Consider the following 281320-nt stretch of genomic DNA (forward strand, 5'->3'; position numbering starts at 1 on the left):
AGGGGGCAGGGGCTGCCTGCGCCCCCCCAGCAGTGCCCCGGCCCTGGCCTCGGGTCACTCCCGGCCCTGCCAGCCCCGTGCCTCAGTTTCCCCACAACGTTTTCCTTGGACTGGGTGAGACAGAAGGCATGTCACACATCCCGGCACAGGAGCCGGCTCTGAGAGGCCAGGGAGAGGGGAGGCAGGCTGGGATGGGGACTGTGGGAGTGGGTGAGCTCTGGCACTCACTGGGAGGAGAATGGTATCCCCAGGGCAGGATTTGAGACCCTCCCTCTGGTAAAGGGAGTCTCCGGTCTTGATGTGTTAACAGGGGATTGGCATTGAGGAGAGGAATGGGGGTGAAGAAAGGATGGGGATGAGAACTGGGATGGGAAATAAGATCGGAATGGGGAGAGGGATAGGGATAGGGAAGGGGTGGGGCTGAAATTAGATGTGAGATGAGATATGAGATGATGATATGTGTTGGGGGTGGGATGAGGATAGGGATGAGGTGGGGATAGGATAGGATGGGATGAGATGGGGGTGAGGATGGGGACAGGGATGAGGCTGACATGGCTGGAGCAGAGCTTCGGGTGCATGTGGGGACGTGGAGGGAATCAGGCTGGCCCCACTGGCAGCAGGATGTAAATAACCTGCCAGGACACGAGTTTTTTTCCTGCTGCCCCCCCATGCAGCCCCACGGACAGGAAAAAGGTGTTTCCGGCTGCGGATGGGAGCGGGGCCCCCGGCCTGGGGAGGGATGTGGGGCCAGGGCCACAGACAGGGGGATCAGGTGACCCCCTCGGGCTGGATCCTGGGGTGCAGCCGCTGATCCCATGGCTCGTGGGACCCCTGACTTCAGTGTGGCCACTGGCTGGGCTGGGCTGGTGGCAGGAGCCCCCAGTGCACCGCTGTGGGGACAGGACATGGTGCCACCAGGCTGAGGCACACCCTGTCTTGTCGTCTTGTCCCCAGTGCCACCAGCCACGGCAGCCACCAGGTGAGAACCCTGGGGACGTGTTCCTCCTTTCTGGCTGGAGCAGGATCCGTGGGGAGCTGGAGTGGCACTGTGGGAGGAGAGTGCCTCCCTTGCCCACGGTCCTTGCAGAGTCACTTCTGCTCACTGACCAAGCAGGATGTCCTGATGTCCCCTCACCCGTATGCGCTCCCTGGGGAGGTCTGGCATGCTTCACCACTAACAGAGCCTGGTCATCGGCCTAGGCTGGGGACAACAGTATGGGATTGGGATTTCAGTATCGGATGGAAATCTTCAGCATTTGTTCCCCCCACCACCTTGCTGCTGACAAATGGGACAGTCCCCCCTCACCTGTCTGGGGCATCCATTAAGTGGCAGTCAGGACAGGGACAGCACCCTCTGTCCTCCCACAGCCCTTTTGTGCCCTGTGCAGTGGGAAAAACAGCAGTGACAGGGAGGGAGCAGCTGGGACCACACTGCCTCTGCCCACTGCCCTGTGTGTCCCCAGGGAAAGTCCATCTCGTGTCACTGGCCTGTCCTGGCTGGGCAGGATTGGTCCCCAAGCCCAGAGGAGTGCCAGCCCCGGGAGGGCTCTGCAGGGAGCCACGACCTGCTGGGGCAGTCAGTGGCACTGATGGTGGCAAGGCTGGTGGCAGTGCATGGGGAAGCTGAGGCACAGGCTGCAGGCAGGTGGCCCTTGGCCAACACCTGTGGGAACTCCTCGAATGCTCCAAGTGACAGATCAGCCACCAACCTGTCCCAGCAGGCTCTGGTGGCTTCCCTGGTGCATTTGCTGGCACAACCTGAGTCCTGCTCATTAGCAAGCGACCTCTAATGAGCTTTGCCCAGTTGTGCTGCAGGGTCTGGGCAGTGCTCTGGACGTTGGGCACTGCTGTGGATTGTTTGCCTGGATCAGGAGATGCTTGTTAGGAGAGGGGCTGGAGGATCCCCTGGCACGTGGCACTCACGACCACCATCACAGGAAGTCACAATCATTGGGGAGAGCAAGATTTTAATTAACCATGGTGGGGGGAGGTCCTGGATGAGCGGCCCAGGGAGGGTTTGAAGCTCTGCTCTGTCCCAGGGAGTCCTGGTGGGGGAGGAGCTGGGGTGAGGCTGTCTGGCTGTGGGACTTGGTCCCTCTGCACTTCTCTGAGCTTGTCTGGTCAATGTCCCATCCCGGCCCCAAATCACCAGTGGCACCATCCCTGCACTCGGGAATTTTATGAGGGGCTCTGGGTCACCCCACCTCAGTGCTGGGCTGCCATGAGTTTCACTGTGGGATCACATCCTGCAAGTTCCCTTCCATGAGGGCTCAGCAGCAGGTCTTGGTGCCACTCTGACCCCTGCCCTCCTGCCACCCTGCCGGCACTGGGGATCGGAGTGCCCCAAGGCATCGCATGTGGAGGGAACAGGTAGGGACAAGCCACCAGTGCCCGGGGCCGGCTGGGGCAGTGGAACTGGTGTCCTGGCATCCTCTTACCGCCAGAGTGGGGGAATCGGGCTCCGAAGGTCTCAGCTGTGCTGCGGGGAGCGGTTTGGAGTGGGAGCCAGAGCTCCAGTGAACGCCTCCCGCTGTTTGCCTGAATTCCCTGGATCCCCCTGCTCCCATGGAGGAGAGGAGGTGGAAGCTGGGGGATCTGGGTTTGGGCTCCTTCTCCGTTCTCATGCTCAGCTCGCATTCAAGGCCCGTGCGGATGCGGCCGGGCGGCGCCGCCTCCGGCAGCGGAAACTCCCCCTGAGCAGGGCAGGGCGTTTAGCCACGGACTTCTCCTCCACCCCTTCTTCCCCGCCTTCTCTTCTCCTCGCCCCTCTGGGCTCTGCAACCCCTCCTCGCTCCCTGCTAGGGCGCCCGTACCAGGGGGTGAAGGCAGGAGTGCTGCCATCCTCCCACGGGCTGCTGGCTGCGGGCCGGCAGGCTGCTCCAGGGATGACTGAGGGTATTGAAGGGATGTTGGAGGGGTGCTTGGGCTCCCCTCTAGAAAAGCCAGGCATCCTCCAGATGTGATAGCCTCACGATGGCTCCGTTGGCTGCATCCTTCGGAGGGAGGAGGTTTAATTTTAGGTACAAGAGGGTCGTAGGACTGGAGCTGCTGCCTGTGCTGGGCTGGTGAGGGGTATTTGGGCCAGGGAGGGTATTGCCAGCCACTGCCAACCTCTTCCAGCCTCATGTATTAAGTGACTGTCCTCAACTCCCTTGGGATGTCGGCATCACGGACACACTTGGAGTTATTTTGATAAACCCTGAGGATGTGGATCCCTCTGGAGTGGCAACTGTTGTTGCAACACACACACCCGGCCCCTGAGCAGGGAGGTGTTTGCCAGCAGCCACTGCGGATTTACAGCTCACTGGAAAATCCACTCATCCCATTAAGGGCTCCCTGTGGCTTTTGCTTTCCATTGCAAATACCTGGTTATCCCAAGGGAAACCCCTTTGAGTGCCAGTGGGTGTGTGGGGCTCTCGGGGCAAACCCTGCAGAAGAGTCCAGGCTGCAGGAGCGGCTTCGTTTATTACAGGACGGATTAAAGGAGACCCATCTCGCTTGGCCAGGTAAGACCAGACAGGGCAGTTTAGCTCATGGTAGGAATGCTCTGTGATGGGAATGGCCTGTCCTGGGGCAGTGATTGCAGGGTTCAGTTTGGAATCGGATCCATGGGTTGACTTCCATTCTCTCGGTTCCTCACCCACAGTAGGTTCAGCATCTAAAACCACCCCAATTTGGAGCTTGGCTGTGATGATGGCATATCCTCAGCTCTGTGTCTCTGCTCTTGGGGCTTAATCTCCCACTTTGCTGGCACACCCTGTTGCTGTGTCCCTAGTGATAACCGTCCCATGTTCCCAGTGGCATTTTAAAATCCTTAACCTGCTTTAGGAGGGAAAAATGCCTTTTTGGGTACCCCCATGACTCCGCTCTGCCTGCTGTGTGTTGCGAGAGCCGAGTGTTGAAAGGAGCAGACAGGCAGTGAGGGTCTCAACAGTGAGTGCTGGGGGTGCTGGGGATGCACTGCCAGTGCCAGGAGAGGGGGCCAAGCCCAGCTGCCCCTCGACCATCCTGACCACCCAGCACTCACATATGCCTGCAAAGGCAACAGCATCTGCTGAGTTAATGTGTTTTCCAGCCCCGCCGTGCAGCTGCCTCTCCCCGCCACCCCAGCAGCCAAGCCAAAATCCATCAGGGGCTTACAGGTTTCATGGGTCGAGGACCGGGGAGGCTGTTTCCGCACAGCAGCGAACGCAGACACCGCGACATCTGGTCTTGCTCAAAATTCTCTGGAGCAAAGGGCCAGGTGTGTGATGCCACAGGAACACGGGGCTAAATAAATGATGCAACTGGCTTCATGGAGTTTGGGCCCAGACAAGAGTTCAGCTGAATGTCACCACAGCTACGGGACAGCTCCTGGCCCAGGGCTTGATCCAGCACTGGGAGGTCCTTGGCCCCAGGGCAGCACTGAGGTTCTAGGAAGGTTTTGGGGTGGTGTTGGGAAGGTTTTGAAGCCCTCAGTATGTGCAATAGGAGACGACGTATTTTGGCTCCGATGCTGGGTGCTGGAGGGACCCTGGGCTCTGAGTGGTGTCTCCTGTGTTCGAGGAGGCGTCTGCAGGGCTACCGACGGCTTTCTGGCTCTTATTGCCACAGAGCACAGGAAGAGCAGGAGGCTGAGGAGAGTGGGAGAACCTCAGGCACTACCCAGACCTTCCCAGGTGACCCTTCACTGCTGGAGCATCTGGAGAGGGTTCGGTGGGGTGTCACCTTGTGGAGGGACAGCCCAACCCTTTTCCCCATGGGTGCCGGGGACACCGGGACACAACAGGCAGCGCTGCTGGAGGACAGATGGCGCCAGGCACCGGACAGATGGCTTCATCCCAGACAGGCAGCCGAGGGGCCGGGAGGCCGGGCACCCCCGGCGCTGGGCCGGTCCCTGGGGACTCCCTCTGCCGGCCCCCGGCTGGCGGCGGTGGCCCGAGGGGGACAGCCACCACCGGCCATCGGCGGTGCGGGCACTACCGGCCCGGTACTACACGGCCTCGAGGGCGTAACGCTCGTCCTGGCGGGGCTGCACCGGCTGGGGGAGGCGGTACCGGACCGGGGAGAGTGACACCGGTTCGGGGGAAAGGGTGCCATCTGCTCAGGGGATGGTACCCGGCGGAGGGGAGGGTGACGGCGGCTCGGGATGCGACAGCGGTGGAGGTGACACGGGTCGGGCCGGGGGGTGACACCGGCCCGGGGGCGGTACCGGGGGCGGTGCCGCGGGCGGAGCTGTCCAGCACCGGCGCCTGCTGAACGTCCGCAGCGCCGGGGGCCGGGGACGCCCCCGCTGCCCCCCGCCTCCGCCGGGCGCTCCCCAGATCCACCCGCCGCGGGTCCTGCCCGGTGCAGGGGCACGCCTGTCCCGCGGCCCTGTGGCCCCGGCCTAGGAGGTGTTGCAGGGCTGTGAGAGGCCGGGGTGGGGACGGGCGGGGGGAGCACGCAGGGGCCGTGGCGGACTGGGCACCGTGTGGCCGGGATACCCCTGGGGAGAAGCCTTGGGCGTCGACGACCCTTGCCCAGCCCTTCACACCGTGCCCACCCAGATCCTCACACAGCCCCTTGCACAGAGCCCCGCACAGCCCCCAGGCTCTGTCCCAGCCCCAGACCATCCAGCCTCATCCTGCAGCAGGATTTGTGCCGGCCACAGCCCAGTCCGAGTAGAGGTCGGTCTCCTGGCCATACCCGCGGGTCGGTGGCAGTGGCTGCTGCAGCAGGTCCAGCCCAGAGCTCAGCTTTGCTCAGAGCCGGTTTTATTGAAGTGGGTTAAATGGCTAATGGGATTATTGTGGAGGGGCTGAGGCAGGGATTAGTGCTGTGACTACGGGCTGGGCATCTCTGAAAGTGTTCCAAAAACGTGTGGATGTAGCACTTGGGGACATGGTTTAGTGATGGGTATGGCAGTGCTGGGTTAGCTGTTGGGCTTGATGATCTTGGAGGGCTTTTCCAACCTGACAATTCTGTGATTTCTCTATGATCTCTACTTGGACAACAGCTGATTTCCATCCTTCAGTGCCTGCTCCTGTCCATCTCCCAGCAGCTCCCAGAGCTCCCAGCATCCTGCTGGGCAGAACAGACATCCAAAACAGGCAGAGTTGTGTCTGGCTGGCCTCCACTTCTACCTGCCTGCCCATCCACTGCCTGCACCCAGGAGAACCACCTCCCTGCAGCCAGCCCGACATTGCCCTCCGGAGGGGCAGGAGAGGGGAGCAGTGAGACCTCCCTGGGGAAGGACCCAGCCTGGTGCCCCGGCGATGTGGGTGGTGGCAATGTCCCAGGCAATGACACTGGCTGGTGGGCAGGCCAGGTCCTGGCCAGGGCACGGGGGCTGGAGGGCTGGGCCTGGTGGCTGAATTGGCAGCTTGTTCTCTGCTGAAGGCCCCTTTCTGCCCCGGATCCCTCTGTTTCTCTTTGGAAAGTTTTATGTTCCTTGTGTCACAAGGAGCCTTTTCTTTGTCGCCCTTCCTGAGCGTGCCAGGGAGGAGGCTGTGCTGGAGCATGGCCATCCCTGATGGCAGCTCAAGATTGCATGCTGCACAGGGCTGCAAGGTGCAGGGAGAGTAGCCTTTGGGGGCAGCTGTTTCACAGCACGAGGGCCTGTCCCCTAGCAGGGACTTGGGGTTCACCCCTGGGCTGTCGCCTTCACCCTCACCCATTAAAATGAAGGATGCTTTGCAGCCCCTGAGCATCCCCCTGGGGACACCTGGCACAGTGCTGCAGCCCCTGGTGCTCATGTGCTGCCAGTCCCAAGGGTGTCTCAAGGATGATGCCCGATTTACAGAGCTGTTCTGCATCCCAGCACACCCAGGGAAGGATCCTTCCTCCTTTTTTTCCCATTTATCAGCCTGGTTCCAGCTGTCTTACCCCTTTCGCTCTCTTACCCCTTTCAGAGGCTGTGTCAGGGTGGGGAAACAGGCACAGAACAGCAGCAAGATGCCAGCAGAGGCTGAAGGGTTGAACACAATTTCCATCAGTCAGTGTCCATGCTCACACTCCTGCCACATTTATCCTGGGACACGGGACAGCGTGTCATCCCTGACAGGGATCTAAACTGTGAGAGATAGGAGAGAAGCAAATTTTATCTCACTTATGAAAGTCACCCCAAAATGCTACAAAATACAGAGCAAAATGCTTGCAGAGCCATTCGCTCTTCTCTTGGGAATGTGGGAGGCCCCCATGATTGGACCCCTCCAAGGAACAGTGGTGGAGCCGGGGGCTTCAGCCACTCATTGTGGCCCCTGCAAGGCTGGAGGCTGTTCCCAGCTCGGCTCAGGTGATGGATGGCTCCAAAGCGGATCTGCTTCAGTGCTGGGAATGCTCCAGTGACCCCTCTAGGTCATGGAAATGGGGACATGAAATGAGACCAGGCTCCAGGTCCCTGTTCATTTCTGGCTGCTAAAATCACACGTGTGAGATGGATTTGGACATGAGGCTGCAGAAGTAGTTCAAGCTCTGGGCACAACAGATGCCTCTTTGAAGGAGATGCCTTCAGGGATGTGCTGGCTTATGTCTCTCCTGGGATGAAGGACACAGCTCGGCCAAGGTGTTTCCTTCAATGTGACCACCCAAAACTCTGTGTATGGCTCCATCCGAAGGGATCAAATCCCTCCTCACCTCTGGGATTAAAAACTGAAGTTCACCTCCAGACCTGAGCTCTGGAGGCACCTGGGATGAGCATCCTCTGCTTGGCTAGGAGATGAACGCCTCCAGCTGCCCAGGAGGCTCAGCCCTGATGCCCAGGCACAGCTCTGCTGCCCACAACACTGCTGTGGCTGCTCCAAAATATCCCCTGGTGCTAAAATACCTCATGTGCACCTGCTGCTTTCCACAGCCATGGGACCCAGTGATACCAAGCTGGTACCCAGGGGAGTGATGGGGCCAAAAACTCACCCAGCAGCTGGAAGTACCCAAATCAAAGCATCAGGTGCAAGTTCCCAAGGCTCACGTTACCCGGAGGGGGAGCAGCCGCCTGTTCCTGAGAGCTGTTCCTGGGCTGAAGGAGAAAGTTGTTTCCCTTTTGAGCTAATTGCAAAGGAGCTGCTGGGTCTATCTGGGTCAAGCCATGACCTGCTTTAGCCAGGCAGAGGCAGCAGGATGCCAGCGTGACACAGCGTGACACAGCGTGACACAGCACAGTGTCCTCCTCCACTCCCCTGCCATCATCACACCTGGGGCACATGCCAGGGACACCCAGTCCTGGGGGCAAAGCTTGGATAGGGTAAAATCAGTCTGGAGGCAAAGGAAGGATTCTTTGGGAACAAGAATGGACTGAATCTTGCCCAGGAATGGTTTTAGTTTGTGGTGGCTGATGCTGGATGTGTAGGGGGCTTCTGGGCAGAGAAGTGGCTCCTCCTGGAGCTGCGGGGGGGAATAGGGACTTAGGAGGAGTTGCTTTGGTTTATCCTTTTGTTGGCATCCTCGGGTGTTGGACCCCAGCACGAGGGTCCAGCTGCTCTCACAGGCTGGGGGAGCAGGGCCACGTCACCCTTCAGCCATCCCCCAGGAAGGCCATGGTGTCTCTAGAGCAGCATGAAGCCTGGGGAGGGGTCAGTAGCCAGGCACAGGAGAATCCTTGGAGATACCTGAGGTGTGTGTGGTGGGAAAAGAACTGCTCTGAGCCCGGCTCCCAGCATGTATTGGCATCTCCTGAGAAGCCTCAACCCTGTGAGCACAAGAGAAGGATTGATTTCTTGTGGCCAGCGTGGCAGCTTTGGCTTCTGCTGCAGCTGTGGCATCACTGGTGGGCTCAGAAGGGTAGAAATGGAAGTTGTGTGCATATGAGAGAAATCCAAAGTGGAAAAAAATCTACTAGACCTGGTCACAGCCCCAATGCTACATGCCCAGGAAGCAGGCAGGGCTGGAGGAGTGCTGCATGCTGCTGGTGCTCAGTGGGTGCTGGGGAAGGTAAGGTCATAGCATAAATCTAGATGAAGATTTTGCCTCTGAGTTGGTTGAGGATGACCTTGTGACAGATTTTTATGGAGTGAGGGACAGATGATCTCCCTCTGCGTTAGGAGAAAACCCACCAGAACCAGCCGCTGGGGCTGGAGATGTTTCCAGGAGAGACCTCAGGGTGAAATGGGTGACTTGGAACCAGTGGTTTCATCATCCTTGCACCTATGGGGAGGAAGGTTCCCTTATCCTTGGAAGTGTTCAAGACCAGGTTGGACAGGGCTTGGAACAACCTGCGATAGTGGAAGGTGTCCCTGCTCATGGCATGGGGCTGGAATGAGGTGATGGTCTGTATAGTCCCTTCCAACACAAACTGTTCTGTAGTTCTATGAAGGTCAACTTTGTTTGTGTTTGCACAAGGTGTTTTGCAGCTCAAGGCTGTGAGCTGCTGTCCCCAGGCACAATACTCTCAAGGCAGGGGCTGTCTTAAAGAGAGGAGAAAAAAGTGTAGAATTGGGGTTTGTACATGTGGGTTGTGAAGAACAGCTTGGGAACAGACTGGGGGACAGAGAGGAGCTGCTCTCTGCTGATAGTCACAGCTGCTTTGGGAACATTATGACCCCAAAACTGTCCAGCTGGGTGCTGAGCCCTGGCCTCCAAGCTCCAGGAGTGACCTCTGTAGGTGTGGGAAATCCCACTGGCACAAGGAAAGCCGGTGAGGAGCCTGGCTCCTGCTGCCCACACTGCAGCACTCTTGGGTGCAGGCTGGTGCCAGCACAGGCCCCCACTCTGGGGGCTGTGGTTGCCCCCTGAGCTGGATGTACGTGCCCACGTGGGAGTGGCAGAGCCCCTGTGCCTGCCTCCATCCCACCTCTCGCAGTGACTGAAGGATGGATCAGACCCAGAGCCCCCAAGTGCCTGTCCCAATGCTGCCTCCACCCACCTCTGCCGTGGCTCAGGGCCGTGACTGTGGCGAGCAGAGACAGAGACAGCTCAGCCAGGATGTGGGGACACATCTGAAACATCCCTGTGTTTCAGAGGCTTCAGGGAGAGCAAGCCCAGAGGTGTGTGTGTGAGCTTCCTCTCCCCATTAATCAAAATTGCCTTAGAAAGAGACCTTTGTAACTCCTGGCTGGCACTGGAATTGGTGCTGCAATTCCTTGATCTCATCTGCTGCATCAGCCCTTCTCCCCGTGACCCACAGCTCCATGATCAAATGATCCAGCTCATGTGGATCTGGAAAAAGGGAATTTGAGTGCATTCACCCCAGTGCTGCCTGTGGCAGGGACCCGGTCATCCCAGGGTGGGGAGAATGTGAGGCATGCTTTGGTCCTTGCAGACTCCCAAAAGCCTGAAAGGAGCAGGGCTCAGGGCAGCTCAGGTTGGGGAAGAGGTAAAACAGGGCAGTTTGGGACATTTGTGGACTTTGTTCATGTAATACCCTCCACTGGGCAATGCAATGGATGCAGGCTGAGGCTGGGTTGCTGTTCCCATCGGGGCGATGGAGCCATCTCCCTGCACCCCACAGCTTCTCTCCAGCTCTGGAGAAGCTCTGTCTCGGCTGGGTGGTTTGAAAGAGATGTGTGTGTGGGTGGGTACCTGGAAGGCTGCATTCCCCAGCCCACTAGGAACAGCCTCGGTGGGCTCCAGTACACCCTCCAATGCAGTCACTGCACTCAGCCAACACCAAGCCAGCACCAGGTAGAGGAACCCTTACCATGGGGTGGCCAGCCTGGAGCTGATGATCCCCACAGAGTGCTCTGGGACCCCAAAAAGCTCCCCCTCCTCAGAGGTTTTCCTTCAAGGAGGCTGAGTGAAACCATGCTGGAGCAACGTGTGGAAGGTGTGTCCTGCGAGATATGTGGCACCTGGTGCCTGTGGGGCCACAGCTCCCCATCTTTCTAGAGATCATTTCATCCCCTGGAGGAAACCTTTTTCTCTGAGTTTTGAGATTTTTTCAGGAAGAGCTGCAGGCAGGAGGTGGTTGGAGATGGAGCTTTCTTCCATGGCTGCTTTCCTTGCTGAGCTCTGCTCTGCTTGCCCGGGCAAATCCTGTGGGCACGGGGAGTGATGAGCTTCTCCACTCACTGTGACTGTGCTGACATCCCTGTCACTGGTGGTGGCAAGGACGGCCCTGCATGTGGGTGTTTTGGGTGGGATGAGACCTCATCCTTATCACATGGAGAAAAACATCAAGGCAAGGGGGGGACACAGAGCTCTGAGGGGTGACATGGAAAGTCACCATGGGGCAAGCAAGATGAGAGTGGGAGCATGGAGAGGTATGGCAGGTGGCACCATGTGAGGGGACACTGGGGATAAGGAGGGCACTCCCGTGTGGGGATGAGACTCAGACACCAGTAGATGGGGTCACAGAGCTGGTCCTCATGCCACTAGAAGGTGGTCTTGGGTGACAGGAGATTGTTTCAGGTGACAAGGAGTTGGTCTTAGATGACCAGGAGATGGTTTTAGGAGGCCAGGAGATGGCCTCAGATGTCTGGGAGGTGGTTTTGGTTCATCAGGAGGTGGTTTTGGGGACCAGGAAAAAGTTTTGAGTGGCAGGAGGGCCCCACCATGCCTGTGGTGCAGCCCTAACTGGTGAGGGTCTGTGCCCAAATGTCCTCGCTGCAGGGACCTGCTGTAGTGACCTGGGGACATGGGGCTGGGGCTGCACAGGCTCCCAAGGGGAGGACATCACATATGCCATGGTCCTGTGAATCCCTGTCAGAGGACATGATAAGTGTGTGTCCTCACCCTGGGGTGTGGGCTGCAGTGGCCTTCTCCCAGGATGGAGACATTGACACCCATGGCCAGTAGGAACAAAGACCAAGGCCTGGTGCTGCCAGGGGGCTGTGGGTGCCCTCTCTTGGCTGGGCTGTAATGAATCCTCCTCTTCCTCCACAGCCTTGTCAGCAGCTCACCAGGATGAAGGGAACAGCCAATGTCAACTCCGCTGGCCGCAGCCACTACCAGTCTGCCATCCCAGTGCCCCGTGCCATGGCCCACGGCAAACTGCATACCACAGCCCCCCTGAGCACCCCGGGGTCCCCTGTCCTCCACAGGGCTCCGTCCCCTCGGCCAGGGAAGGTGCCAGCCCCTGGTCCCAAGGCTCTCAAGCCCAAAGCCACCGGCAAAGCTGCTGGCCACGAGCTGGCCGAGGGCAGGGAGGGAAGCCCCAGTGTCCCTGCTCATGGTGGGCAGAGAGAGCTGCCAAGACCCCTGATGTCCCCTGGGAAATGGCCAGAGGCAGCGGGCAGTGGAAGGAGGGGGGCAGGCAGGGTGGGGGAGCCCAGTGAGTTGCGCAAAGCTCCCCTAGCACAGGGCAGGGGTGGGGGGCGGCTGGGAGGGTCCCCTGGGAAGGGCAGCGGAACAGCCACATCAGGGACAGGGGATGAGTCTCATGGTGGCTCACAGGGGAGGGGCCCCGTTTTTGGGTCAGGGGCCATCACTTTCTCCTCAGGACCCCCACACAGCCACCCCATCACTGCCACTGTGGCACCCTTCCAGTACCGGTGAGTCCCTGGGGATTGGGGACATGGGGATGGGGGAACATGGGGCTGGGGGTACCTGGGGACATGGGGCTGTGGGGGGCACGGGGACAGGGGGAGGCAGGCAGGCCCAGGAGGGGTGGCCATGGGAAATGGTGGGGGTGGGTCAGGGGACTCTGTAATAGAAGGAAGGTTCCCACTGGATTTGGGGTGCTGGGGTTGCTAAGGCACCCATGGGAGCTGATGTGGGGCAGGGGATGGACTCATTGGGGAATAGGGTGCTCTGGGACCTCTTGCCATGAGACCAGTGTCCCCAGACCATAGCAGAGCCTACGGCTCCACATTCTCATATCCTGGGGGTCCCCAGGAGGGGGACCAGGGCAACTGCCCCTGATCACCCACCCTCACCCCCTTCTGCCCACAGGCTGCAGGAGGACCAGGAGCATGAGAGGGCCACGTCCCCGGGTGATGAGTGCTCTGGTCCTGAGAAGGGATCTGACCCTGACCCCAAGCCCAGAGGCCTGAGTGAGTCCAGAGGGGTTGGTCAGGAATGGGGGTGTCCTGCGGGGGGGCTGCCGTGATGGTGCCAGGGGACAGAGGTTCGTGCTGGAATGGGAGCCTGGGCTGGAAGTCAGTGGGGCACTGGGGGGAACCCTCACACTGGAGGTGCCCCAACTCCCCTGGGAAAGGCTCGTCTGCAGTTCCGGCATCAGGTGACCTCCGTGGCCAAAACCTTACACTGTGAGAAGCACAGTGAATTGACCCCTCCGGGGACGGCGCCAGGACATCACCCTGGCTGGCTCCTTTCCCTCCTCTTCCCAGTTCCCCAGCGAGCTCCCATTGACCCATTTCCAAGGAGCCGGCACGGAGGGACCGCTGGCTCCACCACCGGATCACCCCCTTTCTTCAGGGCTGAATACAAGCTCCCTGCTGCAATGCTGAGACCACCCCAGTCCCCTCTGGCGCTTGCTTTGGGGGGAGATTTTGGGGAGGCGGGTCCAGGGAGGATGCTGGGGCGGCGGTTGCCAGGGCAGCAGCAGCGAAGGATGGCGGGATGCTCTAGAGATGTGCAGGGAAGGGGAAAAAGAGAGCCGGGAGCCTCACGGGGTGATTTGAAGGGACAGAAGTCGGTCAGATCCACGGTGGGTCCTGGCAGAGCCCGGCTTTGACCGAGGGTCCCAGCACCTCAGTCAGAGAATAATCAGCGCTGAGCCCCGATTTGGAAAGTGCTGAAGCCAGCGGCAAGCGGGAGGATGTTCCAGGAGGAAGCAGAAGGGAGCGAGTGGGGCTGGCATGCGCCCAGTGCAGCTGCCCGGCTCCTTGGGGAGGTTTTGGGATAAAGCCGAGCGAGTTCGGCACCGGGGAAGGGGCCGGATCCTTTCCTCACTCCATGCCTGCTCCAGTTTCCCCGGCCCGCGGCACCTCCCACGGCTCCGCTGGGCCCAGCCAGAGGGAACAGGGGACATTGGAGACCCCAAGAATCACCTCACCAGCCCCAAAGCGACACAACACGTGCAGATTTGCCCCCTATAGCGGGGCCTACACCCAGGCAACAGCCCACCCCCGAACCCCGAGTGGCTTTGGGGTGCAGCTTGTGCACCCATCCTGCCCCAGCAGCACCTCTCAGTGCAAAACACCTTTTTTTTTTTTTTTTGCACCCTTTATTGTCCCATCCAGGCGGAGTTATTTGGGGACTCTTCAGCACTACCACGGGCTGAACCCCGGGTCACTGGGCCGGGGGTGGGCTGGGGGGCTCGCACCACCCCCGGTCCTCCCGTCCTTATCTCGGCAGCAGTGATGGGCTCTAATGCAATATTTCCCGGCGGTTGCCATGGCAGCCCGCGTGAGGTCACCAAATAGACTTAATTCACCCCTCCCAAGGGACGGGTAATTAATGAAAAATGATGATAACCAGATCCCACTCCCCTTCTTTCTCCGCCCCCCCTCCCTTAATTCTCTAGGATCAGTGGAGAGGCCCCGCTGGGTTTGGGGGCCACAGTGTCCCTCGGGGGATTCCTGGGGCCACCCTGGGCTCTCGCTGCACAATTTGGGGAGAAACGGGGATGCTTTGACCGCCCTGGGAGTGGGTGAGCAGTGTCTAGGTGGGTGTGGGGTCCATAGCGGGCGGGACAGGGGGTGCTTCAACGCAGGGTGCTGTGGCATGGGACCCCCGCGCTGGCTTCATCCACCTCCCACCCGGCACCCAGCACATCCCTTGCCGCGAGGGGCTGCGGAACGGGGCGGCCAGGCCGCGGTCGCGGGGGTGGCGGGGGCCATCGCCGGCTCCGTGCTCGCCAGCTTGATGCCTCACCCCGGGGCGCTGTGTCAGGGCAGAGTCCTGCGCGGAGCACTGTCCCCGGGTCCCGCTCGGTCCGCCCGTCCCGCAGGCTCCGCCACGCGCGCCCCCGCCCGGCCCCGCCCCGTGGCGCGCGCCCCCTCCCCTCCCTCCCCTCCCTCCCCTCCGCGGGCGCGCGCCCCGCGCCCCGCCCCCTGCCCGCGCCAGAGGAGGGCGGGCCCTTTTTGTTCGCCCCTGACATTCCGCTGGTTCGCAGTGTCCTGCCGGCGGCGGAGCGGCGAGGTGGGGCCGTGCCGCTCACCCCCCCTCCTCCCCCACCCCGGCTCCCCGCCCGCGCCATCCCCTCCCCTCCCCGCTCCGCCCCGGCCGGTGGGACGGGCGCTGACGGTGCCTCTCCCTCCGTCTCGCCCGGTGTGTCCTCGGTGCCGCAGCAGCAGCAGCAGCAGCAGCAGCAGCAGCGCCCGGCGGGTTAAATGGTTGCAGCGCGGGGATGCTGGGGAGCAACCTCAAGAGCCTTCCCGACGTGGAGCTGGGCGAGGAGGAGCGCGGCTTTCGGCGGGGCCCCGACGGCAGCACCGTGATGCCGAAGCGGCCGAAGGCGGCGGCCACGGGGCCGCGGGGCGCGGAGCTGCGCGTCTTCAAGGCGAGCAGCGCGGAGGGGCGGCTGCCGACCGGCTCCAACCTGCGCAAGCAGAAGTCGCTCACCAACCTCGCCTTCCTCACCGACGCCGAGAAGAAGCGGCAGCTCTATGAGCCTCGCTGGAGCGACGACATGGCCAAGGCGGCGGCGCCGGGGGCGGCGGCGGCGGGGGGCGGCGGGCGCGGCGGCCCCCGCGGGCGGGACGCGCCCGCCATGTCGCGGAGCCTGTCCCGCTCCGAGCACTCGCTGCTGTCGCCGCGCCCCGCCGGCCCCGCCAAGCCGCCGCCCGCCGGCAAGCCGAGCCGCATCCCCCGCGGGCCCTACGCCGAGGTGAAGCCCCTCAGCAAGGCCCCCGAGGCGGGCGGCGGCGGCGGCGGCGGCAAGTGCGACGACGAGCTGCTGGGCGGGAAGGCGCCGGCGGTGGCGGCGGGCACCGAGGAGAAGCCGTACCTGAAGGTGGACCCCGAGCTGGTGGTGACGGTGCTGGGCGACCTGGAGCAGCTGCTCTTCAGCCAAATGCTGGGTGAGTGCGGCCGGCGCGATTGCCGGGCTCGACATCGAGATGGGAATGGCCAGAGGTGGCGGCTGGAGGCATCTGGGCTCCTGACACTCCGTGAGGGCTCGCTGGTGGCCGCCTCAGTGTCTTGAGGTGACGGGAGGCTGAGGGGAAAGGAGGCATCAGCCTCGGTGTCCGCAGTCACTTAGAACCACAGAATGGTTTGGGTTGGAAGAGACATCAAAGCTCATCCTGTTCCACTCCCTGCCGCGGGCAAGGACACCTTCCACTAGCCCTCGTTGTTCCCAGCCCTATCCAACCTGGCCTTGGCCGCTGCCAGGGATGGGGCAGCCACAGCTTCTCCGGATAACCTTTGCCAGAGCCTTCTCACCCTCACAGGAAGAATCTCTTCCCAATATCTCATTTACCCCTGCCCTCTGTCAGTGGAAAGCCATTCCCCTTGTCCTGTCACTCCAGGCCCTTGTCGTAAAGTCCCACTCCAGCTCCCCTGGAGCCCCTTTGGGCACTAAAAGGGGCTTTTAAGGTCTCCCCAGAGCTTTCTCCAGGCTGAACATCCCCAGCTCTCCCAGCCTGGCTCCAGGGCAGAGGGTCTCCAGCCATCAGTGCATTTCCAAGGCACACTTGAGGGAAGATGCTGTCAGCTGCCTCTTGCCTTGCAGGAAAAGCAGTTCCTCCTCACAAGGAGCAGTGGCAGGTGGTGGTGGAGCTTGTCCTCCCCCACGTGCCTTGTCGGCCATCCCTTGTCTCAACACCCACCAAACACGATGGAGGCTGCACAGCCGGGTGCCACAGCTGCTCCCCACCATCACTGTGGCTTGCCCTGGGGGTGACCTTGGGAAGCTGCTGGTGGAGGTGCTGTGCGGGGGGTCCATGCTCCTGCTCCATTTTGGGCAGATCCAGAACTTCACTGTGATCTGGGGCTCTGGCCGAGGAGGATTCTCCAAGGATGCTGCTGCAGGGTTTGCGTGAGTCTGTTTCAGACTGTGGCTGCCTGCGCTTTGCTATCCCTGTGGGTTTGATCCCCGAGCTTGTTGTGTGCATTGTGTGCACAGTGGGTTTCCATGAGAACAGCGAGCACTGGCCCAGTGCTGGCTGTGCCCCACACCTTGGAACCCTGTGCCCCATTGTGGGCTGCGTCGTTGGCTCTTGGTACAGGTGAGCCCAGCCCTTGCCATTCTCTCATGCTGCATGCTCATCTCTAGGAATTGTGGCTGCCTGGGCAGCCCTCTGCTTCCCACTGACACCCTGTCTTCCTTGCATCCCAACCAGCAGTGCCTGGGGTCTCAGCTGGGCAATGACTGTGGGGGCTTGTGGGCCTGCAGAGGCGTGTTTGGTCGGGCAAACTGGTGTGTGAAGGTGGCAAGGGAGCCCTGCGCAGCCATCATGGTGCTCGCATGGTGCTCCAGCTGGCCAGCTGTGAAGTGCTGGTGCTTGGTGGTGGTGGGGGAGCAGCAGTACAGGCAGGACTGGTGTGTCCGGTCCCTTCAAGTTCCCTGCCTGGGACCGCTTTTTAGGGGGCTGGGAGCTTCTCTGGTGCTTGAGCTGGCGTGAAATGCCACGTCCTTGGTATGTGATGAAGAGAAAGGGTAGAGATTTGCCCCGGCTGGGGCCTGCGGGAGATGGTTTGGAGATGTGGATGGAGCAGGCTGCAGTGTGTGCTGGAGCCAGCTACCTGGAAAGCCGCACTAGCTGAGTCCACTTCCCTGTGTACCCCTGGCTGCTTCAGGAGCCTTCGGGCTGTCACAGCCCCAGCTCCAGCAGGGCTCTGGCACAGCACGCACTAGGGTGTGCTGGCACGCAGGCATGGACCCTCCCAGACCATTGCCCTTGGCCCCCAGCCATGCCCAGCCACGGGGGCAGCAGCAGTGCCCTCCTTGGCAGAGTCTGCCCTGATGCTGGTGCATCCCAGGGCTCCCAAGTGGAAGGCCACAGAGTGAGCTCGAGGCCTGGGCAGGCAGACTGTGGGGATGAGCAGGTGGGCTGCAGGTCGTCAGCCCCGCTGCAGGGGCTCAGGCTGCCCCGCTGGTCCCACAGCTGGGTTTACAGACATCCATCCTCAGGCCTAATGCTGCCGTAGCGCCAGATGCCATGGGAGCGCGGCAGGATTGCAGGAGGATTTCTCACTTATGGGACTGACAACCACTCACTGATGTTGGGATGCCTGGGGGAATCTCAGTGTCCCCCCATGATGCTCTGCTCTTAGGTGGGAGTTTCCTCAGCATCCCCAAGAGAAATCCTTGCAGAATTGGCCCACGTGGGAGTGACTCCCAGTTTGTGGTACTCCGGAGTACCAGAGATCCAAGACAGGATCTTGTGTGCACTCTGAGGAAGATCATGGCTGTGGAAGTGCCCCCAGCAAGGGATTTGGTTTCTGGGGTGTTGCCAAGCCTCCACCTGCATCAGTCAGGGCTGACTTTGACCTTGGCAGGTGATGAACATCCCCTTGGACTGTACTTAGCATCTGAAGACTTGGTCAGCTGGTCCGTGAGGCCCAAACCCTGCCAGATGTGTCCTCTGTGTATTGCCAAGAATTTTCCAAGACGAATGGGCTGGCAGGCTTGCTGTGGGGGGGATCTAGGGCTATATAAAGAGTTGAATGGGGAGAGCCCCTGGGGTAGACAGAGCAGGAGATTCACCATGTTGAAACTTCACTTTCGTGGGGTTGTACTTCGCACGTTCATGGGAGTTGTGATGTTGAGTCACACCTACTTACCCAAGCCAGCTGTGACCTGGCACATACATGACAGCCTGTGTGGTGGGGATGCCACCGGGAGCCTGGGATGTGGAGGGAAGGAGCAGTGTGACAGTGGTGCTGGCACAACCGCAGCTCGAGGGTGTGTAGACACGTGCTGAGCCTCCAGACCCCTGTGCTTGCAATCCAGGCGGATGAAATCTTCCCCAGTGGTGATGGTACCTTCCACAACCTGGCTTCCCCAGGAAGAGTTGGGTTCCTGTGGTGGAGATTCCAGAAGGAGTGGGATCCCAGGAGAGTTGGATTCACGAGAGTGGGCTTCACACCCTGTTAGGGTAGGTGAGGAGCACCAGGAGAGGGGCTTTCTCCTGGTTGCTACAGGAGATGCTTGGGAGGGAGGGAAGGAAGGTCTCTGCTGTTTTCATCAATCCCTTTGGCAAGTGAAACATCAGCCTGAGCAGTTTGGCAACGTTTGCTGAAGGACACCCTATCCAGAGTGGCATGGAAGGACCCGCAAGCTTGGTTTGTGCTGGGAAGAGAGGCAGAAATTCCAGGGATTTCCAGCCTCTGCAGATGTGGTTGTCCTTGAACTGCTGGCCTGTGTTGAGAAGCCTGTGCAGCTTCTGAACTCCTGGCCCTGCCAGCCACAGTGGCTTCCAGAGACCTTGTGTGTCTTTGGTCTCCACACCTGAATTCTCATCTCTACCTCATGCTTCTCCTGCCAGAAGCATTCCCAAGCCTCTGTTGGCCAAAAATGCGGTTTATTCAGTAATGACCAAATGTTACTTCTCATTCAGTCACTGCCGCTGCCTCATCTGTTTGATGGCACTGAAGCCTTTGTAGCTGAACCACGTTTAAAGAGCAGCCTGCGCAAGCCGGGAGAGGTCACCGGCACGCAGCAACCACATGTGCTTTGTAGAGGCTATTTCCATCATCCAAATTATACATTTTACATCAACCAAAGACTGAGGCTTCTCATCAAAGCCGACTGGCAGCTGGGGTTGCTAATTATGCCAGTGCCCAACCACAGGATGAAGGGGATGGAGGGCACGTGGCCAGCATGGTGGAAGAGCTGGTTGTGCAGAGCTCACCGTGTCCATGTCTGTGTGTGATGGACAGGGCTGTGCAGGTGCAAGGGCTTTTTTGTACTGGCTGTGCTTATGGTGCTTGGCGTGATGGTTGCACTTACCTAGAGCTCCCCAGAGCACCTCCAAGATCCTGCAGCTGCTTTCTGCGGCCATTTCCTTGTCCATCTCTTGCTGGATGTGGTGCCTCTTAAGTTGCTGCTAATTTGCAGCAACAAATAAGTGGTCAGTGTTGTGTGGGCCAGAACCCAGGCAAACACACGTGAGATCCCAGTGGAGATGGTGTTCCCCGAAATGCTCTCTGCAGGAGTCTACAGCCCTGCCAAACTCTTCAGTTGCGGCTGTAACCCCTCTCAGTCCCGCAGCCCTTGGGCGGGCCATGCCACCCTTCCCAGGTGACCCAGCAGGGATGTCCTTGCTGGGCGGTGTGTACCCACGGGGAGTCGGTACCCTCGTGGTGCCGACATGCAGGCAGGGCAGAGCCTGGCTGTGCTCAGGCTGCTGCTGGGTGGGCAGTGGGTGCCAGCAGCTCCTCAGCGGTGGGGAGGAGAGCCAAGGGCTGGAATGAGCTCCGTGACAGGAGGGAGCTGCATGTTACATCTGGCTCTGGTTTAAAAAGTAAACCACGGTGCAGAAAAGATTGGCATCTGACATGTCCCCTGCAAGGACATTCCTGACGCTAGTGGAGATGGGAACCAAGTTACTCCCTTCTGATTGCCATCCTTGCTGGGAAACACACGGTGTGGGATCAAAGAAGCACTTCTGCCCCATGGCATTCCTCCCTCTGCCCCATGTTGTTCCTACCTAATGGGCCCATGGCAGCACTGGGCAGCAGTGACCAGGCTCCCTGGCTGGAGACCATGAAGAGGTCAGAGACCAAATAGCTCTTCACAGTGATGGGAGTGGGTTATTGCCTCATAAAGTGCTGTGGTTGTCCCGTACCACTAATGCTATTCCTCTCTTAAGGTCTCTGTGTGACGAGGTCATTGGGATGGGGATTTATTTCCTTTTTCTCACAGAGCTGGACTCCTGCCTTTGGGGTAATAGTGAGGAGAAAGGGGAGTGGAACACATTTGTGTTGCTGCTTCCAGCCTGCTCTCAGGAGCTGACAGCAAGTAGTAGATGTCTGCTTTCTCCACTACAGCAACTGGGGAAAAAATCTGGAAATGGGATCCAAGGGCCCCAGAGCTTCTGCTGAAGCTGTTTGGGATGTGCCCTGTTCCCAGTGATTATGGCAGCGTGGAGAAAGGGCTGAGACAGAAATAAATCCAGATGTCTTTCAAAATTTCCCATGGAAAGGTATCAGAGCAAACACTTGGAAGCAAACATATTTGGGGATGCACTGCTGAAACAAAGTTCTCCCCAAAGTGCCTGAAAATCCCTGTTCAAATGGGGCTTTCCCAGTGACTGCCTATATCTTGCCCCCAGATCCAACATGTCTAAAAAGAAAATACGTAATGAATAGAAAACTATGGAAATTCTGGAAGTGCTGTTTGGGATCTGCTGATGGGATGTGTGCCCACAGTGGGACCTGGGTGATGCCCCCTCAAGGCTTTACAGTCTCATGGGTGTGACTGCTGAGTGCTGCTGGGATGGACTCAGCCCACCCATGGCTCCTGCCTGGTCCTGGTGCCTTGTGAGCAGTGTGCTTCCATGTGGGTGGCACTTGGGGAATCATTGGCAGTTCTGGGTCCTTCTAGAGAGCATCTTCCTCATGCCCCTATTCCCAACTTTGTATATTTGGCTTCCCGTGCTGTGGCATGTGTCTCTGTGCCCGTAGCACTCCCTTGTCACAAGTCCCCCCGCCATCAATCACCCTGTTCTGTCCATTTAGGTCCCCTGCTCTTTGTTGTCCTGTGCAGCTTCTCATGATGCCAGAAAACAGTGTCCCTGGTCCCTTCTACCTGCAGACCCCCCCTGCCCACTCGAGCATCTGAGGACACTTGGCTGATGCTTGTGCCCATTGCATGGGGGAAGATTTGTTCCAGCTCAGCACAGGATCAGAGCCTGCACCCTCTGAGGTGTGTAACCTGTGAGTGATGCCAGCCTCCAGTGCCAGCCCATTTGCTGTGGCCAGCATGTGCCTCCTGGCTTCCCTGGCTCAGCTGCAGGTGTGACCAGGCGGTTTGCTGTAGGACTGCAGTCTTGGGATCAAGATTGCCTGGCTGTGTGGTGTCAGGTGGACCCACTGGCACATCCTCTGAATCAGTCACTTGTCGGGTCCAGAGTGTCTTTTGTGGCACTGTGCTCGTGGCTTTTGGTCCCTACATGTGCAGTCAGTGTCCTGGGGTAATGTGCATGTGTGGTGTTTCTAGTACTGGTGACCGCAGTGTCCTGGGCTCCATGTGTGTGGTGTTCCTGGTACCGGTGACAGTGGTGTCCTAGGCTCGTGTGTGTGCAGTGTTCCTGGTACTGGTGGCAATGGTGAAACTGCTGAGCCTGGATCCACTTCCTGGGTGGAGTAGGGATAGCTCCATCCCTCTGTGGTATCTGAGTCCTATTTCCAGGCTTCGCACCTTGGCTGTGTCTCGTGCGGAGCTGTGGGGACACAGGAGATCGGGTACGGTGCCGTTCTGCCATATCCCCCACCCTGCAAAGTCACGTCCTCCTCCAGACACACGAAGCAGCTCTCCCGGGGGAGCTGGGGAAGGGGTTGCCAGTTCTCTGCCTGGAAAGCATTTAGCTTGGGAGGGTAGAGGATGTGTGAGGCTCGGAGCTCGGCTGGGAGGCTCAGTGTTGCCTCGTGGTGGGGTGGAGGGGCAAAAGGGAGAGCAGGGCTTGCCCATGCTGCTGCATTGCAGCTCGGAGCAGGGAGCTGAGCGGGAGGGGAGCTGGGAAGGCAGGGATGCTGCAGCCGTGAAGCTGGGAAGTCAGGGGATGCTGCATTGCAGAGCTGAGATTAGAAGCTGTGCAAATGGAGATGTGCTTGTGTCAGGGTGGGTGTGACACTGAGGAGTGGTGCCCCGTGCCCACCGATTTTCTGGTCCTTCCTCTGATCCAGTTCTTCCACGTTTTGTTTCCCGCCAGCATTTCTCTCATTCCTTGGGCTGGTATTTGTCTTGTTCAATTGAGGGCATAATGTATTTTTTATTAATTCAGGAGGAGGACTGAGATTCATCTCCCACGGAAGGACCTGCTGGAATCCACACAGGGAAGCTGAGCAGGAGCTCAGCACGTTTGGGCAGGACATTTTCCTTGCTCCTGGGAGCAGCCATGGATCGGGGAGGTGGCTTCAGAGCCTTGTGGCCCTGGCACAGCATGGCATGTGGGCTGCCTGGAGGGGGGACCTGAGCAGACCTTGGGCACACACGTGCCCCCGTGCTGCCCAGTGAAATGCAGGTGTGTCCTGCAGCTAGACATGTGCCTCCACCTCTGTGAACATGAGAGCATGCCAGCATGTTGGGAGCACCGGGATTTTCCACCTGGTGTAGGTATCAGTGATTCTTAATCACTCCACATTGCTCTGGTGTTGTGTCAGCCTTGTTGTCCCTCTTCTTAGCTGTCCTGCTCATCCAGAGTTGGGCACTTTGCAGTCCTCCTCTGTACCTGTGAGGGTCTGGCCTCAAGCATCCCCCTGACATTACAGAAAGATTTTATAGCAAATCCAGAAATTAGCATCTGAAGATGTAAAGACAGGGCTGCTCTGCCTTCTCCTCAGGCTGGATCTTGCCCAGTGGGTAGGGAGGGGATGGTGAGCTGGCTAGGAGGGATCCAGGAAGTGCCTTTCAATGGGGAACTGAAATTGAGGGTTTGAGCTGCACTCACGAAGCCGCGGTTCCCTCGGCAGGTTGCGAGCCTGACTTGCAGCCACAGGTGACACAGCAGGAGGGCCGGGCTCTGTGCCAGCTCCTTGGCTCACCAGCCGGTTGGCTGGCTTCAGCTGTGGGATCGCAACCTCTCTTGCTTGGTGAGCTGGAAGGATGGCTCATGGCTGAGGTCTTTGTTGAAGCTGCTGGAGGTTCTGGTTGTCTTCATGTAACCCAGAAGAATGGGCAGAGCTGTGCTGTGGGTGCTGCAGCCTGTGCTGTGTGAGCTGGAGGGGAAATTTTAGAGCCATAGAGTGGTTTGGGATAAACCATTAGAGATAATCTTGTTCCGACCCCTGCCATGGGCCAGGACACCTTCCACGTGCCCAGGTTGCTCCAAGTCCTGTTGAACAGGACCTTGAACGTTTCTAGGGATGGGGCAGCCGCAGCTTTTTTGTGCAGTCTGTGCCAGGGCCTCACCACCTTCACAGGGAAGAATTTCTTCCTAATCTCTAGTCTGAACCTGTTCCATTCAATTTAAAGCTGTTCCCCCTAACTGCAGCATGGCAGATGGTAGTGCCGTGCCTTTAGCATTGGAGAAAAGTAGAACCACCTTTATTTCTCATGCCAGCTCTGCTGGCTGCTAGCCTGCATCCTTGGTATCTGGGGGAGATGCCTCTGTGCATCTTATGCAGGGCTGTGTCATCAAGAGTGACAAAGCTGGCAGTGAGACCCTGCAACCAGATAAGCTTGTTCAAGAGCACCCAGTCATGGCCAAAGCTAGCCCTTACTGGTTCTGTGAGGAGCCCAGACTGCCTGAAGCTTACACCTCTGCTTTTTCATGGGCCTTAAGCATCCCTGGCACTGGCTCTGCCCCAGCCTGGCTCTCCCAATTCCACGAGCTGGCCTGAAGCACGTTCAGAGCTGTGGTGCAGGTACAACTCTGTTGCTGGCTATTTATAGCATGTGAGCTTTCAGCATTGCTGTGCACCGAGAATAACTCACTGAGGAGACACTTCTCAAAATCACACATCCGTCGCCCATGCGCAGCATCATCGTCTCAGGCTTCCCACATGTCAGCTTGGGGTCTGTCTTGGTCCTGTGCCAGCCCGGTTTGACACTAAAAGGTGGGGGTTTTTTTAAGCCAGTGTTTTTTCTGGCCTGGAGATTCAACTGGTTAATCATGGCAGGGCTTTGTGGCCCAATCCTTGTCAGGATGTCATCAACTTTTGCAGGGAGTGTGGTGGGAAGCAGTTTGGGCTCTGCAAAATCCACCTCACAGAGAGCAGCCCTTTCATGGCCCAGTGTGTGAGATGCAGGCACTGGCAGGGAGGGATGTGCATGGGGGAGCACGGGAACCTGCTCTTCAGGCTGGAACCTGTGATGATGAAACTCATCAGCTGAACGAACCCCTCAGGCTGGAAGTGTTAGGCGCTGCCGGGGTGTTTCCAGTTCACTTTATCTCTGGCCTGGCATTATATTTCCAAGCTGATGCAAACAAGTGGAAGAATAGATAGTGGCTAATTCACATTGATCGCTGTGATGCTGGAGCTCCCCGAGGTGAGCTGGGGCTGTCAGGAAACGTGCTGTGGGCCATTCAGTGGGGCCAGCACATCCCTCCCCAGCCGTTTCCCGGTGTGGTGCCACAGGGGACACGTTGTCAGCCTCGTGGATGCTTGCTCCCACATCCTGAGGTTTCTCCCAGCTTTGGTGGTTCAGTGGCCCGAGGCAGCGTTGCCTGGGTGGGTGCAGAGTCATGGGCTAAGCTGGCAGTGGTGAAGTCAGGTAAGGCAGGGTTGTTTTCGCAGGCTCCAAGTTCGGAACACTGCTTTGTGGGAGGGGAGACAACAAAATTCCCCTCATCTTAAAAGCAGGAGGAAGGGCATTTGGCAGAGTCTGTCTGGAACCTGGGACTGTTCTGCTCTGCCAGGGCAGGACCAATGTGGAGTCAAGCGTGCTGGGGCCACCGTCGGCGCAGGACCCTGGCCACCCAGCTGTGGCCTTTCACAGCCACCTTGGCATTTAGCCTCCAGACCTTCACTGCACCAAGGGAGTGACAGGGAGATGGCTCCAAACTCCCAACAGGCAGTGCAGAAGCAAAGGGAAATGATGAGATTCAGCTTCCTCCCATCCTAGCAGGGAGGAAGTACAGATGATGTCTTGCAGACCTCTGCTGCCCTGAGCCCAGAGGACCGAGCACTGAATCCTGAGGAGCTGGACTCGCACTGTATCCAAGGTGTGCAGGGCTTGAGTTTCTGCAGACTGAAGGGTGGGAGCAAATTTGGTCTGGCTCTGTTGGTGCTTGACATGGGGCTTTCTGTCCTGCTGGATCAGGGCAGGGCAGGGCTGCTGGAGGGAAACAGCTGTGGGCAGTCAATGGGGGCGGCCCAAGGGCTTTTCTCTGGGGCTGCCCCATCCACTGGGCATGATGAATGGTTGCTGCCCTTCACTCCTGCCTCTCCCGGACCCCAGGTTCATTTGAAAATGTAACAGGAGCCGTTCAAGGGAATTGGAGTCACCCTGGACAGGCCATGCATTGCACCTCAGGGTGGGAAATGAAGAGAGGCCCTGGGGGCAGAAGTGCCTGTTGGCTCTTGGTATTGTTGGTTTCTCTTCCAAATAACATGTATGTAGACTCAGTTAAATCCATCGTGGCCTGGTGTGATTGCTGGCCAAGGGGAAGTACTAGCATTTGCCTGACTCCCAGCAGTCCTGAGTCTTCTCTGCCCAGTAGCCTGGAGCTCACAGCTCATCAGTGCAAGGTCCTTTGGCAAATTCCATTTTGATGTGTCACTCAGGGTGGTTTGAGGCTGGATTTATCACTGTCTGGACCTCCTGTCTCCCACTGTCGGGTGGTTGTATGAATCAAAAGCTGGCTGAATCCTGACCCTGTGGGGAGGAGCAGTGCCCAGAAGCTACCCCAGGCCTCCTGCTCCTCAGCCTGGTGCCAGCAGTGCCACCATGGGCATGACTGGGATGGGGCAGTGAGGGGCCCTGCCCTAAGTGGTCCCTCACCTTTCTCCCCAGGGCTCTGCCCTGTGCCCCAGCACTCCAGGCTGAGTACAGCAGTTGTTTGGGGGCTGATTCACCAGCCGACCAAGATCCTCCCTCCTTACGGGCTGGAGCATCTGGAGGAGGGTAGACACTCCAGCAGCAGCACCTCCAGCCATCCCATTTCCATCTCCCTGAGCCCTTTTAGCTGTGCTTTTGCTGTGCTGCGCCAAACAGCATCCTGGGTCTGCTGAAGCACTAATATCCATCATCTGGCCGTGGTCGGTAGAGCACTCAGAAATTTGGTGCTATTTTCAGTGAAGTTTTCCAAGTTGAGCTTATTGGCTCATGGGCATCTGCTCCCAGATGGAGAACATGTGGCCGATTCCTGTGAGGGGAGGGGAACGGCCCACTCATAAAGCAGCAGGGGGGATGAGTGAGGGAATCTCATCCTGGAGCCTGTGAGATGCTTTCAGGACTCTGCAGAGTGGGGCCTAGAGGTTGGGCTTTTAAAGCTGCTCCTCTGAAAGCAGAATCTGTAGTGAGAGGTCACTCGTCAGATATATGATGGGGAAAGTACAGTAACCTGGAGGCAGGATTCGATCTCAGTTCAGCTGCTGTTTGCACCGCTGGGCTCTTCCCACCCTGCTCACTTTCAGAAGTGAACAGCAGGTACTTGGCAAACTGTGCTAAAATGTCACTATGCTAAAATGGTGAAACTCTGGTGGTTCCTGCAAACCTCCCTGCATGGAACTGAGAAATGAGCACTGGCTAAATGTAATGGCACACGAACCCTGAGCTCCAAATCAAAAGTAAATTTACAAAGCAGCTTTTCCTGCCTCACATTCCCAGGTAGAGCGTGGTAATGCGTTTCCAAGCCCAGCTGCTCTGTGCTGCAGTGGTGATCAGTGGGGCAAAACCATGCTCTCTTCCCTCTGCTCCCCAGTTTGTCTGTTGCTGCCTTCTGGGGGCAGAGGTGTGGGTTTGTTTTGGGGCTGAGATTCTCTTTCTCTTTGTGGAAATAAAGCAAATTGTGTTTGGTTGACATTCTCTATAGCTTCAAAGTCAAATAAAATCTGGGTTGCCAGCTTCTTTTTGTCTTTCAGAAGATGTCTGTTTTCCATCCCAAACCTTCCATGTTTTGCAGCTCAATAGCACATCCCAGACAATGGCTTTAGAAATCAGACGCCTGCATTTTGGACCCACAGTGCTGAGGCAACGCCAAGTGGTGCATGGGGTGCCAGAATTTGTGCACATGGGGGGAGAGAAGGAGGAGGACAAAAAGCTTGCCCTGATGGGATGTTTCCACAGAGATCATGGTAATGATCTTCCATTTCTATACAGCTTTTCATCCGCTGGCAGGGTGTGCTCACTTGTAAGCCGATGCTACACGCATCCTGTGTGGAGAGTGCAGCAGCTGTCCTTAAAAATCATGTTGTAAGAGGGAAGCTCTGGAACACCCTAGGCAGAGTGGGATCTGCCTAGGGTGAGAGTGACCCCTGAGACTGTAGGGATACAGGAAGGGATATTAGGAAGAAATACATTACTAAAAGTGTGGTCAGGCCCTGGCGCAGGTTGCGCAGAGAAGCTGTGGCTGTGCCATCCCTGGACGTGTTCAGGGCCACGGTGCATGGGGCTTGTAGCAACCTGATCTAGGAGAAGGTGTCAGGTCGAGATGGTCTTTAAGGTCGCTTGCAACCCAAACTGTTCTGTGGTGCTTCTGTGTCCCTGCACCACTGGGTATGGGAGCGACCTTGCTGCTGTGTAAGCATCAGCTTAGTCCTTCCCCAAATCGGCATCACCTGTGGGGTGTGCCTCACATCAGCCAGTGTCCAGCTCAGAGCTGTGCCATGGCCAGACATGAGCTGGCACTTTCTGGTCTTTCTGGAGTAAGAGCCCTGTCATGAGCTGGGAGCAGCAGTCAGGGTTTACAGTCAGTGCTGGAGCAGGCTGCATCCCACACCGACACACAGGGTTGTTTTCCTGCCTCATCCATCCCTTTTTCCCCTGGTTGCCGTGCTAGAGGAGCTGTTAGGCCATGGAGGATCAGAGAACTCTGAGGAGGGTCAGCGAGGCTGCATCCACTGCCAGAGCATGCAGGAGGTTGGTTAATAAACAATATTCCCTTGTCCTTCTGCGTGCCTCTCGCTTTCCAAGAGCAGGGAGGTGAGTGTGCAAGTTCTTCTCCCCTGTGCTGTGATGGGTTTGCAAAAGCTACGATTTCTTCTGCTTCCCCCCCCTCTTTTCCTGGCCCAGCATTTTTCCCTGGCCTGATGAATTTTTAAACAAAAACATGGTGAGGAGAGAACAGGAGAGAGGGGAGAAAACCCAGGAGAGGACATGAGGAAAAAAACTGTTTTCCAAATCAGAGTGATTGCAAGTGGAAGTGAAAGTTTAGGTTGTGTTTTTAATTTGAAGGTTCCAACGAATTTTAAGTCACTTTATTGACAGGAGAAAATACCTTTCCTAATACTCTTTTTAATAAACTCCAATTTTGCAAGCAGAAGTAGTAGTAGTTGGTTGAAAGATACCATGGAAGTATGGGAGTAAAAGGCAGCTGCTGTGCTCTGTAATTCTCCCTGGCTGTGCTGGGGGTCAGTGCTCCCTGGAGGTGGGGGACTGAGGCTGTAGGAGTGTGTGAGACAGACCCCCTGCAGATCCCTCTGGGTGCTTGTCAGCCTGTTCACGGGGGATTGCAGGGTTGATCACCCCCACACGGTCACTTTACACGGGGACAGAATGTGAACAGATGTGGTTCCTTGCCTGTTGGTGCGGGGCAGTGAGCAGATATGGAACTTTGGGTGCAACGGGTCAGAATTTGGCCCAAATTGGAGCCTTCCAGCTGGAGAACTGGCTGGTTAGTGCTGGAGAAAGTGGAAGGAGGCAAGAGGGAGCACAAGGATGGAGAGGAGAGGTGGAGGTATGAGGGGGAGTTGGTTCATCGAGCTAAGCGTCGCCAGGGAGCCCAAATCCCATCACCAGGACGGCTTGTCCTGCTTCATAAGCCAAGCTCTGACCTGCGAAAGTCATCTGGAGAGTTTGAATTGCTGATGAAGTTGTGAGATAATCATGGATACCTTTTTGTGCAATGCCTTGCCCCTCCAGAAATGTTCCTCCACTGTGTCCTGCTAAAGCCAAGGCCAGAGCCGAGCGTTGTGACTGGCCACTCTTGCTGCCATCCGTCAGGCCGGGCTGGTTTCTCACAACTGTCACCTTGGCAGGTAGATTGAGCGTTGTTGGAAAACCAGCTTGTTGTTGGAAATCCACTGCTGTCACACTGTGCAGAGCAGAGAGGGCTCCTTGCAGATCTCATTGTATTTCAGGCTGGAAAAGAAAAAGAAACATTTTATGGTAATTTTTTCAATGACTTTCCAATTTTTTTTTTCTTGGTAAGCTGTCTGCAATTACTTACAGTGTTCCTGAAGGGATTAATTACTCACTGGAGCTCAATGTGCGTATTTGATATTCTGAACCGTTGGATGTGATGTCTGCCTTGGATCGAGTGAGGGGTCACGTGGCATTTCTTTTTCCATCCTTTTCCCCCTATTCTGTTCTATCTGTCAGGCTCCTGGTGTGAACACTCCCCATTGCTGCTGTGCTGGGTGCTCGGTCAGCGCTCTGCACGTGATCCTGATTTCCCTGCTCCGCACTCCTTTTTTCAAGGGAGTGTAGCCAGAATAAGACAAATTGCTTCCTTGTTTGAGTGACTTTTGGCTGATGCTTTCCCCCCAAGCTGTAGTGTTGGCTCGGCTTCTCTTGCAGCAGTGGTGGCTCTGGGCTGTGCATCGTCAGTGCTTGGACAGGCCCCTGGAGCAGATCTGGGGAGAAGAGCTCAAAGCACACTGCAGAGCTGCTTCCCACGGCGAAAAGGGCTTGTGCTGTGCAGGCAGCCATTGCATGGAGCTGAGATGTCTTAGGGGAGATAAATCCTGGCTGCAGTGCTGCCAGGGACCCCTCTGCGACATCCTTGAAGCGTGGCATTCCCAGAGGATCTGCCTGTGGGACGGTGTGTGCTGGCACTTTGACAGCTCAGGGAGCGGCATTGTCTTGAGCTTGGCTGGGGATCCCAACTGTCCAAGCTAGGGCTGTAACTCCGTGTGGTCTAGGGATTCTTAAAGGGAACGTGCAGCCTCCCGGGGATTGGACTTGTTGATGGGTGGCATCCAGAGGTGAGTGGCTGCTCTCCCTCCTCTGTGCCCGGAGGGGTCATGGCCACTGTCATCATATGTCACTCAGCCCTTGGTGAGTGCATAGTGAGGGCAGCCACAGGAGCTGGAACACGGTGGAGAGTCCAGAGGCTCCACTGAAATCCCTCTGATTGGCAGTGGTGCCTGTTTTGGAACATTTTCCACCCTGTCCATCCCAGGTACTGCCAGGCCCCCAGTAAAATTTGGAGTTGTAGGTGGAACAGCAGCTCTTTGCATCGAATAGTAGAGCGTGTCAGCATCCCTTCACTCACTGCAGCGCAGGTGGTGGATTGGAGGTAAGGAACACTTCTCCATGCAGGCCCCTCGCCCCTGGGGCACATGGGTAGGAACCGAGTGGTGGCTCCCACAGAGCTTTCTGGTCCCAAGCATGCCCTTCCCTTCTGTGGCACAAATAGATTTCCTGAAGGAGGCAGGACCTTCCTTCTCTGCAAATCACCTTTAGTGGGAAAAACACAACTGCTGCTTAAGGAAACCTTTCCCTGGTGGTGGGGACTCTCTGAGTGCACTGTGGGAGGGGGAGCAGGTCTGGAAGCAGTTGGAGAATGGTGTGGGCCGGCACCAGGAATGGGGAACCGTCAGTACTAAGAATACACAGTTTATCTGCGTCCCTCCCTCTGTGAAGGGTGCTCGAGGCACTGTGCGGCAATTAACACAAGTTTTTAATAACACTGCTGGCAGGTTGGCAGTGCAGCCTTTGGAGCTGGTGTCGAATTTGGCTGAGTATGGATGCGGGAGGCTGGTGTTGCTGAGCTCCCCGGCACACACCCAGCATGTCCCTGGCACAGGGATGTGAGGCACTGCTGTGGGGCAGCAGGATGGAGTCCTGGGTGCTGGGTGTAGAGCCCCAGGATGGGGAGAAACGTGGAGCTGGTGCTGTTCCTGGCTCCAGTGGGTTAGGCACCTTTCCCAGGGAAGTTTGGAGGAGCAGGTAACAAGGCCAGCAGAGGTAATGGCAGTATTGGTGAGGAGGGGAGCAAGCTGAGGGCTGTGGCAGGGCACGATGTTCTGTACCCCTGACTGCAGTGAGGGTGGCCCTGGGTAGCCAGCACAGTGGGCAGGGGAGATCACCTGCACTGATCAGGATCACCCCATGCTCTCCGCTGAGTTAGCAGGATTCCTCATCCTTCTTCTGGGCAGGGGGCATGGGAGACCTGGGGAATGCAGGAGGTCACTGTGTTGCTGTCTGAGCCATGGCACCCTCTTCAAGCAAACCTCCTGCCACTCACCATGCACAGCTCCGTCTTTGGGAGGGCGTGGGGGGTTTGTTTTGGGGTGAACATCACCTGGGCAGCTGATGCTGCAGACTGAAGGGACACCAAAATCTGTGATATGCCTGTTGGTCTTCAGCCCTGCCTGGGCTGCTGTTGCAGATGCTGCCACGATTTTCAGGGTGAGCCTTGCCCAGTGTCTGGTAGGACCAGCAGCCCTAGGCACCCCAGCAGTTCTCACCCACGCTGCTGCCAGGGGACCGCAGGTGCAGGGAGAGCCCGGGCCTTGCGGGATCCTGGTGATCATATGTGCAGCAGACTTGTTTCCGGCTCCCCGCAGGCTGCTGCTCCTGGTGCCAGAGTGAGTTTGGCACCTGGCCCTCCTGCGAGGCTGGGAAGGGAGAGAAGAAAGGCCAAGCCCTCCTCGCCGCAGGCAGGAGATTCAGTTCTCCCTGGGCATGCACAAAGACCGTTTATCTCCGGAGCAAAGCCCTGGTAATCACGGGGCAGAGCGTGAAGGGCTGATTAGGGGCTGTTCGAGGAGGGGCGCTGGGGTCGCGTGCAGGCACTTCCCTTCCTATTTCCAGGGCTTTCCATGGTAATGGCTCCTATTCTTCTCTGTTGTTAGGACGTCACTCACATGCAGCTCCAAAGACATCTGTCAAAACACGTCTCCCTCTGTCCTTGGCGCTCCCGGGGAAGAGGGATCCGTTGGCCCCATAATGAGCCTGACATCAATTAATCATCAGCCTTAAAAATTAGCATCGTGGCAGTACGTGTTGGAGGAGAACGATTCCCCAGATGGAAGCAAAAATAGCCTGTGTTATCTCCCTCCTCCTGCTGGACCGTGGCAACAATAGATCCACTAACGAGCCTGGAACTTGTTAAGCTGGATTTGCCCCCCGAGGTGCTCTGCCTCCTGCCCAGTCTCTTCTCTCAACGGGCTCTTGAGGGACCCTCTTGCGCAAGGGCTGATGACCTACCCTGGGGTCTGGCCCTGCTGTCAGCTGGACCCTCCTGGTGCACATCCCCCAGGCTTTGCAGGGAGCCCAGGGTGTGCTTGCAATGCTGAACCCCTTTCCAGAGGCTGAGCATTTGGAGGGGATCAGCTGTTCCAGGATCTCACTCTTCTGAAGGATGCTCATCCCTGGGTGGTGCTGCTGGGCCAAGATGGGGTTCAACTGCTGCCTCAGGGGCATGTCCCACTCTGGGAGAGCTGTCCCTTGTCCTTCTCCATTGTGACAGCTCTGAGGAGTGCTGGTGCCCACAGCTTAGTGAGTGCCAGCTCCGATATTCAGGAGCTCGGCAGTGGGCTGGAGGTTTCCGGAGACACTCCGTCTGGGGAGTGACTGGGGCACCTTCTCTGGAGGCTCACGATGAGCTGCTCTTTGTGCCTGTGCCATGCTGGGATTTTCCATGCTCGGAGCTGCTCTTCCTTGCATCCGGGTGAGCTGTAACCCCAGAGAGCTGCTCTGCTGCCTATAACTGCCTGCCACTCTGGTTGCCCACCCCGGGTATTTGGGGGATGAAGAGCCCCCTCATCAGCCGTGTTTTGGGTCCATTTGGGTGGCTCTGACCTCTCAGTGTGGAGCAGCTCCACAGGCTGCCAGGGAAGCTGGGGAGGACATTTTGCATTCCTGCTGGAGACACATGAGGACTCTGGCTGATCTGGTGATGGACAGACAGACCAAGTGTCTACCAGAGCCCAGCTGAGGCCAGGGAGAATTGTGTTTGCAACGCATTGCTCTGCACAAAGCTCTCAGTCACAAGGCAAGGGGGACAAAAGGCTCCCTGTTCGCTCCGTCCCAGTGGGTGCAATTCCAACAGTTAAAAAGCAAATGTGAGTTGTTTGTCTCTGTGAATATAAAGCTTCCCCAAGCATGGCCATATTCTGGCTGGGAATGGGAAATTTGGCTCTGCTAATGACTGACTGTTCTCCTGCAAAACAGAGCCAACTCGAGCCAAGAGCTGCCCGGCCGGGCCCTTCTCTGTCGGCCCTGGTGCAGGGATGCGGGCTGGGGAGGGGCAAGGCTCTGGGGCCTGATAAATGCCCTTTCAGCCACGCCTGGGCACCCAGTGAGGAGCAGCGGGGATGGATGGGTGTGGGGACCTTGGCCTCTTGTACGCAGGGATGGCTGCCACCCGTGAGCACCCTGCCAGTGCCTGGGACCTTCTCCCGTGCCCAAGGGATTCATTATCAACAACAGGGAGCCCCAGGCAGGGGGACATCAGATGTACTGATTTGGGGCATCTGACTGAGAGTCCAAGGCCTACTGTCACAGGGGCCTGGGGTGAGGGTGGATCTGGGAGGAATGGCTGAATCATGCACTGCACTTGGGCTTGGGGCGTGGACACATGCACACTGTCTCCATGGATGATACCCAGCAGTGATGGGGCTGTTGGGATGGCATTGGTGCTAATGAAGAATGTGCCCTGTGTCTGTCTGCATGTGGCTGCCCTGGGGGCCTGTGGTGCTTTACCCCTGTGTCCATGACACAGCCAAGCCGTGCTGAGCACAGCCCAGGGGCATCTCCTTCTCCCTAGCTGCTCCTGCATTTACCCTGTCCTCCCCTCAGCTCTCTGGATCACAGGGCCTTTGGAAAAGGGCTGTATGCAGTGAGGGAGAGTCATTATGGGGTTAGGACATGGCTGTGACCTGCACAGGTCCTGTGCCCTCCCTTCCTTGCAGGGAACCCAGATTGATCCTTGATACGCTGTCAGCAGTGGGTGCAGGATTCCCCTTGCACCCACATCCCCCCTCCTCCACCAGGCAAAGCTTGGAGCGAGAGCTGGCGACATCCCCAGATGCAGGGCACATCTGGAGGGCACCAAAGCAGTTAAGTGAAGGGCTGATTTGTGCTATAGAAACCCGCAGTTCCTTCCTTTGATCCTCTGAATCAGCCCATTGCCTTCCTCATATAAAGACCCATTTATCTCCACTCTTCCTAGTAAGTTTGAAGGCGGTCGCAGCTCGTGGCTCCTCGACAGCAGCGAGGAGCCCGGCTTTCTCTTCCGCTGAAGCAGAATCAGGTGAAATCTCTATGGCAACTGGCAGATGACAGGGAGTCTTGTTGCCTTGGAAATGAGGCAAGGCAAAAAAAAAAAAAAAAGCCTACAAAACCCACCCAAAAAGAGCCATCTGGAATTTTGAATTTCCACAATGTCCAACCTGCGGCTGGTGATGCGTGGAGCGTGTGAACCCACTGCTGCCGGCTGCTCCAGGGCTTCTGTGGTGGGGCCCTGGCTGTGCTGTTCTGCCTCTCCCTGGAGAATTAGGGCTTTTTTCGATTTCTTCCCCACTTTTTGGCTCTTTTTGCACAGGGTCTGCAGCATTGCACTGACCGTCTGCTGGTGGCTGTGGATAAAGGTGTTGTGTCTGGGGTGTTTGGAGTGCTGAAACCAGGCTGGACACAGCTGGACACACCTTGGTGATGCAGAGCCGTGAGGAGAATGGCACGCTGCAGGGCAAACTGAGGCATGGAGTGCTGCGTGACCAGTCTCAGCCTCCTCTGTCAGCTTAGCACAAACCCCAGGTGCAGTGACCACTGGTGACACTGTCTTTGTGTGCCCAAGGCCTTGGGGCTGTCAGCAGGGAGTTAGTGTCACTGTATGTGACTGCCACTGTGTGTGCCAGTGGTCAGAGGCTCGGGGCACCACTTGGAGCATGGATTTGGCCTGTTGACCTACCATCCCCCTCCCTCCCAAGCTGCACAGGTGTTTCTGTGGATTATTTTGGAGGCCTGTGGTGCTGGGGACAGGGGTGTTGGGGTGCTCTCAGCTCCTCTGATGCTTTCAGGAGCAGCTTTGGAGGTAGGTGTGGCTCTGGGATGTGCAGCGCCTTGTGCAGGAGCAGGGTCTCTCCCAGCACAGGGGATTTTGGGCTCCCCCAGCTCATCAGCACTGAGGGGCCGAGGGCAGCGCAGATGGAATGCCTGGACATGGAGCAGCTAGAGCCTCTGGATCTGGAAAAGGAACTGTGGTTTGGATGTGCAGGTGGGGTGGTTTGGGGCCAAGCACAGCATCCATTGAAAGAATAACCCACAGATGGGCTGGAGGCCCAGTCTGGATCTCTCCAGCGGGTTCACTTGGAAACTTGTGTATGGGAGAGACCCAATTAAGTAGATTTATGGCTGCTCTAGCCTGAGAAAGTCTGAATCGCTTTTAAAAGCTTGGCTCACTGGAGCCAGACGGGGTCCAGGCTCCAGGTCTCTCAGCCCTGCCCTTGTTACAAGCAGTGATTCGCAAGGCTTAGCAGCCACGATCGCCCCTAAAGTGCTGATTCGGCTGGAGTCCCAGCCTGTCACTGCTGCACGGCTGCTTATTGTCTGCTCTCACCTGCCAGCGCGGAGATGGTGGTCCCTTCCCACAGCATGGGGCTGCCCCAGCCTGCACTGGTGGCTGTGGTGGGGATGTTGGCAGCGATGGAGATGGTGGTGGTGGTGATGATGGCAGTGATGATGACTGCAGGCTGGGGATGTTGGCAGCGATGGGGATGGTGGTGGTGATGGGGGTGGTGCTGATGGGGATGTTGGTGGTGCTGATGGTAGTGATGACTGACTGCAGTGGGTGGTGCTGATGGGGATGTTGGTGGTGCTGATGGCAGTGATGATGACTGCAGTGGAGGGGATGTTGGCAGCGATGGGGGATGGTGCTGATCGGGGTAGTGGTGGTGATGAGGATGGTGGGGTGATGGGGGTGGTGTGGTGGTGATGGCAGTGATGGTGACTGCAGTGGTGGGGTGCAATGACAGAGTCAGTGCAGGCAGGGAATTGGCTCCCTCCCCCTCTGGGAGCCACCTTTGAAGCCTCCCGCAAAGCCACGTCACTTTGAAGAAGGGTCTACCAACATGTGAGACCTGGGGTGGCTGTGCCAGACTGGGGTCCTGTCATGTCTGACTCTGGCTCCGCAGGGACTTGGGCTCTGCAGAACACATGTTACCCCCACAGTGCTGCCTGCTGTAACCCCACTGTCTCCCCCAAGACTTGCTGTTGGCCTCTCTTCCCTCAGACAAGGGCAAGTGCAGAACGTGCTGGTCTGTGTCCAACCTCATCCCACAGCCTTGCAGGGCTATGTGCAGGGCAGCAGCATGCGCAGAGGCCAGCCTGCCTTGGTGGAGTCACAGGTGGGGACCTCAGGTACCTGCCGCTTCCCCTGCACATCTGATGGCAGGAGGCTGTGCTCCTGTGTCCATGGGGAATAGCACCTCTGGCTCCACCAGCTGAGGGACTGCTGCTGTCATTCAGGGAACGGTGGCCAGGCTTTCCCCATCCATCTGCCTGGGGTCAGCTGTCCAGGTACCCCGGTATCCCCTTACCAGGGTGGTGGCTGACCCTGTCCCTGCCCCTCAGGGAGCAGGACCCTCTCCTGACACTGCTGCAGAGGATGCAGCGCTGGCAGCCAGCTCTCTGCTTACACCAATGAAAGCAATTAAAACAGGAGTGCTAATGTACCTTCTGCCTTCTGGGTTGGGGCAATAGGTTTGCAGGAAAGAGAACCATGCTTTCCCAGGGCACTGAGCAAGTGTGGAAGACATGCTCTGCCTAGCTTGGGTGCCTTTGGACATCTCCAGAGAGAGAGGGGTGATTTGGGGCTACTGGTACATTCTTGGTATATATACATGCAGGAATTGTAGGGATGGGGCTGAGCTGGAAAACAAGGCTGGCACTGGAGACTTGGCAGTCACTCCACAGAGCCCTGTTAGCCATCTCCACTGTTCATTCTGCCTGTTTGGGAACTGTTGTGGGGGGAAAAGAGAGTTAAGCTCCAAAGAGAAGGATTTCAGGTTGTGACCATCCCTCTGCCCAGTCGTCCAGGAGTGGGAATCAGAGCTGGATGTAATAACGCAAGAGAAAGCCATTTACTCCATTCAGGAAGACTCTGCTGTTGGTGCACCCAGATGCTGGTGACAGAGTTGCTGGCTGTGGGGTACGAGAGTGGAACTCATGGGGCTCAGTGGGGTTCTTACTGGGCTCGGGCTGTTGGGTTTCCTCTCAGGTGGTCTCTGAGTGCCAGAGTGGAAGATTTTCAAGAAAAATACCAACAAAACACTGCCTGTGCTGATTCTTTCATAAACAGGACTGGGAGCAGGGGCTGGGGCAGGTGGAGGCAATAGTGTGAGTCTGCTCGAGGATTCGTGGAGCCGTGGGGTGCAGCGGGGCTGGAGGAGGGTCACAGCCCCGTGAGAATAGGTTTTATTGCGGAGTTTATTAGTGGATTTTTCAATGCACTGGAAGGAATTGAGCAAGCAGTTAAAAATGTTTTCCAGCCTGGGGAAATTCGTTACAGCTACTGTGTAATAGGGGCCCACCGGAATGACTCAGGAACACCACGCTGCCTTTCCTGGTGAATTCCTGCTTGCTGTTGAAATCTTTACTGGGTCAACAGGAGTCCTTTCCCAGTTGGATCCTCTGAAATGAGACCACTTGGGTCACGGGGGGGCAAGAAAATACAAGTGTGAGTGCCACATTCATGCTGAGTGAAGACAGGTGCAGACGGTGCACCCATGCAAGCCTGGCACCCTTGTGCCAGTGTTGGTATCATGTCCTGCTGTCCCACTGCCTGCATATGGGCATGTGAGCACATGTGCAAGGTAACAGGCCCAGGTGATAGACATGCACACATGCATCTTTCTGCAGGCTTTTGTTGCCATGTGGCCTCCACATGAATGATGCAAACACACACGCACACACGCACACACACACACGAGTTTCTGTGCCAAGGCACATGGGGCACATGTGTTCCAGGGATGCGGCCCTGCCTGGCCCCAGCGGGAGCTGGTGGCCACATGCTTCTTTGAAATGAGCTGTCAGAGCCCTTTGGAGTTGATTATTTCCTCGTTCCTTGACGTACTTGGCCACGTTGGCAGCACCCGGCTGCAGGGCCATGACACATGGACAAAGGAACTGCACCCTGACACATGGACAAAGGAACTGCCGCCACTTGCTCTGGGAGGTGGCAGGGAGAGCTGGACATGAGCACAACCTGGAGCTCCCTGGCCTTGTCCAGCCATGGTGCTGTACTGCCCATCGCAGTCAGACTCAGAGCAAACAGTGCTGTGCCCTGAGCCAGCCATTCCAGCATAGCTCTCTCCTTCCTTCTCCTCCTTCTCCTCTTCCTCCTTGGCTGCCTCTGGCCCTGCACCCCACCTTGCAGATGTTCCTTCTTGTGGTGGTGGTACCTGCTGCTGCCCCATCTTGGTCAGGCAGGAGATGGGGGTGATGGGCACTGCGTGGGCACTGCCAGGCACCCGCAGTACCCGGTTGCTGAGTGTGTGTAATTTGGTCAGCGCTGGAAGCCTTGCTAGGTAGTGCTGCAGGTGAGGGGATGGTCAGGGCTGGGCTGAGGCTTCCTGCCTCAGTTTCCTCGTGTGCCAAGTGGAGCTGTATCGTATTTGCTGGTGTTGAAGAGAGCACTGAAAGAGCTCAGTTGAGAAAGAAGTGTTGAGTGAGAGCTGCTCAAGCACAGCAGAGGGTATAGGCAAGTGAGACCCAGCCTGGCACAGGGACGGGTGATTTGAGCAATGGGGTCTACTGACCTCCCAGTGCAGGGCCTGGGGACAGTGGCTACATCTCAGAGCTGCCCTGTGCATGGTCAGAATGGGGGGCAAGGGGCCAGAGCCAGTACCCCCTTCCCTCCGTAACAGCAGGATGGTTGGAGCATGCGGGAGCAGTGGGATCTGCTGCGGGGCTGCGGGCCAGACTGGGACTGGGGCAGGGAGACATCAGTCCCTGAGCCTGCAGCTCCAGTGGAGTGGGGAGTGCTACAGAACACATCCCAGCCATAGCTGCCGGGAAAATGAGCCTGGCCTAGGCCGGGTGTCCGACTGACCCCGCCACGGCATGGGCTGAGTCTTCTCTGCTGCTCCATGCTCCAGCAGCTGGAAACATCTGGCTGCACAAGCTTGCTAAATCGATGTAGAGAGGAATCCAGCACTCTTCTGCTGTTCCCACACTTCAGCCTCTCCCAGTGGCTCCAGTTTCAACTCAGCTCTGGCATGCAGTAACTCGGTGAGCTCCAAGCCATCTCCCGGCCCCTTGCGGCCCCTGGGGAACAGACTGCAGGAGTCCCTGTGTCACCACCTGGACAGCACTGTGGAGGCAGATGGTGACACTGAAGTGCTAGGAGCAGGATGTGTGCCAGAGGTGGGTGAGCAGCTCTTCCAGTCCCAATTTGGCCCTTTCCTGGGTGAGAGCTGCTGCTTTTCTTGGAGTCCAGAGTGACCTGGACTGTCACCCAAAAACTGGGGTGATGTCATCCAGGCATGGATGGCAAATGGGGTAATGGATGCAGCTGGAGGTGTGGTTCGGTGCTATTGCCCTGGAACTCCTGTCCCTGAGCCCTAGGATGCTGCTTATCGCCATTGGTGCCCAGCAGCAGAGCAGTGCCCCTGTGCTGGCCCCTCGGTCAGGGCACCTGGGGACACAGCCCAGGCTCGCCCCACTGCTCCTTGGATGGGGATGGCTGTAGCAGCCCCGCTGGCAGTGGTGCCTGGGGAGGAGGCAGCGCCAGGCCCCGGCGCTGGCTCTGTGCCCAGGGGAATGGCTGCGGGTGGCCGTGGGGGAGGCAGACGGGGTTTTGGGAGGGCGCCATGCCCGGGAGGAGCACGCTGCCGAGCTGGCAGGGGTGGTGGCCACTGCCGGCGCCAGGGGACAACAGTGACTCTTCATCCCATCCCACTCTGTCCTGCCCCGGTACGCAGGGTTGTGGCACTGCTGGGGTGTGCATACCACCTTCTCTGGCTCCGGGAGCTAGGTCTGGGTGACAGCACCCACCGAATGGGGCCAGGGTGAAGGAGCTGAGAGTGCCAAGTCCTTCCCTGCATGGACACCCGCCTGGGGACACTGGTGGGTGTTGTATTGCTGTTCCCTGAGGTTCAGGGAGTCCAAATCTCCCACTGCCCTATGCATTGCAGTGTGACAGCCGGCGACTTGGCCACAGGTTCCTGCTCTGCCATTTCAAGCCTGAAAATCCATCTTTGCAGGTAACTTGAGGGCAGGACCTGGCAGCTTTGAGGTGCCAGCACAATCCTTTCTGCCTGCCCCACCAGACAGGCATGGTGGCCCCTCGTCCCTGGCTGCAGAGCAAGGTGGGTGCCACCCTTCAGGACTGAATACCTCTCAAGCCTCTCCTGCACCCTGGTTCAGTGTGTGCAGCCACCTCAGCTCTCTGAGTACATCTCTCTCCTGTACTGCCTGTGCATCCCCATCATGTGGCTCTGGGGACCACTTGGAGCTTCTGTGCCTTTGATTAACATCTCCAGTGGTGCAATGGATAAAACAGGGGATGTGGGTCCGTGCCATTTGAACATGCACTTGGTGCTTCTGTGCCTTTGATTAACTCCTTCAGTCTCCACAATGGAGATTTAATAATGAGTTAATAATGACTTGTGTCCTGCTGAGCCAGGTTCTGGGAGCTGGACTGGGGTGATTGGACACATGCAGGGATGGGTGTCCTTATGCTCTGATGCGGCTGGCCACATTGGGTGACCTGCGGGCTCACCAGCCCTTTTACCTCATCTACAGCTGACTTTAACCTGCTTGATTGAACCCGTCTCATCGGGGCTGTTCCTGCTTGTCACCCCCTTCCAGGCTCATGCATAAATCAGAGCCACTTCAGTGGTCTGAGGTGCTCCTGCCTGGGCAGGTGAGCAAGGGGAGCCTAGGGACAGGGCAGCTTCACCCGTGGGTGCTGCCTGCAACGTGGCTAGAGTGTGATGGGGACAAGGAACCCTCAAGGAGCCCTGCTTCAGCACTGGCATGTGGCTGTGCCTTTGTGGGGAGCTGCTGGGGTGTGTGCCAGCAGTGTCCTCCATCCTCATGTCCCTGCAGCTGGGGTGTGTGCTGTCGGTGTCCCCTGTCCCTGTGTCCCTGCAGTTCACACGGTGCCATTGCAAATCCTGAAGCACTGGTTGCCATGTTACATTAGGAGGAGCCACATCCCATGTCCCTGATGCCTTCTGTCACTGCAGATCCGTGGCAGGCTGCAGCTGAAAGGCCTGAAATCAGGGATCAAAGCCGCAGTGGCACGGCTGTTAGTGCCCAGAGTGCGTGTGAACAGGACAGGGACTTGGGACTGGAGCCATGGCCCCAAGCACACAGCACCGCTGGGGCTATACCAGGAGTGACCCCCTTCCTCTGTCCAGGTATCTGGTTCCTACACATCCGTGCAGGTGTCTCCAGGGAGTATGCACACATCTGTGTGTGCTGGTGTGTGTACACGTTTGTGGATGTGCGTGCGTCTGCACATGTGCACAAGTGGTTGTGATGTGGGTAGATGCGTGTGCACGTGTGCATTTTGGGGGGTGCGTGGCTCTGTGTGTGTGTACACACCCTTGCCGTGGGTGTGCACACCTGGAGGAATCCCAGGACAGACAGAGCTCAGGGATACTCAGCGTTGGGCTGTGCCTGTGGGAGCTCAGTCCCACCAGCTGCTCTGGCCCCACACAGAAGCAGTCACTCCTTCATGAGTGGGGCTCAGTGTCCTGTGCTCCCTGACATCCCCTCGGTCCCACTGGCTGCATACCAAGTGATGCTGCTCCAGCACTTATGTTCCCAGGCTGGAGCACCCCTCGGGCCTGGGGGAAGCAGGGGCACGTTTGGGGACATTCTTCCAGGACTGCTGCTCTTGTCGCCTGTGTGGCTCCTGTGGCCCCACTGGGTCTCTGTCAGCTCATCCTTTCTGGACTATACATTACCATCCCAGCTGCATGTTTGAGAGATGCATTTCGGAGTGGTGCAGCTCCAGCCTAGTGCCAGCCTTGCCCTGTCCCTTCCTGATGGGCAGAGCCAGGGCTGTTGGTCATGACCACGGACAAGGGGGTGCACCATCCATCCATCCATCCATCCATCCATCCATCCATCCATCCATCCATCCATCCATCCCTTTAAACCCATCACCTTGTCTCTCCACAGACCCCGAGTCCCAGAGGAAGAGGACAGTGCAGAACGTACTGGACCTTCGTCAGAACCTGGAGGAGACCATGTCCAGCCTAAGGGGCTCTCAGGTGTCTCACAGGTGAGGGCCCTGCACCGGGCCCCCCACACGCCTTCCCCATAGTCAGTGTCCTTCCTGGAGTGGATGGGAAGCAGCTCTGCTCCTGGTGAGGGCCGTGTAGGTGGGAGAGAATCAGTGGTGCTCTGTGACCTGGGGGCCGTGTGCATGGAGGCTTGGAGAGAAGCCCTCTAATCTGTGGGGTGTCGTGTCATGCTGCAGCCCAGTCCTGTCCCTGACAGTGCTCTGGGACAGTAAAGGTTGGGGAGTGGTGGCAGTGAGGGGAGCTGACACAGCAGAGGGAGGGGGCGAGGTCTGTTCCCAGTGGTCAGGTGACACTGAATGGACTACCAAAGGTGAAGTTATTACCTGTACCCACCGTGGTTTGCACCAGAGGCTCCATCCCTATCCGTGACTTAATTTCTCTGCTCTGTGTAGGGTGATGACAAAGGAACTCAGCCAGAGCCCAGGAGCAGAGGTGGGGGTACCCTGGGGTGCCCTCCCCAGACTGGAGCGAGGGGATGGTGGGGATGGGGACAGGGTGAGCACTAAGTGGAGAACCAAAGCACAGTGTCTGTTCTTAGGGGGTTCTGACACGCTTCTGGGACTGCCTGTGTCCCCCTGGGTCACTCACTTGAGATCGTGCATGGTTTCTGCTTCACTCTGGATTTGCAAGGTTGTGTGGGTGTCAGCCGGTTGGGAAAGTGGGGATGTGGGAACATCGTTCTGCTGGAGTGTGTTGCCACCTCGTGGTCTTCCTCGATCCTGTTTTTTTGTCTTGAAAGAGACAAAAAGCAGCAGCTTCCTCACACCTTTCACCCACCCTTCACCATTACAGACCTTCCCATGTCACCTCTCAACCAGCCTTGCCCAGGATGAAGCAGCCCTTTGATCTCCCTCTTCATCACATGAAATTTCTAGACCTTGCTCGCTTTTGCTGTGCTTCCCGGATGTTTTCCGAGCCATGAGCAGCAGATAGCTGTGGCAGTGGGATTTGCATGGGGCCACAGCAATATTTTCTGAGCTGGTAATTTCCTGAAATGACCCATTACAGCTCTGCCATCCCTTTGCTCAGAGCAGGAGCTGGGTCAGAGCCCAGCACTGCTTATGCCAAGCCAGATCTGCGTTGTGTTCCTTTTGCTTTCCTAAGTGTCAAACTCCACCCTGCTCCTCACTGCAGTGCTCAGCTCCTTCAGAAATCCTCCTCAGCTCAGGTCTTAGGAAAATAGGGCGAGGACATTAAGAGTGATTAAATTAGCATTGCTGGTGGGATTTGACTCTTCACTATCACTTCCTTTCCTTGATGAGCTGGGAGTACATCACATGGCAGATGCCTCAGCTGCATTCCTGCCATGGAGAAAAATGGCTATGGATAGCCCAGGGATCCCTCCCCTTGCACTCTGTCCATTTCAGTGGGGCTTAAACATGTGAAGATCTTCTCTCTTATCCCATGGCAGCTAAATTTATTTGGAAGCTTTTTTTATTCCAGTGGCCCAAAGCAGCCTCAGCAGCTCCCTTCATCCCTTCAAGAACTCCTCTGCGGCTATGAGCCAGATTTTCCTTTCCCAAAGCTGTGTCAGCTCTTCCCTGGTACGTTGTAATTACACACATACCCACTCATTCTGCTCTTGGGAACACTTCCTACAAGTCTGTCCGATACAGATGTCATCTGCAAGTCCTCTGGATGTGCCTGCATCACTGGTGTCCTGTAGCTGCTTTGGGCTCTCTCTTTATTCCTTCCACAAACTATTCCTCAGATTTCTCTTGTTACCCTCACTGAGTTCTTCCATCCTGTGGATAAGGGCTCAGTCTTTGCTGTTACCTTGTTAGGGCACAATGTTATTCCTGAAAGATGTCACCATATTCCTGGCAGCAGGGCTGCATGAACTTCCTTGGGGCTTAGAGAATCATGGAATCACAGAGTCACTGAGGAGACTCAGTGGATACTTGGAGAAAGTCTCCAAGATCATCAAGTCAAACCATTTCCCCAGTGCTGCTGTGTTCTCCACTACATCATGTTCCCAAGAGCCACATCCACATGTTTTTTAAACACTTCCAAGGATGGTGACTCCACCACTACCCTGGACAGGTGTGCTGGAGCTTGACCAGCCTTTCAGGGAAGAAATTTTCTCTAATATCCAACCTAAACCTCCCCATGACCACTTGTTTCCTCTTGTTCTGTCCCTTGTTCCCTGAGAGCAGAGTCCAACTCCCCCCCCGGCTTCCCCCTCCTGTCAGGGAGCTGTGCAGAGCCAGAAGGTGCCCCCTGAGCCTCCCTTTCTCCAGGCTGAGCCCTCCAGCTCCTTCAGCTGCTCCTGGTGATTCAGACCCTTCCCCAGCTCTGTTGCCCTTCTGTGGACATGCTCCAGCCCCTCAATGTCTTTCTTGTCATGAGATACCCAGAACTGAACCCAGGATTTGAGGTGAAGCTTCTGTTCCTCCTGCTCAGAGACATGGTTGGCATCTGCACTGAGCTGCCGGCAGCACATCCTCAAACAGCCTTTGTGCTGCCGACAAAAACAAAACCCTTTTAGCTGCCCCTTTTAGTTCCGCTTTAACAAACTTCCTAGTTGTTGTTTTTTTTTTTTTTATGAAGTTCCCTATTTTAGATTCAGTGCTGCAGCCCGGGTTTGGCTTTGGGTGCTCCTGCAGGAATGTTTAATCCAAGCTAGGGAATAATTTACTGATAATAGTGTTTGGAGCCAATTTGAGGACTGTGGGTTCCCAAGGAGCTGCTCCAAGAAGTAATCGTTTCTCGTGGCTAAATTTAGTTTTAGAATCACTGTTTGCCCAAAATACACTCTGAGAGGCGCAGGGAGTGATGGAACTCCCCATTCCTGAAGCACTAGAGGGCTCTGGGCTGGCTGCAGAGCACTGTGCCTGTGGGCAGCCCCTGGGGCTGGGCAGCCCTCTCTTGGGGTCATCTTTCCTGTCCAGATGTGGGGGTTCAGTGTGAGATGCTGCTGCAGGGACCGGTCCCAGCTCTGTCCCTTGGCATCCTTTCACTCACAGCCTCCACTCCCTGGCATGGCTCTCTCACATTCCCTGGGATCAGTGCCACCACCCCAACTTGTCCTGTCCTGGGTCTGGTGTGATCTTGAGGTGCAGATGTTGAAGTGCTGGAGAAGAAGTGGCTGAGCAGAAGCAGCCCAGACACAGGGGAGCATGTCCAGGCTTTCCACTAAAGGTGCCCTATTAGCAGAGTTCAGCACAGATGGATTTTGGGGCCAGTCTCCAGAATAGTGCTGACCTCTCTCCCAAGTGTGTTTGCCACCAGTCCTGGTGGGACCCCTGGCCTTGCTCCGAGGTGGCTGGACAGGGCTGTGGTAGAGTGTTACCTTTGTAGATTTACTTGAGCACAGAGCCCCCATCACACCCCATGTCCTATTCCACTGTCGCTGGGGAGACATGGGTGTTGCTAAACACTGCGGTGTGCATGTCCCAGCAGGTCCTGCCACAGGACACTGGGCTGGCACCAGGCAGGGAAAGAGGGGACTGTCCCTTGCCAGCTGAGATGGAGGGTGTCCAGGACAGACAGTGTCCCTGCAGCCACAGTCCTGGGAGCCTCTGGCCTTGTCTGGCTGCCTCAAAATGGGCAGTTTAGGTATCTGAGCAGTTGCAGACCCAGTTCCGGGGGAGTGAGGAAGGGCACGGGTCTCCAGTGCCCCCTGTGCCCTGCCCTAATTCCCTGACTGCCTGTCCTCACAGCTCCCTCGAGATGACCTGCTATGACAGTGATGAAGCCAACCCACGGAGCGTCTCCAGCCTCTCCAACCGCTCCTCCCCTTTGTCCTGGCGCTACGGGCAGTCCAGCCCACGCCTGCAGGCCGGGGACGCGCCATCGGTTGGGGGCACCTGCCGCTCCGAGGGCACCCCGAGCTGGTACATGCACGGGGAGCGAGCGCACTACTCGCACACCATGCCCATGCGCAGCCCCAGCAAGCTGAGCCACATCTCCCGCCTGGAGCTGGTTGAGGCGCTGGACACCGATGACGTGGAGCTGAAGTCGGGGTACATGAGTGACAGTGATCTGATGGGGAAGACGCTGACGGAGGACGATGACATCACCACGGGGTACGTGCCCATGCGGGGAACCGTGCCCGGATTGGGGCTCTCCCGGAGGTTTCAACCGCTCCTGTTTGGCCGGCGGTGGGGGAACACCCGGCACAGTGGGGGTGGATGGAGTGGTACATAGGTTACAGCCAGTCTGGTTAGGATCGGATCATGTCCCCACATCCTAGGAGATGCTTCCCTGCCAGCAGTGCTGGTGGGGCTGGGCCAGCTGGGGGTTTCTCGGGGCTGATGGGCTCCTGAGCCAGAATGAGCTGCTCGCCCAGCATGTGGGAAGTGTCCAGTTTGGTCTGGGTGTTCCTGGAGCAGGGAGCTGAGAAAAGTGCATGGTCTGTAGCTGCAGAAGCCCTGAGCCAGTGTCCTGCTGGGGATGCTGGAATGCTGCTGCATTCAGAAGTACTCTTCAGTTTACACCAGTCAGTCTGAGTGGCTTCCTGTGACCCAGGCACTGTGGGGACATCCTGTGGGACTCCTGGTGGTCCGTGGTGAGACCGGCTGGGTCACATCTCAGCACCCCAGTGACAACTGGGCACCAGGGTGTTATTGCTGATGGATAACTCCACATGGAGCAGGGTGTGCTGCAGGGTGTGTCCCTTGTTCTGAGACCCCCCCATCAGCCTCCATCCCTCCACCCATGGGGCCAGGGGCATCTCCTGCCAGATGGACACAACCCAGCACTCCCAGGGCTCATGTTGTCTTGCCAGATGTGTCCAGCTCCTGCTGCACTGTTGAGGTGCTCCTGACTCTGGCAAGGGGCCAGGATTTGAACATGCTGGAGGTTTCCTGTTTCGACACAGGAGAAAATAAATAACTTGGGCGTTTGAGCTGTCCCAGAGCCCGATGAGGTATTTGACCTCCTGACAGTGCTGCTTTGGCCCTCCTGGGCTGACTGTAGTCAAGTCAGTTTGGTGCAGGAGAGAGCACAGCCTGTGTCTGCATGCCCATCCTGGGGCCAGTGCTCCCCAGATATGGCCTGTAGTCGCGTGTTGCAGCTGCAGGGGACACACCATTGGCTATCTGCTGGCTTCTGTCCCTGCCGTGCTCCAGGGGACTGAGAGTGTCTGTGGCACCGTGGGTGTCAGACCCATCCTCCCCATGGGCATGTGACCTTGGGGGCTGCCCTGTGCCTGTGAATGAGGGAGCCTTGTGCTGGTTCAGCACGGACCCTCCTGTAGATCTTAACCTATTGCTTGGCAGCCAGAGCTCCCATGTCACCACGTTTTGCCACTGGCCACTGGATTGCCCGGTGTGATTGGCAGTGGGGTGGATTCGGACTGCCTGAGGTGGCTGAGGTTGCAGCAGGGCTGGCTGTGGGGATGAAGGGTGCACTGCTCCCTATATCCCTCCTTGTCTCATCTTGGTGCTGCTCATGCAGGCAGATAACCTTGGGGTGCCCTTGCCTTCGAGGCAGTGCCGAGAGGGGTGACTGGAGCAACGCTTTGTCTCCATCAACCACTGAGCAGGCGGAGTGTGGGGCAGGGTCAGGGACCCAGGACAGTTCAGCCCTGCACTACTATGGGCAGGATTTACTTATCCTTCAGGAAGATACAAGCTTTGGGGATGGATCCCTGCATGGCGGTGCCTCTGCAAGGCGTGGCAGCACCACAGTCCCCCGGTGTGGGTGACGCTGTCAGCGCTGTGGTGAGTGGGGCCATGGCCAGGTGCCACAGTCCCTGTTCCTGTGCAGAGTCCCCAGCACGATGCCCTGGATGTGCCCAGAATTCTCTGCCAGGCCGTGCCAGAGACAGACTAGGTGCTCTGTGCTGGGTACCCTCCCCAAGGAGGAGTGCAGGAGTGAGCCAGGGCAGCACAGGACCCCCTCATCCACAGGGGCATATCCTGGGGCTCAGCCATTTCACCGGGGTCGTTGCGGGCACAGGGCCATGTAGTGACTCACACAGCTTCACAGCTTCATCCCCCATGGGCCCACAGCAGGACTTGGGGGGGGTCTCTCAGAGTGGGCAGCATGGCAGGGTCTCTGAACCAGAGCATGCCTCTGGCTGGGTGCTGGTACACTGAGGTGCTCTGTCCAGGAGCCTGCACACTCTGGGTGCAGAGCCCGGGAGGTAGAGCAGGGACATTCCCTCCTACCGAGGGCCAGATGAGATAAGGAGCTGGCCAGGAGCACTCATCCAGCACAGCCCCTCATCCAGGCTCCACTCAGCCAGCGCATCCCTTCACCCAGTGCAGCCCCTCACCAGTGCAGCCCCTCATCCAGCCTCCCGTCATCCAGCGCAGCCTCTCATCCAGCGCAGCCCCTCACCCAGCACAGCCCCCCGTGCAGCCTCCTCGCTGGCTCTGACCTAGAAAGCCACCACCGCCCCAGGCCCCATCTCGCGGTGCTGCTAATGCACCGGGCAGGAGCCGCGTGCTGCAGATGGGGCCGGCATCCCCCAGCCCAGGCCGCGGGGCAGCGTCCCCTGCACTGCGCCGGCGCACGCCCCAGCTTGTAGGGCAGTAGGTCAGAGACGGCTCAGAGGACGCGGTGACACGTCCCCGTTGGAGACGTGTGGGGCTGTGGGATGCAACCCAGCATCCCCGTGGTTTGGCAGGGAAGCAGACTGGAAGGAGCGAGGGTTGAGGTAGGTGAGACATGGCGGGGACGGGGGGACTGCTCACCAGGTATTGGGGTGGACTCGGCTGGGTGGGGGGGAGGAGGCTGTGGGGGACTTGAGGCCCAGCTCAAGGAGGGAGCGGGATGGTCAGGTCTGAGCAGGGATTGGCTGGGGACACCCGAGACCTCAGCAGCATTTCTGTGTTAGCCAAATGCACCGGCATCCTGCCTCCTCACCCAGCTGTGCCTGCATCCATCGGCATGACACTTGCCACTCCTCTCTACCTGCTGCTGGTTTCAGGGTCTGCAAAGCTCTGGCTTTGGCCCCCTATTTGGCAGCACATACCTTTTGTTCCCAATGTCACCATATCCTCCTTGTACACTGCATCAGGACAGGGACCTGGCACAGGGAGCACCCACCAGGATCTGTCTGGGGTGACTGAAGGGATGGAAGGGATGCTGCTGCTCTCCTGCCCTGTCCTGCCTGTCCTTGGGGCCTGGGCAGGGCATGGGCAGAGATAGCACCCAGTCTTGGGCTGATTTTCCAACACTAAAACATATTTATTCCTTTCCTTGGTCAACTCTGGTGCCCACCCACTACCGTTCAGTGGCCACTTGCTCTTCCCTTCCCTAAGGCCAGTTCCAGGAAGGGTGCAGTGCCACCGGTGACGCTTTCCCACCCATCCAGGCTGAGGTTGTTTCCTGTACTCTGGAGGTCACGCCACCAAGGTCACTCTACTGGGAGCTTCCCCAGGGACATCTCTGTTGGCATAACCACAGCGTGGGTGCCTTTGTGTGCAGGTTGGTTTTATTCTGGCCATGTCCTGCATGTCTGAGCAGTGCCACTACAGTGTGACGGCATGTTGGCGTGTCTCCCCCTGTGCCGTGTGTGCCCAGAACATCTGACCTGATGAGGTGTGTTCTGAGTAGTGGCTCAGCACTGTCCCTGGGTGTTCCCTAGGGCCCGTTGGGTCACGGCGGGAGTGAGTGGAATGCTGCAAGGCTTTGCTGCAGTTGGGAGCTCATGGGGTGCAGAGGGAGCTAGCAGAGCTGGCTGCTGAGTCAGCACCTTCTGCTGCGGTGGCTGCAGGAGCAGTGATGGTCTGTGTGTGCTGCAGGGCTGTAGCTCTGGAGCCAGATCCTGGAGCTCTGCATGTCCATTGGGGCTTCCAAAGCCCTGGGGGAATGTTTTTTCGACCCTGGGACTGCTGTGATTTCAGGATGTCCTTTTGGATCTTGTTTGTTGGAGGTAGAAAGGGAGCATTGCATCCCACTGCAGCAGTGGCAGCTTCTGCACCCTCGTGGGCCGGGTACTGCCCTGATTCTGCTTGTGGGCATGAAATTGAGCTGAGGTAGCAGCTTTTGGAATTGGGAGCACAGGGCACATGTGTCTAGCCCATGGCACACCCCAGGCACTGTCCCAGGTCGCTGTGATGGTGCTGCTGGCAGCCAAGCGCTGCAGAGCCTGTGGTCCCCTCCAGCAGGGCTGGGGGCTGCCAGCAGCATCCTCCTGGGAGGGATGCTCTGGAGCTGACACCCGCTGTGCTCTGGCTGGCCTGGCTCCCGCTTCCTCGCAGCTCCTCGGGCTCGGCACAGCCCGTAGGCGGGAGCAGATGTTTGGCACAGCTCCCCAGGAACAGCAGGGGAGCGGCCGCCCTCCTCCTGCTCCAGGCTGGACTGGCCCTGCAGCCTGCTCCCTTCCCTCGAACGCCCCTTGCTCCACTTTGGCTAGTCCAGGATGACCCCATGCCCTGTCCCAGCAAGCCCATGAAGTCATTCCTCATCAGGGACATCCCGTGGGGCATGGCTGTGTCCCTGCACGTGGCCTGGCGTGTGTGGGACCCTGGCCTGGCTGGCCAGGGAGCAGTGTTGTATAAATATTTGCTGGGCTGCGCCACGTGCCGGGCTTGGCGAGTTCCTCCCTCCAGCTGGGTACAGGGGATGCTCCCGGAAAGGGGCCCCAGGACCCCACCGGACATCGGCACCACCGAAGTGCCTTCCTGCACGCCGCTTTCTAGCAATTCCATCCTTTGGGATTGGGATTGAGGCACCCAGTGCTGATCCCTGGCCCCTGGGGATGTGACAGTGGCTGCATGAGGCATGTTTTGGGAAGGGAATCCTGGGGTTGTGAGGCTTGGGGGTACAGGGCACCCAGGGGTCAGTGCACGCCCAGGATGCGGGAAGCTGCTGGCTCCTGCCGCTTGTCGATGAGGCTGGATGCAGACATGGGGCAGAGCCAAGCGCAGGGGTGGACCTCACACACCCATGTGCCCTGCAGAAAGCTGCTGGCGAGAATATGACCCCCAAACGTACCTGCCTCTCTGCATGCCACCTGGGGACCTCAAGACCTAGCTTAGCCATGTGTCACCCTGCTGCCTGTGGAGGGGCCTGGCCCCTGCGGACTGAGGTGTCTGAGGTCACCAGCTTGTCCAGACAACAGGAAAAATAGGAATTTCACAAGCAGGCTGAGTCATGCCGCTCCCCACCCCGGCACTGCCCTGGGACTCTCTGAGCATTGCACGTGGCCTCTGCAGCTCCCTGAGTGCCGCGGTGGCCCGGGTGAGGTTCCATATGTCACCAAAACTGCTAGCGGAGATCCCCACACTGGGGCACGTTTCCTCCGGGGTTTCCACCACTCGGGGGAGGCCAGAGGGGTGACCAGAGCTGAGCTCTCAGCCAGGAGTGTGGTTGGCGTCCATGGCTGATGTCACTGCAGCAGGCAGCGAGTGCTGGCTGATCCCCCACGGCCTCAGCCTCGCTGCTGCAAGGAAATCAGACCCCACTATCACTGTGGTTGGTGGCACAGGGCTGGAGTGGAGGCACAGCCTGGTCACGGGTCCCTCCTTGCAGGGACCACAAATGCTCAGGGGTCCTGTGGCAGAGTCATCTGCACCTCTCAGGGACCTGAGGGACCAGAGACCAGAGGCAGTGCTGCTTGGAGAATGGGGTCCTGAATCAGCTGTGGGATGTGATGTTGATCCTCCTCCGCTGGGTGAGCTCAAGCAAGTCAGGTCCCAGATCCTCCTTCCCCATCTCAGTTTCCCCATCTCCAGATCTCTGTAGACCCCTGTTCCTTTGAGTGCAGCTTTGGAGAAAGGTGCCAGATCACAGTACCCAAAATCCAAGCAGCAGCTAATTAGGGTCAAGGTAACCTGACTCTCTGTAGGGGCTGGAGTTCTCAGAGGGGGTACCTGGCGGTCAGGGAGGGGTCCTGGAGGGTACAGGGGTGTTTACAGGGTGTGGGGACCAGGGAAGTCAGGGAGTGCTGTTAGTCTCTGGTTCCTGATGGGGATGTGAGGGGGATGCAGAGCCCCGCCCTGCCCACATTCATGAGGAGCTCCCAACCCCCTCAATGGGATTTATGAAGCTAATTGTTTTTTCTGCCCCATTAAGTGGAGGAGAGGGGGAGGGTGTGGAGAGCCCTGGCTGTGCCTGTGCTTTCCTCACTGCTCCTACCTCAAGTCACAGCATGAGGCTGGGGCTGGGATCACCAGTGCCACAGAGGCCCCTCAGTGCCAGTGATCTGCAGATGTGGGGTGTGGGACCCCCTCAGTGCACGCCCTGCATTTCCTCCCCTGCCACAGGAAGAAAGAGCCAGGGCAGACCAGGCCTTGCTGCCATCGAGGGTGGGCTTCAGACTGGCATTGGGGAATCTGGCTGGACCAGCCTGGCAGGGACAGGAGTGTTGGGAGCCCTGGCTGGTGCCAGTGGGTCTGGGTGCTGCATGGGCAGGTGTCTGTGCTGGTTCGAGACAGGTGAAGCAAGGAGAGTTCAAAACTGTCCAGCTCCAGCAGCAACCTCAGCTGGGAGATGTGCTGGGAGTACTCCTCTGTGTGGGGCTCAGTGTGTGTGCTGGTACCCAAGGGTCTGCTGTGACCAGCAGCAATTCTCTCCGTCATCTCACCCCAGGCCCGTGGCTCCGGCAGGGTCAAAGCTGCCTTTCTGAGGGGCTGCAGTGCTGGGCTGTGCCAGGCTGGCTCCCCAGCCTGCCCAGATTTGGGCCCAGCAGAAGCTGCTCTTAGCATTGCCTGAGCCACCCGTGGTGGGGCTGAGGCAGCCAGCCAGGAGAAGATGAGGGAAGGGACAGCATCCGGCATCGTGCCTGGCCGGGGGGACCAGAGGGATGCAGTGCTGGACGGGCTGTGCTGCCACACCCGTTTGTGCATGCGGCCATGGGGCTGTCACCACACCGCAGAGCTGGCTGCACCGCCAGCCCCTGGCCATGAGCTCCTGCCAGGGCTTAGTGGGTGTGGGCACGAGCTGCTCAGTGGGGACGGGGCTGGTCAGGTACCCCTGTCCTGCCATGTCATACTGTGCCATACCACGCCATGCTGGGGCAAGCCCTGTGTAGTGAGCAATGGGGCAGTGGGGAAGGAGCCAAGAGGCGTTGCCGTTGCTTCAAGGAAGGAATTACTTATTTCCCAGCCTGCAGGGATGGGTTCTATCTTGCCAAGGCCGCAGTTAACTCTCTCTGCCCTTCGTGATTGGGCTGGCAAAGTTGTCCCTGGTGTTGCCATCCTGGTGAGGACCCTACCCTGCAGCATGGCTCTTGCTGTGATGCAAGAGAGAGAGAAGGGACAAAAGCAGGAGTTTTGGTCAATGAAAGGCAGAGCAGGGCAGGCATGGATGTCCTTTCTAGGGATGAGCGCCGGAGTTGCTGGGAGCAGCCATCCCGGCACCCCACAGTGGGACCCGCATCGGGGAGGTGGTTCCGTTGGGAAGAGAGAACAGGGCAGTTTGGGGGGCACCGGTTCCAGGCCCAGTACTGAGGAATCGCCTCTGGTATCACATTGCGGGCTGGAATGGGGGTGTGAATAGTGGTTTGGGGGCTCTGCGGGCATCTGGGGGGATGCTGGGGGACACCAGGGACAGGATTCGGGGCCGTGAGCCGGGAGGCAGAATGCGGAGACATGGCCATGGGGCCGGGGGCTGGAGCGGGCGGGGCTTGGAGCCGGGACGCGGGCCCGTCCCGGCGGGGACGGGGAGGGGCCAAAGGACGGCGGAGGGGGTCCGGTGCCGCTGTCGCTTTAAGGCGCGGGCAGCGGGGCGGGCCCGCAGCCCCCCGCCCCTCTCGGCCGCCCCCCGCCCCTCTCGGCCGCCCGGCGGGGCCGCGCCGCGTCGCGGGCAGCACGATGCTGCGGGCGGGGAGGCCGCGCCGCGCCCCGCGCCTCGCCAGCAGGTACGGCACGGGCGGGGAGCGGGCACCGCACCGGGCGGGGGCGCGGCCGGAGCTCGGCCCCGGCAGACAAAGCCCCGCGCCCCGGGGCCGCTCCGCGGGCGGTGCTTTGTCTCGGCCGCGCTGCGGGGCGGGGGGGGGGGGGGGAAGGGGGGGTCGGGGCAGCGCGGCCGCACCCCGGCATCGCGGCGTCGGGGCGGCTCCCGCGGGCCTTCCCGTCCTCCGCCCCAGCACCCCCGTCCTCCGCCCGGCCCCCGCCCCGCACCTGCAATACGGCCGGGCCGACCCTCCGCGGGATTCCCGAGGCTTTGGTGTCCCCGGACGTCAGGGCTAACCCCAGGGCTGCCGGGCGCGGGGCTCCGAGTCGGGGCGCGGCCGGGGCGGAGCGGAGCATCCCCGCGCACCGCGCCGTGGTCGGAATCCATCCCCCGCTCCCTACCGGTGCAGCCTCCTCCCCGCGCCGGGTCTGGGGCCAGGATGCTCATCCCGAGGCCCTGCCGGACCATCCCGTCCTCAGCGGGTCCCGTCCGCCGGCGCCGCGGAGCGCGGCAGGACGGACGCGCTGCCCTTGAGCATCCCGGTCTCTGGGAGCTGCGCGGGGCCGCTTTACGGGTGGGTTCGGTGCGGGATCGTCTGCAGGGGCTGGGAATGGCTCTGGATAAGATGGAGGGGATGGAGTACAAAGCAGGGGGTCAGTTTTGCCCCGGAGTGACACTCCTGACATGGCTGCCCCCCATTTGTGGATTCAGGGGGGTATTCGAGGTGCCAGGGCTCTGCAATGCTCCAGGAGTTTGCTGAGGGGCCAGTGGTGCTGTGGTTGAGGCTTTCCTTGCTGTGCTGCCTATGGCGTACGTGTACCAGTTTGGGGGATCCCTCAGTGCACCAGCCGTGTGCCCCATTAAACAGTCAGACACCCTCACGGTGTACAGCTGGCTCCCCAGCCTCACCCCGTGGTTTTCGTGATTTTGGGATGTGACCTTCCATGTTGTCTTTTCTTGGCACAGGGTTGTCGAGGAGGATTTGAAGTCACCTCCTGCCTTGGCTTAACTTCTGACCCTGTGCCTCTTTCTCAGTGGCTCTCTGGATGCCTGGAGCAGTGGGGGTGTTGCATGCATGGCCGGGAGAGTGTTTGGGGTTTCCCTGCCTGGCCCCAAAAGCCAGACTGAGACACCCAGCACCACATGTGGCCCCAGCTGTGTCACCATAGGACACAGCCCACCAAAGCCTGGCCTCATTCCTGGCACGCCCTCTGCCAGGTGATGCCAGGCTGGAAGAGGAGCTTTGCTGCAGGCTCTGGGGTGGGGATTTCCGTCCAAGTGGGAACTTCAGCCTAGGCATAGGGCTGGTGGTGAGATGCCTTGGAGCTGAGGAGCTCAGCAGCACATCCTGAGTGCATGGTCCTATTGAAATCCCTTCCTGGACAGTAACACCTGCTGGCTCTGTCCCAGAAGCTGCTGTGGGGGCACAGGGGGCTGTGTCCATCCTGGCTCTGGCCAGTCTCTGATGAACTCCTCCCCAGTGGAAAGAGCAGGACATACAGTGCAGGTCTTAGGGTGCTGGAGCTGCCTTTGTTGCTCCTTTTTGAGCTTTGAGCATCAGACAGGGATGGTGGTGGCTGTTGCTTTTGCTCTGCCACTGCTGTTGGGGCTCTGGTGTTTGCTGGGCTTCACCTGCACCTCTGTGGCCCCAATGTAGAGAAACGGGCATCTCTTTCAGGAACTGGGGCTGGCTGCAGCTCCCAGCTCTGTGCCCCACTCCTATGCCACAGCTTGTCACAGAATCATGGCATGGTGCGGGTTGGAACGGACCTTAAAATTCATCCTGTGCCACTCCCTGCCATGGCCAGGGGCACCTTTCACTAGACGGGGCTGCTCCAACCTTACCTTGAACATTTCAGTGACATGGCAGCCACAGCTTCTCTGGGCAGCCTGTTCCAGTGTTGTCTCCACCAGCCTCCCACAGGCCCTCGGAGGCTGTGAGGCCTCACTGACCTACTCAGCTGCTGACCTGAAAGGTGCTGTGCTCATCCTGCTGGAAGGTGCTCCATGCCTGTCTGTGCCAGATCACCATGGGCACAGCCCTGCCCTGTGGAACCACCCGTGCCCTTGGGGCACCCAGGCAGCTGCTGTCCCACTGTGGTGCTGACTGATGGCCCTGCAGATGGGCTTCTGCACACTTGGCTGAGCCCCGGCACGGAGCAGCCACTTCAGCACAGCAGCAGATCCAGACTTGCTGCCTCTGGCTGCTGGGGGCTGGAGAGGGGCAGTAGGGCGCAGTGGGTGGGGGCCACCCCAGGAAGAGTGGGTGCTGTGGGGTAGTTGGTTTGTTTATTCCAGCAGTCCTGCCCTTTCTGACAATCTTGACCTGCCTCCAGGGTCAGAGCAGGTTGCTGGGGGTTGTTGCTAGCTGTGGTGCTGCCAGCCCTGTGGTGTGGGTGCTGGCTTCCCTGAGCTGCGGACATCCCTCCATCCCCACCAAAGCTCCACAGAGCCTTAATGGGGAGAAGCAGGGTCACTGAGGCTTGTGTGCCAGAGGAGCATGAGCCCATGCCAGGCTGGGCTGGAGCCAGCTGTGGGCCCTGCATGCCATGTCCCTGCCATGGGCACTACCAGGAGCTGGTTTTTGCCCCAGCAGCCCGTGGGACAGGGAGATCCCATGGGTGGTGGGACCCATTGGGCTGAGCAGGGCTCTGATGCTGTCTCTCTCTCACAGCTGGGATGAGAGCAGCTCCATCAGCAGTGGCCTCAGCGATGCCTCCGACAACCTCAGCTCGGAGGAGTTCAATGCCAGCTCCTCGCTCAACTCCCTGCCCTCCACCCCCACCGCCTCGCGCAGGAACTCGGCCATAGCGGTAGGTGCCAGTGGCACCCGGACCCTTTCCGGCACCTATCCCGGCTTTCCTGCCACCACCCCAGTGGCAAAGAGGGCATGGAGGGTGCCAGTGTGAGGAAACAAGGATGGCACAGGGTGTCTGCTGCATCCTTCTCCCAGCTGGCTGATGTTGTCTGGGGATGGGTTTGGGGTGGGTGCCAGGAGTGCCCCTGACTCTGCTCTGCCCCCAGCTGCGCACGGATTCAGAGAAGCGCTCACTGGCGGAGAGCGGACTGAGCTGGTACGGTGAGGGTGACGAGAAGGCACCCAAGAAGCTGGACTACGATAGCAGCAGCCTCAAGATGGAGCATGGCTCCTCCAAGTGGCGGCGGGAGCCCTCGGAGGGTGGCGAGGAGGGGCCCAAGGGTGGTGAGCTGAAGAAACCTGTCAGCCTGGGCACCCCGGGCTCCCTCAAGAAGGGCAAGACTCCTCCAGTGGCTGTGACCTCCCCAATCACCCACACGGCCCAGAGCGCCCTCAAAGTGGCAGGTAAAAACCAGTTTGGGCAGGGTCCAGCTCCTTTGATGTGGAGAAGGTTGGGTGGATTTTTGGTTCATATCCATATAAAGGTTGGTATCTTTGTGTGCCTTCTGCGAGCATGTGGGCCATCAGATGGCCTATGGCTGTGCTCAGACCCGGGAGCTGGGTGTGGGCTGGAAGGGGAGACAGGGCTGTATTGCAGGCTGCAGGCAGGTTGGGAGTCTGTGCCTGCCCCATGGTCTCATGTCCACGCGCCAGGCTGGCACCAAGGCATGTCCCTTCTCCGTCACATCCCTGCATCTCTGGTGCCCGTGTCCTGTCTGGGCTCATTCACTTCCAAATGTCCCCAAAGCCTCTAGGGACACTAACCTGTCCTTTCTTGCCACCAGGCAAGCCAGAGACCAAAGTCACTGACAAGAGCAAGCTGTCAGTGAAGAACACGGGCCTGCAGCGCTCCTCCTCTGATGCTGGCCGTGACCGCACCACGGACGCCAAGAAGCCGCCGTCAGGGCTTGCACGCCCCTCATCCTCCAGCTCTTTTGGCTACAAGAAACCAGCTCCTGCCACTGGCACAGCCACTGTCATGCAGGCCGGGGGCTCGGCCACGCTCGGCAAGATCCAGAAGAGCTCTGGCATCCCTGTTAAGCCAGTCAGTGGAAGGAAAACAAGCCTCGATGTCTCCAATGCACCTGAGCCTGGGTTCCTGGCACCAGGGGCTCGCTCCAACATCCAGTACCGCAGCCTGCCCCGGCCGGCCAAGTCCAGCTCCATGAGTGTGACCGGGGGCCGCAGCGCAGCCCGGCCGGTCAGCAGCAGCATTGACCCCAGCCTGCTGAGCACCAAGCAGGGTGGCATCTCAGTGTCGCGGCTCAAAGAGCCATCCAAGGTTGGCACTGGCCGTGGCACACCAGCCCCTGTGAACCAGACAGACCGTGAGAAGGAGAAGGCCAAGGCCAAGGCAGTGGCACTTGACTCTGAGTGCAGCACCCTGAAGAGTGCCAGCTCACCTGAGAGCACCCCTAAAGCCCAGGCCAACCTCCCGCCAGCAGCCAAGGTGGCAGAGCTGCCCCCTACACCTCTCAGGTATGGTCCTTCCGCCTCCAAGGGCAGCAAGTACCTGGCATGGCTGTGCCCAGCACCAGTATCTGAGTCTCATCTGTTTCCTTACCTATTTTCCCCCCTCCAGAGCAGCTGCCAAGACCTACGTGAAGCCTCCCTCGCTGGCCAACTTGGACAAGGTCAACTCCAACAGCCTGGACTTGCCCTCCTCCAGCGAGCTGCACACCCCGCACACTGCCAAGCTCCAGGACCTGCACCCGGCCGGCGGGCACCTAACACCCTGCTTCAGCCCCAGCCCTGCCCCCATCCTCAACATCAACTCGGCGAGCTTCTCCCAGGGCCTGGAGCTCATGGGTGGCTTCAGTGTCCCCAAGGAGGGCAGGATGTACCCCAAGCTCTCCGGCCTTCACCGCAGCATGGAATCCCTGCAGATGCCAATGAGCCTGCCCAGTGCCTTTTCAGGGGGCAGCACCACCACCCCCACCCCTGCTGCTGCACCCCCTGCCAGCACAGAGGAGGAAGAGGAAGAAGAAGAGGCAGGAGAGCTGGGTTGGAGTGGGAGCCCCCGGCTCACACATCTGGACAGGTATGGCTGGAAGTAGGTTGATGGGCTGCTGCTGTGGCACCTTCATGGGCTCACATCGCTCCCCGCTGTTCTGCCATGTCCTTTGCCTGCTTCAGAGTCTCTTCCTGCTACATTTCTAGGGAAAAGCTCCCTGTTCCTGCAGCTAAATCCCCATGGTTCCTTCCCCAATCTGTGCAGGGGTGTCACTGATCTTTCCTTCCCTTCCAGTGCCAACCGCGACAGGAACACGCTGCCCAAGAAGGGGTTGAGGTAAAAGAGCCCAAATCACTTTTGGGTGGTGCTGGGGTGGGAAGCGGGGGCTTTCCAAGGCAGTGCCCCTCAGCAAGGGAAGCTGGGCTGCAGTGCTGTGGGCAGGAGCTGGACGGTGCTGGTCGATCTTACCGTGCTGTCTGCGGCTCCCCAGGTACCAGCTCCACTCCCAGGAGGAGGCCAAGGAGCGGCGCCACTCACACGCAGTCAGCGGGCTCCCCGAGTCGGACGAGCAGCAGGAGCTGCCCTCGCCCCCTGCCCTCCCCATGGCGCTGGTCGGGAAGGGTCCGCTCACCAGCATTGGTCAGTGCCCTCCGCTGCCGGCCCCTTCCCTCCTGCTCCCCGTGCTCCCTGCGTGATGTGCTGGTGCTCCCCTGAGCGCTGCTTGTCTCCTTGACACCACCAGCACCAGCACCAGCACCAGCACCTGGTGCTCTGGGTGCTGGACTGGGGCCAGGGACGCCCATCACCTCTGCTTCAGGTCATCTCATCCACCCTTTGGGCCTCAGGCCATCACTGCTCCTCTGGGGGTGCCTGGCAGGGCAAGGGATAAGCCCTGCCCTGATCTGACCAGGACCTGCATATTCCTGGAGCGTTTGGAGGGTCCAGGCAGACAGGCTGGGGCAGCAGGCTCCACTCCTGCACCTGCAGGTGTTGGGCTGTGGCATAGTGGTACTCACTTGGCCCTGGGACAATGGATTTGTTTTTCAGCCCTGTGATTACCTTGGTGCTGGTGTCCAGGTCGTCCCAGCATCAACCTGCCTTTTAGCTTTCCCTGGCCCCTCCCTGCTTTGGGACCACAGTCCCTGCTTCCTCACTGCATCACAGCTCTCGTGGATGGCTCCCAGTCCTGCTTCCCCATCCTGATGCCACCTCCCCAGCGTGACTCTGACCCTGCCTCCTCCTCACTTTCTCCTTGCAGTGAGCCCCACTGCCACCGCAGCCCCACGGATCACCCGCTCCAACAGCATCCCCACCCACGACTCCACCTTCGAGCTGTACAGCACCTCCCAGATGGGCAGCACCCTCTCCCTGGCCGACAAGCCCAAGGGCATGATCCGCTCAGGCTCCTTCCGGGACCCTGTGGACGATGGTGAGAATGTGCTGCGCTCCTGCCCAGGCTGAGGAGGCTGCAGAGGGTTGGTGGGGCTCCCTGCACCCTTGCCCCTTCCCAGTGCATTGTTGGATGGGTTGGTGTGTCCCATTCTTGGCACCAGGGCAGGGACAGCAACGCTGAGGGGTCTGTTGGACTCTCTGCTGGCATCAGCCCTGGGTCTGCCCTGACCCACATGGGTATTCAGCGTCCTTGTGTTGCCCCCAGGCTGCTGTGACACTGGGGAGGAGGCGATCCAAGCAGACAGGGAGGGCAGCAGAGCTCCCAGGTTCCCCGGAGAGGAACATGCAGGTGGAGGGTATTCCCTACTGTGTGCCCAGAGAGGCCACCAGGAACGCACTGAGAAATGGGCAGTGCTGAGCAGCTGCCATCCTACCCTGTACCTCCCCCAGGCCACCTCAGAGCCCTCCCACCCTGGGAGCCCACTCGTCAGCTGTGCCCTGACCTGTAGCCCCTGGGTGCTGCTCTCCAGGGCACCCTGACACCTTGTGTTTTCCTGTGTTGCAGTTCATGGATCGGTGCTGTCCCTGGCCTCCAGCGCGTCCTCCACCTACTCCTCCGTAAGAGCTGCTTCCGTGCTGCGCTTGTTTGTGCATGGCTGGGGGATCTGGGTGGGACTGGGGGGGCTCTGTGCATGCCTCTGTCTGGCGCTGAGCCTGTCTGTGCCTCGCTGCCCCCCTGACTGCCTGCCTCTGTCTGTCTGTCCCTCTCTGCTCTCACGCTGCCAGGCTGAGGAGAAGATGCAGTCTGAGGTGAGCCCACGCCCTCTGCTCATGCCTGCCCCTGCCCCCAGTGAGGGTGAGTGCCTCGCCTCTCTCATCTCTCCGCTCTCTCCCCGTAGCAAATCCGCAAGCTGCGCCGTGAGCTGGAGTCCTCGCAGGAGAAGGTGGCCACGCTGACGTCCCAGCTGTCTGCTAATGTGAGTCCCCATGGGAGCCCCTGTGGGGCAGCCCGTTCCATCTGTGCAAGGCATGGGGCTGCTGCTGGATGTGCCCATGGAAGCCCTGATTTCCCCTTGAGCCTTTTGCGTCCCACACCTGACAGCGGGTGCTCACCTGTCCGTGGGTTTTCACCCCAATCGGGGGGCTCACCTGTTTCTCTCCATTCCTCCCAGGCCAACCTGGTGGCAGCCTTTGAGCAGAGCCTGGTGAGCATGACATCCCGCCTGCGGCACTTGGCTGAGACCGCTGAGGAGAAGGTGGGTGTATCACGGTGCTCAGTGGGGTTCGTGGGGCTGTGGGTGCTGGACCTGGGTGATTGCCCTAAGGGTGCTCTTGAGGTGGGCTCTCCACCATTGGGATGCGCTCCATGGCTCCCAACTTTGCTGCCCCAGGACACAGAGCTGCTGGACCTGCGAGAGACCATTGACTTCCTGAAGAAGAAGAACTCAGAGGCCCAGGCTGTGATCCAGGGTGCTCTAAATGGCACTGATGTCACCCCCAAAGGTAAGGCATGATTCTGCAACCCTTCCTGAGCTGGGATGCTCCTGCTGGGACTGGCATAGGGCCCCAGGACACACCCTCTCATGGGGGAGGTTCATCTGGAGGCAGGGTGCCACTGGGGATCCTTGAGCATCTGAAACCAGGGATGGACAGCCAGAGCTGTCACCATGGGAGGTCACAGAGCTGGCATGTAGGGGAATGGTTGTTTGTCAGTCTTGGGAGACGTCCTTGCCAGGCCCTTTGCCAACAGCCAGTTTTGCCTGCTGGTTTTGCCTTTCTTCCTGTTAAGTGCTGTTTCTAGCCCCAAAACCCCAATGTGAGTGCAAGGGGCTGTCAGGGAGATGGCCTGGGACAGCAGCAGGGTGATATGTGCCCTGGGCATCTCTCTGGCAGTGCCCGTGGGGTGTCTGAGCCCCATGTCATTGTTTCAAGGTGGCTCCAAGAGCTCAGAAGGTGTTGGGTAGGAGGAGGGATTGGGTGTAGGGAGGGGGGACAGTAGGGTGCTCTGGCATTGGGACGGTTGCAGGTGGCTGATCCCTCATTTCCCAATCTCTCCTGCTTCTCTGGAAAACCCCAGAGCTGCGCATCAAGCGGCAGAACTCCTCTGACAGCATCTCCAGCCTCAACAGCATCACCAGCCACTCCAGCATCGGCAGCAGCAAGGACGCTGACGCCAAGAAGAAGAAGAAGAAGAGCTGGGTGGGTTGGATGGAGCACTGGCAGGAGAACTGGGGCTTGGGGAGCCACTGGCAGGGTCTGCTCAGGGTCAGCCCCGCAAACCAGCTGCTCTTGGTCTGCCCTGGCCTTGTAGTGTTGGTGCCCTGGGTCCCCTGAGGACAGCATTGGTGAGGAGAGTGTAACTGGTGAGGACAGTGTAATTGCCATGAATTTGTGTCTTGAATTGTCAGCTGGGACTTCTCCAGCCCCTTCAGGAGTTTCCCAGCCCTGGCCCTGCATGCCTGCTTCCTTGTGCATTCCCCCATGTCTCCCTCCTGCACACGCAGGCTCTGATGGTGTGGAGGGCTGACACCTCAGCCGGGCGGTCTTTCCCTGCACCAGGCAGCTCTGAGCTGGATGTGTGATTAAGTCTTGCTTTGTTTTGTTTCTCTCCCCCTATGCTGACTTCAACCCTTTTTTTCCAGGTGTACGAGGTAAGTCCCACGCTGTCCAATCCACCACATGCTGTGCCCAGCCAGGGCCCTTGCTCCATTTCATGGGACGGTGCTCATACACTCCCCATCCCATCCATCCCACTGGCACTAACGCCAGCACGGGCCATCCTGGGTCCCCAGCCAGGTTGTGCCCACCTTGACTGCCATCCTTCCTTAAGGATAAATAGGCACCCAGAAGGAGGGGGTTGAACTGCCAGAGGCAGCAGGAAAGGCTCAGATGGGACCTGTCCCATGGATGGGAGCAGTCCTCTTCTTGCCTAGGGAAGGCAGGCACTTTCCTGACTTCCTGTAACTGGATCTTTTGGGATGGGGACCTCGGTGCAGCCCTGCCAGTGTCACTCATGTGACACTGAGGTCACTGAGGTGCACTGCCCTTCTCTGCCTCTCCAGGGCTGCCTGATGTGGTCTCAAGTGGCTCTGTCCCTGCCAGCACCCACATAGGTCTCAGTGCTTCCCTGCTTCCACCATCAGCAGAGCTGAATACCTACTTTGTTTACACTGAAGTGCAATGCTTTCGGGGGCACTATAGAGCAGTCTGCTGGTGCCTGTGGGGATTTGGGCAGATCCTGCATGTTCTCCATCTTTTCTTTCTCCCACCTTCCCTTGGAGCAGGCCCTGGCACTCCAGGGCACATGTTGTGAGCCCAGGGTGCCTGTCCTGCTGCTCTCCCACTGGCTGATGGGACCCAGTTTGGGTCCAGTTTGGTCCCTGTGCAGTGTCCATCCCCGTCCCTGGCCCCAGCCCACTGCTCACCCACCTGCTGCTCCGTGTGTGCTGTGTGCATGCTGCATGCTTGGATGAGACACCAGCATGCTCTTTGGAGGGCTGGCTGCCCCTCTGTGCTTCCAGCAGGATCCATGGGGCAGAGGAAGGTGTGGGGCAGGACCCTGGCTCTGCAGTGGCTAGAGCAAGGGACATCCCTGTAAATAAATGCCTCTTGCTGAAATGGCTGTGGTGGGGTGAATGTGGGCATGGATTGGCCCTTCCTGATGGACCAGGGTGCTGGTGCTGTGCCTGAACAGCCTGGTGTAGGTGATGGTGGGGAGCAGGGCTGGGAGACGTCCTGACCAGGACACGAGTCCCACTCTTTGGGGCTCTGGTGCCGTCTGGGCTGGGTGAGTGTTGCCCAAAGGGCTGTGCACCCCATCCGTTCTCTGTGCCAGCAGAGCGGGGTCAGGCTGCAGTCTTCCCCAGCATGGTGGTGTTGCTGCCTCTGTGATGGGTGTGGTTGTACTGGTCCCTGTGGGTCCTGGACAGACAGGACAGGACCAGGCCAGGTCTGCTTGCAAGGCTGCACTCGGGACTGTCTCTAACAAGAACATTTTCCTGTCCTGTAGCTACGCAGTTCCTTCAATAAGGCCTTCAGCATCAAGAAGGGCCCCAAATCAGCCTCGTCCTACTCGGACATTGAGGAGATTGCCACACCAGACTCGTCAGCCCCCTCCTCCCCCAAGCTGCAGCATGGCTCCACAGAGACTGCCTCGCCCTCCATCAAGTCCTCCACATCCTCCTCAGTGGGCATCGACACGGCTGAGTATGTGGGGCCAGGGAGGGGCAGTGGCAGGGGCTGCAGGCTCCTGCCAGAGACACGTGTGAGACCTGGTCTCTCCCTTGGCCCAGGCTCTTCCAGGCCCACAGTGAGGGTGAGCCTGAGAAGAAGGAGGTGTCAGAGCTGCGGTCAGAGCTGTGGGAGAAGGAAATGAAGCTGACAGACATCCGCCTGGAGGCCCTCAACTCAGCCCACCAGCTGGAGCAGCTGCGGGAGACCATGCACAACATGCAGGTGAGGACCCTTGCCGGCAGCCTGTCTGCTTGCAGTACCGGGATGCCCACAGTTCCTGCATCTCACCACTGTGCTGCACCCCAGGATGCTGCTGGTGTACAGCTCCTTACACTATGCCCTATCTTTTCCTGCCCCAGCTGGAGGTGGATCTCCTGAAGGCCGAGAATGACCGTCTCAAGGTGGCCCCAGGGCCTTCAGCAGTGCCAGGTTCTGTTGCCAGCCATATCACGAGCACATCGGCCTCCTCTTCACCACGGCGCTCCTTGGGTCTCACCCTTGGACACGCCTTGAGCCCCAGCCTGGGGGATGCAGGTATGGGTGATAGATCTGCTGGCAGATGGGGAAGGGCAGGGATAGGGAGGAGTGTGTGTGGTGGCAACGTGCTGCTGCTCACGTGGAGTGAGCAGGGGATCTGTCGTGCTGCCGGTGCCGCTGTCAGCCACAGCAGGATTTGCCTCCAGCTGGGTATAGCCAGGCCTGGTGGCTTGGCTCTGGCCAGCACAGCCTCACTGCTCCATCCCCAGACGTGTCCCCCATGGATGCTGTCAGCGCTGGCACCCAGAAGGATGAGCTGACGCTGCGGATTGTGGTGCGCATGCCACCCCAGCACATCATCAAGGGGGTAAGTGTGGGCTGTCCGGGGAGCCTGGCCTGTCACTGTGTCATGGCCCTGACAAAGGGGCAAAGGATACCTCCCGGGGCTGGATGTGGTGCTGCAGCACTGCACACTTCTGCCTTGGCTCCTAGGACCTCAAGCAGCAGGAGTTTTTCTTGGGGTGGACCAAAGTGAGCGGGAAGGTAGACTGGAAGATGCTGGATGAGGCTGTCTGCCAGGTCTTCAAGGTAGGAGCATGAAGAACACTCTCTAGAGAGCCATCCTTTGACACTGCTTTACCGGGCCTGCTATTCCTGGCCCAGGTCCTGCCCGGCTCTCTTGGAGCTGCTCTCTGCCAGCCTTCTAGGACACTGACAGCCCTGTCCTTCTCCGTGTAGGATTATATCACCAAGATGGATCCCGCGTCCACACTGGGGCTCAGCACCGAGTCCGTCTATGGCTACAGCATCAGCCACATCAAGCGGGTGCTGGACACAGAGCCACCGGAGCTGCCGCTATGCCGCCGGGGCCTGACCAGCGTCGTCGTGACGCTCAAAGGTCAGTGTGGCAGAGGAGCTCCATGGCTGTGCCACGTCCCTGCTGTCTTGGGGTATTGTGGTGTATGATTGGGACCCTCAGCCCTCCCCTGCCTGCAGGCTTGAAAGAGAAGTGTGTGGACAGCTTGGTGTTCGAAACGCTCATCCCCAAGCCCATGATGCAGCACTACATCAGCCTCCTGCTGAAGCACCGCCGCCTCATCCTCTCGGGGCCCAGTGGCACCGGCAAGACCTACCTGACCAACCGCCTGGCCGAGTACCTGGTGGAGCGCTCAGGTCGGGACGTCACCGAGGGCATCGTCAGCACCTTCAACATGCACCAGCAGTCCTGCAAGGTGAGGGCACACAGCAGTGTCCCTGTGGGCACTGGTACCATGGTCACCGTGGCTGTCACGCTGTGGCCCCACATGTGACACCTGGCCTGTTTGTTCCAGGATCTACAGCTGTACCTGTCCAACCTGGCCAACCAGATCGACCGGGAGACGGGCACGGCGGACGTGCCGCTGGTGATCCTCCTGGACGACCTCAGCGAGGCGGGCTCCATCAGCGAGCTCGTCAACGGTGCGCTCACCTGCAAGTACCACAAATGGTGAGAGCCCCTCTGCACCCCTGCAGTGCAGCCCCATGGCACACGCATGCTCCCCGCTGCTCCCACCAAGGTCGCCGGACTGTGGGGATGAGGCAGCACGTGTCTGCTGTGCCCAGATCAGCTCTGCCTTGGGCAGGGGTGACTCTGAGGCCTTTTCTCATGAATTTTGTCTCTCTGTCACTCACTCAGCCCGTATATCATTGGCACTACCAACCAGCCTGTGAAGATGACCCCAAACCACGGCCTCCATCTCAGCTTCAGGTAGGAATTGTACATCCCTGGGGTTGTACAGTTGTACAGCCTTGTGGGGTTGGGGGGAACAGAAGCCATCACTTGCACCTGGGCATTTCTCTGCTCACATCCTGCGACTGAGAACCTTGACTAGGACTGAGCCGCACGTCTATCCCTGCCATCCCAGAAGGACCTGATATTCCCCAGCCTCAGGCAAATGCAGGGTGGGGATGCAAGGAGGACCCCAAGAGTGTTGGGGAGCAGGGCAGCTTGTGTGGAGACCCAGCCCTGACCACCAGAGTCCTTCCCCAGGATGCTGACCTTCTCCAACAACGTGGAGCCGGCCAATGGCTTCCTGGTGCGCTACCTGCGGCGGAAGCTGCTGGAGTCGGACACAGACATCAACGCCAACAAGGAGGAGCTGCTGCGGGTGCTGGACTGGGTGCCCAAGCTCTGGTACCATTTGCACACCTTTCTGGAAAAACACAGCACATCTGACTTCCTCATCGGTACGGCCTTGCCTCACCTTCCTCCTCTGCCCTGGGCTGCGAGGAGCCCTGGGGACTGGGACCAAACCCTCCCAGAGGAGCTCTGGGGGGCTGACATGTTCCCTGTGTCTCCCAGTTCCACAAACCACAGCTGGTGGGTGATGCATACAAGTGTTGCTCTTCCCTGGGTGGTCTTTGTTCCTTTGGGAGCTGTCACTAGGGGTGTCAGCCAAGGCTGCCAATCCTCCCAGCACCCTTCCCTGGGTATGAAGGAGCTGTGTTTTCCCAGGTGGATCCCCCATGCCTCACCAGGCTTTTGGGGGATAATTGAACTTGGCAGCCCCCTTCCTTGCCTGGGAGATGCTGTCTGCCTGCTGTGCAGGTGGATGGTGCCTAGTCACTGTTCCCAAGGGTACCCTGCCAGCCAGGTATGCCCACCTCACTGCTGTGAGCCTTGGGCCCAGTGACTGCAGGAGGGGGACCGAGCTCCCGTTTCCACTGTCTGCCTTCCCCCACAGGTCCCTGCTTCTTTTTGTCCTGCCCTATTGGAATTGAGGATTTCCGGACCTGGTTCATCGACCTGTGGAACAACTCCATCATCCCTTACCTGCAGGAGGGGGCGAAGGATGGACTCAAGGTAGCCAGTGCTGCTGGTGCATGGGAGCGCAAAGCAGTGCGGGGACACACTGATGCAACCGTCATGGGTCAGGGGAGGGGAGAGGAGGCCCTGCGATTGTGGGTGCAGGTGACATCTCTGTCAATCCGTGTACCTTGTGGTATTGTGGGACATAGCACTGTCCTGGGGCCCTCAGGGTGCCACATTGCTGGCTCTGGCATGTACTGAGGAGGTGGCTGCCCCTTGCTCCCTGCCGCAGGTCCATGGGCAGAAGGCAGCCTGGGAGGACCCCGTGGAGTGGGTGCGGGACACCCTGCCCTGGCCGTCAGCACAGCAGGACCAGTCCAAGCTATACCACCTGCCCCCGCCCACCATCGGGCCCCACAGCGCCGTGTCCCCCCCTGAGGAGCGCACCGTGAAGGACACCACGCCCAGCTCCCTGGACTCGGACCCGCTGGTACGCTGGCCAACAGGGGAAGCTGGGAGGAGCTGGTGGCAGAGCAGGGCGGAGCTTTGCTTTCCCAGCTAATTCTCCGTGTAAAAAGCCTGATTTGGGGATGCAGAAACACTTCGTGCTCCTGGGAGGAGCAGTGGGTGCAGGGTGGTGGCACTGGCAGGTGGGCTGCACGCCAGGACGCATGGTGATGTGCCAGTGAAAGGGCACAACATGGCACTCCATGAGGCATCATGCCCACCTGCAGAGCCACAGACAGGCTCCTCCGTGTCCTGATGTGTCACCTGGAGAGGCTGACCGGCTGCCACAGGTGACGCCAGCTGATGCTGCTTTGGCAGACTGAGTCTTGAGCATTCCAGCTATGCCTGAGGCCAGATCCCAGCACAAGGGCGGGATTTTGCAGCATCTCTGGGATTTGCTTTACACCCTCTAAGGAGCTGCCCAGCAAGGCTGGTTTGGGAGGGCAAGGAGGGCTACGTGTCCTCCCCGGTCACCCGCGGGCCTCCTGTCCCCACAGATGGCCATGCTGCTCAAGCTCCAGGAAGCCGCCAACTACATTGAGTCTCCAGACCGTGAGACCATGGTGGACCCCGACCTGCAGTCGACTCTGTGAGGCCCAGAAGTGCCAGCCCAGGCGGAGGGGAGCTGCTGCTGGGCTGCTCTCCTTCTCCTTTGGCATCCAGGAGTGTGGGGCTGGCGAGCAAGTGGAAAGGAGAAGAGCAGGGCTCTGGCGTGTCCTGGTGGAGCCTGGGGAAACTCGGCTCATCTGTGAAAGAGCACGAGTTGCCATCTCCCCTCCCAACCCTGGGGGTAGGAGAATCCTGGTTTCTCTTCTTGGTTTTTTCTGTCTTTATTACAAACTCTTGGGCTTTGGGACCAAGGTGACTGCTGAGACTGAGCCCCCACTCCCGGGAGCTGCAGGAAGGCCCCTGTGTGGGGCAGGGACCCCGCGGGAGCCACTTGGGCCACAGCTGGGGGCACAGGAGGAGCCAGGGCTGCAGGATGAGCACATAGGCACGAGGGGCTCCGGCTCCCTCTGTGCCTGCCGGGCAAAGCCACGAGAGCTTCCGCTGTGGAGCTCCCACCCCATGCCAGCCAAGGGGAGCATGGCTTTTGCTGCTCTCTATGCATTCCCTGTTCCACCTGCACGGAAGCCGCTGTGACCAGGACAGCCCGAAAACCCTGCTATGGTTATTTTATTTTGTTTCCCCCCTCCCCTTTTCCTTTGGCTGAGTCCAGACTTTGCTTTGGTCCCTTTTTTTGTTCTGGTTCTTTGCTCTCCTGGCCTGGAGCCTGTGGCCTGGTGCCTACTGCTTCCCTGGCAGCAGTGCCCTTCCCCTTTGGTTTCTTTTGCAGCTGTTGGTTTCACCACTCAAACCACCTCTGTCACAAAACTGGTGCTCACTGGACGATCTCCAGTCCCTGAACCCACCCACCTCCCGGGGCCACACAGGTTGGCTGAGATGGGACTTGGAGGCCAGTGTGGAGGCAGGTGGCAGCAGGAGGCTCCCAGAGCAGCCCTTCGCATGGCAACTCCCTCCTCCTCAAAGGCACAGGGCATCGGGACAACGTCTCCCACCAGGCTGGGATGCCACAGGCCATCTCCTCCCTGAGGTACTGGGGCATGGGGAGGCTGCTGTTGCTGCCCCATCCCTGGGCAGCTGGATGCCATCCCTGTCCCCTTGGTAGAGGGGGGCACAACCAGCCTCCCATCCCCTTGGTGCTGCCAGGCCTGGGGCTGTGGGTCAATGAGCCTGGGGTCACTCCCCATGCTGCCTGCTCCCCCGGCCCTGTGCCTTCCTGCAGCCTGGCAGGGTCTGTGTTGGTGCTCTGGGGGCATCTGGGCCTGCCATATGTCCTCCTGGCCTTATCCCACATTGTCAAAAGGCCAGACTCCGTGGAGAGGGTCAGCCCCGGTGCTGCCGTGGTGCCTTAATACCTGGCCACGCGGGAAGGGGGCACATGGGGCTTGGGATAATGCTGTCACAGCCTGCTCCAGGTCCAGTGTCCTCTGTCCCCAAAGCCAGCTTGGCTGGGATGGAATGAAGGTGCTGGCACTGTTCAAGCTGGGACTGCTGCCTGCAGCACCCTTGCTGGCCTGTGGGGTGCCCTGCAGGTCTGCACCCCTGTCCTGTGCCCACTTGTGCTCTGGGGGACCCCTTCTCCCTGCTGCCCTCCAGCTCAACCCCCACATTCATCTGGGGCCCTGGAGAGACATATGGGGAGAGGTGACCCCAGGGCCAGATCAGCTGAGCCCACCCTGTCCCCAAACTCTGCCAGGCTGGGGACTGGGCAGCCTCAGCCGCCTGTGCCGCGGCTGGTGTGGCCTTCAGGGACGCCTCACACCCCTCTGGAACGGGCATCTCCCGCAGTGCCCTCGGAGGCTGCTGCCACCTCTGCCCTCGGTGCTCTTGGCCGGTGTGTCCCGCCTCGCCGCCCCATGGTGCTCACTTCTCCCACTTCTGTCTGTCCGACAGCCTCCTGCTGCCGCCGGGGCCGGCCAGCCCGGCCTCTCCCCGCGGGGATCTCTGGGATCTCCTCCCCATGCTGGCTTGGGCGTTAGGGCTCTCTGTTCGCCTTCTCTTGTGTTGCTGCCGTTGAGGACTCGCTGTACATAGATCTGTCGTGGAACGCCCTGTGTGGGTTGGGGGGGCCTGGCCCTGCGCCTTGTCCCTGGTTTTGGGTTTTTTTTTGTACTCTGTGATGACTGTGCTGTGCTGACTTCTTTTCTGATTGTATGAGACTCCGGCCCAGCAGCCACTCGAGGTCAGCAGTGGGGACCCAGCTGCCCCCTTCAGCCCCTCACACTCTCCTTGGGACTCTGGTGCCCAGGGTGGGAAGGGACTGATGCACCTTTGGGGGCTGCCCTGTGCCCAGGTGCCCTGAGGAGTCCCATGGGAGGAGGGGCAGCCTTGCCTGAGCTTTCTTTTCTGACACCTCCAGGAAGCCACCCAAACCTGGACCAAACTTCAGCCGTCCCCACTTGCTGAGTATCCCCTGGTCTGGGTCCTGCAGGTTTGCCCCGTCCCTCCCCAGACTGGGGCTGCCCCTCATCCCATCACCTCAGCCCTGGCAGCCGGAGGTGAGTGGCCGGTGAGGGTGTGGTCTCCAAGGGAAGGAGAAGGGCCATGCCAGCAGGTGGGCCCCGGGATCAGGGGGCTTGGCTGGGGTTACCTGGCCAGAGAGGCCAGGTCCTGATGGGTTCTTCCTGGCTGACACCAAGCACCTCATGTCCCCAAGGCTGGCAGCTGTCTGGGGGCCAACCCCTGGCTGTGGGCTAAGCCCCTCTGTCCCCAGGGAAGGGATCCAAGGATTGTGCTAACTCATCCTCCTGCCACCTCCAAGGGTGCCCACCACCCCCAAAGGTGCCTGTTGTCCCCAAAGGTGCCCGCCACCCCACCAGGGTATCTGTCCCCTCCAGAGGTGCCAGTTGCCCCCAAAGGTGCACATAGTCCCTGGGAGTTCCCCTGAGGGGATGGAGGTGGGCGATGCCAGCGCCTCACCCTCCTGCCCCCCTCGAGCTGCTGCTGCCTGGTGGCCTGAACCTTACAGTTTTAGCTTTTTTCTATTAAACACAAACAACCTTTTTTTAATTAAATAAAAGATGAAATGGACAAATTCCTGTTCTAGATTATCTGTGTAATTGACTGGGTTTTGTGTTTCTTAACTGCATGGTATTCCTGCCAAGGGGTTTTATAGCACTTTTTAAATTTCTCTTTAAGATTTTGGTCCAGATTTCTACTGCTCTCGCCTGTCTGTTTTTGCTTTTTCCTTGCACCCTCCACGTTTGTAAACTCGCTCCATTTTATACCTGATGTTGAGACCCAGCCCCACGTTGTACATAGCTGCGGGAACAATCATAGGGAACAAACAAACACCATCTGGACTCTTTCCACGATTAGTTGTTTTTACTTCAAAGAAATTTTAAAAGAAACATAAAAGGAAGCCAGGAAAAGGCTTGAGGATATTCTGAAAAGACAGAAACAAATCCAGCCCTGCACCAAGTCAGCTCCTGCTGCCCACACTGCCCGCACCAACTGGCATGTCTCTTCTCAGTCGTCTGTCTAACACCATTGGATTCAATAAAGTGATCTCCTGTACTGTCGGTTCCTGGTCCTGTGTCTGTGGCTCTGTTCCTGTGTGGCTCAGGGGAGGGCAGTTGTACACGCCATAGAATCATGTGATGGTTTGGGTTGGAAGGGACCTTAAGCCTCATCTCAGTGGGACACCTTGCACTATCCCAGGTTGCTCCAAGCCCCTGGCCTGGAACATTTCCAGGGATGGGGTGGCCAACAGCTGCTCTGGGCAGCCTGTGCCAAGTCCTCACCTCCCTCACAGCCAGGATTTCCTTCCCAATATCCCATCTATCCCTGCCCTCTGGCAGTTTGAAGCCATTCCCCCTTGTCCTGTCCCTCCAGACCCTTGTCCTAAAGTCCTTCTCCAGCTCTCCTGGAGCCCTTTTAGGAACTGGAAGGGGCTCTTAAGTTCTCCCAGGGCCTTCTCTCCAGGCTGAACATCCCCCATCTCTCCTAGCCTGGCTCCAGAGCAGAGGGGCTCAAGCTGTCAAAGCATCTACCCCGTCCTTGCTGGTTGCCTTCCTGCAAAATCTGGGAAGGGAGCCTTAGTAGAAACACTCCTGGGCTGAAATCTTAGCTGTTTTGCAGGATGTCGGGAGCAGTTTTAGGGATCGGGGACCTCTCTCCCGAGTTCACACTCCTGTAGAGTCTGGGGTGAGCAGAAATGCTCCTCATTTGGAATCTTTGCAGTTCAGGACCTGGAAACCAGGAGGTCCCTTTCCTGGGGCAGAAGGGACAGGTCCTGCCTGAGGTGAGCAGTGGGGGAGGAGGCCTCGGGGTGGATGGGCATTCCCAGGGCCCCTTTTGCCTCACCAGCTCTGATCTGATCTCCCATTTGAGAGGTCATGATGGTGACGGATGCCACTTCAGCACGGGGGGACAGGTGGGACGGTGTCCCTTGTGCAAATGGAGTTGCTCTGCCCTGCAGCAGAGCACGGCTGGAGGCTGAAGCAGGCAGGAAGAGCCTGGTCTTCCCGCGGCGTCTCCAAATCTGTTTTCCCCTCCGGAGAGCGATGCTGGAGCGGGGACAGATGCTTCAGGCGCTGTTAATTAATGACGGCGTGGCGATGAGCTGTAAGAGGCTGCAGTGGCGGACCCAGGGCCAGGAGAGGGCTCTTCCCATCGGCTCCCGCTCCTCCCGCACGGCGAGTTCACACGAGTTCGTTACGCTGGGTGCGGTCCCAGACTGGTTTTGGTGACGCCCGGCCCCTGGTCCGCAGAGATGTGCCCTGGGCGTGCACCCCGAGCTGTGCCGACTCCAAGCCCTGTGCAGGCAGGAGAGGAGAGCGGGCGGGAGAGGGGGCAGGGGAGCACCAGAAGGGTCTCACGCATCGTGACTACGGGAATTGCCATGGCGCAGAGGAATCGGTCCGAGCCATGGGGCGGCGGGGGGGATGCAGAAGGACCACACGGGGCTGATGCTGACGCTTCAATTCCGGACTCCTGCGTTTGGGAACACTCAGTCATCCTTTTCAAGGGTGATGGGCAGGGGAGGATCTCTTCGGTTCGGCCAACCAGCACCCCTAGGCGCTGTAGTGGGGATATGGCCCCCATGCAGGGCCCTTCCCTTGCCCGCAGTATCCCGTGGGAGCTCGTGCCTGTCTTTGTGATGTGTGTCGGGGGCTGGTGCAAGGCTGGGCGGGGGTTTTGCTGCAGCAAAACTGGGGTGTGCAGAGGTTTTGGGTGATGCAGCTCCCAGCTGGGCTGGGACCTCGGGATCCCCTCCCTGCTCCAGGCACCACTTCTCCAGAGTGTCTCTGGCGGGAGCGGCTGGAGAAGCCGGTCACCTCCCTGTGTAGCTCAGATGCTCTGGCTGCGACACCGGGACCAGGGGCTGCTGGAATGGAGGTGGTGGACCTTCAGCTGCCGTGAACCCACAGTTTCCCTGTCCCTGGCTCATGTATGGGGAGTAAGGGGTGTCCAAGTGCTCCCTTTCCCACTGGAGACTCCGTTGATGGGAAGGGGATCCTGCAGCAGGGGTAAAACTGTCCCCCCACTGCCCTCCGCTCCCCACCCGGGCTCATCACTTGAATCCCATCAGCTTTTTCCTGATGTTTGGGCTCTAAACCCAAAGCTGGGTTCCCAGGAGCCTTCTGGATCTGGGGGAGGCACAGTGCAGGTGCCGCCACCGCAGCTGCGTCCAGCTCCTCTCCTGTGGCCACAGCAGGGACCTGGTTGGGATGGCAGGTCGCTGTGGCGGTGGTGGCGGCAGTGGTGGGTGACTGGCGGGGGGTGATCTGGGCAAGGTCACTGGTAAGAAGGGACTAGTGTGCGTGACCTGTGCGAGGTGATAGGTGTGAAGTGTTTGGTGTTGGTGCCCAGTATTAGTGGCTGGGATGAGGTGTCTGATGGCAGTCCGTGGTGTCAGTGCCAGGTGCCAGTGCTGTGTGTGAGGTGACCCCGCTGCGGGGTGCCTGTGCCCGGTGCTGATGTGAAGCGCCCGGTGTGAGGTGACCCCGATGGGGGTTTCCCGGCGCACAGTGTGAGGTGACCCCATGGGGTGCCCGGTGACAGGTACGCGGCGGCCCGACGGGGTGCCCGGCGCGATTCCCGGACGCCGGCGGGCGGTGCCGCTCCCGCACGAGCCCCGGTGCGCGCCCCCGGGGGGGCCGGGCGGGCCGAGGTGCGCGGGCGGGGCCGCGGGCGGGGCCTCCCGGTGGCGGGCGGAGCCTCGCGGAGCCGCCGCACGCGAGCCCGGAGGGGCCGGGGCTGCCGCAGCGCCGCGCTGGTCCCGCCGCCCGCCCCGCGCCGCCCGCCCCGCGCCGCCCGCCCCGCGCCGCCCGCTCCGCTCCCCGCCCGCTCGGGCCGCACGGACCGCGCCGCAGCGCACGGCTCCCGGCCGGTAAGTGCCCGCCCGCACTCCCGCCGAAGTTTCCCCCGGTGCCGCAGCGGCGCGGGCTCTGCGGGACGGGGCCACCCGAGCTCCAGCCGAGCCCGTCCCGGCGCCGCCGCCCGAGGTGCGGGATGGGATGTCCGCCGTGGGGTGGGATGGAGTACTCGCCGCGGGCACCGGGTAGTGCACCCCGCCGAGTCCCGGGGCTGAGAGAGGGACGGGGAGCTGCGCTTTTCCCGGGAACCCATCCCGGGCCACGGGTCCCAGAGCTGCCCAACGCTCGAAGGCTGCCCGTGGGGGCTGCGCCCAGAAGGTGGCTGGGGACGGAGCCTGGAGGGATTGAGAGGGGGCGGCCAGTGATGCAGGAGGCTGCGGAACTGGCGGGGAGCTCCCGGGGGCGTGGGGACCCTCCCGAAGGCGTGAGGCCCCCTGGGAATGCGGGGCCACCCTGGGGATGCCGCGCGGTGCCGCCGGGTCAAAGGTGCCCTCTGGGCGCTGCGGGATGCTCCAGCTCCTCATCCCTGCGGATGCCCGACAATGGGTGCCCTTGGGGTGCTGGCCCCGGGAGTGGCGGGGGCGCGGGGCTGTTCCCGCAGCATTGCGGGGGACCCACCCTGGTGCTGGGAACCCAGGGAGCGGCGTGGCCCCAGCGGGGGCAGCTACAAGCCCCGCTGCACTGACGGCTTCTTCGTAGCGGCCTGGCCAGGAGCCAGCTCCAGACAGACCTTTCGTCTGGATTCCCCCGCCGTGGCTACACCATCTCCGGGATCCTCCAGCACTCCCTACGCTGGCTGGGTGCCGTCAGGGTGCAGCCGTGCAGAGGGGTTCGGTCCAGCGCCGGGGATGTCACCCTGGGGTGCCGCAGCCCCTGCTGCGCCCAGCACATCGCTGCTCCCCTCAGCCTAGTTTTAAAGAGTGATCCCAAAGGAGCTCTTGCAAATCGCGCAGGGGACAGGCAGCGTTGCAAGGTGACAGTGGCATGGGGGGCGGGGGGGGACACAAGTCTTGTGTCACCCATTGCTTCGTGGTCTCCAACTATATCAGTGACTGTTTCTCTGCACGGGCGCTTCTTGGCGCAGCACTCTTCGGTCCTCCGAGTGAGAGTGGCCGGGGTGCTGCGGGGTGTCACCCACTGCAGAGTGTCCGACAGCACAGCCTCCTGCGCTGTGGAGCTGCAGGGCGCTGCTGGACTCCCCGCCTGCTCCTCTGCTGCAGCAAAACTTCAGTCCTGAGCGCAGGCTGGCTGGTGCGCGAGGTGCTGCTGCGGCGGTGTTACTCCTGCACGCACCGAGCGGCAGCGCAGCCACCGGCAGGAGTCCCCAGCCTGCTGCATTATTCCTCTCTAGCACAGTGCCTCGGCACGCTGCCCAGGGCTGCCGGACCCCCGGGGCACCCCTGGGGCATCCCCGGGGCGCTGCGCCCTTGCTGCGCGTGGGTGTTTTTGGCCGCAGAGTTTGGGTGGGGGGAAGTGTGGCTTGCGGTGGTCCGCGTGCAGGGGGAGTGAGGCATCAAGGGGGAGGCGATGCACCCAAGGTCATTGAGGCCAGCAGTGGCAGTGGGAGTCACCTGTGCTGCTCGAGAGCAGCACAACCCAGCAAAGCACCCCAGCGCCCCCAAACCCAAGGGCCTCTCGGGAGCGATGCCATGTCTCCTCCTTGCTTATGGGTGTAGTGCAGGAATGGGTCTGACCTTGCCGATCCCCTGGCACCTCGCCTGGCCTCCGGTGGTGAGCACCGCTGCCCCGCCTGCTGGGAGCCAGCCTGAAGCCCCGGTGCCCCCGATTCTGCAGGGCGAGGACACGTCCCTCGCTGCCTGTGAGCCCGGTGATGGCAGTGGCGGTGAGCAGCACCGGCTGCACTGCGTTGCTGCCAGCCGCCCTGGCTCTGCACCCTGCTGCCCACAGCGCCCGTGGTCCCAGAGCAGGGAGGACACACAAATACAGTCATATAGACCCTCATACACATACACGGATATATATTATAAATACGGTTGGGGAGGGGGTTTGCAAACACAGCCACTCTGGCATTTGCTGCTGACTGCTCCTGCGGGAGCTGCCTCCTGCTCCATAAGCCCCAGGGATGGTCACTGGGCTAGAGCTTGGTGCCAGTGAAGTGAGCCGGGACTCCCGCTCCCCCGCAGGTCCTCCAGTTCACCGTGGTTTTGGCAAAGTCCCAGCTCTGGGAGCCGGATGACTGCGGCTCCTCATTATGACTGGAGTTTCTCCTTCCCCGGGCTGCGCAGAGAGCTGCGAGCTGGCAGCCGTGATGTCCTCCACCAGGATCAATGCCCAGTGTACAGATGGGACCCAGTGCCCACTGGTTTAAAATCCTGTATTTTTTAATTCCCTACTCCTGGCAGTGCCGCTCGGCACTGTGCCTGGCCCTGCTCAGCCTGGTGGCCACCAGCACCTTCCCTGTGCCAGTTATCTGGAGCCGCTGGTAAATGCAATCAGCAATATGCTTTTGCCCTTGGCTGCGGTCGGCCTTTCCCTCCTGGATGAACACCCAGCTCTTCCCCAGCTCATGCCCTCAGCTCAGCTCCTGCGTGAGCCTGCGTTCCCCAAAGCGCTCTTTGATTATTAGCCCTAATAATTGTGTTATTGCATTGACTGAACTGTTTCAGATGCCAAAGCTAATTTTGCTCTTCATGCCTTCCTTCATCAGTAATGGGATTTTGATAACATCACGCATCCAAAAGTATTGGATAAACTTGGCATAATTCCCCATTTATTAATTAAACCGTAAATTAGGCAGCGTGCGTCTGGAATCTGAATGCCCCAAACTAGTGTGATCCTGCAGCTGGGGATGGTGCTGGCCCATTCCTGTCAGCCCTGGGGTGTGGGATCCTGGTGTCTCCTGCTGAGTTTGGGGACTGCCACATCCAGGTGGGACCACCTGCTCCATTGCTTCCTGCGTGCTGGAAGTTGTGATGTTTCATCAGCTCTGGTGTTTGGAGTAGGAATCACATTGTCCCCTGCTGGTGGCTATAGTCTGGCAGAGCTCCCTGTCCCCCCAGGGTGGCTCTGCGGGTGCTGGTGCTTTGGGAGGGGTGACTGCAGCCAGCTCTGTCAGTACATGTGGCTGTGCCAAATTCCTGCTGTCTGGAACCACATCCCACTCTCCCACACAGGCAGTTGTCTGACTCTTGCACCAAACCCATCTCCACTGGCTCTCTGTGGCCCTACTGACCTGGAAGGCACTTCTGGCACTGATAGGGTGTCCTTCTCCTAGTGCGTCTTAAGGAAATCTGGTGTGTGTTAATTAATCCAGGGTGTTTCATGCTTCCCAACTTTTCCTAGCCCTGCAGGGTGCAGCAGATGTGGACTCTGGGCTTGTGCATTCCTGGGGATATGGGGAAACCAGGCACAAAGTGGGTGCTTGTGGCATGAGGTGTAGGTGGGTGCTGTGGGATGCAACGGGGTAGTCCAAGCCCTGAGTCCGTGCTGAGCTGGAGGGGGCCGGGGGGGGCTGTCCTGCTGCCAGGGACCTGGGGAGCTGCTCTGGGACCAGGCTGAAGCCATGGGGATTGGGAGTGTCTGTGAGCAGCAGGATGCCCAAGATATGCCAGTGTGCTAGGCTGGTTTGGGATCAGCAGAGCTGATCTGGCAGCTGACATCCTGGCAGTGCTGGTGTGGGATGAGGCATCCCTGACTCCTGTGAGCTTCATGGGGTGCCTCACACCACAGCAATTCCACCAAAACGCCATGGAGGTGAGATCAGGCTCCAAACTGCTCAACATTGTCCCAGGGAGATGTCTCCTACCTTCTCCTGCAGGACACAGGCTGTCCCTGGGGACATGCTGGGACTGAGGGCTGCTGGTTCTGGGGAATCCCAAGTGGCAACACAGCTCCCACTGGCCACCAGCAGAGGATTCAAGGAGGAAAACAACACCAAATTTCAGAGCCATGCATGGATTTACAAGCACATGGACTCCCTGTGGGCTCTGTTGCTGTTGTGCTCTGTTCCCACGGGAGTCCCAGGGTTTTCTCCTGGGAACTGAGGCCTGGTAGAGTGGGTTAGTGCCTGGGATGAAGGTGCTGGCTTGTGCCCACACCGTCCATGCAGCGTTGTGACACCACTGCCAGCAGCCTGGCACAGCCGCTGCCTGGTGCTGCAGGGAGCTGTGTGTGGCTGTGCCAGCTCAGCCACTGCCCTGTGCCATGGGAGAGCCCAGCAGAGACCTCCCGGTGGAGTGGTGTGCGCCTGGCCATGGGAGACCCTTGGAAGGGATGGTGTAGCATAACTGCAAGGGAAGCAGCTCAGGAACCAGGGTGCTTTGCATCTGGGCTCTTCAGGTTTTCCCAGGGGAGTAACAACCTTCTCCAGGATGCACTGGTGGAGCAGCTCCTCTGTGCAGCCCTGAAAGTGTGTGCTGTTGTGCTTGTGCTGACAAAACGCTTGGAGTCACACAGGGATGCAGTTCAGACGGGCTGGGCAGGGAGAGAGGACCCCCTGTTGCATTCAAGGGCTGTGCTCATCACCCCAGCTGCACTCCTGGCTCTCCCAGTGACATTTCTCCATCTGTAAAGGTTTATTCATGGAAGTTAGTCCTGTGTCCTGGCCTTGGTGGGGCTTTGTGCCACAACAAAATCCCCTGGGCTGCTGTGATGCTGTGTCCTTGCTGATCCCATCCCATCCCAATGATTCCCCCATTCCCTTTGCCATCCCAAATGCCACAAGGCCGGATGGCCCTGGGGACACAGAGCTCTAGTGTGCCTTGGAGCTGGGCAAGCAGCATTGCTCCCACAGGCATCCAGTCCTGGGGGACTGAGACCAGGCTGACTGGGAGGAGGGGGAAGAGGATTGCTGGGAGTTCCCCAGGGCTGGGGATGGTTTCCTGGATTTTAACACCAGCCCATTAAGACCTCGTGCTTGGCTAGGAGCTGTGGAGATCTCCCTGGAGCCTCCCCCTGGAAATGGCCCCTCGTGGCTTGTGTCTGCTTGTTTGGCCCGTCCGTAGAGCTGGGGAGCAGCACAGGGCGTGCGCTCCCTGCTCCAGTCTGCGATCGATCCACCGTGTCTCGGCTCGCTCCTGGAGCCACTTCTGGCTCTTCCCCAGGAGCTGACCTGGCTCTTTTTCTCTCCTTCCATGCTGATCTGGAGCCATCAGTGTGGCACAGGGCCATGGCCGGGAGTTGCCAGCAGTGTGGCCACGGTGCCGGCAGCGTGATGCCCACCCGGGAGGTTAGAACTTGGAACTCTTGGCTGTGTGGTGGATTCAAAGTGCCAGGGCAGCTCAGCCCATCACCATCTGGTGCCCTATTTAGCTGTTCTCATGTTGCCTTTGGAGCAGGACACTGCTGCCACAGCATCACAGTGCCGGGGAGCGGGCTGGGCTCTGCCGGCACCGGGAACATGTGTTTTGGGAGGCTTCTTTGGCCATTCATGGCTCTGTGTGCCAAGGGTGGACTGCCTGTGCTGCCTGGGGCTGGGATGAGCCTGGTGGTTTGCTGTGGCAGTGGTCAGTGCCATGTGGGATGCTCCATATGCTCTGCTGTCCTTGGCAACAGCTGTGTCCCCACAGCTGAGGAGACTGTGGTCTCCAGCCTCCCCAGCTGCCTTTTCTACCTGTGCCATGGTGGCATGTGGCATGAGCCAAAACCCTCTGGCTGAAGACCTGATGGTGAATGGTGCCTGCAGCCCCTGCAGCATTCCTGTGGGATGAAAGAGCGGTGCAGCAGTGATGGGAGACAGTGGGAAGCAGAGAGCCACAGTGAAGGGGGGGACAAGGTGCTCATCAGTCTCATTGCTGTTGGCACCCAAATTTCAGGTGGCAATGGCTGTGGCAGTGCCTGCCCCAGCTCCTGCAGGAGCCCTGAAACCAGTCCCAGCTCAGCCCCCTCCTGCCCTTCCTTCCTGGAGCAGCTGCAAACCAGAGCCAGGGCCTGATCCCTCTAGAAAAAGTGGGCTTTGGGGGATCAGCACCTCTGGGTGCCAGGCAGGGCTCTGAGCGCCCAGCAGTGGGTCCTTCTCTCCTGTGATGTGGGCACTGGTGTCATGGGCTGTCACTGCCCTCGTCCCCCATTCTACCTTGGTGCTGTTCTGATTTTAGAGGCAAAGGCACAGAAAATCCCTGAGTGCCTCACTGGGCACCCTGGCACTGGTGGGTGCCAGCAGTGCTCCCCATGCAGGGAGGTGTCCAATACCTGGTGGGTGCTGGCTGCGGTGATGCTTTGCAGGAGATGCACAGGAGTGAGCAGGGCAGGGTGGGACCATCCCTTACCCACATTGACCTTTAGGTGTTCATCCAGTGGGAGACTTCTGGTGGCAGGAGCCAGAATTTGTTCCCAAGGTTTGGCTTGGGAACACCAGAAGCCATCAATCTGGAACCCAAATGATGGACAAAGGCTGCCTTAGGCTGCATTTACTGCTAGAGCTCGCTTGGTTTTGCTGTGAGTAACGCAGATCCTCTCTCATAGGCAAGCACCGGCTGCAAAACCACCATCAGTCCTTAGTTTTTTATTTTACAAGCTCTCCCTCGTGAGCTGGGGGCTGAGTCTCCTTCCTTGAGGCCAGGGGCTCCGTGATGAGGAGCCGAGATTCCGGCTGTGGGGCAGCAAGGCAGGAGCTCATCCCGAGCTGTGCAGTGTGGTGCCCTCCCCGAATTACTCATCCCTGGGGAAGAGCTTGTGGCTGGGGCTGCTGAACCCCAGCAAGTCGTTATTTTTAATTAGCTGAGCTGGGAGCTGGTGGGTGATGAGGCCATGAGTGGAGTGTGCCGTGGTGGGGAGGAGGGTGCCGGCCAGCTCTGCTCCCATCCAGAGATGCTGCTGGTGCCTGCAGGATGGGGAGCAGTGCTGGGGGTCCCGGTGAAGTCTAGTGGGTGTCACTGGCCCACTCAGAGCTGGGGGAATGCTGAGCTTCAGCCCTGCTCAGAGATTTCCTCTCTCAGGGTGCTGCTTCCCATTCTGTGCCTCAGTTTGCCTTGGAGTGTGGGGGTGCCTGGCCAGCAGCGCCTGCTCATACATGGGTTTGGGGACAGGAAAAATGTCCCTGTGAGGGTGATGTCTCAGCAGCTCAGGTCCTGTCATGCCACTTGCTACCGGAGTGTCCTCGCCTCGTTACACCCCTCAGCTGTAGGAATACCCTCTCCTGAAAAGTGTGGAGCTGGGGGAACAGAGACTCCCCTTGCCCTCAGCACAGTGGATCAGGGTGGGAGTGTGGGGGGATCCTGGGGGCTGCTCCACCATCCTGGCCGCTGAGGGTCTGATCTGGCACTGCTGGTGCAGCTGCTGTGGTGGTGTGCTGGAGCTGGGGAAGGGGAACAGGGATGAGATTCCAGGGTCTGCTGGGCTGTTGCAGAGTCCCTTTGCACCAGGGTCTTGCAGCATCTCCCCACCCAGCACCCCCTCCCCTCCCTCCTCTCTGATCCTTTGGTCTGATGCCTTCACACATCCCTTGCCAGTAATTCTGTTAATTAAATGACCATTAGAAGCCAAGTCATGTTTTTGCCTTAATTAGTCTCCTGTCTCACCGCTGTGAGCTGAAACTCTGGCCTGGCATGTCCCCTTCGTGTCCCACTGTGGACCGATGGGAGCGCTGGGGAGTCAGGACCGCCGTGGACGGCCGGAGGGGGATGCCCTGGCATTGTGGGTCCGGCAGAGACGGGATCTCCCCCTCCAGCTCTTGTGCTCCGGACCCCAGAAGCAAAACACCTGCTGGCATCAAAATCCAGATGGGGCACTGCTAAATATGGCAGCCGGACTCTGGAATCTCTGCTTGCCCCCGGGCTGCACTGCAGGATTGTGCAGGCTCTGTAGTGCCCAGGCTTCCCCCTGGCATTGGGGTGGGAGAGGTCTTGCCTTGAAACTGGCTCGGGGTTTTCATTCACGGTCATCAAAGCCCTGGCACACGGCAGCACAGTTTTGGGATCAGCTCCTCGTTCATGGAGGTCTGGGGGGTTCCCACATCTCTGTCCCAGCAGGACAGCTTAGACCTGGCTTAGCCATCCTGAAAAGGAGCTCTGGGCCCACGGTGGCAGCCGCCCTTCGTTAGCTAACGAGCCTCCCCCAGATCGGGGTCTCCCTTGGACGCTTCATCCCTCTGGGCTGGGGGGGCCGGGGTTGGGACCCCCGTACCCACCTGCCCGCACCCAGCCCATGCTCGGTCAGCGCCGGCTGCTGCTAATTGTTGCCTCAGCTTCATTAATCTTCATTAGTTACTGTTCTGCTCTCCATCATCCCTGCCGCCTTCACCTTCCTGGAGGGGAGAGGTTCCTTCTGCCCTTGCAGAGGAGCTGCTGGATTCCCCCAAAACCCTCACCCCGATGGGGACTGAGCTCCCTGGCTGCTGCCGTGTCCGGGGACATCCCGGTCCTTCTGTGCATCCCCAAATTCTCATTCTGGGTCTGGTCCTTTGCAGAACATCCTGGCTGGTGAGAGCAACTTCCCATTGATTTCCTGCTTCTCCCTACATGGTTCTCAAAGCCCCCCAACCAGTGAATCCCCCCCCAATCCTTCCCCATCCCACCCTGACAGGGAGCGACTGCTGGGGCAGTGGATTCCCACGACGGGACCAGCTCTGGAGAAACCCCAAATCCCCTTTTTTGTGCCAGGTGCTGCAGCAGCGGGGGGTGTGTGTGGGGGGGGTGTCTTTGGGATGGAGTCTTCGATGGAGGAGGAGGAGGAAGAGGAGGGATGAAGGGCTCAGGAAGGAGATTTTTCAGTGCCTTAACTGCTTTTCTGTATACAGGGAATGCCCTGGGGACAGATGGGGATGGGATCGCTGGCTCCAGTCTGGGATTTACATCCTGCCAGACCTTGGGGTGCTGCTGGCTAATGGAATGCAGCAAATGGAATATGTGAAAGGGAGGGGGATACCCCCACCTCTCCGCTCCCTAAAATCATCAATGGAGCCAAGGAGGTTTACCCCAAGAAGGACTGCTTTGGAGCTCAGTGCAGTTTCTCAGGGTTCAGTATCAGCTTTAAGGGGGTTTGGAGGAGGTGAACCTGTGGTGAATTTGGGGGCTGACCCTGCAGGGAGTTTGCTGGATACCCCTGGAGGATCCTTCTAGGCCAGATGTTTGCAGCTGGGGGACACTGCCTTAGGGGGTACAGGGTAACACAGCATGGGGTGCAGAAAGATTTTAGGGGCTCTGAGGGTGGTGCAGCGTGCAGGTGCATGCATGAAGTGGGGCTGGGGTGATATGTTAGGGGGTTTGGGAAGCTGCTGCAGGCACAGGACATGGGATGTCCTCTGGGATGTGGGGGTGCTGCGCTGAGGGGTGCAGGACGAGGCATCGGGGAATGGAGGGGGGTGCATTCGGAGAGAAATGCACTGTGAGGGTGATGGGTTTGGTGGGGTTCAGGGTTACACACTGGGCGGCTGGAGCAACAGGGAGCAAGGCAAAGCCCTGTGGGGGCAGAGGTGGCAGCTGGGGGGCTGTGGAGACCCCACACTGTGGGGACAGTGTAATGGAGGTGCATGGGTGATGTGCCACCCTCCCCACCCTCTGCCCCGTGGGGTCTCTGCAGCAGCTGCCTGGCTGAAGCCCACCCTATCCTGCTCCATGGGGAGCTCCTGGTGGGTTTTCTCTTGGGGGGGAGGGGTGCAGTGGGTCCTACCATTCCCATCAGCCTCTCCTGATGGGTGCTGCACCCCAGGGAGGGGCTGGGGGATCCCCAAGGACCAGCAAGGCAGCAAGGGTCCCCTTCCCCGGCGGTATATATTCATGATGCCTTAACCCACGCTTGTTCTTCAGCCAAGGACTGATAGAAATAGTTAATTATAACACTCATATTTTCTTGACGTTCCTAACCTGCGATCTTGGCGAGGGGGTAACGGGGAGCAGCGGGGGGTGGCGGGGAACAACTGCAAACCAGGCAGGAATAAAGAGAAAACCTAAAGAACCGCAGCGAGTCCTCGGCAGGAGCAGCCCAGCGGGGTTTGGGGGTGTGGTGGGGATTTCGGGGGGCCGAGCTTCCTTCCCACCCGCGCCGCCGGCCGCTCGGCCCCTCGCCAGCGCCTGCCGCAACTTGCAAAGAGGAGGGGAAAAAAAATTGCAAAAGGAATGGGAAAAAAAAAAAAAAAAAAAAAAAAAAAAAGGCAGCGGAGCCGGAGCAGGACTGCAATGCAGTGCCGCAGCCGAGCCCGCACGGCCCCCGCCCGCTGCCGGGGAAAAGGGGCCGGGACGGGGACAGGGGGCTGGGACGGGCCCCCACCGACCGAGGATCTGCGCCGTGGGGTGGGAGCAGCTCTGCCCCCACGGCTGAGGCGTTGGGCTGCCCCGCTGGTGCCTGGGGGGGACACGGGACGTGCCCGAGGACACCCAGTGAGGCGGTGGCACAGTGGGGACTGGCACCTGGAGGTGAGGGGACATCCCCAAGATCACAGTGCCCCACTGCTTGCTCTCCCTGCCCCATACACCGCCCCACTGCCTGCCCTCCCAGCCTCCCACCCCCCTTCGGCTGCCTCTGACCTGTCCAGGCTGCCCCCATGGCACTGCCCCACTCTGCCCTGTCCGTGCAGGAGGCGGATCAAAGCTTGGTCTCCTCGCTCGGGGGTGCATGGCAGCCCCACGGCAGCCCCCAGGTGCTGTTGGAGGGGGAGCAGCAACAGGGTCTTCGCTGGCTGGCTCCCCCCAGGCCCCTCCCGGGCCTCAGTTTCCCCTGGGCCTCAGCTCTGCCAGCGCCCGCCCGGTGAGCATCACGAGGGAGCAATTAGTGATGCTAATTAGGTTGCCCGGTTCAAAAGCAACCCCTGCAGCCCCCCAGCCCCGGGCAGCACCGCACAGGCCCCCAAAGCAGCAGTTCCTTGGCCAAGTGTCCGTGCTACCTCTCCGCCCCCATGGCACGCAGCTCCCGGGGTTCCCACAGGCGCCCGCTGGCACTCAGGGGGGTGTGCGGGTGTGCAAGCCCTTGCACAGGCTGCGGGCAGTGCCACGCACGGGTGAGGACACGCACACCCACGGGCAGGTGCTGGCAGAGCCCCGCGGGCACTGCCCGAGTGCACAGGTAACAGCCCTGGGCAGGTGTGCACGGCCACCGCCCCGGGCACACATGGCCTGTGCACGAGCATTCACACACACATGCCGTGCACGAGCATTTACGTATACCCTGCGCACGTTTACACACACACACACACACGCACACACTCACACTCTCTCTCTCTCATACCCTGTGCACACACCTTGCACAAGCGCTCACACCCTCACACATTTGCATATCCCATGCTCATGTCTTGCACAAGTGCACGGACAAGCTTGCACCTCCATTTCCACACGTGCACAGACACAGCCCGTGCACATGCACTGGCCCTTGCACACTGGCACCCACCCCTGCATGCTCCCAGGTGCACACACACACCCCCGGCACGTCTCGTCCTGCGCGCGCACACCTGTGCACGCCCGTGGGCTGCAGGGCGTGCCCGGCTGCGGGTGCTGAGCGATCCCCGCTGTACCAGTCCCTGGGGATGGTGGCTCGGCGCTGCAGCAGCAGCAGCAGCATCGCGATCAGCGACCGCAGCGGGGCTCCCCTGACCCCCCGGGCAGGGCTGGGCTGGGCGCCCAAGGACTGGGAGGAGAGGCGGCTCGTCCAGGTGACCCCTCTGGGTGCTGCCCACCTTGTGTGACAGGTCTGGGTGCACAGCAGGTGCCCTGGGGGTGTGTCGTGGGGAAGTGTAACCCTGGGGTGCCCCACCTCCTGTTCTCTGGGGAGCCTGCAGAGCGTCAGTGGCCTGGACCCCACAGCCTTTGTCTGTGGGTGCAGGGCAGCGCCAGGACCCCTGCCCCAGACCAAGGGGGCAGGATCCAGCACTCGAATGTTACCCCCAGCAGCTCTCCTCCCACCCGCCCTGCTGCACATGGGTAGTGATGGGGGCAAACCCCTCAAGTGGTGGGGACAGACCCAGACACAGATCCAGGTCTCCTCAGCTGCTGGTAGCTTTTGGGGAACCTTTGAGGCTCTCAAGATCAAATAACCCTCAGCTGGGTAGGGGTTAAATGCAGCAGCTCCTGGTTCATCCCAAGAAGGATGTGGGGGTTGTGGGGAACCTCCAGCATCCTGCTCCAGTCCCCCAGTGCCAGGTTTCAGGGCTAGGTGATGCTGATGCTGGTGTTTGTGGCTGTGACAGCCCCTCAGTGGAGTGGGAAGGTGGCTGTGGCCAAGCCACTGGGGGTCAAAGCTGTGGGCTTGCAGCAGAGGCCTTGTCTGGGTGGGAGTCACATGATCACCTCATTTTTTTGTGTGAAGGACTGCCTCTGCCTCATGGGGGGCCCCCCCAGACCCCCACACCACATTCCCCTGGGGAGCAGTGAAGGAAGCAGGAGCAAGGTGTCCAGGTGTGGAGCCACACTCTAGGTAATTCAGTGCTTGATTCACCTGCGAGGTGGCCAGAGACATCTAGCAGTGTCAGTTTGGGGCAGCATCACCCCCAGGTCTCTCTGGCTGGCTTTGTCGAGGTGAGAGCACTCCTTTCCGAGTTCTGCAGGAAGGTCAGAGGAACACCTGGCCCTGGCAGATGATGCTCTGGCCAAGAGGCTTCTTGAGGGTGAGGAGGAAAGAAGAGATGCAAGGAAGGGGGTGCACTCAAGCCACAGTTCACCTGCCCCCAGAAACTCCTTCCTGGGTTATCTGTGATCCTGCTGAGCCTTGAGTTCTCCTTAACCCCACTGGCACAATGCATTCCCTGGCATTCTTCCCTGCTCTGGCCTTCTCTTGCAAGCTGCTTTCTGATGGGGTTGTGGAGGTCATGGAGATCCCTTGGGGCTGCAGCTGGGTTGTGGGGGTACGTTGTTCCAGGTTTGCCTGCAGGAGTCAAAGCCACATTTGCAAGACGATGGCCGTCCCCATCCCTGGCTGGTGCTCAGACCCAGCTGGGCTGGGGAGGGGGTGATGAGCACGTGGGGCTGTGCTGCAGCCCCGGCTGTGACCTGGACACCTTCCCTGGCTCCACGGAGGAGCAGAGCTGGCCAGGGGAGCCCTGTGGCGTTGGGAGATGTGGCACCCAGGACATAGTACCTGTGACGTGTGAGTTGACCCATTGACCCGCACACTGAACCCGCCACTGCTGTGTAAAGCCAGCTCTTCCCTGCTTCCATCCATCCTCAAAATGTGCCCTGCCAAAGCTCCCTGGGGGCTGGAAGAGCAGCAGTGTGTTGCCGCTCTTCTGTTCCAAGACTTGGAAGCTCCCCTGGGGCTGGGAGCAAGTTCTGAGGGTGCCACACCAATGCCGAATCCCTCTGGGCGCCCCATACCTGGGGTCCCTGCCTGAGAAAAGGAGGAGATGGGGGGGCTGGATTTGTCCAAACTGACCTCATTCTTTTCTCCTGGGGATGCAAACCCCCATCCCTCCTCCCAAGTGGCCTTGCCAGGTGAACATCTTCCCAGGAGTGTCCCTGTTGTCCCTGGGAGGCTCAGAGCTGGCACCATTGTTGATGCAAGGCTGGGTGATGCTCCCAGTGGATTTGGAGATGTCAAGGGCCAGGAAACCCAGGGGCCAGCTGGACTTCCCACGGCCTGTGAGGGATCCGGGTGACCTCTCGCAGCCATTGGGTCTGTGCCCCTCTAGCAGAAGATGAGGCGTCCTGGTGGAGCCCTGCTGCCCACGCACATGCTGTCCTGGGGACACTGGGGAGGAGTGGGGGCAGCAGGGACGTGTGTGACCAGCGAGGTGGTGTGTTTCAGGGGGCCCCTGACCCACCATGACGTTCAAGCAAGCGTCCATGATGGCCCCGGAGGCCACGGCCAGCACACTGCCCATGAGCACGATGGAGAACTCCACTGAGGCTGCGGGGCCGGGCGAGAGCAAGGAGGACATGTTCACCAAGCTGAGGGACAAGTTCATGAATGAGCTCAACAAGATCCCCTGTGAGTAGCTCCTTTCCCAGGTGTTACCCTCCCGATGACACCCCCTCCCCCCCTCCCCCACCGCACTGGTTCCAGTACAACCTGTGGAACAAGGTTTTTGGGTGGCTGGGAGGGAGCTACAGGGCTGACCACCACACTGGCTTTTGTCCACAGTGCCACCCTGGGCCCTCATCGCCATCGCCGTCGTGGCTGGACTCCTCATCCTCACCTGTTGCTTCTGCATCTGCAAGAAGTGCTGCTGCAAGAAGAAGAAAAACAAGAAGGAGAAGGGCAAAGGCATGAAGAACGCCATGAACATGAAGGACATGAAGTCAGGCAACCAGGTGATGTCCTCCTGGGCTGCTTGGCCAACAGCCCCTCTGGCTGAGTATGGACTGTGTCAGGGCACTCATAGATTAGGCAGCAGATTGGGATGGAGTCGCCAGGACCCCGGGTGGAGCCAGGGCCTGAGACAACAGCACTGTCCTCTTCCAGTGTCTGCTGGCCCAGATGGACCAGGCTCAAGCTGGCCTGGACCTGCCAATGCTTCACCTGAGCCAGGAAATGTTGATTTAATCCCTTGTGTCTCCTACCTTCCTCTGGGTCAGACTCATTTCTCTGAGCCTTCACCTGGGAGGGGAGGGCCACCAGGCCTAAACACCTGCCAGTTTGGGATCTCCAAAACATCTGTGGTGAAGTGGCAGGTGCTGGTACCTCATCCTGGTGGGCAGCCCAAGGCAGGCTCTGGTACCCACAGGCTTGGGGCCACCCCGGCCATTTCAGTGGGCTTGACCCATGGCCATTTGGAGGGTGTGGGAGAATTTGGGTATCTGTTCCTGCTCTTCAGAGCCATGTGGGCACCACGGGCATGCAGACAGGGCTGGAGCAGGAGAGGGGGGAGGTGTGGGGTGGGATTCCACAGTGGAGAGCAAGGGCTGCATCCTCTGGGGCTCCACAGGTGGTACAAGCCCTGATCCCCACCCTGCCATGGGTCCCCCGGTGTCTGTGTAACGTGTCTCTCTTTGCCCACGGTGCCCTTGCTGTCCTCCTGCCCTACTACCCTGGCTGCCTCTCTGCTCTGGGACACCCTCCACGTAAGTGTCACCATGAGCCTCCTTCTCCATCATCTGCTTCCCGGGCGGGATGGGGGACCAGGGACACATCAAAGAGGGGATAAGGAGCTGGGACTCCCACCCCAGGGACTGTGCTTGGAGAGGCACGAAGAGGGGTGGATTTGCTGGGGACAATCTATTTCTGAGCCTACAAAGCCTGGAAATGGCCCTGATTAGCCCTTAGCTCTGGCTGTAGTGCTCCTCCAAGCACGGGCTGGGGGGCACAGGACCTACCACCTGCAAGCACCAAACCTCCCTCCACTGGAGTCAATCCCTTGTCCTGGCACCCCTGGCAGCCCTGCCGTCATTTTGGCTGGATCAGCACTGGGGGTTCCCTGGGAGCTGCGTGGCTGTGGCACAGCCAGTGCCACCCCCAGCCTGCTCTGTCAGTGCTTCATGTCCCCAGCACGCGCGTCTCCTTTCCTCCGGTGGGGAGAACCTGGGTGTTGAGATGCCAGGAGGGTTGGGGTGCTGAGGTCCCCAGTGCTGTGGGGCTGGGGCTGCTGGGCTGTGACCGTCCTGCTGAGCTGGGCACCTCGGCTGCCATTCCAGGACCAACAGGACGACGATGACGCAGAGACGGGTCTGACAGAGGGGGAAGGTGAGGAAGAGGAGAAGGAGCCAGAGAACCTGGGCAAGCTGCAGTTCTCACTGGACTACGATTTCCAGGCAAACCAGGTGATGCAGGGGCTGGGGCCCAGCTGAGGAGTGGGGTTTGCCCATGAGGGTAGTTGAGATGAAGACGGGTCTCTGTGCTGGACCTGGGAGGCAGAGGGAAGGAGGAGCTGGGTGCTGTGTCACAGGAAGTCCTGCCCCTTGTTGGACTGGACTTGGCAGCTGCAGTGCACGGCTGGGCTGTCTCACTGAGGACTCCTCTGCTCTTCCAGCTCACAGTGGGCATCCTCCAAGCTGCTGAACTGCCAGCTTTGGACATGGGTGGCACCTCAGACCCCTATGTCAAGGTGTTCCTGCTCCCTGACAAGAAGAAAAAGTACGAGACCAAAGTGCAGAAGAAGACCCTCAACCCTGCCTTCAATGAGACCTTCACCTTCAAGGTAAGCCCCTTCATTCATAACACAGGACCTTGTCTCCCACTCCAATCCTTCCCCTGGCTGTAGCAGTCCCGTGTGCTGACTTTCCCTTCCAGGAGCAGGTGGTCCTGGCCTGGGGTTCTCCAAGCCCCTTGCAGCCCATTGTTCTTCCTTTGTGCAGGTGCCCTACCAGGAGCTGGGTGGGAAGACGCTGGTGATGGCCATCTACGACTTTGATCGCTTCTCCAAGCACGACATCATTGGTGAGGTGAAAGTGCCCATGAACACAGTGGACCTGGGCCAGCCCATCGAGGAGTGGCGGGACCTGCAGAGTGGCGAGAAGGAGGAGGTGAGAGTCAGCCACCTGAACCCCTGGCTGGGGAACGGAGATGCGGGCTGGCCATGGGGTGAGCTCTGCTTTCAGGGCCATCCCACAGTGCTCGGGGTCACAATCACCGTGGGGTCCCACCAGGGTACCATGAAAATCCTGGCAGTCATTGCTGGGCAGGATCTGACCTTTTGTTCCTCTGTGTAAAAATATTTCTATCACAAAAAGACCATAAAACATCTTGAGTGCTATGCTGGGCCTGGCTTGTCCTGGACCCTGTGAACCAACAGGGTGCCAGCTTGTGCCTGGACTGAGCAGGGTTTGGGGGGACCTGCATGTGTGATTGTGTCGATACACTGGAGTCCCAGGCACTGGCAAGGCTTTGATCTCCCCTTCTTGCTCTTCTTGGCAGCCAGAGAAGCTGGGAGATATCTGCATCTCCCTCCGGTATGTGCCCACGGCCGGGAAGCTCACTGTCTGCATCCTGGAAGCCAAGAACCTGAAGAAGATGGATGTCGGGGGCCTCTCAGGTGGGTATTGCCCAGAGGCAGCCCTGCCCTGCCTTGCTGAGGGCTCTCAGCATCCTCTGTGGGGAAGGACTCTGGGGCCACCTGTCTGGCAGAGCTTAGGAAACCCCCCAGTGCCTCCTCATGCCTTGGAGGCAGCCCAAGGTCCGGCTGGGGGTGAAGGGAGACAGGCACGGGATACGTCCCTGGCTTTGGAGAAGGATGCTTCCAATTTGGTCCCCCTGGTTCGAGCAGGATGAGGATGCTGCAGGACCTGGGTGGTGAAAGTGCTCTTCTGCCATTTGTCTCTGGTCCTGCTCCTCCTGGACCTGGGGGCTGGGGACCTCGATTGACAGCATGTTTTGTGTTTAAAATGCCTTCCCAGCCCCATCCTGGGGCTGAGCTCCCCCAGCCCAGGGGTCCTCAGCTCTCTCCAGACGTGCTTCCACCATGGCAAGAGCAGTACCTGCATTGCTGGGAGGTTTCAGCTTTATTGTGGGCTTTCCTGCTCCAGAAACAGGCGGGACAGGCCAGAACCCACCCGATGTCACTCACCTGACAGGCCAGCTGTCACTCCACGGTCCCCTGCCTTTCTACAAGGGGGCCCAGAGCATAGAATCCCAGCATTACTGTTGGAAGAGACGTCCAGGATCATCAAGTTCAACCTGTGCCTGATCCCACCTTGTCGCCCAGACCAGAGCACTGAGTGCCATGTCCAGGTGTTGCTTGGACACCTCCAGGGATGGTGGCTCCACCACCTCCCTGGGCAGTTCCAATTCCTGACCATCCTTTCTATAAACAAATTCTTCCTGATGTCCAACCTGAACCTCCCCTGTCTCACCTTGAGACTGTTTCCTCCTGTCCTGTCCCTTGTTCCCTGGGAGCAGAGCCTGACCACCCCGGCTGCCCCCTCCTGTCAGGGAGCTGTGCAGAGCCAGAAGGTCCCCCCTGAGCCTCCTTTTCTCCAGGCTGAGCCCCCCCAGCACCCTCAGCCTCTCCTGATGTCTGACTCTCCAGACCCTTCCCCAGTTCTGCTGAAAGCAGAAGAGCGCCATCCCTTGCCCAGTTGCTCCCACAAATCTTCTCTAGCCCAACCATTTTGTCTTTGGCATCCATCCACAAACCTCAGACCAGCTTTACTCAGGGCAACCTCTCCCTTACCTGGGTTGAGATGTCTTCTGGGACCAGGCCAGTGGTGTCCCAGGGCACCTTGGCTAATGCCCCATCCTGACCCCCAGATCCCTACGTGAAGATCCACCTGCTGCAGAATGGCAAGAGGTTGAAGAAGAAGAAGACCACAGTCAAGAAGAAGACCCTGAACCCCTACTTCAATGAGTCCTTCAGCTTTGAGATCCCCTTTGAGCAGATACAGGTTTGTCTGATGACTCCCCTTTGGTGGAAGATGTCCTAAAGCTGCCCGAGCCCTTGTCCCAGCCTTCTCAGCAGCCTGAGCCATTCCTGCTGAGCTCCTGGTCTGGTCACCCAGGAGATTCTTCCAGTCCCATCTGGGGCCTGGGCTGATGCTGAGGGCAGCTGGTGCAGGGGCAGAGGTGGGAGGCTGGGCAGCACCCATGGGAGATGAACCCCCAGCCCAGATCACGGCTGAAACAGGGTTTTCCTCTGCTCCTCATCCTACAGTGCTCACCCTAAGCATAACAGGGTGGTCCCAGGGATATTTTGGACTCTCGGCCACTACCTTCTGCCCTCCCTGTTATGTGCAAGTCCCTGCACGTGCCCCTTGCCCCTGCCCAGTGGCCACAGCTCTTGCTCAGCCCCACACCACACCTTGGTTACCTTTCCCAAGTGAATCAGCTCATGATGAGCTGGGCCCCCACTGGGCTCTGCACTCGGAGAAGGACATGAAGGAAGTGGGGAGGGGGCCCTGCACCAAAACAGCCACAGTGGGGCTCATCCTTGGGGGATGCCTGGGGCTATGGAGCTGTCATGGCCACTGTGCCCTTTCCACACCTCTAAAAAACGTTTCCTCCTTTAGAAAGTGCAAGTGGTCATCACAGTGCTGGACTATGACAAGCTGGGAAAGAACGAGGCCATCGGGAAGATCTTCACAGGCTTGAACTCCACCGGCACGGAGCTGCGGCACTGGTCCGACATGCTGGCCAACCCCCGGCGGCCCATTGCCCAGTGGCACTCGCTGAAGCCAGAGGAAGAAGTAGATGCAGCTCTTGGGAAGAACAAATAGGCAGCTCTGCCGGCTGGCGCGGCACTGCGGACAGTTGACCCAGAGCTACTGATACCTCAGTTCTGCAACCTTCCTTTTGGTTTTTTGTTCTGTTTTAAGCTGAAATGCCCTTCGATGCCTCTGGAAGGGTATCCAGGCAGTCCCAATAGCTTCCAGGGGAAGAGGTTAAAAACATGGATGGTTCTTTTTGTTCTTCAGCATCGTTCCCTTCTGCTGCATGTTCCATTGCCTCTGCTCACCATCCCTTCCCAGTGCAAAGCCATCAGCACACCTGGGACCTTCCCCAGCAGCTTTGTCACCAGCCTGCAGCAATGCTGCAGCCATCCTGCCCCTGGGATCATGTGGGGAACTGTGGAATGTTGCATGGAGGTGATACTGGAGTCTGATGGTGCGAGATGACCAGACCCACTGTGCTTGGTTTGGGCATGACTAGCAGTGAGACAGAAAAATGGTGCAGAAGACCCTCTGAAGAGACCCAGGTGCCCTCCCCAAGGAAGGCTGAGTGCCTCTGGCCAGCTCCAGGTTTGGGTCCTCTGAGAAGAGGCTTGCAGGGGCCATGGATCCTGCTGTGGTGGTGGGGTGCCAAGCCCTCAGTGCTGCAGCAGGAGCTGTGGAGGCCAGTCTGGGTACAGGGAGCCTCGGGAGGGCTGCTCCAAGGAGACACAGAGTGGAATGTGGATGCATCAGCAGCACTGTGTGGATCACCACCACCACCAGCACCACCACCTCTGTTTTGTCCCCAGAGGAGCAGCGCTGGGTGATTTGCATCTGTGTCACACCGTGCTTGGTGAATCCCATAGATCAAAATGCTTCCACAAGGCAGGTTTACAATGAGAGGTCTCCAGATGAGAGGGGGGCAGCCCCCCAGAGCTACACCAGGTGTCTCCCCAGAGACAATCCATCACATGTCCCAGGGCTCAGCCCCGCTGTGGGCACCCCAGCCTCAGGGCAGCCGGGGGGGCCATGGGGAGCCCCAGCCCCACCACCTGCTGCAGGTGGGGATGGCAAGAGCAAGCCTGGGGCCTCAAGGGACCAAAGCCCCAGACCCCCAGGAGCTGCTACTCCTCACCAGGCCATTGGCTGTTGAACCCACCCCGTCCTGCTCCCCTCGGGGGTATTAACCATATCCATGACCCTGACAGTAGCTAAGAGCTTCTCTAGGCTACTTCTCCCACAGGTCCCAGAAAAGCCCCTGAGCTGGAAAGCCAACACAGTTCTCTGCAGCTGGGAGAGGGTCCAGCAGCCCTGCCCAGTTCAGTCCGGTCTGTACTGGAGCACTGCTGTTAGCTCGTGTCCCTGTCCCAGCTCCAGCTCCACAGCAGCCTCACGCTCTGCTCCCTTTGGTTTCCCTGGACTCAGTGCTGGGGGTCCGGCACTGCAGCAGTGAAGGGCTGAGCCCCAGGGATGTGCTGGCACTGGGGATGCTGCTCTGGGGGCTCAACACCTGGACTGGGACCATGGTGCAGGTGTCTCAGGTCCAGGGACAAAGTGCCAAAACAGCTCATCCCAGTGCTGTCGGATGCTTTGGCAGCTCCCACAGCTCTGACTTCCCAAAGGGCATCCTGGCCCTTTCTGGAGGTGGAGAGATGATGGGAAACTTGGTGGCAGTCACCGGGTTTGAAACTTGGCTCAGGGGGTTCAAATGGACCCGGGGACCAGCCCCTGTCCCTGGAGGGTTGTGCAGCTCTGGGACAGGTCCCCAGGACAGGACATCTCCATCTGTGGGAGGTTTGGGGTTCGGATGGCCAAGCTGCAGTGTGGAAAGGGGATGTTGGACAGGGACCTCTAATGACCACCTCCACCACCACTGCGGCTGCAGTAGGCCCATGCCCTGGTGAAGGTGGCACTAGGGCCATGCTGGGTCTGCAGGGGTCATCCAGCCAGTGGTCTCTCAGGGCCATTTCCAGCTTTAATTAGTCCCTTTTCCTAATGGATGTGTCAGTGTCAACAGATGGGGTCCTGCCCTGCCCCTGTCGCCAAAGGGAGAAGTCTCGGGGTGCTTTTAATAATGGGGAGCTGGAGAGGGGCCAATGCCCTATGGTCAGGAGCACTGGTAGGACTCAGTCTCATTTTGGGGTCCATCCAGGCACCGGGGGGGTGGGGGGTGTGGGGGCGTTTGCCCTACATGGCATGGGCTAAAAGAGAAGGAATTAGGAAAAGCACTGAAATCCCACTGTTGGCAGCCAGCGAGTGTGCATGGCCCCGCAGCCTTCCCAGGGAAGCAGGTGGAGGTGCGCAGACCCGCACATCTGCACACTTGCACATCTGCACATCACACCTGCACACCTGCACACACCAGACGCATCCCCTCCTGTGCGCTCCCCCCCTCCCCATCCCTCCCCCCGGCCCCAGACCCGCCGCATCGGCCGGGGTCTCGCCAGGATTGGAGATCCCACCTGGCTGCTTTCCATTCAGACTCTTTAGGCCTTGGGCGAGGGGGAAGACTGTGACTTTAATACATGATTTAATTTTTTTTTTAATAAAAAAGGGAAAACCAACCAACATACTGAAGCCATCTGCGCTGCCTCTGACCCCCCCCCTAGCTGTGTGTAGGTAAATTATATGGAGACATAGCTGTATATACCACGAGCAGTGCATGTGACGCAGCCACTAGCAGTAGCAGCATGGCCCCAGCCCGGCGGCGCTGCCACCGCCCCGGCGCTGCCGTCCCCATCTCCGGCCTCCCGCCAGGGTGGGCGCGGTGACTACCAAAACTCATCGCTCGAGAGCTCTCCACCGCCCTGATCCCCCCCCCCCCCCCCCAATGAAATGAAAATCCCCAATTAAATCATATAAAAGAAGAAAATAATGCCAAGAAGCAAAGCATGCCAAGCCCGGCCCGCCAGCGGAGGGTGAGCTGTCACCGACGCAGCCGTGGCGTCCCTGTGTGTCGTGTTCCTGTATCTTGTCGCGTTTGTCCCACGGCCGGGTAGCAGCAGCAACATTGTGGCTTTGGTGTCCTGTGTCGCGTTGGAGCATTTCACCGTCAGAGCAACTTTAGAAGCCATATTAGAGCACGGTGCACCGGGACCCCACGGGGACAGGCCCACGGTGAGCCGTGACCCCCTTTCCCCCACATGTCCACGTCCCCCCCGGTTTCGTGGGGCTCAGGCTGCCAGGAGCCGCAGCGGCCACCGCCTCGGTGGCCTTGGGTGCTGCTGAGACGCCCGGCGAGGGGACGGGACAGCGCTGGGCACAGATGTTGGGGTCGACCTGCCGGTGGTGGAAAGGCTTTTTGGAGCAATTTGGGTTATCTCTGCCATGTCCAGTCGGTGGTTTCTGTTTTGGAGACGAGAGCTGGCTCTTCCCTCTCCTGGCGGCACCGCGGAGCAAACCCAGGTGTGCCACGGAGATGCTCCGGGGCTTAAAAAAGAAAGTGAATCCACGAGTCTCGGCAACAGGCTCGGGTTCCTTTTCCTTTTTTTTTCTCCCGATCTGGGCGGGTGGAGCCAGCTCTGTGGGAGTCGCAGGCTCGGCCTTTCCTGGACCCGCGGTGCCGGCCCCGCTCTGCCCCATCCCAGCCCCGCAGCGCTCGGCTCCGGCGGAAGCTGCTTTTAACGCCCCTTCTCCTCGTGTGGACTCTGTCGTTCCGTCTCTGATCGTTTGATGGTTATTTTGTAATGATTTCCGTCTCCTTATTAAAGAAACGAGCTGAAAGGAGCTGGTTCGGGTCTGGTGTTGCTGCTGGGGCTCATGGGCATCCGCGGTGAGGGGCAAGACCCAGCACAGTGAGCCCAGGGATGACGGAGGGATGGAGGTGTGGGTGGAACCTCACAAGGGCCCAGGTCCCCCAAAATACAGAATCGTGAAATCATTTAAGTGGGACACGATGATCCTCTAAGATCGTGGAATTGAACCATTAACCCAACACGGCCACGTTTACCACCAAACCTTGTCCCAGGTGCCACATTCACGCACCATTTGAACACTTCCAGGGATGGCGACTTTGCTGCTGCCATGGGCTGCTATGCCAGTGCCTGACCACCTTTTTAAGGAGGAACTTTTCCCCAATATGCAACCTATCCCTCCCCTGGCACAGCTTGGCTGTTTCCTCCTGTTCTGTCCCTTGTCCCCTGCGAGCAGAGCCTGACTGCCCCCAGCTCCCCCTCCGGTCAGGAGCTGTGCAGAGCCAGAAGATGCCCCCTGAGCCTCCTTTTCTCCAGGCTGAGCCCCCCAGCTCCCTCTGACTTGTCTTCTGGGCAGCATTAAACCCCAGATGAGCAAGGCCGGACCAGACATGGGGCACAGGTAGGAAATACCAAAGGTCCTCACAGAATTCTTCGCCCCCAGCACACTGAGTCTGGTCCATAATAGAGTCACATCCTGCTCCACAGGGATACTGGACACCCCCAACCCTAAGGGAAGAACTCAACCTGCACCAGCCACCTCTGAAGACTGGAACATGGAGGTTCCAGCAGCCCCACCCAAGACAGAGGTTCCCAGGTGTGACAACACCTCCTGCCTGTGCAACACTTTGTGCTGACCAAGCTTCTGAGCAGAGCAAACAACAGGGCTTGCCACCAGAGTGGGAAATGGGCCTCATCCCCAGTGTGATGCCGAGCAGGAGATGGGACCCTCTCCTGTTTCACCTTCTCACTGGTGGGTGCTTTTCAGGGATTTACATACCACTTCCTTCATTTCAGCTTCCCCTGAAAAGGCACCTGTGTTGTAGCTGCAGAGCATTTGTGCTTGTATGGATGATGGATATTGTTATGCCGTGAGAATTTTGGGAGAAACAGGGAATTTCAGCACAAACAACTTGTAATTCCAGAAAGATGGAAGCAAAGTCAAAGCTTCTATTTTATCAACTCTTATTTTATTCATTTATAAATACTGTTGTGTTTACAAGCATCATAGCTGTGAATATTATTCCCAAACTTTCAAACACATAATACTTATAATACTATATAACAACAACCAGTAAAACAAATCATTCATCTCAGGGTTTGAAAGGCCACTCAAAAGTTGCATAAAAATACATTCTCTCCCCATCTCATCAGCCAGTCCTGCTTTTCCAAGGAGTTTATTTACAAAGAGCCATCACCAAACTTGCAGCCACAACAGGTGGGTTCACCCCAAGGAATTAACTCACCCGAAGCAATTGCTTAGGAAAAAAAAACTCATGTTCCCCAAGGGAGACCATGTCTGGCAAATGCTCTGGTTCCAAGAGGGATCAATTTAAAAACCTATTTGCTCCACACCCTGCCCCAAGCACAGGGTTTGAGGTGTCCTGTTTGTCACCTCCTCAGTGCACTGGTTATGTCAGGCATGAAGTGAGACAAAAAAAAAAAATCCATTCTCAAGAATTTGGTTTGCAGTTGCTCCATCATGACAAGATGCTCACAGCTTTGGCTGATCAGGGACACTGAGCTGTGGAGGCCCAGGGCTTGGGAGAATCCAGTGCTAAGCAGACACTTCAGCTAAAGTGGTTTGGCTTTGCAAGGTGCCACTCAAAGAACGAGCCTCCCACAGCCTTCCCACTCTGTTCCTTGAGTGTCCTGGTAGAAAAGGGCAAAACATCAGTGCGGGATGGATTTGTCAGATTGGGTTGAACCCTCTTCCTGAAACAGACACCAGGCTTCTTCCTGCTGCCAGGAACCTGCCTGTGAGAAGAACAGGATCTTCATTCTCAACTCTCCTCCTCATCCTGCTGGGATGCACAGCCTGAGGCGCCAGCCCAGCTGGGGAGCATCTCCACCTCCATGTGGCACAGAAGGGACTGGGCTCCTGATCCCTGATCTGACCAGAGCCAGAGCCCGAGGCTGAAGCAAGGAGCGGGTCACCAAGAGAGAAAACATCAAGAACGGCAGAAGTACTCACATAAAGAGTGCACCAAGAGGAACGGCGTGCAGGGGAAGCATTGACCGGATCTCAAGACTTAAAGCCGTTAAATAGAGCAGGGTTAAAATCAAGGAATATAAAAAGGATGCCTGGCTTAGGCAGTGCTCTGCAGAAACCCTGATGCCTTTACCAGCTTCAGTCTCTTCCTCGTAAAGCTCAGCAGCAGAGGAAGAACCTCAGTGTACCAGGAGAAACGGTGCCTCAGCTGCACAAACGGCTCCATCAGCTGAAGGGCAACTTGTGGTCAGAGCTGCCTGGGGAAAACTGGCAGCTCCAGGAAAGAGCAAGAGAGGTGGAAACAGGCAGAACAGGGAGGGGAAGGGGGGAAAACAGAGAATTAAGAGGGGGGAAAAAAAGAGAGAAAACCCCAGGGAGAGGGAAACAGAGATGCTTTCTGAGGCAATAACCAGCAAAAGGTTCGAAAAAGCCCAGGACTGCTCGATTAGTTTTACCCTGTTGAGCAAGCTCAAGTATTCCGCTCATGTTCAAGTATCTCACGTCTCTGGCAGTGGAGAGTCCCCGCAGACAGAGCCAGCAGAGCAGCTCAGGAACGTGGAAGAGCTGCTCCATGGCCACCTCCAGGTTCAGTGACCAGGAACTGCTGCCCTTGGCCAGACAGAATCTGGGGAGTTGAAGGACAAAGGGGATGAAAGGACAAATACGGAAGGATGTAGATGGGAGAATGTTTTGGATACAGCAGGATGTCTCTGAGAGGGAAGGCATTGTTTGACAGGAGTCTGTTAACGGGAAGCTCAACAGACCTGAGGATGTCCCACAGCATGGAGAGAGGAGCCAACGTCTAAATGCCCATGGGACAGAACAAACTGTTCAGAATGCATGTAACATTAAAGAGTATTTCTGGAGGTTTCCTTCAAGGTCAAAGCTTATCATAAGTAGACTTTCATCATGGTGGTTCAGTTACCAGCAGCTCCCTGTCCCTCTGACACTCACACACCCTGACCTTTCCAAGGTGTGTGGGACAGGATGCTGGCATTCCTGCTCTAAAAATCCTGCTGCAAATCAAAGTGGGTGGCGGGCGGGGTACCTGAAATACCAGACCAGGCTCTGCCATGGGGCTCTGCCTTCAGGGAGGCAGCAGGAGAATGTCCCAGATGGCTGTTGGGAAGAGGAGGCCAGTTTCTGGCATGGGCACAGCTCCCTGCAAGGCGATTCATGCTCACACACAAGTGAGAGCAGCAGAGGGTCTGTAGGGGTTCACGTTTGTCCTTCAGAAAGCTCAGCAAGTGCCTGGGATATATCCTGTCCCAAAGAAAGAGTCCAAAGAACAAAGAACTGGATGCTACCAACCACAGAGACAGGAGCCCTGGAAGGACACAACGTGACACAGGATCACCTGGGCTGTGGGGTAAAGGGAGGGTGAGGGATAAGAGTCTGACACTGAGTGTCAGCACTGATGTTACTGAACAGGTTCACAATCTTAAATAGAAGACTCAGTCTACTGGGGGCAAGAGGAGAAGGTCTCTGTGCAAAAACAGCACATCAGCCTGTGACAAACATGAGCTCTGGTGGCTTTCACAGCATCACATTTAACCAGAGTCCCACATCTCAGTGTGCTGATGTGCATCCTCAGAGTCCCAGCCCATGTTCACATTTCCCACCTGTAAAGGGCTCGGGTATGCTGGGTTAGTTCTTCAGATGTCACTTTTTACAGTAGGAGCTTCCCACTCCAGGTCAGAGTCCAAAACCAAATACTGAGCTTCTGGAAGAAGTTTTGGCAGCTCAAACTCAGTCCTCACATTTCTCCCTTGAATAAAATGTCCGAGATACCACAACATGCATAAATTAAAAAAAAAAAATTAAAATGGCAGGGGGTGTGTTGGGGGAAATAGGGGTAGAAAGGGAATGTACAGCAAAGGGCAGGGCAAGGCAGGTGTGACATTGATCCCACAGCTGAAACGCTTGCTGTACGTGACGGGAAGGGAAGTGGGGTAGGGCTCAGTGGTGGGGTTGGCAGCTGGTGTAGGACACCCCTCCTTGTCCTGCCTTTGCTCAGGATTCCTATTTGGAGAGTTTGCTGATGACACGAATGAGGGCTCCATTCTCATCCTTCAGCCTTTGGTTGTCTGACTTCAGCTCTGTCAAAATCTGCAGAGAGACAAAGACAAGGTGGGATCAGAGGGGCTCAGGGGCAAGAGGGGACATTGCATCCCCTCCACCCAGCACATTTCCATGGCTCTGCAGCATCTCCAGAGCTTTTACACGCTGGCTGCCAGGCGTGACAGGTGAGAGGGACCTCGAGCACAGCACTGAGGCAGGAAGCCCCAAGCCACGGAGCCCCTGGTGCGAAGCAAGGCCACAGCCCCAGCAGCAGGTCAGGGTCAGGACCAGGACAGCAAGGCAGGAACCATTTCCGAGCTGTTTCATCCCAAACCTGTGCCCAGAGGCTAAATACAGCTCAGCAGACAACAAAGCTGTTTTCCCTGATATGCTTTTTCCATTTTGCCAGGATTAGAAGGGAAACCAAAGGTCTGGAATCTTCATTTAGGACTGGACCTTGCCAAATCTCTAAAATACCCCCAAATCTCCTTGGTACCCCACAGATGTGCAATACAGTTATAAGCACTGAGGCCAGAGGACTGGTGGAACACACTGACACTGGAGGTACCTCCTGGGTGCTCAAGTGAGGTTCCAACACAGACAAAAGCCTTTGGAAACAGAGAATGAATAGCTTCAATGAGACCCTTCCAGCATTTCCCATTGACCTAAATGTGACTGCTGACTTCTTGTGCTGCAGTGAGCGGCCTTCCATGGACTGTTCCCTGCCACTGGACACCAGGAAACCCCCTGCTCCTGTCTGGGGTGTGACAACAAGGCGTCACTCCCACCACGGGTGCCAGCAGACCACAGGGTGACCGGCCCCAAGCCTGCAGGGGTACCCAGGGCAGAGCAGGACCAAACGCACGGTACCTCTATGAGCTCAGCCACTACTTCTGTCTGCCAAGGTGCATCTTGGAGGAATTCCCTCAAATAAAAAATCTGCACTATATCTTCTCCTTCCTCCTGGTGTTTCAACTTTGACCACAATATTCTGCCTGCCTCCACCTGCAGTTCCTCCATGACCACCAGCTTGGAGTGTGGGCAGCTTCTGGGGCAGTACCAGCTCCCACCAGAGCAATTCCATTCTTTCACAGTTGGGTAAAGCCGTGGTGGGCCCCAACACACCCAGTTCCATCCCTGTGGGCACTGGTGGTGGATGTTTCAGGTGGGAGGTTTTTCAGAGAGGGAGGAGAGGTTGGTGCTGCATGGTGGGATATTTGGAAATGGTCCATGTGCTGGGCTGGCCAGAGCTCCAGCCAGTGATGCTGAGTGTGCCTCCCTGGATTCAGTGCTGCTGTGACAGGTGTATCACATGGCTGGGCCGTCACCGTGACAGCACTCATGGCTCCCTGTGCCATTTCTCATGGCCAAAGAAGGGGCATCACCATCACCATCATGATCAGGAGTTCAGAGACACGGCAGAGCCCTTGATGTCTCTGCACTCCTCTGTTTCCTCCTGGGCTTCACCTGTCACTCACACTCATGCCTCCCAGTGCCCTGCAAGAGCCCCACCACCCACTGGGGGCTGCAGATGGACAGTCCTGTCAGGCCCCCGCCACTGCCTGGGGTGGCTCTGCAGTGCCCTTCGCTGTGATAATGGGCATGTGAAATCCTGACACTTGTTTTGGTAGAGAAAATCTCTCTCACAGGTTCCCAGAAACGATGCCAGAGAGAACCACCCCAGTCCCAGGGCTCAGCTGGAGGCTGACGGGGCTGTGCCTCACAGGGGCGGCTTCGTGTGACCTGTGTCACTAATTTGAAAATGAAGGAGTATAAATACTTGTGAAACAAGTGCCTCTGGGCTCCACCAGTGCCGAGTGAGGCTTCCTGAAAGCTACACATCAGCCTTACACAACACAAGCCCAGGAAGTTCCTCCCTTTGAAGGAGAGTAGCCTGAAGTCAGGTGAAATAAACCCCATGGGAACAGGCGGGAAGGGCTGGAAGTTTCCAGCAGCCCCCAGCGAATGGCGGGGCTGACGATGCGGTGTTGGTGTCACCTGAGTTGGGGCTGGAGGTTGCTCTGAGCAGCAGGGCTGTGTGTTACCTGGGACACTGGAGAACACGGCTCCTCAGAAATACCGTGGACTCAGGAAAATGAGATTCACTGAAAAGCACTGCTGCCAGAGCGTGGTACACCTGGCAGAGCTTAAACCAGTGACATCACTGCACAGCTGTGATGTCCACGACACCACTGAGGTGGAGTTTACACATACCAGCAACATCCTGTGTCAGACCTACTGAAAGAGCTGAAAATACATCAGCAGAGCTTGCAGACCATGGCTCTCCCCCAGCTCGGGCACAGTAGGGAACTGCAAACCTGTAAGTGAGGAGGGAAGGACGAGCCTCAGCCAGAGCAGAGGGGTGATATCACTGGAAGGGCAGTGATAACATGGGCATGTCCTGGGAGGAGGAGAGGTGACTTCCAGGTTGTGAAACATCAGCTCTTTGAGTGTGGAAATCATTTTGCCCAATTTTCCCTCTTAGACCTGAAATCATGTGGGGAAGGAGAATGACTTAAACTCATGGTTTATGAGAAGAAATGAGGCAGGGTCAGGTTGGAGGATAGTTCCACAGATTAAAACCAGAAAGGCTGTGAGATCACTTCACCAGACCATCTGCACAATCCAGGGCACTCAACATGACACCCGACTCTCCTGGCTCTTGTGACACACATGTGGGCTTGAGCTGAGACTCCTGGAAAGGGGAAGCCACAATTCCCCTGATTAGTTTGTTTCTATTGTTAATCAGCCTTGATATAATTTGTGTGCTAAGAATAGATTTTTTTATTCTGTGGTGCCACTTCCAACCCTCAAGAGCATACAAATTCTTATGTCTGAAAAGATATGAATATTCCTACTAACCTGCAAAGGACAGGTAGGGCCCCAAGAAAGGAGCATTTACAGCTTTATTTTGGCATTGAACCAATGAAGTAGCAGGAAGAGACATAATTTAACTGTGTGATGTGTGAGGGCAAAGCTTAGGGAAGACTCAGCCTTGGGTTTTTTCAAACACTAATTGTCCTGCACTGGGACTTAAAACAGAAGATGAAAACAGAGCACTCCTGGTCTGGCTCTTGCTGCCTCCCCCACCCGGTGCCAGCCCACAGGAGGCAGGGGGCTTGCTGAGCCTGTGGACTCATACTCAAAAATTTCAGTTTAAAATAAGGAAAGGAGCTTGTCCTTTTCGTTCAAGTGACCAAGAAAACCTGCTGAGGACAGCTCAATTTGTAGTTTTTCTAAAAATACCCTTTCTGTCTAAAATGTTAGCTTTTCACAACATCCCTGAAAATTTCCTGACTTTGGATAATCTGATTTGCTGAGTGCCAGCTTCTCCCTGAAATAAGTCAAATTAAGACAGAATTCTATTATAAGCAGACGTGTAGCATAAACCACCTATTTTCAAGTGTTCAAGGCCAGGTTGGACGGGGCTGGTCTAGTGGAAGGTGTCCCTGCTGGTGGCAGGGGATAAACGAGATGAACTTTAACGCCCCTTCCAACACAAACCATGTCTGTTTCAAGGCAAAGTACCAGGCAAGGAGCTGCTGGCACTGCCAAGCCACCCCAAAGCCATTCCCTGGTGCTAAGCTGGCAAGGGCAGCAGCATCTGCCATGCACAGCAAGAGCCAGTGGGGTGAGCAGAGCTCCAGCAAAGCCCTGCCGTGGCAGCAGCATCATGCTCTTGGAATTCAGAGATCCTTTGCCACAAGCTTTTGAGCAACAAGCTTCACCAGACACCCTGGAGAGCAAAGAGGCGAGTGGGAAGTGCCCGGCCAGGGAGTGGAAACCTGCCTGGAGGAGTGGAAGAGGGAGGCAAGATGAGCCGGAGGGAAAGCAGCTACAGCTCCTCTGATTCCGAGGGCTTGGTGGGCAGAGAAAGTCTGGCTACGACCCGGGTCAGAGCCCTGTTCTCAGCCAGCAGTTGCTCATTCATCTGCCTCAGAGTGTGAATCTGTTTGAGCTGGTGGAGATTCTGCAGAGAGTGAGAGGAGTGGACAGAGAAACACAGAGAGAACATCATGGAAACAAATGGGTACAGAAATGGGAGTTTAGTACATAGGTAGTGAGAGAAAAAAGAGACTAAAAGAAATTAGTAGCAGTGAGTGCTGGATGGGAAAAAAACCACCATGGATATTTTGGGAATCAGCCCTTTCTCCAGGGGCCCCCAAAGTCTTAAAAAAGGTCAAATACAGGCATTTCCCACCACAAAGCAGGATTATATTCTAGCTTACCCAGACAGCCCTGGGACTTGGGAACTGCTGTGAGACCTATCACCAGTGACTTAACACCTACACAGGCTCTGAAAGCACTGCTGGGAACTAAGAATTTCTTTAAAACTCCTTTTCTTCATCCCTAAAAGCCAAAGCAGCTGTGTGGAGTAAAGAGCAATCAGAGCTTCCTGGAAGATCCCAAAGGCACAGACTGAAGCACCTCAAAGTGTCACTGTCCCACAGCAGATCACCGAGACAGGTACCGTGTCTGCTTGGTTCCTCATCCTTGAGTGAGGTCTGCCCAGGCTCAGTCCTGCCAAAACCTCTGGGGTTTGGGGGGGTTTCTCATCCCTGTCTAGATTCAACTCTTCTCTGTCGTGCGGCTCAATTTATCTTTAACCTTCAGAGGGGACAAATTTGAACCTTAAACTGCTCATTTTAGGAAGAGGAGTCTGAATGAGAGCATCTACCACAGTGGGGATGTGACAGGAGGGCATTCCCGGTGACAAAGGCAAAGAGGGGCACAGGACAGGGCAGAGATCAAGCCTCACACTGGGGCTTGCAAAGGAAGAAACTGGACATGGGTACAAACTGTGCATGGGTACAAACTGGGGCTTGCACAAGTACAAACCGGGCACAGGTACAAAGTGGACATGGGAACAAACCAGGGCTTGCACAGGTACAGCAGCAGTGGGAGGTAGGGAACAGAAAAGCCATGAGGAAGCAGAACAGGGAAATGGTACAAGCCATGCAGACATCCCAGTGCCACAAGGATGACACTGGTCCAGTAATGCCAAAGTGAATTCATGTGCTGGACATTTACACCACTGTGGGTGCCAGGAGATGCTGAGAGCTGCAGAGCTGCTTCCTGAGTGGAATCTCTGCCCTCCTTCCTCCTGAGAGGTCAGGCAGCTGGGCCACAAGAACAAAAACCCCTCCCGAGCAAGAACCCATCCTGTATGATGGAGTCCCAACACTGGGCAGGGGCAGGCAGGAAACATCCACAAGAAGAGTTGTAAGTTCAAGTGACAAAATCCCAGTCCCAAACCAAAGCAGTTCCACAAAGCACCGTATTCCTCTCTCCACGTCCTCTTACTTGAGAGCTTGCAGTGGCGGAAGATGACAGAGGGAAGAGTCTATGGGGAAGAGGGTTCCTTTCTACCATTTCATTAGCAGAAAGCATTCAAAGGGAGGTGCTGTCTGTCCTGAACAAGGAGCACCATGAAAGAACCTACTGTGACACAAAGACGACGACCATCCACCCAGCCTGCACTACTCAGGTTGCCCAGAGAAGCTGTGGCCATGCCATCCTTGGAAGTGTCCAAGGCCAGGCTGGACAGGGCTTGGAGCAACCTGGGGTAGTGGAAGGTGTCTCTGCCCAAGGCAGTCTGGGATTCTGTGATGACCCAGAGCTGGCTGCAGCTGGGAAAGAATCTTCTGCATCCCAGGACATTTTGTCCAAGGGCTCATTCCTGTACAAAACTGAAGTACTTGTATACCCCTCAACCATCAGCTCCATTCTTAGTTGCCCAAAAGCATTACATTTACTCTCCATGATGAAATGAAGACACATCTTTGAAAAGCTTTGCAAAACCAAGGGAAGCAGAACAGGAGGGTAGGGAGCAAGCAAAGGATGGGGTTTGAGCCCTTGAGGTCATCAAACTGACAGAGCAGCTCCTTGGACACACAAACACAGTTCTGACACTGGATAAATGAACAGATCCCGAGACAGAGCTACAGCTACACAACTGCAGGAAAGCTGCAGTGACACCTCAGCAGCAAGATCCCTGCTCAGCATATCCCATCCATCCATCCATCCATCCATCCATCCATCCATCCATCCATCCATCCATCCATCCATCCCTTCACCCGCCCAAGCTCTGCTGGCTGCTGCTGGGCTCAGTGAGGACAGACGGACATGGCACGGCTGTCCTGTGATACATCACACCAGGAGCTGCTGGAAGATGGTTGTACTGGAATAGTCACTTCTTTTGATGGCTGAGGATACTTGGTCTGCTCACCCTGGAGACGAGGAGCCTGAGGTCAGACCTCACTGGGGGATGCAGCTCCTCATGAGGCGCAGCTCTGATCTCTGCTCTCTGTGAGCAGGGACAGGACCCCAGGGAAGGGCTGGAGCTGCATCACGGGAAATTTAGGCTGGATATCAGAAAAAGGTTCTTCCCCCAGAGGGTGCTGGGCACTGCCCAGGCTCCCCAGGGAATGGGCACAGCCCCAAGGCTGCCAGAGCTCCAGGAGTGTTTGGACAACACTCCCAGGGATGCACAGGGTGGGACTGTTGGGGAGCAGGGCCAGGGGTTGGACTACGGGTCCCTTTCAATTCAGGATATTCCATGATTTTATGATACACAGATAATAAAGATATTCTGTTTTATCACAGGGCTCACAGCTGGCAGAAAGCACCTCATATACATAGTAGGGGCATCGTGCTACGCGAGGTGGAAAGGACTGTGATCGTTTCAGAGACCACCTTTGTTTTCCCACACCAGCACAGCACGGAACCTTAGCATGGTCCCATCGGCCGCTGCTCAGCCTCCACACACTGCACAGCCCACAGAAAGGATCATTTATGTAAAAACGTGTGTATGCCGTAGGTAGGCCAGGCTCCTGTTTATGCACCAAATCCAGCAAAGGCTGGGAAGCTGGGACTGAAGCCAAGGGCAAAGACCAGGATCTGGACGACACCGCTGTGATTGCTTATCACTCTGCTTGATACTTGGCTTAGCAAAAGCAGGTTTCTCAGTTCTCTGTACCTGCCTTCAATTAATGGATTTTGTGTCTCAACACTAAATAAAAATGCCCAGAGCCTGCACGATGGCTGAGGCCAGGAGCTGCAGTACTGCTATGGAATAAAGGAGCTTCTGTGACCTTCAAGAACAATTGCTGTGTTAAGTTGGGACCTCGGGCACTTGGCATTGAATTCAGCTCAGTGCAAATGTTAATTTTCTTTCTCCTGCCTCAGCCAAGGTTCTGAATCTCCAGTCGAATTGTGCAGTTACTCAGGGAAATGCTGCACTGCTCTGTCACCTTTGCAAGAGCAGGTCTGAGGAGCAGCTCTGCCACCAAACTTCTTGGGGTTACCAAGCCCGTCTTGCTCCTCTTCACTTCTCTATGGCTTTGGTAGCAGGGGTCACACTCCAGACAGGAACAAAGCTCATTCCCTCAAACACAGCCCAAAGTACTGTACATTTCTGTCACCTCTGCCTCCTCTTCCTCAGAAGTCAGCTGCCAGGAGAGGATGGCCCTGGCCAGGACATCTGATGTGCACAACTGGACACAGACACCCCTGCATCCAATAGCAGGACGCGAATCTTGCTGGATTCAAAGACTAGTGGGAAGAATTCCCCCAAACAACCTGAGACCTAATCACCTGACAGGTATGGTTATTTCCACTTGCTGCTCTTCACATTAAAGGAAATTGGTGGATTTGTATTTTCCTTCACAATTCCTTACTTACTCCTTCTGACTCTGCACAACAGCTACTTAGGTAGTGCAAGGAGCAAGAATGAGTCCAACCAGAATTAGCAAATTCTATCCTGGTTCAACTCCCACACTAGTGACTAACAGGGATGCTCTGCAGAGGTTATCTCCCTCCAGGCAAACACAGCAGGGCTGTTTCTCCCACTTCAAGGCATCATGAAAGTCTCCTTTTGGAAAGGTCCAATTCAATGCTGCCTTCTTCTGAGGTTTTACATTCCTCTTTTTTGAGTAGCTGTCAAACAAGGTATGTCACAGTGCCCTCAGGTACTCACTACAAGCTCAAGGTTTTGCAAAAACTAGTAAAAATCTAGTAGCACCGCAGAAGAGAGATCTTCCAATTTCTTGTGTATTTGTTCTACTAACAAAAGGCCACTTTGGTTGTTTGATGCAGCAAGAACAGGCAGAGAGTAGAGTCAGCACCAGTCTCAAGGACCTGAAGCTCATTTTCACTTGGACCACAGGTTCCTTCAGCTCATGTCTCTCGAGGCAGTGTGAGAACGCATCCAAGCTGCAGCAGTGTTTCCCCTTCTGTACCACCTTGGCTTCCATGGCTCTGCAGCTCCAGACTACCTGAACCGGAGGCGCTCTGCCTGTGTCCAACAGACCCTACAGGCACCTTCTCTCATTAACTGCTTTCCAGAGCAGTATGTTTCCAAACTGAGGCCACTAGAGGCCACCACCTTGTCTTCTTACTCCATGGGCTGAAGTTGCAGGTTTGCAGTGATCTGCAGAGCTGAAGAACCAACACAAACTGCTCATGCCTGTATTTCTCTTGAAGACCACAATTCTGTAATTACAGGAAAGTCTCTGTGCAGTTAAAGGTTCCCACCTGCTCACTGAACAAAGAGTTTGGAATTTAGACATATTCCATCCTTTCTCCTTCTCCTCCTGGCTCACCCATTCACACTTATTTTCTCCTCTCTGAGAGAACAAGAGCCTCTACAGCAAGAATCCACCACATCATTGCATTACTTATTGCAGCAGAAGATGCAGCAGAAGCCAGCGGTCCTTCCAAAGCTATGTGCTTGGTAGAAACACAAAGCTTCAAACAGAAACAGAGTTGGAACCTCCTCCAGGGTGCCAGGAAGCAGTTTCTGTCAGTGCATGGTGCCAGCAGAGCTCTCAGGTGGGTCCTTCCTTCTGAGAGTAGCTTGGTCCCACCTGCTCGTGTTGAAAGGGAAGGAAGGCACGGGCAGAGCAAAGGGGACACTCATTCTGTGAACATGAGCACTGAAATACAGCATAACGTGACGCAGCACTGCTGAACGGGGTGAGGCTTTGGGGGGGTGTGGGCAGCCAGATGCTGCCTGGGCTCTGTAGGGCTCCCCTCATGGGCACAACCATCCTTGAAGCCACACCACGGGAGCGAGAACACGCCAGAGCACCAGTGGCCATGGCTCGTGACAGCAAGCCATGCTGCACATCCCATCAGGAAGCAAATTCCTCTTTGCTGGAGTTATCCCAGGCTGCTGTGGCCTCCCAGTGACATGCTTTGGGAAGGGAGTATAGGAACACAACCGCTCTGTGTTTTATCCTGGCCAGTGTGCGTGAGCTCAAAAGCCAGCTTTGTCTTCTTACCCATCCGGAGAGAACCTCAGCGGCTTAACTTGGGCTGCAGACTAGTCAGAGCACAGAGGGTCAGCACACTGGAACTCAGCGATGCCACAAAAAGTTAGTTTGGGAAGGCATTTAAGGAGAACAGCTTTCACCATTCTCCAATCAAACAGCAGAACAAATCAAACATAGGAGCAATCAGATGAATGAGAACAGGACAGTTTATTAGGATTTCATGTTTGAAGAACAGGGCCATTAAAGCAAGTTCTGACTGCAGAAAGGAAAATGAGATCCTTCCCATGTACACCTTGAACATATCCTCCTGGGTGACAATCCCCAAAGACATGAATACAAAGCATAAAAAATGGAATAGACACAGTGAAGATTATTTCTTACCTTCATTTCCTCCTCCATTTCAGAGAGTTTCCGCTCCAGGGCTCGCTTCTCCTGTTTACAAGGATGCATAACAAAGAAGATCACAAGCATTTAGAAAAAAAAAATTACAGTATATTTTCTTTTAAAGAAAAATAAGAGTCTTGTGTTTCTGTAGCAGCAATCCCTGAAGGGTATCCCAAAGCAAGGCAGAGGTTACAACCAGGAGCTGATCAGATGGGACAGGGCAGCTGGCAAACCAGCAGGGATAGAAGCTGGGCCTGTTTGGGCAGATCACAAGCTCTATTCACACTTCTATGAAAATTATCTCCCATTTTCAGTGATCCCAGTTCTTAGAAGTTGCTGATGTAATGTGATTTTGAGCTCTGTAGGTGAAGCCATGGATTTACTCATACTCCACTAAAGGTGGCAACGACAAAAGTCACTGAGCTGCTCAAATAGGAAACAGAACAAGGAAATTCCCTGCCTGGAAATCCTGCTTCTCCCAGATAATCCAGGGCTGCGAAGCTGACTGCTTTCAGTCCATTTTAGAAAGTGAGGATTAGACTCTGCCATGTGAGTGGCCTCAGCTAAGCCTGTGCCAAGGCAGGGAGATGCCCTGAGAAGGGGCAAGTGGGAAACACACACCAAGAACAAGATTTACACTCTTTGCCCTGCTCCTTTGCCCTATGCAAAAATCCAGGAGGCCAGGAGAGGGAGGAAAAGGCAGCTTCTGAGTGTGCTGGGGATGATGAGTTCTGGGTCACTTTTTACCCAGAGCATGGTTCATCCAGGGATTCATCAGTGCAAAATGCATGAGCCATCCCAGAAACAGTTAATGCACCTTCACTGAGAACAGCTGAACACATTTTTACTATCTAACTTGCAGAATTTGTGGCTGTTGTGATCCTAACTCAACAGAAGTTATACAGGATGTTACCCTGACTTCAACAAAGGCAAGTTCAAGGTCCCGTCCATGGGCTGGGGCAATCCTTGGTATTAACCCAAGCTAGGGGATGAAGGGATTGAGAGCAGCCCTTCCAGGATTTTTGTTCCCCCACCACCCAAAACCAGTCTTTATTTGTAAGGATCAAGAATGTTTTAAAGCATAATGGACCAACAGTCCCTCAGTGTGATACAATCCAGTGGTGCTCAGCTGCTTAGAATGAAAGAGAGGAATCAGAACGAAGCTGATGTGCAAAGAGAGCAGCAAAGTCTCAGGCCTTGCAAAGGTCAGAACACAATTATCATTGTGCACTGCTTCTCAAGGCAAAAATACAACTTATCTTTTAATTAACGCTTCCCTTCTAGAAATGACTGCCCTGCAGAGCAACACGAGGCACAGGCTGTGACTCAGAAGAAAGCAGAGACACATACCCTCTTCTCCATCTCCAGCATGCTGGACCGGTCAGAAGTTTTCTCCTGTTTCTGCTATGGAAATTAAAAATAGAAAGTGATTAAACCCGAGAGCATTCACAGGGAGCTGCACAAAGGCCAAGACAGCCCACAGATGGTCTTGCTTGGGATGCAGCAAGTTGATTTACAAAATTACTTGCTTATTTCTGTCTTCTCTATTGTGCCTTCCATCCCAAAAACATCCTTCCAGGAGCTTCCCTCCCTTTCCCATTCTGGAACAAGATGGTTTGTCATGGCCAGTGTTTAGTTTCTCCAGTTAGGACCTAGATTTTCCCTTACCTGGGCTGCTTTTTCCAACTTTGCTTTGATATCAGCCAGCTCAAGCTGGGCTTCCTGCAGCTTTGACTTCAGCTTTTGATTTTCAGACAGGGCACTCTCATATAACTGAAATGCAAAACAAGAGCTCACTTAAGCAGGCTGCTCCTGGTTAATTAACCCCAGCCCACCACGCTGCTCCGAGCAGACACATGCCCTCAGCACTGAGCTGAGGGGCTCATTTTGCTCACACACATCAGGAGACAAGAAGGGAAAACAAAGCCAACTTGGACACATTACTTATGTTTTCATAATTCATTAATTATGAAATAAGAAAACAGCTGTTGAATTTTGTAGAAGTTTAAACATAGCCAAGTGGCACAAAAAAGGGACAGTTTTAATTTAGGTAATTCCTTACTCACAGGGTGGTGAGACCCTGGCACAGAGCTCGGAGAAGCTGTGGCTACCCCATCTCTGGAAGTGTCCAGGTCCAGGTTGGATGGGACTTGGGGCAAACCTGGGATAGTGCAAGGTGTCCCTGCCCATGACAGGGGTGGAATGGGATGAGCTTTAAGGTCCCTTCCAACCCAAACCACCGGATTCTTTGAAACACAGAAAATGAACATAAACATCTTCTCTTCCTTCCCACTGATTCTTGGGGCAGTTTCTGCAGCAACAGGCAGGTTCTGTGGTGTGTGCAGTGACAATAATAAGTTTTAAAAAAATCCTACTTTCTTATAGTCCCTGTTGCTCTCCTCCTCTGCCCGGCTGCTGAGGGCGGCGAGCCGGTTCTCCCTGCGGCTGTAGGCACTGGAGCGGCTGGAGGCACGGTCGCTGTAGGACGAGTCACTCGTGGTGGGGTTTGTAGCTGCTTCCAACCTGAAACAGGAGGAAGATTCAGCACTTTGGAGCTGTGGTAGCTTGGGACAGCCAGCATAGGGCCCAGCTGGTTGGGACGGGAGGCTGTGGCAGACCCAGCTGAGTCAGGGCTCTGGGGTCTGTGGGAGCACCCCCCACTTGGCCCTGGGGATTGCTGCCCAAAACCTGACAGCCACCACCACTCCAACAACTGGAAAAAATCCCAGGGTACCAGCCCAGCCTCCCATGGGCAGTGACTTCCCACGAATCTCTCATCTCCGTGGTGGGAACCAGCTCTATTTCTAAGAGGGCACTGAGATAAATAATTTGGGGAGTAAAGAATAGAAGCAAACTGATGCCACAGCTGAGCTGAGGAAAGGACCAAATAGCCAGTACCAGACTGGATTTGAAACACAGAGAATCCTCAAAGCCATACAAAAACATGCTGCCAATAAATATTACATGGGAAAAAAAGGAAAAAAAGAAAATTCTTACCTGGAAAGTCTTTCATGCTGAAGGAAGAAAAAAAGAAAGAAAAAAGGTTAATTAATAATGAGGAGAATTAAACATTCAATTCAAAAACTGCAGAGCTTCTGGGCAGCAGCAATCTCCCACCTCAGATACCAGCACCCAGCTCATGCCAGGCTACACAGAGATTTCCCAGCCCAAACTAGGAATGTCCAATCTCTGCCTGAATCTTCAAGTGCTTCAGCTCCTCTGAAGCATTTATTTCGCTCACCTAAAGAAATCCTGAATCTTGCTGTTCAAATCCTCGTTTCCAGAATTGAAATGCCTTCCCTGGAATCCAAATGAATTTATTGTTTCCTTTTTCCAGTGAAGTTATTCTTCCTGACAATGATCACTGTGCTGTGTGTGATGTGGGTGAGGGGGATTAACAGACACAGGGATCTCCCAGTGTCTGTGCTGAACTTGAGAAAATCACAAACACTCTTCTCTCCACAGGCAAGCACATCTCCCTGGAGAAAAGCTTCACCACAGCAGAGAGAGACACAACAGCAGCTGCAGGAGGGAGGGAGAAAACCTTACACCAGGGTGGTTGAGGCCTGTGTTGGGTTCTTCTTTCCCCATCAACATCCAAACCTCTGCTGTGCTGTACTTGGCTAACTTTGGACATTGAGGGGTTGCAGCATGTCCAGAGAAGGGCCTGGAGCACCAGGAGCACCTGTGGGAGTTGGTGGGGCTCAGCCTGGAGAAAAGGAGGCTCAGGTGGGACCTGGCTCTGATCCCAGAAAACAAGGGACAGGACACGAGGAAAGGCCTCAAGTTGTGTCAGGGGAGGTTCAGGTTAGGTGCATATTAGGGGAAAATTTCCTCCTTGAAAGGGTGGTCAGGCCCTGGCAAAGGTTGCCCAGGCCAGTGGTGGAATCACACTCCCCTGAAATGTTAAGAAAATGTACAGATGGAACACCTGGGGACATGGTTTAGTGGTGCACATGGCAATGCTGGAGGAGAGTTTGGGCTTAACGATCTTAGAGGGCTTTTCCAACTTAATAATTCCATGATTCTATGAATATCCTACAGAGGCTGGATGTGGTCAACCACCATTTCAATGAAATTTTTTGGATCGAACAGTTCCTTCCTACAATTGCATAAATCCAGTGGTGATGGCATCACTGTCCTGCAGGACATGCCACACTGACAGTCAGCTCCTCCACGAGGTTTCTGTCTGACAGACATTTACCCAAATTCCAGGTGCATTCCAGCTCTTTACGGTCCCTTGAACTGGAAGTTGAGCCCAGTATTCCTCTGCTGGTTTATCAGCAGCATCATTGTTCTGAGTGAGCGCAAACCTCCCACAAGGCACTTCCAGCCAATTCCCTACGCTCTTTTTAACAGAGTCAACACAAAGGACATCAGAGAGCAAATGAGGGGTCAGGTTTTAGTGCCCAGACATGCTTACGCTGCTTGTGCTGTCAGTTACACCAGTCAATCCAGTGCTAAGGCCTTGCTGGGAGGCAGACTTGCTGCCTGCCTGGCACCCTGCTGCTTGAAGACTTCAGACCACCCACTCCCTTCTGGCACCCAGACAATGCCTCTGATCCTGGGCAGGGATCTGGGAGTACACCCCATGGAGAGAGGAATCAAGTCACCCATTACACGGAGGAGGGTGGACAAGTCACCCAGCCACCTCTCCACTCAAAGCCAGAGGAGCACAGGGGCAGGCCCCAGAGCATCCCACCCCATGCCCAGCCCCGCCTGCTGCTTCCCAGGACACAGCGACCTATTACCTGCACCTGGCTGCTGAGTTTTTAATTCAACCCAGCCTAACGTGACCCTCATCTCGCACCCTGATTCAGGACAGGAGTGTGCCCATGGGCTCTGTAGCACAGCCTCTGACATGCTGTGCTGTCAGCTGACCAGCACCAGAAAAATGAATGGCCAGGACCCGGCACATGGAGCCTTGGTGGATGGACCGCACGCTCAGACAAAGCTGCCACGTGCAGAGATCAGGAGGACAAGCAAACCCTGCTGGGAATTAGCACATCCTGCCTCCAGCTGTGCCCACAGGGCCATCCTCAGCCAGGCTCTTGGGCACTGTTTAGTGTCAGCCCCACCCTGCAGACACCATAACCAAAGCTCCAGGAGGCTGTCCTGGTGCAGGCACGGGTCCTGAGACACGGCAGTGGGTCCAGCCCGGCATTATTTTATTTGCTCTAATAAAACCTCTCTCCTCATTTCCTCTTAGAGAAACCTCCCAAGGAAGACAGGAAATGAGTTTCCACCATGGGTAAGCCCTGCTGCACCTCCACATGCCATTTTGGATACTGTCTGGGAAGTATCTCATGTGACTCCAAAGCCTGGCAGCTGCCTGGTGTCATAACAGGGACACAGCCCTCTTGTCCAAACAGCCCAGGCTTGGGCCATGCTCTGTATGAAACCCAAAGGCAGCAAGTTGGGACAGTTTCTGTACAGCTGGCCTCCAGCACAGGGCTGTTAGAAAGAAAGACCAGAAATCCAACCACATCCTGGAAGGGAGAGATTCTGTCCCTCTGTCCTGCTCAGCTGACACCCCACCTGCAGAGCTGCCTCCAGCCCTAGGGTTTCAGCACAGGAAGGATGTGGAGCTGCTGGAGAGAGACCAGAGGAGGCCTGGAGCCCCTCTGCTCTGGAGCCAGGCTGGGAGAGCTGGGGGTGTTCACCTGGAGAAGAGAAGGCTCTGGGGAGACCTTAGAGACCCCTCCAGTGCCTAAGGGGGCTCCAGGAGAGCTGGAGAGTGACTTTAGACAAGGATCTGGAATGATAGGACAAGGGGGAATGGCTTCCCACTGCCAGAGGGCAGAGTTAGATGGGATATTGTGAAGGAATTCTTGGCTCTGAGGGTGGTGAGGTCCAGGCACAGACTGCTCAGAGAAACTGGGCACAGCTGCCCCTGGATGTGTCCAAGGCCAGGCTGAACAGGGCTTGGAGCAACCTGGGCTAGTGCAGAGTGGCCCTGTCCATGGGAGAGGGTGGAACTGGATGAGCTTTGATGGTCCCTCCCCATCCAAACCAGTCTGGGGTTCTAGGATTCTACACAGGATTTCCCATTTTCAGCCACACACACACTTGGTGTTTTGTTAGCTGAGCATTTGTTTCTTAAACCCCTCAAGAGGCTGACAGCTCCTTTTGAATCTTGGCCCAATGACCCAACCTCCCCTGAAGAGCTGGAGAAGGGAATTACACTGATTAACAAGGCTCTTGTTCCAAGTTATTTGTGCACTTTATGCTAATCCCCTTCAGTGGCAACTTTTGCTATGATGACAAATGGCTGGGCAAGTAATCCACTCCTTAGCAAGCCTGAATTTACTTTAGCAAATGCACCTGCTAATGGATTTGAACAGTGCTGGGAAACACCATGTGGCTGGGCAAGGTGACATGGAAGCCAGGCAATGAACCCAAGCAGGTCCCTGAGCCAGCCAGGGTGCTTGCAGCAAGAGAAAAAACCACTTCTGTCCTTTTTTTTTCCTTCTAAGGAATGAGAATATCCATATGCAGGGGGAGCAGGGACACGCTTCCACAAATGAAGGGTGGGGTAAGAAAGGAATCATTTTAAACGTACACAGCAAAAAGGGGGCAACCCCCCAGGTTTATTGTATTTACAGCCTTCCTGTGATGGATTGGCTCAGAATGTGACCGTCTCTATGGGTTAAAAGAGAAGCAAAGTGCCAGATGAGAGAGGATGACCTGCATCATTCCTGCTGCTGTCAGCATTGAGCAGAGCCACCTTGCAGTAACCTGGAATCATGGAATGACAACACCCTTAAGGTTGGAAAAGCCCTCCAAGAGAAGTACAATGAAGCTGGAGAAGGGGCTGGAGCATCAGGAGCAGCTGAGGGGCTGAGCCTGGAGAAAAGGAGGCTCAGGGAGGACCTTCTGACTCTGCACAGCTCCCTGACAGGAGGGGTCAGCCAGGGGGGTCAGGCTCTGCTGCCAGGGAACAGGGACAGGACAAGAAGAAATGATCTCAAAGGGAGGTTCAGGTTGGATAATGGGGAAAATTATTTCCCTGAAGGTGTGGTCAGGCCCTGGCACAGCTGCCCAGGGCAGTGGTGGAATCAAAATCCCTGGAAGTGTTTAAAAAACATGTGGATGTGGCACTTGGGACATGGGCTAGCAGTGAACATGGCAGTGGTGGACTCAATGATCTTAGAGGGCTTTTCCAGAGTACTCTGTGATTGCATGATTCTGTGGAAGACTGCAGGAGTTGCTTAACTGAGACATCCCTGCCATTTGTTCAAAGAGAGACAAACATCTTCAGAGGCCACTGAGGAGACAAAGTTTCAGCAGAAAACGGCTTCTTTCCAGCTCAGTTCTGTCCTGTGCTTGACCACGGCACCTTGGAAACCTCTCCATGTGCTTCCAGCTGCACCTGCTCCATCAGCGCAGTCCCCGCTGGCCCTGCCCACACTGCCCTGGCCTCTCAAACAGCCACCAAATATTCACTGGAATTTCAGCAGCATTGGCTGGCTCCCTGCACTGCCCATGGAAGAGAAGAAGGAGGTTGTTGGCTCAGAGATGCCAACCAAGAGCTGGAAATTCCAAGGTCAGAGTAAGAAGTTGAAGGACAAAAGTCTTCTTCCTTCATTGCTGGGAAGAGAAGATGGGAATGAACAGAGGGAATGAAGAGCTGAGGCATCACATGTGCACTTGACTGAGCTGCTGCAAGAAGGGTCTTTTCCCTCCTGACTTTCCTGAAGGAAATTGTTAGGGTTTGTGAGGGGATGCTGAGAAACTGCAGTATCCTCTCCAGTCATTATCAACAAATGCACTGGAGGCTTTTTTCTTTCCCTGGCAAATTTGGAGCAGCACTGCAGTTTTGCCCAGATTCTTTTATTTCCCTTGGGATCAAAATTCAACTAAAAACATCAAGAGCCAGGGAAGCATCAAGTTGTGAAATTATCCTTCCATAATCTAAACAGGGTCAGAGCACTGCAGGGGTTGGGGTGGGGGGAACACACGGGGCTGGAGGCGGCTGTCCTGATTTGGAATCCAGCACGGCAGCTGAGCTGAGCCCCAGCACTGCAGCCCAGACACCCAAGGGGGTGACTTCTAAAGGAAAACTAAAAAGCACGGAGCACTTCCAGCCATGCTCACAAGCTTCTGGTAATCCTCGGGTCTCAGAGCTCCTACCAGAGAAATCCCATCACCTTCCCTCCCATCCATCTCATGGTGGGCAGCACGTCCAGGTAGTGCTGGGGTGGTGGATGACACTGAAGGGGTTCAGCCCATTTTGCCAGCTCAGAAATGAGCCAACACAGGTGGGCTGGAAAATCATAGGGATCTGAGATGGGACCCAAGAAAAAGGGCAAAGAGCACCAGAGAATCATGGAACCAAAGGATGGTTTGGGTTGGAAGGGACCTTAAAGCTCATCCAGTTCCATCCCCTGCTATGAGCAGGGACACCTTCCACTATCCCAAGCTGGCCTTGGACACTTCCAGAGATTCTCAGGGTGCTGACATTGGTCAGTCTCAGGGAAAAGGCACAGCTGGGTACTGGCTCTGGCTCCACCTTCCCAGAGTGCTGGGATGTTGCCTTGTGCCAAGAATACCATCCAGGTCTGATTTCAAAAATGTACTCAGACTGTGGAGGGCAGGTGCCTTCCCTTAAAACCAGAAAAATCTGCAGCTGTTGGGAGCTCAGTGATGAATAATTAAAACCAAATTCCTCATGGAAGGTTTCAAAAAAATGCAGCCCTGAACTGCAGTGCCAAAAGAGGTACTGGCTGCTGCTCTTGCCAGGGCAGAAACTGCCCTAGTTGCTTCCAGTTGCTTTCTGTGGCTGAGGTTGGAGCCAGTGAAGGCACAATTCCCTACTATTTACATTTTTTTCAAGAAAAAAGAAAAAAAAAAAAACCAAGGAAAAACCAGAAAAAATTAGATGCTTTGGGAATATTTTATGCTTTTTTATCTACAACTGGCCAATGTCAGGACAGTGTACACTATTTTAAGAGAGTTGTCAAGGAATTTATTTTGGTGTGTTTTGTCTCCTACGATTAATTAACCACCATGTAATGAGACTGAAAGGCACAGCTCCAGCTCTGTCCTCCTTTATGCAACAGGGGAAGTTTTAGAAACCCCTCCAATTTTATTCTTGAGCTGGCAAATATCCTCTTGATGAGCCAAGTTTATTTTAGAAATTAAATGTAAAATAAAGCCAGCTGGTTTTGGGTTCTTTCCCTTTTATAAGCAAAAGTCACTATGTTCCTGCAGTTACGTAGCTCAGCTGCTCCTACACAAGCTCCAGCGTTGGGCCAGCCTGATGTGTGTTCCAAAGGACAACCTCTCTCTCTCCTAGGAGCATGGAATGTCCTGAGCTGGAAGGGATTCATGAGGACCGAGCCCACATCCTGGCCCTGCCCAGGACACCCCAACAATCCCACCCTGTGCCTGGGGGCATTATCCACATGCTTCTGGAGCTCTGCCAGCCTTGGGACCATGCTCATTCCCTGGGGAGCCTGGGCAGTGCCCAGCACCCTCTGGGGGAAGAACCTTTCCCTGATATCCAACCTAACCCTCCCCTGGCACAGCCCAGCCCTTCCCTCAGGTCCTGTCACTGTCACAGAGAGCAGAGATCAGAGCTGCCCCTCCTGAGGAGCTGCAGCCCCCAGGGGGGTCTGACCTCAGGCTCCAGGGTGAACAAACCAAGTGCCCTCAGCCACTCCTCGTGTGGCCCCTCCAGACCCTTCCCTATTTCTGTGTCCCTCCTTTGGACACTCTCCAACAGCTTCAGATCCTTCGTATATTGAGGTGCCCAAAGCTGCCCTCCACACCTGAGGTGAGGCCACGTCAGGGCAGAGCAGGGCACTGCTGAGGGCAGGAATCCTCCAGGAGCCAGTGCAGCCAGAGCTGAGCTGGAAGGAAGAAAAGCCAAGAGGAAACTGCCTGGAACACCTCACTGGACCATCCTCAGTGGGTACAATTCAGGCTGGTGCTCCCCTCCAGCCGCATTTGTCATTCCAGTCAGGAATGGCTGGGATCAAGTTTAGTTTTTCAGTGGGCACAGAATAATTCGAAGGCCTGGCTGAACTCTGCTTTTGAGAGTTATTTCGAGGTCATTGCCTCCCTCAGAAAGCTGCTCCTCTGACCTGAGAGCTGTGGTTTGTGCAGCACCCCGTTAGCTCCACCGGCGTGATGGATGTGCTGCTTCCAGTTCGAGCCTGCAATCGTGCAAATGCAAGGATTCCAAAATCCCATGGATATGATTAATAATCCAGTGCAGCCAAACCACCTCCATGTAACCTCCAACTCCCCAAAGCCTGATGCAAAATATGTTTTCTCAAACTATAAATCAATAAACTTTGCTTAAGAAAAACTGCTATTACTGAAGCATAACATTTAAAGCTTCTCCAAGATGGAGTAGTGGCTTTGGCAGCTGGCGGCAGCAGATCCCATCGTTTTCAGTACAAACAGCACGTATTTAATCAGAAACAAACATCCAGGGCTGTAAGAGACTGATAGCCACATCTCCTGCCATCCAGTCGGACGCTGGTCTGTGCCATGTGTGCCATGGCCAGCCTGTGGCTCTGTGCTCCAAAGCTCTCTCACGACCCATGGGCTTTCCAGCAGCTGCAGTTTATTCCCATTGTCTCCTGGGGATAAAACTCACCACGTAAAACATCAGGCTGGATAGTATTTTAATTTAGGAAAGGCCGTAATTCTGAAACCCAGAGTTTGTTGCTCTCTTTCCCTTCTTTCCTTAGGGATCGAATTTTATTGGTGAAAAATTTAATTTTGCAAAGCGACATGATCTTAGACAAAACTCTCCAGACATGTGGAAATAAAAACCGAGCGGCCAAGTGACATGAGAGGAAAAGATTTCTACTTCTATATTTCTTCCAGATGAGAAAGCCATAGCTCTGCAGGAACCCCTTCCCTGCCCTGCAAAAACTCTGGCAGGATGTTCTCAGGTGTTTCATTAGGGACTTAAATACCTCTTGAACCACCAGTGAGGGTGAGAGCTGCCAACAGTCAAGCTGGCAACTTTTCAGCGTGAAGTTCACTCCAAAATCCAGTGAACAGCTCCTGAGCCAGCAGCCACATTCCTGCAACAACACTGTGGGCGCAGGCAGCACATGGCAGTGAGACTGGAATCATGGAATCACAAAACTGTGAAGACTGGAAAAGCCCTCTAAGACCATCAAGCCCAAATGTTACCCCAGCACGGCCATGTTCACCACTAATTCAAGTCTCAGGTGCCACATCAACGTGTTTTTTGAACACTTCCTGGGATGGTGACTCCATCTGTGCCCAGGGCAGCCTGAGCCAGTGCCTGACCACCTTTTTAGGGAAGAAGTTTTCCCCAATATCCAACCTGAACCTCCCCTGGTGCAACTTGAGGCCATTTCCTTGTCCTGTTGCTTGTTACCTGGGAGAAGAGAATGATCCCCACCCAGCAGTGCTGGGTTAATGTTTGCACTCAGTGATCTTAGAGTGCTTTTCCCATCTTAATGGTTCCATGATTCTATGCACCACCTCCCATGAACAGCACAAGCAGAGCTGCCAGTACACAGGGAAATGGATGAACTGGGTTCTGTCTCTCTTCCAGCCCTATTTTTGATGTGTGTGTGTTCATTTTATGAAAAACAGAACTCTAGTGGGCTCCTGCAGGGATGCAGACACTGGTTTCCAGCTCAGCAGGATGAAGTGGTTTGCTGCTCACAGAGGTTCCACCCACTCTCCCCATCACTCCTGTGGCTGCTCATTCCCATCCTGCAGCACTTCCTCCTCCCTCTGTCCTTGGTTTTGTGGCTGTACCATTAACTGACTCAAATTAAGGGTATCATCTTTCTCCTCCTCCCTTCATCCCTTTTACAGTCCCAGCTGATTCCCTGCTCTGGTGGAACCTCAAGTTGCCCCTGACCTTGTGAACTCCTGCAATGAGCTGTGGTTTCAAGGCTGAGCTATCCCAAGGGATTGCCCTCCAACAGTTTAACCAGCTTCTCCAAAGGCAACACCTCTGACCAGGCAGCTGAGGGTCAAACAGGAGCTTTAAATGAGGCTGTAGTGTTACATCAGATCCTTTCCAAATCATACATGACCACTCAGTGCCTTTAATAGTTAACAGACTCCCTGCTCCAGCTTTGGCTTGGATCAATTCTGCTGCTTGGGAGGGAGGAGAGTTGAAGGAACTTCAGCCTCAGGGACAGAAGCTGTTCAGCCCACAGGTCACAGTACATGCCCTGACCCATCTTGTTTATACATCCACATGCAGGAGCATCGTCTGGCTACTGAGTCACAGCAGGGGACATCTCATGGGTGGTGCCCTGGGAATGACCACAAGTTCCCGATATGCTTCCAGATATGGACATTTACAGAGGAAAACTCAAAAAAAACCCCAAGGACAAACAACATAGGAGGATTTCATCCTGATACCCATCTGAGAAACATGATGCTTGAGGAATAACCAGAGATAAAACAAAGCAGGGTGCTGGACAACACAGACGAAGGTTAATTGCCTGAACGTCCAAGTTTCAGTATCCCACATTTTTTGTTGGCTGCTGGGAGAGAAGCATTTCCACAAACACTGCATAACTAGTCAGCAATCCAGAAATTAGACAGAAACTGTCATGAGACAACTTATTTGATCCCGTTTCAATTTATGAAGCATCACTTTTATCACAACCAAACAAGTCCAAGCCACTAAATAGAAACCCAGGAACGTAAAGGTTCCTGGAAAAATAATTTCGCAACACTTTCTCTTCTCTAACACATTGGCAGTGGCAGCATAGCAAGTTAAATGATTCATAGAGGAAAACCCCATGTGGGAATAAACCTGTGACCAGGAATATCTGAAATGGGTGGAACCTGTTGCAAAAACACCACAGAGCAAAAACTGACCACCTGACACATTTATATTCCAAACTCGAGGAAGGCTGTAATCCCATCAGGCATTTCTAATGACCTCCCAGCACCCTGGGACATTGACTTTTTACATGGGCAAGTGACAGGACAAGTGGGGGGACAATTTTAAAGTAAAAGAGGAAAGATTTAGATCAGATATCAGCAGGAAATTCTTCCCGCCCCATCCCTGGAAATGTCCCAGGCCAGGCTGGATGGGCTTGAAGAAACCTGGGCTACTGGAAGGTGCCCCTGCCCCTGGTGGGGGTGTGATGATATGAGCTTTAAGGTTTTTTTGAACCAAATCACTCTGGGATTCTGGGGTGCTACGATCACTTAAACATTAACACCAAGCCTGTCAGTGTGATTTGCATGCTGAGCACCTGCAGCTCAGCCACTCACGTTCTTGTGCATTAGCTTTTCTTTTTTGCTGTAAGATTGGCTTTGCCTTCCCGATGTACATGTGCACACGACCGTAGCCGGCCTTGGTGCATTTGCTGCCATGGTAATCAGTGCTCAGAGCCCTGCTCAGAGCACCACGGGCTCCGTGTGGGGGCTCGTTAACAGAGACGGTGATTTGGGAACTGCTGCTTTTTATACTCAAGTATTACTATCAAGTGACTTGGTGAAAACATACGGCCCATAAAAGGTGATGCTCCTGCATCCCATATTTCACCCAGCATGGCTCCTTCAGATGCTCCAATCTGAATATAATAAATCAGTGTAGACCACTGCATATACTTGGAGCTTTATTGCTGAGCTCTTCCTGATAAAAATTCAGCTAGAAAGCTCAGGTTATGTACTCTGAAGGTAGCTTAATGAGGGAGCGATCTAACATCAGAGGGAAAGAGCCTTGCAGTGAAAGCGTAAGCATGAACAGAACGAGGAGAATTATACAGAATCTCTTGAGGAGTGACTAACAACCATCAAGCAGCTACTTCACAACCAGGCTGGGCAGAGAATGGACTGAGAGCAGCCCTGGGGACAAGGACATGGGGGTGTTGGTGGATGAGAAGCTCAGTGTGCCCCGGCCACGTGTTCCGGCAGCCCAGAACCCCCCACGTGCTGGACTGGGCTGGGCAGCATGGGCAGCAGGGCGGGGGGAGATTCTGCCCCTGTGCCCTGCTCAGGTGAGACCCCACCTGCAGAGCTGCCTCCAGCCCTGGGCTCCCAGCACAGGAAGGATGTGGAACTGCTGGAATGAGTCCAGAGGAGGCCTGGAGCCCCTCTGCTCTGAAGCCAGGCTGGGAGAGCTGGGGGTGTTCAGCCTGGAGAGGAGAAGGCTCCAGGGAGACCTCAGAGCCCCTGCCAGTGCCTAAAGGCACTCCAGGAGAGCTGGAGAGGGACTTGGAACAAGCATGGAGTGACAGGACAAGAGGGGAATGGCTTCCCACTGCCAGAGGGCAGGGCTGGATGGGATACTGGGAAAGAATTCTTCGCTGTGCAGGTGGGGAGGCCCTGTCATGGGGTCCCCAGAGCAGCTGTGGCTGCCCCATGCCTGGAAGTGTCCAAGGCCAGCCTGGACAGGGCTTGGAGCAACCCTGGCTACTAGAAGGTGTCCCTGCCCATGTGGCAAGATGGGCTTTTAAGATTTCTTTCAATCTAAACCATTCTGGGATTCTAAGTGATGGCAGCCACACAGATGCAGCCACTACTGAACCAGCAGCCCACATCGATGACAATTTCAAGTTTTGATGGTCTTTTTTACAGCAAAAAATATCAGCTAACCACTCAGGAAGGAGCAGTTTATAACAAAGGGGAAGGTTTGACAAAGAGGTGGGAAACAACTGAAAAGCTGCAACTGGAATCTCTGCAGTAAGTTGGGAGCGTGCATTCTCCTTAACTTTTGTTTTCCCACCTAACCAACAGCCCATGGAGAAGCACAAGGGTTAGAAAGTACCACAACAAAGAGATGGATAAGCATAAACACAAACTACGTGGTACTTCGCATGAAAAAATGACCAACCCAGCAGTAATAGGGGGGAAAAATATATATATATAAAAAAATTAAAAAAAAATTAAAAAAAATCAGTCTTTGACTTTACTCTCACCCTTCCAATCCTGTCATTTATTTGCTTAAATGCACACAACAGGTTTCATGCCACTGGATGCCAATTACATTCTTGGAAGTGAGTATTATTTTTTTCAGGAGGAGAAACCTCAAGCTAAATCACTGTGGTGAAAACATGATGACAAGGTACCCACTGTCAAACACTTAAAGCTTGTGCCAAATAATGGGACAATCTGAATTGATTTCAAAGGGGTTTGCGTTTCCTCTTTTGAGGAACACCCTCATTAAAGCAACACTTACCCTGGGGGATTTAACAGGATTTGGGTGTTTTAGTTTGTGGAGGTCCCAGGCCTATGGGATGGTGCTGACCTGGCACAGGGACCAACACCCCACTATCACCATAAGATCCTGTGCAGGGATATTCCCTCTCTTATAGATTGTGTGAGTTCACTGCAAAGTGTGCCCCGTCCTTAGCTGTGCATTTGGGGACTTCCCATCAACCAAAGGAAGAAAAACCCTAGGCAATATTATCCTAACTCCTAAGGAGGAGCATTCCAAGAGCGGTTCAAGTGCAGAGGGAATGCCACTGGAAACTGCTTGGCAAATGACATTTAATGCAGCTGTTTGGCACGGATACCTCAATAAGTCAAACCTCCTTTGCTCTGCCTGGTTCTCCAAGAGTTTTCTCCCTGTGTGCACCATGTGTGAAGCTTCTGCCTGCTCGTGTGTGCTCGCACCCCTGCTCAGCTGGGAATGTTTAGAGCTCTGCTGGTATCAACAGACTGGATGGAAAGATAAAAGACTCCAAGACTTCACATTTCTATCTGGTTTATGAAGGGTGGTAGCTCCTCATGGCACAGGCCTGTTACTGTGGGCATGGGGGAGTGGGTAGAGAGGAATAAACACATGGGACAAACGCAGAGTAAACCAAACTCCCTTATTTCTCTTGCTTGTGGCAAAATTACGTTGTCTTGGAGAAAGAGTTAACTCAGATCCTTATTTTAGCCTGAAGCCAATCCTTCCCTAATTAGCCTTTTAAGGCATGGGCTATTTCCATAACCCAGATAGCACCAGGGCTCTTTCCTACACTGACTGAGTCAATGCTGCTGCATGCCCCACCTGTTTTTTCCCTACAGATGCTGGTGGAGTCACAGCTGGCACTGCCTTACCACTGCAAGGATTTCCATGCTCATGTGTTGGTTTTCATCAAAACCTCTGCCACAAGAAGCTTTTTTCCAGGCCCTCTCATTCCCACCTGGCACCTTTCTGTAACCACCTGAGAACTCACACCACCTTCTCCAATACCCACAGCTCCCCAGGAGCCTGCAAATCTCACTGCAGTGATGGACAGAGAAACAAGCACCACCTCTACTCACCTGAGAGCTCCCACCATCTTCTCCAACACCCACGGACCCCCAGAAGTCTGCAGTCCCCCCATGGCTCTGGACAGAGGAACCAGACCCTCCTGTCAATCTGCTCCAGGCACAGCTCAGGGCTCTTGTGAGATGTTTGTCACTCACTCGTATGCCCAGATGCATAAGAGGGAGAAATGAGTCAGTTTGAACATGTCTGACCTTAAAAGCTTGGGGTTTGAAAGAAATGAAACCACTTTCAGCACAATGGAATGGTTCCCCACCTGTTACCAGGCTGGTGATCAATACTGCAGCCCTTTAGTGAGGAATGGTAAGCGCAGAAGTTAAACTAATGAGGGAAGCCCACGGGGGATAGTTGTAGATGATCTGAACCATCCCAAAGACACTCCAGCTGCAGAAGGAAGAAAACACCTGCTCCTGATTACAATTAACAGCCCAGGGCAACCAGCAGCCACAGAAGCCTTGAGGCTGAAGTTCCCTAGGTCAGGAACTGCTTCCATTAATGCCACAGCAGTGGGTCAAAAACTCAAATATTTCGGGCAATACTTTTCCAGACCAAGATCTGTCCCTTCCAACAGAGCAGGCAGTGCATATCTGATTTGAGCAAATACCGGAGCTGGAATTAATTTAATACTCCCATCTAAAATTAGCCTGGCTGTTAAAAACTAATTCCTCCAGGCTTTGACTCCAGCATGATAATATTTCTTGATGGTGAAGAGGCTGCCTGTACAACGATACAGACCCAGAGGGTTTGTGACAGTTTCTCCCATGACTCTGGAGCTATCAGCAATACTGCTGAGAAGCATTCCTAACTTTCCAACACCTTTGGAGAGGAGGATATCAGCTCTGGTTTGGGGCCTCCTGCTACAGGTGGTTTTCTTCAATTTTTTTTGTGGTGTTGAAATTATTAAACTACAGCACAGGCCAGCTCATCCCCAGGGGTGAAAGTCGAACACAAACCTGGTTTCAGCAGCAGTATCAAAGTGTTTATGGAAAAAGTGCAGTTTAACAAGCTGGTCAGGTTCTGCCTTGTTTTTACCAGGGAGGTTTTTGTCCAGCAAGAGCCTACCAGGAGAGCCATATTCCAGGATAGGGGAGATAGGGGGGAAACTATCATACCAGCAATTCCCTACAGCACTAACACAGGTAACCCCAGTGCAGAGACTCTGGCAGCTGCTTAAAACCTGTTGCTGCAGAGACACCATCCCAAGTTTCATTTAAACCATCCTCCTTCCAAAGGAAACCACAGCCACAGGTCTACAAGGGCAGGACAACAAACCGCCACCACCGGGCTCTGCTCAGAGCATGTGCTGAGCAGGGTAATACAGAAAGGAAAAAGGTGCTTACTCTGAGTGTCTTTGCGATCGGGGAAGGAGAGGACGGGGGAGAGTCTGACTGAGCCTTCCTGCTGCGAGTATATTCCTTACTCCTGGTGTACAGGGACGACATGGCCTCGCGGGCTGGGTGTCTGTGAGAAGCAACACCAGTCTTGCTCTCCTGTTGCTCTACGGTGCTGGGCAGGTCCTTCTTCCAAGGTCAGAACAAACTAATTAAACTATTCACAGCTCTGGTAATTAAACCTTCCTGTTTAGGGTGTATAATTTTAGGCATTAATCTGCTGCAGAAGAGCTGAGGCTCCACAATGTTTCTTGTCCGAGCAGAAGCAGAGAAGGTGTCAAGGACTTGCTGTGCTTCAGTGCCGGGTGCTGCTCTGTGCCAGCCTCACTGCCTGGGCCCCGTCCCGACTTCTCCGCAAAAGGACATTTCCCCTTGTCCAGAGCGTGCCACAGGCCCAGAGGGATCAACCTCTCCCCAGAACTGCAGGAGGCAGAAACTCCCGGCTCAAGGAGAGAGCTGGAAACTGGCTGTTTTTATCTAGACACGAAGCTTTTGCCAAAAAAAGCTAAAAAAAGGAAAGGAAAAGCAAACCCTGATTTACTCCGGAGCGCAGCCGCAAGCTCTGCCCTTGCTGCATGGAGCCGCACGTTTTAAGCGAAACACAAAAGCATAAATCAGGAACAAACGCTGGTTTGGAAAGGGGCAGTCCAGCTGAAGTTGGGTTTTGTTCCATCCTCCTCCTCCACCTCCTCCTCCTCCACCCCCTCCGGCGCCCTTAACCACGCACAGCCTTCTCCCGTCCCTCCCGCGCTGCCTTCTGACATTCTGACATTCCAGATCCTGACTCGCTCCAAGAGGAATGCTGGAGGGCAGCCAGCAGCAGCGATTCACTTTCAGCTTGGGATTTGGGCTGCCAAATTGGGTTTGGGATTGGTTTTGGGATTTGGGCAGGAAAAAAAAATGAAAAAAAATGGAAGGGGGGAGAAAAGAAAATCCCTCGCAAGCTTCTGAGGCCTGGTGGGCTGTGAGTGGGATGTTGGAGGTGAGATGATGGCACTTTGCAGAGGCTGAATTCCAGAAAGTGTGTGTGGCTGCAACAAAGGGAGATGATTTAAAGACCATGGAGCAGCTCATGCCATGAAAGGGAGGACACACTTGGGCAGCACAACAGGATTTTTGTTGTTTGCTCATAAGCCTGTTTGAGCTGTGGAAGGGCGGCACAGAGCTTGTGTAATGTACACTGGTTCAAGGGAGCATTTGGAATCAAGGAGGAGGGAGAGGAGCTCGGATGAAAGGATAGAGGGTGTGGAGAACATGTACCTCTCCCAAATTCCCAGCTCTCTGCCAAGCTCTGCTGCTGCACAAGCTCACTGGAAGTGGCAAGATGGCTCCCTGCAAAGGTGAGTGTGTGTCCCTCGTGTCCTATTGAAATAGGTCCATGGGATGTTCCTTTGAAAAATGCCTCAAACAAGCTCACAGAACCACCGAGAATCACAGAGTGGTTGAGACTGGAAGGCACCTCTGGGAATCATGTAGTCCAACCCCCCGTCAGGGCAGGGTCACTTAGAGCAGGTGCCTGTCCTGCCGTTGCATCTGCAGCACATGTCCTGCTCCAGCTTCACATCTGCTTAATATCAAACAAATCCTACCAAGGCCAGGTTGGACGGGGCTTGGAGCAACCTGGTCTAGTGGAAGGTGTCCCTGCCCATGGCAGTGGAATTGAGTGAGATTAGCTTTAAGTTCTCTTCCAATTCAGACTATTCTGTGAAGTGCAGAATAGTATCTATATAAAAATATTTTAAGAGTATTATCCCATTCTGCGTTGCTCTGAAATTTTGCCTCTTTTTGCACCCTGCTTGGCACCTGAGTAATTTAACTGGAACAGAACTGGGGAAGGGGCTTGAAATAGCAGCTACAGTAATTCTTCCTGCCATCCAGCATCTTCACTTTTCAGGGGCAAAGCAGCATCATGTGTAACCAGGGAGAGCAGGAGACAGGGCTGCCAGATTTTCCTGCTGTAAGAAAGTCACAGTGAGATCAGATTTCTCGATACTTCTTCAGAAGGAGGGAGGGGACTAATCATCCACTGACAGCAGGAGGGGGGGAAAGGAGTTTGGAGAGGTCTAATTCTGCCTGGTAATATCTCTGCATTCCCCTTTCAAGGTAAGGAAATGAAGTCCAGATACACAAGAAGGCAGTGACAGGCACCCTGCTGCTCCAGGAGGCTGGGGCAGGACCTTGATCTTTTCAGCCTCCATCTATTGCACTCATCACACACCTCTCCATGTGCCTGGAGACTCCGCTGTACAGCAAGGTAATTCAGACACTTTAGATGCATATTTATAGACCCTGCACGCAGTGTGATCCTTTTACACCAGTCTCAGTTTCTGGAGTTTCAAAACAGTGTAAGTGAAACTGGGCGAACTGGCCGGTGGTGCACTGGAGTGTCCCAATCCCAGCTCCAGGGCTGACAAAGCCTAGCTTAGTCACCAAGGCGGAGCTACACAGCTCTAAATTGCAGAGTTTGGCTTCCCCTCCCATCCCATCCCAAATAAACCATTCTCACATCCCTCCATGGTCACGTTTCTGCTGAGGAGGGGCAGGAAAGCTCCAAAATCAACATTTTAGTACAGAACTCACAGCCCAAATCCAAAATACACCCTGAGCCATTCCATACTAATCATTTAGTGACCCAGTGTAGATCTCACAGACTAACTAACATAGCTTGGCGGCCAGTAACTCATTTTAGAGAGAAGGGGAGGCTTGATTAGCCAGGACACAGAGAACAGCAAGAGATGCAATATGGCAAACCATGCCAGGTTTCAGCACTATTCCAACAAATGCCTGATTTAGGGCTTTCTTCCTGCTGGTTTGCACAGTTTACTTTCAAGTAGTCCCCAGTGGAAGTATGAAACATGACTCTCCTTCACTGTGCTGCTATTCCTCACAGCCTCAGCTATGTCATGTTTAAGGTCATTGTTTAGATCCAACTGTTCCTGTCTGTTCAGGAGATTCCTCAGTCAGAACCAGGCCAGTCCATGCTTTAGCTGTGGTGCTGTGTACTTTACTAAGGAATACTTACACAGCTTTCAGAAAGACATGCACAAAAATCATTTTCCAGGAGCATTTCTACAACCACTGCACACAATCCCCCGAGGCTGTGCAAATGTTAACTTCATGCTCTGGCCTATTTCTGGGCAAAATGACCTTAAAGTTTCCTCTCACCTCGGACTATAGAAGCACAACTACACTATAGTATTATGCCTTTCCCATATTTACATGAAAGAGTGTATTCCTATAGTTAGAGCTGTGGTCTTGGCTTGGATCACTCTTCATACACCTTCACTCAAAAAGTGGTCAGGTTCTTCCCCCAAAGGGTGCTGGGGCACTGCCCAGGCTCCCCACGGAATGGGCACAGCCCCAAGGTTGCCAGAGCTCCAGGGGTGTTTGGACAATGCTCTCAGGGATGCACAGGGTGGGACTGTTGGGGCGTCCTGGGCAGGGCCAGGAGTTGGACTGGATGGTCCTTGTGGGTCCCTTCCAGCTCAGCAGATTCTGCTGCTTCCTTTTCCATGCAGATGTCTGTATTCTCCATTTCTTTAGTGATGACACCTGTGTTTGTACTCCATTTTTAAAATTAGTTAGACAGGAGAACTTATATCTACAAAAATGATGTACCAGAAATAGGATGAAACCCTGAGCTAAATATTTGAGAAGAAAATACATACACCCTTTTTATCTGTGTTGAAAATCTTCACCTATGAAGATGATGCTGGTAAAAAAAAAATGTCAGCAGCACTGCAACATTCCAACCCGCAGCAGACAAAAATGGAAAACAAATCTGTGAGTTAAAGCCAGAGCTGCAGTGATGCTCAGGGGTGGTGCAAGCCCACGGCATATTCCCTGAGTGCAGAGGAGGAGAAGCCCTCTTGGGAGACCAGAATTCTAATACAACTTGAAGAACAAGAGTAGTTGGTATTTTTGGAACAAATCATCCCAAAACTATCTCTTGAAAGTCCCAGCTGTCATTTTTCACACCAGGTTTACCGTGTACCTCACTGAGCTCCTTCCCATCCAGCTGAGTTCCTTCATCTGCAGCCAAACCTCCTCTATCTCCCAGTGCAGGCACGTCCCAGGGAGCACAATGGTGTCTCCAGCTACACTGGCTCAGCTGGGGCAGAAAACACAACTGGGCCCACACAGCACCACGACATTCTCGGCACTGTGACCTTCCCTCAGGGCCTCCCTGCCTACACCTGCTAAATAATCACAGCCAGGGACCCCCCCTGTCCCAGCACACAACCCTGTGATCACTGAGCATGGGGGAGGTCTCTGGCACCATCTTATCCCTGGCCAACCAAGGCTCCTCCAGGTACCACTGGGCACTCCTGGGGACCATTCCCAACAGGCACCTTGGACACTGATGTGGAGCCTGGGAGGATTCAGTCACACAGATGAGCCTTCCTTCCCAACTGGCCTCAGGGCTAGCAACAGTTTAAGATGGCACTGGGGTACTGAGCCTTTGAGGATGGGGTCTCAACAGCGGCACAGCCCTTGCTGTGACCCCCTCCTGTTCTGGGTCAAGTGATGGAAGAACATGGTGCTGCACAGCTACCTGTGAATTACAACCCAACTGGATGAGCAGAAAAGGGAGAGGCAGGCAACAGGCTTCCTGTTTTCCTCTGAACCTGTCACAAAACCGCCGAGGCTGGAAAAGAACTTTAAGATTGAGTCCAACCATTCCCGCAGCACTGCCACGTTCACAATGAAACCATGTCCCCAGGTGCCACATCCACAGGTATTTTTAACATTTCCAAGAATGCTGATTCCACCACTGCCCTGGGCAGCTGTGCCAAGGCCTGACCACCCATTCAGGGAAGAAATTTTTCCTAATAACCAACCTGAACCTCCCCAGGCACAACTTGATGCCGTTTCCTCTACTCCTGTCCCTGGGAGCAGAGCCTGATGACCCCTGGCTGTCCCCTCCTGTCAGGGAGTTGTGAAGAGCCAGAAGGTCCCCCCTGAGCCTCCTTTTCTCCAGGCTGAGCCCCCCAGCCTATCACTGAGCCCATTTTGCTCACTTTTCTTTAAGACACAGAGAACCTCCATAATCGCATCATGCCACTCCAGGCACTTGTGATACCTGATGGCACCTCCTTCTACCGAGTTCAGCTGTTTGCTGTTCAAGTAAACAAATCTTCCCAATCCTCCCCTTCTGGGTTTCCCACTGCAGGAGCACAATGTGCTGTTTGTCTGTCAAGTCATGCACTGGTCCAGGGAATCGAAAAAATCTGTCATTTTATGCAGTACCTAAATAAACTGTAAAACTGCATCTATTCTCATGACACATTCTCTGGAGAAATGGAACAAAATAAGCTGGCAGGTGTTTCCAAGAGTTAGGCTACAAAGTCATATGTCCAAAGTTATTTGCTCAGAAAATAATGTTTCTCTGTGTAAAGTAGTTCTGTAAAATATCCAGAAAAAGAAAAGAGAACTATAAAATGGTTTGGGTGGGAAAGGACCTTAAAACTCATTTTGTTACAGCCCCTGCCATGGCCAGGGTCACCTTCCACCAGATTGCTCCAGCCTGGCCTTGAACACTTCCTCACTGAATGATGAGGCAGTCACAGCTTCTCTGGGCAACCTGTACCAGAAACTCAGTTTAAACACAAAAAACCCATTTACCATTGAACTACCCTCATGGGTTCTAGAGAACAGATTCAGAATTAGATTTCCCACTGCTTTTATGTCACTGGACTGGCCCACAAAACTGAAATCCATAGCGCCGCAATTCTGCACCTCACACCTTTGCAACAGTGGGCAAAGTTTAATAATCCTGTGATCAGCATCACCCCAGGATACTGGTGGTTACTCCAGCCCAAAATAACAGCTATTCTTTGTGTGCTCTTCATGCACCCCTGCTTCGGTCCCAGAAGGGGATCTTCCTTGCCTTACTTGTCTCCCACTACATCCAGATCAGACCAAGAGCTGTTATCTGCAACGAACAAGCCTGAGGGTGGCTCCAACAGGCACGAACAGTTCTGGTTTAACACACACTGATCCACAGCCAGAGCAAGGGTTACACCCAAGGGGCCACTGCATCAGGGACCAGTCACTGATTTCTCCACATGGGATCTTGTGGTAAACTGTCCCCAGCCTATCCTACCCTAACCCACCACACCACACCGGGAAAGGAATTCACCTGGAAAGAAAAGGCTCAGCCTTGTTAAGCCTCCTGCTCTCACCTCTTTATTCACTGCACCCATTGCTTTCTGTGCAAAGAAAATCTGCTTGTTCTGGAGAGAAACTCCTCATTTTGGTGCATAATGAGTGAATCTGGAATTGGCAGCACAGTCACTTATCCTAGGGGATGTGACCAAAAGTCAATATTTAAAAGTGATCATAGAACCCAGAGAATTACAGTGTCATTAAGTCTGGAAAAGATTATGAGTCTTCTCACTTATTCTGTGTTCTGGGTGGTGTTTGTGGTTTTTTCCTGACAAGGATTTTCTCCTTTGGCTACAGAGATGATTACGGAGCAGGAGAAGGACGGGACTCCAGCTCAGGAGTTGATGGCCCTGGTTGGTTGGTTGTTCTTTGTGTTTAATTGGTCTTTTTCAAACTAAAAAATGTAGTGACTCAGCTCCACTCTTACCCACTGCATTGCTTATTAACAGTCAGGTTCTCATGACACTAGGTAACCTGAGCAGGTGATTTTGATTGAGTATGTCTTTGTACAGTGAGAGAACTAAAAACTTGTTCCAAAAGATAGATTTTTCTTCCTGGGGTATAGTCATGGGCAGCTGAGGAGCTGCTGGATTACAGAAATTAATGTGCTATACAGCAAGTACAGCAAAGGAACTGTGTGTATAGAACAGCCAAGGAACTGTCTGTATATAGCTGTTTAAAAACATATGTATGAATTCCTTTAGCAGTAACAATGCCAACGCCTATTACCTTCAAAAGAAATTACTGAAACATTACTTGTACTCTAGTCTACAATTTGTACTTCGGGGCATTTGATTTAGCTTATTTAATGGAACTTTGTATCTCGAGATTTAATAATTCAAATTATTAATATTATTATTACTACTACTACTGCTATACAGCAACTGTACATGATATATAAACCCTACTGTAAATAAATGACTTTTAAATCAACCTCAAGCTTTACCAGGGTCAACTACAGCTTGCAGGGTTTATTTCACACTGCAGAAGGCAGCCAGGGTTATGCTGGGCTACAGGACTGAAGCAAAGCAACATGGTCAGGCAGTAGCTGTTCTGTAAATGGGATGTGCAGGCTCTGCTGGAGTTTTCTATAAAAGGAATCTGAATCGGCGGAGGGAAAACGTCGATTTGCACAGCACAGGCCAGGATTCCCTGGGTCAGAAGGGACCCACAGGGATCACTGAGTCCAACTCTTGGTCCTGCACAGACGCCCCAATAGTCCCACCCTGCGCATCCCTGAGAGCACTGTCCAAAGGCTCCTGGAGCTCTGGCAGCCTCGGGGCCGTGCCCATTCCCTGGGGAGCCTGGGCAGTGCCCAGCACCCTCTGGGGGAAGAACCTTTGTCCCTGAGATCCAGTCTAACCCTCCCCTGACACAGGCTGATGGTGAGAGGTTACAGAAAGGGGTGGCAACAGTGGCAATAACCAGAAACAACAAACCAGCACCACAAAAGGCTCATGTTGAAGGGGACAGATGTGGAAGCTTTGCAAAATATAAATGTGTCTAAGATCACAGACAGGATTCCATTCAGGCTGTAAATGCAACCATGGGCACAAGCCCTGAGGCAACCCCAGCGCTGCCTGTTGTCACGTCATAATCCTGGCCAGGTCCGTACACCAGAGATTGGTCTGGTGGCTATGGAGAGGTTACTTCATGTCCATCCAAAACCTGGCTTTGCCTTTTCACAGTGGGAGGTTCTTTCCTGAACTCAGTACCATGCTTTGTTCAAAAAGAGCTTCACAATAAAATCACAGAATCACAGGATCAAAGACTGTTGAAAAAACCGTTGAGCCCAACTGTTTCCCCACCACTGCCATGTTCACCACTAAGCCATGTCTCAAGTGCCACATCTACTCCCAGGGATGTGAACACTCCCAGGGACGGTGACTCCACCACTGCCCTGGGCAGCTGTGCCAGTGCCTGACCACCCATTCAGGGAAGAAATTTTTCCTAATAACTAACCTGAACCTCCCCTGTCTCAACCTGGGGCTGTTTCCTCTACTCCTGTCCCTGTTCCTTGGGAGCAGAGCCTGATGACCCCTGGCTCCCCACTCCTGTCAGGGAGTTGTGCAGAGACAGAAGGTCCCCCCTGAACCTCTTTTTCTCCAGTCTGAGCCTCTTCAGCACCCTCAGCTTCTCCTCATCAGAACTGTGCTCCAGACTCTTCTCCAGCTCTGTTGCCCTTCTCCGAACAGGCTTCAGCAAATCCAGAGATGCTTTGCTCCATTCACTCACAAGTCCAGTTTGAGCACTGCTCATGCAGTGCTGATGAAATCAGTAGATTTCATCTAGTTCTAAGTATTAAGGATAAAGTAGCGTTGGAACATAGTATTTTCCAGGGGAAGCTGTCTGGCAGTTGCACTCAGCAAGTGTTTTCTGACAGGTTCCCTCTTCCCACCCAGGTTTCTTACAAGGAGAAACACAACAGCAATTTGCACAGCTATGAACAGGCCACGTCAGGGAAGCTGAGAAAGCAAACAGCAGTACAAGAACCAGATGGAAACAACTATTTCAAGCTAAGGGACTTTCCAAAATATGACGCAGAGAAATAAAAATCTCAGGGCCCTCGCAATAGTCATGATCCATTCTGCTCTTTATCTACATTCATCAGATTCTCTACCCACCACATGCACTCCACGGCTGTAAAACCTGTCAGCTCAGCTGTGGAACTGAATGGCTGACACGCAATATTCCAGTGCCACTGGCCAGGCAAATCTGTAACTTCCACACACTGTCATTGAACTGTGATTCAAACCTATTTCTGACCATCCCTCACCAGCAGCAGGTTGTGGTGCAGAAGGTTATGCCCATTCCCAAGGATGGAATCTAACATCAATGAAAAGTCTACTTATATGGTAAAACACCCACTCAAACCCACCCACAACAGCAGCCAGCACTGTGTTCCTGGTAGGTACCTACCACAGAATCACACATGGTTTGAAGGGACCTTAAAGCTCACCCAGTTCTACCCCCTGCCATGGGTAGGGACACCTTCCACTATCCCAGGTTGCTCCAAGCCCTGTCCAACCTATCCTTGGACACTTCCAGGCATGGAGCAGCCACAGCTACTCTGGACAGACTGTGTCAGGCCCTCATCACCCTCACAGGAGAAAATTTCTTCCAAATGCCTGATCTAAACCTCTCATCTAACAGTGGGAAGCTGTTTCACCTTGTCCTGTCACTACAAGCTCTAGTAAAAAGTCCCTCTCTGTCTTTCTTATAGGTTCCTTATAATGAGCAATCGGATGTAAATTAACTAGAGCAGGTGGGAAATTCCTGCCAGAAGGAGTTTTGCAGTTTAAGGACTCAACATCTTGACATACCAAACAATGAAGCACCTTCTGCCAAATAATGTTATTTTTCATAGGGAAAGTCCATGTCGAAGAACAAAAAACTAACAATGACTCCTAACATGAGGTTTTTTCTGAAGAGAAGCATGTGGGAGGATATAAACTCTGAACAGAAAGTGACCTTTTAAAGACAAAAGGGACAAACAACATCACCACACTTATATCACTGTAACATACCATTTTCCCTACAGTGGTTGTTTCCAAATGATATTTTATTGCCAGAAAATTTGACTTCAATTTTCCAAACAAATTTAGATTACTCCTAAGTTCTCTGCTAGCCTTGAGGCAATACAGCTTCTGCTTTTTTTTCTTTTTGGATATGTCTGGGAGACAAATAATTTACCACATAGATGTGTGATGGCACCAGCCTGCATAGGATAACAGGGGATGAGGACAATCGGCTTCATGGGGGCTTTGCCAGAGAGAAGCATCCACAGAATACTGGAGTCACAGAATAGTTTGGCTTGGAAGGGACCTTGAAGATCATCTACATCCCACCCCCACCAGGGCAGGGACATCTGCAACCAACCCAGGCTGCTCTAAGCCCTGTCCAGGCTGGCCTTGGACACTTCCAGGGATGGGGCAGCCACAGCTGCTCTGAAGATGCCATGACAGGGCCTCCCCACCCTCACAGCCAAGAATTCCTTCCCAGTATCCCATCCAGCACTGCCCTCTGGCAGTGGGACGCCATTCCCCTCTTGTCCTGTCACTCCATGCTTGTCCCCAGTCCCTCTCCAGCTCTCCTGGAGCCCCTTCAGGCTCTGGCAGGGGCTCTGAGCTCTCCCTGGAGCCTTCTCCTCTCCAGGCTGAACACCCCCAGCTCTCCCAGCCTGGCTTCAGAGCAGAGGGGCTCCATGCCTCAGAGCAGCTCCATGGGCTCCTCTGGACTCATTCCAGCAGCTCCACATCGTTCCTGTGCTGGGAGCCCAGGGCTGGATGCAGATTTTCACACTGGGGAGAAGGGCCAGACAGCAGGGCCTGAGCATGACACATCTCAATCCCCTGCCACTGCCCCCAATCCCTTTTCTCCAAGGCAGACACTGGTGTCACCACAACACAGCCATCAAGGCCCACCCAGATATCTACTGCTCTAGGCAGGAGTTTCAATTCAGCAGATCAGGTTTTTTGGAGGATGACTTCAATCACGTCAGGAGAGACATCTTCCCCCAGCGCACTGGATGACTGACACTGAGGTAGGATCATCAGCTCCCAGAGGGGCCCAGAACCTGCTCCAAGTAGTTCAGCAGTCAGAGATATTTCTCCTTTCCACGGTTTTGAACATGTCACAAGGAGACAGATTTTGACAGTTTCCCACAAAAAGTGATGGGATGCTCTGTTACATGTATAAGCACAACCATACACTGTTAACCTTTAAAAAGTCAAAAATTACAACCATAAATAGACATAAAACCATAATGAGATTTATTCTGTCTCTGGGATATGGTCCAGGAGCAATGCTGCTCCTCAGGCCAGTGGGTCTGGGCTAACATTCACCCTGAAGCAAGCACTCCCACTTCCTGGAGTGGCCATGCTGTGTCCACACAGCACTGGAAAGAAGCACACGTGTCATGGATCCTGCTGCCACCCTATCCATCACACTGCTCCCAGCTCCTGGGAGGAAAGCAAGAGAATCCCGACACTGTGTGCAATAGCTGCCATGGGTGCAAAGGAAAAGGAGCCGGGGGTGAACTGGGATCATCTGAACTGACTGCACAGGCCTCCCAGCTATGCCATCAGCAGCCAAGGGAGCTGTGGGTGGCTGCTGCAGGGCCAACCCCAGCCCCATGGTTGCAGGGGAATGACTTGCTGACAACTGAGAAAGATCAGCCACCTCAGACTGCACCACAAGTCTGACGGCAATCTACTAAACAGGATGCTAAAGCATGAAGTTACCTTAAATAGTTATGAGTTTGTGGCCCTGCGAATCACTCCTGGAGGACTGGCTGTTTCGCTTCATCTTCCCAGGACTCACGGATTTTTAGCTGGTTTTGTGTTACTCATCCCCATCCCCATCACTGCTTCACATTTCACCTTCCTAATTCAGCAACTCGTTGAGTTAGAGGAATTCACCTGAAGGCATTTAGCTGTAACCCTGTAGTCACATAACTCACTTGGGTCACTTGGCTTTAGGCACAAACATTATGTTTTCCCAGAGCTCTAAACTGGTGCTCAGAGCCAGGTTGAGGAGTGAAGTTCTGTAACAACAGGGAAAGCAGCCACCCAGGCTGATGCCCTTCTCCCCATATTGAGGTTAAGAAAAACCAACATAAGCACATCAGGCTGGAGAACTCACAAGGCAGATCCTCTGTGCAAATGTGAAGCATTCACAATAAATTTATAAATAAATAAAAGGAATATTTGCAGAATGAATCTTAATTTCTCTGCTGTCTGCCCTCTCCACCTCCCAGAGAATTCACAGCACTCAGAACACGATGAGGATGTTCTTCATCACATTCAAGCTCTATGGCAAAGCTTCAGCTCATGCTCCTTCCTGCAGCACTTTGCTGGTATTTCATATTGCTATACATATTAAAGATCTTCCCTTGCAGCATACACAGCCCATTAGAGCAATTTGTTTATAAACAGGACTAAACAGAGCCAATATCTCCCAGCCTTATGTTACACAGAATTAAATGCTCTCTAATTTAACTACACCATGCAAGTGACACATGGTGCCACCTACGTGCCCTTGGACATGAGCCAGATGGTTTCCCTCCCACATCACACCACATCTCTGCTAGAAATAAACATTCAAGGGTAAAACCAGGGGAAAACACACGTATCCTTAATCCTTAGAAGGGACCCCGGGCCAGCAGCAGTGAAGCATAGGATGAACACTACCACACAGCGCTGTCTGGATTGAAAGGATTTTAGTTTCTTATCAGCTGGCCAGAAGTCCACCTATTTTGTTCCTTTTACTGGTCAACTTTCCCTTGTATGCCAGCAAAACAACTCCGCTCTTGCAGACATACCTTACCATATTAGGCAATGTGAGTCCTGAAAGTGGAGGACTCGGAGCCTTCCTTGGCTTCCAAACACAGTCCACAGGCACGGGGTTGGCCGCATGACACCGGGAAAGGGGCAGTAACAACTGGGGACCCCCAGGGCTCCCAGCACACCCAGTGTGGCTGCAACAGGACATTCACAAAACACTTAACAAAAGCTCTTCCTGATCTTGTAGCTGTTCATCACATCCATCTTTCACAAGAAAGCAAACAGCACGGCAACAAAAGCTGAACGAAGGCCTCTGTGGAAGGATAAAGTGGCACTAAAAGCAAAAATATAGGTGAAAAATAGGACACACCAAAATCAGGACTCCCAGGTCGTAGCTCTGAATCAGCAATAACATTAAGACATTGAGTTTGCATAAGGAAATTTCCAGTTCATTTGTCCTCCCTTAGAACTAGTGGAATTAAGCTTAGAAATTCAGCCCTTCTAAGACAGATATTTAATTTATATTGGTATCCAGTTGCATCTGGTGATTTCATGGTAACAGTACAACTAGGCAGAATACTTATTTACAAACCAGAGTGAGCCTGGTTCATTCCATAAATCAAAGGGCAGGAAGACAGGAATGGAGCCTATTTAATCCACTTACTGCAACTGTAATACACAATCAAACGTTTCAGTGCTATTCCTCTATAAAACTTAATTCCATTAGTGTGTCTGGGGTTTATACTGGGCTATACAGACTGTCCTGAAGGCAGTTCATGACAACAGACATTTTGTTTGATACTTTTACTGCCCAGAAATTCTATTTTACGAACACAACACTCAGTGTCTTCCTCTGAATTTAAAGTTTTCATTTGACAAGCTCTCCCACGGATGAGACACATCTGTAATGCTCTGGCAGAGAACTGAAAGGAGAAACAATCCTTTAAATGATTATAAATATTTTCTACTTGTTCTCTATGCTCTGTCATTTAAAATATACTTTTCTTCCAAATTTGTTCCTAATTGTTCCTGCTGTGCAATAGCAATGGCAGAAGCGCCCAGAGAAGCTGTGGCTGCCCCAACCCTGGAAGTGTTCAAGACCAGGCTGAATCTGGCTTGGTACAGTGGGGGCTGTCCCTGCCCATGGCAGGGGGTGGGACTGGATGGGATTTAAGGTCCCTTCCAACGCACACCAGCCTGTAATAGATTCTATTCTTTTAAGTCAGGGCCAAGTCAAAGCCAGCAGAGTCAGGGATAAAGAAAACCTGCTCTGAAATGGAACACTGGAACATTCTCTTTAGTCTTCATCGTCATCCTCCAGCTGCTGCATCCCAGACTAGGCCATTGATCCCTATCCACACTGACTCTGTTGCATTTGTCCTCACCAAGACTGGAAATCCCATTGGTATTTTGCAATCAGTGGCTTGAGGGACCAGGGAAGGTTTCCCAGCTTCAGCCTCCCCCTGGCTCAGTCTGGGTCTAACACAAGTTTTCAGACTCTCCCGATTTTTATTTTCTGAGAAACAGAGACAAGACTGTGGCCAAGCTTTTCCCCCACCTCTGTTTTGAGCTCAGGTCTCCCCAGACCACACAAAAACTCCTTCGTTTGCAGCTCCTTCCCATTGGAATCACAGAAAAAAACCTCTCTTAAAGCAGCTTCCCCAGAGGCTTTTTCCAGCTGAAGTCCTTGTACCCTTGAACATTTATTCCACAATAAAACTTCGTCTGCTCTTCCAACTTTCCACAGTGCATCCAGGCAGTCTGCATCCCAAGGAGGGAGGTGGGGTGGGAGCAGAACACATGGAGGATCCTGACACATCCCACTATGAGACCTCTTAGCTGCCTAAACCTCAGCCAAAGTGTCTGGGCTGGTTTCCCACTCTGGTGCTCATGAGCTCAGGCAAAATAATTCATCCACTTCTGAGAATTGGAACAACATGTATTTGCTCCTATTTTTTTTCCTCAAAACTGCCTTTACCTTTCCTGTGCTAGTCTCCAGCACTGCAGAGTTTGGAGGAGGGATTTCAAGTAAGGCCTTTTCTTGGCTTCCATGAAAATCATCTTGATATCAGCCAAGATACAAACACTGGAGGAAAAATGCAACTGTTCCCATAAAATTAGATTCTTTGGGGTTCTGCTTCTAAAATGGGACATTCCAAACTGTTCAAGTTCACAGCCTGGTGACATTTGGCACCTGCCATCCTAGAACTACAGTTACTGAACTTTCTTTATTTCTTCCTTATATTAACTGTACTTTATTAACTGTACTTTATTATTTAGAACTGAAAACAGAGAGCTGTTCCATGATTCATGCCAAAGTGACGGCCAGTCAGGACAGAAATCTCTGATTTGGATCTCAAATAAACCAGGGAAGACTGACCAAGTGACATGATGCTGGAGGCATGCACTCAAGAAAATAAACTGGGAACTGGATAAAAACAAGAGGACTGGGAAAATGGGAAAAATAGCTCCAGCAGAGTGGGAGGAGAGCCTAACCCAGGTCTAAAGTACATTGGGTGCATAAGAAACCACAGTGCTGGTGCCCTGAAGCACCTATACAAGAGGGCTGATGGAACTGAAGAGAAGTTGTTCTGCTGTTAGATGGATCCCACAAGAAAACATCCACATGAAGTGTTAGACAAAAGGAATCCTTGCTGTTAATTTGGGGAAAACCAGCATTATTAATTGTAAGAGACTGGATCACCTCGAATTTTTGGGCAGCTGGGCTCTCCCAAAGTGCAGTTTATCCATCTACACGAGCAGTGAGGACTGTGCTCAATAAAATCTTCAGCAATTTTAGGACTAGATTCCAGGAAGCCTCCAAACCTGCAGCCTCAGCTACTCTTTTGTCTTAATTTAGGTAATCTGGGACAACTTCCCAGAAGAACAAGACATTCACAGCAAGTCCCAAACATGCCTGCTGGAAACAAGGTGTCCCTATTATGATTATTACTTTTTACACTTTACAAAACTCCCCTCCTTCAGTCCTATTGTGAGGCAGCAGAAATATCAAAACAATTTTAATGATGATAAATGGCCAAATCTTTCCTTCAGGGTTCAGTGAAGTTTTCAAGAAACCCTGCACTGTGATGAGCAGAAACTCCTGTGGGAAGAGCTGGCCTCATTGAAGCAGGTGATGCTTCTGTGAGCAGGAATATCTCACATTTCAAGTGGAGTAAAGTGCAGAGTAAGCATTGGGAAAGCAATGGCTGGCATGGAAAGATAAGCACACACTAAAAGCCATCCCAGCACCACGTGAATCTCTGGTCCCAGCAAGGCTTGCCGTGACTTTGCTGCATTCTGGCTGAACATTGCAAGAAGGAAAACAGAGTCTGAAGAGTGTTATTGCCAATTTTCAGCAAAGAACCTGTTAATTCCAACTAAACAATGCTTCAGTACTACTGCATTGCAAAGTATAGGAAAAGGCTATCCCAAGTTCAACGTTTTCCAGCAAAAATGAAACATCCCACAAACAGGCTGACCCCTATGCAACCTTACACTTGCTATTTCTCTCAGGTCTTCCACATTGCACTTTAATGGATTGGAAATGTATTTAGCTTTGACATTGTCAGAGTCAGTCATGTTGTCAGGCTCAAATGTGTTTCAGACAAAGACAAAGAAAACCAAAGGAAACCAAGGTAATTTGGAAAGACTCAGTAATTATTGTAATAAGGAAAGAAAGGGCCTCAAAGCATGAGACTATTTCAAGAACAGGGGAACACTGAACAACCTCTGATGTGCTGCTTGCAAAGACCATTTCCCACAAGAAAACAAATCCGTGAGGAGACAGGAGAGCAGATTTCAGAAAGACAAAACATCCTGTCCAAAATAACAGCGATTCCAAGATCCAAGGTCACCCCTTCCCCAGGACACCTGAGATCCCACTGCCTTGGCACTGCAGCCCCCCGCTGCATTCCCTCCAGGTTCCACAACTCCTGTGCAGCTCTCCAGGAGCCAACATTGAACTCAGGGCACTCTGCAGATACACCTGATCTTTCAGAAGAGAAATCAGTAAGGAATCTGCTGCTTGGAATTACCGCTCTGTTCATACTCCTGAGCAAAGCCAGAACCTCTCCTACAGACAAGAGTAAAAGCCACAGAACACTCTGCCACCAACAACCAGGAGTGACATATCAATGATTTGGACATACGGTCTCACTTACCCGAGTTTCCTTCACTTCCTCATTTCCATCAACTTCATCATCATCCTAGGAGGAAAGGCAAACAATGTAATTAGGCAGCTCTGGAGACAACAAAACTTTATCCCAAGGAGGAAATGTGTTGTTTATAAAATCACAGAATCATTGAGGTTGGAAAAGACCTCCAAGACCAACAAGTCCAACCTTTGACCAAACACACCATGTTAACTCCACCATAGCACAAAGTGCCATGTCTATGTGTGTTTTAAACCCTACCAGGAATGGTGACTCCACCACTGCTCTGGGCAGCCTGTACAAGTCCCTAACCAGCCTTTCAGTGAAATAAATATTTGATGCTAATGTTAAGAAAACTCCTGTCAAAAGAAATGCCTGTCCAGATGCTTTTGGTTAATCATCAGATCTGGTTTGGTGTCCTAATGGCCATTTAGAAGATCTTGGTATTGAGGACACAATTACTCTCCCGAGATGGCTCCTGCTTCTGAGGATTTCAATGCTTCTGAGGAGTTGGGAGAAAGTCCCTAATACACTGAGGGGAAAAAAAAAAGAAAAAAAAGACTTGGAAAAACTGCACATCGGAAATATTAACGTAATATTGACTTCCAAAAGTGTCTCCAGTTCAGTTAGACTGCAGGTGGAAAGACTTGTTATCCCAGGTATCTTGCACTTGCATAGCCTCTCTAAGCCACTGCCCTTTCTAATGGCTCCAGGATTTCATGGAGCAAATGAGAACTATCATGGCATCCCAGCTGACACTGGACACAATTTGTTAACCATAATTACATAATTCTTATTCTCTCCTGAAAAAGGTGATCTATTTTCCTAGCTGAGGCTCTAACCAAAGTTTGGAGGGCTGGATTTCTTCCCTCGGACTGAAGAAATCCTCTGGAACCGGGACTAAGAGAAATGACGACGACACAGACAGCTCTTCTGCACTTACGCTGTGAGTGTTCCCTGCTGATGGGAGAGGACCCAGACACAGGTTTTCTTCCTACTGTCTTTCTTTCAAGGGGCCTAAAGAGCAGACAAATTTGGACTTGAAGGAATTTGAAAATACTTCAGGTGGCTCGTGCCCTCCTTCCAAAGGAATTAGACTTTGAATTTCTCCTCTCCCCTCCCATGTGGGCTCTTTCCCACAGGGTTCCCATGATACGGCCCAGGAACAGGCTGCCCAGAGCCTGCTGCTTGGTCTGATGTAGGTCAAACAGGGATGTGAGACCTTTGGAAATGGCAGTCTAAAAGAGAGCTGGAGAGGGAAGAACTAATGGGAAATCATGGGACTGGGAAGAAAACCATGAAGCTCGGAACTGGAAGAAAATTCACCCTGGTGTTTCTCTTTCTAAGGAACTTAAACTCACATCTTGTGTTGAGAAGATGATGCCGGTGCCTCTCCGCCTCTCCTTTGGCCGTCGCCGCTCTCGGATTGACTGTTTGTTCAAGGATCTGTCATCTGAATCCTGATCTTCACACTCTGGCCAAGCAAAGAAAGACTGCTTTGGTTTCAGTGATTTACATCTGTGCTTTTGCTAAGGTTCTGGGGTTCTTTCCAAGCTGATCAAGGTCATCTTGCCTTGTGTTACATTACAAAGGAGCTATTAAATCCAATGAAATGGAATCTCAGTGTCCTACTACAGCTGGATACTCACACTCCTTCCCTCATCAGAGCCAGGAAGGTTACCCCAGCTGCCAGCTCTCCCCCAAGTCATCCTGACTTACTCCTGTTCTGAGGACAAACTATACTAGGGGAACCTCTTTCCCCAGCTCTGATACCTAAATGCTCCATGACCACTGTCTCATACATTTATCCAGAAAGGAAAATATCCTTTTTTTCCCTCTGTTACAAGCAATAGGAATTTGTTTAACTTCATTTAAACTAATAACATTTGCTTTGTGATGTGGCAGCTTCCCTCAGAATACCAAGTAAACTTTTCTCTCCATCTGTACCCACTGGAAATTCTAAACCACAAGAAAACCCTTCAGCTTTGTCTGTTCTTCACTCTCCTGGTACGTACCATTTTTCTCCATCTCTGTGCCTGCCGCTCTGAAATCTGCTGGATTCACGGAGTCCAGCCCTAGATATTTATTTGTTCGAGTCAGGTATGAACTTGTATAGAGCAGAGGTGCTGCTGTGGAAGGAGACACAGGTGTCGTGGGTTTGTCGGGCTGTGCTGGGCCCCTCAATTGCTGATAGATGGTCTAGAAACAAAGAGCCATGACACAAAAATAGAACAATGAAAAGGAAGTAGCAGATTTTGGATTTCAGGGAGTGCAGTAATTTTTCAGAGTGCAATGTTTTCTTCACTGCTGCTGGAAGCGATCACCTGCGCTTGCCAGATCACGTTTATTCTATCAGATAAGGATGCATGTTAAATTGCACAGCTACACTGCAAGAGCACCCTCCACAGCTGGGAGATCTGGGATCAGTCCCTTTGTCCATACAGCTCATGGCAGGAGATACAAGTTATCTAATAGAAATATATGATTTAGAGTGAAAAAAACAGAGGTGGTGGAGGGGGCAGAAAACTGGTCTCTCCAGCTTTCCACTACACATGGATCATCTGCAGAAAAATGTGAACACAAAGCCTCTGCCTAGACTGCACAGCAAGGATGGATCCAGGCCACATTTCTATCATTAGCCTTCTCATTACACTTTCTGGGATTTACACCATTTTATTTTCTGGCAAGAGACAGAAAGGCGAAATTCCCAGAGGAGAGCAAAGGCACAGCTAAGCTCCAGCACCTCCACATTTTGTGCTGAAGTGCTGCTCTTCAGTCAGCAGTACCTCTTTCCAGCTAGCCTGTCCCCCTCAGAATAAAAATACAACGCCCAAAGCATTTCTCCTGATGTCAGCTCTCCTCCATGGTTTCGTTAGCTCTCAGGCAAGGGGTGCTGAGGCAGAAGGATCACCTCATCATCCGCACTCCTGCCCCACCGCGCGCGGCTCTCGGGCCTCTCGCCGCTGTCCCCGGCTCTGTCGCTCGGCGGCTCCTGCGCCTGGCGCTCCGCCCGCGACCGGCTGAATGTGCGCTCGGCCTCCTGCAGATCCGTCAGGGTCACGCCCTGCAGGGAAACAGAAACCAGCCATTCGTGCACAGAATCATCGAACCCCGCACTGCTTTGGCTTGGAAGGGACCTTAAAGCATATCTCATCCCACGCTACCACAGGCAGGGACACCTTCCACTAGCCCAGGTTGCTCCAAGCCCCATTCAATCTGGCCTTGGACATTTCCAGGGATGGGGCAGCCACAGCTTCTCTGGGGACTCCATGACAGGGCCTCATCACCCTCACAGCCAAGAATTCCTTCCCAATATCCCATCTAACCCTGCCCTCTGGCAGTGGGAAGCCATTCCCCCTTGTCCTGTCCCTTGAGGTCATTGTCCAAAGTCCCTCTCCAGCTTGCTTGGAGCCCTTGAAGGCACTGGAAGGTACTCTAAAGTCTCCTTGGAGACTTCTCCAGCCTGAAATTACATTTTCAGTCTTCCAGGTCAGTTTAAAATGCCACAGACTCACATCTGGTCAGGCTCATGTTTCATCCCTATGGTAAGAGAAAGGGAAGAGTTCTGTTGCCTTGGTTGTATTTCTCAGCCTATTGGCATAACCACTGACTTAAAGCAACCCAAATATACATGATCACACTACAAACTAAGACACAGGTACACTGCCGAAAGCAAAGCTTGGAAATCTAACTCATGTATGTCTGTGGGAGGGTTTTGTAATAACTGCTTGAAGGAAATTTTGCCAAGACCTCTTCAAAAGAGTATGAATGCAGAAAAGTCCCTTGTCCTAAGAAATTATGTGAGAGCAGAAGAAAATCCTGCCTCTTTACAGAATCATGGAATAGTTTGGATTAGAAAGGACATTAAAGCTCACCTCATTTCACCCCCTGCCATGCACAGGGACACCCCCCCACTATCCCAGGTTGCTCCAAGCCCTGTCCAACCTGGCCTTGGACACTTCCAGGGATGGGACAGTCACAGCCTTTCTGGGAAACCAAATTATCAGCTCTCTTCATCCTACACATGAATGTGAGCGTTTCTGTTCTTTACCTGGGTAGACCTGCGAGTCTGTCGGGCCTGTCTTGATCGTGCCTTCCTCAGTGATTCTGCTTCCTCATCTCGCACCGGAGTCAGATATGACCTGGAAAAAACAAAAGGTGCAGAAGAGGTTAAAGGAAAAGCAGATGATCTGCCTTCCTGTCTCTGTAGACTCCTGAGCTATTATTCTCTTTCTCGTGGAAAAAAATTAATTTTAGCTCCATCTGCTATTGCTGTTTCCTTGGGACAACTTCCCCATAAGCACACAATACACACATGTTCACAGCACCTCCTTCCCAGAGCCTCTCAATAAACCCTTTAGAGTTGGACATGTTCTGTAAAAAAGGTGCACCTTTTTCTCTACATTATTTGCTCCATTCCAAATCATTGCATCATTAGAAAAAGAAGTCCCCTTCTCATAAACGCCCTCTCACTCAGACAAAAACCTAAGAAGAGAAATCCTGTGCTGGTGCATTCCTCAGACCCTCCTTCCTGTCATTATAGTCATGATCATATTCCTGCAATCTGCTGCCTTCATCAATATGAAACCCATCACGCCAGGAGCCACTGAACTGCAGGCATCACAGAGACACACGCCTTGGAAAGAGCCATAGAATTAAAGAAATGACCTTCACACTCTGTGTAAACCAATCTCCTTAACACTGAAAAACCCACAGTAAAACACAGACCTGGATACAATTAGATTTCATCAAAGCTGGGAGAATTCAAAAGAATTATTCACATGAAAATACATAAACAGCACCCTCTGCTCTGGCATCCACTGGGAGGAACTGGTGAGGAATTGTTAAGTGCTCTGAATCAAGGAGTGCAGTGCACAGCAGTAAATTATTTCCATGCTGGAGAAGAGGGTTCAGTCTTATGAACAGTTAAACTTCAGCCTGGTTAATATGGAATGATTATTCACACTGTCCCACGGTACAGGGATGAGGGTGCTGGAATGATCTTTGCAGGTCTATGACTGCCAGGTTAACATTGCACTGGATGTGTTCAAAGGGCAGCGAGCTAAGTGAGGGATGAAGGTGAACACACTTACTTTGTCCTCAGACTCCTCCTGGTTTTAGTCAACCACCTTCATGGGATAGGCTGAAGAGGATTTGCATCTGATCCAGTATGTTAAGACATTTAGTAGAAAGTTCACTGAACTGCTGCACTGTGATAAAACCACAGAGAATCCAGAAATTCAGATCATTCTAAAATAATCTGCCATGGTGGGCTTTATCCACCCTCAGGACCTGCATTCAGTGCTGGTTCAGCTGTGCAGCAAATGCAGCCTGGCCTCCAGGAAGGAATCCCTTTCAAGTGGGTTTCTTGGCTTGCGGGAGGTACAGTCACCTCCCAGCTCCTCAGGTGTTGTGGGGCTCATGTGAGAGTCTTCTCACCTGAAACTGGTGCAAGGATTTGACCTGATGTATAATGCCCTGAACATCCCTGATCTCCAGAGGCCAAGGAAAGTGCCAAGGATTGAGTCTGTGCCAGGGATGCAGCACTGGAGACTCCTGGAGGGGCAGGCACTGATCTGTCCTCTCTGTGACCAGGCACAGGACCCGAAGGCAAGACATGATGCTGTGTCAGAGGAGATTTAGGCTGGATACTGTGAAAAAGGTTCTTTCCCCAGAGGGTGCTGGGGCACTGCCCAGGCTCCCCACAGAATGGCCACCGCCCCAAGGCTGCCAGAGCTCCAGGAGTGTTTGGACACCGTCTCAGGGAGGCACAGGGTGGGACTGTTGGGGTGTCTGTGCAGGGCCAAGAGTTGGACTCAATGATCCCTGAGATCCTTTCCCATTCATGAGATTCCATGATTCTTTGAACTGTGCCCTGGGAGCTGCCTGCAATGGAGATGTCCCCAGCCGAGGGCTTGCAGAGCTGCATTCCCAGGGTGTGATTTATCACCTTCACAAGGAGCCTCTAGCACAGCCCATGTGGATGCACTGCAGAGGAGCTCATTTCTTCCCATTGATTATCCAGACAGGCACATGAGCTGTGATGGATATGCCAACACGGGAAGCGCCTACAGTTCAGAGGGATGACTGTCTCCCAAGAATCTGCTGTTTCATGAACAAAAAAAGCTGCTGTTCCATGAGTAAAAGCTGTGCAACTCCTAATTTTGCAGAGTAGGAGGTCTCCTCCTTTCCCTGCTGCAGTGTGTGCACTGTCCAGGTAATGGCACATTAAGGAAACAATAGGCATTTTCTGCAGTTTTTGACACAAGCAGAATCACTGCTATTTGCCCAGCAGCCAGAAGCAATAAGCCACCTACAGGAAGAAGGCATTTGCAAAATATACTGCAAATGAAGTTCAGAGCAGTAGTAAAACAAATAAGAATTTCTGAAATATATAAACCAAGTAAATTTGTAGCTCAGTATGGTAGGCAGTTTACTCCAATGGCTTTGAATCAGTGGAGTTTCCTTTGCAATGAGGACACAGGTAAGTAGGAGCTACAGGTATAGAGAAGACAAAACAGCTTTTCAAATGAGTTTCAGAAAAGGTCTGGCAAATCTGTGGGGACCAGGTCAACCCCAGGTGTGGAGAGGGGCTCTGCAGCAGGGGCAGCCCAGGCAGTTGCGGGAAGCTGCAGGATTCCCTTGGTGCAGTTCAGCCACAGCTTCGCTTCATGGGTATGGCAGGAGAAAAACGGTTTTGGATCTCTTACTCCATCATCCTCCCAGGCTTTTCCCCCTCTGCTCTCCCAGAATTTATATAAAAATACAGATATGTTACAGCATCATTAGCAATTCTGGGAGTCCAACCTGTAAGAGGGACTTGATCTTCAGCTGAGCACATCCTGCAGGTCAGCATGGCTCAGCCTGGGCCGCAGCCGCAATCGATCACCAACTTTTGGGCTCTTTCCATTTACACAATTCATCACTTCCTGGAGCTCACCCAAAGCCATTTACAGCATGAGATAACCGAATTTTCTGAGGCAAGTCAGCAGAGCCACTGCACAATGACAGAGCTGGTTTCTGCAAGGGAGCAGCCACAGCCTGTTCCAGGTGCTGAAGGAGGGGCTGTGCTGTCAGTACCTGTATCTGCACACAGCAGCCTGGCCCTGCTGGCAGTGCAGGCCCCAGAGTGCCCTGCTTGGGACCCTGTGTGCTTTGCTTTTTAATTTGGAGGGAAGGGAGGGAAAATACAGATTTTACAATGTGTCACTTTGCTTACAAACTGAGTTTTTGCTTACAAGCTGAATCGTGCTAAATGGGCTGGAAGACAGAGAGAACAAATGCCCAGGAAGGAGATGGCGAGCCAATGAAGCTCAGGGCTGGCCTGGGCTGGATGGCACAGGCAGAGCAACACACTGCTCTCCAAAGCAGAAACACTGCAGAGCACAGCAGGCTCCAGGGCATAAGCACCAAATGGGGTGTGAGGTGGCCTCTTAAAATCCAGAGTTTTTAATTATGTTTTAAAGGAACATGCTGCTTGCTCAAGTGCCATGCCTGTGTCATCCTATAATTCAAGCAAATATCTCAAGGTCCAAGCAGATCTTCAAAGGAAAGGCCCTATGTGTTTTGTTTCCTTGCAATATGCTTTCTCTGAGAAATAACTGCAGTAAGAGCAGCCATCACACCAAGCTCAAGGCATGTCTAAAGCACAACAGATTTTAACCAGAGTTTTGGCTGTAAGTTCAAGGAGAGGAATAGAAATCATTCAAGATGTGTATGTGAGAGTCAGCAAAACCACTGCAGAGGTTTACAGCTCCCACAGAGAGAGACAAGTGTGTCCTGCTGCCCTGAGAGAGCTACACGCTTCTGGTTTGTGTATTAGCTAAGAAAGAAAATGGTAACTGACTGATGAACCTGGCTCCCACTTAATTCTGCCTATTTTCAAGAAAACACCTATTTTTGTCTGTCAACTCTCATCAAAGATAGCGTAAAATTCAAATGGATCCCACGTCAAGACAAAAGCTACAATACAATACCAATAGAAGGGGAGATTCAAGCCAGGAAATAGAAAGGCAGGACATACAGGCTGGTGAATCAGGAATACAGGAGCAAATCTGTATGTAAGAGAATGATGACCAAAGGAAAATAAAATATTGTGAGGAAAAATCCCTCCCAAGTCAAGGGTGAACGATGCAAAGAAGAGAGTTACAATGCCCTGTTGGTTGGTGCATAGGTAACAAGAACAAAAGATTAAATTCTCCAAGAAACATACAGTCTTCTGATAATCCTTTTACGACACTGGTCTCTTTCCTGCCATCATGAACTCCTTCAGGCACTCAGAGCTTTAAGTGCTTCTGGCAAACATCATTCACCACCATGAAGTCCTTTAGCAGAACATCCCCAAGTCCCAGAGGGAACAGCAAGAACGTGCAAAACTTGAGTTTTATATCACCTACATGTGGCAGAGCAGCTGCGGCTGCCCCATGCCTGGAAGTGTTCAAGGCCAGGCTGGATGGGGCTTGGAGCAGCCTGAGATAGTGTCAGGTGCCCTGCCCGTAGCAGAGGGTGAAAATAGATGAGCTGTAAGTGGCCTTCCAACCTTTGCAAAGCTTTCTGGCATTCTATGAACACCTGGCAACAAATTCAGAAGCTAAACAATCCACCAAGTTCTACGGCTGTTCTTTTCACAGACTGGGTTCAAGGAATTACATTCTACTGGCAGGACTGGAAATTGAGATACACCCTCACATGAGCTGCACTGGGCTATGACAGGTTCCCTCCATCCCTGTCAGGTTCTACAATAAATCCAGGTCCTGCAGCTGGCACCGTAAGAACATAAACTGCACACAGTAACTGGTTCATCATGACAGTTGTCCCCAGTCTCTGGGAATGAGACTGCTGGTTGTGAACTGGAGCTGGGCTTGATGGGGCTCTTCTGGAAGAAATCTCTTCCGAGGCCCTCTCCAAATCCTCCCACCTCTTTCTAGCTTAGAAGTGACTCTGAACTACACTCACTAGACTACAACCAACAGTGACAGTTTTCTTGGAAGCCAGGACAGACTTTTGGCTCTTCCAAATCCAGGTAACACAGGCAAGGGAAGCCAGGCACAGGTTTGGCTCCCTGTGCACAAGGAGGTGTGTTCAGCAGATGGAAAGCCACGTGGCTACTCAGACCTAAAATGTTTAAAATTTCTCTTCTTGAGAAGAGTACAGTATCCCTATTCCAAACACTGCAGTGATTTAAAAAGTCTTTGTCACACATATATCTATTTCTCAGGCATACACACACATATATATATGTTTATATATACATACATATATATATATTTTAGAAACTCAGATGCACTGTGAAAGAAGGAAGATAAGAAAAAGAAAAGTCAGCAAAAGCCTCAAGTACAGATACTGTTCCCCTGGAAACAACTGGAAAAATACAGCATCCCAGTAATGCATTCCTACAAATTGGAGAGCTGCCATTGGCAAACAACTATCTGTAAGCTGGAGGAGGGAGGATAAGCAACTGCAAGTTTTGCAGGCAACAATGCTGACAGCAGTTCCCAAAATACAATTCCTTAAGTTAGAAAATGAACTATGTCCCCAGCAGCGGGTCAATCATTGGCAACTACATGGAAGCAGTCAGAAAAAGAAACTTTCCTGCTCTCTTATCCAAGCAACAGGTTTTGGTTCTTCCCTGAATTTAACCCTGTGCTGACACGTTCTGCCCATCAGCCCACTGCAATTGGAAATAGTCATTACAGAAACTGCCAGAAGCTGGATGTGCTCTGAGAGATCCTTCCAGGCAGGAGAGAAGGATAACACATCAGACTGTGAGTGTTGGAGCTGGGAATGAGGGGGGGCACAGCCTGACAATGTCATTATTTAATAAGCTGAGGACAGAAGGATAACAAGATTATAGTACTAAAGCCTTTCACAACTGGTTCGAAAAGGCTTGGCTGAGAATTCCCCGTTTTCAGGCTTTTGCTGCTGGGAGCTGTCATGTTTCAACCCAGACAATGAATTCTCAGCTCGTGCAAGTTTCAGTGTCTGAATTTCAGCCCTTTGGTTACAGGTTGATTAGCAGGTTCACTAGCAGCAGATTAATTTCTTTATTTCCCACAGCTTTGCTTTGCTCAACATGTTCAGGTGCTGATCCAAGAGATTAAGAGACTTGTGATCTTTTCCACTTGTTAATCAAAACAACCAGCTCCCTTTATCCCTGCAGAACTCTTGTTTCCACGGGACGTTTACAATGGGTGAGGTTACACATATGACAGCTGAGGCTACAAGAACACTTCCCATCAGGGAGTTCTGGGTAATTCTGGTCCTCTCCTATGCCCCGCCCCTGGAAGTGTTCAAGGCCAGGTTGGATGGGGCTTGGAGCCACCTAGTCTAGTGGAAGGTGTCCCTGCCCTTGGCAGGGGTGGGATGAGATGAGCTGTAACATCCTGACCAACCTTCCAACCCAGACCACTCTACGGTTCCATGTTCAGCTCTGTGTGTGCCTCTCAGACAGCAGAGCTGCTCCCTCTGTGCTGTGTCCCCACCATGTCCCCACAGCAGCTCCTTGGGCCTCTTTAGCAGGCTGGACTGCTCCAATATGAGGTGAGGAGTGCTTGAGTTGCAGATCCAGCTGGGAACACAGCCCTGCAATACCTCTGGCAGAGGAATAAAATACAGCATTGATACTCCTGAGAGCTCACCAAGCTTGGGGCTGGGGGAGTCAGCACATACATAAGAAGCTTTTAATGATCATTGTAATCCCTTCACATTAATGTCACTCAGCATTATGGTGAAGAGTAAAAAGGCAAGAAACACGACAGTGATCGTATTCCCTAAACTGGCTGCAGTAACCGTTGCTGTGAACTCAGACCTTTAAAACTCTGCCAGAAGAGAACACGTACTTGTTTAAAAAACAAAAACAATCCAGAAATTCTTTCTGTAAGAGAAAAGCAAAGAGTGCTGCAACCCCAGAGCAGAGGCAGCCAACAACACCTGAACTGATAGTACGACCTGTCTCTGAGACACTGTTGTGTCAGCTGTGACCATCACAAACGCAAAGCTTACCAGGATGGAGTATTTAGCAATTGTCTGTGTTAAGTACAGGGCTTCAGGTGTCAATATACAGCACTGAATGGGTTGTCACCCTGCACTACCTGCAAGTGAACTGTGCAGTTCTCAGGAGCTGCAACCTTGCATTAAAAATCTGCTGCAGGACCTGGAGCAGGATGGAACTCCACTTCCTACCACTGACAGAGAAAACCAATGTCCTGCCTCTGCCAGCATCCCTCTCATTTGAAACTGAACCAACACAATTTGACATTTTCAACAACTTTAAGCAGACCTGTTACAGCTTTCCCAAAAGCTGGTTTACGGTCTGAAACAATGAAATTTTCCAGGGCAGAAAATCCCTGGGGGAAAAAAATTAACTTGGCAAAACTCTGAGTATTTAGGAAACTGTCTTTTGCAACTAAAAAATACAGTAAAATCAAAACTTGGTGGTGATAAGGTTCAGCTGCTGAACCAGATAAGCCCGAGAAGCGATGTTCACCTGCCAGGGCATTCCAGCAGCCTTCCACTGCCACCTTGTGGGAGCAGGAGATGCCTGAGCAGCTCCAAGGAACAGGTTCACAGATCGGCCCCAGCTGAATTCGCCAAAATATCACTGAATGTTAGTAATGTATCAAAGATTTTCATTTCCTACTGAGTCACGTTGCAATTTCTTAGCCCATGGCTTTGGTTCAATTTCCAGGGTCCACTGTTCTCAGGGACAGAAGATTAATTAAGTCTGCACAAAAACTTTTCAAATAGAAAAGCCAGGGAGGTTACCTCGCTTCCTTAGCTCCTCCACCTGTCACATCCCCAGGTCAATACCATGGAGCACAGAATTTAACAGAGTAGCTGATTTAGTGGTGAATTAGCTCTCAGCTCTGGACACACAAGATCTCTACAAATATTTTGGGAACATCCTTGGCTTTAATGGCCATTTTGGACGCAGAAAAGTAGCTGAACTAGTCGAAGTTAGTAAAGTCCAGCCCCTGAACATCCCAGCAGTGGCACTGGGATGGCACCAGAGCCAGAAGGTGCCATTACTGCTGTTAGACCGAGGGTGAAGCGCGTGCAGCAGGGCAGTGGTTCCCATTAGTAAGCCAAGAGGAACTGCACACACACTCAGTAAGGACGGGGCTGGGGAAAGGCAGTTTTACCTTCTGCTTGCTCCGTGCTGCCAAGCTGCAGTTCTTTTACAATGCTTAGCTCAAGTGGTCCCTGCTTTCTTTCCTTGACCATTCCTGAACGATCCTGTATGGATTCCTGCTTTTGTTAGCAGGCCAACCTACAGTCTGGGCTGCCCCGCCTAAAGCAAATGCCAAAACATCCACCCCGCTTCCCCCGAGCCCTGGGTGGATAAAGCCCTGGCGGCTGAGCATGCAGCACACACCTGCTCGCCGCCCCTACAGGAAACCGCACTGACCCCGGCCCACACCTCGACCTTACTCCAAATAAAAATGCAGCCCGACTTCTGATCCAGCAGGAGCAATCTCGCCTCTTCCCAACAGGGACAATCCCATGGCCAGCAGAATTCCTGCCCTCCCACGTCATCTGCACCAGCAGCCTTTGAAAAAAGGGACAACTTTATCTGAAAGCGATTAACTGCAGAGGCAGTGGCAGGGAAATGCTGTCACAGCAGGTGCCAGATGATCGTTCTGTTCTTCACAGGAGAGAGAAACCTCTTAACTTCTTGTTGTCCACTGTGCAGTGAGGACAGGAATCCCTCCTTTGGTTGTGGCAGCTCCTTGCATGAGCATCCCACCGCTCTGCTTCCCCAGAGACCTTTCCCAGGAGATTAGGACCACTCAGCTTTACATCAGTCAGTGATAAGGATTATAGAGTCAAATGCTATTAAAAAAATGGTAGCAGCGAGCTATTGCTCACAATCTTTTCTGCCAGCTCCTCCCAAGCGACAGTTAAATACCCCTTGAATGTAAATCTCATAGTTCAACTTTCACAGAGATCAGGGGCATTTATTCCACTTGTCAGATCATAAGGGACAAGTAAGGTGACACATTCATGCTCTTCCTAGAGGAGGCACACTCAGAATGCCCACAAGGACAAGAACCACGAGGTAAAAGGACTTGCCAGAAGCTGTTCATCTAACAGTACTGATGGAGGATTCAGTTATTAATATATTAATAATATATGCTACTATAATTAGCAGCTGGATCCTTAGGATGAAAAAAAAATTCCTCTTGGGAATGAAGCAGGAAACAGAAGTGTTTGTCAAACACAGCTACCTGCCATGTCAGTGGATTTCCTTCAGCTGAAACGCATTTTTAGGGGAGACTTTAGAGGGCAAGAAGGCATGGGCTGAGCAGACCTGCCAGCCCCAAAGCTGCCCAGAAAACAAGTCCACCTCACTCCTACTCTGGATTCATCATGGAATGGTTTGGGTTGGAAGGGACCTTAAAGCTCATCTAGTTCCACCCACGGCCATGGCCATGGGCACCTTCACTAGACCAGGTTGCAACAAGCCCTATCCAACCTGGCCTTGGACACCTCCAGGGATTGGGCAGTAATATGAGAAGCTGGTCAGAATAAATTAAAAAGCATGGAGGAGAGAGAGAGAGGAGTTTCTTGCCTCCAAGAGCACGTCTGATGACAAGTGCTGGAACGACCCTGCTGGAACCTTCCTGAGGAACAGGAAGAACACACATAATAGCAGAATTCAGTTGTATAAACACAGTGGGGGGGGGGGTAAAACAAAAATTAAAATCCTAATTCTTGCTGAACCAGGAGAGATTCCAAATTCAAGAGTCCTTTTAAATTGGCCACGTAACTGAGAGCACAGATTTGCCTTTCAGAAGTTCTCAGGCAAAGCATGTCTCACCCCACATGCTAGCACAGTCACCTTTCCAGCTGTTCTGGGAAGCAAAACTTCCACAGAGTATGAAAAGCTTCAGCCAGATCTCCCAAACTTTCCTTCCAGCACAGACATCTCATGGCTCAAGTGACATTGCAGTATGGCAGGATCTCCTGCAGCCCCTCTCTAAGCCCAGGGGACAGAGCTCCGAGCAGCCCAGACCAGGAATACTCTCACAGGGGCTGCAGTGCAGGAGTCCCAGGAGAAGCTATAACCCGGGCTCTGCACTGAACCTGCACAGACAAGGGTGCAGAGAACTTGGGAAGAACTTTTGGTGGCACTAGAGGCCGCTGTCACCCTGGATGAAGGTGGATAATCCAGCACTGGGCTCCAACCAACAGGATCCCCCTTCCCCACCATCTATGGGCACCCAGCAGAAATGAGGAAGATATTAATTCTGCCCCAGGAAGAACAGGGTCTGTGTGAGATACTGTAGGCACAACATCCACACAGCTGAAATCCACTCTCAGCAGAGCCAGAGCTGTTTGAGTTCAGTGGACAAACACACTGACAATGGGAGACAATTTGCTTTTGGCAGGAGATCATCCAAACGGCCAGACAGCACTGTTCATCAGCAGCTCCAAAATTCCCAGAAAAAACCCCAAAAGAAACTGTCTGGCACAAGCACTGGCTGTGGGAGATGGCACATTTCCAGCTCACGGCAGCAGCACACCGCAGTGCTGCAGAGGAGCATCAGGAGGCTGGGATGTGCAGCAGGACACAGGAGCACGTGTGGCAGCAGCCAGGCTGAACCCTGGGACACCCAGCCCCGGCCCCAGCCCCAGCTCTGACAGGGCACAGTCCAGCTGGCACCACGCAGCATCGCACGCCCCAGACAGACCCCTGCTCCCTGCCCCTCTGCTGCTTGTTCTTTCCTCCCCCTTGTAATTTACACTGTTTTCCAGCATTTACTGGAGAATTTGCTGACCAATTCAGCTGGAAAACAAGGAGCAGGTGAACCCCCATGGGTCACACTGGGGTGGGGCAGGGTAAGACTTGTTGGCCACCACAGGATGCAAACCAGCACTCCAGAGCACTCAGCCAGTCGTTCATCCCCAGCCCTAAGCAGCCTCTTGTGCTTTAACCTTTTGGCTTCACATACATAATTGTAAGGCCACAAGTTCGGAGGTATCCCTATGATCTAATATTAGATGATCAGCCTGTTTATGTTTTTGTTGCTAAGAGCAAGCTGGCGCTTTGGAAACACCGAAGCAGCCCAAACACTCCTGCAACAGCTGCTGCTGGGAACTGAAATCCGTACAGCACTGCCCTGACAACTGCCTGCCATTGGCCTTTGTATTTTACTGCAATTAGTCTCCTTCCCTAATAAGCTTTTCCTGTTTAGGTGACTTCTCCTGCCTCCCATCTCCCTGGGTCCATGTCTCCTAGTTCCAGTGTGCAGGTAGCTCCCAGTCACTTTATCCCACTGAGAGGTCGTACATTCATCAGTAAGGTTTCCTCCCCCATGAACACAATACATAATTTCTGGGCTTTCTTCCTCTCAGTAGTTTCAAAGCATCAATTAAAGGTGGGAGGAATTTTCTGGTGTTTTCTCTTTACATTACCATAATTCACAGGAGATGGTTCTCTAATAAAAATGCAGGAGACAAACAGATCTTCTGTATTATTTATAGAAACAGATTTGGCAGTAAATGCCAATGCTGTAGTATTAATGGATGTTTTTTTGGGCATCTACAAGTAACTATCCCAGTCCAGTTTTCTATCTGCAGACAGTGCCAGAAGTCTGGGAGGACTTTGAGCAGCCCACTTCTGCAGGGAAAAACCTGCTTCTGCAACTTGATTCTGGGCTTGCTAAAATGGAGAGACCGTTGTGAAAGGTCTGAAGTCAGAACTAAGAGCACAATACTTACTCTGTCCTCTTGCACAACCTCACTGGGCACTGGCAGTATCTTTTGGCAGCTCACCTCGATTCAACTGCAAATGACTCCAAGCCAAGTGACCTCCAGAAACTGCAACAGGAGCACACAGAAGCACTACCAGGCCTAACCCAAGTGTTTTCACACCGAAGAAACCCTGCAGTGGCTAGTGAAAACTGTTCCTACACACAAAGTTGATGAATGTGGCTCCTCCAGAACATTTTAATACCTTCCAAGTGCTCCCTGTGCTAGCTCTGGAAAAAAAAAAATCCCAAACACCATTACGGGTTTGAGTATTTTCCAACAGCACAGGCCACCTTGCTTGGATGCGCTGCAGGTGAAGCCGAGCAGCAGCTCAGCCCCAACACCTTTACTTTTGTAAGCTGATAATTCCCATTACTGCTTTCGACATCCTTCAGCGTCAGGCGATTTAAGATGTGTCAGAGCACTATCTGCACTCAGGAAGGGTTGTATTTCAATAAATCACTATGACAGTTTGGAAGAATCCAAGCACTAGATACTCTGCATGGACTCACTGCTGGTTAGAAACACCCAGTTCATTGCTGCATTTTATTTATTACTATTTACTTTCACTGATGCCATTAGAAGAGACAGATTTTGTAAAAGTTAACCTCTTTGCAAGAAGAATATATGGATCATTTCATATTCTGTAATTAATGCACAGGGTAAAGCTCCTTCAAAAAGAGCTCCGTCTCCCTAGGTTTGCATTTCCCCAGTCTTGAAATAACACCATGTGATAAGAAAGAGATACCACCAGCTAGAGTCTGAGTCATTCCCACTGCTGCTACTGCTGGAATGGCCTCAGCTGCACATGGCAGTCTCCTACCTCTGGCCTTTCCAGTCAATCAAAGCCATACCTGCTGCTGGAGTCCATCTCCTACTGTGTCACTCACCTACACGCCCCAGGAATGTTTGTTTTCTCCCACTAACTGCAAAGGGAATCTGGGGGACCTGTGCAGCACAGATGTCTCCATCAGAGCAAAAGTAAACACAACTGAGCTGAATCAGAGGGACAGATTTTATCTGAATGTATCTAAGTACAATGGTCTTTTTAGGATGGGATTCATTTTACAGAACCTACTACAAGTGGCAGTTCTGCAGTGTGTCCCTGCAAACACACTGGGATCAGGCTGAGATTAGGAGCTGAGATTAGTACTGAAGAAAAAGGCTGAGATGCTGAAGAGACAAGTAGAAAATTATGAAACCAAATTAAACCTACAAGCCAGTGATGATTGAGTTCAAAACCTGCAGACAGGGTAGGGACAGCAGCCTGGGAATTTCATGAAGCACCTAAAAACCGGTTTTTACACCCCCACCATCAACGCCACGTGACAGCTGCCCACAGAGGGGGCCACCAGAGCCCACTCCTCACTGACCTTCTGCGCTCCCTGGCCTCCTCAGCCGAGAGGTCCTTCCCTGGGGCGGAGGCAGCCCCGGCATTCCCGGTGCCGTTGGCAGTGCCGAGCACAGCATGGTTTGTGATTACACTTAGAGGAGTGCTGGCACAGCTGCCCTCTGCGTTTTTCTCTACAGCAGAATCAGTTTGTTGCCTGAAAGGGGCTCTGAAATAGAGAAGACATATGGAAAGCAAAGCAAGTGAACTCCAGTGCTGACCGAGCCCAACCTCCTCAGTGGAGCACGGACAGTTCACCCTCCTCGCTTTACACTCATCTGTTTGTAGAGAACAGCCACAGTAAAACGAATTTTACAAAACTTGGGAGAAGAATGAGCAGGAGGAATTAATAGCCTTCACATCCCTGTTACGTGGCAAAAAATGACCAGAAAAATGTACCTGGTGAATAAGCAGAAGGAAGGAACTCCAAGAGCTTGTATACTGGGCACCTGAGAGCAGCCTGAGCACGCACTGTGTCACAGGGACAGAGGGCACAAGGGACACACTGTGGGCTGTCACCTGCCTGCCAGTCACACCCACCACTGGAACTGTCCAACACCACCATCCTGGGATTGTTTATCATTCTGGAATTGCTTATCAGCATTTCCCATGTGGAAGCACACCTCAAATCCCTAATCCACTCCAGAACTTCCAACCCAAACGCTGACTTTTGGAGTGTTATCTCCACTGGGAGCCATTACCTGGTGGTGTGGCGGGCTGAAGCAGGAGTGTTCACACCGAGAGATGTGGGACAGCAAGAAACAGGTTGCCACGGGGTGCTCGGGGAGGTAGATGAGCCAATGGCAGTGGGTGAGGTAGCTAGAGATGGACTGCGACTGGCTGAAATGTAGGAACTGCTCAGGTCACTACTTCTACCAAATGAAGCACTGTAAAACATCACAAAATCACGTCCTTCAGAGCACAGTAAATATTCAACAGCACATCCCACTGCTGGGCTGGCAGCTGGGAAGGGAGCAGGTACCACATGGCAGCAAAACGTGTGCAAGGAGATCAGTGAGAGGTGGAGCTGTCGCAGGTTGCCCACACAGGCCAGTGCCAGCAGAGCCCTGCTCAGCTAAGCCCAGCTCAGTTCCAGCAAGAGAATAACGGCATGGGGGTGAGTTGGGGAGGATCAGGGAAGGAAAAAACCCTGCTGCAGTGAAAGCAGGGCACATGGAGCACTCTGCGCCCTGGGGAAAGGTGGATGCAAGGATGCGGATGCTTAAAGCAGGAAAGGAGACAGTGACATAAGCTGGTCTGGCTGCATCATCCCTGAGGATGTCCAGGACTTCCAGTTTTAAGAACTTATTTCCAGCGGCTTAAAGTTTTGGCAAAGACGATCAGTTCAGGCTTTAGTTCTCTTTAAGACATGTTTGGCACAAACTGTATTTCTAGAAAATAGCAAGCACAGCTGTCCAAAAAAATTCAAGAATGAGCAAGGGAAATAATATTTTGCCAGTTTAAAGCAAGGTCTGAAAACCAATCTTACTGGAACACTGTGTTTGTGTTCATATTTTGGATAAGACGGAGAAGGACAGAAGGGTTCTTATACAAGGATGGATCCTTTCACTTTTTCAAAGCAAATCCAGTCTAAGGCGAGAGAAAATCCACCCTAACAGGAGAGAAAATCCACTCTAGTGGGAAAAGCAGCATATCTCAGAAGACAGACTTGATGAAATCTGGCAGAATCTCCTTCTTGCACATGCCCAAGCCGTGCACACAAGCTACTCACTGCCTGCACAGAGCAATCTAGTGGGTCCTAGGGCCCTGCCACACCTTTCCCAGCACCTGGCATGCCCGGTTGCTACTGGTCAGACTGGACTGTCTGAAGGATCAAAGGCCAGGAAGGCTGGCTCTCACCTTCTGCTTCCTAATGGCTCCCACGGCAGGGCACATGGACCAAAGTGGCTGCACAGGAATAAAAGTTGGCCTAGAGAAAAGAAGCAGGCCAGGACAGAGCTGCAGGTTTTATGGAAAGCCAGGGACAACAGAACGAACTGCAAGTCAACTCTAGAGCAAGAATCCAGAGAGCAGCCTGAGGCTGAAATAGCACTGGGAAGGGGCAGGACCACAGCCAAGCACAGGAGACCAGAGAAAGGATCCAGTCCTGTCCACCCAGGCACCCAGTTTACAAGCCAGTTTTACATACCAAGGCTCCCAGCCCACCCAGTATGAGCAGCTGGTCCCTAGGGAGTCAAAGGGGGCAACAGAGCATTCTGGAAGGCCTCCACAGGGGGGAACCTCCCATTTGGGCTCCTCAGTTGATGGCTGCCTGCCATATCCAGGTCACACAGGAACAAGCCAGTCATTGTCACCAGGTAGTAATCTCTGCCAGACCCTAAACAGAGCTTCCTCAAGAATGCTGGCCCTGCCTGGAGCATGCAGGAGCAGGTAGTGCCGTTGGAAGCAAGTCCCTCCCTTCTTGGCTCTCTGCTCCAGAGGGAAAAGACAAGCCCTGGAGATGGGCTGGGAGAAGGGTGGGAGTGGGAAGAGGAGTTTGGCTGGGGTGGGCATGTGGAGCAAGCAGCTGTGGGGTTGCATAAATGAGTGTTCTGAGGAGAGGATGGCAGTGGAGCCTGTGTCTGGGGAAGGAAGGAGAGGATCAGCAGGGGAAAAGGTGGTGGCAGCCCTAGGGGAACAGAGTTGATGTGGCACCATTCTAGGAGAGCCCAAGGCAGAGAGACTATGGCACGAGGGTGGCTGCAAGAGAGAAGGAACTTGGTCAGGAAGTGAGGATGCAGGAGGGTTATCAAGAAAGCCTTGACAAGGATTGTCTTTTGAAAGGGAAAGGCAGTGGGTGAGGAGGATGGAAGCAGCACCAGGTGCCTGGGAGAGCGGTGATGGGGGGGATAAGAGGGAAAGAGGAGGAGGAATGGGGGAAGAGGGCACAGGGATGACATTGTGCCAACTCCAACACACCCATGGGCAGAGAAATGTGGTGCGGGGGCACCAGGAACACACTCGTGCTCCTAAGGAAGCCAAGGCACTGCCAACTCTACAAGAATCCACCTCCCAGCCTGTCCCCCTGCGTGGGTGGCACTGCACAGTGTGAGGGGCACTCCAAGGCATTCGCTCCATTGTTCACATTCGATCTGAATATGACCAGAAAACTGCAATATAAAGGTTAACCAGGGAATCCTGTTAATTAACAGCTGCGTCCATAGGAGTCTGTGAAAGGGAGGAATATGAAATTATCCTGAGGAATTCAACATTAGAAATAAAAAAAGGCACTGACACACTGCTCCTCATTCTCTAACATTATCACCACAACAGAACCATCTGGGAATGAGCAATGAAATGTAAAACAACATTTCAAAGCAATAAAAAGAAATACTTCTGACTTTAAAGAAATATTTCAAAGGCATTCAACATTTTAACTTAAGAGCCTTCACACTTCTAAAAAGCTTCTACATGTGGTAATAAAAAAGGTTTGCACAAAGCATGTACCTACTTTTTTAAACACACTGCTATGGTGTATTGCAGAGATCAAACTAGGATTTAGGTATGGAAGTGGTGGCTATTAAGAACAATGGTTAAATATAACCCCTGGCTCCTAAATTCACGATTGCTGAAAGTAAGGAGAGCATGGGAGGTAGAAGACTGCTCTGAAGTTATCCTGGCTTTTCCAGCTTCTCCTTCAAAACCAGCTGCTGTCAGAAACAGAGTCTGGGGTGCAGGGACTGTTTTCTGGCTACGTGCAGTGGCTTTTATGTGACCAGAAACAGCAAGGAGATATATGCAAAAACATAAAACGAAGGAGGAACTGTGTGGCTGAAGGATTTTATTCCGGTGTGAGGCCTTCCTGGGAGGCAGCACTTCTGGCTGATGTCAAATGTAGGATGCTGAACTAATCCAACCTGCTATGCCAGTTTTCCTCCACATCCTTTCATTTACAGTCCAAGTGACCTGGATTTTTGAAGGCCAGTACACACTAAAATGGACACCAGGATATTAGAGCAGGGTTCTGTAGACTTCTGAGCCAATGGTACACACAAATAAAGCAAGACAACTGCCAGTACTATGACAGAGAGAGCGCCAATATCTGTTGCAACTAAAGCTGAAGAACGTTTGTAACAGTGCTGCAAGTTATTTTGCCCCCCACTTTAAAAAAAAAAAAAAAAAGCCACTTTTTGCCCCATCTTTAGACGATCTGCTGCTGTTGTTCATTTGATGTTTGGGGCATCATACAAAGCACTTAAAGAACATAACTAGGGTTAGATGGGATATTGGGAAGGAATTGTTCCCTGTGAGGGTGGAAAGGCCCTGGCACAGGCTGCCCAGAGAAGCTGTGGCAGCTCCATCCCTGAAGTGTCCAAGGCCAGGTTTGTGGAAGGTGTCTGTGCCCATTGCAGGCGGTGGAAGGAGTTGGGACTTAAGGTCCCTTTCAACCTAACCCAGTCTGTGATCTTTATGGAGATTAGTCAAATGCTGAGGCAAAGGGGAGCTGCAGATGGCCACAGTCATGCCCTCAGTGACATCCAAGAATGTCCTGCTCCCTTGGATTCTTCCTCCCTAGGAAGAAGCTTTCACCTTTAGGAGTTGTGTTCAGAGTTCTGCTAATACTTGGAAATGACAAAATGCTTATATCTGACCAGGTTCCTTTCCTCATCTTATGGGCGGATGCACAAGGCTGGAGAAATGAGAAGTTCATTACAATTGCATTCAATTTCTCTGTGCTCTCCTACAGAAAACTATACGGGATAAAGGTCTAATTGATCATGGTTTTACTGTTTGTATATGAAATGCAAACCCATTGATCTCTCCTTTAAAAGGACATCTATTCCCACCTGACAAAGCTGTTTTCTGGACCTGCTTGTGAACCAGTCGTTCTCTTATGAAAGGCCAGAAGTCAGCCTTTGTGAAAAGAACTCAGTATTAGTGACATCCCACTGCAGCCTAAACCTTTCCCACTCTCTGTACAGTTTAACCAAGGAAATACAGTACAAGTGTGTGAGTGCAACACTAAATCTGGTGCAGGATTAGCTGGGATAAACCAGCAATGTTTCTAAGATTGCCTGGGGGTGACTGGGCTGTCTCTCAGCTCAGGGAGCAGCACAGGTGTGCCAGCTGCAAGGGGCAAAAGTTTTCCAATGTAATCAGCTGCAGCTTGTCAGACCAGCTTCAGAGAGAGACAAGCTATGGAGGCTGGGCTGTCATCACGTCCCAGGATAGCTGTGAAGTCACCGGAATGGATCAGTAGAGCAGAAGGCTTCTGCTTGAAGGGGCTGCTTCACCTTTTGTGGCAATGGATCTGTATGTGCTCAGCAACTGGCCACACACATCCTTGAGCACCACTTACCTCTACAGCACCAACACTGGAACAAATTGCCTCTTCCCAAGTATCTCAAGCAATTGTTCCATCTTCAGGACAGTTATTTAGTTCAGGGTCTAGAATCTGGTGAAACTCAATCTAAAACCTTAAGCTATTGCTGCTGTTTTCCTTTAGCAGAAACACAATGGCTTTGCAGTGTGACAAGTTTATTACAGGCTGTTTCGATGGTCTCCAGTATCAGCTGAAATAAAGGTGAAGTGCTGGCACTGCTGATCCTCCTGCTCACATGAAAACCCAGCAATGCACTATTTGCCTCACCAGAGCAGGGCATTGCTTCAGCTCACTCAGAGAGCCATTAGCTGGCACCTCAAGGACACTGAGGCTCCGTCTCCCAAGGGGGTCCAGGACACTGCAGTTACAGGAGTTCTGCCTGGAATTGCAGAACTTCCTGCTTCTGCCTGGCTCCTTTACCAATAATCAGCCTCAACAACTTTACACACACTGTGAACAAACTGCTTCCTTACTGCCTTACAAAACAACGGAGGAAGTATCAGTTTTACGCCTTAGCAAGTGCTGTACATCATGCACAAGACCACTGCCCCTTTCTCACAGTACCATAAACATGGACCAATATAAGCCAAAATTAGAGATAAGCAATAACTTACTCACCAAGAGCTATCTGAACAATGCTTTTGGACTCTTATTACATTAATCTGTTTTTCTGATCAATTTTGGTTTTATTCTCTAACCATAACACCAGCATTAAACAGAGAAAACGTGGCATTTGAGTTATGGGAACGAGAGTATCTAAATTCAGTCCAGAAATTTGCAAATCAATAAAAATTACAGCTATTAGAACCACAATTTAGCATGACAAATATCAAAACTCGTGTTTTTTTCTTTCCCGCTCTTAGCAGAAGAGGGTCCCAAGCCCAGTTACAAGATGCAGGAAGCAACAAGCAGGAGGCTGAGGTCTGGGAGGCATGTTAAGAGTGGCTCAGACAGCCTGAGAAGCCACAGGTCTGTCTTAGACCTGGACATACCTTTTCAAGTAGGTGGATACATAGGTAGTGGGTGCACCAGAGTGGGGAGCTTCATTTCCCTTTGGCTCATCCCTCCAGGGCTGCCGGGTGTAGGAGCCACTCCGCACCAGGTTCACAGCAGATTCTCTAAAGCAGAAGAGAGCACAGGCTTTGCTTAGAAAAACCTCTGAGTCTGCTTTTGGTTCCTTTACAGTTTCAGAGACACTTCCCTTACACCTGTATGCTTCATTGTTCAGGTGACACAGCTCAGAGAAACACCTGCTCTGGCCTTACCATCAGCTCCTGCTCTTGCCAGCTCACTTCAGAACCACAGATGATGTAATGTTTTGCATAAAGAGGAACAGGATCCCTTTTAGTCAGAAAACTTGAAAATGAAATTCTGATTGTCCATGAAAGTAATTTAACATATAAAATAGTGTAATTCAATATTCTCACTGCTGTCTGTATCAAGGTATAAATGGGCAGATATTGGAACTGCAGGGAAGGTTTTATTCTTCAAGGTATCCAGGCAAGGGCAAAAGCAATTCAGCACAGCAAAGCCTATCATAAAATCAGCAGGCTTGGGAAAGTCCTCTAAGATCGCCGAGTTCAACAATTAACCCGGTACTACCAGGTCCACCATAAAATCATGAAGCAGAAAATAACAAACAAAATATTTACAGTTTCTAAAGCTACTTGACAACTCATCAAGAAATTCCTAGTAGTCCGATTTACCCTGGTTATCTGAAAACAGGGCTCTTTCCTTAATGCTAATGCACACTTAGTGTATCCTGCTCTCTCCTGGTGCTGGACAGGACCTGGAGCTTGTAATGCAGCACCAATCCATTCTCCCATCAGCCTGCAATTATTTCCCACTTCCAGTTGTCAGGCCCAGACTGATACTCCCTCAAGACACCCGTGGGTTCCAGAAAGGAAAACCCAGATATTCTGAAAGGAAAGAATATTGGGAAAAAAATCTGTACTACACAGCATGCCTGGCACCATCTGTTTCTGAAGGCCAGTTGTCCTCAGCCAGTCCCCACTCCACCCAGAAATGGACACTTGTCAGCACCTACAGCGGGATGTGCCACTCGACAGCAGCCTCTGCCAAACCTCCTTGAGCTGATTAACAGACACAAACTGTCTGCTAAACTCTGGATCTCAGAGACTGCCTGAGAGTGAGCAAGAACACAGTGGGGAGGTTCCAGCAAAAGATCAGCAAAGAATCTCAAGCTGTGCTGAAATTTTCTCAGGGTGTCATCTGCCACAGCTCCTGCCCAACAATTACAGTTCACAGCCACTGCTCTGCATGTGCCTGCCCTCCTCTGTTGGGGAAGTAGCTGGAAATGAGGCTGAGGTCAAATTTTACTCCTTCTAGTAAAAAGTGAATCATAGAATGGCCAGGGTTGGAAGGGACCTTGAAACTCATCCTGTCCTACTACATGACCTGGCAAGGACACCTTCCACTTGCCCCATCCAACCTGGCCTTAGACACTTGCAGGCACGGGACAGCCACAGCTTCTCTGGGCAGCCTGTGCCAGGGCCTCAGCACCCTCACAGGGAAGAACTCCTTCCCAGTATCCCGTCTAACTCTGCCCTCTAGCAGGGGAAGACTTCCCCCTTGTCCTGTCACTCTACCACCTTGTCTGAAGTCCCTCTCCAGCTCTCTGGGAGCCCCTTTAGGCACTGGAAGGCCCCTGAGGAAGCTGCCTGTAGAGACCAGCTCCTCAAATATAACTAAAAATCCTGGATATACACACACCATTTAGACCATGGTTCTGTCCAGGGGCATCTATACACACCCACTATAAAAATTTCAGCCCTATAATGAAACAGTTTCTACATGGGAGAGTTCACAAGCTTGAGTGAATCTCAAGTGACAGAGGTGTGAACAAAGGGACTGAAGGTGACTGCTGAGCAAGTGACAAGTACAAGTGCAGGTGGCAGCTACAAAATGAGGCACTTGCATATTAAAAGGAAAAAGGATCCTAAAATCTGGTTGCCTGGATGGAGCCTGTACCTGTGTGAACACGGGGTGGAGGAACCAGTCTGCTGATTCCTGCTCACCTAAATGAAAACCAACATACCAGAACTTTTATAGACAGAGTTTGCTCCTGATGTTGTGAATTCCGGTGTACTTGAGACTGCTGAGAAAATATACAAAGTATGACTACAGAATAATTATATTCCAGAAGTACTATTGACAGGAGGGAAGATGGAGCAATAACTTCAGCCAGTCTCACCTGTTTTCTTTTTCTTCTATATCACTTGTACTGCTCAGTCTTCTGGGGACTATGGTGGCAAGATAACTCTTGTTGTCTCTGTCCTGGTGAAGCAAAAGAGGAACTTCAGCTACGTATCTCTTACCCTACCAGCACGTTCAGGTTCAGTGGCAAATAAATTAATTTTCGAATTTCTTCAACTAAGAAAACATTCTCCTACCAGCTGGTTTAAGGCAACTTACTTGGGGAACACATACCACAGCACTGAAATATCAGTTCTGAAAGGGATTTCTTGATGATCATGGTAGTGAATAAAAGCATGTTCTAACTTAGAGAATAACTTGTCAATCACAGAATCAGAGAATGGTTTGAGTTGGAAGGGATCTTTAGTCCACTAGACCAGAGCTCCATCCAAGGTGGCCTTGAACACCTCTAGGGATGAGGCATCTACCCAGGGGCAGAAAAGTTACAGTGACTGAATACATGGTATAGGATTTACAAAAGCAGCAGGTGGATAGAGGAGGAATCCATATAAACGACAGGGAAGGAGAATCTCCACTGCAGGTATGTGCTGTTTTCAGACAATTTCTGGATTGGACATTTTGTGGTAAACAACATGTCTGGCAGCCCTTGTTCAGTGCCAGCCCAGTCCAAGCTGAGCAGGAATCAGGCCAAAGGGGCACCAAACTCCAGTGCTGGAGAAACAACTGATAGGAGGGAAATATTTTTCAAAAGAAAAAGCAAGTAAGAATTAAAGAGACCACATTTGTCATGGATACAAACCCCAGCAATAACTCAAACAGAAAGGGGTTTACACCTGTGGGTTAAAGTGGATACACTAAAACATCCTTGCTGAAAGCCAAACCTTTTCCTTGTTGTCCAACAGCGCAGATATCCGAGGGCTGGATGAGGAGCGATAGATAGGAGAAGTTTTATCCCTCTGTGCCTCACGAGTGGCAGCAACTTCACTCAGCATGTTGTGGCTGCCAGTTTTCCTCAGGCCCAGCCGCCATGACGAAGGTGACTCATCCTTCTGCTCGTCTGACTTGCTGAGCCAACTGAACTGTGGAGGAGAAACAGGGACATTTGGAAAAAGGAAGAGCACTGCAAGGCACACTCTAAGTTCAGAAAGTGTTTCAAAAAGCCCCAGTTTTTGCTGGGCTAGACTTGTAAGATAGAATTGCTTATTTCCTGCTTCACTTAAATTAGAGGACAGAGCTCAAGGTGAACTCACAGGGATGCAAACTGCTGTAGTGCCTCATCCCCAAGGACAGAGGATGAAAGGAATCTTCTGTCACTGTGCAGGTTTCTGCCTACCCAATGCCCGCCTCCAGCTTTGAGGAAAGAATATAAGGAACAATGACACTTTTATTATCACCCATTTAGGAAAGGGAAATTATTCAGTAAAGGCAGAAAACCAAAAACAAGTACTCAGGTCTTACGGAACTAGCTGCAAATAAACCCCTCACACCAGTGGAGTCCAGGAGAAGCCATTGAGATCACCAAGGAGCTGTAGCCAACAACACTGTAAAGGAAGAGACTGAGGAAACTTGGATTGTTTAGCATGGAAAAGAGAAGGTAAAGACAGGATTTAGTTGCTCTGCTAGTTGGGGGTGGGTTTACAGAGGACATAGACCCAATTTTCTCTACAGTCTACAGTGAAAAGAGGAGAACAGACAACTTTCCACTTGGGAAATCCCAGTTGACATGGAGACATAACTCCTGGCAGGAGCAAAGCTGCACTGGGATAGGGAGTAAGGGAGTAGAGCATCTCTATCCTCAGAGACCTTTTAATACTCAGCTGAGCTCAGGTAACACAATGCCACATGACATGAGCTTAATCCCGCTTTGAACAGGACACTGGACTTCAGCCTTGCAGAAGCCCCTTCCATGGGCGGGTAACTGTAGATCCGCAGAATGGGCCTTTGTGCTTTTTGTTACATGAGGCACTTCTGACCTGCATATTTTAGTCCTTAAATACACAACTGCTTAAAAGTACAACTGCTTAAATGTATGACTTTAGCTACAGTTATCAAGTCTTTCAAAAGGCTGCCCACTGCCATTCAAGAATGCAGCCTAAGCATCACAAGAGATACTTGTACAGGGCTAAGCACCAAGTTGTACAGGAAACAAAGCAAACACATTATTAGGAACTACTGGAAAAGTACAGAATACAAAATACACAAGCACTGTGGCTCTGTGTTACTGCAGGGTACAATCATACCTTTGGTACCACATACAGCTCAGCTCCAGGGCTCAGCAGCAGTTGACAAGAAGGGAAGAGTTCAGGGAAAGGCAGCAAGAATGAGCAGAGCAAGAGATGTTTTGCACGAGGAGATATACAGTGTATCAGTCTCCAGGCTGAGATATGGCCAAGGTACATGGAACCCTCAGTGGCACACAGAAGGGTGAGTAAAGAACAACTATTTCTTGGTCCTTCTCACAAAGGAACGAGGGACAGTAAACAAACCCAGTGTGTGGCAGGTTAATGGGACAGGGAGCTTTGCAGAGTTTTTAACTAAGCTGAAGGACTCCTTTTACCACTGGACATTAGAGGACATCCCAATCAAAAAGTGACTGCAGAGAGGCAAAGACCAACAGGGGCTACTGAAGACAAAAAGTACACCAGGTCCAGTGAGTCCCTGAAATGCCAATTGCTGGAATGTTGGAGGGAAATCCTGCAAGACTCTGTTCTCTAGTTGCTTCTGATGGTCAGTGGGCAGACAAGGCTTTCGATCAAAGCATTATCATACCACATTCTATCTGACACTATTTAGAATAAATGGAGCTACTGGGGAGCTCTGCCCTCAGACTCAAGAGTTAGTCTGTACTCCATCATTTCTAGCACTGCCAGTCTACTGAGCTACACAGCTCCAACTACATTTTCATGTACTTTTGATGCTTTCCCCAGAGAATGCTCAAAATCACAGCAAAAGCTGCCATCTGTAAATTCTGAACAAAACAGGAACAGCATATACTGGTAACTTCCCTAATAGAGGGAAACACAATCTAAAGCCCAGTCTGTCAAAGAGAATTACAGAAAATCAAACAGGTGAGAGAAGGTAAAGAAGCGGGTCTTAAGTGACTGAGGTCAAATCAATATTTGCTCTGCTCACAGGCCGGCTTCTACACCCTAACACTCTTATTCTGCGTTAAACAGCTCAAAGGGGTGAGACCAAACCTCTGCAGCTGGGAAAAAGTTAACTGATGCGCTCACACTTCCCAGCATCCTTCTACCTCTAAGAGTTCCACTGGTAAGCCAGCCTGAGCTGAACAATGCCCAGAGGAGTTCTGTTTCGTTTGATCTTGGTTACACTCAGTTACATGCAGAAAATAAAAAATTGTGACTAAGCAAGAAACATGTCCCTCTGACAAGCACCGAGTGCTTCAGCCCTGGGCCAGGTGTTTGTGCTGTTTTCTCCATAGTCTGGTGCAAAAAGAAAGCAGCAGCACACGACAGGAGTCCTGTGCTGAGCAGAGTCTCCTGGTGCCATTTAGCTGAGTGAGCTGAGCGCTGGAGGATTCACATAAGATTTTAATGACCACTTCACCTTTCAAAGCTTTTATAACCCAGCTGGCCAGCCACATGCAAACTACCCTCTGCTTGCTGGGCGGTAACATCACACCACTGACTCAACTGGCTTTGGCAAGTCAGAGGCACTTTGGATGATGGTGCCAAACTCACCGCTGGCACACGGGCAGGGATCAGCTCTGGTGACAGATCTGCTGAGAAGACATTGGCACCAACCCCCTCAGAACTGATAGCACACAGAGCGTGTGCTGTAGGCTGGGTTTCTTCACTACAATTTGCTTTGGAGGGTCAGAGACTCAAGTGGAACTGTATTGTCCCTACACTGCTGTTAACACACATCTTTATCAGAATTTCACACTACTGAGCTTTTCTAAATTCAAGTCTTAAAGTCCTCTGAAGATTGATTTCAGAGCATCCATCTCCCAGTAACACCTTCTGCTTCTGAGCACTGCTGGAGTCCCCACTGATTCCAAATTCACTTACTCTTCTGGCAGATGCAGTGAAGGAGTTGGGCTCGGGTGGTGGCATTTGCTCAGTGATGCTGGGCCTGGATTCACGGCTGGAGTGGTTGGCAAAGGGCTCTTCCTTTCTCTCTACAATTTTAAACAAGAAGAGAAACCAAATGTTTCAGTATTGCACTTCTGAGCCCCTTCTTTACACAGAGTGTGGTCTGCACTCCAGGGCTGTGTGACCTCAGTCTCCTTGGATCACAGAGACGTCAGTGCCTTCTGCACTGTCAGATGTCAGGGCTTTCTGCAAGGAGCCTCCCACTTCCTAAAGAATAGGATGGATACAACTGGCAGGCAAAGCTTTTGTACTTGATCCTCACAGACAAGCAAAATCTTTGCAGAAAGCACCATAAAGAGGACACACAGGTCTTTTGGTTTTCATAATTTTGTTTCCTCTCTGGGAATTTCTTCCCTGGTAAATCTTGGGATAAAAAGGGGCACACGCTGTTTCTGCTGTGGCAAAAGTGTGGTACAGCCCAGAGCCCTGAGTGCTCAGTGCTGGGTTTCACTGCACAGTTCTCTGCACTTGCTTGTGCTGCTGGGCAGATTTTCTGGTCTTCCGCAGCAAAATCCATTTTTCTACAGGAAGCCAGGACTGCTGCCCAACAAAAGCCCTTACTTGGGCTCCAAGCAAGCCAAGTAACCCTTGTCCAAGCTCACAGGTGGCTCACTGCTTGTTAGGTAAGTGTAGCTGTCCAGTACCACGTTTATCTTTTGTATCTATGCACATGCTTGACAGAAGAACATCCACCAGACATTACCAGGGGGGGAGTAAGCAGAAAGCGTGACTCAGGCAATAAATAGGTTCATTTGACAGGAGAGCACAGGCTGGAGACAGACTACTCACCATAAACCCAGGCACATGGAACCTGCCTGAAAGATGATGTACCTACATCCACCAATCAAAGCTTTCCTTATAGCTCTGAGTGCTCACACATTCATGGCTTGGAAAAAAATAAAGGAATTTTTAGCATAAGCACCCAAACAGTCCCAGCAAATAATGTACTTGGACTAGTATGTGCAGGGAATAAAAATTTGCTGTTACACATTTGGAGTCATTTGGAACGGAGCATCTGGGAGGATGGCACCTTGGAGCGTGAAGATCAATCTTTCTGTAACAAATATTCTCAGTACTGGAAAAATAAGGATCCAAAGGACACGGAAAAAAGAGAAACATTTTAAAATAACAGGAAGTTAGCAGGACTGACAGAGCCTGAACTAGAGACAAAGAGAGAACTGTGGAATTTCCTGAGTTGAAAGGGACACGCAGGGATCATCCAGTCCAACCCCTGGCCCTGCACAGACACCCCAACAATCCCACCCTGTGCATCCCTGAGAGTGTTGTCCAAAGATTCCCGGAGCTCTGGCAGCCTCAGGGCTGTGACCATTCTCTGGGGAGCCTGGGCAGTGCCCAGCACCCTCTGGGGGCACCACCTTTTCCTGATATCCAGCCTAAGTCTCTCCTGGTACAGCTCCAGCTGTTCCCTTGGGTCTGCATAAGAATGGATTCTCAGCCACTTTTCCCTCTCTGGGAAGCAGCAGATTTCAGTTCTGGAGCTGAACCCTCGGGTGCACTTTCACCCACCCCTGGAGAAGGGGCAATAGATCCCACACTCCTCCTTGCAGGCCTGGCCTGCCATACTTGGAATCCAAGTCCATGGAAGTGCCCATGGACAAGGAAGGACGAGCTGCCATTTGCTGACAGCTGCTCATTCCTGTAACTGAGGCCTGTAAAACACAGGGCACTGAAGGAAGGGAGGGTGACAGCAGCTCTCTAGGCTGGGCTGGATGGGCACTGGGAGCCTGTTCTGGAAGTTTATAGCACACAGGTCAGCTTTTAAGGTCAAGCCTAATTAGAGGGGCACAGGCTAAAGTGCTAATGACAGATTGGGAGGGACCAACTATGAACAATGTGACTGGGAGCAGTTGACCGCAGAAGACAGACAGGTGGAGGGACTCTGCTGGCAGCGTTGGCTTTGGGCAGGGTCCCACATTTTATTCGACCAGAATTTCAGCAATAAACATTATGAATTCCAGACAAGAGAAACTGGGCAGGATTAGTTCAGTCTCCTCAAAACAAATTTGGTAAGAGTAAAAATTTAGGTTTCTAATTCCTTTTTTGTAAGGGTTTTTGGATAAGCGTTTTTGTTGGGATGGTTTTTAAACAAAACAACAGTAAAAGCTTCCATGGTTCCCAGCACAGATAATCACCACAGAATTTTATACTGTTTTTTCTCTTGTTTACATGAGGTCAATGCCAAATTAATTGTCTTCAAAATGAATAAAGTGACATTAATGCCATTAGCTTCTTTTGTCTGAAGAACACAAATTTCTTACAGATTATAAGAAACATACTACTCTGAAGCCTCCCAACAATTTCACTGCATCCCTCATCCAATTTCCTCCTCCCACAGTCTCTGCAAATTCAATAAATTAATCGCAACCTGAGACTCTTCAAAACACACCTCAAAATAAACTTGTGTGTTACACTGCCAGCTTCTGCATGTCCTGCTTTATGCTCAGCTACCAAAGGGACTGGAATTTTTAGGTTTAAAAAGATCACTCAAATTTTTTTTTTTTCATCTGGACTTTGAACACTTTAGAACAACAGCCATAATCCATGTGCCCAGCACTGCTCAGAATGATAAAGGTATGGGAATATTACAGAAAATGAAGAGGAGTAAGGGAAAAAAAATTATGTTCTCATACCCATGCCTCCTGTGCAATCCCAGCACGTAAAATGTTGACCAGATAAACAGAGAACCACAGAATCCCAGATTGGTTTGAACTGCAAGGAACCTTAAGGCCCATCTCATTCCACCCCCTGCCATGCACAGGGACACCTTCCACTATCCCAGGTTGCTCCAAGCCCCATCCAACCTGGCCTTGGGCACTTCCAGGGATAGGACAGCCACAGCTTCTCTGGGCAACTGTGCCAGGGGCCCCCCACTCTCACAGGGAGAAATTTTTACCTAATATACTATCTAAACCTACTCTCTGCAACTTCGAAGCCATTTCCCTTTGTCCAGTCACTCCAGGCCCTTGTAAACAGCCTCTCTTCATCTTCCTTGCAGGCTCCCTTCAGGTCCTGGGAAGTCACAATGAGGTCACCCCAAAGCTTCTCTTCTCCAGGCTGAGCAATCCCAACTGTCCCAGCCTTTCCTCCCAGATGAGCTGCTCTATCCCTCTGATCATCCTGGTGCCTCCTCTGCACCCACTCCAGCAGCTCAACGCCCTTCCTGTGCTGGAACCCCAGGGCTGGAGGCAGCTCTGCAGGTGGAGGTCTCACCTGAGTGGGGCACAGGGTCAGAATCCCCCCTGTCCTGCTGCCCACGCTGGAGGATCAGTCCAGTAATACCACTGTCTGTCTTTGAAATCAGTAATACTGTGACGATTATTATTTTCATTACCAAAATGAAAAATCCTACTTCTCTTTGGAGTCCTCCTATAATGTGGGCTGATGCTGTTACCTTACAGAATCTTGCTCTAAAAAGAGTACCAAAGATGTCACCCACCAGTGACATATGCAGCGAGCAAAAGCTGTGTCTCCATCCAGCTGGGCAAGTCCGGACTCCTTTTACCACAGATTTCAGAAGTTTACAAGGTGGGGTTTCAGTTCTGATGGAAATTTCTCAAAGGACAAATAATCTTTCCAGGAAAGGAGAGTACAGGTAACAAAGCCTGAAGCTGAATCATTACCTGAATGCTTCTTGTCTCCCATTTCTATTAGCTTCAGTGGTTTGACATAAACTCCTACAATGTGCTTTGCTCAGTGAATTAATGCAATAAAAAGACCTGTTCTGGCTTTACACAAAATTTAATGCTGAGTGCTGCAGACCTTTCCTTGCTGAAGGATCTTAGGTTGTTCCCAACTCAGTTAAACCCCACATACTTCCAGGTCTTATAGATGTGCAAACATTTGAGTTGTTTTGGTCAAACTACCGCCATGTTTACAAGGATTACAAGCATCAGCACTCGGCTAGATAGGTATAATTTATAATTATTTAAATATGTATATAATCAGGGTAAACCCCTGATTCATGGAGAAAATATATATGACCTGTACTGCGTGTCTCTTTCTACCACAGACTAGTACACTAGACTTGCTTGATTAAAAGCCCCAAGATCATTTTCCTGTGTTACTGCCATGCCCAGCTGGTGCAGCAGTAGCTCTGCAGAGCCCAGCCAGGACTTTCCACCCCTCTCACCCTGCCCCAACAGCATTAACAGATATAATCCTAACACAGGTGACAATTTCACTGGCACAAAAGCACAAGAAAACTTTAAACTACATGCTCAGGAGCTATTTCTTAGTATATTGGATATAGACCAAGTAAGTTGATGTTAAAAGCAGTTTAACCGTTAAACACATCATAGTCCAAGATCCATCTGTGTTTGCGGAATATTAAGTACAAATAAGTCTTGGCTTACTGTAAAATTAAGTATCTGTATTTAAACTTTCTGTGTTACATATTAAATACTTTTAAAACTAATTAAGGAAGCCACAGAAATTATAGAAAAGGAATGAGAGTAAGATGCCAGCGATATACTACAATGTAAATGCTCCTGTGATTCTGTGTACTTAATCCTTATTTTCCACTATCTTATGCAATCATTATTCATCACAGCCTGGAAAACAGAAGTTCCTCACCTCTATAATCACCCAGAACAGCTTCAGCCCTTCATTTCAGACTGATCTGAACACAACAGGCTATTGCCTTCCTACACCTTCACCTGCTTCCTTTCAAGAAGAAGGATTCTTCTTGAACTGGGCCAACAAGAAAAAAACCCTGTTTAAGAACAAGGTTTATGGACCGTGTGTTATCTTCAATACATGTGAGATGGAAGTAGGAATTAAAATAGGATCTGAAGGGGTTTTTTTTAATAATTATGCTGACCTGGGAGTCAGCATTTGAATCAGCTTTTTTACCTGATTCAGTAGCACCACATTTCTCCAAATTCTGTACATATACGCTGGAAGTAAAACTTTCAGCATGTCCATAACAACTAATTATGTAATTAGTAACAATAACAAGAACAACATTAATAATGATAATAGTTAGGCTAGTTATTAAATCCAAGGCTGAACTAAGTCTTACCTGACTCCTTTTCAGCGTCCGATTCTGAAACTTCATCTTCAGCTTCTTCCTCTTCAGAACTAGAACTGCTCGAGTCTTTGTTCTCTTCCTCAGTTTCCATGGACTTCAACGTGTCTTCCTCATAAAGAATCTTCTCTTTGCTGCAAAATAGGAAAGTTTTAGGACTAGGCAAGCAAGTTATCTGAGTTGTACTTCTCAGGAGCACACAGACATGATTTACTGCGTACAGAACAAGAGACGGATAAAATCCATCTACAGACTGAACACTCCAGCAACTCCATAATTGCCAATTTGCCATGGATTCCACTGCCAGTCTCACATTTTCTAATTCTGCAAGCATTTTTCCATCCACAAAAATGTGATCTCTCCTTTTCTAGTGCCACACAACACAGTAGTTGGGCTGTAGGGCTCTGTGCAACTAAAAGGTGCAATTCCCAGCCCAAAGATCTGATCAATCCTCAGCCAGAGCAGAAGCTGGAGAACCAAACATCAGCCCAAGCCCCTGTTCCACCACTCACTGGGTATGTTAAGACACAACTAGAACTGTATTTGAGAGTGCTCAGATAAAAAAAAAAATGCATGAAATGAACAGCAGCAAATTGTTTTTGACCCAGCTGAGGCCAGCTGGCTGTGGGATATGAAGCTGCTCTCCCATTACTTTCTGGGCAGTTTCTTTTCAACTAAGAGGGAGAGACTTACTTGGTGAAGAGTCTGTTTTGAGGCTTCCCATTCATGTCAGCTTCAATCAGCTTATTTCTTGTCTCCTTCTCACTTCGCAGCTATTAAAAAGTCCAGGAAGATGGGAGAGAGAGAATGAGGACAGACATTAACCAGCCCCGTCAGCATAACCCAGTCAGCACCACAGCACAAGGTCAGCCCAGCCTCGTTAGACAAAACCACTGCAGATTTGTGGAAGAAGCCACTTGAACAGCAGCACATCTGCAGTGGCACTGGGAGCCTTGGACTGAAGCTCCACCAGCAGCCAGCATGTCCTTGGAATGCAGCTGCCAATTAATAAAACCTTTGAAGGCACCTGCAGCTGCCTCTGCCGAGACCAAGGATGAACACTGGCTGCTGCCCAGAGAAGCTGTGGCTTCCCCTTCCCTGAAGTGTCCAAGGCTGGGTTGGACGGGGCTTTGAGCAACCTGGGATAGGGGGAGGTGTCCTTGCCCATGGCAGGAGGTGGGACTGAATGAGCTTTAAGGTCGCTTCCAGCCCAAACCATTCTGGGATTCTGCTGGAGGTCTGTCCACATGTGTGTGTGTGTTCAGGAAATCAGGCCAGATTCAAGTGAAAATTTGCTGCCTTTGTGGCTATTATTTACTTGCTGTCAGAGGAAAGCATTCAAGTCTGCCCTGTATAGGCAACTCCTGTGAGGATGGGTCACTTCTTAAATCTCTCAAACGCACAAAGTCATCGCATGAGAATACCTGGCATAGAAACTGAAAGATTTTGTCTAGAGAGCAGTAATATTAATTTTATCACCATCAGTGGACAAAACAGTACCCAAAAATTGTTTTAGTACCTTCGAGAAGTACAGAAACATCTGAGGCAGAAGTAGGGATGGCAGTTAGGGGCTCAGTGTAAGACTGACACTGTTGTGTCATGGCTCACCAGGTTATTCTTTTTCTTTTGACAGCAGCTGACACCAGGCAAAGGAAGTAAAAGCACTGTAAATTTTGAATCACAGAATCCCAGAACTATTTGGGTTGGAAGGGACCTTAAAGCTCACTCAGTCCCAGCCCCTGCCATGGGCAGGGACACCTTCCACTTCTCCAGGTTGCTCCAAGTCCTGTCCAACCTGGCCTTGGACACTTCCAGCCATGGGGTAGCCACAGCTTCTCTGCGCATCCTGTGAAGTGGGAAAAGCTTCATGAATACCAGTGAAGAGCAAAAATCTGGGGTAGAACATTGTTAAACTGACCAAACTGCTGGAGCACAGCAAAGGGAAGTGCAGGAAACAGCCTGCTCCATTCACAGATAATTCAGTAACTGGGGAAAAAATCCAAACCCAAACCAAATTAATTGCTTCCAGCAAACAAAAATCCTCCCTGCTTTCCAATGATGGCAGCAAATCTTTTAGCAAGGGTGGCACAGTGTTCTGCTTTAGCCTGAAAAAAGTATCTGATCTGAAAGCCATTTTGGAAGAGAAATAACATTGTGGAACTGCCTGTTTTATCCTTAACAAATATAAGTTTTCTATTTTAAAGTGATAAAAATGGCACATGATAAACACATGATAAACTGGCTCTTCCACTAGAAAATAATGTCCACTACAAAAAAGTGTGATAAAATCTGGTTTCTTCTGCCCAGTTCTACACTCACTAAATAAATGGAGAAGGCCTTTATATAGGGCTTCTTTATAGAGAACAGTGGGGTTGTAGCCCCTGAAAAGCAGCCCTAAAAATGGGTGAGAAGTCACCCAAAAAATGCTTTTCCTTTTCTTTTAAGAAGTGCAGTTATCTGCAAAATCCTGGGTAGTGAGAGAAGGGAATCCAAAATACAACCCTGATAGTATTTATCAACACCTCATTTAGGGAGAAGCTAATTAATTTTTAAGAAGTTCCTGTGAATACTGAGGCTGCTATCTGAGGATGGCAGCAGCTGTGTTGTGATCAGAGCTGGAGTTCTAACCACCCACATTGTCAGTTCCTGAAAATCCTTTCCTGGGGTATATCAGCAGTGTTCCCATTCTATCTGTTTCTGAACCCAATGTTTTAAGTGATACTTTCAGATTTTTAATTCTTTTTGAAAGAAGGTTAGCTTGTTTCTCAGAAGCACCCAAATGAGATAACTGAGTAGACCAGGTGAAATAGGAAAAAAATCAATCCAAACCCAACTTTCTGGCTTGACAACTGCCCTGACTTTGAACAAGATATAATTTGCTTTCCTTTTTTTACGTCGATTTTTGGCTTATAATCCCTTCCAGTATCTCCACTGCACTATGAAATGGCAATTTAACATGGTTTTGAACCACCTATTTTTTCAGTCCATAATTCCCTAAAGTGTATAATTTCTTCTTCCTCTATCCAAAGTCTCCCCTCTGTAAGAAAGACAGACATGGTAACAGATCTCTTTCTCAAGGCTGACAGTGTATTTCCCTGGATGCAAACACAAAGCCGACTTGGGTAATCACTCATTAGGAACAGAGCAGTTTGATGCTAGAGAGCCTGCCAGCAAACAGAGCAACTGCAGAATAGTAATAATTACAAAGATCAACACAAATTCCTTACCAGTTCCCATAATTCCGCATGCCATCACACTACTGACCTCTTGCTGCAGTCATCCAGTTATCTAGATTTCTAGCTATTAAAAATATTGCTGTGATTAAAGATCGTAAATGAGTATCTAAAGAAAATAGCTGGGCCTCAGCTTCCTGCATCTGTTGGCACCGTATGTCTTGGAGAACACCCGTGTGTGAAAAGGTAATTGGAGAGGTGGAAAACAATCTCCAGAAACTCACCACAGTCTGTTTCTTCTGCAGCATTTCTAAATGCTCCACAAGTCCCTCATCAGCAACGTCAAAGGGCGTCTGGCCCTGGTGCAATGAGAGAACACAAGAGAACATCTGAGATGGCACAGTGGTAATATCCCACAAAGTCCAATTTACCAGCACACATGCTCCACATCCTCCCTCCCCAAATGGTGAATGACACTCCAGAGCAAGGAAACACATGTGACAGTGATCATGGAATCACAGAATCATTTTGGCTGGAAAAGACCTCTAAGATCATGTTTATGTTCAGTAAACAACTTTTACCAGGGCAGTGCAGTCCCTGGTTGCTGCTGCTCAAATCCAACAGCCAGGACTATGCTTGAGTTTCCAAGTTTCTAAAAAGGACACTCTTGTAACTAGAGGGAATGTGATCAACCTCTCCTTATGTTGGATATCAGGGAAAGGCTCTTCCCCCAGAGTGTGCTGGCCACTGACAACACTCTCCAGGGAATGATCACAGCCCCAAGGCTGCCAGGGCTCCAGGAGTGTTTGGACAATGCTCTCAGGGATGCAAAGGCTGGCACTGTTGGGGTGTCTGTGCAGGGCCAGGGGTGGGACTGGATGGTCCTTGTGGATCCCTTCCAGCTCAGGAGATTCCTGATTCTGTGTTACTTTATCATCATGCACTTAAACATTCTGAAAGGCTGCCAGCAAGCCAAAAAATTTGGGACCCATTTCCACGTCCATGGACATTTATAAACTAAAACAAACCAGGAAAATACTCTAGGGCACAAACCAAGAAATTGGTTACATTTTCACCATAACTAAAGCTCTAAAAGCCATTTCATTAAAAACCTGAAACCCGATGGCTACAGGTCAAAAAATAAAAGGTAGCCTTTTCCATCTGACCCAACAAGGAGACAGTTCTGGATTGGAAGGAGCAGATAATGCAACAAATACAACTGTGGCTGTTTCTTTTCAAGTATGGCATGATACAAGACCCCATAGACATCCTGAACGCTTTGGAAAAGCATCTGATGGCATTTAAACAGAAAAGACTGACCATATTTTGGGTGCCAAAGAGCTCACCAGGCTGAAAGGGCTCCTTGTGGGGCATTTGTGTTCCACCAGTTTCCAGCACAGCTAGATGCACTGGAACACACACAGGGCCCTCCCTTATCACATCCTCCTGCCTGCCTCATCCCCTGGTGCTCCTCCAAGCACATCCAACCTTCTCTCCACCCCCAGAGGCTACCACAGCACACCTGACCCTGGTCCAGTGGGAAACAGCTCACTGACCAGTGTGAACATCCCAGCAGGATGCCTTATACCTTAATATTGGTATATTATTTTGCACTCCAAGACTGTTTTCTTTGCTGCCGTTTGATTTCTCAAGGTTACAGCAACTCAGGACGGCACAGATCAGCCCCTATCCCTTCTTAGAAGGTCAGTCTTAAAAGTTTAATCAGGTCATATTTCCCATAGTATCTGAAATCTTTTCTGCCTTCTGCAAGTCAAGATTCTTCATTTACTGATGTATTTAAATTATCCAGTACACAGGCAAAGAGAACTGCTATGACTTTGTCACGTAGCTGGATCATGATGCTGGATCTGAGACCCCACCCGGATCTCTGTGTCCAGCTCTGGAGCTCCCATCTCAGGACAGACATGGACCAGCTGGAAAGAATCCAGAGGAGGCCACTAAACTGACCACAGGACTAGAGCCCCTCTGCTTTGGAGCCATGTTGGGAGAGCTGGGGGTGTTCAGCCTGAGAAGAGAAGGCTCCAGGGAGACCTCAGAGCCCCTGCCAGTGCCAAAAGCAGCTCCAGGGGAGCTGGAGAGGGACTGGGGACACGGGCCTGGAGGGACAGAACAAGGGGGAATGGCTTCCCTGCCAGAAGGTAGGGTTAGATGGGATATTGGGAAGGAATTTTTGGCTATGAGGGTGGGAAGGCCCTGGCACAAGCTGCCCAGAGAAGCTGTGGCTGCCCCAACCCTGGAAGTGTCCAAGACCAGGCTGGACAGGGCTTGGAGCAACCTGGGCTAGTGGAAGATATCCCTGCCCATGGCAGGGGGTGGAATGAGGTGAGCTTTAAGGTTCCTCCAAACCCAAACCAGTCTGGGGTTCTCTGATTCCATGATCATGCAGCAGGCAATAGTCCATATTAATCTGGCTATAGAATCCTGCATTAGATGTGTACTGACCAGCTTGTTCCTGATGTCCATGTCACACAGAGCCTCAGCCAGGATGGAACATGCTTCCTTCACTCCCCAATGAGCAGCAGCGTGGAGTGGAGTCCAGCCATCATTGTCCTGGACGTTCAGATTAAACCCAGCCTGGATCAGGAGCCTGAGGAAAGCAGCAGGATTGATCTCTGCCCATCAGGAATGACTTCCTGACAGAGTAGTTTCCCCTGTTAGGCACCAAGTGGGCAGTCTGGCTCCCTAACAGCCAGGAGCTTCTGGACTTGTTTATTAACCAAAGCAACATCCCATCTGATGTGCTCAAAATTGTAATGGAAAGGGCATTGAACGAAAAGTGATTTTGATGTAAAACCTGCTGGAACATGTCAAACTGATGAGGTTCCCTTTCAGCATGTCCTGAACCGGGAGAACACCTTGACTTCTCATCTGGCATTGGTGACCCAGTCTGAACTCCTGCTCCAGCAGAGGCAAGAGTCTGGACTGGCTCAGGCATTGAGCACACAAACAGCATCCCTGCAACTGCCATCCCTGTGCCAGGAGCCAAGCACAGCACCTGCCAGGAGAGGGACATTTGGCCACTGGAACTCAAGCTTGGTTCTCCAAAAGCACAAGGCCACAGTGTGGGGTGGTCCACAAGGAGACCAACAGGACTGCCAGGGAAGCACCAGTGACATTGACAGAGGTAAAATCTGTATGCTACACAATCCTCATTTGGATTAAACAACACCAAATGTATTTTTTCAGAGTAGCTCTGGCACAGTTCAAGCAATCTTCCACAAGTGAACTCCTTGTGAACTCACAAGGGATCTCCTTTCCTTACCCTCACGGCTGTGTCCCTTCTACCCTCCCTTCTCCATCAGAGCAGAACGCTGGTGTTTCACAGAACCTGAACTTGAATATTTAACACCAAAACAAATACAAGAGGATTGGGGTAGTCCAGAGCTCCAGAGCCATGTGCACACTGGTGTGGCAGTGAGCAGGCGAGAGCACTGAGCAGCTCCTGTATCAAAACTATTATCCAAGTTGCTTAAATATTGAAGAACATCCCAGAGGAATTCTGCAAGTCTGGTAAAACTGCTCTTGAAAATTTCCATTGTGGGAAATTCCCCCATCCAGAGCCACCATCGCACAGCATGAGGGAAATCCAGCATGATCCCAACACGGCACCAAGAGCTTGGAAACTCCTGCAGCTTTACACCAATGTGCTGCTGTGCTAGATAAAACACAGTCACAGCAGACCAGCTGTGGGCTTCTCTGTGAAAGAAATTGTAAATTAGGTGCCCAGTTTCTGTTGATTTTCCAGCTGGCAGAAGGGAGAAACAGAGATGCTAAGAGACTCAAGGTCACAGACAAAATCCACGTCTCGTTTAGAGTTAGCTGGCTGCTGGCTGTCATCCTCTTTCATTTAAGTCACTAAAGCTCTGGGTTTTAACTTCTGTGCAGCCGTCACATACACAAGAGTGAAACAATGTCGGCTTACTGTGAGATGTGTTTATCATTACCACAGTTAATGCCAAGGAGAGACTTTCCAGAACTAAGTCATCCTGCACACGCTGAACTTCACCAAGGAGCACTGGATACACAACCCTCCCCAGCCCGATCACAGGACCAACACCTCAGATTCAGCGATATTACATTTCTATTCACATGAGCTGAGTTAGATTTCTGTTCTTGGGCACAGCACAGGCACAGAGAACTCATCACTCAATTATAAGTTCTAATGACTGAATACAAATCAGAAACATGAAGTACAATAAAATGCTTGAGCTTCATATAAAACAGCTCTTTGACATCAAATCATGTCACTTAAAATGATGAAATTTAGGATCAAGATAGATGAACACTTCCAGAATGGATTTTAACACGAGCAATAGAGTAAGCTTGTGTGCTGGTTTTGCACAGCCTGGTTTTTGGTAGCAGGGGGGCCACAGAGGTGCCTTCTGTGAGAAGCTGCTGGAAGCCTCCACCATGTCTGGCAAAGCCAATCCCTGATGGCTCTGAAGATGGACATGCCAAAGCTGGGCCAATTAGAGAGGTTGGTAATGCCTCTGTGACAACAGATTTAAGAAGAAAATCAAAACAAAGTGGGCATGCGCTGTTTTTCTTCTTGTCAGAGAAGAGGAGGAGATGAGAACACGCGAGGGAAACAACATGGGAACACCAAGGGCAGTGGAGAAGGGGGGGCAGGAGCTGCTCCAGGCACCAGAGCCGAGATTCCTCTGCAGGCTGTGGTGATGACCATGCTGAGGCAGCTGTGCCCCTGCAGCCCATTGGGATCCACAGGGGATGCAGAGATCCACCCACAGCCCATACGGGAGGTGTTCATGCTGGAGCAGGTGGATGCCTGGAGGAGGCTGTGATCTGGTGGGAGACCTGTGGAGAGAGAGGGCCCTGCTTCCAGGCTGGAGCAGCCTGTTCTTGGAGGACTGCACCCCATGGAAAGAGAGACCCATGTCACAGCAGTTTTGGGAGGACTGTTTGCTCATGGAGGGAATTCATGTTGCAGCAGTTTTGGGAGAACTGCTGCTTGTGAGATTGGAATCATGCTGGAGAAGCTCACAGAGAACTGTCTCCTGTGGAAGGGACCCCCACGGCCTCACAGGGGAAGGACTCCTCTCCCAGAGCAGCAGAAGAAAATCTCGGTGACGAACTGACCAAAACCCCCTGCCCTGTCTCCCTGCACTGTTGGTGGGAAGGAGGGAGGGGCTGGGGGGGAAAAAGGTGTTTTAAAGGCTTATTTTACTTCTTATTATCCTCCTCTGATTCTCTTAGTAATAGATTCACTTTGCAACTTTAAGTTGAGCCTGTTTTGCCCCTGAAGTGTTTTCTCCTGGTCCTTAACTCACGACCCCTCTGTTAATTTTTTTCTCTCCTCTGCACAGCTATGGGAGGGGAAGGTGAGCGACTCTCACTGCCTGGCCCTGCGCAGTGTCAAACCACGACACCTTGTAAAGACTATTTAGAAGAGCATGTAGTAACAAGACAAGGGGGAATAGATTCACACAGAGGACAGGCTTAGATCAGGTATGAGGTAAAAATTTCTCTCTGTCAGGGTGGTGAGGCCCTGGCACAGAGTGCCCAGAGAAGCGGTGGCTGCCCCATCCCTGGAAGTGCCCAAGGCCAGGTTGGATGGGCTTGGAGCAACCTGGGATAGTGGAAGGTGTCCCTGCCCAAGTCAGGGGGTGGGACAAGATGAGCTTCAAGGTTCCTCCCAACCCAACCTAGTCTACGATTCAATGAGCTCTATGTTCACGGGCAGCTCCACCCACACATAAAGCACAGAGAAGAAAACTTTATTGGTGGAAAGCCTAATTTGACATTACCTGTTACAATATTAATGTATTTTTACCAGGAAATGCTACACTGGGCAAGTTTATGTTCATGATAATCCTGTTAGTGCCAGGGCAGCAGAACGTCAGGTGCTGGAATCCCTCTGTCACTGCAGGAGCAGTAGCATGAAGGGGCAGAGGACAGTGAGACAGGGGTGGACACGGCATTCTCCCACTAGACTGGTCATGTTTGTGACTGCCATGCGGTGTGTGTTGTCACTTTGTATGTCAAAATTATACTTTTATCCCCTAATACTGTTCACCTTGCTCGTCCTACAACTATTACCCTAACGTGAAAATCAGACCTCATGATTAGAAAAATTAGAGACATCCTAATTTATGCCTCACTCTCTGAAAAGCTTTAATTACTTCAAAAAGGCCTGGAGGTATGAAAGAGAATCCTCCAGTCCCTGTGTATTTCTGGGTGAACCACTGTGGTTGGACACATAAAACCACAGAGCATTTTGAGAAATAACAGCCTGAAAATCTCAGTATGGAACAAATTTCTCTGAATGTAAAGCAAGATGTATTCTTCAGCCTTAATTTCATGCATCAGCCCTGGGAGGAGCTCCTACCTCATGACTTCAGAATAGCCCTTGGCTGCAGCAACATGAAGAGCTGTGGCTCCTGTCCGAGGTTGCTTTATATCCTCAATTCTCCCACTGTTCAGCCACTGCCGGGCATCCTGGAGCATTTGCTGCTCCTCTTCTTTCCTTGACAGCTCTAGGTCTACACCTAAGGGGGTGAAGCACAGAAGAAGAGAAGAACAAAAGAGATAAAAGCTGTGTTACTTGTTACACTTACCCTATATTCCTTTTGGTATAAAATGTCAGTAAACTATTTCTGATCTTCCACAAAACGATCAGCAAAAGCCTCTTCTATGAACTGGGAGAGCCCCTGTGTCATTGACAGAGACTTCAAAAACTGTCTCGAGTTAAAAATTTTCAAAGTTGGGCCAGTGGTTGCAACCCAGTCCAATTAACTAAAAGCTCAGCTGTGCATTAAGGGTAGAAAGATTGAGTTCTACACAGGCTGTGTCCCAGACTGAAACAATGGAGTCATGAACAACAGCTTAACTGACTGAATCGACTTGTAGTGAGGGTATCATCTACAGGGAAGGTGTGAGGATCCTCACACGTCTCCTGCAAGAGCACAGTGCTCACTCCATATTCAGGACACTGCACATGACACACACAGGGATCTGCACTGCTCCAGAGGCATTCATGACAGGCATGCTGAGGGAAGTATTGAGTTACTCCACTGAGCAGCAAACTCCCAGATTCTGACATAACACAATTTGAAACAATTTTGGCATTAGAAGGCCAGAAGAAATCTGCTCTGATGGTCTAAGTGACAGCTTAGGGGCAGGTGTAGATGTGGAGAAGCAGGGGGATTATGTGGAGAGGAAGGTGTGTCTGGGCTGACAGACTGTGTCAACTGTCATTAAACAAATGAGAGGCAAAACCAACTTTGACTTGTTATCCTAAGTGGAGTTTTCACAGTAATGAGATCACAGAAGGACAATATATCAATCACAATTATTGACACCGATCCAAACAAGATGAATCAGAGTAGAACTCTCAGACTCAGGAAAACATACAAATTAGAAGATGACAAATCTCAAAAATCAAGAAGGGTCCTGAAGAGCAAGTGTCCCTATGGATTAATACTTTCAGTATAAGAATGACACGACTGCCAATTAAATTAAGGGGCATTAGGTTTAAAACAGAACCAAGGAAAACACTTAACTCAGAGTCTGAGCTGTGAGACCCACTGTTGCAGGATTTTGCAAAGATCAGAAATAAACTGACTTCAGACCACAGAGTAGACAAGTTTGTAGCTATTACACACAATTGCTGAACATGTTGGAGTTCCCAAGGAGGGCTGCACAAGCTCAGGAAATAGAAAGCCACGGGGCACTCACAAATACACAGAAAGCCAGTTTGGCTCAGGAATTTCTGGAGGCACAGTGGCTGGAGGCTGGGAGGGGAATTGTACACACTTGAGCTGTTGTTACAGTCTGCAGCAGGCATCTGCTCATAGCCCCCACTGAGGACAGGCTGCAGAGCTGGACAGATGCTTATCTAAAGTTCAACCCCATTTCCTCCAGCAGTTATGATCCTTTAAACTGTGTGATGGGAATCTTCTTGGTGGAGACAGATGGTTGTTTCAGGGCATCTTAGCAGGATGCCACTAATGAGGTGAGGCAATGCAAGCAGAATCCCAAAAATTGTCAGGCAAAATACTTGCAGGTGAGGCAGAATCACTGCCTTGATGTTCTGAAAGGTTTCAACCACACTGTTGCCATTTAAGGAACCTGAAGATGCACAGGTCCATGGAACCTGGTGAGATGGATCCACGGGTCCCAATGGAGCTGTAGAGGAAGTGCCTAAGTCACTCTCATATTTGAGAAATTGTGGCAGTCTGGTGAAGTTCTCACGGACTGGAAAATGGGAAACATAACCCCCATTTTGAACAGGGAAAAGAGGAAGACCTGGAGCACTACAGGCCAACAGGCCTCTCCTCTGTGCACGGCAAGATCACAGAGCAGATCTTCCTGGAAACTGTGCTAAGGCCCACGGAAAATAAGGAGGTGATTGATGACAGCCAACCTGGCTTCTCTGAGGGCAAGTTGTGTCTGACAAATTTGGTGGCCCTGGAACATTAACACAGGTGACAAAGCAGCAAGATTCTTTTCTAACTACACCTTAAAAAAAAAGTCACCACCATGTGTGAGAATGTATCTTACAGAGGGATGGATTCAATCCAGCATGCAAGCAACCCCCCAAAACCTGCAGAAATAAAATAATCCAGACAGGAAAGTCTTTGGGGGTCTGTAGCCCAAACACACACTCTAAGGAGGGTAACTTCAAAGTCAGATCAACCAACTCAGACACAAATGCAGCTGAACCTTGACTATGTCCAAGGATGGAAGTTCCACGAATTCCCTGGGTTCCTTTTCCAACATTCTTGATGAAATTCATAGACCTGATTTAAACTTCTCACACACACATGCAAACATTTAACCAACAAAACTCCAAAATGAATTCTGTGAGTATGAAGAAAATTTTAGACTGATAAAGCATTTCTTTTATTTTAACATCAGTCCAAAACTATAGGCAGGGATGTTTGTGCAGGGACAGCCTGGAGAGCAGCCCCTCAGACAGGCACACCTGATGAGAAAGGGGATATGGCAGAAGAAATCTAGAGAAAGATTAGGATAAAGCATGTCACTCCATGCCTGGAATATTCATTTCCTGGTCCCTGCTGTTGGCATTCCCATAAATCTCACGTGAGTTTTATCAAGCCTTAGTGAAACAAGACTTTTCATTGATATCAGAGGTCAGAATTTAACCTCCCTTTAAAAGTAACTAGATCTGATGAATCGTATTTCAGGACTATGGTGCCTTGCTTTGAAGAATCCCAAGGACAGAGACCACAAACCTCCTGCATCTGCTCCACTGTCCTGACAGCAAAGCAAAACTTGTCTGCGGCTTCCTGGGCCAGATCTCAGATCTCTTCACCAACAGACAGCAAGGCAGCAGAACTCTCATACAGAAACTCTTAGGGGTGCCAGCTCTCAGATATTTAAGCCCTTCCTTTACCTTGCTTCTTGACTTGCTCCAGAAGCAGGTCCTTCATGGCTGCCTCCTCCGCGATGTCGGACGGGACCTCCCCCTCACTGTTCACAGCAGCCACGTTGGCCCCATGGCTGATCAGGTACCTGCAGCAAGGACAGCCAGGCCAGCACGTCACACCTCGTGTGCTTGGCTTCAGAGCAATGACACAGGCAATCAAACAGCACCACAAAGTATAATATGCCTTTCTCGTGCAAGTTCAGTTACCAATGAGGACCTTATTCTTAGCCAATTTCTAGACTAAAAATGTTCATTGCAAATGCAAAGTCCTTGCTCAGGGGCTCACAGTTTTTCTTTCTCCATTGTTAAATATCCCTGGTTCTTGTATTAATCCGGTTGATTATCCCTTTTTTTTTTAAAGAAAAGGTCATGATGCTAATTTTAAAAAATGTCTCATCAAGTATCATCAGTTTTTGAATTTGTCCTCTTACAACTTAAAATTTAATTGAAGAACAACAGACATCTTCTTTTGCTTGTACATCTTTCAATCAGTAAAATTCTGAGAAGAAGTATCTGTTTAAGCACACAAATATAGGAGGGTGAGGTTGTCTGGTTTTATAATGTATTTTCAATGCATTTAAGAAATAGTTACCTTAATTCAAATTTTGGAAACTTTCTGGTAGCTGTGGTGGATTAAATATATAAGCACAGTATGACTGGTAAAGAATAAAGAGTTGGTGTTCAGCCTGGAGAGAATGAGGCTCAGGGGGAATCGTCTCACTCTCCACAACTTCCTGACAGGAGGGTGCAGCCAGGTAGGGGTCGGGCCCTGCTCCCAGGAAACAAGGGACAGAACAAGAGGAAATGACCTCAAGCTGCACCAGGAGAGGTTCAGGTTGGAGACCGGGAGAAAGTTCTTTCCAGAAATAGTGGTCAGGCCCTGGCACAGCTGCCCAGGGCAGTGGTGGAATCACTATCCCTGGAAGCGTTCAAAAAATGAGTGGACATGGCACCTGAGGTTTCATGGTGAACACACTGGTGGTGCTGGACTGACAGCTGAGCTCGAAAGCCCCCAGTTAACCACAGCACTGCTCACACCAGTCTGTCTGTGGTATGGAAATGCAGTCATGGACTCCCAGCCTGGTTGAGTCGGAAGGGACCCTAATGCCCATCCAGACCCATCCCCGCCATGGCAGGGACACCTTCCACTGGACCAGGCTGCTCCAAGCCCTGTCCAACCTGACCTCGGACACTTCCAGATACGGGGTGGCCACTGCTGCTCCGGGCAACCTGTGCCAGAGCCTCCCCACCCTCACAGGCAGGGGCTCCTTCACTACACATCCCTGTAGCAGCTGTCCCCTTTCCTTCTTGCTTGGCGTTTTACCTAAAGTATCTAATGAATCATAAGAAAGTCTAATGGAAACAGCCAAAGGCAACCAGTTGAAGGCTTCACCTTAATCCCCAGAAGTTCAGAATACAATACCAAGAGAAAAGCACCTATTTTCAGCACTGCTTTCCAAAGCATTGTACAAGGCTCAGAGTATTCATCACCTGTGTACGCGCTCTGAATAGAAAGGCACAGAGAAGTGTCATAAATATCCAGAATAGCCCCAAACTCACTCACTCTGCTATATTCAGGTAACCACATGATGCCACTGCATGAAGAGGGGTCCAGCCCTCGTTGTCTTGCTGGTTCACATTGGCTCCATTTTCTACCAGGAACTTCACCATGTCCAGGTTCTCATCAATACAGGCCTGAGGGAAGATGGGAGGGGATGTCCAAGGGGTGGAAGGATTGAAGGGAAAAGGAAGAGAGAGAAAAAAAAAGAAGTTGGCATTGGTGTCAAATCAAATGTACAACCCTCACTGGCAGCTTATAGGCAGCAGGCAATGTCTGGGTTGAACTTCCCATGCTGTGAGCAATCACACCTTAAAGTTTAGGGTAACTTCAATTTGTGAACTAAAAGAAATTAATTTCAGAACTTTCAGAAATTAATTGTGACTCGGAGTTCCCAGATGGACAACCTCTGAATCTGCTCAAACTTCACTTTTCACCACTGATCTCTTTCCTCTCTCCCACACAGTTTCCTCCCCACAGCAGGGACGCTAAAATGATGGATCTGTGTTAAGTTTTAGGTACAGCATCAAATTCCTCTAAGCAAGGCAAGCTGTGTATTTACTTAGTTTATACTGGTTCTCAAAACGTCAGTGAATAAAGGTTGCAAGAGTGAACACAATGAGGCCTCAACTAGGGGCAGGGATGAGAAGGGAAAGCAGCAGCTCCAGGAGCCAGAACAAAGCAGCTCAGTTACAGAGGTAATCAGTGCAAAAGCAGAGCTCTAGAGAACTTAATAACTTCTTTATTCAGCAGTATCTCTCTTTTCCTGAGTCTAACACAGGAAACTTTACCTGTTTGTTCTACAGTCCCATGAGCTGCTGAAGAGAATGACAGCCCTTGATTAGCTCCTGTAGTCACTCCTGAGCCTCCACTTATAGAGAGCTCTTCGAAGTTGCCAGAAGAAAACCTAGCTTGATTTTCAAGTCTCAGCAGTTCTGTTGGGTGGAATTCCTCCTTCCTCAAATTCCTGGTTCCAGCATGTTCTGTATTGAATTTACAGTTCACTGGAAGCTGCTATTCAAGGATGAGCTGGCAACTTAATAAACACATCCAAAAGTGTGTGCCTCTGCTGGAAAGCATGGGGCATGGCCAGGAGGTGCAAGGATTGTTTTTTACTACATGTCCATCCCCAGGCAGAAACACAGCTCTTCATTACTAGAGAGGAAAACAGTTTGTCCAGAATTCCTCCAAAATCCCAACATTTGATCCTTTTGCACAGTTTGATGTAGGAACACCTATTGTTTACAGCAGTCAGGTAACTCCCACATGATCCATCTAAAACAGGGAGCACTGACTATCCATCCATTCCAGTCCCAGCAAGAAATAAAAATGAAGAAATCCTCTCAAACCAATATCCAGACTTCCCAAAAAGAAACAATCCTGGTTTATCAACACGTTCATCCCTACTGCATTGCTTATGTCAAAGGAGAAGCATGTCCTGGACCAGGACAACCAGCTCTTGCTACTTTCACTGCAAGGAGAGTTGGACTGGATGACCCTTGTGGAGCTTTTCTGACTCAGGACATTCTAGGATTCTCAGTGCAAATCCCACTCCATTTGCTTCACAAGCAGTCATGCACAATCCCAGCTTTGAAACCTCCAAGGAAGCACATTCCAGATAACTAACTCCTAGTGCAGGTACTTGGCAAACATGAGATAACTCAGGAAACATCCACGGCACTGGGAAAAGATGCCCCAGGAGCAGGCTCAAGTCCCAAATGAGCCCGTGCTGAAGTGTCAGTGTGTTTCCTGGCCCTGCTTTAACCTGGTTTACCTGAACCTTGGCCAGAAAAGCACAAGCAGAAGACTAGAAGTCGTTTACTTCAGGGGCTGCTCCAAACCCAAAATGGCTGAGCCTGATCTGGACTGGCTCCATCCCCCCTGCTCAGTCAATCAACGCTCTCCCACCCTCAGGCCCAAAACAGTTTTGTCCTGTAAACCCTGCTTTGAGGGGCTTCTCTTAAATTATTTCAAGCAGTAAAGTGAGGGAAAAAAACCCCAAAACAACACAAAAAATGTTGGGGACTGAAGAGCATCTCCCTAAAGTTGGGGGAGCCGCAGGTCCAAGCATGATGAGACAGGACGTGGTTACATCTTAGCAATGTGAATGCAAACCAGGTTCTACCACCAGCCTCATGAGCAAGCTTTTGGTCTTCTTTTAGTTTATCTGGTCCGACCCACTGCTCAAAGCAGGGCTAAATCTTGTTAGATCACACTGCTCAAGGCCTGCTTCATCTCAGTCTGCTGGGATGGAGACTCCATATCCCCGTGCTTCACCAGCCTCTCTGTGGGTAATTCTTCTCACAATCTAACCAGGATTTTTCTTGCAACTTGTTCCTTCTGCTTCAGCAACATATGTAGCCTCCAAGTGTCAGCAGGAGATGATAGCAGGAAACACAAGCCAAATATTCCTGCTGTCCAGGAGAACTACTGTGCGCCCAATGTTCTTTTGATTAATTTTAAGACATACTGTAGAAAGGATAAACGCCTGATTTCCCTAATCCGGCAAACTACACAAACAAATCTATTAATGCCTTCTGTCTGCACCAACGCACTGAAATGCAGCAAGAAGGTAAAGGGTGTGATGCACACAGAGGTGGGCATGGAAACATACAGATCCATAATAATCCCTCTTCAGCTCAAGGAGAAATTCTTTGGGAATTCAATTCTGATCCTGCAAAATTCAGATCTAATATTTGTTTTACTGCCACTCATATTTACTGTGATTTACTTCAAGCTTTCCCCCCACACACTTCAAATAAACTGCACTTAACAACTTCCTGATGAGTTACTTACATTTTGACCTGGGAACACCACCAGTCTTGACTTTATCTAAAAGCATATTGCTCTGGAAATTGCCAGGAAAGGTTCACCCACACAGTGCTTTTCTTTTGGGCACAATCCCTTCTGGCTGCCCACAGCACTGGAGCCTCACAGAGGAATTTTATCAGCCAAGGCACCGACGTGGATGGATGGTTCCTGCCTGTGCACACTCACTACTCTGCTGGGTCTGTTCAAGTGTTACCTCTAGCTCAAGCGTGAATCTCAATGTAGACTGAAGAATGTCACTAGAGTGTGAGCTTTGTACATATTTGATAGAGAATTATATTTACATTGTTTATCAAATACACCCACTACATCTGCATAGTCTGGGAATCAGCCAAGGCAAAAGCATGGTTCTTGCTCAAGCCACAGGATAAACTGAACTCTAAAGTTAAATGCCTGCTTAAAAGCATGAAAGAGCCCCTGTCACTCTTCTAAATTTCCCCGTTACTGGTCTTGCTGTTGTGCTGGCCCCCACCCTGTCTGGTTCTGACGGAATGCATGCTAGAACCAGCAGGATAATGGTATCAATCCCCACCTGTTCCTACACTGAAATCTGCAGTGATTTGCCTCTCCCGGCTCCTGCAGAGAGCAATCGATGACGAGGAGTCAGGGCTCCGTGGGTGCTGACAGCACCAGGGACTCCCAAGGGAGCCAGGATCATTTAATGCTTGCTGTCTGCACTTACCACCAAGAGAAAGCCAAATGCAAAGGTGGAGTCCTTAATGGAGCAGCCGAGTATTCTTTAAGATGTAAGAGAAACAATCCTCCTCCACTCTTCTGTAATTCATGAAAAGCTGCCGTTCAAGGTATGTGATCAAGGAAAAGCTGCTGCTCCACATACGTGATCCAGCCATGGAACACAGCCTGGCAAACACTGATTTTAGTACCAGCTGTTGATACAGAGGAATGGAACTGAGACAGAGTAGAGTAACACGAACAATTTCTTAAGTGATGGGTATGACCTTGCCTGCCTCAAATACCAAAATGCACGATTTTTTTTGCATTGTTGCGTCATTACATATAACTTATTACATTGGCTGAGCTTTGAAAAAATGAGGTGGAAAAGCAGTTTCCAAAACCAGCATTTGACAAAAAGTACTGAGTAACTCATGCTCAGCTCTGAAAATCTCATCATGGTGTCATATAAGAAACTATCAGGCAAGGGATTATTTACATAGTTTTTTAGTACACCCTAAAAGAAGATACTTTTCAGATCTTAACATGATTTGACACGTTCAACACAACTCAGAGCAAGAATTATGAGGTCAACAACCTGGATAATGAGTAAAATCGGTAGCTTCTAAAGATCTTCTGAACTTTAAGAACTTTAGAAAGCCTTTAAAAATGTTACAACTAGATTACATGGCAACTTTTAGGGGTTGGAATGTATTTCCGTGTGTACCTTTAAGGCATCAACTGATTAACATGGTGTTATCAGGGAATTCATACTTGCGCATACATTAATGGTATTAATAGTTTCATACATGCCATCATTTAACCAACATACACAGTAAAGAACAAAATTCTCACTGTTTAGAAGTACTTAGGGCACACATTTGTCCACCTAAAATTTTCGAGAGCCCTGACTGCTGATACTCTCCAGCACATCTCTGCTGTATGTTTTCTTGTGCAAATCTACCGAAATTAAGCACTGTGAGCCAGTCTGTAGGAAAAATGGCTTTACTGAGGTCCAGGGGTAACAGCTCACCTTCAGGCTGAGCCAACTGGGTTATCTGAGGTTACCAGAGGAAGAAGAGGACAAAGAGGAAGTAATGCAGTAGATATGTCCTCCTTTAAGTACTACTAATCCTCCAACCTTAAATTTAGGAGAGTGGATAAGTTTAGTAATCCGAGAGGATCTATTGCTATGCAGAGTTCTCCTCTCTTACTTGATCCATCATTCCTCAGGAACATGGAAAGGACCACAACCTTGGGGAGCAGGGTCACAAAGCAGACACCTGCCCTCAGCCCACAAAGGGAGGGGAGACAGTAAAAGAGTTGGTTGAGAAGTACCGTTGCCTTTTTGGTGGGTAGTTTCTTCATGTGGGGAAACATTCCCTCTCTTATCCTGCCCTTGGAATCAAGCATGAAGAAAAATAGAGGGTCAGGCATACTTCTTTTCCATTTCAGGCCTTACTAACCCCCAGCTGCTTGGTTCACACGTAGGAGAGGCTAAAAGCAAGGTTAACTACAGAGCACAGCAATTTTGTCTTTAAATTTTTAATTCCTTCTTTATCCTCTGCCTCTGTACGAGCTCCAACACAACCTTCAGGGTGATGTGACAAAGTGGGAGTACAGGGTGAGTGTCTTTCCCTCTCATCGTGGATCTTCAGCAGGCTAATCTCTTGCCATCCCTGTATTTTTCTTGGCAGCTGATAAACTTCAAGGGCTTCTGGAACAGTACTCATGTCTTACAGTTTTAGCAGTCCTTGGTGCAAACCGCATCCAGTGCTCAGAACTACCCACTCGACACGCAAAGAAAGTTGGCTCATAGGATTTAAATCCCAGGCATCGCTGGGCAAGTCTCCATCCCCAGCTCATGGTGTTCCTCCAGCTCCTGGCAGAAGACCAGCATTTAGCAGTTTTTCCATAGGGAGGAAGTGCTCAGTTTCTAAAATTTGCAGATACGGCATATTAGTTTCCCCCTTTGCAGTGAACAGGTGAAGCCCTTTCCAGCCAGGGACGCTCACTGCAGATTTGAGTTTTGCCAGGAGCTGCTGCCAGGGCATTCCTCTTCTGAGCATGAAGTTTACATTACAGTAAGGGAACGGGGACACCAGGAAATGGGACAGAACAGCTTGGTTCATCTGGCAAGGCTTGTCCAGCAACCAGACAAAATCTGATCTTATCTTGAATGAAACCTCATTTATTACAATGGTGTTGTGTTTGCTCTTTCCTCCACACACCCAGAACGTACAAGCACCACTGAGCCCTGATGAGTATCTGCTCCAGCTGTCTGCCAAGGGTTTGCTTTGCATATCTCCTGGGCATCCCCCAGGACAGAGACTGGAGGATCAGGGAGGAAAAGGAGAGAGATGGGATGAGACTGAGGATTCAGAGGACTAGGAATCGAGCTCCAAGAAGGTGAGAACAGTGTGACACTGCTCACTTTCTAGGGCTGCATCACATTTAGCAAAGCCCCAGCCTAGGACTGGTGTTACATTCCACTACATATTCGATACACACAGGATAGCAGCAAGGAGAGCATCTAAACCACCTGACAAATTCCTAAGAAATTGCTTGGTATCAGCTGAGAGGAAAAAAAAAAAAGCTTTTTCACCTCCACAAGGAGAAAAGTGGTTACAAACCCAGAAGAACACAGACACTAGGCAGTAACTGCACATCTGCAGTGCTGTCACAGGCACCCATGTGAAGGCGCTTGTTTCCTCCACAACTTGCCCAATTGCCTGTGGTTTAACATAAATACACAAATAATATTCAGTGCAGCTGTTTGCAGGCAGAACAATTCTGGCCACGATGTCAGTGAGAGCCACTCAGCAGCACTCAGCCATGTCCTGCCCTGTGCCTGCACAAGGTGCTGGCCCTGCCAGCATCAACACCTGTAACAAGTGGGAACCTGGCTGGGAGCAAACGGTGCTGCTCCCTGCAGCCCCTCTGAGCCAACAGTCGGTTTACAAATAAGACGTCACATCCATCAGTGTAACATAATCATGAGCTAAAGCAGCATGTAAGAGCTTGGCATCAGCTTGTAATACAGGAAACTTGTAATAACTGCTGTGGGCTAACTTTGGCTGTATTTAATTCCCTGGTGCTCCCTATGTGGTTGGTTGGGATTGGAGAGCGAGAAGCCATGCATTTGCTCAAGGCACAAGGAAAACGCAGGAAGGGGAAGGCAGAAAGGGCTGTGTGCTTGGCTGCTGTGTTACATGTTTCTACTATGAATACCCCGGTCTTGTGACAGAACCCAACCTCGGTGACTTCTCTGTGCACAAGAGTGAAAATCTCGTAATCCTACCGTGTCAGATCCTCGGGTAGCAATCCTCATGGTTCCCACATGGAAATCACACTTGGCAGTTCTACTTGTCACACATAAATGCGATATGTAAACTGCCTGCTCAGGCACATGCTGGCTTTTGAAATGGAGTATGAGAGATGCCAGGCTAGGAGAGGCCGTGCTTCAGCTCTTGATTACTCCAGGAAATACCCATCTCCAGAGTCTCCCATCACTATGGTACCTCTTGCCCTGTGAAAAATGCTGCTGCTGCTAAATCAGATTGCTCATGAAACCCCCATTATTAATTCTTCTACCAGACTCTCCTCCAATCTAGAAATCAAGTGTTGAATCATGTTCAAAGCTCTTTAAACACCCAACCCTTCCCTGACACAGTTTGTTTCCCTCTGTTCCATCACCGATTCAAATTTCTGTAACTCTTGAGTCGAAGTATTGACAAACACCTCTGAGATTCTTCTATGCAACCGCACATCCATCATTCTTGCACTGACCTTCAGGACCCTTCTCCACAAGTCAGTGTGCCCAGAAGGCCATTCCATCCTTCCATATGGTGAAGTCACTTACAATTCAGATAGATCCTCAGAGCAGGGACCATCTGCTACTGTTTGAAGAGCACCCAGCTCTCAACACACCCCAATGCCAGTCAGGTACAGAACAGCAACAGATAAACAAACCACGGAATCACTGCAGTTGGAAAGTACCTCAGGAAACTCCTCATCCAGTGCCTCCAGTGTCAACAGTGAATTCTCCTCACCCTTCTGGGCTATGGATTTGTGAGTGGATTATCATAAGCCTGTGCATTTATGTCCATATAGACATACACAGACTCTCACGTTTATTCCTTGAAAATTCAGGGAACTTCGTAATTGTGGGGAAGGACTAGAAGACATAGATTTGTGCAGCCATTCTGATCCAGACCTGACCCACCTTCACAGCCTTGATGCTTTATGTGCCCAAGGCTCTGGCTTTTGCCTCCTAAATGATGTCCTCATGCTGAAAACCAGATGTAGACTCATTTGAGTGACAGAGACTGCACCACCTCTGAAGCTACAAAAAATTCTGCATCAGACACGGGGTGAAAGAAGTGGGTTTTCTTGAGACAAACCAAGGGGAGACAGCACACTCAAATTATTAAAAAGTTTGCTTTGTGCTAAGCAAAGAGTCAAAGTGAATACAGGCCATCAGAAGCAGTAGTCTACAAGCGGAATGGTTTATGAGTTCATGTAAGTGCAGTCTGAATTCACCAAAGACCAGCACAAAGGCCCCACCAGATTTAAGCCCAGCTTGCCAGGGTTCCTCCTGTGCTCCCACACCTTGCCTTGCACAGGATCAGTTTCATCCACATTTTCAAAACGTTAAGACAAACGTGCCCAGAGGGCATTGCCAGTCCAAGCTGGGTGGGATGTGCCTGTCCTTTCCCACTGCAGACCAGCACAGACCCAGTGACACCAGGGTGAGCTAACCCCACCTTCCAGGACTGACCTTCCAGCAGACACAGGACAACCCTCCTCGAGCCAAGATCTACCAGGTCACTCCTTAACCTTGAGCTTTGAGAGGGTTTTTTTTACAACTCTTTTCTATAGGACTGGTGTAACGAGACCACGTTGAGAAGTTTTGGAAATGGTTAAAGGTTCCTGCAAACCAGAAGCCAACACTGACACCAGCAGCACTATTAACTGTTACACACTGGGCTGGAAGTACTGGCAGGGCAATTCAGTCATGCTGTCACAGCACAGCCAAAGGGATTAAATGACACGACTCACTTCTCAACTGTTCCCCTGTCATAAGTCTAAAATATATGGAACAAGGTTAGCCAGGAGATAGAGGGAGTCAGTCTTCCAGCAAAGGCAAGGCAATGGTGAAAAACGTGATGTCAACATACACCTCAAACCCACAAACAAAGGCAGGGCTGATGACTGCTGACCAGCATCAGGGTTAAATCTGGGAGCACAGAGAGAGGAGTTCACAGAAAACAAAGGGAAAAGCGTTCCCAAAATAGCCTGGCAACTGTCAGCACTCGGACTGTCGGCACTGGAAGGTACGACCTTGCCATGGTGTCCCATGATCACAGCTCTGCTCTTAAGGGGCTTCTGTCAGAACTGGCACTGCCCAAAAATTCCACCTCCAAGTGATCCCTGTATCTCTGGCAGTACAGATTACACTCATCAGCGATTTGGGGAACAACAAACAGCTTGTACTGCTGCTCCTGCAAAACCACAGAGCTTTTGCAACTTCTCTCTCCTCAGCCTCGGCTTCCGCGTGTCCTCATGCCTCGTACCCTGCACAGGCACTTCGGCACCTTCAAGCCAGCTTTGAAATCTTTACGCTTTAAAATCCTTGGCATAAAATCTTAAAGCTTTAAAATCCTAATTCAGAAACAACCACATTAGAACTAGGAGAAAGAGGTAAATTTTGTTTTAAAAAGAACAGGGGGAATGGGAGCGAAATGACTTAAAAAGATTCATTTTCTAGTCTGATTAATTAGCTGTGGAGGTTCATTTTTTGAACAGCAGTTGAGTCATACTACTCATGTAAGCAGGAAGAGAGAGGCATGTCAGATTTTTCCACTGGAAAATGCCCTACACACAACGAGAAGTACTCAGCAGTATCCATGTCAGTCAACAAAAGAAACCAACAACAAATCTCTTACAATGATTAGCACAACAAAAAACCCAGCAGAGCACGCGGGAAGAGAGGAATACCTACAAAGGCATAATTATGCCATGAACGTAGTATTTCCAAGACGAAATAGCAGCATGAAATGTCAGGTGGAGAAGAACTTTGAACAGAAGCCCAGTTTGATACTATTCTGAAACTCCACACACCTTCATACATGCACTGGGGCCATCAACTTATTTACAGGGAGTTAGATGTAAATACCTGCTGCACTAAAGCAGAGATGGCTTGGCTAAATGTCTGTGGAACTCTTTAGAACTGCCAGGACTCCTGCATGCAGTGCAGTGATGGTGCTGCCAGTGAGTGCTGAAGCACCACACTTCACTTCTCCCCGACTGGTCAGGACCTGCCCTCACCTGGGCAGCCCTCGGAATGCCAAAGCTTCCAGCTCGGCTTGTGTGAACAAACAGGAGCCACTGCAGGAAGGAAAGAGAAGGTCAGCTGGACACTCACACTCTGTGTTACTGAAAGGGGAGGGAAATGGGAAGAAAGTTGAATTGCTCTGCTTTTACTCTTGCTAGGACAACAGGCACGGGCACGCAGGATTGCCAGCTCTTTGCCCCTCCTTTAACATTTCGAATCAAAGAGCATTTTGTCAAACCCAGGAAGATCAGCACGGACCACACAGACATGGAATCACTATGGAAAGAGGACCAGGAAATGGTCACAGCCCCATGGCTCCCAGAGCTCAGAGAGTGTTTGCACAACACTCTCAGGCACAGAGCGAGATGGTTGGGTGTCTGTGCAGGGCCAGGACTTGGATTCCATTATCCCTTCCAACACAGGACACTTTATGGTCCTATGAACCCCTCCGGCCTCACAGTATTTGTGCTCTGATATATCCAGCAACTTGCACTGAATTCACTTCTCATCCAAACAGGGCCCGAGACATTGATTTTCCATTTCCACAGTGCTCCTCCTCTGCAGCTGATTGACTGGTTTGCCATTCATGTACACAGCCCACAACACAGCTCTAAACCAGCACCAGGGCATGTGGGATTGACTTCAAAATCCACTCCAGATCATCATTTTACTCTCTTCCTTTTCATCATCATCATCCCACTAGTTCCAGCATGATTTTTAATACCCATTATTTCAACAGTAGTCAGAGGCTAATGCTTTGTACCATCTGAGAAGACCTTGAAATGAGTCCAGTATGTGATCAACTGCCAACACTAAAAATAAAGTCATTCTGTCACTAAAAAGCAGGGACTGCCAGTTTTCTAATGGTGTGGAGCAGCACTGGCTTTCCAAGCTTCACCAGTTTAGTCATTCTGACTGCTAAGTATGTAATTTCTCTCCCCCTCAGCCAGCACTCCCTGGCACTCGATCAAGACAGTCTATATAAAATCTTGCCCTTAAATTACTGAAATTTTCGTTCCTGCCCAAAATAACTATGTTTCATAATTAGAAAGCTCACAAGCATTTCACTCCTGTGTGGAAAATGGAAGTTTAGGTACTGCAGATTTGCTTAGCAAAGAAATGTTCTGCTAAGAATCCCTTGTCCTGACAGGAGCTCCATCAGGGGCTACACTGCACTATTTAATGTGGTTCCTAAAGACTTCATTTTCACAACACAAGCGATATGGTTCTGCCACCATCTCTGTAACACAAACATATCCTAAACTTCCAAGATGCAGCCTTAGATCAGCTTCAGCCAAACCAAGTGTTTGGTGCTCTGCAGCCTAGGGCTGACTCTTGCCCCAGTGCCTTGCTGGTGGTGGCTGAGAAGCACGGTATGGCCAATGCCAAATGGGGACTCTCCTGGTGAATAATAAGGGAAAAAATGTAAAATCCCTTCGTGACCCACTTGGAAAGGTGGCTCCACTCACACCACACCTGCTGGAAGGGCAAGGTGGGCCAGGAAGGGCCCTTCTGCTCTGGCAGAGAATCCTCTACCGGAAAAGCCTCTCCAGGTCTTCTCTTACCCCAGCAGAGACATGGAAAAACAGCTGCAAATGATTTTAGCTACAACTTGGCAAACTAAAGGTGAGATTTGTGTTGCCTAACTATAGACCTCAAAGGCAGACAGAAAAATCTCTGTAGATCGCTCCAGGCTTTCTTTAGTCTCTGCCATGGCAGGATTTTGCAGCAGGCTCTACTGAAGCCAGGACTACCCTCATCCTGCCTTATACCCTGCCAGCAGACCCTCTCCCCCAGCAAAGGCACTGACACTAATTTGATACCCCACTGAACAGATCCAGGAGCTAAACTGGCTCACAGTGGGACCAAAGAAGCACTTGCACTGATATGAAAGGCACATGACAAAAGCAGCAGCAAGGGCAGGGCTGAGACAGTCTTAAGCTGCCACATAATATCTTGCTTATGTCAAGACAGACAGCTCCTGCTGCCTACAGACCAGGGAAAAATGGATTTTTCAACACAAAAAGCATTCAAGTCACTCCCGGGCCAGTACTGCTTTCACAGAAACCAGCTCTACCTTACAGACATCAAAGTTCATGTACAAGAAGTTTCATGAGCTCCTGCAAATGCCAGATATGCTCAATTAGCACTAAGTGACTAGAAACCGCTGTCTGTGAGCAGAAACACCTCGACACAACTACTGGTGAAGAGCAAGAGGAGGTTGCTTGGAGGGATTCATTGTTAGTTTATTCACAGACAGACCGTCAAGGCCCTTGGTTTCCGTGCACATCCCTGTCTTGCTGTCTTGCAGCCACATCGTTTTGTTTCAAGATCTGAATTTTACCTTTATGGCCAGAAATAGAAGGTGGTATATAAAAAGAAAAACATACAGTCAGTAATTCTATTTATTAATTTTCCCTTCCAGTCTGGCAGCGTGCAGGAAAGTTAAAATTTGCTACTTTACAGTTATATATGCAGTGGCTAAAACCTCTCTAAGGATCAGTCCATGTACTCCTAGAGGCAAAAAAATCATCCCCAAGACAGACATGTTTGGGTATTTTCCAATCCTGTGGCACTCAAAGCCTTCTCAGCCAAGCAAATAAGGGATCTTTCAGAGTTTTGCCACTGTTCCTGCCCGCACCTGAATAAGAGCCTGGCATCTACCACGTCTCAACCACCACAGTTACTATTCCCAGCAGGAAAAGGCTCCACATCAATCAGAGGACACAATTTTCTTTGAAGCATAAAAAATTATGCAGCTGACAAAGAGGGAGCTTGATAAAGAAAACTTTCCAAAAATAAAGTGATTTCACACTATTCCTGAGAGGTCCACAGCTATGATTTTGCAACATTTCCATTTCTAGTGCCATCACTAGGATTTGCAACATCACTTAAGACAGCACAGCTCTAAGGAAATGCTTTCTTTTAAATGCTGCTGAAACCTTGATGTAATTAGATATTACAGCAGAAGTTAAGCTAGGTATTTTCCCAAAACATAGCAAATAAACCTATCTAAACACAACAATTTAAGCCCGGACTACAGCTAGGATTTTTAGTGTAGTAGGTAAAGGAGAACACAGGAGTTCATAGTTCTATGACAGTCTGCACATCCCTTCACAGAATCCCAGACTGGTTTGGGATTGAAGGGAACTTAAAGCTCTGGAGCCCCTGTACTCTGAAGATAGGCTTGGAAAGCTGGAGATGTTCAGTCTGGAGAAGGTTGCAGGGAGACTTTAGAGCCCCTTTCTGTGCCTAAAGTGTCTCCAGGAGGGGCATGGGCAGGGACACCACCTACCAGCCCAGGTTGCTCCAAGCCCCATCCAACCTGGCCTGGACCACTTCCAGGCCTGGGGCAGCCACAGCTGCTCTGGGCAATCTGTGCCAGGGCCTCCCCACCCTCACAGCCAAGAATTCCTTCCCAGTATCCCATCTATCCCTACCTTCTGGCAGTGGGAAGCCATTGCCCCTTGTCTTGACATTCCAGGCCCTTATTCCAAGTCCCTCTCCAACTCTCTCAGAGCCCCTTTAGGCAATGGAAGCGGTTCTAGAGTCTCTAAGCCCTCTCTTCTCCAGGCTGAACACCCCCAGCTCTCCCAGCCTGGCTCCAGAGCAGAGGTAAAAACTTCTCAAGAACTCCCAATCCTGGAAAAATACGTATGTTCAAAGATCCCATCTGTATGAGTTTTCAATTACCAAGCGCACTTTCAGAGCTCATCTGCACTTGCCTTTATTCACCAGAAGAAAAAGAAGAAAATGAAATCATTTGACACTATTGGGCCTGCTTGGTCACAGCAAAATGTCTTTGAGCTTTTTTTATTCCTGTGGGAAACAAACTAAAGCAAATCTCAGCACAGCCACCAGTAACAAAATCCTTCACCGCTGGTTCCTGAGCACATTCCACTGCTGCTGCCATCAGCAGTCCAAAGAAAGGGCAGGGACTCCATTCTGGTGATGTCCGTGGAAAAGAAGGGTGGCGGCCAACATGGAACAGAGAGCACCAAGCTGTTAAAGAAAATGACCTGTGGAATAAGGTCACTGCAGAGGGAAAGGAACTGCCTGACTGCCCTGTGAGACTCTCACAGGGTAGCTAAGTGTGCCAAGGATGTGGCCATGCACTGCCACTTGTCAGAGCATGACACCAGATATCTTGGTAGTTTGAAAGATGGACACAACTAAGGTGTCAACTTTCCCCAGTGGCCTGAATCACATTTCAAGTCTAATCGAGAACTGTGGTCTCCACGATCAAAGAAATACAGACCTGATATAAACTTTTATGCGTTCCTCAGAGTAACATAAACCCAGTTATTGCCTCAGCACCACACACATGCCCCGTGTGGCTGAGGTCCTGGCAGCCTGCTGTGAACTCTGTGTGAGTGCCCCAACAGGCCTTCCACAGTGTCACACACACGGCCGATGCTGAAAAAAGGGTCGCAGCCAGAAATGGTGAGAGTAATGAATGCATCCAGTAAAGGGAGGGCTGGCAGGGGAGCAAACTCTCCACCTCTGTAACTACCAGGAGCACTGGCTAGGCAGCTGCCTGGGCTTAGAGGTGAACTACAGCACTTACTCATCCCTGAAGTAAGTCAAAACCTGGTGGAAGTCCAGCTAGAGGACAGTGAATTCTCTGTTTATTGCACTGTGTCTCCTGAGCATGAGTCTGCCCTGTTGGTGGCTGACACAGGAAATCCTCAGCAACAGCTTACTACAACCTGGATGGTAAACAGGAGAATTAAGGAGAGGGTGAGGTTTGTCAACAAAGCCTGGCTGCCAGAGGCATGGAACAACCTCTTGTCTGAGTGGATCACCCCAATCCAGACAAAGCCACCAGGTTAATCAGAGGGAAGGAGCACCTCTCCTGTGAGGAAAGGCTGAAGGAACTGGGATTGTTCAGCCTGGAAAAGAGAAGGCTTCAGAGTAACCTAATTGTTGCCTTCCAGTGCCTATGGGGAATTTACAGGAAAGATGGGGCAAGACTATTTACAAGAGCATGCAGTGACTGGACAAGGAAGAATGGGTTCAAATTGATAGAGGGCAGGTTTAGATTAGATCTTGAAAAAAAATATTTACAGTGAGGGAAGTGAGGCCATGGAACAGGTAGCCCAGGGAAGTTGTGGATGCCTCACCCCTACGGGTGCTCAAGGCCGGGCTGCAGGAGGCTCTGTGCAACCTGGAACTAGTTGCAACTAGTTGAAGGTGCCCCTGCCCATGGCAGGAGGGTTGGAACCAGATGGGTCTTCAAGGCCTCCTTCCAACCCAAACAATTCTATGATTGTATGGTTTCTGCTGAAGAGTAAAGAGACACAAAGAGCATCAACACAAGAAGACTTTCAGAGGGATCAAAATGCAGCCCTATCTCTGTGCCAGCTGTAGAGGAAGAGCTCAAAGGAGGAAGCAGTGAAATGATCCTTGGTGTCCTGGTTTAGGGCAAATCTAGGAGAAAACCTACAAATGGGGTCCCTTCAGAATAGCAAATTGCAGCAGCCCGTCCCCCAACTGGTCTGGGAAAAGACTTCCTCAGAGAAAAGTAGAAAAAACTATTTATTTAACAATCAAAGTATCCACAAGCAGAAAAAAAAAATAACATGAAACAATAAAACCTCTTGCTGTCCGAAGAGATAGCAAACCCAGAAAGCCCAGTTGTGGAGCGCAGCTCAGCTCCCTCAGTCTCTCATCAGTCCCTCCTGCGCTGGAAGAGGCCGAGGCTGAGGCCCTGTTGGCGACAGGTGTGAGCTCCCAGTGCTCTTCTGGGTTTCCAGTCCAAAACAGGTTTAAACAGTTCCAAGAAAACAAAAGAAAAAAACAGTCCAGAGAACTTCTCTGCCTCAACTAGTTAAAAACTAACTAAAAGTAAAGGAGGTATCTCTCACTGTCTGTCCCTGCTGCAGACAGCAGAGTCCAGGAGCAGAATGCGGAGGAGTGAGCGCAGTTTCTGAAAACAAACTGCCCGCTTCTTTCCCCCAGTTCACTCTTGGAACCAGTCTTAAAGGTACAGAACATAATATCCAACACAGGCAGAACAGATGACTGGGGATACAAGCATCGTAAAGTCACCCCAGGACATGTGGGAGAGCAATCCTGTGTTTGCCTCACTGCAACACGACCGCACATCCCCAAGAACATGGATGCACCCCTGGCTGCAGGCTGAGCTTCCAGCTTGAAGCAAGACCAAGGCCATGAGCAGGTGGATTTCAGGCACAAGTCTGGGTAGGTGGTGATGGCCATGGGATGCAGGTGAGCTCCCTGCTGCAGGCATGGCAGGTGCACAGTCAGGAGAAGCTCCAGAAACTCAATGGTTTGGAACAGGAGCTGGACAGCAGGATTGCTTAGGCAGCAGGACTGCTTGTGCAGCACTCCTGGAAACCATGTCAAGATGACATGCATCAGAATCATGGAATCTTTGGAGCTGGAAGGGACCCACAAAGAACCATCCAGTCCAACTCCTGGCCCTGCACAGACACCCCAACAATCCCCCCCTGTCCATCCCTGACAGTGTTGTCCAAACACTCCTGGAGCCCTGGCAGCCTTGAGGCTGTGATCATTCCCTGGAGAGTGTGGTCAGTGGCCAGCACACTCTGGGGGAAAAGCCCTACCCTGATATCCAGGCTAAGCCTCTTTTGGTATAGCACCACACAAATGGACAAATAGCAAGTGTGTCACTATATGACTAAGAAAATGGAAAGGAAGTCACTGAGAAGTGAGGAAACTCCTGGAATGGAGAAAGGGAAAGGTTTCACCAAACCCAAGAACCACCAAGCTGCCGGGGTCACATTAGTGGATGGTACAATGCAGAAGACTAGGTGTATAAAAAATTGTTGTATTTTGGAAAATATCCACCAAGGCTTTTACAGAGGAAAGCCATTTGACAGAAAGCCACTGGAGTCTTTTGAAAGGTACATAAGCATGAAGACAAGGAAGGTCCATTTGATACATGACATTCACCTCAGATACATGATGTGATTTTTCGGGTTGTCCTGTACAGAGCCAGGGTGTGGACTTGATGACCCTTGTGGGTCCCTTCCAACTCCAGACATTCTATGAATCTCTCCACAAAGATTTTCTAAAGGATTCTCACCAGGCCCCTCACTGTGGCTCCTGAAGCCACTGAGTTGCCCAGGTAAGACAGAAGATCCTTTCTCAATTAATTGTATTTTCATGATAAGGAGACCAGAATATGAGAGAGATCTTCTTCCTGGAGAGCTCTGCAGAAACCTCTCCCCCAGGGCCTTTGCTACATAAAGAACCTGGAAGAGGAGGTGATCAATGAGGTGAAGTTTGCTGGGCAAACTATTCAAGAGGTAAAGCAAAGGACAAAGTTGAAGAATCTCACAGTACTGAGCAACTGCTGATAAAACAGCAGATGAAGAGCAGTGCAGATCACTGGAGAGTGAATCACAGGCACAAAATACACCCAACGTCACGTAACAAAATGAAGGGCTCTGGGCTTATTACTGAGTTCAGGGAAAAGCTCTTAGGATTATAACAAATAGCTGTAGGAAAATATCAGCTCCAAGCGCAGAAATCAAAGCAAATTCTAGAAATGACTTGGAGCGGAACAAAACAAACCATAAAACATCATTAGGTCTCTATATAATGCACCAGATTTTCAGTATCGTAAGAAATTCTACTCTCCACAACTGAAAAAGATACAAGACACAAATAGGACGCGAATGAGAAAAAGCTCAGCTTAAAAAATGAAAAAAAACCCAAACCAAAACAGAAACAAAACCCACTTCCAAAAATCCCAAACAACTTACTCCATTTTCCAATTGCATTTCTTAAGGATTTTTGTGGCATCATAATATGGTTTATGCTATTTCTAGGGCACCACAGAAATAAACTCCTTGGGGGAAAAATGGCTGAAGAAGATTTCAGAAAGATAAAAAGAGAACAAGCTATAAAAGGTTTGGGGAAACCAGGACGTTTGTTCCACATTTGCTCCCCACAGCTGCTACCCCGACCCACTGCAGCTACACAGCAGGGATGGGGCTGGGTAGGGAATCCACAGCCTGCAATTCCCTGAGGGAGACAAGTTCCCTGTGGGAACACTCCTCCAAAGGACCTACCAGCACAGACTAATAAGGCCAACCTCTGTCTCTCTTGTTCAGCAAAAAGAGAATCAGAGATCACATTTTACTGCTGTGAGATGGAACCAAAGCAGAGGAGGAGGAGAGCTCCAGAGCAGAGCCCAGCCTCTCATAAACATTCTTACAATGAAGCAAAATAGGAATATTCCCACATTTAGGTGGGAGAATCTAAAGGCAGAACACGAACATAAAGGACACAGCACTGGGGAATCACTGATGAGGTGAGTGCAGCCCCAGCACTGCTGTGCTGCAGCACACGCTGGCCCTGACAGCTCCCACACTGCTTCCTGGGGCTCTCTGTCTTCCACTGCAGCATTTACTAATATGTTGTTAAAGCATCAATGACTGACACCATTACTTTTGATCTACCACTTCCATGCCCTCCTCTCCAGCCCCAGCAGGTAATTGAGGGCTGGTTGAATGACTCAGAGGGGTGCTGCTGAAGCAAGAAGCACATCACCCGTGGTTCCAGCTGAGCCTGCCAGGCACTGGGGCTTCTCGCCTCCTGGGAGGGGTGCAGACAAGCACTTTGTGATGATGTTTGGAAGGGATTAAATAACTGTCTTTTCTAAAAAGCTCTGATAAATCTGGTTATGTCTCAGTGCATGAGCACTGAGAACTAGAAGGGTTTCTGGGTCCTCTTCCAGCCATGTCTGGAACTCTCCAACAGCAACCATCTGCCCTCGTCACCGAGACAGCCCAGTCTGGTTTTTGGGCAAACAGCAAAATGCCAAACACATGGCAGCAGAAGAGGTGCAGCTTGCAGTGTGCTACCACAGAAGGAAAAGTATCAAAGCACTGTTCCAAGAAGCCAAATCATTAGGAAAAAAGTTTAAACAAACTAGAGAAGGGGTGAATGGTTAGAGACTAAGACCAGGCCAGCACAACACATTAGCAGGACAAGGGCTGGCTTCTTCTCCCAGGCAACAAGGGACAGGACAAGAGGAAACAGCCTCAAGCTGTACCAGGGGAGGTTCAGGTTGGACATCAGGAAGAGTATCTCCACAGAAAGGGTGGCCAGGCATCGAAAGGGGCTGTCCAGGGAGGTGGTGGAGTCCCCACCTCTGGCAGTGTTTGAGGCCCAACTGGACAAGGCACTCAGTGCTCCGGTCTGGCTGGTCAAAGGTCGGACTGATGATATTGGAGGTCTTTTCCAAACTTAACAGTTCGATGACTCTATGTTTAAAATAAATAAATTATAAAAAGCTAGTAACTTTGTCAACAATAGGTATCACAAATCTCCAGGACTCTGAAGGCTTGTTTCATCACCACAACACAGTAATTTAAAAGATGCAGCGGTTCTTGTTTAGGCCACGGCTTGAATTGAAATCCCAAGCACAATTTGCAGGAAGCTGGGTGTGCTGTCAGCACATGGATCCCCTCCCAAGGACTACAATCGATGCTTTGTTTCTTGTTCACTTTCTGCAACATTGAACAATTTTCTTACAGATTAACAGCACCTAAACTAAATGGAAAAGAATGCATTTTGAGGACTGAGTTGTAGTCTGTAGACAAGCCAATACTCAGAGTAACTGTAAGACAGGATTTGGCCATAAGCGTAGGGCTCCTTCTATAGCAGCTATTAATATAAGGGAACAAAAATAACTCTTGCAATATGCTCTGAAGTTCAAACCCAGGCTCTGCTGCTGTACAGGCTGGCACAGTCCTGAAGTCTCTCATCGAGAGACAGACACATTTACCACTTATCTTTTTCAGCACAAGGGAATGCTTGCTCAGAATGACTCAAGTGATATTCATTTAAAAGACAAACCATTTAGGGCTGTGAAGGTCAAATTCTGTTTGTCAATCACCCAAGAATGAAAAGAAAAAGCCAGCGCAGATGATGATGAAGAGGAAATCCATTCCTTGCGGGAATACCTCGACAGTGTGTTCAGTCAGATGTATCAGTCCAGGCTACTAAGAGCCAGGAAGAGAAAAATGCTCAAAACCTCCTGGATTAGTGAGATGGTATCTCACACATACACATATTCTTTATAGTTTAGAGGACACTATGAAATATAATCTTCATGCAACTGCAGCAAGTTACCCAAAAATTCAGTAAAATCGCCCACTAAGCACAAATCAGAATTGCCACCATTTCTGCAGGACAGTATTATAAGCCCTCTAAAAAGCACTGGACTTTAATTTTAAAACTTTTGCTTTAACATTTGAGAAGGTTTTTGACCTCACTAGTTTTCCCTCATCTCATTTTCTCTTCTTGACTCTCACCTGCAAAAAAATGTTTTTCTAATTGCTCTTTATATTTTTCACCCATCCTAGAGCTTGGCAATCCAGAGCTTAACTTACACAGTTAGAATTTTACCCACCATGCAGATTCTGAACACACTGAAGCTTTTGGCATGAGCTGTGTCCTGAAGCAATTAGTTCCACAGCTGAATTTTACACTGGATGAGAAAACGTATTTGCTTTAAAACTCTGATGTCCTAAATTCTTCCCTGCAGGAAAAACCAAACATCTCTAATGCCATCTAACATATCATTTTGGAAACCTTTATCATATCTGTGCTTGTGGCTTTCTGTCAGTCAGAAGGAATTGTAGAAGTTTTGCCCTTTCCTGGTATAGAAATCAGTCCATGACTTTGATCCCCTTGCTGTCATTTCCCATCTCTTTCCCTTAACTATATATACTTTTCTGAGATGGTAGACAGAGAACTGTACATACTAATCTACACATGGGCACAATACAAGCTTTTCCAGCCTGTGACATCTGGATTAGAAGCCACCGTTTTCCCATAAACATTACTCCCCATTTACAGACCAAATTTCGCCAGTCATTTTATCAGTGAATTGGCTAATATTGACACCCTTCAGGGCCAGCTCACATTTCACTATCTTGACTGTGCAGGAACCTTTGCAAACTGTGACCTCACTCTATATTCCCTTTCCTGTCTCACATAAAGGTGTGCAAAGCAGCACAGACTGCGGAGGAGATGCACAGGATAACTCTCCCTCCTCCTGCAAAGTGACCCTTTATTTCCAGCCTTTGTTTTCTCTCTTTCAGACAGTAATTAATAAGATCTCTTGATTTCACAACAGCTTTGTTTCTTACAGCTTCCATAGAGAGATGTTTTCAAAAGTGTTATGGAAATCCAAATGTACCATCTCCACCAGATTTCTCCTCTCCACATGCTTGTTGCTGCTTTGGGTTCATCACTTCCCAGGTTCCTCTTGGAGTCCCTTTTGGAAAATGTCATTTCCCGCTGACATCCCCTGGTAGCTGCTTTAAGCGATACATTATACACAGAGGATAATAGCTCAGTGACTCCATGTGCCAGTTCCAACTGATGCTGAAGACTTGACAATTTTCATTTGTCTGAGCAGTTCTGGAACCTCTTCTGTCAATACCACGGCTTGGGAAAGCTCAGAAAGCTGAATTTTAATTTTTTATCTTAAGAGATCTTTGTTCAGGAAAGACTGATGGCACACAGTCCTAGTATCACTTAGAAACACCACAAAACTATCCAGCACATAATGCCAAAAGTCGGACAGATCTGTCATTTGAAACTATTTTGTTGATCTGTATCCAAGACTCAGATTCTCCCAATACACTCCGAAACAAACTCCCCAAAATGGACACTGTGTGCTCCCTGAATAGAGCATGTACCTATTATAGTGATTTATGATAGAGAGGAGAATGCACAAGATATAAAAGATGATATGTCACAAGGAACAAGATATTATTCTTTCCATTTTGAAATAATTAGGACTTAAATTCCATTAGATCATCACTTTTTAACTTCCTTCATTAGAAGTCCTGTTTCATAGATCCAGTACATAGATGTTCACAGAAGTACTATTTGTCTGCAGCAAATATGCTCATCCTCATGCACGCACCTCTCCCCATACACCCCACCTTCCAGATCCATGTGTATGGGAATAGGGAAAAGGTACAACCAGGAGAGGTGTGAGTGATCTGACCTGAAATTTGGAAGGTTCATGCCCAGAGCCTTTGCACAGAGGGCTGCCACACCAATACCTGAGTACCTCGGTCTATAGCAGTATCTCGGGTGCAGCTCAGATTGCACTGGGGAATCACAGAATGGGTCAGGTTGGAAGGGACCCCAGTGGTCATGCGGTCCCAGCTCCCTGCTCAGGCAGAGTCACCCCAGAGCACATGCCCCAGGATTATGCCTACATGGGTCTGAGATATCCCCAGTGAGGGGGCTCCACACGCTCTCTGGGCAGCCTGTTCAGCTCTTGTTCACTGCCCAGGGAAGAAGTTCTGCCTCATGTCCAGGTGGAACTTTCTGGGCATCAGCTCCTGCCCATTCCTCTTGTGCCAGTGCTGGGCCCTGGGGAGCAGAGCCTGGGCCCTGCTATGAGCCCTCCCTGGAGACACAGACAGGAATGAGATCCCATCTCAGTTATCTCCTCTCAAGGCTGAACAGCCTCAGCTCCCTCAGCCTTTCCTGGGCAGGGAGAAGCTCCAGGCCCTTGCTCATCTCTGCAGCCTCAGCTGGCCCCACTCCAGGAGCTCCAGGTCCCTCCTGTCCGGAGCAGTCCTGGATACAGCACTCCCTGTGTGCCTCACCAGGCCTGGGCAGAGGGGAGGGATCCCACCCTGACCTGCTGGGAATGCTCTTCCCAATGCACCCCAGGGACACCACTGGCCTTCTTAGCCCCCAGGGCACCTGGATGAAAAGTGGATCCCTGAGGACCTGGTGGGAACTCCACTGCCTTTCAGCTTTCCACTGAATTAATTAGATTAAGTGTCAGAGGGTCTGGGAAACAAATAGCACTTGGTAGGCAAGTGAAATAGGGCCTGGCATCAAGTGCAACAGCTCCAGGACAGTTTGAACCCCCAGAGCAGCACTTTGGTCTAGAAAGCATCTGGGCAGCCCTGGAGCAGCATCTGGGGATGCCCTGGGGATGCAGAGCAGCCAATACATGGTGTGTGAGAGTTTTGGCTTCTGTTCTTCTTTGCCAAGGTCAGGATGAATAATACACAGGAAAAGTAGAATCGAGTTTGGACTTGGTTGTTTATTACATCTTATCTCTGTACAGACACACGTCCCATGAGCTCCAACTAGCATGCTAGGAAAACGAGGTCAAATGGCGACTTCTAACTCTTTCCAAGGTTATTCAAGCAATAAGTACCCAATACCAAGGTGACACCTATATTGTCTATGTTTCTGACCCAGTAATGACCACCCAAGGCCTGCAATGCGGACTTTTTCACCCAATTACAGAAAACCACCTGAATCCATGAAGAAGACGGAAGAAGAAGGCGAAGAAGGACTCAGACAACGCCCAAAGCCCTCCATCTTGTCTCCCATGTATTACTATGTACAAAAATCTTAAATCTTAAGTTTTACACCTTGTGAGATTACACACTATTCAAACTACACACCCACAAACCCCCATGCCATCACTCAATCTTGGGAACCTGTCCCAAGGTCTCATGTCAGATGTGATGCTTGCCTGAGGGTCAGCACCCCTTAGCTCAGAAAGCCCGAAATTTTCAGCCTCCAGGGTTCCAACAGTGGTGGAACTGCCCAGGAACAGCAAACAAACAGTCCCACCCAGGACCATCCAAAGGAACACAGAGACACAAGCAGTCAAACAGGGCTGTTATCCTCACTGGTTCCTAACCCTCCTAGCCAGAGGCTATTCTATTTGGTCCAAGAGAGGGACTGCAGCTGTCAAGCCCTGCTCTTCCCTCACTGCCCTGCTTGCATGGTCTCTGAACCACAGGTGCCACTGACTCCTACCCACCAGCCCAGTTTCCTCACCTGCTGGCAGGAGCGGGGCTTTGCCTGCACCAAGCTTTGGCACTCAAAGCTACTCAAACCCAGCTCCCCAGGGTGGCACATGTGTCAGCTGGGCACATGGGACTGACTTGTGACAAGTTCATGGAGTGCTGAGGTTAAGCAAGTGGGACTGAGACATTCTTTTTGCAAGGATCAAGCTGAGCCTGCTGACTTATGGCTGTTCAGTCTTGAGCAGCCATCACCGCAGACAAGGCATTTTCCCCTGAGTCCAGCCCCGACCTGGTGCCTCCTGCACCTCCTTCCCATATTCAGATAGCAACAGTTAAATGAGCAACAGTTAATATCTGAAGTGCAGCAGTGATTAAATTGGCAGCTGGACTGAAAGCAGAAAGGACCCAAAAGCCAAAAAATGTCTATTCAGCTTTACAGTATTTCCTACCGTGTCAGCACACTGTAGCAGCAAGAAGCATTCCTCAGCAACTGGAAGGAATTGCTAAGCCCATTATTAAAATTAAGACAGCCAAGTTCGATATGAGAATACATCCAACCTTAGCAGGCACTGATGTTTGTGCAGCAAGATGGGGAAGAAACATTTACCAAAGTGGTAGTATAAAGCAGAAGTCCACAGTCATCATCTCTCCTGGGGGACATGACCTGGTGGCATTTCTGATTGCGTGTCTGCTCCTGAAGAAAAGAGGTCACAACATGCCTTAAAACTGAACCACTGACAGACAAGCCATTCAGAATTAATGGTGAGGTCGCTGTGCAAGTTTGCACCAAGAAGCAGGGAAGGCACCACAGGTATGGCACAACAGCAACTGCTCACTGGCTGTGTTCCTGCAGGACTGAATGCTGAAGAACTAGGAGACAAGTGGAAAGAACATCTATCTCCCTCCCAGCATGGACTTCCCCATGAAACTTACTTTTTTCCTTTGGGCGGGATAGGGCTGGTGGAGAAGAAAATCAGGGAGGTAAGGAGATCAGGAAAAAGCCCTGCAAATGGTTAGTTTGTGTTCACAGGAGTAACCTGACCCTGGAAGTGTCCAAGGCCAGGCTGGACAGGGCTTCGAACAACCTGGTTTAGTGGAAAATGTCCCTGCCATGGCTGGGACAAGATGATCTTTAAGGGTCCATCCAACCCAAAGCATTCCATAGTTCTGTTATTCTAGGAATGTCTGACAGTCACGGCAAAAAGCCAGAGGCTGAAGCTTCCTGAAGGCCCACAGCTCCAGCAGCGCTCCAGACCACAGTCCTGGTCCAACAAGAGGGACGTGTGCTTGAGGGAACACACTAAGTGCAGGTCCCAGGACGCACAGACTTGTCCTGTTAGCTCCACTGTGCAGCAGCAGAGCCTCGACCCAGGGAATGAGGAGGAAGGAATGATCATGGACCCCTTTTGAGACCAGGTGGGATGCAGATATGGCTTAAGAGGGAGCTAGTTGAAGTCACTGCCAATCACTGTCAACTTCCAAAGGTCATGGTGACAAAGGGAGGCCTGATGACACTCAAACACCACTCCACGATGTTAGAAGGATCCAGGCAACATCAGACCTCTCAGCCTCACCACAGATCCTGCAAAGGCTGTGTAGTAAATCTTCCTGACAGTCATTTGCAGCAGGAGATGGAACAGTCAGAGTAGATTTACCAGTGGTAAATCTTGCCTAACTGGATTGCCCTCCAAGCTGCCTGTGTGGAGGACAGGAGAGCAAGTGTGGTACACCTTTGACACTGTCTCTGCCCATGTTTTCAACAGACAAGAGCTGGACTGCAAAAGCAGACGACTGATGTTGGTGAGAACATCAGGCTCAAAAAGTGATCAGATGCAGAAAGTCCAGCTAGCAGCTGACTACCAGCAGCATTCCTCAGGGCTGACATGGGGTCAATACAAATCCATGTCTTCATTAACAAACTCTATTAACACCAATTATAGGATAGAGAGCACTCTCACCAAGTCTGCTGATGATATCAAACTGCTGGCACAGCTGAGGCAGGAGATCCTCCTCTGAGGGATCTACACAGACTGGACAAAGGGCCTGATGGAGTGTTTATTAAGGATAACAGAGGCACAGAGTGTCCTGCCCCAGAACAGAATAAGCCCTAGCACCAGCGCAGATTAGGGCAGCTGGCTGTAAAGCAGCTCTGCAGGAAACGACCTGCCAAACTCTCAAGAAGAGTAAGGAAAAGAGAAGCCAGGCAGCCACAATAAACTGCTTCTATGGACCATCCATACAATTTTCTGGAAGAGACTCTGCAACCCAACAGTGACTTTCAAAAGCCTTTGAAACAGTCCCTTTGAACACAACTTCTACCTTTCAAAGCCTTGCAGGGTACACAGATTCCCCTAAAAGGGTATGATGAGAACATCAGCCCACACTAAGGTGAGCTGGCTGAAGCATGGAGCAGAGCAGTCGGCTTCCTGAGAACACAGGGAAGGAGAATGAAGCCAGTGAAGAACTGAAAGCCAGCATCAAGTGATGGAACCAGCTTTGAAGGTTTAACCCAGACACAGTTTCCTTTGGAAGCAAGTCAGCATCTCTTTCTACCTCTGTTCTAGAGAGCTATTTCAGCCCAGAATTCATAATTCTGCTTGAAATATTTGCTACAGACTCCTAAAACCCACATCTTGCAGAAAAATGGAAGACGAGCTGGTAATAGGCTAGAATGTAGCATTTCACTGCCATCAAGTTGCTTTGAAAGCATCTTGGCCAGTGGAATATTTTTTGCTAACACCAATGGTTACATTAATACATGTCAGTCATACCAACTTCACCTGTGATATTCATTAAAATGCTCAAGTAAGGGCATAGGGTTCTCCAGCACAGAAACTACTACTGGCATGTTCACAGCACTTGGAAAAAAAAATCAGATCAGACAGTTGGCAAGTGTGAAGTGTGTCACAGGTGCAGTCAGACTCCTACCCAGGCTCAGGATATGCACCTCTTCCTGGACATGTGTTGGTTCTGCTAACACAACCAGTTGCTCAGATTTAGTTGCTATCCACAAAAACACCAAAGCTGTCCATGCTGAGTATGTCATCTCACTTACAGAAACCACAGAGAAAATGGGATCAAAAAATGGCTTGTTAGATAAAAATTTACAACACTTCATCCTCCAGTACCACAGCAGTATTGAAGATAAATATTCTGATGACTTCTGTAGGCACAGGCGGGGTTTCTGCTAATGATGTAACTCAGAACAATGATATAAATATGTATGTATTCATATACATTTGGGTGTACCAGAACAATTAAAGCAAGCCACAGCACTCACAGTCAGCTGGGTCAGAGCTCCCCAGTCCCACCAATCTTCTAAGGGGGGAAATCCCTATTTACACGCCTCACATAAAATATCAAATTGTCAGAGATCACAGAATCCCAGGCTGGTTTGGGTTTGAATGGAACTTAAAGCTCCTCCAGTTCCATCCCCTGCCATGGGCAGGGACAACTCCCTCTAGCCCAGGTTGCTCCAAGGCCTGTTCAGTCTGGCCATAGACACTTCCAGGAGCGGGGTGGCCACAGTTTCTCTGGGCAGCCTGTGCCAGGGCATCTCCATCCTCACAGGGGAGAATTTGTTCCCAATATCCAATCTAAACCTCTTCACTTTTAGCTTAAAACTCTTCCCTCTTCCCCTAATGCTATCTGTCTGTGTAAAAACCTGCTTTTTTAATAAAGTTTTTATAATTGCCACTCGAGATAATTCATAATTAATAGTTGTTTTGGGTAAGGCTGACAGTCCATATGAATTTCAATGCTGAAAGATGAAGATGCTTCATACTCTGCCTTCAAAATGAAACCAGCAGCACTCCCGGATGCTTCACTTCAAGCACAAGGCCCATGTGATGAACCAGGAGCAGCTCCCTGCACGAGCCCTACCAGCTTCATGCTGGTTTACATTCCTCTGGGTGATGCTACTCTATTTACAGGTCCAAACTAAACAGACATAAGCTAGGTTTGGGCAGAGCCCACACACAGTCACCTCACTTCCCTAAAGCACTGCTAGAATCCCCTCGCTGAGCCGGCACTTGTGTTTAGACAAGCCTGTACTAGGACTTGCTGCTGTCGCACTATTTCAGATAGAAAAACCCATCAGGCTTTGATACGAAATCGCATTAACTGATACAGCAGGGAATCACAAATTCTAAACAGGAGGTGGCTTCGGAGAGATTCCCGAAATGGATGGTGAGCAATCACTGTGGCAAATCAATGCTCTGGCTCAGGGGATCGGACAGGGGCCAGGTTTAGTTTTACCCTGAAAAGGCAGTGACACATAAAAAGCTAATGGCAGGTGGTCACTCTGCATTCTGTACATCTCACAAAGATTTATGAGCAAGGCTGAATGCTGGAAAAGCAACGCTGAAGCTGTTTGCGTCCCTCTGCAAGGTCAGCTTATTGTATTATAGAAACATTTCCACTGAGACTCCTAGAAGTTAAGTGTTCTATTTTGTCCTGCCACAGGAAACAAGCTACAAAAATCCCAAACAACCCAGCATTAGAGAAAAATAAATCATACCAGTTACTCTCAAAGAGTGAATTTTCAGTTATTTTGGTTGTTTTCAGAAGAGCAAAGCCTATATTTAAGCTTGGAGTTCAAAGCTGGAAGGAGACAGGTTTTTCCAAAATTTGTTTAACAGGAAAATATTTAACAAGAGAACACGTAGATGTATTTTCTAAAATACTGATCACTTGTAAGCACTGCACATTATAATTATTATGACTGAAAACTGACATGAGAAATTACGTAGGTGTCTAAATCAGGAATTTTGATGTCCTTGATTGTCAACAGCTTGATGTGAAAAGAGAAGCCTGACTCTGGGATCTGGCTGTTACCAATGTGAGGTATTGTGCTCATCAGCCTGGAAATGCAGAAAAGCAAATTTCCTCTGAAAAACATTTTAAGAATTAAGTATTTAAGAAAGGTCATGTTTCACCACAGTAAGAGGTGGGACATCACAGGAGCGCAGGGAGGAAATAAAATTTGGCTCTTGGAAGCTGTGCGGGTTGGAGCTTCATCTCTCAGCCATACACTGGGTGCCACTGCTTCCATTTCATGTTCACAGCAGCTTGAAACATCTCTGCACAGGCCTGGATAGACTATACTCACCATGAGCTTGTTCTTAAGTCCATTTATGCCAAAGCAAGCCCCATGAAAATAGACACCTAAATTCCCACCAAATCGTTCATTCATAGAATTACAAACTGGTTTGGGCTGGAAGGGACCTTAAAGTTCCTTTCATTGAACGCCCTGCCATGGACAGGAACACCTTCCACTCAACCAGGCTGCTCAAAGTCCTGTCCAACCTGGTCTCACAACTTTTAGCAAGTGAAGTTTTCCTGCCGAGGCCCATGGCCCAGCTCCTCCTGCAAGCTGCACCTTTCCTCCCTGTGCAGATCAGTTTGCTGCAGCCCAAGAAAGGAGATTGCAGGGACAGCTGTGGCACCTCCCTTTACAAGGACAGCTCAAAATAAACCACAGACTCAGAGCCCAGGATTTATACTGGGCACCCTCACCGTGCTGGGGCCGTACCATCATCACTAGGTCAAACAATTCACTCAGCTGGGGATCCTGTCACTGCATAGCAGGGGCTGCCATTTCCCTGAAAGGCTCTGGGTTTCTCTTTCATTTTTTTTACTCCAGCCCTCTGCACAAACACAATTTTTTAAAAACTATATTTCAGAATATTTAATGCTCCACCTGCCCTCATTTGTATTCAAAAGTTAAAAAGAATAAGATACCAATTTATACAACCACTTATGTAATATTCCCCTCTCCCAACCCTCCTAAAACTGATTGCTCTAATACACACAGTCTGACAAACCTTTTTGACTGATGGTATATAATAATCCTCAACTGGGAGCCCGCAAACCAACTCAGAAGTCCTATATTTTAATATTAGTCAGTTATTATCTCAGTGAATTACAAAACACAGCACTTGCGACATCTCACAAGCCCCACAGTACCTAGTCTGAATTCTAAATTTCTAAAATGATTTGAAATACAAACAGATCCCAGCCCCAACACTCCCCGTTAAAATAAGCAAAAGGTATTATAAATTGCAAAAGATAATGCCAGGATGATGAGAGCTTCATCTAGGTTACAGCTTAGAGTTCTGCACATAAATGTACTAAATGCTTAAGCACGAACACTGAATGTTTCCAGCCATGCCAGCAGGAGCTGCAGGACCCTGTGCTGCTGGAGCAGGGACTGTCCAGGCACTGCATTCATTGCTCATTCCTGCATTTTTGCTGAGCTGGCTTTCAATCTTATCAAACCATGTTGATTCAGGCAAGTATGCAGCATGGAAAACTTGTCTCCTCCCCTGACGCAGGCTCAAGAATTTCATCTGCACAAGTAAGAAAGCTTTCAGCGTACATTAGGCACAAGAAGCTTTCCCTAAAAAACTTTCGCTTTCCAAATGAGCTTTCCATGTGAGGCCAGAATTCCAGACTGTCCAGCAGCTCTAGTGGAGATGAGAACCTTTCCACGGGCAGCACTACGGGACCAGGGTCAGCACTTCCAGCTGCTGCCATGAAGGAAGTTGTTGCTGAAAATCCCATCAGCTCCCTTGCCCAGTGTTTATGGGGAGCAGCAGAGCCTGACGCATGGAATCACTGGGTAGGATAAACAAAGGCTGAGGAAGGAAGCAATGAAGGTGCACATTTCCCCTCCCAAATGCCCATCTACTTACTAAAATGCAGAGTTTCCTCCCAGGCACCCAGTATTGAGTAAATGATGTGGCTGTCTTTGGTTTTCAGGAGCCAAACCAACCAGTTGAAAGTGCCCCAAGCCAAACCAGAGGAAGGTTTCCAGCCCTGCTGCCAGCAGTAGCAGCTCTCCCAGTCTCTAACTGCAGCTCAAGGTTAGTTTGTGTAGTCTACAGTTAATTCTGCCCACTCAGGAGATAGCTTGGAAATAGAGATGCAAGGGGAAGACAATTGAACCCTTGATGAAAACATCAAGGCAAAACAGGGACTGAGTAAGCCAAAAGGAAGAGAAGAAAAGCATGAGGTTGATAAAACAGCACTTCAGATTTTAACTATTCTGTCTCATAAATTACTGGTGTATTGTAGTCATCTTCCAAGCTCTCTCACTTTATTCAGAGCCCTGTGGGATGGCACATGCTACTGAGTTCCCACTTATAACTGAAACCCAAAAACCCCAGTACGCTTAGTGATAAACCCTATTTTTGACAGCGCCATATTACACTGATGAGTAGCGTTACATGCGGCACAAGAAGCTTGCGACTTTATTTTTCCTGGCAGAAGAACACCTTCATGAAGGAACTCTGCACATTGTGGTGGGAAAGGTATGACTCTCCCTAAATAACCTCCTGTTCCAGGAATGAACGTATTTTTAGGCAATGCAGCCACCCAATCTTTAAAATGCAGCCTGATTTATGATGCTATCATCACCAACTTAAAGATCAGAAGCTGAACTACCTTAAACCACAGCTGTGATGCCCCAAAGATGGGGCACCTGAACATTCATTCCAGAGTTGTCATGCCACTGTAAGTTGTGTTATCCCCTCACCTTTCAGGGCACAGACTGGCTGTTACCTTTTGGTGATTAAGAAATTTTGTGTCCAGAGAAGGGAATGGAGCTGGGGAAAGAGTCTAGAACACCAGGAGCAGCCAAGGGAGTCGGGGGGCTGGGGCTCAGCCTGGAGAAAAGGAGGCTCAGGGGGGACCTTGTGGCTCTGCACAACTCCCTGACAGGAGGGGACAGCCAGGGGTCATCAGGCTCTGCTCCCAGGGAACAGGGACAGGGTGAGAGAGAAAGGCCTCAGGCTGTGCCAAGGGAGGTTTAGGTTGAATATGGAAAAATTCTTTTCATGGAAACTTTATGGAAAATTTCTTGCCAAAAGGGTAGTCAGGCCCTGGCACAGGTCACCTAGTGACATGATGGAGTCACCACTCCTGAAAGGGTTCAGAAAGTGTATAGTTGTGGCACCTAGGGACATAGTTTAGTGCTGAACATGGAAGTGGTGGGGGAATCCTTTCCTCCTTCCCCTCAGTCCCCAGATTTTGTTCCAGTGTTAGCACATCAATGCCTCTTCCAACAGTCTCCAGACTGCTGTAATGGGGCAGAGTGCTCCCTATTACCTCTGTCTGGTTTCTGGACTGCCCAAAAATTCACCTGCTTCCTGCTTTCTAACGGCTGCACACAACCTGTATGAGGAAATGGCAAACTTGCTGAGCAGCAACTGAAAATTGACCAAACCTTTTGACACAGATGCTACCTTATAAAGCTCTGAGGAGCAACCAGACATGCCTGCAGTTTCACAGGCTCAGAAGGAGGAATAACAAACTGAGAATAACAAACAGCCTCCACCTAACCCAGAGTCACTGCACAAAGTACCTGACTATTCAGGAAGCAGCTCCTGAATTAGCACAGGCACCCAGCACCTGAAAACAAAGTCAACAGCAACCGCCAAGGTAGTGCAGAGTACTGTAAATGACACAGGAGTTATTTCATGAGCAACTCACTTCTCCTTGAAACAGGTCAAAAGGAAATAGAGAGTAAATCATCAAAGGACAGACAGAGGATAAACAGTCTTCACTGTCTGTCATCCTTTGTGAATGAGTCCTTGAAGACAAACAAGCATTGCTATTATTACATTGGGAGATGCTTTCCCAACTGGAAGCAGCGGACTGTTTTTTCCCTTAAGACTCAATTTGCATACAAGTTTACTCTTTGGTTTTACCTGTCACCCAGGAGACAGAGGAGCAGTTCATACCCATTTCCCACCACCTGCAAACACCAGGGAAGTTCAACTACCACCAATAGTTCATTTCATCAACTGGCAGCAGTTTTCTTGATAATTTCTAAATGTTCACTCACATTTAACTAGTATCTCCCTTTCCATTCTGCATTAGACACAAAACCATTGTCAACAGTAATTCAGTGAATATAATGTAAGTTAATCATTGAAAATATGGGACTGATGTTCACCCAGCAACATTCTGCAGGCACTGAGCTAGACAACATACAGCTGAGGCCACCCTACAGGTTCCAGACATGGGCTGTGGTGCAGGTCTGTGCAGCACCTGATGCCTCTAAAGAGGGTAGTGACACAGGCTTCAGGCTCAGAAACATCACTTGTAATTGAAAAGGTTATTTTCAAAATACAGTTTTGTGGTTATAAATAGCCAAATCAGCTTCTCACACAGCAAGTACACAATGGATCTTAGCCACAGTGGCCCAGGTACCAGAACAAGTGTAATTTTACCTTTGTGAACACACACACAATATTTAGGGCCAGCCTGCGATTCAAACAAACTAACCCAATTTGTAAGATTGGTCTTAGGTTTTGTGGGAGCAGCTGCCAATTCTGCCAAATTAAGTCAATTGACTTGGTTAACCCTTCCATTACCTAAAAAGATGTGATTGCTCATCCAGAACAAGTCTCATATATTAAATTCCTTAACAAAAAAATACCCCTATTTGACCTGAGGCCTCTGTCAACAAAGCCAGCTCTTTTTAACGTGTAGGATTTCTTTCCCCAGTGAGTGGCCATTCGGTTGCACAGGTATTAAACAAGAGCGCACTGTCATTACCATCTGCCCAGTAATGTAACATTGTGTTTCTGATACTAAGAGAAGTTATTCAAATATCCTCGCATGTACTACATCACTCCAGTTGTCAACCAGGGCTCTGGGGATCCCCACCTGGCCTCAGCTGATGCTTTACCATAGGCAGCATTATTCTCCAAGCAACATGAAAACAAATCTATTTTGGATAGGTTCAGAGAACGGAACTCATAACAACCTTCTCGTCCATGCTAATAAACATTTTCATCTGATAGAGATTTACAAACTTAGGATACTCATGCACAGCAAAACTTTTAACAAAACAGCATTTGCTCCATTTGGGTCCGCAGGAACATCTTGTCACTCTTCAGCAAAACTGTTATTACATCCATGGGACATTGGAACAAAGTTTTTATTCCAAACACAGTAAGGTCACCCTCCCTTTCTGTCAAGTTTTTGAAGAAGCACTTCACATAAGCAGCTGGCTGGTACTGCCAGCATCTGCTCCACTGCTGGCTCATCCAAGCTCTTCCAAGTATCAAGCCCTAGGTGTTACCAGTCAGTGTCACCCGATACTGTGCTCCTAAGGCACATATGATACAATTCTGTATCCTTTACGTATACAGAATTCAATTTGCAGCCTGCCTGTCAATACATGGCTTGCCACGGTCCCCAGGAGTGTGACCTTGCTGAGCTCACTGCCTGCCGTCAGAGTCCAGACACTTCACATTACCCACTGCAGCAAGAGACCCAGGCCCTTCTGAGAGAATCACAATCAATCCTGGCTGGAAACTGCTCGTGAAGTCATCCCAACTCTATCATGCTGGGATCACCTTAAATTCAGCCTTCCTGACTGCCAAAATGCTTAGAATAACCAACTTTTCAGTAGCTGGTTCTTACCAGTGTCTACAGGACTACTTATTTGATAATAAATGTACATGTGTTGTACCGGAGATTACTATTTGCTGTTGCTATACCCCAAACTCCACAAATAACCAAGAAAAAGGCCCAGCCATTACAAAGGTCACTGCTTTGCCAGCTGAAGTCTTATTCAACCTGACAGTCTGTAAGCTTGCATGCTCTTCGCTTCACAACTTATTTTTAGAAGTTCAAACCAAAATGAATGAATCTCCCTGCCCCTTGCTCCCTAACAGCCAGCAAGTTCCTGAACCACCTTGCACATGTCCCAAATGCTTCAGTAACATCAGCCCAGCAAAAAGAAATCCTGACTAACTCAAGAACTATCCTGCTATTTGTGCTGTGAACACATTATTCTTTACAAACACATTAGTTCCAGATATTATTCCTGAATTGTGTTTTTTCCCCCCACTCCTGTTGCTACACTACATGCTTAATCTACACTATCTTGAGCTAAGAAAATTTTTGTCCCAAAGCTGGCCTGGATCCAAACCAGATCCATTTCACTGACCAGATGCACCAATCTGAGACACTGATTTCACACACCCTGCTAAATTCTCCATCAGTCTCGGACAGCAACAGGTTTCCCAATATTCCAGGAGACAGTTTTGCATGTTCCCTGGCATTCCTGCTCATTTATACCAGAGCAGCAAGAGCTACGGATGGAACACAGTACGTGTTTCTTGACAGTCAAGGCTTTACCGCTCTGCAGCCAATTCCTGCGACCACTTTGTACCATCTTCACATTTGGATGAGTATTAATAGAATCTACGTTGCTAATTGGCCATGCGGCCACTCTCTGCCCTCTGCCAAGGAGCAGTCTGGGCAGTTTCAAAGCAACTCTGATAAAACACAACACAAGAACTGGCCAGACACTCCTGACCTTGCAAAATTCGCAGTCATCCCAGGAAATTCGGCCAGCACTTCAGAGACCCCAATCACATCCTAAGTTTTAAAAAAATTAATAAATTGGCCGCCTGGTCAGGCCCGCAGCCCTGCCAGCCCCGGCTTTATCTTGCTAATTAACGTACTTAATAACCCCGTGAAAAGTTGGTACATCCCCCACTGCCCGACTGGAACCACCCCGGTGCGTGCTCTGACACAGGCTGAACGCACCGGATCGAAGTGTACCGAACCGTTTGTTTACCGACACCCTCGGCCGGGGCTGCAGGTAGCGCGGTGCGCTCCCCCCGCCGGCCCGGGGCTGACCGAGGGTACACAAAGCCAGGCCGCCCCCCGGCCCCGGTACCTGGTGCAGGGCTGTCAGCCCGTCCACATTGGTGGTGTTGATGCGGGCGCCGCGGCCCAGCAGTCTCTTCACCTCCTCGGTGTCGCCGCTGGAGCAGGCGGCCAGGAACACGGCGCCCTCCTCGAAGCGGACGCGGGAGCCCCCCGCGCCGCGATGCCGGCCGCGGCCGCCCCCCGCCGCCACCGGCTCCTGCTCGGTCAGGGAGCCCTTCCAGCGCCGCAGCTGCTCGGCCCGCCGCAGCCGCGCCGACTCGGCCCGCTTCCCACCCAGGTGCTCCGGCTCGGACATCGCCGCCGCCGCTCTGACGGCCGCGCGGGGCCGCGCCGCGCTCAGCCCGGAGCGGGGCGCAGCGCCCCCGCCGCCATCTTCGCTACGCCGCCGCCGCCGCGCCCGCGCCGCGCGCGCCCCGCGGCACCCCGGGACATGTAGTTCGGGCGGGGGCGGCGCCGCACCTGCCCCGGGGCGGCCGCGGCTCCCAGCGGCCCCCGCGCGGCGCCGCACCTGGGCGCGACCGGGACTACAACTCCCGGCGGCCCCCGCGCGCGGGCGCGGTTGGGTGCTGCGGCTGTGGCTTCCCCGGGTCCCGCCCTCCCTGGAGTGACAGAATCCCGGAACCGCTGAGGCTGGAAAGGACCTTCGGGATCATCGGGTCCAGCCTGTGCCCCGTCGCCACCTGGTCACCCAGCCCAGAGCACTGAGTGCCACGTCCAGTCGTCCCTTGGGCGTGACGTGCCCTCAGGGATGGGGACTCCACCACTGCCCTGGCCAGCCCCTTCCAACGCCTGACCTCCCTTTCCAGGAAGAAATTCTTACTGGAATTTCTAAAATTCTTACTGGAATTCTTACTATCCAACCTAAACTTTTCCCGGGAACAACTTGATGCCGTTTCCTCTCCTGTCCTGTCCCTTGTTCCCTGGGAGCAGAGTCCGACCTCTCCAGGCTGCGCCCTCCTGTCAGGGAGCTATGCAGAGCCAGAAGGTGCCCCCCGAGCCTCCTTTTCTCCAGGCTGAGCTGCCCCAGCTCCCTCAGCCGCTCCTGGTGCTCCAGACACGTCTCCAGCTCCGCTCCCTTCTCTGGAGTCTCGGGACAGATGTCCCGCTGCCATCGGGACGGACAGAGGGGTGCAGAGCCCCCAGAGCAGCTCGGTCCAGCAGCTGCCAGTCAGACAAGTGGCTGATTTTATTAAGGAAATGCCGGAACCTGTAGATTTGCAAGCAAGAACTAAGCAATAATCATCAGTAGGTCCGTGGAAACTCTCTAACCCTGCCATAAGGAACATTAGGGGGAAAAAAAAAAAAAAAAAAGAAAAAAAAAAGTACGGACTTCTGAAACCTTCATGAAACAAAATTCATCCTCCTCGAAAAGCTCAGAAGACAGGAAGGTATATCAAAACTTTGTGCAACTCTTCCGCCACAGTAATACAGGATTTGTGCAAGGTTACAGACATTAGAGAAGAAATATTACAAGAATTTTTGATTCTCTGGGCATCTAAAGATGTCTTTAAAGAGTCCCCGGGGAAAAGAGCGGGACACAAACACGCCTGATCGCATATATTTAGCGTTTCAATGTCTGGCTTCCTCTGGTTAACCCTGAGCCAGGGCGGCCCCCGGGAGGCGAGCAGGGACCCTGCGGGGCTCCGTCCGGCACAGACCCCCCGGCTCCTCTCTTCCAGCGGGACCTGCTGCAGCGCTGAGCGTTTGGAATGAGACGTTTGGTTTGGCTTTGTTGCGCCTTCCCCGAGCCCCCTCTCGTGGCTGCGCGTCCGTCCCGTCCCGCGGAGCGTCACCGCAGCAGCTCAGTGCTCTCGGTGAAGGGGCTGCCCCTCTCCGTCAGGTTACTTACTCTGCGGTACCCAGCTGCTGAACGGAGGATTCGCCTCAAATTGTTTACTGGAGGAATCTCAGGACGGCTACGCTGCTGAATGATCAGTGCCAAATCCCCCAGAGCAGATAGCATTTGCCTCGTTAGCCTTAAAACAACTCCAGCAGTTTTCAGCAAAGTTCCAGGGAAACCCCCAGGAGCTGTGGAGCCGTGTATCTGATATCCCCAGTGTGCAAAATATCATGACCCACTCTAATGAACGGTGTTAGAAGCCGCATTAGGACTATTCAATATTCATAGAAAGGCCAAATAATGGTTGACATGACAGTATAAAATCACAAACCTAGAGTTTGGAATTACTGGAACAGAAATGGTTCAGAGAAAAGCAACGAGGACAAGAGTTTCATGTGACAGACTGAAGTGTGGAGCTCCTGACAGTGGGTGGTAAGGACAGTGATAGATTTCTCGGACAAAAATAAAGCGCAAACGGAACAATATTATATATGACAACCGGTTTATTGATAAAAAAGAGTAAGTGTTCTTAGTAAAGGGGGATAAGAAAAAAAAAGAGTAGAGAGAGAAAACGAGAGACGGAGAACGGAACAGAAGACAGGCAGAGCGTTACCACAAGAACTCCGGCTGTCTGTCAGAACACGTGTGCTGCGAACCGCGGAGCGTCTCCCTAGCTCCCGAGGCGGGCTGGGCGCGATTTCCAAGCAGCAGCAGGCTCCGTGTTCCGTCCTTCGGGGAGAACAGGCTGCCGTGGCTGCGGGCCGGGTGCCGCGGGAACACGGGGGCGGCGGCTGAGCGCAAGCAGCGCCCGCTCCGTCGGGGAGAACAGCGGAATTGTACGGCGGCGAGCTGCCTCGCGGGAACGGCGAGTCACGGCAGGATGGGTGCAGACAGGTTATCAGGACAACAGGGAGAAACAGGCGAAGCGGAGAGGGCAGACGAACCCCCGCACCCTCCAAGGTACCCAAAGAAAATAACTCCCGTTGTGTCGCAGCTAGCTGCTTCCATGTGCTAACGCTCCTCCCACAGCCCCATTTGACGGGCATTTTTGGCATGCATTTGTTCCGCCTGCCATTGCGGGAGCGGCTCACAGCCCCATCGCTGGAGGCTTTGTCTGCCCTGATTGCCTGCCAGGAGAAGCCTTCCCGGGAACAGGGCTGCCAGCACATCGACAACCCCTATAAGGATGTAACATATATTGAGGCATAAATAAAAATCAGATTGGTCCCCCTCAGGTGGGTGTCAAAATAACAGGACGAGTTAATTACAGTTCATCAATACCAAACAATTCTCCTTGGCTGAAAAAGGCTTTCAGCTGTGGGTTGCTGCCGGCTGGGATCCCTCTGCACACATTCCTGGAGAGCAGGAGATGGGTTGTGGGGTGGATGATCACCTTCTCATGCTCCATATCATAAACTCATAGAATCCCAGAATGGTTTGAGTTGGAAGGAATCTTAAAGCTCATCCCATTCCCCTCACTGCCATGTGCAGGGACACCTTCCACTAGACCAGCTTGCTCCAAGCCCCGTCCAGACTGGCCTTGAACACTTTCACAGATGAAACAGCCACAGCTTCTCTGGGCAACCTCTGCTAAGGCCTTACCACCCTCACAGGGAGGAATTTATTCCCAATATCCAAACTAAATCTCTCCTCTTAGAGTTTAAAATTGTTCCCCCTTCTCCTGTCACTTCAGGACCTTGTAAATAGTCTCTCTTCATCTTCCTTGTTGGTTCTGTAGTACAGAAAAGGGCCAGGAGACCTTCTGCTCCTTTTTTAAGCCTTTATTAGAGAGCAGCCTAGAGGTGGGGGCTTAGGGTGCACGCCGCCACCGCTCCCAATGGTCAACGTCCAGGAGGAGGATCACGCAGGCCTGTCATCACCGGCAGGGCTGGAGCCTCTGTCCTCACAGGGATCGTCCAGAGACCTGATATCAGCTCAGTAGTCCAGGGGGGTCCTCTTGCTTGGGTGCTATTTAGGTTATGGTGACTCACTTGTTGGGCTGAAGCTGGCATATTTAATCTCCCTAGGTCCTTGCTGTCCTCATGGTGTGGGGTCTTTTGTTCTTTTTGGAGTGGGTCGTTGTCTAGGACTGTTTTATTCCTGGGCAACAATATGATTTTAATATGCATGCATGCACAAGTCCTTATGGAAAGTCCAGAAGTTTGTCCTGGGGAGCAGCGGCTGGACTACCTGATGAGTTAGGAGGGCACAGAGGGGTACAGTGGACTGAAAAGGTAGGGGGATAAAACAGATAAAACAGGTGAGAACTTTTTATCAATGAACTCTTGGAGTTGCAAAGGGTAAGTACATCAACGAGGGGCTTGAACTGGGGTTGGAATGAGAACAGATAAGTGCATAAACAAGGGGGATGAATCCTTAAGTGGTTTGAACATTAATTTTTTATTCATAACAGTTCTGTTCAGGTACTGGAAAGTTGTAATTAGGTTACCACAAGGCCTTCAATATTCCAATACCAATTCTCTCAGCCTTTCCTTAACTCTCTAAGTCATCTCTGTGGGCTCCTCTGGACTTGCTGCAACATCTTCAAGTTCTTCCTGTGATGGACCCCAGGGTGGGAAGCAACTCTGTGGGTGGGGTCTCACCTGAGCAGGGCAGAGGGGCAGAATCCCCCCTTCCTCTGCTGCCCATGCTGGGGGATCGACCCAGCACACAGAGGTGTTATAGATGGGTAATGCAATGGTTTGCTCTTGCAATTAAGGGATGAATACGATGTATATGTAAAGAGAAGTTTTTTTGATGTATAGTTCTATTATTGTGATTTGTCATTCTCTGTTCTCCCCATAGTCCCCTTCCCCCCACTCCCCCCTCCCTTATGGTTGCCAAAGGACTGCCTTGGTAGTCGGGACATGTGGAAGGGGGGTGTGTACCTGTGCCCCTTGCATCAGGCATTTGGGAGGAGGGAAGGCTTGTTACTAGGAGGCATGGCATGACAACAACTGAGCTCAAATCAACTTGCAAGAAAGCAGTCTCCATCAATGGACGGCAAAGAAGAGTTGATTGGCAGACTTTGGGAGGGGCCAGGGTTGCCTGATGTGTTGCAGTGAGGGTGGCTGCGAAACATCTTTTAGGTTCCCTGATATTCGGGGCAAATGCAGCACTGAAGAAGGAGCAGGGCGACGGTGTGTCTGAAAAAGAATACTCATTTTAATAGGAAAATAAAATAGAGACAGTGCCCAGAAATCGCATGCTGTAAGGATGAAACACCAAAGACCAGAAATGAGGGCGGAGTGGCAATATATAAGCTTAAGAGTAGAGGGTTCTAGAAACACGACCAAATATGGAACGTTGACAACCAATAGGGGAGCAGAACTTGGGTTCATTAACATAATAACAGCAAAGTCACCTGGAAGGAGATCTCTGTCTCACCTTTAGTTAAACAAATGCCTCCCAGGGCTTGCCAGGGGGGAGATGTGGCTGGCCCTGTCCCTCTGCCAGGCGGATGCCCACACTGATCCAACACCAAAGGTATAAAAGGCAGAGCAGCTATTTTGTAGGTGAGCACATAACACACTCTAATTCCATGCTCCCAATGCTGTCTTTTTTCCTCATTCAGTCCTTTGTTGTGTTTTGTTAAGGTTTAATAAACCTTTGAAAAATTTAAAAGTAAGCATTGTTTCTCACAGGGGGTTTGTTTCTCTCTGGGTGCTGGCACATGTGGATGGGCCATGTCCACCTGTCACCCACCAGGCACCCACAAGTCCCTTCCCTCAGGGCTGCTCTCAATGCCTTCATCCCCCAGCCTGTCTCTTCCCAGCAGAAGTGGTTCTTCCTGATGATGGGCATACTGGGTCTGTGCTGGAGCAGGCCTTCAGCTGCTTTTCCCCTTCTGCATCCAGAATGGAATTCCTTGTGGCTGGAAGCCAGGCTGGTGTGAGATGGACCCCTGGCCCAGAGCTGTGGGCACAGCCACATTGGCAGTTCAGCTTTGGGTTCTGGAAGCCCCTTTCCTGCCTGAGCTGTGGGAACGGGAGAGAGCCCACCCTGTTTGCACAGCTGACAAGAGCAGGCCCTACTCCTGTGAAAACTGCCTGGCTGGGCCTAGCAGCCATTTGAAACCAGGCCTTTTCTTGTCCTGACTGGAACTTGATTCCGGCATATTTGAAGAGATTTCTGCCTCTTCCCAGGACTCCTGGACATCAGACTGAGCTACCAATGTCAAGAAGTCTTGTACAGCCACATCTCCGGAGGAGAACTGGCTGTGACCCACACTGTTGTGGTGGAAGGCATCCCAGGTTGGAGAGGGCCCATGTCCTCAATGACTTGGTTGATTTCCCTGAGGTCATGGAGGAGACACCACTTGTCTTTCCCCGGCTTTCTAATGACGAAAACCGGTGAGTTCCAAGAGCTAAAGGTGGGCTTGATGTTTCCTTGAGCCAATTGCTCTTCCACGAGCTCACTGAGTGCCTTCAATTTGGTTTTGCTCAGCGGCCACTGTTCTACCCAGATCGGCGAATCAGTAGTCCAATTGAGTTTCTGAGTAGGGCGCTCTTCAGTGGCCGCAATCAAAAATCCCAAGCGGATTTTGGGATCTCAATTCTGAGCCCCCACTGAGACATGGTATCCCGTCCCCACAAGGGAACCTTCTAATCTGCAACAAATGGGCGTAAGGAAGCCAATTGCCCATCTGGCCCCTTAATTTGTACAATGTCCTTTGAGATTCTAGCCAACTGGGCACCCCCTATGCCCTGAATCTTGCCAGCCCAGGGTTGCAATTCCCAATGTGATGGCCACATCCTTTTAGGGATGATCGTCACAATCGCCCCTGTGTCTAACAAGCCCTCAACTCCTAGGGTCTCCGACCCCCGGTTAAGATAACATGTGGTTTTGGGCTTGTTTTCACCCACTACCTCCACCCAGTAGACCTCTGGCACGTGGTCATCGACTGGTACTTTTGTCGGGATAGGGATCGCCTGTGCAATGGTCTGGCCTCTGGGCAGGTAGAATGGAGGGTGGGCACACAGTGCCAAAAGACAGAGCCCCTCTGGATCTGCTCACAGAGTGACCGGAGAGATCTCTATTGCGGAGGGAGTGCATTTTGTGTCCCCAATGACAAGGTACTGAGAGCAAAGTTTGCGAAGTACCTCGTCTCCCCCAAAGGCAGTCACCCAGATCAGGGTCCAGCGCCTAGAATCAAGAAAGTAGTCTTGAGTGGTTGTCAGCAAGAGTGGTGGCCTAGGCCACCACACGCTGCTGTCACATTTTGAGTCAGAGTCAGTCCAGTGAGTGGTGTCAAGTCCAGTCCCATCCCCTCCCTCTGAGCCAGCCCCATTTCTATCATCGCGCGGGGCAGGCTGATGCTTATGCCTTAGGGGTCTTTTAAGAGCAACTTTATTATTGTCTTTATTTGGCATTGCTGTCCCCTTTGGACTGGGAGCGGGGCAGTTCCTCGCCAGGTGTCCCTTCAGACCACAGCGAAAACAAGTAGGTGGTTGACGTGGTGCCTGTGGTGGCAGAGGTGGTGGTGGTGGTGGTGTCGGCGCTGCAGCTGCAGAGACGGACACCAATGTCTGCTTCCTTCTCTCTTCCTCGGCACACGCCAGTATTGGCACTTTTGCCGAGCAGGCCTCTATGATAGTGGTCAGCGTGGGCGGTGGGTCGATGGGAAGGCCCACGATGACCTGCTGGCAGATCGCGTTTGTGTTGGCCTTGGCCCTGTTCAACAGCAGCCCTGCGTGCAGACTGGGGTCACCGCCTTCCTTTTCCAGGACTGTCTTCATTCGATTAATAAAGTCGATAAACCTCTCATCAGGTAGCTGTTCGATGTCTGCAAAACTAACTGGAGGGTCAAGCGATGGTAACAAATTGAACGCTTGAACTGCGGCTTTACGAATTTTATCAAGCACCCCTTTTGACAGAGCCCCTAATCTGATCATTAGGGTCTGCCCACTCCCCCTGGCCGCTCAGGTGATCCATTGTGATCGCATCCCCAAAGGCATCAAGGGCACTGGTAGAAGCTTGCAGGAGCTCAGACTGGATTCCCCTCAAGGATCGCTTCCATGTCCCCTCCCAGAGCATGTACTCTGGGGACTCGAGGAGACACCGCACCAGCAGCCATCCCTAAGCACCTGCAATCTGTGCCATTGTTTTTGTTTTTTGTGAAACAGAAGCACATTGGACTCAAGCTGTCATGTCCATAGGAAGACCAGCTTATATAATTTGACAGACATTTGGGGCAGTTTCCCAGCCTGTAGGTCCAAGTATGCTACAAACACAATTTGATGCAAAAGGAATTGCCTTAGATGCCAAGCTGGGGCTATCCCCAGTGTTATGAATAAGGGGTGGTGATTGGCTCATGCAAATGAGGCAGAGTTGTTGAGTGTGGCGGGGAGAAGTTCCCTTAAGGTTTACAGTTCTTTCAGCATGCACTTTTGTTGTTCCAGTATGGTTTTGAACCCTTGTCTGTTCTCCCTTCAATGCTCCCCTCCCCTTTTGTGGTCACGGCCCGGCAGCTCTGGCTGCCAGGGCTGGACAGACATGTGGGGCAGGAGTTTATCTGCCCCTTGGAAGAGGCCGCCGGGAGTGGGGGACACTTGGTGCTGGGAGGCCGGGCGGGGTAACACGGCACCACCAATCGGGACACGGGAAGGGCTCCACCAATGAAATGCACGGAAGGGACTGATTGACAGGCCTTGGGAGGAGCCAAGTCTCCACAGGTGGGTAAACCTAGAGGCTGTGGGCGGGGCCAGAAGGACAGCTAAGGAGGGCTCATGAATATTAATGAGGCGGACGCACCCTCGAGTGTCTGAAAGGCAGAGACACCGTTTTGTGAGCCTGAGCCTGTGGTGGCAGGAGGAGTCCCACCCCGCTCCCAGTGCTGTTCCCCCCTTTGCCTTGTTATTGTAACGGGTTGTAATTAAGTTTTATTTACCCATTCCTGCCTGGGGTTTGAGTCGTTTATAACACCAGCAATTCACGTGAAGGTTCACAGAAATCTTTTGGAATCCTCTCCTGGTTTGGCTTGGAGAGACTGGAAATGAGACCAGGAGAGGTACCCCTTTGCCATGGCATTCCATGGCTGACTGCACTGTTCAGGAACTCCCAGGAAAACAGGCAAACATACCCATTTCCAGTTTCATAGAACATTTTATCCCAGGTGCATTCATCAATAATACATCTTCTACAATTAGAGAGTCCAATGTCAATTTCTGAATTTTACAGCTCAGCCTTAATTTTTGAGTCAAACAATTTTATTGGGAACTTGAACAAAAAACAAACTTTTCCTTCTTGAACTGACTCTATCTACTTGTCTATATACAGAAAACAGCAAATCTCTTAACAAGAGCTAAACCTAATACAAACGACAACTATTTAACTTCCAACTATTTACAGCCCGCAGGCCCAAAATGTGGGTTTCCTTCCTCAGGCCAGACACAGTCTTTTCTCTGGAACTGCCTCCTCTTGATCATTGTCAGACTCTACTGGCGCTTGATGTCTCTGCCAAATGGAAAAAGGAAAAAAGGAACTTCTCATGTTGAAAGGCTACTTAGAAAGGTGCAATTTTTGTACACCCAAATGCCATGTCCTCTGTCCATGCCCCAGCCAGATCAGCAAGCAGGCGGGGCAAGAGCCAAGGAGCGGCCCCAGTTCAGGAATGCAGAAGATGAAAGATCAGCCTGTGCCACCAGGTCAGCACCAGACTCCAGGGCCAGCCCATCCTTTCTTCAGGCCTCCCCCCCAGCAGTCAGGGTGTTCCTGGGCAGGGCTTGGGTGCATTGAGCCCTAACTAAGCCCCCCTGAAAGCCCACAGGCTGTTGCTGCCCATGCTGCATTGCCCTGGGCCAGGCCTGGCACGGCAGCTCCACTGTCCCTGGCCAGAGCAGCAGCTCAGCCCAGTTCTCCCACCTTGGGGGCCCTCAGCAGTGGGCACGGGGTTGCCTCCTTTGAAGAGGAGCCTGTGAAGCTTGTTGGCGCTGTCTGAGCTGCCCCCACTTGGGCTCCACCGATGACAATTTGTTCTTTCTGCTCTGAGGCTCTTGCACCTCTGCCCAAGAAGGATAGGACCCTGGAGAGAGACAGGACAAGTGACTCCAGCTTTGGTGACGTGTCCAACTAAGCCAGGATCAGCAATGACTTGCAGAGCCTGGAGGGAGCGTGGCCCATTTGGGAAGGCGATCCAGCTCCCTGGGCACTTGTGTCCTCACTGGAAGACAGAGCAGCCGTTGGCTGAGGCCCAGGCAAGCTGAATCCCCCCTCGTAGGGACAGAGCAAGATTCTGCTCTGGGGAAGCTCAGGGCCTTCTGAGACGAGCAAGGAATGTCCTGAGCAAGAGCAGCTCTACTCCAGGGGGCTGCAAGGAAAGGCAGGGGCAGCTTTCCTTTCATCCTGGAGTTTTCCTCCAGAAGGAATGACAAAGTCAGTGCCAGCCACCTACTCCTGCTGCCCTCTGGCAAAGAGAAAAGCAAGGAGCAGCCCTGCCCTAGGGAAGTCCCTGCCAGGCTCCCAGCACAGAGACTGGGGCCTACCTGTGCACACTCTGCTTTTGTCGGTGCTTGTCTCTCTCATATTTCCTCTTCAGTCCCTGGAATGTCTGCACATAGGTGATGGATTCCAGTGCAGGATAGAAGTTCTCGACGACATGGGCAACCAGGGACTTACAGTCTTCCTGCAGAGGAACAAAACACGGTCTCAAGTCTCCAGTGGTCACAGGCCACAGTTCAGAAAGCTTCCGAGTTCCCTTGGCAAAGGAACTTGGCCAGAGCCAAAACACTTTTGGTCTGGAGCAAGTGTGAAGCAATTCAGCTTGATCCTGAAGCCAAGAGCTGAGATCTGGAAAGAATGATTCATGTTCCCATGGCAAGGGACACCAGAGTGAGAGTGAGCCGAGGCTGTTTGTGACACTTGCACTGAAGCGGGAGGCTGCACTGGGCCTGTTGAGTGAGAGGCCACGGGCGTGTCCGAGCGGAAGCTGCTGCTGAACTCACCAGTCTGAGGAATTCAAACAGCTCCAGCACAGCCCAGCGGAGCAGGTTGTACGTGGCTCCATTCTCCAGCAGAGCTTGCACAAGGGGTGCCAAGAGGTTTCCCTGGATGATGTAACGGGTATAAAGCTCATCCTTGAGGGCAATGATCTTCCTCAGGAAGTGCAGAGCACCTTTGTGAAGAGAAAAACGCAAGGATGCCAGAGCCACAGGTCAGGACTGCAGTCCAGAAATTCATTTCCATCCCTTCCCATGAATCCTGAGTTCAGGTGTCCCGTGGAACACCTTCCACCCAGGACACGCTAAGCTTGGAAGAAGAAAATGCCAAAGGCTACTCACCCAAGGCCAGAAATGTGTGTTTGGAATTGATCAAGAGGAGGACTCTTCTTAGCAGATCCCAGTGGAGGATGTAACTCCTCATGTGCTCCTTGTGTCGCGTCACACAAAAACCCAGCAGCTCCAAAATTAAGGCCAGGAGTTGTGCCGTTTGATAATCATCTGCAAGGAAAAGAATGCCTTCAATGAGCAAAAAAGACGAGGAAAAAAAAAGCCCTGTGCTCAGGTGCTACTGCAGTTCCTGACATGGTTTTAGTGGACTTTGGCTGTCCTGGGTTGCTTTAGGAGGCAGAACTTTGGGGGAGAACAAAACAACCAGCACAATGGTGACTTTTTTGGCCCTTGAAGCAAATCTTAGAAAGCATCCAAGTCCAACTCCTCCACCATGAACAACCCTCCTCCGGGAGGTCCATCTGCTACAAAGCACAGCTGGAAGCCATGTCAGGGAGGGGAAGAAGGGACTGAAAATGCTGCCTGCAGAACTCCTGTCCCCGGGGAGCAGCCTTTTTCCTCAAGTGTATTCCCACCTGGCCTGACCGGCTGATCACTGGGAGCACACCTGTCAGTCCCTTCCAGACACTACAAGCCTCCAAAGGGGGAAAACAAGGAAAAACCCTCCTTTGCTATTTCCCAGGTACCTTTTGCTGCATTGGCCAGAAGCGGCGCAGTCAGAACAGGAAGACAGCGTGTGTAGAAGGAATTGAAAAATCCAAGTATTTTGGATACCTAAGGGAGAAAATGGCTTCATTACATCCTGGCCTCGGCAGAGACCTTCTCAATCAGAAAGCACAGTGCCAGCAGAAACAGCCTAAAAAGAATTCCCTTGGCTCCGACAGCTCTGCCTGTATCCTTCTGGTGGGGCCTGAGGCATACAGGTATTCCCTGCACAAAGAGCCATTTCTTTCTTTGGGAGGAAATCTGAGAGACATCCAGCCCACCCTGCTATCCCCAAGAGAATCCCCCCCAGGCATGCCAATCTATCGTGGCAATCCATGACTCCCAAGGCTTGACAAAGTGTCCTTCAAGTTCTCTCCAGTGCAGTCATTGCATCATGACAACCTGACAACCTTTTCCCAGGTTTTCCTGTCCATTCCAGGGTATGAACCTGTGGACTGGGGGTGCCAGGGCCTCTCCTAGACCCCGCTGCTGCCAGATGTCTCCCACAGGCAGCAGGAGCTCTGGTCAGACAGTGCTGTGTCCCTAAAGCGCTGCTTGGGGGAACAACTGTGGGCACAGTGCCCCAGACACAGCCTTGGCCTCAGCCACAGGCTCTGGAGACTCGGTCTTCTTTGGAGCTCCTTGCCATTCAGGCTCAGAGAACAAAGCACAGCCAAGCACTAACCCCAAGCGCAACCTGTTTAGATGCTGGGCCCACAAGAAGAGCACTCGAGAAGACCAGAGTTTCTCTGGGCTGAGGCAGAGAAAAAATCCTCAGCCCTTTGCATTCCCTTACCTCAGCTGTGGCCAGCAGATTCCCTGGATCAAGCAGTGTCTGCAACAGCTCCATGACCTGATCAGCTACTCCAAATGCAGCAGCAGGATAGCAGATCATCTGCTTCATGAGCACACGGATGAGGTCAGTGCCCTGCCAAAAACCCAGACAAAGTAAGCCCCAAATAACTAGAGTGCAATGGGTTTCCTGGTTCCTATCAGTTTGGTTTGTTTCTTTTAATAAAAATGAAAATGAAATAGAAAAATTAAGATTTTGTTTGGCTGGCTTGTTTCCCGTTTGCCCTAAGACTGGTCTATCCAAGCACCTGCAAACCACTTTTACTTACGTGGTCTCTCTGCTGGGCCTCTTGCATGACAAATTCTTGGACCACGAACGGACAAAAGTTGACAAGATAAGACAGGACGTCTGTGGCAGCAGATGCCACTTGCAGATCATCCATTCCCTATAAAAAAAAAAGAGATTTATTTGGTAGGGTAAATCAGGTTTTCTGTTTCTCATCAGGTAAAGCTGCAAAGAAAAGGGAGTGAAAGGTTTTGGGAAGGTTTCATTCCCCAAGTTTCTCTGAGAAACACAGTAAAATGGTTCCAGAGAAGCAACAATAAACGAGCAACCCCTTTTGCCCACTCTTTGCCTCCTTTAGAAGGGACTTTCTGTGAATCTGTGGGTCCTCATTTAAGCAGAAACCATTCCCTTCGTGCCATTTCCTGGCTAGAATAACTGAGACACTGATCTTCTGTACCTGTTGCCTACAACTGATTCACATTGTACCAAAGGACCAATTGTACAAGCCAATCTGTCTCTTTCTTCTCCTCCCTTCTCATCAAAATGGACTGTAAGGCAGACTAAACAACCCCAGTCGCTGCCTTGTTGTGTGGGTAAGTTAAAGGTGGTTAAGCTTAAGTTTGCCAAGGTCAAGTTTGTGAAGAGCCTTCCTTTGCCTGGAGGTTGTTTAAAAACTTGGCAAGTGCCTCATTCTGCCTTCATGTTCTCAAGCTTGCAAGTCAAAGGTTGTTCTTGAACTTCTTGGGAATGTGAGTGTTTCTCCCACCCAGGGCTGCGAGGGACTCAACCAACCTTCCCCTAAAGCTGCCAAGCTGAGCGGGGCAGAACAAATGTTTTGCCGGCAATGCTGTGCCTCGCTCAGTTCCCAGCTTGTTCCTGCAGCAGAGAAACACCCTGGAATGTGGGGTTTGTGACGAACAGCAGCACTGACCCCGGATTGCAATGGTCAGGGGGCAACAGCCGCCTCATCCACAGGAGGGACAAAATTGTGGTTTCCCATTGCTGCTCAGGACAGAGAAATCTGCTGCCGCCATGACAGGATCTTCTGGGAAGGAATGAGCCAACAGCTCCAGAGGAGCTAAAAAGGTTTCTGTGGCCCCAGTCCAAGCACAACTACAAGAGCCCCAGGAAAACACCAGTGCAGCTGCCCGGTGGCAAAGAGTCTCTTTCCATCTTAACTCTGCCTTGTCCCAAGGACTGCGCTGAGCACAGAATTTGCCCCTGGTGCAGAGTCACAAGAATCAGGGCAACCCAGGCAGGTGCTTGCAAGAGCGGTGGTAACTTTGGGATTGTGGCTAGTCCAATCCACTTCCACTCTCAGCAGAGCCAAGGTATGCGAGCAAAGGGACACACAAGTGCTCAGCAGGTCCAACAAGTGCACCACTGGGTCTGGGCTTTCCTGCTGTGAGGAAAAGCAGCTGGAAGTTTTCACTTACCAGTAGAATTTCAAGAGCAGGAAGAAGTCCCAGCTTAGCCAAGCCTTGTAAAAATGCCTCCCCGTTCTGGTGAAACATGAGGGAAGAGGCGCAGAAGTCCTTCAGAAAGGTCACCTGTTGCATAGGAAAAAGAAATTTCCCTTGTCTTAGAGTAAGAAAACCCTCTGAAAGGAGGGAAGGCTTACAATTTCTAGCAGAGTTGGAGTCCTGGTTGGACTTTCCTAGAGAACGGTCTTCTTCTTGTGGTGTTTCCTCCAAGCTTTGCCCACATCAACAAAGCAAAGCCACAAAGGAAACACACAGAGGAGAAATCCGTCACTTGGCCTTGACCTCAGAAAGACCTCAGATACAGAAATAAAGTCCCCGGGGATGCTGAAACATTCTGGGAAGAAAACAGAGCTTGAAGTCGAGGGTGTCGGTTCCATGCTGGTCCTTTCTACACAAGGAAATCCCAATTTACAACAAAGAAATCAGAACTTATGTTGCCAGAAATCTTTCCTTAAGTGAGGACTTAAATGAAGATTGAGCTGCACTGGCAAGGATTCCTGTTCCCAGAAAGACCTCAAGGAGTGCAGAAGGCCTCAAGAACAGTCTCCCTTTTCCTCCTTCATCCTTCTCCTTCCCAGCCCGCAAGCACTGACTCACCAAGTCCCATCGCTGGTGGGCACCTGTAGCTCCAGCTGTTAACTGGGCCAGAACTTCTGACCAGAATTTCTGGTCTTTCTGCAGAACACACAAAAGGAACACAATTGACACGGGCCCTCTGGAAAGGCAGAACAAGGCAGAACTCCCATCTTGAGAGGATCCCCCACTCCCGCAAGCCCAACTGTCCACCCCTCCATTCATTGTAGCCCAACAAAGGCCAGTGCAGGGCACACAGATCCCGCAGGATCCTTCCTTCCCAGGGCATTCTTTTAGCAGTGCCCGTGCGCGGCAGAAGCAGGGGCAGAAGCGCAGAGCCACAGGGGTGTCGCCCCGACTTTGCCTGCTTTTCAGAGTTTGCATTTTGTTCTCAGGCAGCTTCAAGAAAACAATGTATATTTTTAGAATTTATCTTTTTGTTTACATATTTCTCCTCTGGGAGGAGAAAGGTGACTGATGGTGGTCTTCACCAACGAGGTCAAAGAGGTGGCAACCTATGTAGCCAATCTTGTGCCTTCTGAAAGAATTGTATATAAGATGGAGTCAGAAAATTAAATATAGAACTTTCCTGCTGACCTTCTTGCTGCCTGCCTCATTCTTTCACGTCCCTACCGGCGACACAGGGGAAGCTGAGCTCAGGGGAGGCTCCCAGAAAGTGGAGCTCCCAAGAGCCAGCCAGGACACAGCTTGTCCCATGGGGCACCTGCCCTGTTCCCCTTGCCCTGAGAACATCCCGCAGGGATCCCTTTCCCTCCTGTCCAGCTGCAACCCTGCAAAGCATCTCGTCAGGCCCCCCGGGCAAGGGGAAGCAGATGAACAGGTTCCCAGCTGGCTGCAGCCACGTCCTGGTCGCCCTTCCTCGCACTCAAACCAGTTCTCTCCTTGCAGATGCTCTGCTCTGCACTTCTGCCCCAGCCTTGGCTTGGCACAGTCACAGCCTCTCAAGTCCCAAGAGAGACTTCAGGACCTCTAGGACAAGACCTCCCTTCTGGCCAAAAACGTCAGTTCCCCCATTGCTTAAGCCTCCAAAGGGACAAGAAAACCAAGGTGAACCTAATCACCATCATCATCATCTCTCAAGGCTTTGGACGCTTTCTGCGTCCCCGTATTTCTCGGCAGTCCTTCCCATGGGAAGGAGCACTGGCAGCGTTCTCCCTGAGCCTGCTCTTTGGCATCTCAGGTTCGGAATGAGCTCCACAGACATTGCACCTGCCCCTAAGAGGGAATCCTAAAAGCTGCCCGTTTCCCAGCTCCCCCCGCAATCCAGCTCCAAAGCAATCTGTTGCTCAGCTATCAAAGAGAAGAACTCGAAACTCTTGACAGCCCATTCAGGAACCTTTAGATCCTTCCCTGAGCTCTTCCCTTTTTTAAACTACATAATCCAAGGGAGGAGAAAGCAGCAGGATTGTTATAAACGACTCAAACCCCAGGCAGGAATGAGTAAATAAAACTTAATTACAGCCCGTTACAATAACAAGGCAAAGGGGGGAACAGCACTGGGAGCGGGGTGGGACTCCTCCTGCCACCACAGGCTCAGGCTCACAAAACGGTGTCTCTGCCTTTCAGACACTCGAGGGTGCGTCCGCCTCATTAATATTCATGAGCCCTCCTTAGCTGTCCTTCTGGCCCCGCCCACAGCCTCTAGGTTTACCCACCTGTGGAGACTTGGCTCCTCCCAAGGCCTGTCAATCAGTCCCTTCCGTGCATTTCATTGGTGGAGCCCTTCCCGTGTCCCGATTGGTGGTGCCGTGTTACCCCGCCCGGCCTCCCAGCACCAAGTGTCCCCCACTCCCGGCGGCCTCTTCCAAGGGGCAGATAAACTCCTGCCCCACATGTCTGTCCAGCCCTGGCAGCCAGAGCTGCCGGGCCGTGACCACAAAAGGGGAGGGGAGCATTGAAGGGAGAACAGACAAGGGTTCAAAACCATACTGGAACAACAAAAGTGCATGCTGAAAGAACTGTAAACCTTAAGGGAACTTCTCCCTGCCACACTCAACAACGCTGCCTCATTTGCACGAGCCAATCACCACCCCTTATTTATAACAGGATCATTCACATCCTGTGCACGTGCAGGCAGGTCTGATAAATGGCCATGCCTTGGCGACGCCAGCTCCAGGTCCCAAGCCATTGAGAGCAGGTCAGAAGCCCCTTACCTCCAACACATGCACGATCTCCTCTCTCTTGCAGCTGATGAAGGAGGTGAGGCTGGCCAGAGAACCCTCTCCTACCCCAGCTGCCTTGGGCAAGATGATGGCCTGAATACACTGTGCCCAGTACAGCTGGTGGAATTTTTGCTGGAGCTCAGGGTCTCGGATGGGAGGAAGCTCCTTCAGCTTGGTTGTTTCCTGCAGGAGCTGCCCGCACCATTTGGGCTGTGCCAAAGAGGGGTCGTACTCGAGGCATCTGACCACATCCATGATACACTCCTGCGACAGCAGCACCTCCAGCACAGCTCCTTGGTCAAGCCACAGAATACCTTGCATAATGGCTGACAAATGCTGCAAGGCCCGGCTGAGCTGTGACTTCTCACAGACTTGGAAAAGCTCTAAGAGTTTAGGAATGTAGCCTTCGTTCTTCAAGGCAAGTGCCAGCTTTTCCCTGTGGCTGGCTGAGGAGCGAGCAGAGGTGATCAGCTCAGCAACCTCAGCCAGTCTGTGAACCTTGCAGGGAGGAAGGCTGATCCCAGGGCAAATTGCAGCCATTTCTTCCTGGTCTTCCTCTGGTGGCTGCAGAAGATGCAGGGTGACTTCCAAAGGTCACGCGTGCCAAAAGGGCAGCAAGAGGGAAGCGACAGGGAAGCACGAGGAGAGGCCACACTGTGCTTGCCTCCTGTTGGCTCTGCCTCTGGAGCTGCCTCAGCCTCCTCTGGTGCTTGCCTTTATGATGTCACCTGCAGCACGGGAGTCCGTTGCTTAGCTCCCTGATGACCTGGCCTCAGGCTGCCAAAGGTCCTACATTCTGCCATGTCCCCGATCACCAACTGGTGGGACTTGAGGAGAGAACTTGTAGAACTGAGGGGACACGTACCAGCCGCCTCCCCGTACCCAGCAGCAGAGGCTGGGTTACCAGAAGGCTGCAGAAGCTGAGGGAGGGCAGGTTTCAGTGAGCTCTTAGGAAGAAATTCTTGCCTTGAAGTGAGGCTGGGCACTGGGCTAGGTTGCCCAGAGAGGTTGTGGACTCAGCTGGCCTGGAGGTGTGCAGTGGGTTGACCCTGGTCAGACACCAGGTACCCACCAGAGCCGCTCTGTCCCTGCCCTCTGCACCTGGACAGGGCAGAGAAAATAAAACCAAGGGTCCCTGGATTGAGATAAGGACAGGGAGAGATCCCTCCCCCTTCACCGTCACGGGCAAAGCTGCCTCAAGTTTTGGATATTGATGGAATTGATTACTCCCAGCATCAGGGCAAGATCATGAAAAGCCAAACAAATCTCACAGTCACTTTTCTTCCAGCCATCCCTCTATCCCAAAGTCTCCCTTGTCCCCCCCCCAGAGGCACAGGGAGAGAGGAATTTGGGTTCTGGTCAGTTCAGCCCACATTGTTGCTTGCTGCTGCTGCTCAGGGAGAGGAGTCGGAGTCCCTGCCCTCCTCCAGCACGGGGTCCCCACCATGGGAGACAGTTCTCCAGGAAGTTCTCCAGCTGGAGTCCATCCCACAGGAAACAGCTCTCCACAACCTGCTGCCACGTGGGTCACACTTCCTCAGGGTCAGTCCTTCAGGCCCTCCTGCTCCAGCCTGGGTCTCCCACAGGTTCACAAGGCCTTGCAGCAAACCGGCTTCAGCATGCAAAGCTCCTCCCTGCACGGCTCTGTGGGCCTGCCAGGACCTTGCCCAGCAGGGGCTTCCCATGGGCTCAAAGCCTCTCTGTGGCCTCCTCCTGCTCCGGCGTGCAGGGCTCCTCAGGGGCTGCAGGTGGATCTCTGCCCCCTCTAACCCTAACCCCAACCCTGTGCCCTCCATGGGCTGCAGGGGCACAGCTGCCTCCGCATGAGCATGGGCAGCAGGGAAATCTGGACCTGGCAGAGTTTGTCCCAAATTTCTGCACAGCTGCTTTCTCTGGAAAACTCTGTGCTAAATCCCATTGGTCAGGGATTCACACGGCAGGGCTTGGGGTGAACTTAGCCCTCAGAAAGCCTCCTGCCCACAGGCTGTTACTGCCCATGCACCAGCACCCCCAATCCTTCTCCTCAGGGAACACCACCAGGTTTGTTTCAGGTCTAAACAGTATTTTGGATGTTTTTCTTGGTTTTGGTCACTGCTTTGAGCGCCTCTGGCCCCATCTCAGTGCCCCAGGACACTCTTTGGCTGGACTTTGTGGTGCGAGCATTCCCGAGTGCCCCCTGGGGCAGAGCCCGGCCGTTTCAGCCGTGCCATGCATGCAGATCCTGCTGTGCCAAGCTGAGCCGGCCATTCGGTCCTTAGGGAAAGGAACCTGGAGAGGGTGAAACTGCCAGGCAGAATTGGGCCTGGCTGGGGGAGCTGAGCCATGCAGAGCAGAGGGCGCCAGCCCTTCCGAATGCCACATCCCACTGCGGTGCTGTAAGAGACGGTCCGAAGATCCCTCATCTGCCTCACGACCATCGTCAAGGACAGAGACTGAAACCCCTCAAAGGGACTTTAAAATCTCAACACAGCAGTTCTGGCCTGGCTGAGGTGGGATGTTGGCCAAGTGCTGCCTGCAGGTGTGTTTGATGGAAAAACCCAGCACCCATATGGGAACATCAGAACCTGAGCAGAAACAATGGGCAAGTCACGGTGAAGTGACCGCGCCTGCTGACACTGCACCTGCTGACGACCGGCTTGTTCTGAGTTCTCTGAATGAACACACTGCAATGATTTCCCCCACCTGTTTGGCCAACTGCCTGTCGCTTCGGAGAGGACTATAAAAACCCTGGAGACCCCCGCTCACTTTTGTGATCACCCCACTGGAGAAACTCGCGTCTATAGGCATCTTCAAAAGCCTCGAGGACTCGACCCTCCATGTTGGTAGCTATAATCCCCTTCCCCTCTTTTTCTGTCTTTCTTACTATTCTCTTTTCTCTCCCCACTATCACATTTGTTGGCACTAAATGAAGGTGCATTTGTGATTGCATAAACGGAGTTTGTCCCCCGCTGTGTCTTTTGCGCTCTGAGATCCCTAAAACGAACCATCACGAACCCCGCTTGTGTGAGCAGATCGTGACACAGAGTCAGTCCAGTGAGTGGTGTCAAGTCCAGTCCCATCGCCTCCCTCTGAGCCAGCCCCATTTCTATCATTGCGCGGGGCAGGCTCACGCTTATGCCTTAGGGGTTTTTTAAGAGCAACTTTATTATTGTCTTTATTTGGCATTGCTGTCCCCTTTGGACTGGGAGCGGGGCAGTTCCTCGCCAGGTGTCCCTTCAGACCACAGCGAAAACAAGTAGGTGGTTGACGTGGTGCCTGTGGTGGCAGAGGTGGTGGTGGTGGTGTCGGCGCTGCAGCTGCAGAGACGGACACCAATGTCTGCTTCCTTCTCTCTTCCTCGGCACACGCCAGTATTGGCACTTTTGCCGAGCAGGCCTCTATGATAGTGGTCAGCGTGGGCGGTGGGTCGATGGGAAGGCCCACGATGACCTGCTGGCAGATCGCGTTTGTGTTGGCCTTGGCCCTGTTCAACAGCAGCCCTGCGTGCAGACTGGGGTCACCGCCTTCCTTTTCCAGGACTGTCTTCATTCGATTAATAAAGTCGATAAACCTCTCATCAGGTAGCTGTTCGATGTCGCCAAAACTAACTGGAGGGTCAAGCGATGGTAACAAATTGAACGCTTGAACTGCGGCTTTACGAATTTTATCAAGCACCCCTTTTGACAGAGCCCCTAATCTGATCATTAGGGTCTGCCCACTCCCCCTGGCCGCTCAGGTGATCTATTGTGATCGCATCCCCAAAGGCATCAAGGGCACTGGTAGAAGCTTGCAGGAGCTCAGACTGGATTCCCCTCAAGGATCGCTTCCATGTCCCCTCCCAGAGCATGTACTCTGGGGACTTGAGGAGACACCGCACCAGCAGCCATCCCTAAGCACCTGCAATCTGTGCCATTGTTTTTGTTTTTTGTGAAACAGAAGCACATTGGACTCAAGCTGTCATGTCCATAGGAAGACCAGCTTATATAATTTGACAGACATTTGGGGCAGTTTCCCAGCCTGTAGGTCCAAGTATGCTACAAACACAATTTGATGCAAAAGGAATTGCCTTAGATGCCAAGCTGGGGCTATCCCCAGTGTTATGAATAAGGGGTGGTGATTGGCTCATGCAAATGAGGCAGAGTTGTTGAGTGTGGCGGGGAGAAGTTCCCTTAAGGTTTACAGTTCTTTCAGCATGCACTTTTGTTGTTCCAGTTTGGTTTTGAACCCTTGTCTGTTCTCCCTTCAGTGCTCCCCTCCCCTTTTGTGGTCACGGCCCGGCAGCTCTGGCTGACAGGGCTGGACAGACATGTGGGGCAGGAGTTTATCTGCCCCTTGGAAGAGGCCGCCGGGAGTGGGGGACACTTGGTGCTGGGAGGCCGGGCGGGGTAACACGGCACCACCAATCGGGACACGGGAAGGGCTCCACCAATGAAATGCACGGAAGGGACTGATTGACAGGCCTTGGGAGGAGCCAGGTCTCCACAGGTGGGTAAACCTAGAGGCTGTGGGCGGGGCCAGAAGGACAGCTAAGGAGGGCTCATGAATATTAATGAGGCGGACGCACCCTCGAGTGTCTGAAAGGCAGAGACACCGTTTTGTGAGCCTGAGCCTGTGGTGGCAGGAGGAGTCCCACCCCGCTCCCAGTGCTGTTCCCCCCTTTGCCTTGTTATTGTAACGGGTTGTAATTAAGTTTTATTTACCCATTCCTGCCTGGGGTTTGAGTCCTTTATAACGCCAGCAATTCACGTGAAGGTTCACAGAAATCTTTTGGAATCCTCTCCTGGTTTGGCTTGGGGAGCCTGGAAATGAGACCAGGAGAGGTACCCCTTTGCCATGGCATTCCATGGCTGACTGCACTGTTCAGGAACTCCCAGGAAAACAGGCAAACATACCCATTTCCAGTTTCATAGAACATTTTATCCCAGGTGCATTCATCAATAATACATCTTCTACAATTAGAGAGTCCAATGTCAATCTCTGAATTTTACAGCTCAGCCTTAATTTTTGAGTCAAACAATTTTATTGGGAACTTGAACAAAAAACAAACTTTTCCTTCTTGAACTGACTCTATCTACTTGTCTATATACAGAAAACAGCAAATATCTTAACAAGAGCTAAACCTAATACAAACGACAACTATTTAACTTCCAACTATTTACAGCCCGCAGGCCCCAAAATGTGGGTTTCCTTCCTCAGGCCAGACACAGTCTTTTCTCTGGAACTGCCTCCTCTTGATCATTGTCAGACTCTACTGGCGCTTGATGTCTCTGCCAAATGGAAAAAGGAAAAAAGGAACTTCTCATGTTGAAAGGCTACTTAGAAAGGTGCAATTTTTGTACACCCAAATGCCATGTCCTCTGTCCATGCCCCAGCCAGATCAGCAAGCAGGCGGGGCAAGAGCCAAGGAGCGGCCCCAGTTCAGGAATGCAGAAGATGAAAGATCAGCCTGTGCCACCAGGTCAGCACCAGACTCCAGGGCCAGCCCATCCTTTCTTCAGGCCTCCCCCCCAGCAGTCAGGGTGTTCCTGGGCAGGGCTTGGGTGCATTGAGCCCTAACTAAGCCCCCCTGAAAGCCCACAGGCTGTTGCTGCCCATGCTGCATTGCCCTGGGCCAGGCCTGGCACGGCAGCTCCACTGTCCCTGGCCAGAGCAGCAGCTCAGCCCAGTTCTCCCACCTTGGGGGCCCTCAGCAGTGGGCACGGGGTTGCCTCCTTTGAAGAGGAGCCTGTGAAGCTTGTTGGTGCTGTCTGAGCTGCCCCCACTTGGGCTCCACCGATGACAATTTGTTCTTTCTGCTCTGAGGCTCTTGCACCTCTGCCCAAGAAGGATAGGACCCTGGAGAGAGACAGGACAAGTGACTCCAGCTTTGGTGACGTGTCCAACTAAGCCAGGATCAGCAATGACTTGCAGAGCCTGGAGGGAGCGTGGCCCATTTGGGAAGGCGATCCAGCTCCCTGGGCACTTGTGTCCTCACTGGAAGACAGAGCAGCCGTTGGCTGAGGCCCAGGCAAGCTGAATCCCCCCTCGTAGGGACAGAGCAAGATTCTGCTCTGGGGAAGCTCAGGGCCTTCTGAGACGAGCAAGGAATGTCCTGAGCAAGAGCAGCTCTACTCCAGGGGGCTGCAAGGAAAGGCAGGGGCAGCTTTCCTCTCATCCTGGAGTTTTCCTCCAGAAGGAATGACAAAGTCAGTGCCAGCCACCTACTCCTGCTGCCCTCTGGCAAAGAGAAAAGCAAGGAGCAGCCCTGCCCTAGGGAAGTCCCTGCCAGGCTCCCAGCACAGAGACTGGGGCCTACCTGTGCACACTCTGCTTTTGTCGGTGCTTGTCTCTCTCATATTTCCTCTTCAGTCCCTGGAATGTCTGCACATAGGTGATGGATTCCAGTGCAGGATAGAAGTTCTCGACGACATGGGCAACCAGGGACTTACAGTCTTCCTGCAGAGGAACAAAACACGGTCTCAAGTCTCCAGTGGTCACAGGCCACAGTTCAGAAAGCTTCCGAGTTCCCTTGGCAAAGGAACTTGGCCAGAGCCAAAACACTTTTGTTCTGGAGCAAGTGTGAAGCAATTCAGCTTGATCCTGAAGCCAAGAGCTGAGATCTGGAAAGAATGATTCATGTTCCCATGGCAAGGGACACCAGAGTGAGAGTGAGCCGAGGCTGTTTGTGACACTTGCACTGAAGCGGGAGGCTGCACTGGGCCTGTTGAGTGAGAGGCCACGGGCGTGTCCGAGCGGAAGCTGCTGCTGAACTCACCAGTCTGAGGAATTCAAACAGCTCCAGCACAGCCCAGCGGAGCAGGTTGTACGTGGCTCCATTCTCCAGCAGAGCTTGCACAAGGGGTGCCAAGAGGTTTCCCTGGATGATGTAACGGGTATAAAGCTCATCCTTCAGGGCAATGATCTTCCTCAGGAAGTGCAGAGCACCTTTGTGAAGAGAAAAACGCAAGGATGCCAGAGCCACAGGTCAGGACTGCAGTCCAGAAATTCATTTCCATCCCTTCCCATGAATCCTGAGTTCAGGTGTCCCGTGGAACACCTTCCACCCAGGACACGCTAAGCTTGGAAGAAGAAAATGCCAAAGGCTACTCACCCAAGGCCAGAAATGTGTGTTTGGAATTGATCAAGAGGAGGACTCTTCTTAGCAGATCCCAGTGGAGGATGTAACTCCTCATGTGCTCCTTGTGTCGCGTCACACAAAAACCCAGCAGCTCCAAAATTAAGGCCAGGAGTTGTGCCGTTTGATAATCATCTGCAAGGAAAAGAATGCCTTCAATGAGCAAAAAAGACGAGGAAAAAAAAAGCCCTGTGCTCAGGTGCTACTGCAGTTCCTGACATGGTTTTAGTGGACTTTGGCTGTCCTGGGTTGCTTTAGGAGGCAGAACTTTGGGGGAGAACAAAACAACCAGCACAATGGTGACTTTTTTGGCCCTTGAAGCAAATCTTAGAAAGCATCCAAGTCCAACTCCTCCACCATGAACAACCCTCCTCCGGGAGGTCCATCTGCTACAAAGCACAGCTGGAAGCCATGTCAGGGAGGGGAAGAAGGGACTGAAAATGCTGCCTGCAGAACTCCTGTCCCCGGGGAGCAGCCTTTTTCCTCAAGTGTATTCCCACCTGGCCTGACCGGCTGATCACTGGGAGCACACCTGTCAGTCCCTTCCAGACACTACAAGCCTCCAAAGGGGGAAAACAAGGAAAAACCCTCCTTTGCTATTTCCCAGGTACCTTTTGCTGCATTGGCCAGAAGCGGCGCAGTCAGAACAGGAAGACAGCGTGTGTAGAAGGAATTGAAAAATCCAAGTATTTTGGATACCTAAGGGAGAAAATGGCTTCATTACATCCTGGCCTCGGCAGAGACCTTCTCAATCAGAAAGCACAGTGCCAGCAGAAACAGCCTAAAAAGAATTCCCTTGGCTCCGACAGCTCTGCCTGTATCCTTCTGGTGGGGCCTGAGGCATACAGGTATTCCCTGCACAAAGAGCCATTTCTTTCTTTGGGAGGAAATCTGAGAGACATCCAGCCCACCCTGCTATCCCCAAGAGAATCCCCCCCAGGCATGCCAATCTATCGTGGCAATCCATGACTCCCAAGGCTTGACAAAGTGTCCTTCAAGTTCTCTCCAGTGCAGTCATTGCATCATGACAACCTGACAACCTTTTCCCAGGTTTTCCTGTCCATTCCAGGGTATGAACCTGTGGACTGGGGGTGCCAGGGCCTCTCCTAGACCCCGCTGCTGCCAGATGTCTCCCACAGGCAGCAGGAGCTCTGGTCAGACAGTGCTGTGTCCCTAAAGCGCTGCTTGGGGGAACAACTGTGGGCACAGTGCCCCAGACACAGCCTTGGCCTCAGCCACAGGCTCTGGAGACTCGGTCTTCTTTGGAGCTCCTTGCCATTCAGGCTCAGAGAACAAAGCACAGCCAAGCACTAACCCCAAGCGCAACCTGTTTAGATGCTGGGCCCACAAGAAGAGCACTCGAGAAGACCAGAGTTTCTCTGGGCTGAGGCAGAGAAAAAATCCTCAGCCCTTTGCATTCCCTTACCTCAGCTGTGGCCAGCAGATTCCCTGGATCAAGCAGTGTCTGCAACAGCTCCATGACCTGATCAGCTACTCCAAATGCAGCAGCAGGATAGCAGATCATCTGCTTCATGAGCACACGGATGAGGTCAGTGCCCTGCCAAAAACCCAGACAAAGTAAGCCCCAAATAACTAGAGTGCAATGGGTTTCCTGGTTCCTATCAGTTTGGTTTGTTTCTTTTAATAAAAATGAAAATGAAATAGAAAAATTAAGATTTTGTTTGGCTGGCTTGTTTCCCGTTTGCCCTAAGACTGGTCTATCCAAGCACCTGCAAACCACTTTTACTTACGTGGTCTCTCTGCTGGGCCTCTTGCATGACAAATTCTTGGACCACGAACGGACAAAAGTTGACAAGATAAGACAGGACGTCTGTGGCAGCAGATGCCACTTGCAGATCATCCATTCCCTAAGAAAAAAGAGATTTATTTGGTAGGGTAAATCAGGTTTTCTGTTTCTCATCAGGTAAAGCTGCAAAGAAAAGGGAGTGAAAGGTTTTGGGAAGGTTTCATTCCCCAAGTCTCTCTGAGAAACACAGTAAAATGGTTCCAGAGAAGCAACAATAAACGAGCAACCCCTTTTGCCCACCCTTTGCCTCCTTTAGAAGGGACTTTCTGTGAATCTGTGGGTCCTCATTTAAGCAGAAACCATTCCCTTCGTGCCATTTCCTGGCTAGAATAACTGAGACACTGATTTTCTGTACCTGTTGCCTACAACTGATTCGTTTTGTACCAAAGGACCAATTGTACAAGCCAATCTGTCTCTTTCTTCTCCTCCCTTCTCATCAAAATGGACTGTAAGGCAGACTAAACAACCCCAGTCGCTGCCTTGCTGTGTGGGTAAGTTAAAGGTGGTTAAGCTTAAGTTTGCCAAGGTCAAGTTTGTGAAGAGCCTTCCTTTGCCTGGAGGTTGTTTAAAAACTTGGCAAGTGCCTCATTCTGCCTTCATGTTCTCAAGCTTGCAAGTCAAAGGTTGTTCTTGAACTTCTTGGGAATGTGAGTGTTTCTCCCACCCAGGGCTGCGAGGGACTCAACCAACCTTCCCCTAAAGCTGCCAAGCTGAGCGGGGCAGAACAAATGTTTTGCCGGCAATGCTGTGCCTCGCTCAGTTCCCAGCTTGTTCCTGCAGCAGAGAAACACCCTGGAATGTGGGGTTTGTGACGAACAGCAGCACTGACCCCGGATTGCAATGGTCAGGGGGCAACAGCCGCCTCATCCACAGGAGGGACAAAATTGTGGTTTCCCATTGCTGCTCAGGACAGAGAAATCTGCTGCCGCCATGACAGGATCTTCTGGGAAGGAATGAGCCAACAGCTCCAGAGGAGCTAAAAAGGTTTCTGTGGCCCCAGTCCAAGCACAACTACAAGAGCCCCAGGAAAACACCAGTGCAGCTGCCCGGTGGCAAAGAGTCTCTTTCCATCTTAACTCTGCCTTGTCCCAAGGACTGCGCTGAGCACAGAATTTGCCCCTGGTGCAGAGTCACAAGAATCAGGGCAACCCAGGCAGGTGCTTGCAAGAGCGGTGGTAACTTTGGGATTGTGGCTAGTCCAATCCACTTCCACTCTCAGCAGAGCCAAGGTATGCGAGCAAAGGGACACACAAGTGCTCAGCAGGTCCAACAAGTGCACCACTGGGTCTGGGCTTTCCTGCTGTGAGGAAAAGCAGCTGGAAGTTTTCACTTACCAGTAGAATTTCAAGAGCAGGAAGAAGTCCCAGCTTAGCCAAGCCTTGTAAAAATGCCTCCCCGTTCTGGTGAAACATGAGGGAAGAGGCGCAGAAGTCCTTCAGAAAGGTCACCTGTTGCATAGGAAAAAGAAATTTCCCTTGTCTTAGAGTAAGAAAACCCTCTGAAAGGAGGGAAGGGTTACAATTTCTAGCAGAGTTGGAGTCCTGGTTGGACTTTTCTAGAGAACGGTCTTCTTCTTGTGGTGTTTCCTCCAAGCTTTGCCCACATCAACAAAGCAAAGCCACAAAGGAAACACACAGAGGAGAAATCCGTCACTTGGCCTTGACCTCAGAAAGACCTCAGATACAGAAATAAAGTCCCCGGGGATGCTGAAACATTCTGGGAAGAAAACAGAGCTTGAAGTCGAGGGTGTCGGTTCCATGCTGGTCCTTTCTACACAAGGAAATCCTGATTTACAACAAAGAAATCAGAACTTATGTTGCCAGAAATCTTTCCTTAAGTGAGGACTTAAATGAAGATTGAGCTGCACTGGCAAGGATTCCTGTTCCCAGAAAGACCTCAAGGAGTGCAGAAGGCCTCAAGAACAGTCTCCCTTTTCCTCCTTCATCCTTCTCCTTCCCAGCCCGCAAGCACTGACTCACCAAGTCCCATCGCTGGTGGGCACCTGTAGCTCCAGCTGTTAACTGGGCCAGAACTTCTGACCAGAATTTCTGGTCTTTCTGCAGAACACACAAAAGGAACACAATTGACACGGGCCCTCTGGAAAGGCAGAACAAGGCAGAACTTCCATCTTGAGAGGATCCCCCACTCCCGCAAGCCCAACTGTCCACCCCTCCATTCATTGTAGCCCAACAAAGGCCAGTGCAGGGCACACAGATCCCGCAGGATCCTTCCTTCCCAGGGCATTCTTTTAGCAGTGCCCGTGCGCGGCAGAAGCAGGGGCAGAAGCGCAGAGCCACAGGGGTGTCGCCCCGACTTTGCCTGCTTTTCAGAGTTTGCATTCTGTTCTCAGGCAGCTTCAAGAAAACAATGTATATTTTTAGAATTTATCTTTTTGTTTACATATTTCTCCTCTGGGAGGAGAAAGGTGACTGATGGTGGTTTTCACCAACGAGGTCAAAGAGGTGGCAACCTATGTAGCCAATCTTGTGGCTTCTGAAAGAATTGTATATAAGATGGAGTCAGAAAATTAAATATAGAACTTTCCTGCTGACCTTCTTGCTGCCTGCCTCATTCTTTCACGTCCCTACCGGCGACACAGGGGAAGCTGAGCTCAGGGGAGGCTCCCAGAAAGTGGAGCTCCCAAGAGCCAGCCAGGACACAGCTTGTCCCATGGGGCACCCGCCCTGTTCCCCTTGCCCTGAGAACATCCCGCAGGGATCCCTTTCCCTCCTGTCCAGCTGCAACCCTGCCAAACATTTCGTCAGGCCGCCCGGGCAAGGGGAAGCAGATGAACAGGTTCCCAGCTGGCTGCAGCCACGTCCTGGTCGCCCTTCCTCGCACTCAAACCAGTTCTCTCCTTGCAGATGCTCTGCTCTGCACTTCTGCCCCAGCCTTGGCTTGGCACAGTCACAGCCTCTCAAGTCCCAAGAGAGACTTCAGGACCTCTAGGACAAGACCTCCCTTCTGGCCAAAAACGTCAGTTCCCCCATTGCTTAAGCCTCCAAAGGGACAAGAAAACCAAGGTGAACATAATCACCATCATCATCATCTCTCAAGGCTTTGGACGCTTTCTGCGTCCCCGTATTTCTCGGCAGTCCTTCCCATGGGAAGCAGCATTGCCAGCGTTCTCCCTGAGCCTGCTCTTTGGCATCTCAGGTTAGGAATGAGCTCCACAGACATTGCACCTGCCCTTAAGAGGGAATCCTAAAAGCTGCCCGTTTCCCAGCTCCCCCCGCAATCCAGCTCCAAAGCAATCTGTTGCTCGGCTATCAAAGAGAAGAACTCGAAACTCTTGACAGCCCATTCAGGAACCTTTAGATCCTTCCCTGAGCTCTTCCCTTTTATAAACTACATAATCCAAGGGAGGAGAAAGAAGCAGGATTGTTATAAACGACTCAAACCCCAGGCAGGAATGAGCAAATAAAACTTAATTACAACCCGTTACAATAACAAGGCAAAGGGGGGAACAGCACTGGGAGCGGGGTGGGACTCCTCCTGCCACCACAGGCTCAGGCTCACAAAACGGTGTCTCTGCCTTTCAGACACTCGAGGGTGCGTCCGCCTCATTAATATTCATGAGCCCTCCTTAGCTGTCCTTCTGGCCCCGCCCACAGCCTCTAGGTTTACCCACCTGTGGAGACTTGGCTCCTCCCAAGGCCTGTCAATCAGTCCCTTCCGTGCATTTCATTGGTGGAGCCCTTCCCGTGTCCCGATTGGTGGTGCCGTGTTACCCCGCCCGGCCTCCCAGCACCAAGTGTCCCCCACTCCCGGCGGCCTCTTCCAAGGGGCAGATAAACTCCTGCCCCACATGTCTGTCCAGCCCTGTCAGCCAGAGCTGCCGGGCCGTGACCACAAAAGGGGAGGGGAGCATTGAAGGGAGAACAGACAAGGGTTCAAAACCAAACTGGAACAACAAAAGTGCATGCTGAAAGAACTGTAAACCTTAAGGGAACTTCTGCCCGCCACCCTCAACAACTCTGCCTCATTTGCGCGAGCCAGTCACCACCCCTTATTTATAACAGGATCATTCACATCCTGTGCACGTGCAGGCAGGTCTGATAAATGGCCATGCCTTAGCGACGCCAGCTCCAGGTCCCAAGCCATTGAGAGCAGGTCAGAAGCCCCTTACCTCCAACACATGCACAATCTCCTCTCTCTTGCAGCTGATGAAGGAGGTGAGGCTGGCCAGAGAACCCTCTCCTACCCCAGCTGCCTTGGGCAAGATGATGGCCTGAATACACTGTGCCCAGTACAGCTGGTGGAATTTTTGCTGGAGCTCAGGGTCTCGGATGGGAAGAAGCTCCTTCAGCTTGGTTGTTTCCTGCAGGAGCTGCCCGCACCATTTGGGCTGTGCCAAAGAGGGGTCGTACTCGAGGCATCTGACCACATCCATGATACACTCCTGCGACAGCAGCACCTCCAGCACAGCTCCTTGGTCAAGCCACAGAATACCTTGCATAATGGCTGACAAATGCTGCAAGGCCCGGCTGAGCTGTGACTTCTCACAGACTTGGAAAAGCTCTAAGAGTTTAGGAATGTAGCCTTCGTTCTTCAAGGCAAGTGCCAGCTTTTCCCTGTGGCTGGCTGAGGAGCGAGCAGAGGTGATCAGCTCAGCAACCTCAGCCAGTCTGTGAACCTTGCAGGGAGGAAGGCTGATCCCAGGGCAAATTGCAGCCATTTCTTCCTGGTCTTCCTCTGGTGGCTGCAGAAGATGCAGGGTGACTTCCAAAGGTCACGCGTGCCAAAAGGGCAGCAAGAGGGAAGCGACAGGGAAGCACGAGGAGAGGCCACACTGTGCTTGCCTCCTGTTGGCTCTGCCTCTGGAGCTGCCTCAGCCTCCTCTGGTGCTTGCCTTTATGATGTCACCTGCAGCACGGGAGTCCGTTGCTTAGCTCCCTGATGACCTGGCCTCAGGCTGCCAAAGGTCCTACATTCTGCCATGTCCCCGATCACCAACTGGTGGGACTTGAGGAGAGAACTTGTAGAACTGGGGACACGTACCAGCAGCCCCCCCGTACCCAGCAGCAGAGGCTGGGTTACCAGAAGGCTGCAGAAGCTGAGGGAGGGCAGGTTTCAGTGAGCTCTTAGGAAGAAATTCTTGCCTTGAAGTGAGGCTGGGCACTGGGCTAGGTTGCCCAGAGAGGTTGTGGACTCAGCTGGCCTGGAGGTGTGCAGTGGGTTGACCCTGGTCAGACACCAGGTACCCACCAGAGCCGCTCTGTCCCTGCCCTCTGCACCTGGACAGGGCAGAGAAAATAAAACCAAGGGTCCCTGGATTGAGATAAGGACAGGGAGAGATCCCTCCCCCTTCACCGTCACGGGCAAAGCTGCCTCAAGTTTTGGATATTGATGGAATTGATTACTCCCAGCATCAGGGCAAGATCATGAAAAGCCAAACAAATCTCACAGTCACTTTTCTTCCAGCCATCCCTCTATCCCAAAGTCTCCCTCGTCGCCCCCCCCAGAGGCACAGGGAGAGAGGAATTTGGGTTCTGGTCAGTTCAGCCCACATTGTTGCTTGCTGCTGCTGCTGCTCAGGGAGAGGAGTCGGAGTCCCTGCCCTCCTCCAGCACGGGGTCCCCACCATGGGAGACAGTTCTCCAGGAAGTTCTCCAACTGGAGTCCATCCCACAGGAAACAGCTCTCCACAACCTGCTGCCACGTGGGTCACACTTCCTCAGGGTCAGTCCTTCAGGCCCTCCTGCTCCAGCCTGGGTCTCCCACAGGTTCACAAGGCCTTGCAGCAAACCGGCTTCAGCATGCAAAGCTCCTCCCTGCACGGCTCTGTGGGCCTGCCAGGACCTTGCCCAGCAGGGGCTTCCCATGGGCTCAAAGCCTCTCTGTGGCCTCCTCCTGCTCCGGCGTGCAGGGCTCCTCAGGGGCTGCAGGTGGATCTCTGCCCCCTCTAACCCTAACCCCAACCCTGTGCCCTCCATGGGCTGCAGGGGCACAGCTGCCTCCGCATGAGCATGGGCAGCAGGGAAATCTGGACCTGGCAGAGTTTGTCCCAAATTTCTGCACAGCTGCTTTCTCTGGAAAACTCTGTGCTAAATCCCATTGGTGAGGGATTCACACGGCAGGGCTTGGGGTGAACTTAGCCCTCAGAAAGCCTCCTGCCCACAGGCTGTTACTGCCCATGCACCAGCACCCCCAATCCTTCTCCTCAGGGAACACCACCAGGTTTGTTTCAGGTCTAAACAGTATTTTGGATGTTTTTCTTGGTTTTGGTCACTGCTTTGAGCGCCTCTGGCCCCATCTCAGTGCCCCAGGACACTCTTTGGCTGGACTTTGTGGTGCGAGCATTCCCGAGTGCCCCCTGGGGCAGAGCCCGGCCGTTTCAGCCGCGCCATGCATGCAGATCCTGCTGTGCCAAGCTGAGCCGGCCATTCGGTCCTTAGGGAAAGGAACCTGGAGAGGGTGAAACTGCCAGGCAGAATTGGGCCTGGCTGGGGGAGCTGAGCCATGCAGAGCAGAGGGCGCCAGCCCTTCCGAATGCCACATCCCGCTGCGGTGCTGTAAGAGACGGTCCGAAGATCCCTCATCTGCCTCACGACCATCGTCAAGGACAGAGACTGAAACCCCTCAAAGGGACTTTAAAATCTCAACACAGCAGTTCTGGCCTGGCTGAGGTGGGATGTTGGCCAAGTGCTGCCTGCAGGTGTGTTCGATGGAAAAACCCAGCACCCATATGGGAACATCAGAACCTGAGCAGAAACAATGGGCAAGTCACGGTGAAGTGACCGCGCCTGCTGACACTGCACCTGCTGACGACCGGCTTGTTCTGAGTTCTCTAAATGAACACACTGCAATGATTTCCCCCACCTGTTTGGCCAACTGCCTGTCGCTTCGGAGAGGACTATAAAACCCTGGAGACCCCCGCTCACTTTTGTGATCACCCCACTGGAGAAACTCGCGTCTATAGGCATCTTCAAAAGCCTCGAGGACTCGACCCTCCATGTTGGTAGCTATAATCCCCTTCCCCTCTTTTTCTGTCTTTCTTACTATTCTCTTTTCTCTCCCCACTATCGCATTTGTTGGCACTAAATGAAGGTGCATTTGTGATTGCATAAACGGAGTTTGTCCCCCGCTGTGTCTTTTGCGCTCTGAGATCCCTAAAACGAACCATCACGAACCCCGCTTGTGTGAGCGGATCGTGACACAGAGTCAGTCCAGTGAGTGGTGTCAAGTCCAGTCCCATCCCCTCCCTCTGAGCCAGCCCCATTTCTATCATCGCGCGGGGCAGGCTCACGCTTATGCCTTAGGGTCTTTTAAGAGCAACTTTATTATTGTCTTTATTTGGCATTGCTGTCCCCTTTGGACTGGGAGCGGGGCAGTTCCTCGCCAGGTGTCCCTTCAGACCACAGCGAAAACAAGTAGGTGGTTGACGTGGTGCCTGTGGTGGCAGAGGTGGTGGTGGTGGTGTCGGCGCTGCAGCTGCAGAGACGGACACCAATGTCTGCTTCCTTCTCTCTTCCTCGGCACACGCCAGTATTGGCACTTTTGCCGAGCAGGCCTCTATGATAGTGGTCAGCGTGGGCGGTGGGTCGATGGGAAGGCCCACGATGACCTGCTGGCAGATCGCGTTTGTGTTGGCCTTGGCCCTGTTCAACAGCAGCCCTGCGTGCAGACTGGGGTCGCCGCCTTCCTTTTCCAGGACTGTCTTCATTCGATTTATAAAGTCGATAAACCTCTCATCAGGTAGCTGTTCGATGTCGCCAAAACTAACTGGAGGGTCAAGCGATGGTAACAAATTGAACGCTTGAACTGCGGCTTTACGAATTTTATCAAGCACCCCTTTTGACAGAGCCCCTAATCTGATCATTAGGGTCTGCCCACTCCCCCTGGCCGCGCAGGTGATCCATTGTGATCGCATCCCCAAAGGCATCAAGGGCACTGGTAGAAGCTTGCAGGAGCTCAGACTGGATTCCCCTCAAGGATCGCTTCCATGTCCCCTCCCAGAGCATGTACTCTGGGGACTCGAGGAGACACCACACCAGCAGCCATCCCTAAACACCTGCAATCTGTGCCATTGTTTTTGTTTTTTGTGAAACAGAAGCACATTGGACTCAAGCTGTCATGTCCATAGGAAGACCAGCTTATATAATTTGACAGACATTTGGGGCAGTTTCCCAGCCTGTAGGTCCAAGTATGCTACAAACACAATTTGATGCAAAAGGAATTGCCAAGCTGGGGCTATCCCCAGTGTTATGAATAAGGGGTGGTGATCGGCTCATGCAAATGAGGCAGCGTTGTTGAGTGTGGCGGGCAGAAGTTCCCTTAAGGTTTACAGTTCTTTCAGCATGCACTTTTGTTGTTCCAGTATGGTTTTGAACCCTTGTCTGTTCTCCCTTCAATGCTCCCCTCCCCTTTTGTGGTCACGGCCCGGCAGCTCTGGCTGCCAGGGCTGGACAGACATGTGGGGCAGGAGTTTATCTGCCCCTTGGAAGAGGCCGCCGGGAGTGGGGGACACTTGGTGCTGGGAGGCCGGGCGGGGTAACACGGCACCACCAATCGGGACACGGGAAGGGCTCCACCAATGAAATGCACGGAAGGGACTGATTGACAGGCCTTGGGAGGAGCCAAGTCTCCACAGGTGGGTAAACCTAGAGGCTGTGGGCGGGGCCAGAAGGACAGCTAAGGAGGGCTCATGAATATTAATGAGGCGGACGCACCCTCGAGTGTCTGAAAGGCAGAGACACCGTTTTGTGAGCCTGAGCCTGTGGTGGCAGGAGGAGTCCCACCCCGCTCCCAGTGCTGTTCCCCCCTTTGCCTTGTTATTGTAACGGGTTGTAATTAAGTTTTATTTGCTCATTCCTGCCTGGGGTTTGAGTCCTTTATAACACCAGCAATTCACGTGAAGGTTCACAGAAATCTTTTGGAATCCTCTCCTGGTTTGGCTTGGAGAGACTGGAAATGAGACCAGGAGAGGTACCCCTTTGCCATGGCATTCCATGGCTGACTGCACTGTTCAGGAACTCCCAGGAAAACAGGCAAACATACCCATTTCCAGTTTCATAGAACATTTTATCCCAGGTGCATTCATCAATAATACATCTTCTACAATTAGAGAGTCCAATGTCAATCTCTGAATTTTACAGCTCAGCCTTAATTTTTGAGTCAAACAATTTTATTGGGAACTTGAACAAAAAACAAACTTTTCCTTCTTGAACTGACTCTATCTACTTGTCTATATACAGAAAACAGCAAATCTCTTAACAAGAGCTAAACCTAATACTAACGACAACTATTTAACTTCCAACTATTTACAGCCCGCAGGCCCCAGAATGTGGGTTTCCTTCCTCAGGCCAGACACAGTCTTTTCTCTGGAACTGCCTCCTCTTGATCATTGTCAGACTCTACTGGCGCTTGATGTCTCTGCCAAATGGAAAAAGGAAAAAAGGAACTTCTCATGTTGAAAGGCTACTTAGAAAGGTGCAATTTTTGTACACCCAAATGCCATGTCCTCTGTCCATGCCCCAGCCAGATCAGCAAGCAGGCAGGGCAAGAGCCAAGGAGCGGCCCCAGTTCAGGAATGCAGAAGATGAAAGATCAGCCTGTGCCACCAGGTCAGCACCAGACTCCAGGGCCAGCCCATCCTTTCTTCAGGCCTCCCCCCCAGCAGTCAGGGTGTTCCTGGGCAGGGCTTGGGTGCATTGAGCCCTAACTAAGCCCCCCTGAAAGCCCACAGGCTGTTGCTGCCCATGCTGCATTGCCCTGGGCCAGGCCTGGCACGGCAGCTCCACTGTCCCTGGCCAGAGCAGCAGCTCAGCCCAGTTCTCCCACCTTGGGGGCCCTCAGCAGTGGGCACGGGGTTGCCTCCTTTGAAGAGGAGCCTGTGAAGCTTGTTGGTGCTGTCTGAGCTGCCCCCACTTGGGCTCCACCGATGACAATTTGTTCTTTCTGCTCTGAGGCTCTTGCACCTCTGCCCAAGAAGGATAGGACCCTGGAGAGAGACAGGACAAGTGACTCCAGCTTTGGTGACGTGTCCAACTAAGCCAGGATCAGCAATGACTTGCAGAGCCTGCAGGGAGCGTGGCCCATTTGGGAAGGCGATCCAGCTCCCTGGGCACTTGTGTCCTCACTGGAAGACAGAGCAGCCGTTGGCTGAGGCCCAGGCAAGCTGAATCCCCCCTCGTAGGGACAGAGCAAGATTCTGCTCTGGGGAAGCTCAGGGCCTTCTGAGACGAGCAAGGAATGTCCTGAGCAAGAGCAGCTCTACTCCAGGGGGCTGCAAGGAAAGGCAGGGGCAGCCTTCCTCTCATCCTGGAGTTTTCCTCCAGAAGGAATGACAAAGTCAGTGCCAGCCACCTACTCCTGCTGCCCTCTGGCAAAGAGAAAAGCAAGGAGCAGCCCTGCCCTAGGGAAGTCCCTGCCAGGCTTCCAGCACAGAGACTGGGGCCTACCTGTGCACACTCTGCTTTTGTCGGTGCTTGTCTCTCTCATATTTCCTCTTCAGTCCCTGGAATGTCTGCACATAGGTGATGGATTCCAGTGCAGGATAGAAGTTCTCGACGACATGGGCAACCAGGGACTTACAGTCTTCCTGCAGAGGAACAAAACACGGTCTCAAGTCTCCAGTGGTCACAGGCCACAGTTCAGAAAGCTTCCGAGTTCCCTTGGCAAAGGAACTTGGCCAGAGCCAAAACACTTTTGGTCTGGAGCAAGTGTGAAGCAATTCAGCTTGATCCTGAAGCCAAGAGCTGAGATCTGGAAAGAATGATTCATGTTCCCATGGCAAGGGACACCAGAGTGAGAGTGAGCCGAGGCTGTTTGTGACACTTGCACTGAAGCGGGAGGCTGCACTGGGCCTGTTGAGTGAGAGGCCACGGGCGTGTCCGAGCGGAAGCTGCTGCTGAACTCACCAGTCTGAGGAATTCAAACAGCTCCAGCACAGCCCAGCGGAGCAGGTTGTACGTGGCTCCATTCTCCAGCAGAGCTTGCACAAGGGGTGCCAAGAGGTTTCCCTGGATGATGTAACGGGTATAAAGCTCATCCTTCAGGGCAATGATCTTCCTCAGGAAGTGCAGAGCACCTTTGTGAAGAGAAAAACGCAAGGATGCCAGAGCCACAGGTCAGGACTGCAGTCCAGAAATTCATTTCCATCCCTTCCCATGAATCCTGAGTTCAGGTGTCCCGTGGAACACCTTCCACCCAGGACACGCTAAGCTTGGAAGAAGAAAATGCCAAAGGCTACTCACCCAAGGCCAGAAATGTGTGTTTGGAATTGATCAAGAGGAGGACTCTTCTTAGCAGATCCCAGTGGAGGATGTAACTCCTCATGTGCTCCTTGTGTCGCGTCACACAAAAACCCAGCAGCTCCAAAATTAAGGCCAGGAGTTGTGCCGTTTGATAATCATCTGCAAGGAAAAGAATGCCTTCAATGAGCAAAAAAGACGAGGAAAAAAAAAGCCCTGTGCTCAGGTGCTACTGCAGTTCCTGACATGGTTTTAGTGGACTTTGGCTGTCCTGGGTTGCTTTAGGAGGCAGAACTTTGGGGGAGAACAAAACAACCAGCACAATGGTGACTTTTTTGGCCCTTGAAGCAAATCTTAGAAAGCATCCAAGTCCAACTCCTCCACCATGAACAACCCTCCTCCGGGAGGTCTATCTGCTACAAAGCACAGCTGGAAGCCATGTCAGGGAGGGGAAGAAGGGACTGAAAATGCTGCCTGCAGAACTCCTGTCCCCGGGGAGCAGCCTTTTTCCTCAAGTGTATTCCCACCTGGCCTGACCGGCTGATCACTGGGAGCACACCTGTCAGTCCCTTCCAGACACTACAAGCCTCCAAAGGGGGAAAACAAGGAAAAACCCTCCTTTGCTATTTCCCAGGTACCTTTTGCTGCATTGGCCAGAAGCGGCGCAGTCAGAACAGGAAGACAGCGTGTGTAGAAGGAATTGAAAAATCCAAGTATTTTGGATACCTAAGGGAGAAAATGGCTTCATTACATCCTGGCCTCGGCAGAGACCTTCCCAATCAGAAAGCACAGTGCCAGCAGAAACAGCCTAAAAAGAATTCCCTTGGCTCCGACAGCTCTGCCTGTATCCTTCTGGTGGGGCCTGAGGCATACAGGTATTCCCTGCACAAAGAGCCATTTCTTTCTTTGGGAGGAAATCTGAGAGACATCCAGCCCACCCTGCTATCCCCAAGAGAATCCCCCCCAGGCATGCCAATCTATCGTGGCAATCCATGACTCCCAAGGCTTGACAAAGTGTCCTTCAAGTTCTCTCCAGTGCAGTCATTGCATCATGACAACCTGACAACCTTTTCCCAGGTTTTCCTGTCCATTCCAGGGTATGAACCTGTGGACTGGGGGTGCCAGGGCCTCTCCTAGACCCCGCTGCTGCCAGATGTCTCCCACAGGCAGCAGGAGCTCTGGTCAGACAGTGCTGTGTCCCTAAAGCGCTGCTTGGGGGAACAACTGTGGGCACAGTGCCCCAGACACAGCCTTGGCCTCAGCCACAGGCTCTGGAGACTCGGTCTTCTTTGGAGCTCCTTGCCATTCAGGCTCAGAGAACAAAGCACAGCCAAGCACTAACCCCAAGCGCAACTTGTTTAGATGCTGGGCCCACAAGAAGAGCACTCGAGAAGACCAGAGTTTCTCTGGGCTGAGGCAGAGAAAAAATCCTCAGCCCTTTGCATTCCCTTACCTCAGCTGTGGCCAGCAGATTCCCTGGATCAAGCAGTGTCTGCAACAGCTCCATGACCTGATCAGCTACTCCAAATGCAGCAGCAGGATAGCAGATCATCTGCTTCATGAGCACACGGATGAGGTCAGTGCCCTGCCAAAAACCCAGACAAAGTAAGCCCCAAATAACTAGAGTGCAATGGGTTTCCTGGTTCCTATCAGTTTGGTTTGTTTCTTTTAATAAAAATGAAAATGAAATAGAAAAATTAAGATTTTGTTTGGCTGGCTTGTTTCCCGTTTGCCCTAAGACTGGTCTATCCAAGCACCTGCAAACCACTTTTACTTACGTGGTCTCTCTGCTGGGCCTCTTGCATGACAAATTCTTGGACCACGAACGGACAAAAGTTGACAAGATAAGACAGGACGTCTGTGGCAGCAGATGCCACTTGCAGATCATCCATTCCCTAAGAAAAAAGAGATTTATTTGGTAGGGTAAATCAGGTTTTCTGTTTCTCATCAGGTAAAGCTGCAAAGAAAAGGGAGTGAAAGGTTTTGGGAAGGTTTCATTCCCCAAGTCTCTCTGAGAAACACAGTAAAATGGTTCCAGAGAAGCAACAATAAACGAGCAACCCCTTTTGCCCACCCTTTGCCTCCTTTAGAAGGGACTTTCTGTGAATCTGTGGGTCCTCATTTAAGCAGAAACCATTCCCTTCGTGCCATTTCCTGGCTAGAATAACTGAGACACTGATTTTCTGTACCTGTTGCCTACAACTGATTCGTTTTGTACCAAAGGACCAATTGTACAAGCCAATCTGTCTCTTTCTTCTCCTCCCTTCTCATCAAAATGGACTGTAAGGCAGACTAAACAACCCCAGTCGCTGCCTTGTTGTGTGGGTAAGTTAAAGGTGGTTAAGCTTAAGTTTGCCAAGGTCAAGTTTGTGAAGAGCCTTCCTTTGCCTGGAGGTTGTTTAAAAACTTGGCAAGTGCCTCATTCTGCCTTCATGTTCTCAAGCTTGCAAGTCAAAGGTTGTTCTTGAACTTCTTGGGAATGTGAGTGTTTCTCCCACCCAGGGCTGCGAGGGACTCAACCAACCTTCCCCTAAAGCTGCCAAGCTGAGCGGGGCAGAACAAATGTTTTGCCGGCAATGCTGTGCCTCGCTCAGTTCCCAGCTTGTTCCTGCAGCAGAGAAACACCCTGGAATGTGGGGTTTGTGACGAACAGCAGCACTGACCCCGGATTGCAATGGTCAGGGGGCAACAGCCGCCTAAGCCAAAGGAGGGACAAAATTGTGGTTTCCCATTGCTGCTCAGGACAGAGAAATCTGCTGCCGCCATGACAGGATCTTCTGGGAAGGAATGAGCCAACAGCTCCAGAGGAGCTAAAAAGGTTTCTGTGGCCCCAGTCCAAGCACAACTACAAGAGCCCCAGGAAAACACCAGTGCAGCTGCCCGGTGGCAAAGAGTCTCTTTCCATCTTAACTCTGCCTTGTCCCAAGGACTGCGCTGAGCACAGAATTTGCCCCTGGTGCAGAGTCACAAGAATCAGGGCAACCCAGGCAGGTGCTTGCAAGAGCGGTGGTAACTTTGGGATTGTGGCTAGTCCAATCCACTTCCACTCTCAGCAGAGCCAAGGTATGCGAGCAAAGGGACACACAAGTGCTCAGCAGGTCCAACAAGTGCACCACTGGGTCTGGGCTTTCCTGCTGTGAGGAAAAGCAGCTGGAAGTTTTCACTTACCAGTAGAATTTCAAGAGCAGGAAGAAGTCCCAGCTTAGCCAAGCCTTGTAAAAATGCCTCCCCGTTCTGGTGAAACATGAGGGAAGAGGCGCAGAAGTCCTTCAGAAAGGTCACCTGTTGCATAGGAAAAAGAAATTTCCCTTGTCTTAGAGTAAGAAAACCCTCTGAAAGGAGGGAAGGCTTACAATTTCTAGCAGAGTTGGAGTCCTGGTTGGACTTTCCTAGAGAACGGTCTTCTTCTTGTGGTGTTTCCTCCAAGCTTTGCCCACATCAACAAAGCAAAGCCACAAAGGAAACACACAGAGGAGAAATCCGTCACTTGGCCTTGACCTCAGAAAGACCTCAGATATAGAAATAAAGTCCCCGGGGATGCTGAAACATTCTGGGAAGAAAACAGAGCTTGAAGTCGAGGGTGTCGGTTCCATGCTGGTCCTTTCTACACAAGGAAATCCCGATTTACAACAAAGAAATCAGAACTTATGTTGCCAGAAATCTTTCCTTAAGTGAGGACTTAAATGAAGATTGAGCTGCACTGGCAAGGATTCCTGTTCCCAGAAAGACCTCAAGGAGTGCAGAAGGCCTCAAGAACAGTCTCCCTTTTCCTCCTTCATCCTTCTCCTTCCCAGCCCGCAAGCACTGACTCACCAAGTCCCATCGCTGGTGGGCACCTGTAGCTCCAGCTGTTAACTGGGCCAGAACTTCTGACCAGAATTTCTGGTCTTTCTGCAGAACACACAAAAGGAACATAATTGACACGGGCCCTCTGGAAAGGCAGAACAAGGCAGAACTTCCATCTTGAGAGGATCCCCCACTCCCGCAAGCCCAACTGTCCACCCCTCCATTCATTGTAGCCCAACAAAGGCCAGTGCAGGGCACACAGATCCCGCAGGATCCTTCCTTCCCAGGGCATTCTTTTAGCAGTGCCCGTGCGCGGCAGAAGCAGGGGCAGAAGCGCAGAGCCACAGGGGTGTCGCCCCGACTTTGCCTGCTTTTCAGAGTTTGCATTCTGTTCTCACGCAGCTTCAAGAAAACCATGTATATTTTTAGAATTTATCTTTTTGTTTACATATTTCTCCTCTGGGAGGAGAAAGGTGACTGATGGTGGTCTTCACCATCGAGGTCAAAGAGGTGGCAACCTATGTAGCCAATCTTGTGTCTTCTGAAAGAATTGTATATAAGATGGAGTCAGAAAATTAAATATAGAACTTTCCTGCTGACCTTCTTGCTGCCTGCCTCATTCTTTCACGTCCCTACCGGCGACACAGGGGAAGCTGAGCTCAGGGGAGGTTCCCAGAAAGTGGAGCTCCCAAGAGCCAGCCAGGACACAGCTTGTCCCATGGGGCACCTGCCCTGTTCCCCTTGCCCTGAGAACATCCCGCAGGGATCCCTTTCCCTCCTGTCCAGCTGCAACCCTGCCAAACATTTCGTCAGGCCGCCCGGGCAAGGGGAAGCAGATGAACAGGTTCCCAGCTGGCTGCAGCCACGTCCTGGTCGCCCTTCCTCGCACTCAAACCAGTTCTCTCCTTGCAGATGCTCTGCTCTGCACTTCTGCCCCAGCCTTGGCTTGGCACAGTCACAGCCTCTCAAGTCCCAAGAGAGACTTCAGGACCTCTAGGACAAGACCTCCCTTCTGGCCAAAAACGTCAGTTCCCCCATTGCTTAAGCCTCCAAAGGGACAAGAAAACCAAGGTGAACATAATCACCATCATCATCATCTCTCAAGGCTTTGGACGCTTTCTGCGTCCCTGTATTTCTCGGCAGTCCTTCCCATGGGAAGCAGCATTGGCAGCGTTCTCCCTGAGCCTGCTCTTTGGCGTCTCAGGTTCGGAATGAGCTCCACAGACATTGCACCTGCCCCTAAGAGGGAATCTTAAAAGCTGCCCGTTTCCCAGCTCCCCCCGCAATCCAGCTCCAAAGCAATCTGTTGCTCGGCTATCAAAGAGAAGAACTCGAAACTCTTGACAGCCCATTCAGGAACCTTTAGATCCTTCCCTGAGCTCTTCCCTTTTTTAAACTACATAATCCAAGGGAGGAGAAAGTAGCAGGATTGTTATAAACGACTCAAACCCCAGGCAGGAATGAGTAAATAAAACTTAATTACAACCCGTTACAATAACAAGGCAAAGGGGGGAACAGCACTGGGAGCGGGGTGCGACTCCTCCTGCCACCACAGGCTCAGGCTCACAAAATGGTGTCTCTGCCTTTCAGACACTCGAGGGTGCGTCCGCCTCATTAATATTCATGAGCCCTCCTTAGCTGTCCTTCTGGCCCCGCCCACAGCCTGTAGGTTTACCCACCTGTGGAGACTTGGCTCCTCCCAAGGCCTGTCAATCAGTCCCTTCCGTGCATTTCATTGGTGGAGCCCTTCCCGTGTCCCGATTGGTGGTGCCGTGTTACCCCGCCCGGCCTCCCAGCACCAAGTGTCCCTCACTCCCGGCGGCCTCTTCCAAGGGGCAGATAAACTCCTGCCCCACATGTCTGTCCAGCCCTGTCAGCCAGAGCTGCCGGGCCGTGACCACAAAAGGGGAGGGGAGCATTGAAGGGAGAACAGACAAGGGTTCAAAACCATACTGGAACAACAAAAGTGCATGCTGAAAGAACTGTAAACCTTAAGGGAACTTCTGCCCGCCACACTCAACAACTCTGCCTCATTTGCGCGAGCCGATCACCACCCCTTATTTATAACAGGATCATTCACATCCTGTGCACGTGCAGGCAGGTCTGATAAATGGCCATGCCTTGGCGACGCCAGCTCCAGGTCCCAAGCCATTGAGAGCAGGTCAGAAGCCCCTTACCTCCAACACATGCACGATCTCCTCTCTCTTGCAGCTGATGAAGGAGGTGAGGCTGGCCAGAGAACCCTCTCCTACCCCAGCTGCCTTGGGCAAGATGATGGCCTGAATACACTGTGCCCAGTACAGCTGGTGGAATTTTTGCTGGAGCTCAGGGTCTCGGATGGGAAGAAGCTCCTTCAGCTTGGTTGTTTCCTGCAGGAGCTGCCCGCACCATTTGGGCTGTGCCAAAGAGGGGTCGTACTCGAGGCATCTGACCACATCCATGATACACTCCTGCGACAGCAGCACCTCCAGCACAGCTCCTTGGTCAAGCCACAGAATACCTTGCATAATGGCTGACAAATGCTGCAAGGCCCGGCTGAGCTGTGACTTCTCACAGACTTGGAAAAGCTCTAAGAGTTTAGGAATGTAGCCTTCGTTCTTCAAGGCAAGTGCCAGCTTTTCCCTGTGGCTGGCTGAGGAGCGAGCAGAGGTGATCAGCTCAGCAACCTCAGCCAGTCTGTGAACCTTGCAGGGAGGAAGGCTGATCCCAGGGCAAATTGCAGCCATTTCTTCCTGGTCTTCCTCTGGTGGCTGCAGAAGATGCAGGGTGACTTCCAAAGGTCACGCGTGCCAAAAGGGCAGCAAGAGGGAAGCGACAGGGAAGCACGAGGAGAGGCCACACTGTGCTTGCCTCCTGTTGGCTCTGCCTCTGGAGCTGCCTCAGCCTCCTCTGGTGCTTGCCTTTATGATGTCACCTGCAGCACGGGAGTCCGTTGCTTAGCTCCCTGATGACCTGGCCTCAGGCTGCCAAAGGTCCTACATTCTGCCATGTCCCCGATCACCAACTGGTGGGACTTGAGGAGAGAACTTGTAGAACTGAGGGGACACGTACCAGCCGCCTCCCCGTACCCAGCAGCAGAGGCTGGGTTACCAGAAGGCTGCAGAAGCTGAGGGAGGGCAGGTTTCAGTGAGCTCTTAGAAAGAAATTCTTGCCTTGAAGTGAGGCTGGGCACTGGGCTAGGTTGCCCAGAGAGGTTGTGGACTCAGCTGGCCTGGAGGTGTGCAGTGGGTTGACCCTGGTCAGACACCAGGTACCCACCAGAGCCGCTCTGTCCCTGCCCTCTGCACCTGGACAGGGCAGAGAAAATAAAACCAAGGGTCCCTGGATTGAGATAAGGACAGGGAGAGATCCCTCCCCCTTCACCGTCACGGGCAAAGCTGCCTCAAGTTTTGGATATTGATGGAATTGATTATTCCCAGCATCAGGGCAAGATCATGAAAAGCCAAACAAATCTCACAGTCACTTTTCTTCCAGCCATCCCTCTATCCCAAAGTCTCCCTCGTCCCCCCCCCCCCAGAGGCACAGGGAGAGAGGAATTTGGGTTCTGGTCAGTTCAGCCCACATTGTTGCTTGCTGCTGCTGCTCAGGGAGAGGAGTCGGAGTCCCTGCCCTACTCCAGCACGGGGTCCCCACCATGGGAGACAGTTCTCCAGGAAGTTCTCCAACTGGAGTCCATCCCACAGGAAACAGCTCTCCACAACCTGCTGCCACGTGGGTCACACTTCCTCAGGGTCAGTCCTTCAGGCCCTCCTGCTCCAGCCTGGGTCTCCCACAGGTTCACAAGGCCTTGCAGCAAACCGGCTTCAGCATGCAAAGCCCCTCCCTGCACGGCTCTGTGGGCCTGCCAGGACCTTGCCCAGCAGGGGCTTCCCATGGGCTCAAAGCCTCTCTGTGGCCTCCTCCTGCTCCGGCGTGCAGGGCTCCTCAGGGGCTGCAGGTGGATCTCTGCCCCCTCTAACCCTAACCCCAACCCTGTGCCCTCCATGGGCTGCAGGGGCACAGCTGCCTCCGCATGAGCATGGGCAGCAGGGAAATCTGGACCTGGCAGAGTTTGTCCCAAATTTCTGCACAGCTGCTTTCTCTGGAAAACTCTGTGCTAAATCCCATTGGTCAGGGATTCACACGGCAGGGCTTGGGGTGAACTTAGCCCTCAGAAAGCCTCCTGCCCACAGGCTGTTACTGCCCATGCACCAGCACCCCCAATCCTTCTCCTCAGGGAACACCATCAGGTTTGTTTCAGGTCTAAACAGTATTTTGGATGTTTTTCTTGGTTTTGGTCACTGCTTTGAGCGCCTCTGGCCCCATCTCAGTGCCCCAGGACACTCTTTGGCTGGACTTTGTGGTGCGAGCATTCCCGAGTGCCCCCTGGGGCAGAGCCCGGCCGTTTCAGCCGCGCCATGCATGCAGATCCTGCTGTGCCAAGCTGAGCCGGCCATTCGGTCCTTAGGGAAAGGAACCTGGAGAGGGTGAAACTGCCAGGCAGAATTGGGCCTGGCTGGGGGAGCCGAGCCATGCAGAGCAGAGGGCGCCAGCCCTTCCGAATGCCACATCCCACTGCGGTGCGGTAAGAGACGGCCCGAAGATCCCTCATCTGCCTCACGACCATCGTCAAGGACAGAGACTGAAACCCCTCAAAGGGACTTTAAAATCTCAACACAGCAGTTCTGGCCTGGCTGAGGTGGGATGTTGGCCAAGTGCTGCCTGCAGGTGTGTTTGATGGAAAAACCCAGCACCCATATGGGAACATCAGAACCTGAGCAGAAACAATGGGCAAGTCACGGTGAAGTGACCGCGCCTGCTGACACTGCACCTGCTGACGACCGGCTTGTTCTGAGTTCTCTAAATGAACACACTGCAATGATTTCCCCCACCTGTTTGGCCAACTGCCTGTCGCTTCGGAGAGGACTATAAAAACCCTGGAGACCCCCGCTCACTTTTGTGATCACCCCACTGGAGAAACTCGCGTCTATAGGCATCTTCAAAAGCCTCGAGGACTCGACCCTCCATGTTGGTAGCTATAATCCCCTTCCCCTCTTTTTCTGTCTTTCTTACTATTCTCTTTTCTCTCCCCACTATCGCATTTGTTGGCACTAAATGAAGGTGCATTTGTGATTGAATAAACGGAGTTTGTCCCCCGCGGTGTCTTTTGCGCTCTGAGATCCCTAAAACGAACCATCACGAACGCTGCTTGTGTGAGCGGATCGTGACACAGAGTCAGTCCAGTGAGTGGTGTCAAGTCCAGTCCCATCCCCTCCCTCTGAGCCAGCCCCATTTCTATCATCGCGCGGGGCAGGCTCACGCTTATGCCTTAGCGGTCTTTTAAGAGCAACTTTATTATTGTCTTTATTTGGCATCGCTGTCCCCTTTGGACTGGGAGCGGGGCAGTTCCTCGCCAGGTGTCCCTTCAGACCACAGCAAAAACAAGTAGGTGGTTGACGTGGTGCCTGTTGTGGCAGAGGTGGTGGTGGTGGTGTCGGCGCTGCAGCTGCAGAGACGGACACCAATGTCTGCTTCCTTCTCTCTTCCTCGGCACACGCCAGTATGGGCACTTTTGCCGAGCAGGCCTCTATGATAGTGGTCAGCGTGGGCGGTGGGTCGATGGGAAGGCCCACGATGACCTGCTGGCAGATCGCGTTTGTGTTGGCCTTGGCCCTGTTCAACAGCAGCCCTGCGTGCAGACTGGGGTCGCCGCCTTCCTTTTCCAGGACTGTCTTCATTCGATTTATAAAGTCGATAAACCTCTCATCAGGTAGCTGTTTGATGTCTGCAAAACTAACTGGAGGGTCAAGCGATGGTAACAAATTGAACGCTTGAACTGCGGCTTTACGAATTTTATCAAGCACCCCTTTTGACAGAGCCCCTAATCTGATCATTAGGGTCTGCCCACTCCCCCTGGCCGCTCAGGTGATCCATTGTGATCGCATCCCCAAAGGCATCAAGGGCACTGGTAGAAGCTTGCAGGAGCTCAGACTGGATTCCCCTCAAGGATCGCTTCCATGTCCCCTCCCAGAGCATGTACTCTGGGGACTCGAGGAGACACCACACCAGCAGCCATCCCTAAACACCTGCAATCTGTGCCATTGTTTTTGTTTTTTGTGAAACAGAAGCACATTGGACTCAAGCTGTCATGTCCATAGGAAGACCAGCTTATATAATTTGACAGACATTTGGGGCAGTTTCCCAGCCTGTAGGTCCAAGTATGCTACAAACACAATTTGATGCAAAAGGAATTGCCTTAGATGCCAAGCTGGGGCTATCCCCAGTGTTATGAATAAGGGGTGGTGATTGGCTCGTGCAAATGAGGCAGAGTTGTTGAGTGTGGCGGGGAGAAGTTCCCTTAAGGTTTACAGTTCTTTCAGCATGCACTTTTGTTGTTCCAGTATGGTTTTGAACCCTTGTCTGTTCTCCCTTCAATGCTCCCCTCCCCTTTTGTGGTCACGGCCCGGCAGCTCTGGCTGCCAGGGCTGGACAGACATGTGGGGCAGGAGTTTATCTGCCCCTTGGAAGAGGCCGCCGGGAGTGGGGGACACTTGGTGCTGGGAGGCCGGGCGGGGTAACACGGCACCACCAATCGGGACACGGGAAGGGCTCCACCAATGAAATGCACGGAAGGGACTGATTGACAGGCCTTGGGAGGAGCCAAGTCTCCACAGGTGGGTAAACCTAGAGGCTGTGGGCGGGGCCAGAAGGACAGCTAAGGAGGGCTCATGAATATTAATGAGGCGGACGCACCCTCGAGTGTCTGAAAGGCAGAGACACCGTTTTGTGAGCCTGAGCCTGTGGTGGCAGGAGGAGTCCCACCCCGCTCCCAGTGCTGTTCCCCCCTTTGCCTTGTTATTGTAACGGGTTGTAATTAAGTTTTATTTACCCATTCCTGCCTGGGGTTTGAGTCGTTTATAACACCAGCAATTCACGTGAAGGTTCACAGAAATCTTTTGGAATCCTCTCCTGGTTTGGCTTGGGGAGCCTGGAAATGAGACCAGGAGAGGTACCCCTTTCCCATGGCATTCCATGGCTGACTGCACTGTTCAGGAACTCCCAGGAAAACAGGCAAACATACCCATTTCCAGTTTCATAGAACATTTTATCCCAGGTGCATTCATCAATAATACATCTTCTACAATTAGCGAGTCCAATGTCAATCTCTGAATTTTACAGCTCAGCCTTAATTTTTGAGTCAAACAATTTTATTGGGAACTTGAACAAAAAACAAACTTTTCCTTCTTGAACTGACTCTATCTACTTGTCTATATACAGAAAACAGCAAATCTCTTAACAAGAGCTAAACCTAATACAAACGACAACTATTTAACTTCCAACTATTTACAGCCCGCAGGCCCCAAAATGTGGGTTTCCTTCCTCAGGCCAGACACAGTCTTTTCTCTGGAACTGCCTCCTCTTGATCATTGTCAGACTCTACTGGCGCTTGATGTCTCTGCCAAATGGAAAAAGGAAAAAAGGAACTTCTCATGTTGAAAGTATCCTTACAAAGGTGCAATTTTTGTACACCCAAATGCCATGTCCTCTGTCCATGCCCCAGCCAGATCAGCAAGCAGGCAGGGCAAGAGCCAAGGAGCGGCCCCAGTTCAGGAATGCAGAAGATGAAAGATCAGCCTGTGCCACCAGGTCAGCACCAGACTCCAGGGCCAGCCCATCCTTTCTTCAGGCCTCCCCCCCAGCAGTCAGGGTGTTCCTGGGCAGGGCTTGGGTGCATTGAGCCCTAACTAAGCCCCCCTGAAAGCCCACAGGCTGTTGCTGCCCATGCTGCATTGCCCTGGGCCAGGCCTGGCACGGCAGCTCCACTGTCCCTGGCCAGAGCAGCCGCTCAGCCCAGTTCTCCCACCTTGGGGGCCCTCAGCAGTGGGCACGGGGTTGCCTCCTTTGAAGAGGAGCCTGTGAAGCTTGTTGGTGCTGTCTGAGCTGCCCCCACTTGGGCTCCACCGATGACAATTTGTTCTTTCTGCTCTGAGGCTCTTGCACCTCTGCCCAAGAAGGATAGGACCCTGGAGAGAGACAGGACAAGTGACTCCAGCTTTGGTGACGTGTCCAACTAAGCCAGGATCAGCAATGACTTGCAGAGCCTGGAGGGAGTGTGGCCCATTTGGGAAGGCGATCCAGCTCCCTGGGCACTTGTGTCCTCACTGGAAGACAGAGCAGCCGTTGGCTGAGGCCCAGGCAAGCTGAATCCCCCCTCGTAGGGACAGAGCAAGATTCTGCTCTGGGGAAGCTCAGGGCCTTCTGAGACGAGCAAGGAATGTCCTGAGCAAGAGCAGCTCTACTCCAGGGGGCTGCAAGGAAAGGCAGGGGCAGCTTTCCTCTCATCCTGGAGTTTTCCTCCAGAAGGAATGACAAAGTCAGTGCCAGCCACCTACTCCTGCTGCCCTCTGGCAAAGAGAAAAGCAAGGAGCAGCCCTGCCCTAGGGAAGTCCCTGCCAGGCTTCCAGCACAGAGACTGGGGCCTACCTGTGCACACTCTGCTTTTGTCGGTGCTTGTCTCTCTCATATTTCCTCTTCAGTCCCTGGAATGTCTGCACATAGGTGATGGATTCCAGTGCAGGATAGAAGTTCTCGACGACATGGGCAACCAGGGACTTACAGTCTTCCTGCAGAGGAACAAAACACGGTCTCAAGTCTCCAGTGGTCACAGGCCACAGTTCAGAAAGCTTCCGAGTTCCCTTGGCAAAGGAACTTGGCCAGAGCCAAAACACTTTTGTTCTGGAGCAAGTGTGAAGCAATTCAGCTTGATCCTGAAGCCAAGAGCTGAGATCTGGAAAGAATGATTCATGTTCCCATGGCAAGGGACACCAGAGTGAGAGTGAGCCGAGGCTGTTTGTGACACTTGCACTGAAGCGGGAGGCTGCACTGGGCCTGTTGAGTGAGAGGCCACGGGCGTGTCCGAGCGGAAGCTGCTGCTGAACTCACCAGTCTGAGGAATTCAAACAGCTCCAGCACAGCCCAGCGGAGCAGGTTGTACGTGGCTCCATTCTCCAGCAGAGCTTGCACGAGGGGTGCCAAGAGGTTTCCCTGGATGATGTAACGGGTATAAAGCTCATCCTTCAGGGCAATGATCTTCCTCAGGAAGTGCAGAGCACCTTTGTGAAGAGAAAAACGCAAGGATGCCAGAGCCACAGGTCAGGACTGCAGTCCAGAAATTCATTTCCATCCCTTCCCATGAATCCTGAGTTCAGGTGTCCCGTGGAACACCTTCCACCCAGGACACGCTAAGCTTGGAAGAAGAAAATGCCAAAGGCTACTCACCCAAGGCCAGAAATGTGTGTTTGGAATTGATCAAGAGGAGGACTCTTCTTAGCAGATCCCAGTGGAGGATGTAACTCCTCATGTGCTCCTTGTGTCGCGTCACACAAAAACCCAGCAGCTCCAAAATTAAGGCCAGGAGTTGTGCCGTTTGATAATCATCTGCAAGGAAAAGAATGCCTTCAATGAGCAAAAAAGACGAGGAAAAAAAAAGCTCTGTGCTCAGGTGCTACTGCAGTTCCTGACATGGTTTTAGTGGACTTTGGCTGTCCTGGGTTGCTTTAGGAGGCAGAACTTTGGGGGAGAACAAAACAA

General features: G+C 52.4%; 7 protein-coding genes across 10 annotated transcripts in view; 2 read left to right on the plus strand and 5 right to left on the minus strand.

Moving 5' to 3' along the window:
• Positions 1-11793: 11793 nt before the first annotated feature.
• Positions 11794-72923, plus strand: NAV1 (neuron navigator 1). Its single transcript, XM_066203736.1, has 32 exons — positions 11794-12383; positions 12784-12884; positions 14321-14461; positions 15102-15818; positions 42653-42755; positions 46440-46805; positions 57245-57383; positions 57595-57892; positions 58273-58966; positions 59070-59528; positions 59736-59777; positions 59932-60080; positions 60700-60870; positions 61399-61451; positions 61620-61643; positions 61733-61810; positions 62006-62089; positions 62225-62336; positions 62911-63032; positions 64843-65039; positions 65126-65288; positions 65426-65600; positions 65813-65910; positions 66036-66131; positions 66282-66441; positions 66540-66775; positions 66875-67029; positions 67219-67290; positions 67573-67769; positions 68267-68385; positions 68624-68821; positions 69336-72923. The coding sequence occupies exons 1-32, from the start codon at positions 11797-11799 to the stop codon at positions 69429-69431; spliced, it is 6402 nt and encodes a 2133-aa protein (XP_066059833.1). The 5' UTR covers positions 11794-11796; the 3' UTR covers positions 69432-72923.
• Positions 72924-75717: 2794 nt separating this feature from the next.
• Positions 75718-95135, plus strand: SYT2 (synaptotagmin 2). The gene is made up of 9 exons (XM_066203851.1): positions 75718-75736; positions 89349-89531; positions 89685-89854; positions 91184-91300; positions 91510-91677; positions 91835-92002; positions 92394-92511; positions 93726-93859; positions 94481-95135. The coding sequence occupies exons 2-9, from the start codon at positions 89366-89368 to the stop codon at positions 94685-94687; spliced, it is 1248 nt and encodes a 415-aa protein (XP_066059948.1). The 5' UTR covers positions 75718-75736; positions 89349-89365; the 3' UTR covers positions 94688-95135.
• A 4352-nt stretch (positions 95136-99487) lies between these two features.
• Positions 99488-231150, minus strand: PPP1R12B (protein phosphatase 1 regulatory subunit 12B). Of its 4 annotated transcripts, XM_066204080.1 has the most exons (26): positions 230787-231143; positions 195446-195576; positions 193849-193967; positions 190819-190978; positions 186915-187059; positions 184736-184810; positions 181972-182051; positions 181273-181412; positions 176148-176257; positions 172998-173195; positions 172154-172236; positions 169932-170057; positions 164318-164503; positions 163600-163785; positions 150525-150615; positions 149385-149537; positions 148489-148672; positions 147835-147947; positions 146483-146527; positions 115243-115259; positions 114621-114768; positions 113914-114018; positions 113596-113649; positions 112243-112293; positions 111871-111911; positions 102543-102634 (listed from the first exon to the last, which is right to left on the minus strand). In XM_066204080.1, exons 1-26 carry the CDS (start codon positions 231072-231074, stop codon positions 102628-102630), a joined length of 3036 nt encoding a protein of 1011 aa, XP_066060177.1. In that variant the 5' UTR covers positions 231075-231143; the 3' UTR covers positions 102543-102627. The 4 variants fall into 4 exon arrangements, with proteins under 4 accessions (XP_066060176.1, XP_066060179.1, XP_066060177.1 ...); XM_066204079.1 differs by lacking the exon at positions 111871-111911 and having other exon boundaries at positions 99488-102634; positions 230787-231140; XM_066204081.1 differs by lacking the exons at positions 102543-102634; positions 111871-111911; positions 112243-112293; ... (2 more) ...; positions 114621-114768; positions 115243-115259 and adding an exon at positions 142466-142653 and having other exon boundaries at positions 230787-231150.
• Positions 231151-240566: 9416 nt separating this feature from the next.
• LOC136301279 (serine/threonine-protein phosphatase 4 regulatory subunit 3B-like) lies at positions 240567-252744 on the minus strand (the record flags this gene model as incomplete). The annotated part of the gene is made up of 13 exons (XM_066204211.1): positions 252741-252744; positions 251236-251456; positions 248735-248789; positions 247861-248453; positions 245711-245788; positions 245066-245179; positions 243673-243789; positions 243348-243479; positions 242533-242620; positions 241898-242056; positions 241562-241731; positions 241103-241242; positions 240567-240642 (listed from the first exon to the last, which is right to left on the minus strand). Coding segments are annotated over exons 1-13 (1947 nt in total), but the record flags the coding sequence as incomplete, so codon positions are not given.
• Positions 252745-253015: 271 nt separating this feature from the next.
• Positions 253016-265773, minus strand: LOC136301280 (serine/threonine-protein phosphatase 4 regulatory subunit 3B-like). Its single transcript, XM_066204212.1, has 13 exons — positions 265770-265773; positions 264252-264494; positions 260899-261491; positions 258749-258826; positions 258104-258217; positions 256714-256830; positions 256389-256520; positions 255574-255661; positions 254939-255097; positions 254603-254772; positions 254144-254283; positions 253524-253683; positions 253016-253115 (listed from the first exon to the last, which is right to left on the minus strand). Exons 1-13 carry the CDS (start codon positions 265771-265773, stop codon positions 253041-253043), a joined length of 2073 nt encoding a protein of 690 aa, XP_066060309.1. The 3' UTR covers positions 253016-253040.
• A 286-nt stretch (positions 265774-266059) lies between these two features.
• On the minus strand, positions 266060-277467 carry LOC136301281 (serine/threonine-protein phosphatase 4 regulatory subunit 3B-like). The gene is made up of 13 exons (XM_066204213.1): positions 277306-277467; positions 274802-274856; positions 273928-274520; positions 271778-271855; positions 271133-271246; positions 269743-269859; positions 269418-269549; positions 268603-268690; positions 267968-268126; positions 267632-267801; positions 267173-267312; positions 266553-266712; positions 266060-266144 (listed from the first exon to the last, which is right to left on the minus strand). The coding sequence occupies exons 1-13, from the start codon at positions 277465-277467 to the stop codon at positions 266070-266072; spliced, it is 2043 nt and encodes a 680-aa protein (XP_066060310.1). The 3' UTR covers positions 266060-266069.
• Positions 277468-278988: 1521 nt separating this feature from the next.
• Positions 278989-281320, minus strand: part of LOC136301282 (serine/threonine-protein phosphatase 4 regulatory subunit 3B-like) — an 11521-nt gene continuing 9189 nt past the window's right edge. Inside the window, exons 9-13 of the mRNA XM_066204214.1 lie at positions 281009-281167; positions 280673-280842; positions 280214-280353; positions 279594-279753; positions 278989-279185 (exon numbers count right to left, since the gene is read on the minus strand). Of these exons, the coding sequence (XP_066060311.1) occupies positions 279111-279185; positions 279594-279753; positions 280214-280353; positions 280673-280842; positions 281009-281167 (704 nt within the window). The 3' untranslated portion in view covers positions 278989-279110. The remainder of the gene's footprint in view (positions 279186-279593; positions 279754-280213; positions 280354-280672; positions 280843-281008; positions 281168-281320) is intronic.

The sequence above is a fragment of the Chamaea fasciata genome, unplaced genomic scaffold, assembly GCF_029207755.1.
Source record: "Chamaea fasciata isolate MVZ Bird 193981 ecotype frontalis unplaced genomic scaffold, bChaFas1.0.hap1 SCAF_25, whole genome shotgun sequence".
In the NCBI taxonomy this organism is placed as follows: Eukaryota; Metazoa; Chordata; class Aves; order Passeriformes; family Sylviidae; genus Chamaea; species Chamaea fasciata.

Coding starts and splice junctions, on each gene's coding strand:
- LOC136301281 (XM_066204213.1), bottom strand. CDS start 277,467: ATGAAGACAGTCCTGGAAAAGGAAGGCGGCGACCCCAGTCTGCACGCA. Junction 268,127..268,602: donor TCTGGCCAATGCAGCAAAAG/GTACCTGGGAAA, acceptor TTTTCCTTGCAG/ATGATTATCAAACGGCACAA. Junction 266,145..266,552: donor CACTGCTGAGGGCCCCCAAG/GTGGGAGAACTG, acceptor TCCATTTGGCAG/AGACATCAAGCGCCAGTAGA.
- SYT2 (XM_066203851.1), top strand. CDS start 89,366: ATGACGTTCAAGCAAGCGTCCATGATGGCCCCGGAGGCCACGGCCAGC. Junction 89,532..89,684: donor TGAGCTCAACAAGATCCCCT/GTGAGTAGCTCC, acceptor TTTTGTCCACAG/TGCCACCCTGGGCCCTCATC. Junction 92,512..93,725: donor GGATGTCGGGGGCCTCTCAG/GTGGGTATTGCC, acceptor CCTGACCCCCAG/ATCCCTACGTGAAGATCCAC.
- NAV1 (XM_066203736.1), top strand. CDS start 11,797: ATGAAGGGAACAGCCAATGTCAACTCCGCTGGCCGCAGCCACTACCAG. Junction 57,893..58,272: donor GAGCGCCCTCAAAGTGGCAG/GTAAAAACCAGT, acceptor TCTTGCCACCAG/GCAAGCCAGAGACCAAAGTC. Junction 67,030..67,218: donor ACCTGCAAGTACCACAAATG/GTGAGAGCCCCT, acceptor TCACTCACTCAG/CCCGTATATCATTGGCACTA.
- PPP1R12B (XM_066204079.1), bottom strand. CDS start 231,074: ATGTCCGAGCCGGAGCACCTGGGTGGGAAGCGGGCCGAGTCGGCGCGG. Junction 193,968..195,445: donor GGTTACCTGAATATAGCAGA/GTGAGTGAGTTT, acceptor TCCTTGCTGCAG/GTACCTGATCAGCCATGGGG. Junction 164,504..169,931: donor GTATCCACCTACTTGAAAAG/GTATGTCCAGGT, acceptor GATGTTTTACAG/TGCTTCATTTGGTAGAAGTA.
- LOC136301280 (XM_066204212.1), bottom strand. Junction 261,492..264,251: donor AAAAGTGCCAATACTGGCGT/GTGCCGAGGAAG, acceptor GACCTTTGGAAG/TCACCCTGCATCTTCTGCAG. Junction 253,116..253,523: donor CACTGCTGAGGGCCCCCAAG/GTGGGAGAACTG, acceptor TCCATTTGGCAG/AGACATCAAGCGCCAGTAGA.